This window comes from Desmodus rotundus, chromosome 3, assembly GCF_022682495.2.
Source record: "Desmodus rotundus isolate HL8 chromosome 3, HLdesRot8A.1, whole genome shotgun sequence".
Taxonomy (NCBI): Eukaryota; Metazoa; Chordata; class Mammalia; order Chiroptera; family Phyllostomidae; genus Desmodus; species Desmodus rotundus.
In genome coordinates, this window is record NC_071389.1 from 111199827 (window position 1) to 111446125 (window position 246299).

Below are 246299 nucleotides of genomic sequence, written 5' to 3' on the forward strand. Positions count from 1 at the left end.
TAAATACTCTGAAGGAGAGTTGAGAGTGTGAACTGTTTTCTAAAAAGACCTAGAATGCAAGAATTTCCAAGCACATCTCTCACTGACCTACAATGACAATCCTCTGTGAAGGGTAAGATGCCTGGTTGAAAAGCAGAGTCTATGTCAACGCACAAGACTTAGAAGTGCCAGGGCAAAATGAATGTTTAAGAAGAACTCGGCACTTTGCTTTTTCAAAAAAACTGTTCCTGGTGCCCAACACTTGCCATGACCACCTTCCACCACCACCACCCACACTGTGTATGTGGCTAATACTGGAGGGAGCAGGAAAACAAAACAAAAACTTCCTCACAGGACTAGTTTCTCTGACTGTCCTTGTTCCAAATCACTAAACTAGGTTCATCCCCTTTCTTCGTAGCTTAGCCAGATGAGAATGTTGCTCCAATTATGTTTTGCAAACTGCCTTTAAATCAGATACTCCCGCCCTGGCTGGCGTGGCTCAGTGGATTGAGTGCCGTCTGGAGAACCAAGGGGTCGCGGGTTCAATTCCCGGTCGGGGCGCATGCCTGGGTTGCAGGCCAGGTCCCCGGTGGGGGACGTGTGAGGGGCAACCACACATTGATGTTTCTCTCCCTCTCTTTCTCCCTCCCTTCTCCTCTCTGAAAATGAATGAATAAAATCTTTTAAAAAATAAATTAAAAAAAAATAAATCAGATACTCCCAGCCCTGGCCAGGTAGATAAGTTGTGGCAAGCATCGTCCTGATAAGCCAAGGTTATGGGTTTGATCCCTGGTCAGGGCACACACAAGAATCAATCAATGAATACATAAATAAGTGGAACAATAAATCTATCTCTCTTTTCCTCTGTCTCTCAAATCAATTAAAAAAAAATTAAATTAGACACTCTCACTGGGCACTTCAAGTTGACCTAGGAAGGAGATGAGAGCCTCCCCCACTGCTGAGAGTCCAGACCGTAACCCTGTCTCCATCCTGACAGTTTCAGCATTAATGAGGTTTGCTGTCTGCAGAGGGCGTTAGGAGTGGAAGAGCAATGTTGCTCTTTCATTTTCCCTCTCCAGGGCCAAGTTAAATTCCGGACAACCACATACAGTGGGGATTTTTGTTTTCTTTCTTCCATCCCCAGTCCGGGTGGCGGCAGAGCTCAAAGAGTAGTCTGTTCTGGGGAAAAGTCGGCGTCTGCCTCTCTCCCAAACCAGCCCTGATCAAATCCCAAGCAGCCGGTCCTTAGATAACAAGGCTGAGAAACCCGAAACCAACAGCTCTGACTCTCATCAGTGCCCTGCATCACCGTCTGGAAACCGAGACATGTTGCTGAGATGCCACAGTGATTGAGTGTTAAGTGGCATGGCTGGAGTTCTCTCACCGGAGTTTCTAGCCTAGACCTATGAACTTAGACAAAGAAGGTTTTCAGAAAGCCCGTCTTGGGCTCGAGCACTTGAGCTGTTTTGTGGCACTCTGCACATGTACTGGCCTTTAGAATCATTGTTCTCCCCTAGCAAAGCCATGAGGTAGGTTAATCCTGCCCTGCGTCCACTGGCCAGGTTGCCTGCAGCCATCCCAGCAGGTGAGTGCATTCGATTGTGTTTGACAAGGGAAGGAACATTTATATTCCACTTCTACTTTATTAGGGGAAGGCATCCTTAGGTGAATGGGCCTTAGAAGAGGCAGAACCTCATGTGACTAGGGAATAAGAACATTTTCCATAATTATGGATTATAGAATGTAGAACAGATCTGGACACTGACAAGCCCTGTTAGGGAGTGGAGAAGTTGTGACGTCAGAGGCCTGGAGACCTACGGCTCATTGTGAAAATGCTGGGGACACCCCCAGTGTTTTAGAAGGTGGTGCCAGAGACCTAAGGCATGCAAGAAGGCTGCCTCTGAGTCCACCCATCTGTGCAGCCTCACAAAGGGAAGTATGTATACACCTGTGTGTGTTTGTGCTTGTGAGAACCAAGCCAGTGGGATGTATCCTTGGGAAAAGAGAAGGAGGTGTCAAGGGTTCACTCAGAGGTATGGGCACTACGGACCATGGGCCTGGAGCCATGGTGAGCCACATGGTGAGCTTCTAACATCAAACACGTGCCAGGACTTGGGAATCTACTCAGAGTTGTGGGTCCCTATGCCTTAGCTTCAGCTACAATCCCTCCACCATTATTTGTAGTGGCAGACTGCGGGATGCAGACAGGAGAGTGTCTTTCTAGAGGAGGGTGAGAATGTTTTCCTAGTGGGGTTACTGGTCTGAGAAAGGTAGAGCTTCAGGGAGGCTCATTTAGCCTTTGTTTCAGCACCAACTAATGAGCAACAAAAAGTGCTGTTCACTCTTTGTCTTTGTAGGTTTCCCAGCAACAAAGCATACCTGAGTGGAGGGAAATAATTGGTATTACTCAGTGAAAAACCCACAAGTCAAAGTTAATTTTTGACTTGGATAATTGTCTGCTTACTTTCTGGGGAATCCTTTTTCCTTGGGGAGGAAGGCAGAAAGAGAGGTTGTAATAATTATGGGAAAGGACACCCTGGTAGGGTGGCTCAGTTGGTTGGTGCTTTGTCCGGTACACCAAAAGGTGGGAAATTTGATTCCTGGTCAGTGCACAAACAGAGGCTACAGATCGATGTTTCTCTTTCTCTCCCTCCCTCTCCCTTCCTCTCTCTAAAATCAATAAACATATCCTTGGGTGATGATTAAAAATAATAATAATGATAATTAGTGAAATTATATTCATCATCTTTTGAGACAGACCTGAAATGAAGAGAATACTCATTGCTGGTCACTTGATTAAAAGAAAAAGAAAGAAAAAATGATAATAATTATAGAAAAGGAAAGCAAGACCCAGCCATAGATGCCAAATTTCAGCTTCGAAGCATACAGCTCTGTCTGGGTCATCACGCTTGAGGACTGCATCAGCAACTTGTTTGCATGGAAGGAAGATGAAGCCCTAAGTTTTCAGTAGGTGAATTGCCCAGGATCATTTCTAGCTAATGTGCTTTGTTCTGACCCTTCAGCATAACGTCTCTGACCTCTCTTCAAATTTTCTTTGGCTCCCCATGATGCAGTCTTGCACATAATCTTCCATAGGGATGGTAAATAGTCATCTGCTTCCCTTTCTAGTACGAAATTTAGGACCATAGGTGGCTGTAACCATGCAGTAACTTCATTTCTTTAATATGACCTTTCTCCTTTCTTTTGTTTTGATTCAAGCTGGCTTCATCCAGCACCCTGACTCACCCACCTCTCTCTCCCTTGCACGAGCTCACCTGTTACTCTGGGTTTGGCATCATTTCCTTAGAGACAAACCTTTATTTTCTTGACTGCAAACTCCTGTTTGTGTTTGATTGGGTTTTGATGCACACAGACGAACAAACCCTTAGTTCATTAACAACAGAGCGACTAAGGCTTGGTCACAGCTCGTAAAATTCTTTCCATCATCTAGACAGAAGGTCCCAACTGTACTGGAATTAAGAAAAGCAGCCAATAAGAAGTATTCAACGAGAGTTTCCACACTTTCCTGGGATTGGCCTCCATGGCAGACACTCTACAGAAAGATTTGTAAAAGATGGAAGGAAAGGACAGGGAAAAAGATCTCTCTGGTAAAGAGCAAAGCAGGCAGCATTGATGAGGGTGGGGAAGGGGAGAATTATCATGTGGCTGGGTGAGTTATAGAGATGTGCTGAGAGTGAGCTCAGAGTTTCCAGGGTGAATATATTTCTCCAGGGGAACTTCCAGGGTAACAACATGTGCAAAGGAAAAAAAGAGGAAAAAAAGCCTGGATCTGAAGTAGGAAGCCTGAGTTTGAGTCCCATCTAAGACACAAGTCACCTACATCACTTTGAGCCCTTTATTAAAATCCCCAAGCCCTTTACCACAATAAAAATGGATGTAAAAGAAAAGAGAAAAATGATTGTTGCAAAATTGCTGTAATGGTAAAAAAAAAAACTCTAAGCCCATTTTCTTTTTTAAAAAGTTGTTTAAAAGATTTAATTTATTTATTTTTAGAGAGAGGAGAAGAGAAGGAGAAAGAGAGGGAAAGAGACATCAATTTCCGGTTGCCTACCACGTGCACCCAACTTGGGGCCTGGCCCGCAACACAGGCATGTGCCCTGACTGGGAATTGAACCGGCAACCTTTTGGTTCACAGGCCAATGCTCAATCCACTGAGCTATACTAGTCAGGGCTAAGCCTATTTTCTTATCTGTAAAATTAAATCAGTGAAACCTACAGCTTTGGGTATGAATGCTTTACATGTGTTGAAAGAGATAGATAAATGCTTGTCAAGGTGAACATGCACTTGGGGATAGCTTTAGCACTGTTCTTTCTCTCCTAGAAATTCTCTCAAAGGAACTCAGTCCTCCCACATCTCAGTCTAAAACATTGGCTTAGCAGTGGCCCAGAGATACTCATTGATTTGTCAGAATTTCTATTACCGTTATCTCCATGAGATACATTTGAATAGCAGAGAAGTTCCTGAAGTGAAAAAAAAGGAGAGGGAAGGTCTGTCTGGGCATGAGGAATTATGGAAGGTCAGGCCAGAGAAGGGGATCTCTGGGTACAATGGAAAGAAGACCAGGGACTAAAGACCTGGTCCTAGTTCTGATTATATCACTTACTGGGCACATGAACTTGGTGCAGGTTATCTTAAACTGAGGCTTATGAAGTTTGTTTGCTATCACCATCTAGTTGTACGAAATAAAACACATGTTATAGATGTAAAAATGCTCTGTAAGCTCAAAGATGCCCCATTAAAATGTAGATGTCAGGTTTTAGGAAATGGGAAGAGTGGAACTGGGGTCATGGAGTTACTTATATTCTAATATCTATATAGACCAGAATAAAAATTGCTCTGGATACAAGAGTTCTGCTACCATACCTAATATTCACTGAAATCTTTCCCTTTGAACTCTCTGCAAACCAGAAATTTTTGGTCTCTTGGCTAGACCTGGCCTATTTTAGAAAGCTTAGTTTGACATCTCTAACCAAGCCTCTGTAATCTGGGAAAAGAACATTTGTGGTTTGACCTGCCATCTTTGTGGTTTGACTTGACTCTAACATTCTTGATAAGCCAAAGCCCAGAGCCCATCCATCAGTTTTACAGATGACATGATAGAAATTATTTTTCTTATCAGGTGCAACTTCTGCAACATGATCCTGGGCCATTCTGAGTCAGGCACCAGGGCTGAAGTGGGAGAGCAAAGCGACAATGGAAATCATTAGGACAACCAGTGAGCATCCCGTTAAATTTTCATGAAAATAAACAGACATTGGTGGCAATGTTATGCCACCAAAATTTGTCACCATGAATACCTCAAGCCACATGCTTATCTCTGGACCTGAGGGAGGATGACAGCTAGCTCAATTAACTGAGAATGGAATTCAGGTCTCAAAGTCCAGATCCTTCGCTGCTATGAGTGAAATCACTAGGAGTCAAAAAGGGATTTCAAGTAAGCAGTATGAACTCAGGGTCTGGGGGTGATGGCTATCTCAGTGCTGAAGAGGCAACCACAGCAAGAAAGAAAATAGAAGAGGGAGAGAGCAGAACCACAAGGGTTTCCTGGCCTCCTTATCCCTCTCTATCCCTTCACCCTCTCACCATAAGTAGGGAAAGGAATGATCTACTCAAGTCTCCCCCTGAGTGCTAGGTCAGCTGCACTGAGCTCACTTCGAGCTCTGGACTCCTGTTAAGCCAGCGTCCACTTCTCCTTCCAGCCACCATCGTGATCATCTACCAGGACCTCATCAGCTATGATGAGATGTCCTATGACATCTACAATCCAGGAGATCGCTGACGGGCTGTGCCTGAAGATGGAGGGAAAGATGGTCAGTAGGAGAGAGGATGAAATAGATGACTCGCTCAGTGATGGAAAGGCCTCTGCTGACAGTCCCAAGGGTGAAAGTACCGAAAGCACAGTCATCATTGGTGTTAATATTGTCATGAACCATCCTTTGCAGGAAACCAGCTTCACAAAAGCCCAGCCTATAAGCAGTACATCAAAGATTACATGAAATCAATCAAAGGGAACCTGGAGAAACAGAGACCAGAAAGAGTGAAGTCTTTTATAACAGGGGCTGCAGAACAAATCAAGCACATCCATGCTAATTTCAAAAACTGCCAGTTCTTGATTGAGGGCAACATGAATCCAGATGGCATGGTTGCTCTGCTGGACTACTGTGAGAACAGTGCAACCCCATATATGGCTTTCTTTTAGGATGGTTTAGAAATGGAAAAGTATTAACAAATGTGGCAATTAGGATCTATCACCTGTCATCATATCTGGCTGCTGCTTTTCATCCACACACCAGGACTTGGATAAACAAGACTGATGTTATCTTAAGCTCTTCATTTATTTTGACCTTGATTTATTCCTAGTGGAGTCATTGTTTTTAAGAAAAAAACCCCCAAAACATGTCATGTAGGTTGTCTAAAAAGAAGATGCATTTAAACTAAAAAAAAAAAAAAAAGTATGCCCTGGCTGGGGTGGCTCGGTTGGTTGGGCATCATTCCACAAGGCAAAAAGTCCCCAGTTCCATTCCTGGTCAGGGCACTTGCCTGGGTTGCAGATTCTGTATACACCCCCGCCCCTCGTCCCGTCTGGAGGAGTAGGAGAGGCAACTGATCACTGTTTCTCTCTCACATGGATGTTTTTCTCCCTCTCTCCTTCTCTTTCTCTCTGGGGAAAAGAAAAGGTACAGCAAGTGAGAAGAGGAGGGTACAGTATTGAAGCTCTAGAGTGAACTTTTTCCTTTTCTGAATTTCTTTGAAATTCACTTTTTGGACCAAAAACTCAGCCTTTACCATGTCAGATTTGTTTTTCTGTGGGATAGCTTTTCTTCTCAAGTAACAGCATGCTCTCTGTTTTGCATCCCTTCTGGTTCCCGCATAATAGACACTTGAAGGGTCTGGTCGATTGAAGTGCTTGCCTATGTTCTGTCAGGAGGGCTGGTCTTGAGGTCTGTATCCATTACAAAGTCCTGAAAGTGACTGAGCTTTACCTCCAGTCCTCATGCCTGGTTGTCCCCAGTGAGAGAGAGACTCTATTTCAAGGACCCTGGTCACCTCCCACCTGCCTCAGCCAAGCTTGTACATACATGCTGGCTTCTCCAGTCTTGGTCTTTTGGGGAGAAAGAGATGGGAAGTGCACACAGCTGTGGTTTGGAACGTCACAGAGACATTTCCCTGGGGCCATTGATTATCAGAGAATTATCCTTCAGATTCACCTTTTGCTAAACAACTACACCGAAAGTTCTGGGGGATGTTCACTCCAGGTGCTACCTTCATCCTCAAACGTCACTGAGTGACAAATGGGCCTTGTGCTGTGAAGAGGAGCAGAGTTTGCCGATCCAGAATATACCACTTTGGGATATTGGTTGTTTCAAGCTGGTTAATTTTATGAAACAGGTGACCTGGGAGAAGTCTGAAAACCAAGTAGAAGTTACCTTTTGTAAAAGGACATTTATATGTGTAAGTAAATCTCCATTTCTAAAGGTGTTCCCTTCACTGTACCAGGCCTGCCTCCACTCCAAAGGAGAAGGCGCGGTCTTAAATCTGCATTAACAGTCCTACCCTTGCTTACTGGGCTTGTCCTGGTAAACTCCCGTAACTGACTCTTTACCCCCAACATCTTTGTCTTTAGCTGAGGGTGGTATTTATTTACTTATTTAATATTAAAAGAATTTTTTAATTATTTTTTTCATTTATTTATTTTTAGAGAGAGGGGAAGGGAAGGAGAAAGAGAGGGAGAGAAACATCAACGTGTGGTTGCCTCTCACATGCCCTGTACTGGGGACCTGGCCTGCAACCTAGGCATGTGCCCTGACTGGGAATTGAACTGGACACCCTTTGGTTCATAGGCCCGTGCTCAATCCACTGAGCTACACTAGCCAGGGCTATTTAATGCTTTTTAAAAATTAATTGTTGTTCAGTTACAGTTGTCCACATTTTTCCCCTCATTACTCTCCCCCACCCTCCCCTCCCCCATCTTCCACATTCAATCCTTTCCCCCCTCCCATTGTCTTTGTCCATGTGCCACAGGTGGGCACTGGTTACCAGGTTCTTGGTGATCTCGGACAAAGAATTGAACCGAACACACAGAGTTTATAGCAGAAAGAGGGAGAGCAGATTTATTAAGCAATAGTACACTCCACAGAACATGGGAGTGGGACAACTCCAAGCAGAAATTGACCTCAGGGGCTGGAGGGATTCTGTTCTTATAGGGTGGATCCTTCCTGGCTAGTTTTGGTGAGCTTTTATTGCACATATACAAGTAGTTGTATTACTTTAAAGCTACTATGCATGTGGTCTCCCATGATTTTCCTTGACCGGCCACCGGAGAAGGGGGTCACACAGTGTTAATTTATTATAATGCTATTATAATGAAGCAGGGATCGTGTAGCATCTTCTGCACAGGTGCATTCATGAGTCACCATGATTCAGTGTTTTTCCAGAAAGCAGGAACTACTGGTCTTAGAACAGGGTCTCTGTCGCGTATGGATGTCCTTTATCTTAGCCCTGGGGTACCTCTGGAGTTTCCTCCTTCCTGACTATCTCCTGCCTCACACGGGTCCTTTATATGTGTTCCTTGACTTTTCCCCTTCTTTCCTCCATTGTCCCCCTTCCCCCTCCCCCCTGGTCACTGTCAGTTTGTTCTTTATTTCCATGTCTCTGTTTCTATTTTGCCTGAATGCTTGTTTTGCTGATTTTAAAAGGTGGTGGCTTCCACTAGTTTGGCTACTTAGCTTTCCTGGGTCTCTCCCAAGTATACAGAAGGTGTACATATTATTAAACTTTAATTTGTTTTTCTCCTGCTAATCTGTTTTGTGTTAATTTGGTTATTAGTTCAGCAAGAAGAACTTGAAGGGTAGAGGATAATTTTTCCTCCCAGGTAATGCTACAGACTGAGGATTGGAAGTTCCCACTTTTGAAGCCTCACAGTGAAGTTGGGGTCAAAAGTGAGTCTGTCCGTATCAGTGAGTGGGGCCATTGTAAATTCTACTAAAGCTCCAAGGAAGGTGGGGTTGCTCAGGATTGAGCTGGTCCAACAGAGCTTCATAGAACCCAAAATGGACCTTGCAGAAAGGGTCAAACCTGACCAACTAGAAAAGAAAATGTGTTGAAAGGCAGTGAATAAACTCATTTTAGTTAGGTCACAAAGTTGAAAAAGGTTTTGGAAGACCTTGGATTCAGATTTACAGTTTGCATTTTAATCAGCAAGTACTGAGAAGCCATTAAATATTTCTGACCAGGTGTATAGATGTGTAAGAGAATTTTGTAAAGACTAGCTGGTAGTAGCAGAGAGAAGGGCTAGAATGGGGTGAGGAAGCCTGGAGTCCAGGGAGCTAGTTGAGGAAAATTTACAATAGTCCAGTAGAAACGACTGGACTGAGGTGGTAACAAAGAAAAGGGAAAACATAGACCTCTGTTCTATGAACTTGTCTTGGAACAGTATTTGCATGTTACTAATTTGATTTTAAAGTGTCCAGAATGCTTTTGTACTTCTACTTTCTCCATTGTCTCCTGATCATTTTTCTCAAGAGGAACAGTGGAAAATAAAACTATATTATTATCTCCTGAATGACCTGAGGAAATTCACTCTGCTCCTTTGGACCTTAATTGTCTCATTTAAATCAGATAATGTTTCACCTGCCGGAAGGCAGAGAACTAGAATATTGCAGAATGTCTTGATTATCTTTTCAACTTGAGTGAGTTATGTTTTTTGATTTTTAATTCTTTTTCAGAACCCTCCACCATTTACTCACTCCCAACAGCTATTTCATCATAGTCTGGGAACAGTTACCTGGGGTTCACCCTGGGGGCCATATAACTTCCCAATGCTTCCTGGAGATGTGTTTGAGGCTGGGAAGGAATAGTCTTCATATCCGCCCTGGAAGAGGAAACTATGGCTGAATTAAGTGGCCATTGCCTCCCAACTAATAATGTCTATTCTTGTTACCTAAAGTAGAGAGTAGGATCGGTGTAGGCCACAAAAGGCCCTGAAACCTAAATGTCAGGCGTCACCCCAACACGAGCCCCTACCTGCGCCCCGCATCTACCCAGCTTCACTTCTGCTTGCATAGCAACACGATCCAGTGCCTGAGAGGTACCTCAGTTTCCCTCAGTCATGCACAGTTCAGATCATAAGCCGCCCCCATCCGCACCCCGCCCACCCGTAGTCGGCTGGGGGCGCCAGTTACCAGTCCTGGGGCCTCACCTGGTGCTGCACCCAGTCTCATTCCCAGGTCTCCTGGGGGCGGGGCCCACCTGTGCCTTGGGGCGGGGGCGGGGCCGGGGCGGGGGCGGGACAGGTGGGTGCGCTGACGCCGCCGAAGCTGGGAGGAAGCTGGGGCGGGAGAGGGAGAGAGGAGGGGCGGGTTGGCATGCACCTCGGGAACCTCCCGGTGGGCAGTGTGTGAGAGCGAGCCGAGAGGGAGGGAGGCAGCGCGCCTGCGACTGGGAGAGGCGTGGAGAGGAGAGTCGCGCGCGGAGGACACTCGGGAAGGAGGAGCCGGGCTCCGCTCCTGTAGGGACCTGGGGCTGGCGCGCGGTGCTCGTGCAGCTGACAGACCCCTGACGCGCGGAGCATGAGCCGGAGCCCAGTTGGAGCGCGGCGGGGGGAGACGGCCTCGGCTCAGCCCTGAGACGCTGGACTGGGGTTGGGACCCCGCGCGCCCGGGACGCTGGGCCCGCCTGTGGGGCTGGGGCTGGCGGCGGCCGCTTGGGCGCAGCGCTATGGGGAGTCCCCGCGCCGCGCTGCTCCTCCTGCTCCTGCGCCCGGTCAAGCTGCTGCGGCGGCGCTTCCGGCTGCTGCTGGCTCTCGCCGTGGTGTCCGTGGGGCTCTGGACTCTTTATTTGGAACTGGTGGCGTCGGCCCAGGTCGGCGGGAATCCCCTGAACCGGAGTAAGTAGCACCGGGAGAGGGGCGGGAGAGGGCGCGGAGGTGGGAACGGGTAGTACCGCTGGCTCAAGCACTGGGGAGAGCCGACTCTCATCCTCAGACCCGATTTTGAACTCGTTTTCGTCTCCAGGTGCCCGGCGCTGCCCCATTGCCTATCGGGGGAGGAAGGGCCAAGGCCGGGCCTGGCCGCCGGGATATATGGGGTCGGGCATCCTCGGGGCTGCTTGCTTCTCTCCTCGGAGGGCGACAGGAAGAGAAGCTCCCCCTGCCCGGTGGAAATGCTGGCCCAGACTTGGGGCACTTCCAGCGGCGCCAGGCTTGCAGTCCCCCACGAGGAGACAGCGCGGTCCACGCGCGGGCTGTAGATTCGTGTGTGGGATGCCCTCGGCCGTCTCGACCGAGGCCACGCACCCTGGTCTGCGCGGCCCAAACTTTGCTCACCTCTTTCTCTAAGGCTCGCTCCATTTCCTCTCCTGGTGCGTTTTCCACGGTTCTTTATTTTTAACAATACCTCTTAGAGCCACCTCTCCTCCCCCATTCCCGTGTGCCACGCCACTCCCCTCCCAGCCCCTTCCTCTTCCTCCAAGTCTCCCACCACCTCATCGAGCCGTCCCCTCTCTTAGTCCTGGCCATTCCTACAGCTAGTTATCTGAAGCCCTCCTTGGGAAGCCTGCAGAATTCACAAAACTCCCCAAACCTCCTGAAGGAAACAATGCACAGCACATGGACCACTTAATGCTTTTTAACTTAGTCGAGGCGACTTTTTTCTGTGCCTCAGCTTCCTCCTGGGAAAATGGGGAGGGAACGGTCTCTCTCTTTTTACTTTGACAGGTATGACTCTCCGACATGATTTACAATTTACTACTGACGGAAGTTAACAAGTAAAACTCTGACAGCGTCAGGGACTGTAAAAGGTCGATGTAATAGCTGGAAGAAGTGGAGAGACTCCCAGAACTACCAGATTCCCTTCCCCAGCCCAAGGGGCAGAGTTCACAGTTCCAGTACATCTGCTGTCATGCCTGCACTTTCCCCTCCCCGGAAACTGAAGGAATAACTGATGAAATTACTGGTTAGAAGGTTCTCTGACATGTCCTTGTGCCAGCTGCTTTGCCCAGAGTTGGGTGTGGTGCTTTGTCTCCTGTAACCAAAGAGGGAATCACTAGGGTTAGTAATTGAGTTGGTTCAGGGTAGAGATAATGTTTATGGTGGAACCCCTCACTGTGTCGCAGTTGAAATAATTCTGGTTGTGAGTTGGGAGACTGAGATTCCAATCTTGGTTCTGTCTCTAAGTAGTTGGGGAATCAAGGGAGAGATGGCAGCTTCTCAGGTAGAATGGGGAGGTTGGGCCAAATGATCTCCAAGGTTTCTTTCAGAGAGCTCAGCCTATCATGAGGAAGACAGTTCTACAGCTCTAAGTAGGAGAGTTCTTCCTTCGGATGACCCAAATCTGCCTTCCCATAGCTAGTTCTTCCCTTCCCTGAGCCTTGTTTTTACCTCTGAAAGACAGAATGAAACTACTCTTCTATTCCCTTCATAGTCCCAAGTGGATGAGCCCAGTTGGAGTGTGTGCAGGTGGGAGGCCCTGGGAGGGACCTTTCTTCTTTTCTCCTTGGGACACCCCTTCTCAATATTATTAGTGTGGTAGCCAGTGAGATTCTCTGCACAAATTAAAAACAGAGGAAGGCAGTTGTTTTGTGACCCTGAAATCAGTAACCTCCCTCCTGCCCCTGCTACCCCCCAACACATTTATCTCTAGTGTGCTTTGTCGGCTGAGACCAGAAGCAGTTTGCCATAATCAAATCTCACACTCTGGCTCTGGTTGGCTGTCTCATCCTTAGCCATCAATTCTTGGGTCTGTTTGGTTTCCTTTCTAGAAGAATCTTAACTCTGACTGGGTTTCCTTATTTTTTGTTTCCTTTTCCATACTGACTCTTCTCCAGAACAATGTTCCCAGTTTCCTATTCCAGAATTGGCTTTCTGTTTCCTTAACCATCATTTTTAACGAGAGTCCAAGCTTGGACACTGATGGATCCCTTAGAATCCTGAAACCCATTGGCTGTACAGGGTGACTTTTCATGCTGGCCATCCCATTGGGTTCTACTTTTTCCCTTGATTTCCTTTTGGAATAAGATTTAGACAGTGGTTTCTGGCTCCTTGTCTCCCATCCTTCTTTGTTTATAAGAAGTGCAGACATCTTGTATCAAAGGCCCCTTGTCCTTATAGGTCTTACTCCCAGCTCAGAGCTATTCCTCTGAAGGGAGAGCAGGGAGAGGTAGGAAGGGAGTTGCTAACATTCCTTCCTCTACACCCTGGCCAATCCACAGCAAACAGGGTAGTAAAACTTCTCCTTCCAGGACTGTACCCGTGGCCTTGACCACAGCAACCAGAGTCCCATCTTGGCTCTGCTCCCCAACAAGTCACCCTGCCTCCTCCCACTAGCAGTCCCTGCCAGCTCACTTCACCACCAGCTTTCCTGTCATCTCTAAGGCTGCCCTTCATTATCAAGAACCTTTCATTTGCTTGTCCCTGTGTGACTGGGACATCAGACTGGTGCTGGAAGAAGTAGATGGAGAGATGGCAGTCACAAACTCTAGGGTGGTAAAGTAATGACAGGGGAGCAGGCTTCCTGCTTCATCTTTATGGAATAGCTCAGTAGTTTAAGATATGGATGGTGTGCAATTTGGGCTCTATATGTAAAAAAAGATGCAACCACAGTTGGAGTAACTTCAAAGAAAAGCAACCAAAATCATTAACAGATAGAAAATGGGTCCCTTGGACAAAATAATTAGAGCTGTTCACTCACTCATTTAAACAAATGCTTATTTAGCACACACCTTGAGCAAGGCATTGTGCTGTGTGACTTAGATACAATGATGACTGAGGTTATGGCTTCTGCCCTCTCAACAGCTTTCTCTCTAGGAGGGGAGTTTGGGGGCACATGTAAAAGTAATCCTAATATGAAACCGTCACTAAGTTTTACAAATGTAGAATCTAGATGCTGTTGTGGCACTTCTGGTAATGGGACACAGCTTTTTCAATTAATTTCATGGGAATGGTGACATTTCAGGAGATCTTGAGGAGTTGGTAAGATTTTAATGGATACAGAAAGAGAAGGCTACTTTAGTCAGAAAGAGCAGTGTAAGCAAAGACCAAGAGGCAGGGGGAAGTTAGGGTTTGGGGATGTTGAGCCTCTGGGTTTGGTGCAGAGGGTATGAAGGAGAATATGGAGTGGTGCTGTATTATGAAAGACTTAGAATAACAACCTTAAAGAATGGCATTTATAGATAATAGCAGTTGAAAGTTTTAGAATAGGGTAGCCACACTAAGTGGAACAGGCAAGGATAATAACAAAACAACTTAACAATACTTTGGTAGGGATGCCTGCATAGGGTACTACAGGTCCCTTGCTATGGCTGGCATTCACTCTTTAGCTGCTGGGTCATGAAGTTCTCCTGGGGACAAGGTGGTAGTGGAGCATTCAGAGGGCCTGGGGTAGTCACTGTATCCCAACTTGTTCACAAGTGTTTCAGTACTTTAATAACTGGTATAGCTGTACCAGTATGTACTGGCTGAAAAGCAGCCCTGAGAACAGACTATTATTGGAAGTTAAAGACTCTCCATTCTGGCAGGTTTTAACAGGTTATACCCATTTGTTCAGACTGAGTTAGCTAAGTCCCTCCTGAGGGCAGAGGTCTGGACTAAAATGGTTTCTAGGTTCTTTGCTCTATAATTGACCTACTGGGACCAACTTGATGCTGGAACCAAGAGATTGCATTTGGGCACAAAGCCAGGGCTGAATGACACCGTGAACCAGCTTCTTTCTAGATCTCCCAAGGCTGCGTCTTATATGTCCCCTTTTAAGTGCTAGGTTTACCTGCTGAACTCCAAGTATTCTCACACCCAGGAATTAATGAGCTTTCCCTGCCTTACATTTGTAGCACATCTCTCTGATTGGCTCTTGTGGTTTCTACCTGACTTTGAGTGGTTGAGGAGGCACACCCACAGGTGTCAGGCAGACGCTTCAGCTCCTAGGTCACCACAGCCATTCTGATTTGGAAAGGATACAAACCCTCCAGTAACAGAGGTAACTCTGGTCAGAACATGAATCTGAGATGCAGGCAGGGAGAGAGGGAGAAACAAATGAGACAGATGTGTGGGCAGAGCGAGGATGGTGTGGCTTAGAGTTGAAACTCAGCATAGGCGAGTTGGAGAAGGGAAGCACAACTGCTTCATGTACATCCTGTGGCCTGGGACTCTGTCTCTCACTGCCCTGGCTGGGCTGGTCCTCTTTCCCGTGCTACCTCTGGCTTCTGTTCCTGTGTCCTACCTACATGACTTTATGTTGCCATTCTGGTCACCCAGCTGCTCTGTGTAACTTCAAATCAGTATTCGAATCTGGTCACACACTAGGCACTCAAACAAATACCTTCTGGTTATAGATGGTAAGCTTAGAATTTCTGAGCTCTTGACAGTTTCGTTTCCACTGGCAGATGCTTTATCATTGACCAATCTAAGAACATAGGAATTGTTCCACGTACCACAATACATGTAAAAAATAGCCTTTAAACACGAATACAAAGGATAAGAATTAAGCCATCACCCTGGCTGGTGTGACTCAGTAGGTTGGAATGTCATTTTGTAAACTGGAAGGTGGAAGGTTTGATTCCTGGTCAGGGCACAAGCCTGGGTTGCAGGTTCACGTCGAGGGGCAGCCCTTCGATGTTTCTCTCTTGCATTGATGTTTCTCTCCCTTTCTCTCTCCCCCCCTTCCACTCTGTCTAAAATCAATAAGCATGTCTTCGGTGAGGATAAAAAAAGTTAAGCCATTAGTGCTTTTTTTATCATAAATGTGTTTTCTTTAGCCCTACCACTGTGTACCAGGAATGCAGTGTGTGACAACAGGAGACCCCCAGAGGTGGTGTCTCTTTTCCCTGGTCTCTTCAGTCCCTGTTCCTGCATGGCCAGCAGAATTTCAGTGACACAGCTGCTCTTCCTATCCTGTCCACCACCCAGGGCCCCTGAGTCTGAGCTGAGGCCCCATTCACCTGCTGGGTGGTGCTGGGCTGCTTACCGCTCCCTGTGCTGGGAGGCATTCAGGCACCCTGTGTGGTTATAACTGCTTTGCGGCACAAGGTCTTCTGAAGCAACCACTTCTGTGCTGGTTTTAGGAGTGGCTGGTAGTTGCACTGCAGTAATTTTCCAGGCCATGTCTTTGCCCTGGAGCCTGGTCTTGCCCTCTAGTGCTGAGCTTTATGGAGCAGAGCAGCGCAGCCGCCATAGCAGAGTTTGCTTTGGAATGGGGCCTAGAGGCTGCTCTTGGAGTTGGCCGCTTGCTGTCTAGCTCTCTACCAAGTTTCACCAGTCTCAGAATCTACCCTTTTATTTTCCATGAACACTTTTCCTTATATCCAAGAATGGTGAGGTCTAAACTAGGCCAACCATACATTTTTGTGCTTTCAGACAATCCTTCTTTGACCCTGTGATCCACAATTAATAGATTTTTATGTTGTCTGATGTAAAAAAACTACCTGAAGAGGTGAAAATAGTTTAGATAGTGTATATAGAGGGCATTGGGGAATATATAGGAGGAATATGTTATAATTCTGAGCAAAGCAAGGCAGATAGATCTTCAAATTTTAACACACTTAGATTCTAACAAGTGCTGCTCTTAGTGTTAGAAGTATCCATGAGACAAGCAAGAATATTATTTTTACCTTATGATTTTTAGTAATTGATTTTTTACGCTAAAGTTTTTGAAAATTTCTTAACTACTAGCCAACTTTTTAGAAAAGGATGCAAATTATCCTTGTAGTCCCTGGTTGAGTGTGTGTATGTGTTTAAACTCTTCATTGAAGTATCTTATGTGTACAGAAAAGTGCACATATCAGCGTATGGCTTCATGAATTTCCACAGACTGAACATGTCTGTGCAATGATCACCCTGATGAAGAAACAGAACATTAACAGTCCCCCAGTACCCCACTTTGGGCTCCCTTTCAGTCATTACCATAAGCATAGACATACTAACTTAGGAAGTGGCAAAGAAAGGCCAAGGATCTAAATGCTATGAGGTACAGCCCTGTGAAATGCTCCATTAGAGCTGCTACAAGGATGGGATAGAGAAACATGGTGTATCCTATGTATGAGAGCCCTCCCAAAATATTGGAAATAGCTGTGCTTCTCTTGAGCAATCAATTTGTTTTCATTTTTATTGGCCTGGAAGTTGTAAAACCACTCAGGCCCTGGCCAGTGTGGCTCAGTTGGTTGGAGTGTAGTTCTGTAACCGAAAGATTGCAGGTTTGACTTCTGGTCAAGGCACATACTGAGGTTGTGGGTTTGATCCCTGGTCTGGGCGCTGTACATCCCCAGTCTGGTCACGTGAGGGAGGAAACCCGTCAAAGCTTCTCTCTCGCATCACGTGGATGTTTCTCTCTCCCTTCCTCTGTCTCTCTAAAAAAAAGCAATGAAAAAAATGTCCTTAGGCGAGGATACAAAAATAAAAACAAAGAACACTCAAGTTTCTCTTTTTGTATTGGTTATTAAAAAGCGTCAGAATTCAATTTTTGATTCTGGGGAAAGTGTACAAGATTTTATGGTCTTCATTTGGGTATCATTTTATGCCTATACCTTTATTTTCCTCCCACAACTACTTCTAGTTTATGTCATTTTACATTCTACGGTCCTTGTAAGCCACTTAAATTTTTTTTTTGTACCAAATCAAGGCATAAAATAAGTCAATTAAAGTGCTATGATACATATAAAAGTGTGAAGGAGAAATTAACACTCACCTAATACCGCTATTCTGACCAGAGATTATTGGAAAAAAAGTATAATAAACAGTGATAACCAGATGATGGATTCTGAAATACCTTAAACAAGAATTCTACATTAAAAACCAAAACCAAAACCAAAAAAAGCTCAAAAATTATTTTTCGTATGCGTGTCTTTATTTAGGTATTGAAAAATTGAATGACATTCAAAAATAAATTCCCACTTATGTATGAAAAGAGTATCAAAAGCTTGGGATTTACTGATTTACTGATAGGTGTTGGGGCCTGAGCCACCTTTATTTTATTTTATTTTAATTATATATTTTAAAGATTTTATTTATTTATTTTTAGAGAGAGGGAGAGAAACATCAATGTGTGAGAGATAAGTCAATTGGTTGCCTCTCAAGTGCCCCCAACTGGGGACCTGGCCCACAACCCAGGCATGTACTCTGGGAATCGGACTAGTGACCCTTAGGTTTGTAGGCCAACACTCAGTGCACTGAGTCGCGTCAGCCAGGGCACCACGTTTATTTTAAACAATGATATGAATACAGGGAAAATTCAGTAAAGCTTGGGGTGCCCCTGACACTACTGATGAAACGACCCAGGTGACTGGCCAGGAAAGCCAGGAAGCTCGAGTTCGTCATGTGGGCTCCTACCCACCCCACAGACTCATGGGACACTGTGAGGATGATGACCTGTGGCCACTGCCCAGCCTGTGGCACACGGATGCATAAAGTCACAAACATCAGAGATCCAGTAGCTTAACAAGTAGATGAGAAAACAAGCCAAGGAAGAGATATTGCCTGCCTTCTCTACCCATTTCTTTCAAACTGTTCTGTGGTGTGGAGCAGAGGGTCTCTCCATAGCAGTTAGAATTGTGCTTTATTGGGTCAGGACCTGGGAGGAGGGCCCAAGAATGGGAGAAGGAGAAAGAAAGTTGGGGTGGGAATACAGAGATGACGTAACAGTTGGAATGATTTTATGTATTAAATGCCCAAGAAATTGAGTGATGTGTATTTTTCAGTGTTTTTTTTTTTTCTTTGCAAATCTTGAATGACTGCAGAGGTGATTCATTTTAAAACAAAGTAAAATGTTTATGGAGCAGTTAACTTTTTTATGGGGTCCAAGTGGGATAAAAAGCATTGATGGTTCCTGGAAAAAATTAAGGAATTTGAAGACAGGGCAGGATTCAAATCCAAGCTCCATTACTCACCAGTTATAAGGAATTTCCTCCTTTTCAAGCCTCAGGTGGTTTATCTGGGTAACAGGGTTATAATGCCCTCTCTATAAAGCCTTTCTTATAACTAAATGAGATTTAGTGAGCCTACCACTATTAGGTGCTTGATTAGATTTAACGTAAGAGTAGCATATATTGGGAGTTCAGTGAATGCTGGTAGGAATCGGAGAATGGCCAGACAGGCAGGAGTGGATAGACACAGTCCTCAACTAGCCCTTTTGCCGATGCTTCTTCAACTTCTCAGTCCAAGACACAGCTGTGCCCAGTTCCTCAGCAGTCTCCAGACCATCTATGCTCAGCACCTGCCACCAAATACACATTCTTTTTTTTTCTTATTTATTTATTTTTAGAGACAGGGGAAGGGAGGGAGTAAGAGGGAGAGAAACATTGATGTGAGAGAAAAAACATAGATTGGCTGCCTCTTGCAGGACCCATTTGGGGACCTGGCCTGCAACCCAGGCATGTGCCCTGACCAGGAAATGAACCAGCAGCCCTTTGGTTTGCAAGTCGAATACCAATCCACTGAGCCCCACCAGTCAGGGCAAATACACAGTCTTTAACCTCTCTTTTCTCCTCGATGTTCAGCACTGCCTCCATCCTTCCCTTCTGATCCCAGCTAAATATTTGCATTGGGGGAGAGGTGTACGTTGAGAAGGCAAGGATTTTCTGAGAATGAGAGCTGTTGGGATGGTGTTCCAGGCCACAGAAACTCAGCAGTTGGGGAAAGGTAGCCTGTCCCTCTGCTGCACGTCCCAGAGGACTTTGAGGATTCCCGGGACTGGAAGGTAGGAATGTTGAGCAACTATTTCAGCTTCAATCCTAGCTTTGTAACTGACTGATGGAGGGTCCTTGGGTAAGCACCCTTTATTTTTATTTTTATTTTTTTTTAATTTACTGTTTTGAGAGAGAGAAAGGGAGAGAGAGTTTCATTGGTTGCTTTCTGAATGTGCCCTGACTGGAGAAAGAACTTGCAACCTTGGCGCATTGGGACGATACTCCAACCAAGTGAGTTACCTACCCATTTAGGACCAAACCCCTTTTCTCCAGAGGGCTTCAGTTTCCTGGTCTTTGGAGTGGGATGCCTCTTTCAGGGGTATGCTTGGAACCTCTCTAGGGTCACTAAGGGTCAAAGGGGACAGCCAGTCTTTGACATTCTGGCCCTGGTCTTTCAAGACTCAGTTGCCTGAACTGAGAGGTGGCAGCAATCCCAGTGCTTCTGGCTACTTGGCCTCCAAGGTCATCTCTCACAACATGGTCTCCATACAAGCAGTTGCCTCAAAGATTAAAGGCCTCTCTGCTGAGATCTTCTTACAAATCCTCTGATCCACTCCTTTCCACCCTGCCTGCCAACCCAGGGTTCAAATGGATGCATGCAGGCATGAGCCCACACACACCCTCCCTCACCAACCAGCTGGTCTCCCAACCCTGCACCACCACCTCTGAGTCAAAGACTGGCAGGGGAGGGAGGGCACTGAGGATTTCCTCAGGAACCAGGGACAAAGTCTTAATATGTATTTTCAGTTTTGGGTTTTCTTTTTTCTTTTTTAAAAGGTTTTATTTATTTATTTTCTAGAGAGAGGGGAAGGGAGGGAGAAAGAAAGAGGGACAGAAACTTCCATGTGCAGGAGGAACATCAATCAGTTGCCTCTTGCATGCCCCCAACCCAGGACCTGGCTCACAACCCAGCATGTGCTATGACTGAGAATCAAACCAGCAACCCTTCAGTTCACAGGCTGGTGCTCAGTCCACTGAGCCACACCAGCTAAGGCTGGTTTCCTCCCCTCCCCTCCCCTTCCCCTTCCCCATCCCTTCCCCTTCCCCTTCCTTTCCCCTTCCCTTTTCCTTTCCTTTCCTTCCTTCTTTTTCTTTTTAATTTCAGCTGAGTTGAGGGCGAGTTGAAGGCCTGAGAAAGGGACAGGAGGATGGGGATCTCAGGTGAACTTCAGTAACAGAAGTAGGGAAACAGCCACAAATTAATTAGGGAAAGAAATTGAGGGAGACACATCTACTCCATTTTTTTCATTTGATTCAATTACTAGTTTTCAAATATAAGTTTCTTTTGGCTCTATTTCAAATTTGGTTCCTTTTAAAATATATTGTTTTTAATAATTTTTAAAAGATTTTATTTATTAATTTTTAGAGTGAGAGGAAGGGAGGGAGAAACAAGGGGAGAGAACCATTGATCAGCTGCTTCTCACACGGCCCCAGCTGGGGACCTGGCCCACAACTTCAGGCATGTGTTCTGACTGGGAATCGAACCAGCAACTTTTTGCTTAGCAGGCAGATGCTCAATCCACTGAGACATACAAGCCAGGGCTGTTTTTAATAATTTAAAACAAATTTATTTTATCTATTATCTAAAATTGTTAGTTGCCCCAAACCAAAGCTGCCAAAGTGTTAGCTTGCTGTTTCTGACATCCACTCCTTCACTTTATTGGCCCTTGAAGTTTCCCTTACATTGTGGAGAAGTTAACTATGTAAATAAAGAGAAGTTTGTCATATTGTCTCCACCATTTTTTAGTATTTTGGTGTATTTCCCAAAAGTCCTTTCGCTTGAATTTTTAAGACCTTCTCCAGCTCCAATAGTCTATGGTTATGGGGGAGGGGTGTCTAATCAAAGGTGAATATTTCCATTGGAGGAATATAGCATAAGCTAAGTAGCAGTTAAGGGGGCATGAATCCTGTAGTGCAGAGGCCCACTGGGCATGAAGGAGATGAGGTTGGAAGGGTGGTAGTGATGTGATTGCAGTGTCGAGTGCCAAACCGCTGAGTTTAGACTTGGTAGAGAGCAACTCCAACTTTTTTAAAGCAGGGTTTGCTTTGATGGAAAGCAGTGGTTTTTTTAATATTCATCCACTGATTCATATTTTAATTCTTCAGACATTTATTGAACATCTTTTGTGTCCTAGGAATTGTGGCTACAGGTGGATTAAGCTGTTGGAAGTTTGCAGGATGGTTTGGAGATAGAAAGGCCACTCAGGGGGTTATTACAGTGACCTCAAGTGTGGGTGATGAGTGCCTAGCTGAGAGCTGTCAAAGCAGAAGTGACAGAACTTGGCAGTGAAATTTATGTAGAAGGTGAAAGGATACTAGAATTCTGGGGGCACACAGGGTTCCCTGGCTACCCTCTGCCTCCATCACTTTAGTTAAGGGCTATCTTGTATACCCAGCCTCTCAAAAATGTTCTCAGGAGAAAAAAAAAAATGCTTTCATTTCTCCTGACACTTTCTCTCTGGGACTTGGATACAAAGGGTCTAGGAGACAGACATTCATTCAACACATACTTACTGAGCACTCACTCGAACGTGCCAGGCAAAGTTGTATGGATTGGGGACATAGAAGGGAACCAGAAATTTAAAGGCTTTACTTCGATGGAGCTGCATTTCATGAGGAAGAGACAGATAATAAACACACAAAAATAGATAAGAGTTCCAGATGGTGATGAGTTTCTGGAAGAAAATGAAACATGCTAATGGCACAAAGTTTCTGGGTGGAGAGTGTGGGAAATCTCTGAGCAGGGACTTTTCTAACACAGGTAATTTAGGGATAAAGGACATGATTGAGGATTAAGTGCCAAGTGTCAGGATTCAAGCACCCCAGGAATTCCAAGAATGGGAGCTGGGTAGAAGAGGAGAAAATGTGGAGCAGGGTCATTGTTCATAAGAGAATAAGCATCTCCTTCCTGCCGTCTCCCATTGTCCTGAAAGCAATGTCCTCCTTTACCTCCCTGGCCTCAACTCGGAGTACCAGAGAGAGAGGTGCTGGCCAGGGGCTCTTTCTGGATCTGGGGTTGTTTTCCTCATTACAAACCTGGATCCCAAAACCAGGATGTGGGGAGAGAGTGTCCTGTTGACAGACCAATTGGAATGAACATTGCTCCCCTTTCCCTCCCAGCATTTTTTTTTTTGTACCTTTGTTAGTTCACTTATTAAAGTCTGCCTTGCATCAGAGTTATTTATGTCTGTGTTTGTCTTCCCCTATGAGATTGTGAATTTCTAGAGTGCTAGACCTGGGCATTCTTTCTCCTTCTATCTCCCTGGTGCAGGGACTTTTTAACCTTTGTGGCATACATGCACTTACAGAATTTGATAAGGAAACTGTGGACTCTCTCCCCAGAAATTGGCCTGCCCCCTCATAGTTTGCATGCTGTTTTGGGGAGGTTCATGGGCCCCTGACACCTATCCATGAACCCCTAGTTAAGAACCCTGCCTGAGTGCTGTGCTCAATACCTGGTACATGTTAGGTCCTTAGAGTTTGATTGACTTGGGGATGTCCTTCCAATTAAGTATCTTTCCTCTAGTTGCAGGGCACACACGTTAGGTGGGAGAAAGAGAGCCAGAAAGCAGTCCCTCTGCTATGAGATGCAGATGAGTGTGTATAAACTCTGGAAGTAACCATTTAGAGAGAATAGCTTCACCCTCACTTCTTGTCCCTGGAGAACCCAGGTTTGGATCTGCTTACCTTCAGCTGGTCTTCTCTTGGATGGTTGTTTTTTTTTTATCCTTACCCAGTGATATTTTCTACTGATGAGAGGGAGAGGGAGAGAGAGGGAGAGAAACATCTATGTGAGAAAGAAACATGGAATGGTTGCCTCCTGTATGCTGGCCCACTGGGGATTGAACCTGCAACCTAGGTATGTGCCCTAACTGGGGATAGAACTCACAACCTTTTGGTGTGTGGGATGATGTGCCAATCAACAGAGCCACCTGGCCAGGGCTTCTATCAGATTCTTGAATGTTGCTCCCCAGGGTCATTATACTCCTGCTTGCCTTTCAAAACTCTGCCCATTGCCCCATCTCTTCCCTGAAGCCTTCTTCAATTATTTCAGCCCCAGCTGACCTCCCTCTTTTTTGGAAGTTTTGTTGCACTTAAGTGGTCTGAAACTCACAGTTAATTTTTTATTTTATTCCTACTTCATCTGCATTGGTCTTGTGCACTTTAGGTGTTTTAGAGAAGCCAAAGATGACTCCAAAGTATTAGTCATAGCTGTTTGCTCCCCACAAGCACTGAGGAAGTGCTTGGAAGAGGCAGATGTTTAACTGAGAATTGAGTGTGCACAGCCTTCACTGTGCCCACGTTTCTTCCTTAGGAGGAACAGCCCTCCTTTCGGCCTTAACGTCTAAGGTTGCTGTTGTGTCCTCCATTCCATCTCCTAGTGTCTTTACTCTTCCTTGTCTCCCTTCATCATGACAGGGTGGTCAAGAACAAGTCTCTGAAGTGAGACTACCTGAGTTTGCATCCCAGGTCTAATGCTGAGTCAGCTGGGTCTTCATCAGCAGATTCCAGAGCCTCAGTGTACCTCGGTTCCTTATGTGTAAAATGAGAATATTAGTGGTTCCTACCTCATTGGGTTTTTCTCATGACAGTTAAGTGAAATAATGCATATAAAGGACTTAGAACAGTTTCTGGTACATAATGTTTAATAAATATTAGATGCTATATTGTTCATCATTGAATCAGCTTTTAGAGCCCCTTTTTTCTCTTTGATTGATTTTTGGATATTGCCTTTCACAAAGAATCCTAGAACAAGAATGGATCTGAGATTTTTTTCTCATCTGAGGACATGCTTATTGATTTTAGAGAGAGGGGAAGGAAGGGAGAGAAACATCAATGTAAGAGAGAAACATCGATCGGTTGCGTCTCATGCATGCCCTGACTGGGGACCAAACCTGCAACCTAGGCCTGTGCCCTGGCCAGGAATTGAACCTGTGACCTTTCTTTCTACAGTTGATGCTCCAACCAACTGAGCCACACCGGCCAGGGCAGACCTCAGAGATTTTTAAATGCTAAGATGGAAAATACCTGCATTTCTTATTCCAGGCCAATGGCAGACATCTCCAATAAAACATGAAACTCTTTTACTGAGCCCAGATGCAATCTCAGAATCTTTCTCAAATAGCTTGCCATGTAGTCACTACAAATTGATTTACATTGCCTCTTAAAATACATTAAAATACTTCTGATTTTACCAATGCAGAAGTAAGGCCTAGAGAGTGGAGCTGGGCTCCAGCTCTCCCGATGCTTTGGCAGGGCTCTTTACAGTACACTGCACTCCTTGCCATCCTGCCGTTGCTCATTCCCTTTTTGTTGGCTGAGAATGCTCCTTTTAATGTCTGAGTTTCATGAGGCTCTTTTTTTCCTACCCATCCAAGCAATCTGACATGCATGTAACCTGTTTTCCAGTCTATTTATGTTTTCTTGCCAGTGAGCTAGTAGAAGTTATTGACCCCTAGCTGGGGGTGCATCATGTGCCCAACTCAGCTGCTGTCGGAGGTAATTTGTGGATTTTCTGAAATTTCTCCAGTGACACACTGTATTGATATTGGTAGTTGAGGGTAGCCTGCAGAGAAACTTCTTGTTGATATTAATTTCTCACATTGTAATGGGCAGGCCAAGACTAGACATTTGTCATTTAACAGGCCCCTTTGTTCCTCTCTTTCTCCTATCCTCAGAATAGAGTCCATACTACTAAAGAAGAGTAGAACTTTTTTTTTTTTTTTAATTTGGGCAGAGGGTTTGGCTTAAACAATGGAAATTTATTCTTTCACAATTCTGGAAGCTAAAGTCCAAGATCAAGGTGTTGGCAGGTTTGGCTTCTTCTGAGGCCTCTCTCCTTGATATGTAGATGACCTTTGTCTTCATATAGTTGTTCCTCTGTCTCTAAAGCTTCTTTTAGGTAACAGAATAGAAGTGGAGTTAATGATTTCCTCTTTGAGTTGAGGAGGGATGGGGAATAGGAATAAATGAAGTTGATTTTAAACCAGAAGAGTGTTGGAACACAGGAATCACCAACCCCTTTGATAGAAAAGTATTTATTTTTTAAAAAATGGTTGTCTTCTCCGTTATTTTCATCTCTGTAGAAAGATACAAGCTGTTGGGAGCCAGTGTTTTCATAATCCTAGTCCTAGTCGGCAAACGAAGTCCATTGCTGGCCATTCTCTGTGGGGTAAAAGATGAAATGGATGACAAGTCTAAGAAAAATCACAGAAGGTAACAATAAGTGGGTCAGAACATGTTTGGAAGAGTAGAGAGGAGGTGAAAAAAATAATGTTCAAGCTTGAGTTAGCATTGAAGTAAGAAATCAACTTTATTCTGATGCATAAAAACTGGAAAAATATTTGCATAAGGAGCATTGTACAATGGAGAAGTTTTAATTGTATTTCCCAGGAAATACCACCTGTCTGCTATAGAAGCAAGAGCTATTAAATTGAGAGTTGGTATTTACCACTTTGAGAAAAAAGCCTGGGCACAAACTGCCTAAAATATTTGTTGATACAAAAATTAGGGAGGTTCAACTTCTGGGAAATGGAAATATAATATTTTTAGGGAAGCAGTTATGAAATATTTTAAGCTTTCCATACAAATCCAAAGTCATTTTTTGCTAGTTTAGCAAGATAAACATATATTATACATAACTTGGTTTGCTCAAAATGATTCTACTTGATATATTTAGAAATTGGAAGGCCTGAGGGGAAGAAAAAAAAATCCAAAGTTGTTTCTTCTAAAACCAAGAAAAATAATGTCCAAGAAAGAGTTGTTTTTCTATATCTTTCTGCTCCTTTATATCTCTGAGAAGGCTGGAAAGTTCCGGGGTAGTGAACACTTTCCCTAGCTGGCAGGGTTTTCGTGAGTCAATCATGTGAGGGAAGGAGTAGAAGGCGAGGGAGAACAATAGAACCTTGTTTTCACGTGGATCCCTTCTCTTGGGAACTGGGATCAACTTAGGCTGCAGTCACATTTTAGGATCAGAGGTTGCTGCTTCTCCTTTCTACCTGTTGGGGAAGGTGTCCTCTGCCACAGCTTATGGGTGCATATGAAGCAGTGGGTTTGGAAATTGACACCCATCTGGCAGGATGACTCCTGGAGTTCACTAGGAGACAGAAGGTACAGCTTGCTACTTCCTTTAGGAAACTAAGAGGCCAGAGGAGTTTGGTACAGACATACCTGTTAGGCCTGTTGAAGGAGTTGGGAGGCTCACTCTAAAGTGTGCTGGCTCTCAGCACTAGGCGTGATGTATGGGATGGTTCAGAAGCTCAGCAGGCCATCAGCAGATGTAGCCTAGAATCTCTCTTGATAACTTAAATCTTGCTGAGGACATTTTGTTTCATGGTGTGGCTCTGATGGTGCTGCTCTCTTATCCTGTCCAGAGCCCTCCCCCAGACCAGTGAGCTGCTGTTCCTTGGACTGCTGAACTTGGAGTAAGGGGACAGGACTTGGAATCTTCAGCAGTAGAAGGGGATACACTTGGGGATACTTTTGGCTGGCTACAACTAGCCAATTAGAGAGACAAAATGAATAGTTAGAGAGATATGGAGGAGGGGATCATACTTCTAAGGAGTCTTGATAAGGAAAAAAGTGAGCAATAGGTCTAGAAAGTCTAGGAAGAAACCAACATATTTGGCCAAGGAGCAGGAAGAGCCACTGGCAAATTGTGTGACCAACTGAGGTCTGTCGTAGTAGAGGAGGAAAGTAGAAACCTATTACAGAATCATAGTGTATTTGGGCTAGAAGGGAACTTAGACATTTTTTTCTCTTAAACACATGGTCAGGGCTAAAAATCCCAGGCTGGGAGTCAGGGGACCTGGGTCCCAGACTTGGTTCCGATGTGAATTGGCTCTGTGACTTTTAGCAAGTCAGTCCTACCTTCTGGGCCTCAGTTTTCTTGTTTGTAAATGAGAAGGCTTGGTTACTGGGTTCTTGGTTCCCTCTAGCTCTGACATTATTCCTAAAGAAAGTGGTATCTGCACCAGTACTGAGGATTCCCAGCTGGAAGTGGCTATACAAAAACTAGAAAAAGGATACTCAGAGAAGATGCCTGATTTGAATCCTGGTTCCAGTCACCTAGCTGTGTGACCCTGTCTTTTCACTTAGTCAGGACTAGGAGTTGAACCCTGGGCCCAGCTCTTATCCCTGATACAGTCGCCATCTTCCACCTTCCTCCTCTCATGTTCTCTCCTCTCTTACTCGCCTGGAAATAGAAGGACAGGTTCTCTAGGTGGGGGCAATGAGGGAGGGGCCGAGGTTGGATGAGCCCTGGCTAATGGTCATTAGGGAAAGGATCTCTGGGAAGATTTTGGCTGGAGAGACCCAGTGACTGTGAGGGACATTTCCACAAGCCCTGGTGACTGACCATAGTCATCTTTCTCATAGCCCTCCTACTCCTCTTCTGCACTTCTGAGCTATGGACCATGGACCAATCCCCACTCATAGCCTCACCACCCACTCCCTGCCTCCTGGGCAGCCATTACAGAAACACCAGTGTGCTCAGCCCTAGGGTGGGAGGGATATCTGTCCAGCTGTTGGCTTTTGGGTTGGCCACTTATTTTGGCAGCTCTAGCCACAGTCTTCCCGACTAGACCATCAGAAGCTGAGGGAACTAGAGGTGGAGGTCAGTGAGTCGGGGCTCAGGCTCTGCCTCTGGGAGGGACCTTGGCCTAGAGATGGCCCTCCAGAAAGCTGACTTTCCCTCCAAAAGAAGGAAGCAGGCCCTTCTGGAGTCTTCCTCACAGGATCACCCTAGGTCAACTAATTTGATGAGTATAATGGGAATATGATCTTGACCTCACAAGGTTGTGGTGGCAAAATTGAAAACCTGGCAAATCTTAAAACTCTCAGGAAAAGCTTGCTTTCCTTTTGTGTATGTATGTGTTCCTTGAGTTAAGAATAGGATAGGGTGGCCTTGGTCGGTGTGACTCAGTAGATTGAGCACCTGCCTGCAAACCAAATGGTTGCCAGTTCAATTCCCAGTCAGGGCACATGCCTGGGTTGTGGGCCAGGTCCCCAGTAGGGGGCACTCGAGAGGCAACCACACATTAATGTTTCTCTCCCTCTCTTTCTCCCTCCCTTCCCCTCTGTCTAAAATAAATAAATAAAATCTCTAAAAAAAAAAGAATAGGACAGAATATACCTTATAGGTGCAGACACGGAGGAAAAGCAGAAGCAAAGCCAGAATCAAATTCCATACACACAAATGCTCTTGCTTTTCCTGTGTTTCCCGTTTCCAGCTGAGACTGACCATGATGGGAGAGCGGGACTTTGCTCTGTGCTGCCTTCCCCTAACCCCTTGTTGTCCTGAGACAGACGGGTTCGCAGTCATTACCTCACCGCAGGGCCCCGTCTGCCAGAGTAAGTGGTGGAACTGCCTGGGTGGAGAGCTGGAGGCTAATTTTAGACCTGGAGACTCCCTGCCAACAGTTGTGGCTGGGCAGCAGCTGGGCTGGACTGGGGCGGGGAGTTCGGAGTCTCCTTGCAGGGAGCCCTGGACACAGCCCTCCAGGTCTGCTCTAACGGGCACATTCCTGCCTCTCTGCTCCAGCTGCAGGAAAAGCCTGGGACAAGGTTCCTCCACACAGAGGGTAGGACCTTGAAGCCACCCCTTTCGTCAAGGCTTACTTCCTCCTTGGATTAAGATATTTCTATTCTGCATCTCTTCCAAGGTGGCTCTGTAGGCCAGAAATTACTGAGATGACAGCTGTAGTGGTCCAGTGGCCTCTGAAAAGGGGAAAGAGAGTATCTACCAAAGGTCCTGGATTTGTAGTCTGAATCTAACCTTTCACTCCACATAACCTAATATAGTGCTTGTCAACCTTTCCCCTAGTGGCACACATAGAAAGTGACAGGAAAAGAGAATATTTTAAAAAATCATATATGTGGGGATAAAAAGATAAAGGTATTTGTGGTTGGGTGCAGCCATTCCTAGGGTTATGCTGCCCCTGGAACTCACGGGCTGATACTTTGCACATTTTGCCCCTTTGAAGCCCACTAGTGGGCCCGACACACAAGCTGGGTTGTTCTGACATTTTCTCCAGTAGCTTGCTATAGTTTTTATGGATGCCAGGTCCCTGCCCCCAGGAACCTCTCCTGGATGAATCTTAAGCTCACGCTAAAAGGGAACCCAGCATGGAGCCTGGGATTGCCCAAGGTTAAACAGCTAAGAAGTAAAAAGCCCTGTTCTGGTTCTAGTTCTGCTAGGACAGTCGTTCATTTACCCACCATTTATTGAATGCCTATTCAATATAAGTTCAATATTCTGGGGATACAAAGGTGAAAAATAGTTGCTGGGATTCACCTACTTTTGTGTAAAACAAATTAAGGAAGCACATTCAGGAAGGTGGTTACTTTGGGGAAAACATGGGGATGTGATTGGAGAGAGGCTCAAAGGGCTTGAAGGAATTGATTCTTGTCAGTTTCTTAGGTGGCGTGATGGTGCACAGGTGTCAGTTCTTTAAGCCATTCGTGTACATTCCATTATATGTGTGATATAATTCTTTTAAGAACTAATTGAAAAATATAGGGAGTTTACACACTAGAAATAAGTGGCCTGGGGAGTTAGGTAAGGAGCACGGAGGCAAGTAAATCACTTATTACATAAGAGAGCCTTACGTGCTCTTACAGCTAGAATGATAATAGCTCAGGCATGTGCCCTGAAATGCGATCTCATTTACTCTTCTCAATGGCCCTGTGAGGGGTAGGAACCTTTATGTTGTTCCCATTTTACAGGTGAGAAAACTGAAGTTAAGAAAGGTTACTTACTTGTTCAGGGTTTTGTGGTGAATAACCTTTGCAGACAAGTTTGAGTACTCACATCTTAGCCATTGTACTCCATGGTGATGGAGCACGTGAGTTGGCTTGCACAGTGAGCTTGCCTGTGGGGTGGGGTGGGGTGGAGGGTAGAAAAGAAGGAAAGTTACTCTTGAAACTTCTATTTCCCAACTTGTAAAATGGAATTAATTTTACTTGCTGCTGCTTCTTGTATAAATAATTTGAATATAAAATGTCAGTGTAAAAGCTGTTATTTATTGAGAACTAATGCTGTGCCAGCTACTTTTGAGGTAATGCCTCCTTTCATCTTCCCTCAGCCCCATCAAGAGCACATTCTTTTTTAAAATATATTTTATTGATTATGCTATTACAGTTGTCCCATTTTCCCCCCTTCACTCCACTCCATCCTGCCCACCCTCTCCCTCCCACATTCCCCCCCTATAGTTCATGACCATGGGTCATACATAGAAGTTCTTTGGCTTCTCCATTTCCTATACTATTCTTACCCTCCCCCTGTCTATTTTCTACCTGCCATTTATGCTACTTATTCTCTATACCTTTCCCCCCTCTCTCCCCCTCCCACTCCCCTGTTGATAACCCTCCATGTGATCTCCATTTCTGTGGTTCTGTTCCTGTTCTAGTTGTTTGCTTAGTTTGCTTTTGTTTTTGTTTTAGGTGTGGTTGTTAATAACTGTGTTTGCTGTCATTTTACTGTTCATATTTTTTATCTTTTTCTTAGATAAGTCCTTTAACCTTTCATATAATAAGGGCTTGGTGATGATGAACTCCTTTAACTTGACCTTATCTGAGAAGCACTTTATCTGCCCTTCCATTCTAAATGATAGCTTTGCTGGATAGAGCAATCTTGGATATAGGTCCTTGTGTTTCATGACTTGGAATATTTCTTTTCTGCCTCTTCTTGCCTGTAAGGTCTCTTTTGAGAAATCAGCTGACAGTCTTATGGGAATTCCTTTGTAGGTAACTGTGTCCTTTTCTCTTGCTGCTTCTAAGATTCTCTCCTTCTCTTTAATCTTGGCTAATGTAATTATGATGTGCCTTGATGTGTTCCTCCTTGGATCCAGCTTCTTTGGGACTCTCTGAGCTTCCTGGACTTCCTGGAAGTCTATTTCCTTCGCCAGATTGGGGAAGTTCTCCTTGATTATTTGTTCAAATAAGTTTTCAATTTTTTGCTCTTTCTCCTCTCCTTCTGGCACCCCTATAATTCAGATGTTGGAACATTTAAAGATGTCCTGGAGGTTCCTAAGCCTCTCCTTATTTTTTTGAATTCCTGCTTCTTCATTCTGTTCCAGTTGGATGTTTCTTCCTTCTGGTCCACACCGTTGATTTGAGTCCCAGTTTCCTTCACATCACTATTGGTTCCCTGTACATTTTCCTTTGTTTCTCTTAGCATAGCCTGCATTTTTTCATCTAATTTTTGACCAAATTCAACCAATTCTGTGAGCAATCTGATTACCAGTGTTTTGAATGGTGCATCTGATAGGTTGGCTCTTTGTTGCTTATTTGTATTATTTCTGGAACTTTGATCTGTTCTTTCATTTGGGCCTTTTTTTTTTTTTTTTTTTTTTTGGTCTTGGCTCGCCTATTACATAAAGGGGCAGGGCCTTAGGTATTCCCTAGGGTGGGGTAATACTCCTTGCTGCCCTGCTCCACTCCTTGCTCCACTCTCTGCCGGTTTTCAGTCACTTCACCCGCTACCCACAAGCAAATGGCCTTTCTGGTGCTAATTCCTGGGTGGGTGGGCTTGTGTACGTTCTAGGCCGCTATGGGTCTCTCCAACAAACTCTCCTTTGAGGGCGGAAGTTTCTCCTGCTTCTGCCTCAACCCCCACAGGTGTTTTCAATCAGTGGTTTTGAGGCTTTATTTCCCCATGCTGGAGACCTGGGTTTCACAGTCTGTCGCCAGGTCTGCCAGTTGCTGCCTTGCTGGCCAGCTGCAGCCTTTCCCTGCCCTGCTCCACAATCCGCTGCCTTGCTGGGTCCACCAGCCTCGGCCTTGCCAGGAGTCCTCTCCGCCCAGCTGCCCGTCTCCGCCCCTCCTACCAGTTTGGATGAATGTTTCTTTATCACCTTGGTTGTCAGACTTTCGTACAGTTTGATTTTCTGTCAGTTCTGGTTGTTTTTTGTTTTTAAATTGTTGTTGTCCTTCTTTTGGTTGTGCGAGGAGGCACAGTGTGTCTACCTATGCCTCCATCGTGGCCAGGACTGGGAGCACATTCTTATTTAACAGGGCAGTCTATCTCCTTGCTCTCAGCATTCCTATTAACAAATCTATCTTCTCCCTGACTTTATCTGGTCAGGGAGAAGATAGGTTATCTGAAGATGCTGGCTTCAGCTTGGTGAGTGACAGTCATGCGGGAGCTCAGATGCTAGAGATATGAAGCACCTGTCCTTGCTCTGCTCCTGGTGCAAGCGATGCCATTCTCTTTGTACATGCCAGGTTTCAGGGTTATCTCTGGGGGCCATCACCCTCACCTGAGAAGGTGGTGGCTTTTTTAAATCCTAGTCTATCCTAGTGGTTCTTGGTCTGGCTGCCATTTGGATCACCTGGGGAGCTACAAGAACTATCCATATCTAAACCTCACTTCAAGTCAATAATTAGATTTGAGGGAAAGGGGAGCCAGCACCTACTTTCCAGGTGATTCTAATGGGTAGCCAAGATAGAAAACCTTAGGTCTTCACTGTTTCCTCTAGATGGGATGAGCTAAGAAATAAACAGTGATGAAGAGGTAAGGAAGTGCATAGCTAAGCATTGACCTGACCAGAATGTTTTGGGGCTCAGGCCGGTTCAGGGTTAGGCCAGTGAAGACTAGAAATGGGACAAAGAACAGAGAAGGAAGGAGACAATGAAGTAGAAAGGAAAGAGGAGAAGATAAAAAAAAAAAAGCTTGGTGTTAAATTTCCCCCTATAATGGCTCCATACCTTTCCAATGGTACCTGTTCTGTGAGTTCAGGTTCAGCCAGTAAACACTTGATCATGTGGTATATGGAGCTGCAGGGGTACAAAGAAGTGTGAACCCCAGTTGGTCTTCTGAGAGCTATGATGTTCTTGCCCGGACAGATGCACACATCAGAAATAGTACATCCCTTTGATATGTTCTCTCCAGCACTCAGGTAAGCTTTACCTCTAGGTGAAGCTTATTACACTTGTTCGGAGTATGTCATGTGAAGCAGGAACCATGTCTGTTTTGTGTCTTAGTCACCACTCTCTTGCCTGGAACGTAGCATTATGCTTGCGTCAAAGAAAGCCCTCACCTGGCCCCATGTTTGCTTAATTGAATTTGATTGTTTAAAACAACTATAGCAAGGTGAGCTCTAAGGGAATGTGGAGCATGATTATGTGCTCAAGTGCCACATACTCTAGCTGGGGAGACAGGCTTTGTGGTGAAAGTGGGATTTGAACTTGGACTTAAATGACGAAGAGAGCTTAGATAGATGGAGATTGGGAGGATGAAGACAGAAGGAATAAGCAAGGTTGTACCAAGGGCATGATGAGGAACCTGTTCTGATGGGAGAAGAGGCTACTACATTCCCTAGGGAGGGTGAGCAGGGAGAGAAAAGAGGTACTTACAGTCAAAAGGCAGCTAAAATTGAAAGGGGAGGAACCAGCTGTGGGAAATGCATACAGGCTCAATAGATAAGTGAAGGATAGATGAATTACTTGACCATTTAAATAAATTTTTGATCTGTACATTGAGCCTGCTTCTGTATCAGGAATCAGCAAATTGGGACCCTTGTGGTGGGGTGGTATTTACTGATGTTCTATTCTGGAACAAGAAATGTTAAGAAACCAAAACCAAAAAAGAAGTAAATAACCTCACAATTAATAGTTCCAAGGCTTACCTGACAACTAAGACTGATAGAGCAGTGTTTCTCAACCCGGGCTGCATACTAGATTATCTAGGGTAGGGGTGTCAAACTCATTTTCACCGGGGGCCACATCAACTTCGCAGTTGCCTTCAAAGGGCCGAATGTGATTTCAACTCCTTAGCAGTTAAGGAGTAGTTACATTTATACAGTCCTAAAATTATTTTGGCCCTTTGAAGGCAACTGCAGGCCGATGTGGCACCCAGTGAAAATGAGTTTGACACCCCTGCTCTAGAGAGCTTAAAAAATAATCAAGGCAAAGGGGTAAGGTTATTCAAGCATACACATTTGTCAATGCTCATGGAACTGTTCACTTAAAATGGGTACATTTTGTTGTATATGTTATACTTTAAAATATAATTTCTTAAAGAGATTTTATTTTCAGAGAGAGAGGAGGGGAGGGAGAAAGAGAGGGAGAGAAACATCGATGTGAGAGAGAAACATTGATCGGTTGCTTCCCGCACACCCCCAACCAGGACCTGGCCTGCAACCCAGGCATGTGCCCTGACTGGGAATCCAAATGGCAGCTTTTTGGCTTGTGGAACAACCCCCAACCCACTGAGCCACACCAGTCAGGACAAAAATATAGTTAATTTTAAAACATAGTGGAGCAGAAACCTCAATGGTAACCAGTGCCAAGGTAGGAAAACCTAAACTGCAATTGACAAATTGCTGGAGGCTCTGCATAGACAAGTCTGAGAGTTAAAAACTTCAGGGGGCAGATCTAATGCACAGCATAGTGATTATGGTCGACAATACTGTATTATGAACTTAAGAGTTGCTAAAAGGCTTGTGCTTCATTGTTCCTACTACAAAAAAGAAAGAGTAATTATGTGACGTGATAGAGGTGTTAACTGACACTTTGGTGGTAATCACATTGCAGTATATACATGTATCAAATCAACACATTGTATACTTTAAAGTTACACAGTGTTATATGTCAAGTATATCTCAATAAAACAAAACCAAACCACAGAAACTTCAAGGGAACCCAGTCATGTGGCCCTCATACTTTTGCGAGTTTTACCTCCAGGTCCTCCCAGTAAATACTGGATGAAAATCCCTCTGTGCTTCCAACAGGGGGAAGGGAAAGGAACTATCTGAAATATGCCAGAGCACTCTGTTCTTCTTCAGAAGGCCTGCCCTAAGGAGAAACTATTTGATCAGAGCCTAACCTACCTAGGGGAAGGGAGATACCCACTCCAGCCCATGCTAGCCATACTGTTACACCTAAAGTGGGTGTGGTAACTGAGAAGCACTGGTGAAGTTCAGTCCAGGGGCATAGGCTCACCCAAAGATTGAGACCTAATCATAGCCCTATAGAACACTTGCCTGTCCCCCCACAACCCTTAATGACACATCACTGAAGGCCTATTCACTGCAGTTCCTTTTACTCAGTGTATCATGTCTACAAGGCATTTAAAAGGCAAAAACAGTTTGAAGAGACTAAACAAGCAGCAGGACCAGAGTCAGATATGGTGGAAATGTTGGAATTATCAGACCAGGAATTTAAAATCTATGATTAATGTGCTAAGGGCTTTAATGGGAAAGTAGACAACATGCAAAAACAGATGGATAATGTTATCAGACAGAAGAAAATTTTAAGAAAGAATAATAAAGAAGTTATATAGCTCAAAATACCATAACAGAAATGAATTATGCCCTTAAATGGGTTCATTAGTATACTGGACATGGCCAAAGAAAGAATCTCTGAACCTGAGGATATGACAATAGACTTTCAAAATGAAAAGCAAAGGAAAAAAAGACTGAAAAAAAAATAGAACAGACTATCCAAGGGCTGTGTGACAACTACCAAGAATATAGCATATGCATAGTGGGAATACTAGAAAAGAAGAAAGAGAATGGAACAGAAGACATAGTTGAAGCAATAATGATTGAGAATTTCCCCAAATTAATGTCAGATGTCAAATTACAGATCCAAGAAGGTGAGAGAACACCAAGCAGGATAAATGTCCCCCTGAACCCCCAGCCATTCAAATTTCAGAAAGTCAAAGATTAAAAATAACCCAGAAGTAAGCCAGAGGTGGGAGGGGTGGGGCACAACTCACCTATACAGGAGCAAAGATAAGAGATACATCTGACATCTCAGAAAACATGCAAGGAAGAAGGTAGTGGAGTGAAATATTCAAAATATCAAGAAAAAAAAAAAGCCACCAACTTAATGAAATTATCTTTCGAAAGTGAAGGAGAAATACTTCCTCAGACAAACAAAAATTGAGGGAATTTATTGCCAATAGACCTGCCTTACAAGAAAAGTTAAAAGAACTTCTTCAGAGAGAAAGAAAATGATACAGGTCAGAAACTCAGATCTGTATAAAGAAAGGAAGAGCATTGGGGAATAAATACATTAAAGTAAAATAAAAACTTTTATTTTTCTTATTCTTAATCTAACAGATAACAGGTATTCAAAATAATAACTATATTCAATTATGTATGCTTATATATAAGTGTACATATGTTTAAATATCAATGATCTAAATACACCAATTAGAAGACATTGTCAGCCCTGGCTGGTGTGGCCTAGTCAGTTGGAACGTTGATCCTGTAAGCCAGAGGTCGTGGGGTTCATTTCCCAGTCAGGGCACATACCTAGGTTGCTGGATGAGTCCCGATTGGGGGCACATACAAGAGGCAACCCACTGATGTTTCTCAACCATCAATGTTTCTCTCCCTCTCTCTCCTCCATTCCACCCCACCCCTCAAAAAAAATCAATAAGCATGTCCTGGAATGAAGATAAAAATAAATAAATAAATAAATAAACAGACATTGTCACATGGACCACAACTATATGTTGTCTACAGGAAACACACACACACACACACACATATACATACATACAACACAGACATATGTATATGAATAAGAATGGAGAAAGATAAACCATGTTAACATTAACCAAAAGAAAGTGGCCCTGACTCCTGGCCAAGATGGAGGCGTAGGTAGATACGCTTTGCTTCCTCGCACAACCAAATGAAGTACAGCAACAAATTTCAAAACAAAAAACAACCAGAACTGCCAGAAAATGGAACTGTATGGAAGTCTGACGACCAAGGAGTTAAAGAAACATTCATTCAGACTGGTAGGAAGGGCAGAGATGGGCAGCCAAGGCAGATAGGATGTGTGGCAAGGCAGTGGCTGATGGGGCGGGTGGCCCCACATTTGCATGCAGATAAACCAGGAGAAACAACTGGGGAGTGAGACAGACCATGAAACCCAGGGTTCTAGCATGGAGGAATAAAGCCTCAAAACCTCTGACTGTAAAAGTCTGTGGGGGGTGCTGTGGCAGGAGAAACTGCCAGCCTCACAGGAGAGTTCATTGGAGAGACCCATGGGATCTTAGGACATACACAAGCCTACACACCCAGGAATCACCCAGAAGGGACCAATTTGCTTGTGGGTAGCATGGGAAGTGACTGAAAGCCAATAGAAAGCTGAGCAAGTGATATTGTTCCCTCTCAGACCCCTTCCCCCCATACTGTGCCACAATGCAGCCAAGTGGGTTGCACTGCCCTGGCAAATACCTAAGGTTCCACCGCTCACAACATAGTAGGTGCATGGAGACAAAAAAAAAAAATATATGGTCCAAATGAGAGAGCATATCAGAATTCCAGAAAAGGAACTAAGTGACAAGAAGATAGACAACCTATGAGATGCAGAGTTCAAAACACTGGGATCAGGATGCTCACAGAAATGACTGAGTCTGGTCACAAAATAGAGGAAGAAGTGAAGGCTATGCAAAGTGAAATAAAGGAAAATATACAGGGAACCAACAGTGAAGGGAAGGAAATCGGGACTCAAATTAATGATTTGGAATAAAAGGAAGAAACAAACATCCAACTGGAACAGAATGAAGAAGTAGGAATTCAAAAAAGTGAGGAGAGGCTTAGGAACCTCTGGGACAACCTTAAATGTTTCAACACCCAAATCATAGGGGTGCCAGAAGGAGAAGAGGAAGAGCAAGAAATTGAAAATGTATTTGAGCAAATAATAAAGGAGAACTTTCCCAATCTGGCGAAGGAAATAGACTTCCAGGAAGTCCAGGAAGCTCAGAGAGTTCCAAAGAATGGGACCCAAGGAGAAACACACCAAGGCACATCATCATTAAATTACCCAAGATTAAAAGTAAGGAGAGAATCTTAGAAGCAACAAGAGAAAAGGACACGGTTACCTACAAAGGAATTCCCATAAGACTATAAGCTGATTTCTCAAAAGAAACCTTGCAGGCAAGAAGGGGCTGGAAAGAAGTATTTGAAGTCATGAAAGGCAAGGACCCTACATCCAAGATTTCTCTATCCAGCAAAGCCATCATTTAGAATGGAAGGGCAGATCAAGTGCTTCACAGATAAGGTCAAGTTCAAGGAGTTCATTATCACCAAGCCCTTATATGAAATGTTAAAGGCCCTTGTCTAAGATAAAGAAGAAGATAAAAACTATGAACAGTAAAATGACAACAAACTCACAACTATCAACAACCAAACCTAAAAACAAACACTAAAATTAAACAAAACTAAACAAACACTAAAACTAAAACAAAACTAAAACAACTAGAAAAGGAACAGAATCACAGAAATGGAGATCACATGGAGGGTTATCAGTGAGGAGGGTGAGGGGGAAGAATGGGGTGAAAGGTACAGGGGATAAGAAACATAATTGGTAGGCATAAAATACACAGGGGGAGGTCAAGAATAGTATAAGAAATGGAGCAGCCAAAGAACTTATATATACAATCCATGGACATGATCTAAGGGGCGGAAGGTAATGCTGGCAGGAGATGGGTGCAGAGTGGAGGGGGAGAACAGGGAGAAAAAAAAGGGAGAACTGTAATATAGCATGATAAATAAAATATACTTAAAAATTAATCACACAGACCTTTGATAAAAAAGAAGATAAACTCAGCAAAGTAGGAATAGAGGTGAACTTACTGAACTTGATAAAGAACATCTAACATCAAAACACCTACAGCTCACATTGTACTTAATGGTGAGAAGCTCAAAGTTTTCTTGCCAGCTTCAGAACAAGACAAGGATGTCCCCCCTCACCATTGCTTTTCAATATTGTACCAGAAGTCCTAGTTAATGCAATAAAACAAGAAAGTAAAATAAACGATATACACATTGGGAAGGAAGAAACAAAACTGTCTTTCTTCAGAGATGACAAGATCATCTCTGTAGAAAATCTGAAAGAACAATTAAAACTGTTGGGGTGTGTATGCGTTGGGGGGGGCCTTCTTATTGGTGGTGGTGACTTTCTCCTCTCCTCCACCTTTTTCCGTTCCCTGCCAGGTGCAGTGGCTTCTTCCATGTCCGTAGGAAATGAGAGGTAGAGAGCAATGAAGAACAACTGAGGTTTCAATCTGCAGCTGAATACATTGCTCATCATAATACATTGGAACAAAAATATAGTGACCACATCTGGAAGACAGTTTTCAGTTTGAGGAATTCGGTCCCATCACTCCAAGGAGGGGAGGCATCTTGGGCTCAAGTCTCAGACAAAGCCACAAAGTATATCTAGTATATGTGAAGGAAAAACCACACACTCCAGCAAGATATTGATGGCTTCAAGTGGCAGAATGCTCTTCTGGAGCAGCAAGTCCATGCACTGGAGAAGGTGAAGTTGGAATGCCCAACTGCAGACCAAATACCCTTCCTGCAACAACAGGCTCTACACCAACACCAGGTGAAGCACCATCTCTGCCTTTGATGGGGGTTTGAACTCCAGCTTCGAGTCATGCCAGAAGAGCCCCAAAGCAGGAAGAAACAACAGATGGAGGCCAGCTAAGTCCACCAGGGCAGGCCAGCAATAAAAACTGTCTCCACCCTTGTCTCATCCTCCTTTCAGTTCATCCTTAGTTCCCCCAGAACCATTTAAGTGACTTTTTTTTAAATTTAATTTAATTTTTACATAGAAGTTCTTGGACAATAGCTCTTGTTCTTCTTCCCCATTTCTGCTATTTTTTAAAAAACATTTCCCTTCAGGAATTCCCTGTCCTCACTGGGGAATTTTTAAACCAAACACCCCAACTTGGCAACTTTTCCTGTGGAGGACACATGGCTGGCTGGACCTCTGTGCACATGATGTTCTGACCACCCACCAGCTCCTCCAGCCCTGCTGGGCACAGGCCCGGAGGATTCCTGCCCCTCCTAGACCTCTCCTCATCTCTGATAGACTTTGTGAATCTGTAGACTGCTCCACTTTAAGAAGATACCTGGTTTAAGAAGTAATCAGAATTATCCCCTCTTCTTTTTAAGGATTTTTTTTCCTAAAAAGCTATTTATTACTTCTATTGAAAAACCAGATCCTTGAAGAAGTTTGTGTTATGAAAGGAAGTGGAGACAGATTTGTAGCATGTAGTCTTTGGCCTGTTTTCAATCCTGTTTCTCTCAACCAGGCGTAGGGAGGGCCATGTGACACTCCTGTGGTACGTGTGTGGGATGTCAGCATTGAGGTGCTAGTCTCCAGACGGTGACAGGAGGAGGGACAACGTGGGAGGATTGGGTGGGGTAGAGCTTTTGTATTGAGGTCCAGTGATGATGTTTTGATATTTATTTCCTGCTACTGAAATTGGAATCTGAGTGAATTGTCCCTATTTCTGATGATGTTGGTATTGCAAAGCAGTGGGTTCATAAGTAATGATCAAGTCTTTCTTTCCATGTGTATTCCTAAGAAATACAGCAAACTGATTTTGTACATACATAGCAAAAGCAACTTACCTGGTATGAAACCCATATCCCAGTGTGGCCCCTTTCCACCTTCACCCCACTCCCTTTCCAAGTGTTCTGGAACGCATCTCCATTGTGTGATCCAACCCTGGTACTGGCTGCAGTCAGCAAATCCCAGTGAAGGGTTTTGTGTGTTAAGGCCTCATTTCTTTGTCTTTTAACTACTCTGTTCCCAGTGTTTGCTGATTTCTAGTGAATACTCTGTTATCTCAGTCTGCTTTTGATTCCATTCCGTGGAAATAAAAAGTATGTTGTACATACTACCGAAGAATTGTCTTGCAAGTTAAGGCTTCCTCCTTTACTGTAAGTCTAAAAATAAAATCTTATTTTATTCTTGAAAGAAAAAACAGCCTGTTGGGACTAATAAGCAATTACAGCAAGGTTGCAAGATACAAGATAAACATAAAAAAATCAATCTCTTTTTTATATATCAGCAATGAACAAGTGGAATTTGAAATTAAAAATATTACTATTTACATTAAAACTGTCCAAAATGAAGTAGATAGCTAACAAAACATGCACAAGGAAGACAACTACAAAACTCCAATAAACAAATTCAAAGAACTAAATAAATGGAGAGATAGTCCATGTTCATGGATAGGGAGACTCAATATTGTCAAGATGTCAGTTCTTCCCCTCTTAATCTATAGGGTCAATACAATCTGAATCAAAACCCTAGCACATTGCCCTGGCTAGTGTGGCTCGAGTTCATTGGAGTGTTGTCCTGAACACCGAGAGGTAGCAGGTTCAATCTCTGACTTGTGTGTATATGGAGGCAACCAATTCATGTTTCTCACATCAATGTTTCTCTCTCAATCTCTTTCTCTCCCTCTCTCTCTGTCAAAAAGCAATGAAAAAATGTCCTCACGTGAGGATAAAATAAATAAAAATAAAAACAAACAGATAACCAACCACCCTATAAGTTATCTTATGGATATTGGCAAACTGATTCTAAAGTTTATATGGAAAGGCAAAAGACCCATTATATCTAACTCAATATTAAAGAAGAACAAAGTCAAAGGATTGACACTACCTGACACTTCTCACTACAGTGGTGTCAAGACAATGTGGTATTGACGAAATAAACAAAAAACCTAAAACCTTAAACAAATCAGTCAATGGAACACAACAGAGAGCCCAGAAACAGGCCCACACAAATATAGTGAACTGATCTTTCACAAAGGAGCAAAGATGAGTCTTTTAAATAAATGGTGCTGGAATAACTACATGCAAAAAAAAAAAAAAAAAGTAAAGAAATGAAAAAGAAGAATCCAGACTAGACCATTCACCCTTCACAAAAAACAGTTCAAAATAGATCACAGATCCAAATGTAAGTGAAAAACTACAAAATTCCTGGAAGATAACATAGGAGAAAACCTAATTGACTTTAGGGCAATAACTTTATTTTTATTTTTTTAAGTATATTTTATTGATTATGCTATTACAGTTTTCCCAGTCCCCCCCCCCCCGCTTTATTCCCCATCCACCCTGCACTCCCTAACTCTCCAGCTCCCCTGCCTTAGTTCATGTTCATGGGTTGTACATATAAGTTCTTTGAGTTCTCTGTTTCCTATACCATTTTTGACCTTTCCCCATCTATTTAATGCCTACCAATTATGCTTCTTCTTCCCCGTACCTTTCCCCCCACAATCCTCCCTTTCCCCTCTCCACTGAAAACCATCCATGTGATGTCCATTTCTCTTGATTCTGTTCCTATTCTAGTTGTTTTCTTAGTTTTTGTTTTCGTTGTTTTTCTTTTCTTTTTTTAGGTTCATTTATTGACAGTTATGAGTTTGTTGTCATTTTACTGTTCATAGTTTTTATCTTCTTTTTCTTAGATAAGTCCCTTTAACATTTCATAAGGGCTTGGTGATGATGAACTTCTTTAACGTGACCTTATCTGGGAAGCACTTGATCTGCCCTTCCATCTAATGAAAGCTTTTCTGGATAGAGCAATCTTGGATGTAGGTCTTTGCCTTTCATGACTTTGAATACTTCTTTCCAGCCCCTTCTTGCCTGCAAGGTTTCTTTTGAGAAATCAGCTGACAGTCTTAGGGGCACTCCTTTGTAGGTAACTCTTTCCTTTCCTCTTGCTGCTTTTAAGATTCTTATCTTTAATCTTGGGTAACTTAAAGATGATGTGCCTTAGTGTGTTCCCCCTTGGGTCCAACTTCTTTGGGACTCTCTGGGCTTCCTGGACTTCCTGGAAGTCTATTTCCTTTGCCAGATTGGAGAAGTTCTCCTTAATTATTTGTTCAAATAAGTTTTCAATTTCTTGCTGTTATTCTTCTCCTCCTGGTACCCCTATAATTCAGATATTGGAACGTTTCAAGTTGTCAAAGAGGTTCAAAAGTCTCTCTTCATTTTTTTGAATTCTTGTTTCTTCATTTCTGTTCCAGTTGGATGTTTATTACTTCCTTTTGTTCCAAATCATTGATTTGAGTCCTGGTTTCCTTCCTCTCATTGTTGGTTTCCTAAATATTTTGCTTTATTTCATTTTGGGTATCTTTCATTTGTTCTTTCATTTTTTGACCAAGCTCAAACAGTTCCGTGAGCATTTTGATTACCAGAGCTTTAAATTCTCCATCAGATAGGTTGGCTATCTCATTGTTTAGCTGTCTTTCTGAAGTTTTGCACTGTTCCTTCATTTTGGCCATATTTCTTTTTGGGGGGCCCCTTAAAGTTTTAAGTTGTAAGGGGGTGGGTCCTTAAGTATTCAACCCTCCTTGTTGATCTGCGGCGCTGCCTGTGGGGGAAGGGCCAGAGAGGGAACAATGCAGCTCGCCTGCTCCACTCTAGCCCACTTTTCAACGAACTGTATGAGACTGGGAGTTTCTCCCGCCTTGGCAACTGCCATAGTCCACAGTCCATTCTGAGTCTCAGTTTACCCTTAAGTCAGCCCTGCCCACACAACCCACTGCCTCGCCACAGCCAGCCCAGCTGGCATGGTGGCTGCCTTGCCATGGTTTCTCAGCCAGCCCTGTCCACGTGGTCTGCCACCTTACTGGTCTGGTTGTTCTGTTTGACTCTTTCTTTAATTCTATGATTGTCAGGGTTCCATGCACTTTGATTTTCTGGCACTTCTGTTTGTTTATTGATTTTAGATTTGTTGTTATCTTTTTGGTTGTGCGAGGAAGTGAAGGGTTTCTACCTATGCTTCCATCTTGGCCAGAACTCTAAAAGAAGACATAATAACTTTTTAGATAGAACACCAAAGGTACAATCCATGAAAAAAAAATTGATAAGCAGGACTTCATTACAATTAAAAACTTATGCTCTGCAAAAACCAGAGTCAAGAGACTAGAAAGACAAGCCACAGTCTGGGATTAAATATTTGCAAAAGACACATATGATATTGGACTCTTATCCAGAGTGTACAACGAAATCTTAAAATCAATTCTAAGGTAAAGAACAGCCAAATTAAAAAACGGACAAAAAGACCTGGATAGCTGAGCAAAGAAGACATACAGGAGACAACTAAGCATATGAAAAAATATGTTCAGTATCATAGAATATTGGAATTATAAGTTAAAACAACAGTGAGATATCACTACACACCTGTAAGATTAACCAAAATCCGAAACATTGACAATACCAAATGCTGGTCAGAATGTGGAACGTCAGAAACTCATTCATTGCTGTTGAAAATGCAAAGTGGTACATTTACTTTGGAAGACAGTGGACATTTTCTTACAAAACTAAACCTAACTCTTACCATATGATGCAGCAATCATGCTTCATATTGCTTGGTATTCACCCAAAGGAGTTGAAAACTTATGTCCATAAAAAAACCTGCACACAGATGTTTAAAATAGCAGCTTTATTCATAATTACCAAGACTTGGAAGCCACCAAGAAAGATGTCCTTCAGCAAATGAATGGTTCAATAAACTGGTGTACCCAGACAGTGTACTAAAAAGAAATGAGCTATGGAAAGACATGGAAGAAGTTAAAGCATATTACTAAGTGGAAAGCCAATCTGAAAAGGTCACATGATGATGATTATAACTATTTTCTATCTAGAAAAGGCAAAACTATGGAGACAATAGAAAAAAAAGCCATGATTACTAGGGTGTAGAAGGAAAGGAGGCATGAATAGGTAGAGTGCAGAGAATTTTTAGAGCAGTGAAACTATTCTGTATGACACTATAGTAATGAATGCATGTCATTATACATTTGTCCAAACCCATAGTATGTGGAACACCAAGAGTGACATTAGTAACCTTGTGTAAACTATGAGTTTTGGGTGACAATGATGTGTCAGTGTAGGTGCATCAGTTGTAAAAAATGGACCATTTTGGTGAGGGGTGTTGATGAGGATGTCATGGGTATTTTGGGACTGGGGGATACAGGACCTTTGTATTTTCCACTCAATTTTGCTGGAGCCTAAAACTGCTCTTATGATAAAATTTATCAATTAAAAAAATGTGGTAAGGGTCTGTTTGGCCTGTGCCTCTGGGTCCAGAATTATAAAGAAACACAAAAAATGGATGCTCACCCCCACCCCCATACTTTGATTTAATTGGTTTTGGGCAGGACCTGGGCATTGGCATTTTCCAGAAGTTTTCTGGATCTTATCTGCAGCCAGGGTTTTAACCCACAGGCTAAAAGTTGTTTTCTTTTTCCCTTAGATCTTCATCTGAGGATACATTTATTGATTTGAGAGAGAAAGGAAAGAAGAGAGGGGAAGGGGGAGAGAGAGACATTTGTTGCCTATGTGCCCTAACCAGAAATTGAACCCGCAATATTTTGGTGTATGGGACACTGCTCCAAGCAATTGAGGCACACAGGCTAGGTCACAGGTTAAAAGTTTTGGAGCAGAAGGAATGGCAAAGATAATCTGTTTAAGCCTTCTCATTTTACAAATATGTAAACAGAACTGGAAATGGAGCCTCTTATTGGCCAGATTTCATGGGCGTTTTTCATGGTCATTATCCTCAGCCCCTTATATTCTCCTATAAGCCTGTTAGGCTGCACCATTCCCACATTTTCAGACTCTTAGACTAACCTCATCTAAATCCCATTTTCTAAATACAGAAGCTCCTCAATTTACAACGGGGTTACATCACAATAAACCCATTGTAAGTTCAAAATATTGTAAGTTGAGAATGGCTGACTGGGAGCTGCAGCTCATTGCCACTGCCCAGCATGACAGTACCCTACAACATATCACTAGCCTGGGAAAAGGTTGAATTCGAAGTACAGTTCCTACTGAACGCCTCTCATTTTCACATCATCATAAAGTTGAAAATTGAAAGTTGAACCATCGTAAGTCTGTATAGAAGCTCTTTCTGGAAAAAAACAACAGACAAGTTTAAGTGGCAGAGAATTCAGTCCCATCATGATTGCAGGATTCAGGGCACCTTTTTCTAATGTATATATATTTTACATCCTAATTGTGTCCACAGGTGTTTCACAAAGCCTGTGTATGGGTTTGTATCTTTTTTTTTCTCAATAAATTTCTACCTGTCATAATACCTGTTTGTCTCTGAGATTCCTGCATATGTTGTGGTGTTTTTTCTTAATTGAGGAATAATTTACATACAGTAACATGCATGGATCTTAATTACACACATAGTTCAGCATATACATCCATGCTACCATTACCCGAATCAACCCATAAAACGTTTCAGCCTCCCAGAGTATTCCCTAGAGCCAGTTTTCAGTCCATTCCTCCCTGGGGCAACTGCTGTTGGGGTGGGTTTCTCTAACAGATTAGCTTTGCCTGCTCTTGAACTTCATATATGAATGGAGTCTTACTGTATGTATATATTCTTTTTGTATGGTACTTTCACTAGAAATTATTTTGAGTTTGTCCATCTTGTTGCTTATGTTGGCACTTTTTTTTTTAATTGGTAAGTAGTATTCCATATTTTGGCTAAACCACTATTTATCCATTCTCTCTTCATGGAAATTTGAGTGCTTTCCGGTTTGGGCTATAATAAATAAAACCACCATAAACTTTGTTGTACAAGACTTTGTGTAGACATATGCTTTTATTTCTCTTTTGTCTTAAGAATAGAATTGCTGGGTCATAGGGTAGGTGTATGTGTAATTTCTGTAAGAAACTGCCAAACTGATTTTCATAGTATTTGTATCATTTTATACCCTCACTTGCAATATAAAACCATTACAGTTGATCCACATCCTTGGCAACATTTGGCATTATCAGCCTTTTTAATTTTAGCTATTCAAATGGGTATGAAATGGTATGTCATTATGGTTTTACTTTGCATTTCCTAGAAAACCAATGAGGTTGAAGACCTTGCCATTTGCTTGTTGACCATTATTTAAATCTTTCATGAAGTATTTAAATCTTTAGCTCATTTTTATTGGATTATCTTTTTGATTTGTAGTTTTTAAAAAATATTTTTTATTGATTATGCTATTACAGTTGTCCCATTTCCCCCCCTTCACTCCACTCCATCCTGCACCTCCCCATCCACATTCCTCCCCCTTTTAGTTCATGTCCATGGGTCGGACATGTAAGTTCTTTGGCTTCTACATTTCCTATACTATTCTTAACCTCCCCCGTCTATTTTCTACCTACCATTTATGCTACTTATTCCCTGTACCTTTTCCCCCTGTCTCCCCCTCTCACTCCCCTACTGATAACCCTCCATATGATCTCCATTTCTGTGGTTCTGTTCCTCTTCTAGTTGTTTGCTTAGTTTGCTTTTGTTTTACATTTGGTTGTTAATAACTCTGAGTTTGTTGTCATTTTACTGTTCATATTTTTGATCTTCCTTTTCTTAGATAAGTCCCTTTAACATTTCATATAATGAGCACTTGGTGATGATGAACTCCTTGAACTTGACCTTATCTGGGAGGCACTTTATCTGCCCCTCCATTCTAAATGATAGCTTTGCTAGACAGAGTAATCTTGGATGTAGGTCCTTGCCTTTCATGACTTCAAATACTTCTTTCCAGCCCCTTCTTGCCTGCAAGATTTCTTTTGAGAAATCAGCTTATAGTCTTATGGACACTCCTTTGTAGGTAACTGTCTTCTTTTCTCTTGCTGCTTTTAAGATTCTCTTCTTATCTTTAATCTTGGGTAATGTAATTAAGGTGGGTCTTGGTGTGTTTCTCCCTGGCTCCAGTTCTTTGGGACTCTCTGAGCTTCCTGGAAGTCTATTTCCTTCACCAGATTGGGGAAGTTCTCCTTCATTATTGTTTCAAATAAGTTTTCAATTTCTTGCTCTTCCTCTTCTCCTTCTGGTACCGCTATAATTCGGATGTTGGAACATTTAAAGATGTCTTGGAGGTTCCTAAGCCTCTCCCCATTTTTTTAAAATTCTTGTTTCTTCACTCTGTTCTGGTTGAATGTTTCTTTCTTCCTTCTGGTCCACCCTGTTGATTTGCAACCCAGTTTTCTTCCTGTCACTGTTGGTTCCCTGTACATTTTTCTTTATTTCTCTTAGCATAACCTTCATTTTTTCATCTAATTTGTGACCATATTCAAACAATTCTGTGAGAATCCTGATTACCAGCATTTAGAACTGTGCATCTGATAGGTTGGGTATCTCTTTGTCGCTCAGTTGTATTTTTTCTGGAGCTTTGATCTGTTCTTTCATTTGGGCCTCTCTCTCTCTCTCTCTTTTTTTTTTTTTTGGTTTCAGCACGCGTGTTATGTCACAAAGGGCAGAGCCTTAGGTGTTCACCAGGGTGGGGCAACCCATGTAGCTGCATTGTGACACTGTATGTAGGGGAGTGGTCAGAAAGGGAACAATGCCACTTGCTCCACTCTCTGCTGGTTTTCAGTCACTTCCCCTGCTACCCACAAGCAAATTGGGCCCTTCTGGTGCTGATTCCCAGGTGCGTGGGCTGGTGTACATTCTAGGACCCTGTGGGTCTCTCCAACAAACTTTCCTGTGAGGCTCCTGTGAGGCAAACTTTCCTGAGTTTCTCCCACTGCCCACCTGTGTCTTCAATCAGAGGTTTGAGGCTTTATTTCCCTGTTCTACAACTCTGGGTTGCATGGTCGGTCTCGCTCCCAACTTGTTCCTCCCGGTTTATCTGCACATGAATATGGGACCACCCAGTCTGCAATCTGCTGCCTCGCCGGGTTCTTCAGCCACCGCCTTGCTGGGAGTCCTCTCCACCTGGCTGCCCATCTCTGCCCCTCCCACCAGTCTGGATGAATGTTTCTTCTTTAACTCCTTGGTTATCAGACTTCCATGTCGTTTGATTTTCTGTCAGTTCTGGGGTTGATTTTTGTTTTTAAATTTGTCGTTGTCCTTCTTTTGGTTGTGCGAGGAGGCACAGTGTGTCTACTTACGCCTCCATCTTGCCTGGAAGTCTCTCATTTCCCATATTGCAGGAACCATTATTCTCAGGCAGAGCACTCCTCTCTTGATTTGTAGTTGTTTTTTTTTTTTTTTTTTTAAGATTTTATTTTTAGAAAGAGGAGAAGAGAGGGAGAAAGAGGAAAAGAAACATCAACGTGTGGTTGCCTCTCATGTGCTCCCCACTGGAGACCAGGGCCCAGGCATGTGCCCTGACTGGGAATCAAACTGGTGACCCTTTGGTTCACAGGCTGGCACTCAATCCACTGAGCCACTCCAGCCAGGGCTAATTTGTAGTTCTTTTTAATGTTCTGGATATTAGTTCTTTGTCAGATAAATTTTATACATTTTTCCCACTTGCAAGGCTTTTTATTTTCTTTGTTTTTTCATGAGAAGTTTATAGTTTTGATGAGGTCCAATTAATTCCTTTTGTTCTTTATCACTAATCCTTTTATATGATAATTAATTTCTTTAAAATGTTATTTATTGATTAGAGAGAGAGAGAGTGAGACAGAGATATCTCGATTTTTTTTCACTTATTTATGTGTTTCGTTGTTGATTTTTGTTTGTGTCCTGACTGGGGAGTGAGCCCTGCAACCTTGGTGTATCGTGACAATGCTCTAATCAACTGAGCTACCTGGCCAAGGTTGTCTAATTAATTTTTATATTCTAATAAATCTTTGCCTCTCCTAAGATTATAAAGATATTGTCTTATAGAAGTATTTTCTTCTAGAAAATTTATAGTTTTGTCTTTTGAGTTTAGGCCTGTGATCCACTTTGAATTAATTTTGGGGTACAGTATGAGATGTGGATTATGGTTAATTTTTTTCCATACAGGTATCTATATGTTCCAACTTTGTCAGAAAGATTTTCCTATGTTCCTTTTCCTATTGAACTTTATTGAAATCCTTAATGAAAATCAATTGTGTCCCTGACCAGCATGGCTCAGTTGGTTGGGCGTCGTCCCACAAAGCAAAAGGTTTCAGGTTCAATCCCTAGTCAGGGCACATGCCTGGTTTGTGGATTTGGTCCCTGGTGAGGGTACATATGAGAAACAACCAATCAGTCTTTCTCTCCCCCTCTTTCTCCCTCCTTCCTTTCTCTCTAAAAGTAAATACAATCTTAAAAAAGAAAAAAGAAAATGAATTGTGTGTGTATGTGTTAATTCTGGAATCTATTGGGCTATTCAAACAGTCCAAATTTGACATCAGTATAATCACACATTATTAATTGATGTTGCTTTATTGTAAGTTTCTTCCAACTTTATATTTTGTCTTTATGATTCTCGTGGCTATTTATGGTCTTTTAGCCTTCCATAAAATTTTAGAATTTGCTCATTACATTCTAGAAAAGTCTTTTGGGATTTTGAGTGGAATGAAATTGGGGGAGATGGACATCTTAGTAATATTGAATCTTCTAATACATAATGGAATACATCTTTACTTATGTTTTCTTTAATTTCACTCAGCAATGGTTTGAAATTTTCAATGTCAAGGTCTGGTACATCTCTCACAAAATTTATTCGAAAATATTTAATAATTTATACTATTGTAAAATGATACTGTATTTTAAATTTCATTTTCAATTGCTTATTGATAGTACATAGTAAATACAATTGATTTTGTATATTGATCCTGCTTCTTGCAATCCTGCTAGATAATTGATCAATTCTAATAGTTTGTCATTATCTTCGGTATTTCTAGGTACATAATCTTTTTTTAATCATTTTTTTATTTTCAATTACAGTTGACATACATTATTACATTAGTTTTAAGTGTACAAATCAGTGACTAGACATGATGTAACTTACTAAGTAATCATCCCAATAAGTAGAGTACCCATCTGACACCATACATAGTTATTAGAATATTATTGACTTTATTTTGTATGCTATCTTTACATCCCCATGACTATTCTGTAACAACCAATTTTTACTTCCTAAGCCCTTCACCCTTTTTTAACTACCCCTTCAACCTCCCTCCCATCTGGCAACTGTCAAAACAACCTCTGTATCTGTGAGTCTGTTTCTGTTCTGCTTGTTCATTTATTTTGTTTTTCTTTTAGATTCAATTGTTGATAGATATGTGTTTATTGACATTTTGTTGTTTATATTTTTATTTTTTTTCTTCTTTCTCTTCTTAAAGAGGACCCTTTAACATTTCATGTAATACTGGTTTGGTGGTGATGAACTCATTTTGCTTTTTCTTGTCTGGGAGGCTCTTTATCTGTCCTTCGATTCTAAATTATAGAATATGCTGGGTAGAGTAATCTTGATTGTAGATCCTTGCTTTTCATCACTTTGAATATATCTTGCCAAACCCTTCTGGCCTACAAAGTTTCTGCTGAGAAATCAGCTGAGAGTCTTATAGGAGATTCTTTATAGGTGACCAATGGTTTTTCTGTTGTTGCTTTTAAGATTCTTTCTGTGTCTTTAACCTTTTGCATTTTAATTATGATGTGTCTTGGTGTGGTCCTCTTTGGGTTCATCTTGTTTGGGACTCTGCACTTCCTGGGCTTGCATGTCTGTTTTCTTCTACAGGTTAGGGAACTTTTTCATCATTATTTTTTTCCGGATAGGTTTTCAATTTCTTGCTTTCTTCTGCCTCCAGCACCCCCATGGTGGGAATTTTGGTACACTTGAAGTTGTCCCAAAGGCTGCTTACAGTATCCTCATCTTTTTATTATTCTTTTTCTTTTTGCTGTTCTGATTTGGTGTTTTTTCCTTCCTTATCTCCAAATCACTGATTTTCTCAGTTTCATCTAATCTACTCTTGCTTCCCTATAAATTATTCTCCATTTCAGTTAATGTGTCCTTCATTTCTGGCTGGTCCTTTTTTATGTTGCTGAGGTTCTCATTAACTTCATTGAGCACCCTTATTACCAGGGTTTTGACTCTGCATCTAGTAGATCTAGTAGATTGCTTAGTTCTTTTTCTGGAGTTTGTTCTGTTCTTTCATTTGGGCCATGTTTCTTTGTCTCATTTTGGCAGCCTCCCTGTGTTTGTTTCTATGTATTAGGTAGAGCTGCTATGTCTCCCTATGTCTCCCAGGCTTAGTAGAGTGTCCTGTATGGTCCAGTGGCATGGCCTGCCTGATCACCCAAGCTGGACATTCCAGGTGCACCCCCCCACCCTGTGTGTGCAGTGTGCACCCTTCTGTTGTAGCTGAGCCTTGATTGCTGTTGACACATCAATGGGAGGCCCATCAGCTTTGAGGACTGGCCATGACCACTGACCACTGACCTCTGATCATGATGAAGGATCAGCTATGTAGGGGCCCGCCCCACATAGCAGGACTTACTTCAGCAGGACTCTGGTGCCAGCTGAGTCCACCCCTTGAGTGTGTCACTTGTGGAGGTGGCTGGGTGGTGGTGCTTTGACGTAGTCTGAAGTTATCCACTGGGTGTGATGGCTCTGGTGCCTCCCAGGAGGTGCAGGCCAAGCTCAGCCACAGCTTGTATTCTAGGAACCACCTGACAAGAGCTACAAAGTGACCTGGTGATAACTTCTACTTGTGCTAGGCTTAGAGGTGTCCATGTGAGGCCAAGCTGTGAATCAAGGCCAGCGGCTGGTAGTGCTGGGCCTGGGGTCACTTAGGAATAAATACAGGGCTCATTGAGGCAAGGTGCTGCTTGTTTGAGAGATTTTAGGAAATTCTGAAGCATGAGCCAAGACAAACCATTCATATGGAAAAGGCACTGGAAACAGCTTGGGTAGGCCCACAAATTGGGTGGAGCAGGGCCTCAAGGAATCACCAAGGTGGGAGCAACAGTGTGAGCCAGGTTAATGGAGTTTCAGATATGGTGACCACCTGCTGGCTCTATTGGGGGACATCTCACAAAACAAACAGTGGCCTCTGCCAACATTTCTTTCTGGGAGAAAGCTGCCTCTTCAGCTCTTTCCTTGATGTCAAACAGTTTAGTTCCTTCCCATATGCTTGTGGTGCCTTTCAAGCTGCTGTCTCTGTGTGGAAGCTCAGAGGAGTGAGTCTGATTAAGTCTGCGTGCAGGCCCTTTAAGAAGAACTGCCTGGAACTGCAGAAGCCTCCATCTTCCTCAGCCTCAATCCCTACTGGTTTTTTTAGCCAGAAGTTACAGGGACTTCTCTTCTTGGTAGTGGAACCTGGGCTGGTGGGCCTAGTGTGGGGTTGCTCCTCAGGGGGGTCCTCCAAAGCCGAGATATCCCTCCTGATTTTTCCACCATACATGAGTGTGGGACCAGCCTGTTCCGCATCTCTGCCCCTCCTACCAGTCTCGATGTGGCTTCTTTAATTCCTTAGTTGTTGGAATGCCATTCAGCTGAATTTCAGGCAGTTCTGAATGATGGTTGTGTTGTAGTTTAGTTGTAATTTTGATGCAGTTGTGGGAAGAGGCAAGTTCCGTGTTTACCTACACCACCTTGTCCTGTCTACATACATAAATTTTAAGTTAAGAATAAGTGCAGTTTTATGGCTTTCATTTCTTTTTCTTGCCTTATTGTGAAACCTACCACCTTCAGTACTATTTTGAAATACAATGTTGTTTTAATCTTAAAGGGAAAGCATTCAGTAAATCACTATTATATCTAGCAAGCTATTATATCTATCTAGGTTAGTATCTCAGCCACTTTCCTTAGCAGTCTCTCCCCTTATCCACCAGGTTTTTGCATCGTCTCAGGTAAATTTTCCATCTAATTTAACCATGAATTATTAAGATTCAGAGGTAGTTTTAAAAACAATATAAAGTAACAGTAGCCATAGAGGTGAGTGGTGGTTTTTATATGTACCCTGGCACTGATTGCTCAGCAGCCGTGGAGTCCTTGCTGGAGAGGCAGACCGTGCTTCTCTCTAGGTCACTTAGCCTGAGGTCTCCTCAGTGAAGTTCTCCTCTTCATGGGCATAGTCCATTTTAGAAAAGGGCCTTATTGTCCATTCTTTATAATGTAAAGTTCACATTGCTGACTCTGGCATTTCAAAGTCAACCCCTTACATTAAACTGAATTCTGCTTAACCAGCCCTCAGCCTGACTTTAGGAACCAAGAGTTTAGGAGTGTGAGTCCCTGGGCTCTGTAGTCTCTTTCTCCTCTTCCCCCATTTTCCACCATTCCATACAAGCCATGCAGGGTTAGGAGGGACCACAGCTTAAGGCATTTGTGCCAACACCCAGGTATAACTTCTATGGGGAGAAATTCCTGAGGGATATGGTTTTCCATGTCTCAGAGACCCATGAGTAGTATTGGAAGCTGAGGCATTAGAACAAGGATACAGGAAGACCCACAGATGGGCCCCTTGTCATCAGCCATGTTCATGACCAAGTGGCACATACACCAAAAACTGGAGTACACAGGGCTCCTGAGGGCAGAGATGGGAGAGTGAGCTGGAAAGACAGGCTGTGGCCTAATGTGGTGGTGTGGTCTTCTTTGGTAACAAAGAGTCATTATTCAGAGTTTTCAGGATTTCGACTCAGATTTCACTTGTTTTGTTGGGATTATTGTGAAAGCCCCCACCTAGCCCCTTTGGTTAGGAGTTAAGAAATCTGGGGGTGTAAAAGGAGACGTAACATTTTAGTCAGCTTCAGATTCTGCCATAAACATGGTTCCAGAATATTAATAATAACTAGTTTGGGGGGAGCAACTTCTGTGTACCAGGCACAATGTGAAACACTTTGCATGCTAAGAATTACACTAATATCAAAGTTCCTGAATGATTTATTTTACTGATAGTATATATTTTGTGTTTTTATATGTATCTATTAATGTAAAAGAAGTTTCTTACCTTCTCTCCCTCACTTGTATTCCAGTATGTTTTCCTAAAGGGCAGAGAAAAGTTGGAATTTGTTAGCATCTTGAGAGAGTTGAAGAAACCTAAATATGCCCATAGGTGTGCTGTGCCATGTCACTTGTCAAGGATCCTGGCAAAAAAAGAATGAGTGCTGTGGAACTAGGGACTCAGCTCCTTGCCCATCTCTACCCTTGCTTTTCAATTGTGGTATCTCTCAGCCTTGTTCCTTAGACTCTCTTGCTGCCCCCATTTATTCTTTATTCATTTTTAAGTTGAAGCAAAATTCATGTACATTGACCTTTAAAAGTGTACAATTCAGTGGCATTTAGTACATCCACAGTGTGATGGAGCTGTCACCTTGGTCTAGTTCCAAAACATTTTCATCACTGCCAGAGGAGACTCCAGTCATTAAGCAGTCACTTTTCATTCCTCTCACCCAGCCCCTGACAATCTCTAATCTGCTTTCTGTCTATATGGATATTTTGTATAAATGGATTCATGTATTATGTGACCTTTTATGTCTGACTTCTTTTACTTAACATGCTTTCAAGATTCTTGCATATTGATGGACATGTGGTTTGCTTCTACTTCCACTTGTGGTTGTTGTGAATAGTGTTGCTACGAACACTGGGTACAAAATCTTGCTTGAATACCTGTTTTCAGTGCTTTTCGGTGTATACCCAGGAGTTTAACTTTCTGAGAAACCGCTGTCATTGATTTGAGGGAGGGCGGGAGGGAGAGAAAGGGGGAGAGAGAGAGAGACATCAATTTGTTGTTCCACTTATTTATGCATTCACTGGTTGTTTTCTGCATGTGCCCTGACCGAGGATTGAACCGTCAACTTGGCGAATTGGGACAATGCTCTAACCAACTGAGCTACTTGGCCAGAACACCTTCACTTTATTCTTCTTGAGCACTGAACTAGGTGGTGGCTTCTTCCCTGCCATGGTTGGCCTCCCCTCCATTCTTAAACTTTTACCTCATCTCCTAAGTCAGGTTGTAGACATTTTATTTTCCTTGTTTTTGTCACCAGCATTCCCACGCCCAATGTCTTCCTGAGCTGTTCTCAGTGAGACCCACTTGCTATCTTCATTGTACCTCTTATTCAGTGCCACAGCCATCCTCTGAATGTTTTGATTTCCTACCCTAAGCATTTACTAGTTTGTTTCCAGACTTGTGATCCTTAAGTCCCCTCCTGGGTGCAATGCCCACCAGGTTTCTTAGTCTCTTCCCACTCCCACCCCTCCACTTCCACACCCACCCCAGATTTCCTGTGCAATGACTGAAAAATTGAAGACCTGCCTCAGCTCTTCTCGTTTTATTGCTTCCCCCACTGCCCACTCTGGCCACTTGCCAAGTACTCTCTGCTTTCTCCTGGGCTTATTAATATGTTAATAGTGCCCCACAGTTGACCCAAAGAAAGACTGTTTTCCTTCTTTCCATTTGATGCTGCTTTTGATTGGGTACCATGAAGCCAGCCTTATGCTTCATTTTTTCTTTAAAGATTTTATTTATATTTAGAGAGAGGGGAAAGGAGGGAGAAAGAGAGGGAGAAAAATATATATGTGCAAGAGAAACATTGATTGGTTGCCTCTTGCATGCCTCCAACCAGGGACCTGGCCTGCTACTCAGGCATGTGCCCTGACTGGTAATTGAACTGGCAACTTTTTGGTTTGCAGGACAATGCCCAACCCACTGAGCCACACCAGTCAGGGCCAGCCTTATGCTTCTTATTGCTGAATAAGATGCTTTCCTCACCAGCTTCCACACCACCCTTCTTACTCATGTCTAATTGCCCCCCAAAGACTGAATACTTCAGACTGTAGGTAAGTTACTACAAGGCCACGTGATGCTGGGTTTGGATGCTCCCAACCAATGCCCTCTCCCATGCACTAGAGTGATCCTCTCTGGCCCATGATGAATTTTAATAGCTATATCTGTGTCCCCATTTGCTGTTGACTGCCTGATTTTATTTTGTTTTTGACATATTCTTTGTATGTTTGTCCACCTGTGTTGGTTTTTGATTAGCTCTCAGGAAGCAAGGATTCCTCCATGTGGGAGATCATAGGCTCAGGGTAGGAGGGGGAGGAAAGTATGGCTGTGATGGCACCTCTGGGAAAAGAAAATTTACAGATTGGAATAACAGACTGAGGAAAGCAGATATGTAGGGCTAGGTTAGAAGACCCAAAACATCAGAGTTGAGGAATTTATAGAGATAAGGCAGAATTTGTGACTTTGTCTTCTTGAATATTCCCAAGTCCATCCTTACAAAGGGTACTTTCAGCAAGCTGGACATGCAAGGGGGCATTGCCTTGCCCTGCCCTGAAAGAGTTTTAATGGTGGTGTCACCTGGATAGTGGAATTGGGAAATCCAATTAAATGGCAAGTTGGTGAATCTAGGGACATGACAGCGGAGCTTTGATGTGATGAGAAGATACAAAATCCGGTGACCGTGTTTTCCGTCAGAACCCAGAGACCCCAACAATGTGAAATCTGAGGACAGGACTCTTTTAGGGGGTTGGGAAGGCCTCTTGAGGCTGATGTTGTTCCTTCACAGAGCTTGAGCCTACCTGACTGTGGTCACTGTGACCTTTATATGATTAGTTCAGGGTGGTCAAAAACTTAGGGTCCAATCAAGTGTCTTAAGTAGATGAAGTGTGCCATATGTAAGTGCAGACACACTGTGTGAGTTATGAGGACCTTGGGACATAGCACTGACTGAGGGCCAGTGTAAACCAATGCATGCTCCTCAGCCAGTTGGGGTGGGAGCCCTCCCTTAAGGCTGAGAGGAAAGGACAAGGGAAGAAGAAGCCTGAGCACCTTGTTGGGCTTTAGGATAAACCAGACACACAGGGTGAGGATTGAGTTTCCTTCCCAGGAGAGGAGATCTGGTCTAGGCACATTAGCTTGTTTATGAGTGTTTTCCTGATCACTTCTCCTTAGGGCATGGCCCCAGTTGGCTGACTTTGTGCAAGCCACTTGTCGATAGGGCTTCCTGTGTTCTCAGCTGGACCTCCAGTACCCTCTAGGCTCCTTGTCCTCAGATTCTCTGACTTTCAGCAGCTGCCACTATTGAGTGCCTCTTCTACTAGACACCCACACTCAGTGCCTCATATTATACCTTCAGGGGCTCCCTTGGAGGTAAAATACTATAGCATAGTCTTGGGGGTTCTGCTCCCAGTGTTGCATTAATTCTGAATGTTAAGGACAAGGAGTATGGCACAGGGATATAGGGCCCAGAGACAGATACAAAGGGATCAGAAGGAATAAGGAGAAACCAATGGGAGGAGAAAGAGGAAGTGAAAAAGACTCAGGAAGAGAGGCCAGTAAAAACCTAAGAAAAGAGAAGCTAAAACCTGGGAAGGAAATGAAGAGGTGAGGAGGAGTGATATCCATGAGCACTTATCCTTTTGTTTAAACAGATTCCTGAGTGGGAAGGAACTCATAGACAGATGCAGTGGCTCAACAGAGGCAACCGGTATGATGTTTTTGGGTTTGTAGTCACTGACTGATATTTTCCCAGCAGTGAGGTCCTGGGAGTTATAGGGTGTGTTTGCAGTGACTCACATGACCACAAGGCATCCCAAATTTATAGCTGGCCTTGCCTCACTACACACCTATCCCCCACCTACTTAGTGACCACACCCCGAAGCCTTCAATGTCATCAACTCAGCTTCCTTCATCACCAGGCAGGGCTACTGCTCACATATCCCCTTCCCTCTGACTGCCACCTCTCTCAAAGTCCAGCTTCCTGGGAGCCGTGCCTTCTCTGCTATCGATTGTCAGATCCTTTGTGAGCTCTTGCACAAAGCATTTTTTCCTGTCTGTTTGTCAGATTTCTGACCCATAAAATAAACCTCAGGTTTGCTGCTAACTCCTCCTTGCTGTGTGGAGCAGTGAATTAATGTCTTTAAGAAACTTGGAGCTTGTTCGATGAAAGATGCCAAGATCGCTTCTCTTTTCCCTCTCCCCACCCCCACCTGCACCCTGTTCTTCTCTCCTTATTGTTTACCATGCATTTAAAGCCCTTGGTTACCATAGCAAGTCACTTAAAGTCTGTGAACCTTGGTAGACCTCAATTCCACAGCCACTGACCTTTTTCACAGCCTTCATGCAGCTCACCTCTGCAGCATTTGACACTGATGATCACATATGTCCAATTCCAAAATTATCAAAGTAAATCACTAGCCCTTTCTCTCCCTTTTCCCATGTAATGATGAAATATGTCTCAGATTCAGCTCCTGTCTCCATCCTTTTCTCTAAGCATTTACTAAATTGTTGTCTGTTACCTCTTATTTGAGTTCAGGAACCGTTCCTCTGTTTGTCTTCATTGGTGGACACAATGCCTATCATATAGTAGGCATTAATTATCTATTGAAAGAAAGAACAAACAAATGAATGAATGAGGTAATAATAAAATTGGACTAGCATTCAAATCTCTGCTGCTTATTGGGTGAACCTCAGTTTCTTCACCTTAAAGTTAAGACAATGATTTATGCCCTACCAGCCATCCCATGGGGTTCCTTTGAAATTAAATATGATGTCTGGCATGGTGTGAGCCTTCAATAAACACTTGTTGAATCAGAGCCTAAAGGGACCCAGTTGCCCTTCTCTCTTCACAAACCCGAGCCTGCCCCTCGCTGATGAATGCTCCCACTGTGCAGAGCCCACACTGCCAGCTATTGAGAAAGGGATGAGAAGCTGCCAGCCTGCCCTTGGGGAGCTTAGGGTTTGACCGAGGAGACATAGCCTCACCCACCCAGTGCAGATGCTGAGCCAAAGCCCCAGTGTTTAGGGAGAGGAAAAGGAGGAAGACACCTGAAGGGAGCTTAGAGGAGTGTGTGTGGTGGTAGGAGCTGGGTAGTTAGTTTGAGGAGAATGAATGAATGAATTTTAAACCAACATTTATAGCTTCAGACAGGATATTCCATGTGGCAGACACGTGTGACCTCACTGACTACCTCTTCCTGGATCTCAGCTGATCCTTCCATGTCAAGGACTCAAACATTTTACCACCATCTACAAAAAAAGTATCCTGTACATTGGCAGTACGAACACACACAACTGGAACAAACTTTTTAACAACACAACACTATGTGGGATGACTGTGATAAGTTTCTTTCATTATTTATTTTTTTAATTTTTATTACTTTTTTTAAAGAAAAGTTTTATTTATAAGAGTTTGAGTCAAACTGACAACATATGCCAGGGGGCAAAGTCTCAGATGCTCCCCATTTCTTTCATTTAAAAAAAAATGCTGTTTATGACCCACTAAATTGATTTAGTGGATCACTGTTGGGTTGTGATCCTCAATTCAAAAAATACTGTCTGGCTCAGCCATTCTACTTGAAGTGTTCTTTCAGTTCCATTTTGCTATATCTTATTAGCTCTAATTTTCAGTTAAGCAAACCAAAGTTCAGTGAGGGTAGGAATTTGTCTAGGGATGTATATGTAGTAAGTGGCAAAGCCAAGGGTCAGACACAGGTCTGTATGACTCCAGAGCTCATTTCCCCACTCATGTCCCTTTCTCTGGCACTTTGTCTGGGGGCCTTTCTTTTTGTACCCCAGGATGTTTGGCCAAGATGACAGTTAAGCCTGCCTGGTATTATCAAGTGCTACATAACCTAAAGCTGAGTAGGCAGCCATTAGACAATGAGATTTTAATGCCCCTCACCTCAATATGCAGAGTTGGTTATAGAGGAAAGGTGCAGGAAGATTAACCTGCTGCACAACAGCCAGAGGTAAGATAAAACTGTGTCCCCACTGCCTCACCTACCCTCCCTCCTTTGGGCCCCCTTAGTCTCCTGTGCCTCCCTAGGGAAAGAAGGAAACTGTAAAAAAACAGCAACTAGAGAAGAAAGGGTGGGTTGGAAAGAAAGGAACTGAGGAAAACCAGGAGTGCAGACAGAGAGGATTTCCAAAGAAGGCTGTTCTGACTGTCATAGACCTCTAGTGTCTTTGAAATCTAAAAACTGCCAGAAGTCAGTGAGTTCTCTAGAGAGAAGGAGGCAACTAAAGGGGTTGTCCAGTCACAGTGATAAAATCATGGGCAGTGGGAGGGGAGAGAAAGGAGGGGTCTAGGTGCTCTGTTAGGATAAAAGGGAAGCAAGCCGAGACAGTGAGCAGAACTGGTGTCCTGCCAAGCTCTTCTTTTCCTCTCTGTGTGCCAAGCAGTGGGTCATCGACAGAATTATTGTACATGCTGACATCTGCACAGGCTGGAATGGAGTGTAGACTGTACAATAAAGACCACTGTTAGGTTTGTTCTCATATTGGAAACAAACAAGCAGAACTGATTTGAATTGATTTTAGCACTTTTCCCTCCATGGATGTTAGAGCACAAATTATATATATATATATAGTGTCTTTTTTTCCTTTTTTTCATTGATTCTTGCAACATTCTGAAAAGAGCAGTAGTTATTATTCTATGACATGAATCTAAAACACAAAGTGGCTCACCACTCACTGAATGTGGCAGCAGAGGCGAGTGGCAGAACAGAATGGAAATCTAAATCTGATTTCTAGATCCAAAGTTCTATGTATCAGGGTTTGCACATTCAGCTCACAGAGGGCCTAGGCTGGGTATGTATAAAGTTTACCACTCCCAAGATGCGGTACTCGCATCCTCCCACAACCACATCAAAATTATAGCTAAACTACAGAACAAGCTTTATTCAGAACCACCTGAAATCTAGCTGAATAAGAAGTCCTACAACTAAAGATATAAAGAAGCCACATTGAGATTCATAGGAGACTCAGAATGAGCTTCTTCGACACCCATATATGATGCTTAAAAAATCTAGAGGGATATCTCTGCTGCAGAGGACCCCCTGAGAAGTGAGGAGTCTTAGCCCTACACCAGGCCTCCCAACCTAGTGATGCAATATGAGGAAGAGAAGTCCCCATTATGGCTGAGTGAGACAGAGGGCTTCTGGAGTCCCAGGCATTCCTCTTAATGGACTGTGCAGAGACTTACTCATACTCACTTGCTCCGAGCTCCAGTGCTGGGGCAGTAGCTTGAAAGGTGCCAGGGACTTACAGGGAGGAACTGAATCATCTGGCATCAAGGTGAGAGCTGGAGGGGCAGCTTTCTCCCAGACAGAAGTGTTGGCAGAGGCCATTGTTCCTTTGCTGAGCCCTCCTCCAACAGAGCTGGCAGGCGGGTACCATATCTGAGTTTCTGTCAACCTGGCTCACACTGTTTGCCCTGGTGATTCCTTGAGGCCCCAGCCCACCCGACTTGTGGGCCCACCCAAGCTGTTTCCAGTGACTTTTCCATATGAATGGCCTATCTTGGTTTATGCTTCAGACTTTCCTAAAATCTCTCAAACAAGCAGCATCTGGCCTTGGCATGCCCCATACCTTTTGCCACGTGGCTCCAGGCCTGACACTAGTGGTAGCTGGCTTTGGTTTGCAGCTTTGCCTCTCCTGGGCACCTCCAAGCCCAGCACAAGTAGCAGCCATCTGCAGATCACTTTGTAGCTTATGCTGGCTGGCCCTGGGCAGAACACAGGCAGCAGCTGACCTTGGCCTGCACCATCTGGTTCACTCCAGAGCCAGAGCACTCGGTGAGCAGTTTCAGACCACATCAAAGCACCACCAACCACCTCCACAAGCAACACACTTAAGGGGTGGACTCACTAGGCACCAGAGCTCCACTGAAGTGAGTCCTGCTCTGTGGGGTGGGTCCCTGCACAGCTGATCCTCCATAGTGATTGCAGCCAGGTCTTACAGCCTAGGGGCAAATCGCTTCCATTGATGAGCCAACAGCAATCAAGGTTTAACTACAACTGGACGGTGTACCCAGTTCACATGGTTTGTGTGGGGGATGTACCTGGGGTGCCCAGCTCTGGTGAACAGGGAGGCTGTGTCACTGGACCCTATAGGACACTTACCATATTAAGCCATGCTACCAATACGGGGAGTCATAGCAGCTCTACCTAATACATAGAAACAAACACAGGGAGATTGCAAAAATGAGACAAAGAAACATGTCCCAAATGAAAGAACAGAACAAAACTCCAGAAAAAGAAGTAAACAGAAAGGAGACAAGCAATCTACTAGATGCAGAGTCAAAACACTAGTTGTAAGATTGCTCAATGAACTTAGGGGAAGAGTAGATTAATTTAGAGCGAACTTCAACAAATAGATAGGAAACATAAAAAATAAACTGGAAGACAAAAAAGAACCAGTCAGAAAGGAGGAGGGAGATGGGGAGGGCTGGGGTGTTGGGCTGGGGTAGAGGGAAAAGGCAGAAAACTGTACTTGAACAACAATAAAAAAATTTAAAAAGAGAAAGGAATACTGTAAAAAAATTTTACAGTATTTTAAAAAGAAATGAGGAATACATTAATTGAAATGAATACATTACAGAGAATCAACAGTGTAGTAGATGAGGCAGAGAATGAAATCAGCAGTTTGGAACATATGAATTCAAAATCACCAAATCAGAACAGCAAAACAAAAAAGAATCTGAAAATGAGGATAATGTAAGGAATTTCTGGGACAACTTCAAGCATACCAACATTCACATCATGGGGGTGCCAAAAGGAAAAGAGAGAGAGGAAAAAGTTAAAACCTATTTGAAAAAATAATTGTGAAAAATTTCCCTGACTTAGCGAAGGGAATAGACATAGCAGTCCAGGAAGCTCAGAGAGTCCTAAATAAGATGAAGACAAAGAGGTCCACACCAAGGCACATCATAATTAAAATGCAAGTGTTAAAGAATCTTAAAAGCAGCAGAGAAAAGCAGTAAGTTACCTACAAGGGAGCTCTAATAAGACTGTCAGTTGATTTCTCAGCAGAAACTTTGCACGCTGGAAAGGATTGGCCCAAAATATTGAAAATGATGAAAAGCAAGGCCACCTACTACCAAGATTACTTTACCCAGCAAAGCTATCTCTTAGAATCAAAGGACAGATAAGGAACTTCCCAGACAAGAAAAAGCTAAAGGAATTCATCACCACCAAACCAGTATTACATGAAATGTTAAAGGGTCTTATTTAAGAAGAAGAAGAAGGAAAAAATATATGTATATGAACAATAAAATGGCACTAAATATATATCTCAAAAGTTGAATCTAAAAAACAAAATAAATGAAGAAGCAGAACACAAAGTCATAGATACAGAGAACATTTTGACAGTTGCAAGATAGGAGGGGGTGTTGAGAGGATGGGGGAAAGGTGGAAAGATTAAGAAGTACAAATTGGTAGTTACAGAGTAGTCATGGGATGTAAAGTACAGTATAGGGAATATAGTCAATAATATACTAATAACTATGTATGCTGTCAGATAGGTACTAGATTTATTGGAACAATCACTTAGTAAGTTACATAATATCTAATGACTGGGTTGTATGCCTGAAAGTAACTAGTAAAATATTGTATGTGAAATGTAACTGAAAAATAAAAAATTGCCGCAGCTGGTGAAGCTCTGTTGGAGTGTTGTCTAGGAGGTTGCGGGTTTGAACCCCCGCCGTCAGGGCATGTACGGGAGGCAGTCAATTGATGTTTTCCTTTCTCTTTTCTTCTCTGCCTTCCTCTCTCTCTAAAAAGCAACGAAAAAATGTCCTCAGATGAAGATAAAAAATTACTTAAAAGTAAAAAAAACCCAAAACAAAATGTTTACCACTCCAAACCAGCCTCCTAAGAGTAACTCCATTCAATTCTAATCCTTCCATTATTCCATACCCACTGTTTACTTGCTAGTTTGTAGTATATTAACTTATATCTGTTAGTGCTTTTGTAAAAAAGTAATTTTTGTCTTTTGGATTAGTTTAGTATTCTCAAATTTGAGGATAAACTTCTCAAAGTTAGGATAAACTCCTGACTTTTTAAGCCTTCTGCCCTCAATCGTCACACTTCCACCCCAAAACCCATATATGTATACACATCCCACACATCTTCTGCAGGAGCCACCATAAGGATTAACAAATATTCCACACTATGTAACTAGTGACTTAGTTAGACACTTGGTAGCTTTTCCTTGAGACAACTTGGGGTTTGAATCTCTTCCTGGAATAATTAATATCAGGGGAAAGAATAAAGAGGTGGGTGGGTGAGCACCACGCTACCCTTCCCCAGAGAAATGGCAACAGCACCAGTGGCTCTCACAACATGCTCCTTTCCTCTTTGTTCCCACCGCAGCCTCCAACCTTGGGTTCCTAAGAGCCTAGCCAAGGGAAAGGAAGGCTTGTCTACACCACCCCTCCACCCCACCTCCCATTCTTCTTGGATTGGAGAATTACTTTGGATAAATTCCAAATCAAGAATTGGCTCTTGCTGAAACTTGCCTAGGGGAGAAATTTGTCTCTATCCTTGGGTTTGGCTTTTGCAATTTCTGGCCTTTCTCACGCTTCCTTGTCCCATTTTCAGAATGTTCCCACTGGATGAGATATTGTCTCTCCGACACACTTCATTGTCATGGGGGAGAGTGTCCCGAAGACCCTTGTTTCACGTTTCCAAGTCCAGGATTGCTATCTTCAGAGAGATAGGGGTCTGAATAGGTCTGCCTCTCACATTATCCTGCATCTGGAGTAGATAGGAGTTGGGGGAGATGAATGGGGAGGTAGAAACAAAGCTCTGTGGAACCTGCCAAGGATTTTCAACCCTGTCCCATGAAGAGCCCTAGATCAGTGACAAGTGGGAGTGTTGCCATTTGCAACTCCATCCATCTTTTTTGTCCTCTTTCATTTGCATAGATTTGAGCCTGTTAAGCATTAGCCAATACTTTTCTTATAAATCAGACTGTAAACCAATTTGTCTCTTGCATTTTTTTTAATCCTCTGAAACTGCATAGGTACAGTATACCCATAGATACATCCTGGAACAGTGCTACGCAGTTCAGAATTTTGTTTTTTAGGAACTGAAATATCTTAAATGCATTAGGGGCCTTTATTATTTAAAGAGCCCCGTGATGGATCTGCTAGCAATATGAAGTTTTCACTTGCATGTGTTTATCATCAGATAAGAGAAGGTAACATCTGGAACAGTCCCTAAATGTCATCATTTTATAATAATAAACCTGAGGGTGAGAGAAGGTCACTGGAATCCCAAAGCTACTGGGAGAACAGGGACCAAAACCCCAGCTTCCTGACACCTAGGGCAGTGCTTCTCTTCCTTACAGAAGCAAGGGAACGTGGAACCTCTTCCAAGTTTGACTTTCCTGTATTTTCCTTCACATCTCTTTTCTGCTACTTAAAAACATTTTTTAAAAATTTTAAAAGCATATAAAGACACCCAAAGGAAGAGCTTTAAAAAGTTTAATATGCCTCCTTCTCTTCTATATGATACTTACACATATATCAACCCCTGTATTTATAGACATGAACACATTTAAAAATAAACCTTCTATTTTAGAATAGTTTATACTTATAAAAAGTTCAAAGATGGTACAGGGAGTTGTTATTTACCTCAGACCCAGTTTCCTCTGTTAATATAAGTTTGGTACATTTGTCACAATTAATAACCAATATTGATTAACACGTTATTAACTAAAGTGCACACTTAATTCTGATTTCCTTCTGAATTCTGAAGGAAATTTAATTCTGAATTCTGTTCCAGAATCCTACCCACAGCATCATATTACATTTATTCGTCATGTCTTCTTTAGCCTCCCCTTGGCTTCGACAGTTAAAAAAAATTTTTTTTTTGATAGCTTCACATTTTAATATATATGGCAACTTTTTTCACATAACTGTATGTTTTGAATATCTTTCAGGGTGAGTGAGTGAGGAGCTTCCACACCTTCTCAGGTCTCCTCCATGCTCAGTGACTGGCTCTGCCCCCATCGTCTCCACTGCCCTTAGCAGACAGCCCCCAGTGTCACTGGGCTGGGTGCTGGCTAGCGAATTAGACACTTCCTGCTGCCTTGCTACTGGCTGTGTGTTATCGCTGGGGAGGCAAGAGAACTCAGATGTAAATGGACTGACAGAGCTCAAAGGACAGGAACCAAGTGGCCTGTGGCACTACTGGCACTGCCACCCCTCACCCTTCGGCCCTCTCCTAACACATGGCTCCATGTGTATGAGGGTCTCCATTCTAGTTGAAGTGCTCTCCCATAAGAGGGGTGGGCTTGTCCTGGCAGGCCCTGCAAAAGAAAAGAACTCAGTAACAACATGAGCCATCCAGCTGTGGGGCTGACTACTGTGGCATGCAGAAAATTCCATGTCACTTCTAGCCTGTCAGGAGTCCTTGAGTAGAGGGTTGGTGTTGGTTAACCTGTGAAAGAAATTTAATCAATTATAACTGGAAGATATGTGAAAAATGACCTACCCCAAGGTCCCATAGCCAATGGGGGCAGAATGTCTTCTATCTTCCCCTCCCAACCCAGGCTGGACCTAAGGTGGACATCCCACTAACATTAGTTGATGAGGAGAAAGCTTTTAGATCCTTCCCATTGTTTCTGTCACTTCTGGAGGGCCAATGCATATTTTGAAACAATATTTTTCTTTTTAAATTTTGCCTTTGTAACTCAGGTTTGATCCTCTACAGGTGTCCCTTGGAAAATTGACTCTGATCTGCCTAAACCCTCTCTCTTAAACCTCACCCCCCACCCTCAGTCTCAAGTTCGCCACTCAGCCCTAGTCCTTCCCTTTGCACAGGCCCCTAGAGCCAAGCTCCAGCAGCTCTTTCCCAAACGGGGATTGCAAGCACACTCCTTTCAGGACTGGAGACTTAAACCACAGTAAGGGAAGAAATAGACAACCCTCTTTGTCACATTCCTCAAAGTCCTTAGCTCCCATGCGACCTAGTGAAGCTGACAGGACAGTGTGACTAGGTAGAGGTGCCAGCCTTGTGACACCTTGCTGGGGAGCTCTGCACATGGTGAAGGCGGCAACACAACACACTCAGCTGGTTTTTCTCACTCCACGCCCCCGGAATATCTGCCAGGTCCCAGCTGGCTTTTGAGACAGACACACTCCCGCAACACTGTTGGCCAGCATTTCAAAGATGTTGGACAATTTGTCCTGAGGCTGATGGGGCTGAGGACACAGGCATCTATTGACCTTCGCTGTACTTTTGCTGCCCCACCCTTCTAGAACTCATACCCCTTTTAGGGGTGAGTAGATAGGCTTGATGAGCAAAAGGGCTGTAGCCAAGGAGCACTTTGCAAAATGCAATTGCTCAATAATGAATGAGCATCAGAAGGTGGCCGGAGGCCCCTGTGCTTTAGGAACTGACTGCACTGAGAGGGCAGCAGTGAGGGCGTTTCTAGGGCAGGAAAAACTTGGGAAGCAACACTGTGCTGGGGGAACGGAAGGCTTCCTGGGGGATTTGGATGATACCGAAACCCAGATATGGAGTAGGAGAAAAAAAATAACAACTTTGCTCTCAGGGAATCTTTATGCTCCCAATGCTGATTGCATCGACCCAAATCAGGTCTCTTCTCTTGTTTGCTAGGACCTATTTTAAGAGAGTCTTATAAATAAACAAAGGCGGAAATGCCTGGATGGGGGTGGCAAGAGGATGTGGTTCCACTCCAGGACAGGATCTGACTCACATCACACCTCCCTTCTGGATTCCACGCTGTCAGGAGGGATGCCTCTGAGGTGATGTTTGCAAGGAGGTGCTGAGAGCAGAACTGGATTGTGGCCTAGAGAAGTTCCTGCCAGCCTTGCTGTGTGTCCCCACCAGAGCCTTAGCTAGCAGGACAGAGGAGTACGCTGTGGGGTGGGTGGTGGGAGCAGGAATGAAAGACCAGGAAGCCTCTCTGCCAACCTCCAGCCTCTGTACTATCTCACCCCTTGTGCATAATATTGAAATTGTCTACTTAGGTGTCAGTCCTCCCTTCTCCTAATAGATAGACTGAGTCTTCCCTGAAGATGGAGGCCTTCTTCGACATACCTTTGTTCCCCTCCAGGACCTGGTGGATTCAGTCAGTGCTTATTGATCTGAACATTCACCATTCTTAGAGTCTAGACAAATCATCTAGGCCCTTACCCTTATTTTCCAGGTAAGATGAGTGATGGGCCCAGTTGCTTCAGATAGTTAGCTGCATGTCATCCCCAGCACATCCAACTCCAGCAAGTTTTGACAGAGTTGGTTCGCCCAAAGAAATGTCAGTGGGGAACCGGCCTTGCAGGGCTGAAATGTGGCAGCAGAGGGATGGCTTCAGATACCCTCCTGGCGATTTTGCACATGACAAGTCTTTGAAGAACTGGATGCTGAGCTGGTTACCTGCTGGCTTTGTAAGCAGTGGAAATAAATAAGCCGACTATTGTGTTAACTCTTTGAGGGGTTGGTGTGTGCTTCCTTGGGGGTGAGGAAGCACTCTGGGTAGGGGTAGCCACCTCGCCCTCATCCTCAGGTTTCTTCCCACAATCTGAGCAAGTGCTTTGTGGGGGGTGTTGGGCCGGGGAAAGAGCTGGTGCGGAGAGCTGGGGCTGAGAGGAAAGCAGGCCCTTTCAAGTGCAAGTCAGACTCCTGTGAGCTGTTTACCTCACTTCAGGCCCTAGGGTGCAACTTGAGTCATTTAATCTAATTGGTTTAATAAGTAAAGGATCTGGGTACAAAGAGGAACAGTTGGGTCTGGGAAGGGGGGGGTGTGTGCTATCTACAAACCCTACCCCTGGCAGCTTTGCAAAGAAACCTGTTGCCTGCTCTCTGGGGAACATGATAATTGATTTGGAGGTGCAGAAGCTTGGGGAAGGAGGGGGAACAGAGACCCAGATGTTGGGATAGAAAGTGAAGTAGAGGCCTTGGGGGCGTTATTTGTTCATTAAAGTGTAATTCAGTGATTTAATATAATTGGCAAAAATATATATATATAATTGACAAGGTTGTGCAACCATCAATGCTATCTAATTCCAGAACATTTTCATCATGGGGTGGGGTGGAGGGATGGGGAGAAAATGCAGACAATTGTAACTGAATAAAAAAATAATAATAAATTAAAAAAAAAAAAAAAAAGAAACCGTCACCCATTTAGCAGTCCACACCCAGCACCGGCAACCTGTAATCTACTTTCTTTCCGTATGGGTTTACGTACTCCAAACATTTCGTATTAATGCCATCATATAAAATGTGACCTTTTGTGTCTGGCTTCCTTTACTTGGCAAGTTTTCAAGGCTCATCCATGTGGTAGCGTGTATCAGTATCTCATTTCTTTTTATTGCTGGATAATAATAGTCCAGCTTGTTTATCCCATCATTATTGATGGTTTTTGGGTTATTTCAACTTATTGGCTATTATGAATATTGCTGCTATGATGCTTTCATTTCTCTTAGGTATATACAATAGGAAGGAGTAGAATTATGGTACCTGTGTTTACCTTTTTATGAGCAACTGCCAGACTCTTTTACAAAGGGGCCTCACCAATTTATGTTCTCACCAGCAGTATATGAAGGTTCCAATTTCTTTTGCCTCCTCACCAACACTTGTCATTGTCTTTTTTTTTTAATCCTTACTCAAGGATATGTCTATTAATTTTAGAGAGAGAAGGAGAGAGAGAAAAAAGAAACATCCATGTGAGAGAGAAACATTGTTCGGTTGCCTCCCGTATGTGCCCGACTGGGGATTGAACCCGCAACCTTTTAGTATATGGGACGTTGCTCCAACCAGCTGAGCCACACGGTCAGCACATTATTGTCTATCTTTTTGATGGTAGCTACCCTAGTCAGTGTGAAGTGATACTGTACTTGTTCTAATATATTTTCTACCTTCTTTTGCCAATTAAGGTGGGTCACCAATGTCATCTCCATTTCACTCGTAGATCAACTGTCCCAGTTGAATTGTTTGATGTAAACATCAAATTTTTTAAACAAATAAAAAGACATCCTTGACATTATTGTTGAGGGAATAAAGCAAATTGTACATAATAAGTATAGGACAAGCCCATCAATGTTTTAAATATATATACCCCATCAGATTGGCAAAGTTAATTATTATGCGGTGCTGATAAAACTGCCTGCAAACTGACACTTTTAAATAATGTTGGTGATAATTTGAATAGTTTTTAAATCTTCTTGGAAAGTCATGTGTTAATTACTGAAGTGTTTAAAATATGCAACACCTTGTAATCTCACTTTGGAACTTGATCTATAGAAATCATAGCACCCACACATGCTTAAAGCATTGTTTGGAAACAATCGAATGTCCGTCAATAGGAAAATCGTTTGCTAAATTGTGCAATAGCCAGACTGTGGAACATTATTGCAGTTATTTAGAAAAATAAATTATATTTTGACCTAGAGAAATGTTCATAATGTGAGTGAGAAAAACAAGTTCCAGAGTAATATATCTAATATGAACCTATCTTTTAAAACAAACAACTAATAAATTCTATTCGCATGTGAGCAAATAGAAGAGGATGGGACTCTGCCTAACTGTTAACATTAGTTGTGGTGGGAGGGATAGGAGGACAGAATATACTTTATACAGGGTGGGCCAAAGGAGGTTCACAGTTGTAAGTATGTGAAACAGAGTTTATTCTTGCTATTGTTTTTTAATTTATTGTATTATTTTCCATACCAACAACTCTAAACCTACTTTGTCCCCACCCGGTATATATATTTGTGGTTCACTTGGAATTTTTAGGAAACAAATGGAACCGTGCGTAGGAAGTTTATAATCACACCCAGGTCTGTATCCCTGGTGTGCTTTTTCCTGCAACACAACTCTGCTTCACGCATGCGGGGTGGGTTTGGTAACATGACATGGTGTACAATGAAGCACTAGATAAGACCCTGGATTCAGAGAGGAGGGTCCCAGTGGTCAGGGACGACTGCTGGTGAAGCGGGTCTGGAATGGTAGGTAGAACAGCTGCTGGAACCAGAGATCTAGAGCTCAGATCCTGGCTCAGCCACTTACAAGCTGAGTGGCTTTGGGCAAGTTACTTAATCTCTGAATTTCTATTTCCTCACCTGTAAAGAGGAGATAATAATAGGACCTACCTCAAATGGTTTTTATGAAAATTAAGTGAGTGGTATTTGTAAAATGCTTAGCACACTGCCAGGCACATAGTAAATGCTAAATGTGTTAACTATTATTACTGCTATTATTACCCTGAGCACTTACTTTTTGCCACTCTCATTCGATCCTCATCATAACCTCACAAGGTAAATCCAGCTAATGTCACTATTTTAGAGGAAGAAACCAAGGTTTAGACTTAAGATTACATAGCTAGACAGCAATGCACTGACTTTAGAGTTCTTTCTCTTAACCATTGTGAGAAACTAGGTGGATACTGTTAACAGCACATCATTCCTTCAACAGGTGCCTACTATGTGCTACGCATAATGGACAAAATGTGTGGGGAGAAGATAATTTTTATACACATGCACACATGATATGTCTAGTGGGTTCTAGTCACGGAACCAGGGCTGGTGCCTGGGTGGGGCTGAGAGCAGGCAGATGAGCAGCAGCAATCCAGGCTGCCCTCAGTCTGCATCTCCGTAGGGCAGTTACTTCCATTCCCAGACCCAGCAACTCCACCCACTTCCCAAAACACCTCCTGCAGACCTGCTTCAGCATGAGAGGGTAGGAGCTTGCTGAAGGTCACACAGACAGTGCCAGGGCTGGGACTCGATTCCATATAGTATTTTCTTCTGGAGACTGATTCGGAACACAATACTTTATCAGTCACCTGCCCAGAGCCGGGAAGGCAGCTATGTAGACATACTAGGTGCTCAATAAATGCAGCCAATTGACTACCCGTGCAGTTTCCTCTTTACTTTTTCTTTTAAAGCTTCCTTCTCACTATGAGCTATTTAGTGCTGCCCTCAGTGCTCTAATAAACTGATCCAAGAAGCCGATTCAAAATAAATAACAGACTGTGCAGTCTTTGTGAGAAACCTGTACCTGTTTTTGTGTGGTGGTGAACTCCAGGGAAACCTAGCTCCGTGCCTCAGCCTACTCCAGGGAATATTTGCTTCTTGCTACACACTGCCTACAACAGGCTCTTTGAAAGATGGAAAACATATTCCCCTAAGACCTGGGATCGCTAAACAGTTAATAGATTCCCAAGGGTTTTGTGTATTACTAGGATACCGACCGCTATCACAGGTCATTAAATATCTAAGTTTATGCTCAGGAAGCCAAAAAATAACCTAAGTTCTCTGTGCCTCACTTGTCTTCACAAATGCTCCTGGTAGGAGAAAGTTCCAGAAACCATTTAGGTATCACTCAGGTAAAATGAGAGTTGTACAGATTAGAAAGATTGAAATGTTAAACTGTTAGCAGCACGCGGCACAGTGGTAGTAAGTCTCCCTCTTGCTTTTCATCTTTGGACTTTTCTCGTACACTGGTTCCTTCTCCAAACCACTCAGTTTTTTACTTTCTCCTTTTATTTATTTTTTTTAAATCCTCACCCAAGAACAGGCTTATTGATTTTAGGGAAATGGGACAGGAGGGAGAAGTGAGGGAGAGAAGCATTGATGTGAGAGAGGAACATTGATCATTTGCTTCCTGTATGCTCCTACTGGGGACCAAACCGGCCACCTAAGCATGTGTCCTGGCCAGGAATTGAACCTATGACCTTACGGTTTATGGGATGATGCTCCAACCAACTGAGCCACACTGGGCAAAGCTCTCCTTTTTTTTTTTTTTTTTTTGTAAGGATTAGAGTAGGTTTGTCCAATTTGGGGGCCAGTTTTTATCAGGTCATGGCTAGCTATCCTTGAGTTCCTCTTTGGTTCCCACCAGATCTTGTTCATTTGTTGGTTCACTGAGGTTCTTCAAGCCAAATCAGGGACACAAATTCAGGCTGAGTGACTGTTGCTTCTTAGCTCAGCATCCTTGGCAAAAAGTGGGTAGAGTTGAGCCACTCACTCAACTTTCAGTGTGGTGCTCGTGATAATTCTAAGGAAGTTTACCTGGGAAGTTTTCTTTGCCAGGTTAGTCACTTTCATATTCTTGGCTTTCTATTTCCTCCATATGTCCTCTGGGGTGGGGGGATTTCAAACTCTATTTGACCCAGCAATGATTCTGCGTTGTCCCCACTTCTGGGCATGGTTTGGACCAACTGTCACTTCAGTCAGGCATGGTGGTAGGTGTGGATCAGCCCACTGGCTCAAGGGAAAGAGTGGTGAAAGAGATTGGGTGAGGGGGCAGCAGGTGGGGTGTGGGATAGAGGGTCTGGGGATGAACTTTAATCCTCTTGACCTACTTGTGCATCCTTAGTTCACATTCTGTTAAGCCAGCTATGAACAGGCCAGATGGAGTTGTGTCAATGAGGCCTGGCTGGTCATTTCACCAGTGACTTTAGCAAATTTGGTGAGACTAAGGACAGTAGAGATCTATGAAACTGATCATTTAGTGTCAGATAAACAATGTGGCTACTCGGCCCGGGTTTTCAGGAAGGGTGAACTGCTTCAGACATTCTGTTACCTTGGTCAGACCACATATCCTGATTTTGGGTTCAGAAACTATGGTCACTGACACATTCAGTAACTAGTTGACTTCATCACAGTTTCCCTTTTCTATCTATTGCTCTTTTCTTTGTAGACATAGAGCTGATGTTTTGACTGTGTGGGACATAAAAACCATATACTAACAAGTTTAATCAGCTATCCTAGGAGTCAGTGTTTCATTGCATTTGTGAAGGAAAGATTACCCTGTGGTATTGTGACTGATAGTAACTGAGCTAAAGTAGGTATTTTAACAGTCACAGTGCAGTCCAATGAGCAGAATCTTTTTTGTGAAGGTAGAAAACAAATAATGAGTGAGCTGACCACTGGTGCTCCTATTTAGCCTCCTTTCCATTGAGTCTAAATTTCTATTCTCAAGTATACTTATATTTGTTATTTTATTTTGTTTATTTTTTATTATTTCTTTATGCTCACCGAGGACATGCCTATTGATTTTAGAGAGAGGGGAAAAAAGGAAGAGAAAGGCAGAGAGAAACGTTGATGTGAGAGAGAAACCTCGATTCGCCGCCTCTGGCACATGCCCCTAGGCACGTGTCCTGACCCGGAGCTGAACCCTCGACATTTCTCACAGGAGGATGCTCCAACCAACTGAGCCACACCAGCCAGGGCTTGTTCATTTATTTTTAAAAAGTGGTTGCTATCTCAGAGGAAAGGGTATTTTTTTTTCCTTCCTTGTAGAATGTTAATAGATAGTACAGCAAAGGAGTGTTTAATGTGCTTGTGGATATTTCCATGTATGTTGATTGAATATTTTTTAATAAATGTGCTTAGAGTACAAAATTTAGTTTAAAAAAGGTATTTTAAACACATAGTCATTTTTTTAACATCTTCCATATTTAAAGCTGTGGCTAAAGTCGGGGTGGTGGGGCAGAGGCATGCGTGACACAACCTCTGCCTCTGCCTCTGCCTCTGAAGAGCTCAAAAGCTTTCCTCTACACAAGGACAGATTCTAGAGTTAGAACTGGTCTGGACCCAAACTGTAAGATACCCAGAGAAACTTGTTCTCTGGGCTGTCTCTTTAGACCACGACCCTGTTTCCACAAGAGGGGCCATTTTCATTTCTGAGATTCCAAACTACAGAATGCTACGTGACTGCCTCTGATACCCTGGTAACAACCTCACACATTAGCAGGTTATTTATGGGGTCTGAACTGAAGCCTGAACCAGAAGAGAAGAGACCTGGGTTCCAGTCTGGTTCTGCCTCTGACTTGCTCTGTGACCTCAGGCAGTGACCCCAATGTTTGAGCCTTCAGCTCTCCGCTGTGGGCAGTGCTGGGCTTGCTTAGGAGGGCTTCTCAGCTGCCCTAGGCTACAACAGTTCTTGCATTTTCTGTTGTTTTTTAAACCAAGGTTAAGTGAATGGATGGAGTATTACTTTCAAAGCTCTGACAGTTGATTGTTTCACCTCATCTTTCTGAGAAATGTGCTTTGAACATTGTCTGCATGGGTCTGGAACTCACTTTTCCTGAGTATACTCTAAATAATCAGCTCTCCCATCTTCCACACATTCTGTAAAGTCTCTTAAGTACTATAAAACTACCTCAGTGTGTCTGTGTCTTTTAATAATCAGCTATATCTGTATTTTATGTGATCCTGCTTTAAAAATATAATGTCTAAGTGGGTCTAAGATGGGTCCCACTTTCGTTTTAGGGATAGCAGTTATTCAGAGTTCAGCTATTGCATAGAAGCCTCAGAAAATCCCGAGTAAAACTGCCCCTTCTTCCACCTGTTCTGCTAAAGGAGTGCAGGGGTCTCACCCTGAAACAAGCCCTACCCTCTCACCACCAAAGGAACACCTGACCCAAACTGTCTTTCCTGGGAATTTGAATTCTGAGCAGAGACACATAAAGGTTAGCTGAGATTCCAATCACTGACCTAGTTCTTGGCCTTTGTGGGGCCTGGTTGTGAGGTTCTGTCTTTGATTCTGTGAGCTACTTTGTAGTCTTTCTCAAAATCACCTTTTCCCTAAGTTAGGAAAGAAGAGAGGGAGGGAGGAAGGGAAGGGAGGGAGGGAGGGCAGGAAGGAAGGAAGGAAGGAAGGAAGGAAGGAAGGAAAGAAAGCAGGCCCATGGTGCTAACTGCAACAAACTATAGAGAAGAACCTGTTTTTCTAGTCTTGGTTTTTAATTTTTTAAAAAATATTTATTTTTAGAGAGAGGGGAAGGAGGGAGAGAGAAAGAGAGCAAGAGAAACATTAATGTGTGGTTGCCTCTCATGCACCCCCCACTGGGGATCTGGCCCTCAACCCAGGCATGTGCCCTGACTGGCAATCGAACCAGCAACCCTTTGGTTCGCAGGCCGGCACTCAATCCACTGAGCCACACCAGCCAGGGCTAGTTTTGGTTTTTAGTTCCCAGTCTGTCACTGACTGACGTGGGATCATTCTACATATTACACAGCTGGTAACACATGCCACTGACCGGAAGAGTTCAAAAGTTCCAGGATGGTCTGTTGTTTGGTGAGATGACTCCACTGTCCCATCTTGATTTAGCTGCAATGTCAGATTGCACTGAAAGGTTCCAAATGCTTACTCTACGTTTCTGTACCTATCTCACTGAGGGCTATCAACCGAAAGTTCGTGGACAAGTATTGGCACCATGCTGCAGTTTCTCAGGGCCCAGGTAACTTAAACCTCTCTCTGAAGCTGGGCTATGTGGAAACTACTAATTTCCACACAGGCTAGTTGACTAGGACATCCCTGTCCCTGGGGAAAGCCCTACCCTAGGCCCACTCAGAAGTTCTGCTTTTTCTCTATACCTGTGCTTGGATTGCTCCAGTTTGATCCAACCCACCCAACACTCCTCCTCCTTCCACTCACTGCCCCCCAACTTCTTGTATTCTCAGTTAAACATGAGGTTTGCCACCATGTTTCTACTATGAGGACAGCAACCTGGGCCTGGCTGCCCTTGACCTTCAGCTCCTGCTTTTACTTCTGGAAGAATGAATAAAGTTTAGTAGTTTAAAGGAGAGTTCCCTACCAAAAGAAGAGAAAGCAGGGACACGGGCAGATACTTGTGCACACCCATGTTGATAGTAGCATTACTGACAAGAGCCAAAAGGTGGGAACAACCCAAGTGCCCACTGAGGGGTGAACGGGTCAACAAAATGTGGTATATCCCTACACTGGAATATGGTTCAGCCTTAAAAAGGAAGGAAATTCCGACACATTCTACCACATGGATAAAACTTGAGGACATTATGTTGTGAAATAAGCCAGAAGCAAAAGGCCAAATATTATATGGTTTTACTTATATGAGATATCTAGCAGAGTCCAATGCACAGAGACAATGTAGAATGGTAATTGCCAAGGCCTCGGGGAGAGAGGAAGATGGAGTCAGTATTTAATGGGTATAGAGCCTCAGTTTGTTCTGATGGGGGATGGTGGTGATGGTTGCACAACTGTGAATATACTTATGCCACTGAGTTGTTCACTTAAAAATGGTAAAGACAGCAAATTTTATGTTCAGTATATATATATTTAAAGATTTTATTTACTTATTTTTAGAGAGAGGGTAAGGAAGAGAGAAAGAGAAGGAGAGAAACATCAATGTGTGGTTGCCTGTAGCACATGCCCCACCGGGGACCTGGCCCTCAACCCAGGCATGTGTCCTGACTAGGAATCGAACCAGCGACACTTTGGTTCAGGCCTGCACTCAATCCACTGAACCACACCAGCCAGGGCATGGTCATTATATTTTAACACACACACACACACACACACACATACAAATCTCCTAAAGAAAGCACCTTAGAGGTTCTTAAAAGTTCCTTAGAGGCACCTTTGGATTGTGACTTTGACATCTGTGCCATTGTGAGTGCCCACAGGGTGCTGAAGACAGCATTAAGCTGGTTAATTTTTCAGAATATTAGTGCCAGTGTCTGTGGTTTATTCAATCTCTGGCCAGAAGACACCTAATCAGTTCTGATGATAGACATGCCAGGCCCCTCATGGAACCCTCCTTGTCATTCATTTATTTATTCGTTCACTCACTCCACATGCATCAAGCTCCTGATTTATTACCATGAGCATATAAAATCAGGCCCAGGTAATTTAACCTCTCTCTGAAGATGGGGTGTGTTGAAACTGGTCATCACAGTTGATTTATAGAGTGGGAGTATTTTAACAAACAGGATCTAGTTCCTGCCAGCACAGTGCTAATTTTCAACTTCTTCCTAATTTGGGGTCAGTTGAGCCCTCTCCAGACACCCCCACCCTGTTTTTTTTAACTCGGGTAACCACAGACGATCACTGTGCTGTGATGCACTGAACCTTGGACTGGCAATCAAAGGCCTAGGCTCTAGCCTGGCCTGAACACTGGCTTCCTTGGACATTAGACAAAGCCACTAACTTACTGTGGGTCTCTGTTCCCATCAGCAAAGTGTAAATAACTCACGGGATTGGGATAAAAATAAGAATGAGACCAAGACTATGAAAGAGCTCTGATGTAAAAACATTAGGTGGATGGATCATGGTGGGATGGTTGACTCAGGGCTGGGGGCTAGCATACACCTCAGGCTTCTACCCTTGGTGTAGTCTAACCCCTGAGATTCCAATCAAATGATATTTTGTGGGGAGGAAGAAAGCAGAGTCCCCACATTCCAGGCTTTCCTGTCCCATTCATCACCCCTCCTTCCCAAGAACAGGTTACAACAACCTCAGCGTGGCCTTGGCAAGCCACTTTTATCAGACCTCACAAATCGAGCAGCTGGCAGCCCTTCAGATCAGACAGTGGATCTTATTTGTTTTCAAGCCTGATGCAGAAAAGAAAAGGGGCTCAATAAGGCACTTAAAAGAGTGTGTTGTTCTAAGAGAGGACATCGTGGGGCGAGAGGGCTGAGAGGCTGTGGCTTCTGGTCCCTAGCCTGGCCCCGTGTTGCCCTAGAAAATGTCCTTCGCCTAGGGCCCCTCGTCCTTATTTCCATGTTGTTGTTGTTGTTCTCCTTAGTAAACAAATGGGTCTGTGTAAATTACTTGTTAAGAAATTTTTTAAAAAATGAATCAAGTGAAGTGGGTTTGAAAATTTTCGGCTCTATTATCTAGAGGTAGTGAGGTCTTGGGCAGATACGCACCCTCCTAACTGTCCAGGGCCTCAGTTTTCTCCTCTGTAAAATGGGAGTAATGTTAATAGCTACCTGAAAGGATGGCTAATGAAGATTAAATGTGATCACACATGTCAGGTGCTTAGCATGCTAACTGACCTGGGCAAATGCACATGTGTAAGTTGCTGAGGTTATTCTCTGTGACGTGCACATGGCACCCACCTGTGAGTGGGTGAAGTGGTTAATGTTGGCAGAGGGCTTTGTAAAGTGCTGTTCTCTGCCCAAGACTGTTTTGGCATTTTACTGTAGTCACCCCACAGTCTTCATAATTAACATAATTATTCTCCTGTCCTGCCTCAGTAGCTGGCTAGGTAATGCTCTCTTTTCCATTTTTTTCAAAGCCACAGGCCCCAAACCTTATTCTTTCCCTCTTCTGGACTTGTTTCTAGTCTTCATTTTTTTTTTCCCTTCTAGTTCCTATTCTTTCTATAACACCTCTGTCCCTGAATGTCCTCCAAGAAATGGAACTATGGAAATCCACCCTCTCCTCAAGTAGGGGTGGAGCCACCTCCACTAGTTGGGAAGAATTCCTGGGGTCTTGGGCCTCCATTGCTCCCTCCTCCCACCTGGAAATCAGTAGAAGAAGGCATTGTCCCACTGTGGCCCCAACCACTCTCAGAGCTTCCATGGGCAATGTCAAATTTGCAGGTGAGTCCTGGTGAAATTTCCACCAAAAATTCCATTGCCATCTTAAAGAATCAGGGATTTGCTATGTCTATTTTGCTTCTTCTGAACTCTTTGGGGCCCCGAAGACCAGTTCCCTTATCCCAGAAAATGGTTTCCAAGCGTTTTGCCTGAAGTTCCTGCAAGTCTGGAAAATCATCGAGCCACATCACATCATTAGCACCCAGGTAGCCCTGCTGTCTAATGTGCGTCCCCATTGCATAATGCAGAACTCACTTGTGTCAGCCCTGCGTGGGGCATAGGTGTGAGTGCCAGTGCACACACACGAGTCCACAGGCGTGTTGGTTCTTTCACCTGCCGTGACGTCTGCCCTAACTGCACTGAGGAATGGATGGGCTGAATATCTCTGTTTGTACCACTATCCCAGCAGTTGGCAGAGTACTATGTGTACAACAGGTACTCAATAAATGCCTGGTGGTCGCCTCACTCATTAACTCTTTCCTAACCTACTGATTGCTTACTCCTGACCACCACCAAACTCCTCTTTGAAAGACTCCTGGACAAGCAAGGATCAGCTCACATCTTTCTCCGTTCCAAAGTTTGTCTGTGTCCCAGTCTAGAAAGAAGACTGGGAATGACAAGCCTAGTGGGTTCAGAGGGACTCTGAAAGCACCTGAGTGGTCCTTGTCCAGGTCAATCGGAGGATTAAAGCACCTTTTCAGTGGCTTGGACCTGTTTTAGAAATCCTAGACCCTGTTGCCTCTAGATTTTCCTGAAACCATCCCATTTCTTCAAGGGTCTTCAGTCAAAATTGCCCTTGGCTAGAGCTGTGTTTGTGGCTGTCATCGTTCTGTCACTGACTAGTAAATGGGACCTTAAATGTTGTGTGGTTTATTTTTGTTTTATTTGTTTTTTGTAACAATGATGGTGCCCCGGGGGCCTGGCCAAACCTTCTGGGGCCTCTACTGATCAAATCCACGGCTTGGGCCATGGAAGGCTTCTGAGCCTGTGTGCAGACAGACCCTGTTTCCCAGAGCGGCTGCAGCAGGATAGAAAGGGCGTTTGCCCTCTGACTCCTCTGCTCGTCTACCCTCTTAAAGTTTCATACTTGAGTCTGGTGTTTGGGGGGGCAGGAAACTCTGCCAGCAGGGCTGAAACATGAGCAGATACCTGGCCCAGCTCAGATGCCCTCTTTTGGGCCCCCTTAAGCGGTATTCATCAGGTACAGTCCCTTGCATTTCGCTGACAAGCCTGGACCTGCCAGCAGCCACAGCCATTACAGCAGCTCAGGTGCTGGCTTGGCAGGGAGAAGGGGAGCAGCTGGCTGTTCTTCTAGTTCCTGAGCTTGGTTATCAGCGGCAGCAGCTTGGGGAAGGGGGAGGTGGTGGAGGAAGAGGCTAATCAGGTCCTACCCATCTCAAGGAGGAGTTGGGGAGACCTCAGAAGTCCACCCCTCTCCTGCTCCTCACTCCCCCTCCCCTCAGCACCTGTGCAATGAGGGAGAGTAGGATGGAGCTAACCAAACCACATACAATCCTTTGGGCCAGCCCCTGCTCACAGACACACAGCTGGGTTGTTTATCTAAGATTGGAAAGGAAGAGGCTCAGAAACCAGGAAGAGGGTAGCAGGCCTATGCTCAAATGTTTCTTGTCCAATTTTCTACCTGTTTTGGGATATTTGGGTCTCCATATTCCCTCTTGCTTTTCTTTGGCTCTTCAGAGAGTCTTAGTGGCCAAAATGGAGTAAACTGGTGTGTGCATGAAGCAGGTGTGGGTAGATTAGTGGGAGGTAATTGGGAAGGGTCAGGAAGGGGACTAAAATTAGTACCTGACACAGTAAGTAATGAGAGTGTGGTAGAGGTGGGCAAATGCTCAAGTGTATTCAGTAGAGAGTAATGGATTTAAGGTCACAGGCTTTTGCCCTGAGTTCACATACACTGGCGTGTGTCACTTAGCACCTTTGTGACTTTCAGCAAGATTTTAACTTCTAAACCTTATTTTCCTGAAGGGTTGTTGGATTAAATAATCTACATTTCATTTCATATAAATATAAGTGTCCATATGCCCGACACATAAATGTTAACTGTTAAGGTTACATTAGCAATAATTTCTCTTGCATCAAGTTCCCTGGGATGTTATGGGCTGGAAAGCAAAGGTTAAGCCACACAGCCATTGGAGCTTGGATTGCCTTAGAGACTCCCTCCCAGGTCCCTGGCGTAATCCCTGGCTGTCGGTGCCACCGTAGGTTTCTGGTGGAGTCCGGGCCCTGCTGGTTTCTAGCCATAGCAGCTTTGTTCTGCTGAGGATGTGTGACTGGCCCTCACAGTCTGCTTTTTCTGTCCTGGGACTCAGTGCTGGTTCCTGGTATGTGTGGAACTATGGCCTGAGTGTCATGACCTTCTGTTCCCAGACAACCTCCTGTTCTCTAGAGCAGTGGTGCCCAACCTTTTTGGCACCAGGGACTGGTTTTATGGAAGACAATTTTTCCACAGACTGGGGTTGGGAAGATGGTTTCAGCCTGATTCAAGCACATTACATTCAAGCTCACCTCCTGCTGAGTGGCCCAGTTCCTAATAGGCCTGGACTGGTACTGGTCAGCAACTCAGAGGTTGGGGACCCCTGCTCCAGAGGTCCAAGGGCCGGCTCAGTCTCTGTTCAGCTACTCTAGATTTCTTCATTTTCCTCTGTTCCAACACTGGGCTTCTTAGCCATTGTCTACATTCACCCTGGATCTTCGGGTCCTTTATACCTGGTAGAGCCTATGGGGCCAGCTCTACTGGGTTCCCTCCTCCTTCAACCCCATGTTCCTAAGGCCCCAGCAGGCTCAGGCCTTCCCCTCTTGCACAGTGTGTTTTGGCTCAGGAGCTCTGCCCCAAGGCTGGAGAGAGAGCTTCAGAAATACTATTCCCATTGCCTCTGCTTCCTGGATGTTACCCTCCTGCCCCATCCCTAATGCTTCTACTCCTCTTTCAGGCATTATTCTTGATGCCCCATCCTAGGTTCCCTGTCTTAGTAAATGTCAACTCCAAACTTCCAACTGCTGGGTCAGAAATCTTTGAATCATTCTTGATTCCTTTCGTATATCCAATACATCAGCCAGTCCCGTCAGCTGTACTTTCAAATCCTTCTTCCTGAGCAATGAGAGAGGCTTCCTTTCTTCTCAGTGTGAATGTCCCTGTTGACATGATACATCAACTAGAGAATCAAACCAGAGGTCAGGAGAAATGAATGCAAGTTTCAGACCTGCAACACTGTGACTAATAATAAAATGATAAATGGCAGTGTGTTAAGTGCTTTTTATGTCTGAGGCACTAAATCCTTTACATGGGTTGTCTCATTCACTCTGTGACCTTGAGCTGGTGACCTCTGTCTCTTCATCTTAAATGGAGGTGACAACAGTTCACAGGGAGGTTTTGAAGATGAAGTGAAATAATGTACATGAGAGTCTTTGAAAAAAGCACCAAGAGATATACTGTATGTCATATTTTCACCAAAGACCCAAGATGATCATCTTCAGGCCTTTAAAGAGTCCACATTACACAGAGGCGGGATGTTGGCAAAGTTCCGGCTGATGGTGAATTTGATAGCCCAGCTTTGTGAGGGCAGAATGTGAGGCCCATGGTGGTGCTTCATCTGTCACCTGAGATCGGGGTGTCTGTCTCCTGGCACAAATGTGACACCTGTTGCAGGAGAAATGGGCCCTGGCAGCTGGCATTCTGGGAAGAGAGGTCTGGCCAGGAGCAGGAGGAGTTCACTTACTAGAAGGCAAATGACAAGGTTAATAGTTAAATCAGCACATTCTTTAGCTGCATGATCCCCCAGGGGGCTCAGCAATGCCTGGGTATCTGATGGCTGGGTTGATATAGAGGAAAAGGCAGGAGAAAAGGAAATACCAAATGCCCAGCCCAGGGCTTCATGCTTAATATGTACTTGGTGAGTATTAAGTATGTGTATGTATGTGTGTGAAGTGTGTGGGGAGATGGATGTGGGACAGAGGACAGAAAGCAGAGCCCATGAAACACAGGGAGTATGATCTTACTCTACTACTGAGTCACTGCTGGGCCACAGTCCGCTTACTTCTCTGGCCAGTGAGCACAGAGAGAAGAGCGAGAGAGCTACTGGCCACTTGCAGTTCATAGAATTGTAAACAGGCTGGAACTCACAGCTTTCAACTTCCAAGTCCAACACCCCAAAGTCAAAAGTTGTTAGAGGAAGGGAATGCTTACTGAGTACTTACTGTATGTGACAGACACCACACTTGGTCTGGCACGCATAATTTAGTCATCACAGTGGTCCTACAGGCGGGTGTTTTTATCCCCACTGTCCAGATGGAGAAGCCAAGGCCTAAGTGGTGGGTGTACAATTTGACCTTTCTGACTCCAAAGCCTTGCTTGTCTTTCTACTTCTATTTCAAAGTTCTCAAATGGAATTTCCTACTCCGTTGGTTACCAAAGGCTGGGCTGTTGACTTTCCAGATATTTCAAAGCCATCCAGACTCACCTGTGACCCAGGGACAGGACATGGTCAGGTTTAACGTCACTGATCCCCATTCCCCCACAGTGGGTTTGTCCTTGTTTACCAAGAGAGCCACCTTCTACCTTCTTTTGAAGAGAAGTAGAGCTGGATAGTAATTAAAGGTAATAAAGCCATATTTTGCTTAGTACTATCACTACACAGGAGACAGACTTCAATATAGAACTGTGCTCAATTCTGAATATGGCAAAGACAACCAGGGGTTAATAGTCAAGAAGCAGAGTGAGTGGCTCAGTGCATGAAAAATTCCTAAGAGGAGACATCGAGAGTATGGGGAGTCTTGCTCACAAGATTTAATAGGATTCTTTCTAAACTCAGGGCTAGGCAGGCCAGGGACAGCACCCAAGGACGAGGCCTGGTCTACAAGAGGACTCAGAGGAGGCTGTCTAAGGTTTGGTCAGGGAGACAGTCCTTGTCAATCCCCAGCAAATGCCAGGAGAAGACATGCTGAAGGCCCACAGTGGTAGTTCACTGACCTTGGAGTAAGTTGTCTCACTTTTGGTGTGACTTTCAGAGTCAAAAGAATTTGACTGGACTTGAAAGCTAGCTATGAGAAAGAATGTGCATCTGAGATATACTGTAACTTCCATTGATAAGGCAAATAGCATTTTTATTATTATTTCCTCACAACTTTGTCTGAAGTAGATTGTTTTTACTCATAAGCACAGAGTCAAGGAAGAGATGACTTAGTCATTCAGAGGCAGAAGCAAACAGGGCCTGCCCTCCCCTTCCCACAGTGTGACTTATTTTTTCCCCAGTCACCTGAGTCCCCAAACACTAGTAAGCAGATGTTTGGGCTTTGGAAGAGATGGGGCTCTTACATTAGATGTGGCTGAGTTGGGATCAGCAGGTAAACAAACAGCTTTCCCCTGAGCTCATCCAGAAATGCAGGGCGTAAGTCTGGGAGCATTTGTCCCCTTTCTGCCTCACTCCCATATCCTCACCTCACTTCACTGGCCCCAAGTGCTGCTTCCCCAGAACGTCCCCCTACATGAACTAATCTGACTGTTGTTCCCGACTGCCAGTTGCCCAGCCATGGAAACAGGAGTGACCTTGATGGCAGAGGGATAAACCTGCGGAAGTTCCTATAAACATAACATGAGCAGAGGTTTGATGTCTGTGCAGAAACCCAAAGGCGCAGATCCACAGCTGAGGCCTCTGCCCCCAGGGCTCCTCCAAGTCTGTGCCAAAAAGTGCCCACGGGAGAAGAAGTAGGTGGAATGAGAAAACACTGGCTTGTGAGACAGAGAGGCGCTCTGTTCTGATCCTGGTTTTGAAACAACTAAAAGTCACAATTTAAACTCTGTGACCTTAAACTCTGAGCTTCTCTTTTGCCATCTGTAGAATGGAAGTAATCAGACCTGGCCTATCTTGTAGATTCTTACAAGTCTTGAGTGAGATCAGGCCTATGAGATGCTTAGTGCACACTAAAGGGCCACACAAAACTGCGTAAGAAAAGCGCCCCCATGGCCCCCAGAGTCAGTCCCCTCCTAGAGTCAGTTACATAAAATTTCACACAAAAATTTCTATCCACCTTCTGTGTGCCCATATTTGTGAGTTGTGCTCTTTCCTCTGCGTCTGGTCAGCTGTCTGTGTCTCTTCTGGCACCCGCAAAGGGGTTCCTGTGACACTTCTGCTTCCAGCCAGCTATTGGTTCCCAGGGATTGGAGATGTTAGTCTAACTCCTGTATGTGGTGCCTGCTATAGTATCATGGGAGCATCTGGAAGGAGCTGTTGGAGGCAAAGTAGCAGCTCATTGAAAATCCATCTGAACACTTAGGTTCTAGTCTTACCCTTGTCACTATTTGCTAAGTGGGCCTAGATAAGGCATCTGACCAGCCAGGGGCCCATTTCTCTCATCTGAAATGACTACATGATCTTGAAAGCCCCTTCCAGCCCTGGCTAGTGTATGGGTCTGGTCATGGCTAACAGTGGTTTGGCCCCACGTGTTCAAAGTCTAACAGCCATGCCTAAGCCATCCCCTGACACATAGTCAGTAGGCTCTGACCCCCCAGTGAATAAAGAGCGACCACTGAAATTTGATCCCCCCCACCCTCACCCTAAGCTTAGCTCCTTGCCTTTTTGCTCGGTTGTGAGTGCATGCATGCACCCCAGCAGTTCCCTGTGCCCCCTCACTTTCATCATAGTTTGGCTTTAGTCTTCCGAGATGTGTGCAAGCCAACCAATTCCAGAGCTGCCGGGGTGCAGGCATCAGTAGTCACACCCTCCAGATCAATCCAGGAATATCTAGGCCTCAAATCTTATCAATTTGTTTGGCACACACCAAGTCCCAGGCCCACCCTTTCCTGCCTCCCCCAGCTCTGGTTCCATCCAGCAACCCAGCGATTAATGTTGTGCAGTGGGAGGGGGCAGAGGGCTCCCCAACTAGACAGCGCACTGTTTCCCTGGGCTCAAAGGAGAGGGGATGAGCTGGAAAGGGAACTTGTGCAGGGGAGAACTTAGTCCCATTGTCTGTCATTTCCCACAGCAGCCTCTGAGAGAAACTGCCTCTAACGGCAACTGGGGAAGAATCAGCCCAGTGGGGAGAGTCAGTCTGGTGGGAGGACAGTGCTCTGTTTTCACCTGGCTTGGCTCCTTCTCTCATGTGTGGAAGACAACATTCTACTGGATATAAGCTCATTTCCTCTGTCTGCTCAGTAGACCTTGGCCATGTTTATAACTATCTCCTAACACCACCAGTCACTTCATGTCCACCATTTGAAGAGGGTTGTGGAGCAGGAGAAGGAAAGATGATTACTTCTATTATTCTTCCCAAATCTTAGAGATTTATGAGGTCTTCAGGTGTTGTTGACCTTGTTTCTCTCTTCTTTCCCTTCCATAGGGTATGGCAGCTGGAGAGAACTGGCCAAGGCTCTGGCCAGCAGGAACATTCCAGCTGTGGATCCACATCTCCAGTTCTACCATCCCCCGAGGCTAGGCTCCCAGGTACGCGGCAGGGCCAGCCCATTTTCCCTGCCCCTGCATTAACATGGTGCCTCAGGGCTGCTTCCGCCTTACAGCCTTGAGGGAAACCTGCTTTTCTGTGGTAAGAGAGGCAGAGGAGAAAGCGTCCCTGGGGTGGCAGCCTGGCGTTAGAGGACTTCCTAGCTGAGTGGGTAGAGATGTGCATCCTGTGCTCCTCAAAGCCTTTGTCTCACTGTGCAAGATGCCCATGTCTGACCCTCCAGGTATGTGGCCTTCACCCCCAGCATCAACTGAGGGGCTGAGGCAGGACCAGATTGTCCTGCCTCTTGCCAGCATTAACACTGGGCTGGTACTTTAGTTATGATCTCAGGTCCTTGCTTCTAAGAGTCAGAGGTGATGCAATAGACGACCCCCTCTGCACCACACCTCGCAAATAGCTGGGGGATGGATTTGTAATGGAGCATTTTTCCTAGTGTTTTTTTGACCAATGGTCTCTAGTGAGACAAGAGCAGTGGTGCAGTGAGGGGGTGGGAGGATGGAGTTTAGGGAAATTGGGATCCAGTTTAGCCTGGGACCCTGAAGTTGAGCCTAGAACAGACATGGATCCCCAAGACTGGACCGGGCCAATCTGAACCTGTGGGCTTGCACAGTAGGGAACTGTTAGGATGTCCCCAAGGGGCTCCCACTTGTTAGAACAAATGAGTGACAAATATGGGCAGAGTCCTGAGGGGATTTAGAGGAAGGGAGGGCAAGGTCCTTGCCCTCAGGAGAGCCTGCTCTAATTAGAAAACAGTTGTTTTCCATATGGGAAGACCGAAAAAACTCAGAAAGTAAAAGAACCCCAGGAGTATACATTGCTGAAACTGCAAGGAGGTGTATATTCCTGAGGGTTATAGTGTGGGTGGTAAATGGACTGTCCACTGCATGGAAAAGCTTCGTGGGCCAGAGCTATGTCTCCTGACCTCTGCTTCCCCAGAGGTACTTCCGAGGGGCCCCAAACCTTGTTCTTATCCTAATATTCCCACCAAGTTCATTCTTTACTCTTCTGCCAGGACCAGGACTTTGAGCGAGATGGGAGCAGTAACAGCAGCTATCTGAAGTGGAATAAGGCTGTCCCCTGGCTCTCAGAGGTAAGGGACTCTGCTGTCCCTGTTCTTTGAGAGGGTTAAAAAATAGCTTTTACAGATAATTCCAGAAACCACCAAAAAAAAATTTTAAGATTTTATTTATTTACTTTTAGAGAGGGGGGAAGGGAGGGAGAAAGAGAGGGAGAGAAACATTGGTGTGCAAGAGATATATCCATTGGTTGCCTCTAGCACGCCCCCAGCTGGGGACCTGGCCTATGACTCAGGCATATGCCCTGACTGAGAACTGAACCAGCGACCTTTTGGTCTGCAGGCTGGCACTCAATCCACTGAGCCACACCAGCCAGGGCCAGACCACCAAAAATTTTTTCAAGTGGTTATTGTTAAATATTTTTATCTAACTTGAAAAAGATAACAAGGGTTCCTGGCTCTTTTGATTTTCTTCCTTTAGAGAAGGAGAACTGACATTTTCTGTGGGCCTACTATGTACCTGGCTTTGTGTATCATCTCATGTCAGTTTATGACCCTGTAAAATAGTACCACTGTCCTTAATTTATAGGGGAGAAAAACAAGGCTCAGGGAAGCCATTGACTTCCATGTCCACGCCTGTCTAAGACATATGCTTTCCAAAGTGTCTTTCTTGGACCATTAAGTCCCATAAGATATTCCAGGAAGGAGTCCATTGTTAAATAAAGTTTAAAAGCTATATACTGCATCCACTTCTTGGAAATATACATTAGCACATGAAAGTTTCTGAGAAGTTCTGCCGTAATCTGTTTAATTTGGTTTAGCTCAGCATGTACCAAACTCATGTGCCTCTTGAATTGCTTTTTTCCATGAAACATCTATTAATAGTCTGTGAAACCAGTGTTTTAAGAAACATATACTAGGAAACCTTGTTTTAGAACATTTTTATAAGAAGCAGTGAAATGTATGAATAAAACTTGTCATAATCATCATGATACCCTTTATTTATGTAGGATTTGACAGATTCTTTTTTTTTTTTTTTTGGCCAAGAAACTGAAGCTCAAGGAGGTTAATAAACTTGCTCAAGATGACCTTGAGGAAATGCTTATGCTGGGACTCCAGAGTAGCACAGTGCCACAGGGCGAACATGTTAAATTTGTGTTTCATATTTTACAACTTGTCCACAACCCCAGCGTCCCTCAGTCCTGAGGCCTGTGGACATAGATTACTTTTCTGGGCTGGGTGGTCCTGGCCAGCCCCTCATCTTCATCCATACCCATCGTGAATGTATCTCTTCAACCTGGGTGATTTGATTTCCAATCTACCCATTTGCTGTGGGCCAGGAGTGAAGGAGGCAGTACCATGCTAAATGTGACATCGGAGTTAGTGTATTCTCCCCCTGAAACTGCCTCTGTTTAAAGCCCCGAGAGAGGATGGGCTACAACACTGGCGCACCTATACTAGGCGACATCATCAGGTAATTGTGCCCCAACCCACCTGGAGAGAGCATTTTGAAAAAAGGTGCCTCAAAGACCATGGGCCCAGCGATGCAGCCTTCTCTCCTTTCAGCGCAGTTTGGGTCTTTTTTTAACTCATCATTCCATGTGTTTAGTGACTGCTGTGTCTCTTCTCTTTGGGCTGCATATTTGTATCTGTTGCCCATTTTTCACTGGGTTATTTTCTGTCCATAAATTAGCAATATAAGTTCATAAATTACATAAAATGTTTATAATTTAGTTTATAAATTAGTCATATAAACTATTTGTCACATGCTATAAATATTTTTGCAGTTTGTTTACGGTGACTGGGTCATTTTCTTTTCCTTTTGGATCATTTTTCCTGATGAACCAATTATTTTGAAAGATTATTGCTACATAATATTCTGCATTTATTAATCATTAACTTTCCCCTTATTTTTTTTGGCCCATCAAGAATGGAGATATATATGAAATGACAGTAGTGTACAAATATTAAATAGTGATTAATATAGGATTAACGTGTTAAAGAAATAATTGATCTTTTAATAAGTGTGTATAGCCTTTTGGTGGTAAATGCCTGGTTTTCATTGACTTTGCAAGAATCCCCATTACCATCTCCAGGGATCTTCATGGAATCACTGATTCAATCTTATTTTACTCACAAAGGAAATAAGGTCCTAAAAGGTGAAAGAGCTAACATACGCAGTCACACGGCCGCACAGTGCTCCCACCTCCCTTACAGCCCATCAAGGGGACCTCTCTGTTCTCACCTCCTTACCTGTCTCCTGTCTTTTGACATATCACTTTGGCAGGGAGAGCTCAGGTTGATATGTCATTTATTGAACATCTGCTAGCTGTCAGGTAATGAGAGGTGTTAACTCACTCACTCGAGGTGGCATAGCCCAGCTCTATGGGTGAGCAAGGAAGAACATAAGAACGTGAAAGACAATGGTCTCTTCTTTGACTGTCTCCCTGCCCCAGGCTTTGGCTGGCTGCTCAGAGTCTCTAAGGGCAGAAGTGACCCTCAAAAGTAAAAGAGTTTTGGTGGTGTATCAGAGAGAGGCTGGTCAGAGTGGATGGCCAGGACGGTGGGGGCTGGCCTTCATGGGGTTAACTGCACTCAGAAACTTATTCATGTCAACCCATACTATAAGACACCAATTAGCAAACCCCAGTGATTAAACCTTAATGACAAATTATTCATTTACCAGTCAATATACGGGTCCTTTGACCAAAACACTGCCAGTTATTCAAGATGCTACCTCTGGCTCTGACTGGTGTGGCTCAGTAGTTTGGGCATCATTCCGAAAACCAAAAGGCGGCTGGTTTGATTTCTGGTTAGGCACATGTCTGGGTTGGGGGCCAGGTCCCCTGGTTGGGGGGTATGCGAGAGGCAACCGATTTTTGGTGAACACAAATCAGGTCAAAGCAAGTCAGAATTTTCATGGGTCATGTCATGCAGGCTTCGGTGAGACAGAGTCTCTCTCTCTCTCTTTTATCCTCACTTGAGGACATGCTCATTGATTTTAAAGAAAAGGGAAGGGAGAAAAACATTGATATGAGAGAGAAACATCAATTGGTTGCCTCTTGCACACACCCTGACTGGGACCAAACCTGCAACCCAAGCATGTGACCTGACCAGGAATCAAACCTATGACCTTTCAGTTTATGAGACAATGCTTGAACCAATTGAGCCATACTGGCCAGAGCTGAGGCAGCATCTCTAATGTAATAGATTCCTTCTCAGGCTTTCCTTTTGTTTTGGTTATAGTTTTATTGAGATGTAACTATATACCATATAATTCGCCCATTTAAAAATACTAATCTACTTTCTGTCTCTTTAGATTGGCCATTTCATATAAATGGAATCATATAATATGTGTCCATTTGCACCTGGCTTCTTTCAATGAGCATCGCGCGTGTGTGTGTGTGTGTGTGTGTGTGTTTGACTTTCATTTATTGAGTTGAGAGAGAGAGAAACATCCATTTGTTGTTCCACTTATGTATGCATTCATTGGTTGATTCCTCTATGTGTCCTGAACAGGGATCGAACCCTCAACCTTGAGGTACTGGGACAACACTCTAACCAACTGAGCTACCCCGCCAGGGCTCACTGAGCATCATGTTTTCAAGGCTCATCCATGTTGTAGCATATATCAGTACTTCCATTTCTTTTCATTGCTGAATGATATTTTATGATGTAGATGTACATTTTATTTACTCATTCCTTGATAGATGGATATTTGGGTTGTTTCTGCTTTTTGGTTACCAGGAATAACGCCGCAGTGAACGCTTGTGTGCGAGATTTTGTGTGCATCAGATGTTCCTTTTCTTAGAGCCCAGAAACACCGTCATCATACACGGTGGTTACCTTGGTGCAATAGAGTGGCATCTCCGTTCATTTACAAATCACCTATTCACATGGGGAATTTTACCCACTAGGATTTCACCAAATGGGCCTTTGGCCCATTCCTCAAAATCCAAAGCTACTGCTTATCTTCATGGAATCTGGAACTCCTGATTCCAAGGCGGAGCTCCCTCAAAGGACAGGTGTGAACAGGGAATCAAGAGTAGCTTGAATATGTAGAAACTCAGGAGTCTGGTGTATAGGAACTGGTGACTTCATTGTCCTGCTGTGTTGGGGTCATGTGGTCCAGCCTCTGTGCTTCTCCCAGGTAAGGCCTCATTGACTCATGAGCTGAATCAGCAGCCAGCTGTGCTGCCTGTGCGAGTGTGAAGCCATCCCATGATGGGCTTTCAGGCTCTCTTGGAGGTAGAGCTGACCGCCCCTGCCTTCCTGCCCCCTGCATCCCACACCTCCTCCACATCTCTTTCCTCCACATCTTTAACTAGTACAAAGCAGTCACTCACCGCTTATAGAAAAAAATGAAAGAACATAAAGTTCTGGGCTTAACTTCTCCAAGCTATTGTTCATTCAAATAATTAAGATACACAGGAACACAGAGGAGGGCAAAGGCCTCAGAGAGAAGGAGATGAGAAGGGCCTCGAAGGGTGAGCTGTAGTTTGCCAGGTGGGGAGGCAAAGGAAGGGCCTTCCAACCAGGAAATATATAGTATTTGTAAGGCACAGGAGAGGTAAAGGAGTTTGCTGTGGGTGGAGTGTGGGTGTGGGACAGGGAGTGATGTAAGGTGTGGCTGGGAAGGTAGGTCAGCCATGCCAGGGTGAGATTTTGTTCTGAAGCCTTCTGGGAACCTCTGGAGCAGCAATTCTGAAGGCAGTGTGAAGAATTAGTGGGGAAGAAGAAGCTTCGATCCAGCTGGAGGCTCTGCTGAGACCTGGCAAACCTGGTGAGGCCTGGCGAGGCAGTGTCGTGGGGGTGGAAGAAGTGGACCTTCCTCTCTAGGGACCCATCGAGGCTGGCCTCACCCACCTATACCCACACTCCAAGACACCCTCTCCACTTCTATGAGAATAATTGCTGTGTATCCTTGGGGAGTCACTTCACCTCTCTGGGCATCAATATTCTCACCTCAAAATGAGTGCATTCCAACAGATATTTTCTCCATTACTTGTAACTGGAAGTTCCAGATCCATCATTGGCCATGGACATGCTCTGGCAATGGGAGTTCCCTGGGTCTTAGTCCCTGCTGGACAATGGAAAGCGGGAAAATGGTGGCACTAATGAACTGGAGTCCCACATCCCTGCCAGATACAAAATCTCCAAAACTTGGAGGGACACAAATCCTGGTGGGGTCGCCATTCTGGGCCTGGGGAGGAAGATGGTGCCCAGTGGTCCCTGAGAGACTCCCTACCTACAGCCTGAGGGTGACTGAAGCACGGATTGAGGGCTAGCCTAATGCTGAGTGAGGGCCTAGACCTCCAAGGGGATGGAAGGTCCTCCTTCTGCACTTGTGTCTCCTGGCCTGTGGTTTCCTGCAGCATCTCAGGCGAGGCCAGGAGCCGAGGTGGGAGGTAGCCAGCCACCCTCTTTCTTCCTTCCCTCCTTTCCCTGCCCAAACCCACTGTGGCCTCCGACCTCCTGGCGGAACACAGAAGACTTTTCTGGTGGCATGCCCTCCCTCTGCAATTTGCTGTGGATCTGAGCACACTGCCCTGAAAGTCTCAGGAAAGGGCAGAGAGGCCATTGGCAGGAGACACCGAGTCTTGTAAATGGGTCTTAAGGAATTTCTCCAGAAGTAGCACAATGTACTCATTCTTTACTTTCAAGAAGGCTTACCCCTCCCCCCACCTATCCAGCCCACATTCTCTCTCCCACCCACCCCAGCCCCCCACTCATATTCCCTGGAGTGATGGCTGCTTCCCAAGATCCCACATTCCTAGCATTGATCAGGCCAGTGCACCCAGGAAGTACCAAGTTGCTGAAGGGATGGGGAATGACAGACTCTCTTGGGTCTTTCCTGGATCCAGCTGTAGCCAGTGTTTCCCCCAGCGGGGGCCTGTGCCCACCCACCAGCCACAGCTCAGAGCTTTCCTGTCCAGTTGAGGAGTTCTCCACCCACATGTTCTCTCCTCTCGCCATCCCTCCCTCCACGTCTCTTGCTGGAGACTTTATGTCACTTCCTCCCATCTGGGCCTCCAGTCTGGGGGCCCTTCCTCCTCTGTTTTCCTAAGGGCAGCTTAGATTTTGATAACGGATGGGCCACAAAGGGGAGGGAGGGCAGGATCTGTTTGCATAGAGTAATTGAGGTCCCACCTCCCACAACCTGGAGATTAAGCTCTGGGGGAGGGGAGGAGAAAAGGGCTGAGGTAGGATAATCTGTTAATTGTTGTCAGGATAAATTGGGACTGTATCCCCCTGCTTCCCCTCCCTCTCAAGCTCCAGGCCTCCACCCACTCAGAGTACTTGCTGCTGCCTTAGCCCTTTCTTCTGAAGGGGGCCCTCTGTTCCAGGCCTCCCGCCCTCTCCTGAGGAGGAGAGAGAGAATACATCCTTCGTTCCTGCCTTCCTATACTGCCCAGAAGCCCCTGGCACCTGGCTCATTATGCTAGAGAGGCCTGGGCTCAGTGGGGCTTTGAACTCTTGAAAGCAGTGGGAGGCTGGGAGGTGAGGTCTGCAGATGGGCCCCCAGAGACCTCCTGCAGCCCTTTTCCAGCTGCTTCCCCACAAGGAGAGCCCCAAGTGTGAAGACCACTGGGTAGATAAGGTTTCACCAGCAGACAGCTGTGGAGTTTTCCTCTTACTAGGCATTAGGGGAGGGGAGGGGAGGAGAGCAAGTCTTCAGCTGAAACCCCTGCTTGGCACTTCCAGTTCCCTCAGTCATCTCTGCCATTCTGTCAAGGCTGTTACTCCCCTTTGCCTGGGGAATGCAAACCAGCCCACCTCCTGCGTGGAAAGAGCCTGTGTGTGTGTGTGTGTGTGTGTGTGCATGTGTATGTATGTATGCATGCGTGGCCGGAAAAACAGACCCAGGCCTCAGGGCCAGGCCATAGGGATGAAGTTCCTGAAAGAAGCCTCGGGTGCCAAGGATGGGAAGGGGACTGAAGTGGGCCGTGACTTTCAACAGTGAGAGGAGCTCTCAAGCTGGGGCTGCGGTGGCCTGTGCCTCTGTCTCTCCACCCTGCCTCTCAAGCCACGGGGCCACAGGCTGCTTTGGGGTGCTCACTCTCACCCGTCTCTCTGCCCATACAGTTCCGGGGCCGTGCCAACCTGCATGTGTTTGAAGACTGGTGTGGCAGTTCCATCCGGCAGCTCAGGAGGAACCTCCATTTCCCACTGTACCCCCATGTGAGTGCTGTGGGCCCTTCTCCTTCTTCCTCCACACTGTCTCCTCCCTGTCTGCCCAATTCTGTCTCTTATCCACCCCTCTGCCCACCTTCTGTCTTCCTTATCTTTCCTTTTTTTCTGGTTTGCTTTCTTTCCTTTATTTTGTGGGCCCTTCTTTCCTCTCTGAGCAGTATCTGCCTTGTTCCATTTCCAGAGATTCCTTCTGCTGTCCTCACCAGCATTTCAGCTTTAGAATCTCATTGTGGCCATCACGTAGTTCACCCGGGGCCCCCACATACGCTTGTGCTGGTTGTGCACTGCACAAGGTCACCCGGACGAAGCACCCAAGTGGGAGCGGAAGCCTTGCCTATACTCCGTATCAAGCCATGCCCCAGTCCCTGCTGTCTCACTCGCTCCTGGTCTTCCCACCAGCCCTGCGTGAGGAAGTCTCTTCACTTTCCTCTTCCCTCTGCTGGGTAACAGTTTCCCTCCCCTTTCCTGGCATAGATCCGCACAACTCTGAGGAAGCTGGCGGTGTCCCCCAAATGGACCAACTATGGCCTCCGCATCTTTGGCTACCTGCACCCCTTCATCGACGGTGAGGCCAGCCCCAGTGTCCCGCCCTTCTTCTTACCTGCTCCAGAGTTCTTTAGGGTATCCAGAGAACATAAGCTTGTAGCTGCAAAATAAGTCTGCACTGGGACCCTGTTAGTATGTCATTGAGGAGAGGGGAGATTGAGTCCAGTGAGGTCTCATCTAGCCCCTATCCCCACCCCCACCCCCAGGCTGAATTTATTCCTTGACTTGCAGTCTGAAACTACCATCGCCTCTCTCTCTAGTCTTCCCTTCTTCACAGCATCTCCCCGGGTGGAGAAACCCCATTCTGCAAGAGGGAAGTCATGCACCAAGCCCCCAAGAGAATTTAATTGCTACAGCATAACACAGTATGGCCCTCAGTCTTGACTCTGATGTTCTTGCTCTTACCTGGACTCTCCCCCACTGCCCAGGGACAATCCAGTTTGCTATAGCTGCAGATGACAATGCGGAATTCTGGCTGAGCGAGGACGACCAGGTCTCAGGCCTTCAGCTGCTGGCCAGTGTGGGCAAGGTAGGGTCAGCTCAGGGGCTCTCCCCTCAGTCTCAGGTGCCAGACATTGAAGGGACCCCAGCCTCCATCGTAGACTCTCGTTACCACTAGTATCTCTGCTGTGACTGCCAGGGAAGAAGGTGGGAACAAGAAGCATCCTCCCTCTCACCCCACCCCATTTTACAATGATAAACAGAGGAGGAGGAAGGAGCCAGGCTGAGGCTGGGAAAAGACCCTGGGAACATTCATCTTTGGGCCGGGCCTGGGCACTGAGCTAAGGACTCACACTGAGGGGACAGAGTGCTAGGCCTTTTGGGAAGGGTGGAGGTGCTTCTTGCCTGGGTCACTCCCTTCGCTCCCTTTTGTCTTATGTCTCATCATCATTCATCATCTCCATTCTCTCTTCTTACTCAACTTTTCTCTTCCTCATTCCTTCCTTTTTCTTCACTCACCACCTCCCATCCTTTGTATTTTCTCTTTTCCGCCTCCCTTTGCGCTATCTCTCTCTCTCCTCACACTTCCAGACTGGAAAAGAGTGGACCGCCCCTGGAGAGTTCGGGAAATTTCGGAGTCAAATTTCCAAGCCAGTGAGGTGAGTAGGGAGCGGCATGACATTCTCAAGAGTGGTGAATAATCCCCAGCCTCCTGCAGGTGCTGAGGCCAAGTCTAAGTCATAGAGCCCAGCCTGTCCCCGCCACTCTCCAGCCGTCCTTATTCCTGAGACTCAGTCTGCTGGGCCCCTGTGCATATTAGTAAATGAAATCTTTGACTTAGAAACCATCTGGCTCATCCTTCTCATTTTGCAGAGGAAGAAACTGAGGTCCAGAGGGGGCTGGGACTTAATGAAGGTCACACAGCTATTTGGTGACACTCTGGACTGGAAAACAGAAATAGGTCTCCTTTCTCCCAGTCCTTGCCTTCCACATTCTCTCCATACCCCAAAGTGTCCACAGCTGTATAGCCTGAACACCTGCTGCCCTGCCTGTGCTGTGTAAAAGGACCTAGTCCAGGGATCCCTGGGTAGCCTGGAGGTAAACAAAGGCCTTTCCCAGCTAATAGTGGCTGGAATCACTTTAACAGCTGGCAGGTAGACTTAGCCCAACTTCAGAGCGCCACCTGGTGGCTAGCGCACACACAAGCAAGAACATGCATCGGCTTGATGGTAATAATATCTATGTGGATGATAAGAACAGTCCAGCTTGCAAAGAGCACTTGCCATGTGCCAGCCTCTGTGGTGTAATTCAGCATAACAGCCAATGCCATGGGCTCTGAAGCAAATCCAAACTCCTGGGTCCAAATCCCAACTCCACCACATATTACCTCAGTGACTTTGGACAAATGACCCCAGATTTCTGTGCCTCAGTGTTCTTACCTACAAGCAAGGATTAAGTGACTTAGTGTATGTAAAACACCTAGAACAGGGCCTAGCACAAAGTAACAACTCTCTAAGGGTTAATTACTATAGTGTATTTGTTTCTCCCCATTGTCCTGTGAATGTTAGTAAGTGGTCAAGTGGGGACTCTCGACCACAGGTTAAATGGTAGGACCCTGGGACTCTTAAGAGCAAGGAGATGAGGGTTTGGGTGATGAGGTCCTGTGGGACCAGGTGGGCACAGTGGAAGAGTGGGAGAGGGGGATGACCACAGGGGCCAGGGACAGCCTTGTTTCCCTGTTCTCTCCTCCCGGCAGCCTGTCAGCCTCCCGCAGGTACTACTTTGAGGTGCTGCACAAACAGAATGACGAGGGCACCGATCATGTGGAAGTTGCGGTGAGTTCTGTGGTCAGCTCTTAGCCACTCCTCCTCCCTTGTCTCTTGGACGCTTTTCAAAATCTACCTACCTCCAACCTTCCACGTCCACCTTCTTGCCTCTTCCAGTGGCGACGGAATGAGCCTGGAGCCAAGTTCACCATCATTAACTCCCCCTCCTTGTCCCTCTTCACAAGTGAGTACAGGCTCTGACATGGAGGCAGGGTGGTGCCCACACGGGAGGCTCAGCCCACCTCAGGAATTGGGTGAGGGGAAAGGTAAGGGGTGGAGGTTAAAGTTCAAGGTGCTTGGAACATGGGTGTGAAGGGACCCTAAGGTCAGAGGTCTTTAACTCTTGGGGGTCAGAGACCCCTTTGAGAACCTGAGGGAAGCTCTATAAATCCTCCACTCCAAAAATTCCCTTGTGCACCCCCACACAATATTTTGTGTGTGATTCCAAGGACATCCAGGGACCGCGAAGCTTACTCCACATGAAAGACCTGAATGAGGCCGGTCGCCTGTTTCACAGATGAGGCAGCCCTGGTTCTCTCTAAGCCACGGCAGAGGAGAGGCAACTTTCCCAACCACTTTAACTTTGCAGTAAATGAGCTCTTTCATTGTACTGTTCATTGCTCATGATTTTCTTAGCAAGACTCTTATCTGGAGGTCCCACTGAGAAGTTGCCACCTGGCAGGCAGGTGGGGCCATGAGGAAGAGCAGACAGGGCTAGAACCTTTAGGGGAGAAGGGAAAGGCAGGTGCTAGGAGGGGACCGGGAAGGCCAGGGAAGAGCATGTGTGAGAAGGGCAGGATGGAGAGAGAAGGGAAGGCTGGGTTCACAGGAGAGGGTGGATGTGTGGAACGGGCAAGGCGATGGGAGGAGGTTGCCGGTGACCAAAGCAAGAGGCCTCAAAGTCAAAGCAGAAGGGGCAGGTTGGAAGTTGCTGAGTTGCTGCAAGAGAAAGAGGGGAGAATTGGAATCCACAGATTCAGTGTGAACTGAGAAGAGAGACCCACAGCAAAGCTCAGGTAAGAAACTAGTAAAATGGATCAGAGGTGACTAGCCTTGGGTGTACCAGGAGAGCTCTCTGGGGCTGAAGACAAATGAACTCGTGAGGCAGAGAGCAGAGAGGCAGGCAGCCCTCAAGTGAGGAGCAGGGTTTTGGGGGCCACCAGGGGGCGCCCTGCTCATGGTAGGTAACCTGTCTGTCCAAGAGGCAGCATAGCCTGTGGGCTGAGACTGTGCCTAGGTTCAGACTTTGCCACTTGTCAGTTGTGTGATCTTAGGCAAATGACTTAAGAGTCTCTTTGCCACAGTTCCTTATCTGTAAAATGGGAATAATAAAAATAATAGGGTATAAGTCATGTGGTGTTATGAAGATTAAATGAGTTATTTGTAAGATGCTTAGAACATGCCAGGTTTATTCCTTGGTAAGTGCTATATATGTGTGTTTTTTAAAAGATTTTATTTATTTATTTATTTTTAGAGATGGGGGGGTGGAGAGGGAGGGAGAGAAACATCAATGTGTGGTTGCCTCTTGCACGCCCCCTACTCGGGACCTGGCCTGCAACCCAGGCATGTGCCCTGACTGGGAATTGAACTGGTGACCCTTTGGTTTGCAGGTCTGCACTCAATCCACTGAGCTACACCAGCCAGTGCTATATGTATTTGTTCAATAAATTAAAAATACTTATAATGACAAATTTCCAGCAGATCACAGTAAAACATCTTGAGGAAGCTGTGTCTTTTTACAAGTCACACAAAAATTGTGGTGTGTACTAGTCATGGGGCCAGTGGAGGGTCAAAGGGAGATTATGAGCTGAAACCGCAAGTTCTGGGGGGTTAGGGCTACAGGGAGGAGGGTCAAGCACATCCTGTACTGTCCCTGGGGTACACAGGAGCCTCACCGAGCCTCTTCCCAGCCCCTCAAAGAGGCAGGGCCCGGGCTCTGGGCTGGGGCTGCTCTGGAGCTCACAGAGGCCCTCTGTTCTTTCCTCCCTGGCCCAGATGAGACGTTCCTAAGCATGGACGAGGTGGGCCACATACCACAGACTGCAGCCAGCCACACAAGCTCCCCAGACTCTCTTCTCACAGAGGAGCAGCCCCTCGCCGACATGCTTCGGCCTGACCCTCGGGACACCCTCTATCGAGGTGAGGCCTTGGCTGCAAACTTGTCACCCAGTCTGGGAACAATACACTGCCAGGGCCATGGTTTGGGTGGAGGAGACACAGGAGACCTGCAGTGCCACCACAGTGCCCCCAAACCCAGAAGATTGTGGTGTAAAGTATAGCGTGCATAATGAGAAGTACACAAATACACATGTACAGTTTTACGTTATACAGATCATGACAGAACACACATCTGTGTAACTACCACCCAGGACTAGAGGGCACGAGAGCACAGAGTTCCTTGGACGGCCCTTGCAACCACAACTACCATAGCTTCTTGTCACTCAGGGAGAGAAATATGTTCCCACTGAGGTGTTAGTCGTTTGACAAAGTCATGTCCTGCATCTACCTGTGCCCCCCTTCTAGAAGGAAATTCAGTTATTGCACTGCTCTAGGATGAGGCGTAGCGGCCTCTTGGAAGTCGCTGACCTGCATTGAGGCTAGCCCGGTACAGCGATCCCAACACTATATTGTGCCTTGAACTAGAGAGACTGTGTGAGTCCTCTGTTACCGAGGTGCTGCATGAATGCCCCGGCCCCAGATGAGTGGTGCCAGCCTTGGTCTGGCAGCCTCAGCCAATGGCCAGGGACTCTGACCACAGCCGCCTTGAGTGGATACAAAAAGGAGCCTGCTAAGGGCAGAGGGCTTCAGCCTCACCTCTCGGCCAGGAGCCTGGGTGGCTCGAAGCCAGACCCAGTTTCAGGCTCCCATCCCCACCCTCATCCCTCTTCCCTTACCGTCCTCAGTGCCTCTGATCCCCAAGTCTCATCTCCGCCATGTCCTGCCTGATTGTCCCTACAAACCCAGCTACCTGGTGGATGGGCTCCCCCTGCAGCGCTACCAGGGCCTCCGGTTTGTAAGTCTGGGGCCTGGACAGTGGGGGGCAGGAGAGAAGCCTTGCTGCATATGGCTGATGTGGGGGGTTGCTGAAGCTGACTGCCCCCTCCTCACCACGTCGCATACCACCAGATAGGATGGCCTCACAGGTCCCTGGTCTGGGAGAACTAGCATTCCAAGTTGCTTCTGGCCCAGATGGACTGCCCTACAAAGCCTGAGAATGGAGTTCTGCCTTAGGAAGCCCCCATACACCAGTTGTGCCACAGCGATGATGTGAGCTGGGCTGGCGTGAGGCCTGTTACACTCCCTGCTCTATGGGCCACACAACCATGACCTTCCTGGGTCAGTCCCTACCAGCCAGTCAGCCAGCAGTATTCATTACACTCATAGACAAGGCACTGGGGACATGAACTGTGGAGGGGAATGAAAGAGAATCTCCAGCCCATGTGGAAACTGGAGAGACAGAATGAACACTGTACCCAGATCAAGAGATGATTACAAGAGAATGCCGGAGGCAGGAGGAGAATAGCCAGGACTCAGAGGATGGCTGGGGTGTCACTGAGAAGGTTTTGGGTGGAGATCGCCTTGAGCTATAGTTAAGGAAGGCAAAAAGGAGTGTAGTAAATAATACAAGGGGTTGTTCCAGGGTGGTGGGAGGTTGCAGGTAAGGGTGCAGAGGTTGCGGGAGAGGATAAGATGGCTGGGGGAGGAGGGAAGGGTCTCAGCTGCCACTGGGGGGAACGAGCTGGGTAGGGAGAAGAGGGACACTTGCATTGCGGAGCGAGCTAGATCAGGGTTCCGATAGGTCCAGAGAGGCCAGCGAGGAGGCAAAAAGAGTGGGGCGGAATCCTGGTCGGAGTAAGCAGATGTCTCATTCAGAGTGCAGAGCAGCCCTTCTCTCCCCACTAGGGCAGGTCCCGAGGAGCTGGAGGTAGGCTCAACTCTGGTGGTGGACTTCTTACCAGGATCCCACCCTCTTCCTCCTGCTACTTCTTTCTCTGCCTCCAGGTTCATCTGTCCTTCGTTTACCCCAACGACTACACCCGCCTGAGCCACATGGAAACCCATAACAAATGCTTCTACCAGGAAAGCACGTTCTACCAGGACAGGTGAGCAACACTGAATGAGGCAAGAAGACAGTACTCTGCCGGAGCCCAGGTTGCTGCCTGGACTAGAGGGGCTGCAGGTGTCCTTCCAGCCCAAGGAGCCTTGGCTCTTCCTGGGCACTCCCAGGCTCACAGGCCCGCACACTCTCACCCAGCCTCCATCCTCCGCTGTGGGCTGGGGCATGACTTCCGACTGCTATTGGGACTTCCCCCAGAGCTTCCTGCTTTGCCTGCAGGGCACTGGTGCCATTGTGCCTGTCCCTTCCTCCTGCAGGTTCAGCTTTCAGGAATACATCAAGATTGACCAACCTGAGGAACGGGGGCTGGAGCAGCCAGGTACAGAGTGAGAGCTGAGGCTTCCAGGCCAGGCTGGGAGGGGTCACCATGGTCCATTTCTAGGAGAAGTGCAGACCATGCCAGCCCTCCCCGTGAGGAGCTTAAAATCCAAACCACATGGCCCTTCCTCCCTCACCCAAGGGTGCCGAGCGGTGCCCCTGGCTTTTCCATACCAAGGCCCATATAGAATATGACTGTTGGTGACAGCATGCGGGGTCAGCTGGGGGAGATTCCAGGCCCTGGAAGAGATTACTTGGGCTGCTCGGTTGAGGGTGTGCTGTCCCTGGCATGTCATTTGAGAAGTTCTGCTTCTGCTGCAGAGAAACTCTGTCTTCCTGTGGCCTTTCTTCTTGAGGCCTTAGGGCCTGGCTGGGCCCATTTGTTGGGATCCTACATGTGCCAGGCACCTGCTAGGCTTAATATCATGCCACCTCCACAAAACCCTGTGGAAGATGGATTATTAGTCCCTTTATGCAAGTGAAGAAACTGGGGTTACTGAGGTTGAGTCACTTGCCCCAGGTCACGCAGTGAGTGGCAGAGCCCAGATGCCACCCCATCAGAAACCCCTAGAGTGTCAGGCATAATCATCAGCTGTCTTGTGTATCTCCTTGGGGAAAGGCTGAAAACTCTGAATGGCTGTTATTAACAGGTTTTGAGGAAGGCCTTCTAGAAGAGTCCCAGTATGGAGAGGCAGCAGAGGAGACTCCTGCCTCCAATGACCAGAATGCCAGGAGGCCACAGGGAAACCAAGTGCCTACCTCTACCCCGGGGCAGGATGTCACTGACTACCGCCTCCGAAGCCTGCGGAAACTGCTGGCGCGGCCCCAGGAGGGGCTGCCGGCCCCCTTTACCAAACAGAACTCTACAGCTCCCCTCCCATTGAGGACCAGCAATGTCCCAGGGCAGCAACCAGAGAAGAGGGAGAGAAAACCCAGCCCTAAGCCCAGCCAGGATCCACCTCCCTCTGCCAAGTGGCCCCCTGGGCACCTGGTGGGGAACTGGCCTCAAGTCAAAAGGCCCGGGCCCACAGGTGACAGCCCCAGGAAGACTCTAGGGCAGTCCCAGTGGCTTAATCAAGTCGAATCCTACATTGCAAAGCAGAGGAGGGGTGACAGGATGGAGCCTCTGGCCCCGAGGAGGGGCTGGCCTGGAGAGGAGGAGGTGGTGGCAGCTGCAGGCCAGGAAGGACAAGTGGGGGGAGAGGAAGAGGGTGAGGAAGAGGAAGAGGAAGAGGACGTGAGTGAGGTGTTTGAATACGTGCCCATGTTTGACCCAGTGGTGAACTGGGACCAGACCTTCAGTGCACGGAACCTTGACTTCCAAGCCCTGCGGAGCGACTGGATTGATCTGAACTGTAACACGTCTGGCAACCTGCTGCTGCCAGAGCAGGAGGCTCTCGAGATCGCACGGGTCTTCTTAAAGAAGCTCAACCAGAGGAGCCGGGGGTAAGGTAAAGGGCTCTGCTGGGGCCAGGGCTGATGCATGTGGCAGCCTGCTGGCCCGGGGAGCAGGGGCCGGGGGCCTGCTATAGGTGCCCCTACTGTAGACTCACGAGAAGGACAAGTGCCTGGAGCCCCTGCCCCTGGAGGTGACCTGGACCAGTCAAGCATTTGTCCCACCGTCAGGCAAGGCTCTGAAATGCCTGCGCTCCCACCCTAGAGCCCTGGGGAGGCCAACAAAGGCGGTCCCCTCTCTCAGGGAGGGAGCTAGTATAAAAAACGGATCAGGCAAAGCTGCAGGCTAAGAGAAACTAGTACGCCCAGATGTGAGCTAAAAGGATGAGGGCAGGAGAAGTGGCTGAGTTCTTTATCCTTCCATTCATTTAACCAATCAGCATTTTTTTTCAATTGAGCCAAAATTCACATACCCTTTAATTTAACATTTTAGAGTATACAATTCAGTGGTTTTTAAGGATATTCACAATATTGTGTAACTATCACCACTATCTGATTTCAGGACATTTTTTTAATCACTTTTAAAAGGCTCCCTGTAGCTAATAGTGGTTAGTTCCCATTCTTCCTTTCTCCCAGTCCCTGGCAACGACGCCTCTACTTTCTATCACTATAGATTTACCTGTTGTAGACATTTCATATAAATGGAATTATATAATATGTGGCCCTTTGTGTCCGTCTCCTTACACTTAGCAAAACATTTATAAGGCTCATCTGCGTTGTAGAATGTATTGCATATTTCAGTCCTTCATATTGCTGTATAATGTCCCGTTGTGTGGATATTGTGTATCCATTCATCAGTTAATTGATGCTTGGGTTATTTCCCCTTTTTGGCTGTTATGAATACAATGCTATTACGAACATTCAAGTACTAAGGTTTTGTGTGAGCATGTTTTCAGTTCTCTAGGGTATGCGCCTAGGAGCAGAATTCCTGGGTCATAGGGTAACTCTATGTTTGACATTTTGGGGACCTGCCAATCTCTTTTCCAAATCAGCTGCACCATTTTCCTATCAGCAGTGTACGAAGGTTCCAATTTTGCTATATCCTTGCTAACATTTGGTATTCTCCCTTTTTAAAAAAATAACCGTCCTAATGGATGTGAAATGGTATCACATTGTGGTTTTGATTTGCATTTCCCCAGTGATTAGTGAGGCTGAGCCAACCAATCAACATTTATCTAATTGTGTATTATGCACTGTTGATTGAACAGACCACTTTATTAATGAGGGTCAACTCCTGAAGGAAACTCACCTTACATATGATCTTAGCTATAAAAGACTAGAGATCATCCCAGCTCAGTAGGTGCATTTTTAAAGATGGAGGCAGGGAACACTAGAGATGGTAAGCATCTTAGCCAATGGCAAAGCTAGAACAGAAACCAGGGTCTCTTTTTTTTTTAAATATATTTATTGATTATGCTATTATAGTTGTTCCATTTTCCCCCCTTCACTCCACTTCATCCTGCCCACCCCCTCCCTCCCACATTCCCCCCCTGTAGTTCATGTCCATGGGTCATACTTATAAGTTCTTTGGCTTCTACATTTCCTACACTATTCTTACCCTCCCCCTGTCTATTTTCCACCTACCATTTATGCTATTTATTCTCTGTACCTTCCCCCCCTCTCTCCCCCTCCCACTACCCTGTTGATAACCCTCCATGTGATCTCCATTTCTGTGGTTCTGTTCCTGTTCTAGTTGTTTGCTTAGTTTGTTTTTGTTTTTGTTTTAGGTATGGTTGTTAATAACTGTGAGTTTGCTGTCATTTTTACTGTTCCTATTTTTTATCTTCTTTTTCTTAGATAGATCCCTTTAACATTTCATAGAATAAGGGCTTGGTGATGATAAACTCCTTTAACTTGACCTTATCTGAGAAGCACTTTATCTGCCCTTCCATTCTAAACTATAGCTTTGCTGGATAGAGCAATCTTGGATGTAGGTCCTTGCCTTTCATGATTTTGAATACTTCTTTCCAGCCCCTTCTTGCCTGTAAGGTCTCTTTTGAGAAATCAGCTGACAGACTTATGGGAACTCCTTTGTAGGTAACTGTGTCCTTTTCTTTTGCTGCTTCTAAGATTCTCTCCTTCTCTTTAATCTTGGCTAATGTAATGATGATGTGCCTTGGTGTGTTCCTACTTAAGTCCAGCTTCTTTGGGACTCTGAACTTCCTGGACTTCCTGGAAGTCTATTTCCTTTGCCAGATTAGGGAAGTTCTCCTTCATTATTTGTTCAAATAAGTTTTCCATTTCTTGCTCTTCCTCTTCTCCTTCTGGCACCCCTATAATTTCGATGTTGGAACATTTCAAGATGTCCTGCAGGTTCCTAAGCCTCTCCTCATTTTTTTGAATTCTTATTTCTTCATTCTTTTCTGGTTGGATGTTTCCTTCTTCCTTTTGTTCCACACCGTTGATTTGAGTCCCAGTTTCCTTCCCATCACTGTTGGTCCCCTGTACATTTTCCCTTATTTCACTTAGCATAGCCTTCATTTTTTCATCTAATTTGCGCCCATATTCAACCAATTCTGGAAGCATCGTGATTACCAGTGTTTTGAACTTTGCATCTGATAGGTTCGCTATCTTTGTTGCTTAGTTGTATTTTTTCTGGAACTTTGATCTGTTCTTTCATTTGGGCCATTTTTTTTTTGTCTTGTTGCGCCTGTTACATAAAGGGGCAGAGCCTTAGGTGTCCACCGGGGCGGGGTAACATTGGTTGCTGCTCTGTGACACTGTTCATGGGAGAGGGGTCTGATAGGGAGCAATGCCACTTGCTCCACTCTCTGCTGGATTTCAGTCACTCCACTACCCACAATCAAACTGGGCCCCTCTGGTGCTGATTCCCGAGTGGGTGGGCTTATGCACACTCTAGGCCCCTGTGGGTCTCTCCAACAAACTCTCCTGTAAGGCTGGGAGTTTCTCCTGCTGCTGCCTCAACCCCCATGGGTGTTTTCAATCACAGATTTGAGGCTTTATTTCCCCACACTGGAGCTCTGGGTTGCGCAGTCTGCTTTGCTCCCCTGCCATTCCTCCCAGTTTATCTATGCGTGAATGTGGGGCCTCAGAGTCTGCTAGCTGCAGCCTGGCCTGTCCCATTCCACAATCTGCCACCAAGCTGGGTCCACCAGCCGCCACCTTGCCGCGAGTCCTCTCTGCCCCGGCTGCCCATCTCTGCCCCTCCAACTGGTCTGGATGAATGTTTCTTCTTTATCTTCTTGGTTGTCAGACTTCCATACAGTTCGATTTTCTGTCAGTTCTGGTTGTTTTTTGTTTTTAAATTGTTGTTGTCCTTCTTTTGGTTGTGTGAGGAGGTGCAGTGTGTCTACCTACGCCTCCATCTTGGCCGGAAGCCAAACCAGGGTGTCTTGACAATTGGCCTTGCAGCCTTCTACCACACTGTGCCACCCACATTGGGGGAAGGAATTACTTAAGCCCCCCACCCTTTTTGCCATAGGAGATACCAGCTACGGCGCATTGTGAACGTGGAGAAGCGTCAGGACCAGCTACGTGGGGGTCGCTACCTCCTGGAGCTTGAGCTGCTGGAGCAAGGCCAGCGCCTGGTGCGGCTCTCTGAGTATGTGTCTGCGCGAGGCTGGCAGGGCATCGATCCGGCCGGCGGGGAAGAGGCCGAGGCCCGGAACCTGCAGGGCCTGGTTTGGGGCCCACACAACCGCCGGAGACGTGTCTTGAGTGTCCAGGCCCCAGAGCCCAAGCTGTGCTGGCCCCAGGGCTTCTCCTGGAATCACCAAGCCATGGTCCACTTCATCGTGCCTGGTGAGCCTCCAGCCAAGCAGGGATCCTATGAATAATCGTGGGCACCCAGGTCTCTGCTCATTGACTCAGATCTCACAGGAACTTGTGAAAATAGCCACTTTACAGTTGAGGAATAGAGGCTCACGAGAGAAAAGTCACTAGTCTAAGTTTACATGGTTAGTTACATGGAGCTGGGAACACACTGACCTGAGGCCATGACTCTTGCTGTGGTGCCAAATTTCAGGGTTGGGTGACAAGCTGCTGGGGTTGTGCTGGGTTTCCAACCAGTCTGGGGAAATATGGCAGAGGGATCTGAATAGAACGGGGTAGCTGCTTTTTATAATGAGAGATGGGACCATGTACCAGACAGGAGTGTGACAGTGGGTAGGACAGGAAATAAAGGGTGATGGTAAGATGGATGGATTACAGGGCTTCTGTGTTAGAGCATGGGGGTCACTACGAGAGAACCGATGGCTGGTCCCAGTCGAAGGCCTTCTCGGGGCGTAGAGGCCCCGTCAGGGGCGAGCTCACCTGTGCCTTCTGTCTTTGTGCTGCATCGTCACCCATTTCCCACAACTGCACTGCCCCTGAGCAGAGGTCTGGTGGGGCTCCAACTTGTGCAGGACCTGGGAGTGAACATGCCCTTCTTTGTGTTACCTCTGCTCCTTTCTCTCTGCTTGCCCTACTTGGGCAGTGAAGAACCAGGCACGCTGGGTGCAGCAGTTCATCAGAGACATGGAAAAGCTGTTCCAAGTCACCGGTGACCCACACTTCAACATCATCATCACTGACTATAGCAGTGAGGACATGGATGTCGAGATGGCTCTGAAAAGGTCCAAGCTGCGGAGGTGAGGAATTTTCCTGACTGGAGCGCAACCTGACCCTGTCCTTCCTGAAGTCTCAGGACTGCTGGGTCTGGAGCAGAGCCAGGAGTCTCGTCCTGCTTTGCTGACTCCCAGTCTCTGCCCACAATCCCAGGCCAGGAACACATCATCACCACTCCGTGCCTACTAACTTCCTTCAGGGGGCACGGCAGCCTGGTCCTAATGCCCAGCCCTTCTCTCCTCCCCTGTAGCTACCAGTACATGAAGCTAAGTGGAAACTTCGAGCGCTCGGCTGGACTTCAGGCTGGCATAGACCTAGTGAAGGTAAATGGACTGGGGGCGCTTGGATGTGACCAAGGATTGGGTAAGAGGTAGAGAGACATTTGGTGTGTGGGGGGTGGCCAGCTCCTCGGGGAGGAAGGAATGAGGAGACGGGGGTCCTCTCTGTTGTGCTGCCAGGGCGGGACGAAACAAAGGACAGGGGAACATTTGTCCCAGTCCTTGGAGTCCACACAGAGTGGGGGAGGGGTCAGGCTCACCTTCTCATTGCAAGAACTGTGCTCTGATGCCCCGTGCCACGGACATCTGCCCAGTAGTTTGGTGGACGTTTGTCAGTCCTGCAAATGGAAAGAGCCAGGGAGAGTGGCTTGGCCTCGTAGCCCCGATCAGAGGGTTGCTGACCCTCCCTCGTGTGTCCCCAGGACCCGCACAGCATCGTCTTCCTCTGTGACCTCCACATTCACTTCCCAGCTGGAGTCGTCGATACCATTCGGAAGCACTGTGTGGAGGGCAAGATGGCCTTCGCCCCCATGGTTATGCGGCTGCATTGCGGGGCCACCCCCCAGTGGCCTGAGGGTGAGCCACGCCCTGAGCTGGGGAGGGAAGGAAAGCCCTCTCCGGCCTTGGTTCTTATCCCCGGAGCTGGAAGTAGTTCTGCCACAGCAGGGTCACCCTCTGCTCCTCTGCTCACCTGGATAGTCCAGAGAAGCGGCGCAGGGGCGGTGCCCACAGCGCAGCCGCAGCCGCAGCCGCGGCAGTGAACGTTGTCCGCCCCATCTCCCCCTTCATTCTTTCATCGCACAATTATTACGCATTTACTGTGTGCCAGACTCTGCCCTGTGAGCATACAAAGATGGAAAGGCGGGCCCCCTGTCCCTGAGAGGGGAATGGCCAAGGGGCGTGGCACTCGGCCGTGCTCTAGTAGCTACTCATGAAATCCTACTGCAGGGCTATCTGTAGCCCTTGGTCACAGCTTGGTAAGACTACTGCTTTCACTGGACCCTGGACCATAGCTCAAGGGGCTACCCCCAAAACAGCAAGGGACTTGCCCATATGAGACAGTTTTCAGCTATAGGCGCCCCATCATCCGTCTTTCAGGAAAGGCTCTAGGGTTGCCACCTGGAGGACGTCTTTATTCCTTTCTCCTGGCCCGGCTCACCTCACCTGGAGCATCTTGTCCACAGGCTACTGGGAGGTGAATGGATTTGGGCTGCTTGGCATCTACAAGTCAGATCTGGCCAGGATCGGGGGCATGAACACCAAGGAGTTTCGAGACCGCTGGGGTGGGGAAGACTGGGAGCTGCTGGACAGGTGACTGGGAAAGGGAGGCGTCTGAGGGGTGTGCTGGAATTCTGTCCATCGGGCAGTCCAGGGGAGGGGGCACAGGGTGAGAGCATCCCAGACCCAGGCTGCAGATTCCCCTAAAGCAGGTGAAGGCACTGGACTCAGAAGAAGCTCTGCCACTTACTGGGCTCCAATTACTTCCCTCACTGAGACTCAGTTTCTCTCCTTGTTAGAAGGAGAGGATACTGCCTCTGTCTCTGTCACCGGGCCAGTGTGGGAAGTGCTTGGTAAACTGTCGGGGGAAAGTAAAATGGATCTGTACAGATGTAAGTGATACTGTTCTGAGCAGCAAGCAAGTTGCAGTGGGAGCCCATGGCTTCACCCTGCAGGTCGGCGCTCTCCTGCCCTCCACAGCTGCCTGGGGGAGGGGGCTGAAGTTGTGGCATGAGTAAGAGAGACAGGCCAAGGGGTCAGGAAAGACTTTGGAGCCAGCAAAAGAGGTTGTGTGGACCATTAAAGAGCAAGAAGCTACCCAGAGGTTCTGGGTCCCTGGCAGCCTGGGGAGAAGGGAGTTTCAGGGAAGAGGAGCAGGATAGGGCAGGGAGCTGGCTGGGCCGGGACCCCAGGTTGTAGGGGGTGTGGAACTCGTGGGTGGTGAGGATGTGGAGGCTATATTAGTATGAGATTCTGCTTTCAAGAAATTCGCTGCCAAGAGGAAGGAAGGGAAAGAGGATGGTACTTTGAGAGGTGAGCCTGAGGGATGGGAGCAAAGGAGAGAGGGCTGGGGGGAATCCAAGAAAGAAAGGATAGAATTTCTGGAACTGTGTCCAGGGGAGGTGGATAGGGCAAGGTCAGGAGCAGCAGGGCAGTGGGGACCTTGACAAGGGAGAGGGACACTTCTTCCTGAGAGACGGGACAAACACAGCCGCCTGTCACTGGACCTCTGTGCCGGTGGGTGGTTCACACCCACTCCCTCATTTGTTCCTCCCCAAACCTCCAGATGAGAAAAGTGAGTCTTGAGAAGTTAATAACTTGCCCCAAATCTCACAGCTAGTGTCAGAGGCTTAAAAACTGAATGTGTTCATGTTTTCTCCCTAGAGGGAAGAAAGGAAAGGAAAATGACGATACTAAGAGAATTTAAGGTGCAAAGGAGGGAGGTCGAGGGAGCTTTTATGAGATTAGCCAGATCCAAGTAGATTCCCAAAGTGGACAGAAGCAGGGCCCAGTGTCACCTCCACCCGTGGTCTTCCTGCCAGGCTGGGAAGCTGCAGCCTCTGGTTCAGCTCTCAACCTTCCTGCCTCTACTGAGGCCCAGGGAAAAGGAAACTGCTGCAAATTCCAGTAACTTCCACCCTACCCAAAGTACAGGCCTCTCTCGTATTTTATTTTGTTAATCTAAGTGGGCTATGCATGTGGAAAGGGACAGGGAAGGGCTAGGGACAAGGTCTGCTTCAGCCCTCTGCCTCCATCACACACTATAACGTGCCCCTGCTGGCTGAGTGCCAGGAACTGTGCTGAGCGCCTACGACCACAGTCGTTACCCCACCCCCAGTGTGTGTGTACCATTATTGTCCTCTTTCTAGAGATTAGCAGACTGAGGCTCTGAGCAGTGACATCCATAACTTACACAGTATGGAGCTGGGGTTTGGGCCCAGGCTGTCTGGCTCCGAAGCCCACACTCTGCACTGCACCTTGCTCCCCTGCCCTGTGGGGGGCAAACAGACAGACAGGGACAGGCTGCTAGAGATGTAGAGCCCAGTTGCCTCCTGTGCTTCTGCCGCTCATCCTGCCCCTCCCCCACTCAGGATCCTCCAAGCAGGCCTGGAAGTGGAACGTCTCTCCCTCAGGCATTTCTTCCATCACTTCCATTCCAAGCGAGGCATGTGGAACCGCCGCCAGATGAAGATGCTGTAATCTTGAGGGGTGGCCCGCTGGACCAACAACTTCCTGCCCCTTGACTTGCAGCTGCTCCCCCAGCAGCCTGCTTACTGCTGGGGGGAGCAAGGAGGGAGCAGAAGCCACGGCTGGGCCCAGAGAGGCCTCAGTACTAACACCCCCACTCCACAGGAGCTGTCGCCTCATACGGAACAGCTGCTAAGGCCCCCCCTCCATCCTCTGGGCCTCCAGAGGAAGGACTTGGAGAAGCGGGGCCAGGAGGAAGCTTGCTCAGTCACAGGTGGAACAGCTCTTGGGCAGGCTGTGCGGTTCGGTCCAGGAGGGGCCTGCCTGAGTGACACTGGCCTGGATCCTCGAGGTGTGTGCCAGCCTCTCCCTGGTGCTCCTCACCGGAGCAGTGACCAGGAATAGGAAGCTCTTCAGTTGGACATATTTTATTGGTTTTTATTTTTAAATCAGAAAAGAAAAACTGTAACTGTCCAGGCCCAGCATGCACTGCGAGAGGCGGGTAGAGTGGTGCCTTTCTGGAGCGTCCCCACTTGCATACCTCAGACGCACTCCTGTGCAGAGCTGTGTCCTCAGTCCTAGACCCGGCAGCTGATTTATAGCCAGAGGAGCTGGCCCCACGAAGAGCACTTCTCCACTCCACCCCAGGCTCATGCCTTGCAGAGACACACGCATCTCTACCGGGTAGCCGCCAAACAGCTGGCCCCCTACCAGGGCATTAACCTTACCGTCTCTGCAGCACTGACTTCAGACCCATCAGAAGCACAGAACTGGCATCATCTTCCTGGTGCCACAGGGGGTTGGGAGATGAGGAAGTGGTGAGCAGTGGGCTCATCCTGGTGTTTGGCCTATAGGCCAAGCGGGACAGGCAAGGTAGAGGGGCCAAGAGGAAGAGGATGTGGGTGTAAGAAAGTAAACCATGGTTAGACGAGAGGAGGGGCCAGGGTCCAGCAGGAAGGGATGAAAAGGGAAGTGGAAGTCTTGAGTCTACTGAGCACAGCTCCCCTGGACTTGCCCTCCTGCAGGGAGCACCCCAGCTATGGCCTTGAGTGGAAGAAGAGGAAGGGGTAGGTAAAACCGAACCATAAAACAGGGACCAGGGTAGGAAGCGGCAGGGTGACAGGTCTGGGGAGGTGAAGACATCATTCTGAGATCTCTTCCCCAAGTGGAAGGGAGCAAGGGCCAGGAGGAACTGAAAAGTGAAGCTAGTTCAGGGAAAATAGCCCTTGGCCTTTGTAGTCTAGGCCACCCTTTCTGTCACCTGATGATCACGCACTTATTTTGCACTAATGATCCCCAGGTGCCTTTGCACCTGGCGATTTTTCTACTGCTGCTGCTGCCTCTGCCGCTGCTGCTGAATTCACCAATGGTGCATTGGACACTGGATCCTGGACTCCAGTGGCTGTTTAGGAAGGAGAACACAGGGCTCCCTGCTGTGAGGAAGGCAGGCCAGTCAGCAGGCCCAAGCTCCATGCTGTGACAGTCTGAGGCACAGCATTTGGAGGGCCCACCTGACGGGCTCTGTAGTCACCCAGAGCATGAACTTGGCATGGGGGAGAATGAGCCTGCTGAGAATCCTCAAGCTCGAAGAGAATCCTTGCCTCTGTTATAAGAAATCAGGAAGAACAAGGACTTTTCAGTGACTCAGTGGCTTATGGATGGCCATACCTGCCCCCGGGGCTGTGGCTCTTTAGGGTCCCTTCTCCAGCTTACTTACTGCCTTTGGGAAAGTTCTGTGGGAAGTAGGCTAGAGCTGCAGTTGGCCAGCTGGGGTGCTAGGTTTCTTTCTGGGGCCACTCTTCATCATTGAGTATTCATAGGGAGGCCTGAGCCTGCCCAAACAGCCCTCCTGCTTCACTTCTCCAGACAAGAGGAGCCAGACCAGCCTCCCCTGCCCTGCCCACCAGCACCCTGCCCCTGACCAGTGCCTTGTGTTTGATGTTCGTTACCTCCACACCATCTGCCTTAAGGGGGAGGACCTGGCAAGGGCTCCTACCCTGTAGGGAAATGTCTAGGGTGGGGGAGGGACTGGGACGCTGGGAGGGAAAGCATTAAATACAGCATCTTCATAGGAAACAGAATGGCTCTTGTTGTTTTCCTATCGCCAGTCCTGGTGGGAGAGGGTTGGGCTTGGGTCCCCAGTCAGTATTCACATCTCTGTCCTTTGGCCAACAGGCCTCTCTCCGAAGGACGTGCTGAGGACCCTTCCACACCACCCTCCACCCTTTCCCATTAGTTGGTGCCAGCTGTGTGGCGGACAGCCCCCTCCGTGCTGTTCCTGCATGAGGATCTCACAGTCTGAGACTTAGACCGGGCATTTTCTGTTCAGCAGATCAGTGGAGACTGGTGGTTTCAGCGGAGCAAGGCTGGTGGACACCCTGGGTGAGCATGGCTAGCAATGGGGCCAAAATGGTTTTGGTGAACAGTGGAGAGGAGCTGAGGTGTGGCTTATTCTAAAAAAGCAGACAACCTAAAACTCCTTTCTGCTTGAGCCAAGGATGTCCTGTTGATGCTTTGCAGTGAGTCTCGAAAAGGAGCGTGCAGTGGGCATCATTCTAGAATTGACTCATCTGCCATTGACGTAGCAGACAGTAATTAGCCTGAGGCATGCAGCGCATGGAAAACTGACTTGGAGTGCAACTCAGAGGAGAGCGGTGCTTAAAAGCTTCCTCTCCATCTAGGTTTGGAGTTTCCTCCTTCAAACCCTTTCCAGGACACAGATGGAGACAGCAGCTCAGATGCAACTAAAGACATAAAAATTGACTTCAGGGATTTGCAGAAACTTTTATAGATAGAAATCATCCCATCTTACCTGGGAAAATAGGCCTGGGAATGGATGGGGCAAAGGGAAGGAATGGAGTAGTCAGAACCAGAACCGGAGTCCTGAAGCTAGGGGCGCTGGGCCTTAGGCAGACTGCCTGAGGGGCAGGCACTACGGGAGGGAGGGTTGGCACTGCCCAAGTCTGAGCTCAAGGCTCTAGACCGAGATGCAATTCACTTAGACTAGTATAATAGCCCCTCTTCATTCAGGTGCTGTGGGTAGGAAGCAGGCATCTACACTGCCTTTTCAGGCACTCCTGGGAGCTGTGGAAAGTGCCCATCAGCCTGGCAGATCAGGGAGGAAGTGACAGAAGCGGCTCCAGGCCCAGTACCTGTGGGGGACGCAGAGAAGAGGAAGTGAGGGCAGTGTTCTCAGACTCTATCGAGCCCTTGATTATTCCCCTGGCAGACTTCAGGGTGCACATGCTGACTCAGTAGATCTGGAGTGGGCCTGTGAGTCTGCATTTCCAGCAAGCTCCCAGGTGTTTTTGCTGCTGTTGGTTCATGGGCCACAAGAAATCCCAACTCTCCATCTTGCCTCTTGCTGGAGGGGCAGAGCCAACCACTAACTGCGCTGCTTCCCACCCCTCTCAGGCTATGGAAATACCGTAGGCTAACATGAAGGAGAAGCTAGCGCGGAGGGCCTTTCCGAGTCCCCATCCAGCTCTTCTCCAAGACTCCCTCCCTGCCTTATCCTTTTGCTTGGCAAGGATTTCTCTCTTACCCCAAGCCCTCAGAGGCGAGAAAAAGAGCCTTTGGGCCCGAGGGCCTCCCATTATCCCTGACCTGGGTCCCAGCTGAGTTCAGAGACGATCCCTTGAAGTCCTGGCAGCCAGGAACCCTGTCTTCTGTGCCCCAAAGGCTGTAATGAAGATGTTGAGGACAACAGTGATGAAGACCAAGGTGGTGGCAGCATTGTTGAGCTGGTTTAGTCGCCACTGCTTTTCTAGCTCATTGAGATTCAGCCGAGCTATGGAGAAGTGAGAGTGAGAGATAAAAGTCAGGGTGGGGGCCACAGCCCGGAGCTTCCCTTACAACACCCACTAGAGTTCAGAAAAAGTCCAGCAACTCAAAGATCCATGTGACAGAAGTCTAGGGAGGTGGTGTCACTGCACTCGGTGGCTCTTTCCTCACTGACCAATGCAAGGGCGTCCATGTGGTGCTTCATAGAGTCAGGGTTTGGGAACTTACAGTGGGTCTTCTAAGAGTGGGGATGGAACTCACACAGAGGGCAATGTGGAACTCAGCTACAAGTTAGTGGGGACTCCACATTGTGGAGTGGCGACCATAGGGACCACCAAGAGGCAGAGCAGGGTGCTTGTCATCTCTGTGTAGGTGGTACTTGGGCATTTGTAGGTGCAGAGGGCTAACACCAGGTGAGTGCATGACTGAGTAGATGGCATGTGCAGAATGTGGTACAGGTAGACACCAGGGGCTCATCTTCCCACTAGGGGGCACTGAGGCCAACTCCAGGCCTGGACTCACCGATGACCACCAGGAGGATTCCAACGACGACCTGCAGGACCAGAGAGATGCTAATGAGAGTGATGAGGGTAACATAGTATTGAGAGGGCGGCCCCTGCTCCAGCACCGTCTTCAGCCGCATGGCATTGGACATGAAGAGAGCCACATCCAGCATGCTCTCTGCCATGCTCTTCTTGGTGGCATAATGGTTCAGGTTGATGGGCTGGCTCCTGTTGGGGTTGGGGTTCCCAGGCTGTTAGGGAGAAAGCACAGGCTTACCTGGGAAGCTCAAGAGGGAAGCAGTTGAGGGACTGGAAAGAAAAGTGATGTTTTAAAGCTCTCCTCCAACGGGCTGAGGGCAGGTAACACCACCCGCAGTTTTATGGCCTGAAAGAACTGTGGAATAATGTCATGTAGTATTTCACAGTGGGTAGGGTCCCCCTTCCCTCGCACCTTCAGACATCCAGCTGAAGAAAGCTGGGAGGAGTCTCAGCCACTTGCAAAATTTACGTTACTCATTTTCTGCTGTTTCGCAGGGGCCAGGCCTGGCCTATGGCCATTCTTTTCTTCTGAGAGGAAAGCCTGTCAGAAGACAACAGCAGGAGGCTTGAGTGGAATAGGAAAGGCACCCCTCTCCCAGAACGATGCACAGCTTAGTGAATGGGAACAGATCACCAGCTGAGGAAGCAGCCCCTCCTCAGCCTCTCAGCCCTGGGCTGCAGCCAGGCTCACACTCACCAGCCATCAAACACAGGCCCAGGTGCGAACGCGCGTCTGGATGCATGTGTGTGTATGTTAAAAGCTCTTAATTTGTTTTTATTTTCTGGCTAGGATTTATCAGCATAATTTACATTTGCTTTGCTTTGATTTTGAAATATAAAACAGAGCTCTTATTCTCAAGGAGTCACTAACTCCAGAGGAGGGAGTCACAATGCAGGGCATGTGGGTTGGACCTTGGGGTGAGCCAAGTCCAGACTGGGTGCTGCAGGCAATGTGCAGCCACTCGAGAGAATTTGGGTATGTTTTCAGAGATTAATGCAGAAGCGGTGCTTGGGATGATTGGCTGGGGAGGCCCAGAGGCAGAGACCTGTTGAAAGGTATGGCATCGATTCAGGGTCAGGGTGACAAGGAACTGAACCAGAGTGCTGGAAGAGAGAGGGAGGGAGGACCTTGGGAGATGTGACAGCCTGTGGTAAGGATGCTCCCTGAGCAGATGCCCACAACAGGTTATCAGTTGGGTGGGTGGATGGGTGGGTCTCAGAGGGTTCTAGATGCTCCTCGATGCTGGGCTTGTTCCGGGCCAGCTGGCCTGGGTGCCAAGGCCAATAGTTCACAAAGACCCCAAGGCTACAGCATGTGCCCCTTGCCCATTTGGCAATGGTTTATCCTGGGTTCCAAGGACATACTAAGTGACAGTTCATGGAGGGGCCCTGGAACTCACCACAATTCAAAGTGCTTCTGCCTAGGACCTGGGCTTCCCCAGCTGGCTGTGCCCACTCCTCTCCCTATTCCACCCTCCAGTTTGTCCTACAAGATTGGCACTTTTTCTGCCAAACCCAGCTGTCAGTTCAAAATCAGATAAATTGTGAAATTACTATGAAAACTTCAAGGAACAAAATCCCTTTTCTGAAAATTTGTATGTTAACAGTGGACATAACCTTAAACCCAAATACTGTGTGAGGTGGTAGGTACTTGGGGGACTCAGAGATGTCCCCAAGCCTCAACAAAAAAATACTGCTATTTTTAAGTTTTATTAGAACATTTAGGATTCTGTTGTTAAATTGATCTTAGAGCCTCATCCTTTCCTCTCTAATTTAGGGCCTGCTTTCATTTTAATTTGTACCAGCTCAGGATTGCTTCACAACTGAGGATGCTTTTTCAGGGTCCATAACTTGTTGGTGGGAGACTCTGCAGGGCCCCCCCCCACTTCCCACTCCCCTGCCCCCCACCACCGCCCAGTCTCCTGAAGGCAACAATTCTCCAGAGTGTCCACATGGTGGCGCAGGGCATCCAAAGAAGTGACAGGCACAGGGCTGCCCTGAGTGGCAGGATGTTTCTACCCTGAAGAATTCACGGACTGGCCAGGCTTGGTGTGAAACCTGGACCCCTTGGAGGCTGAGGACAGGGAGCCTGGTTCACAAGTCTGGAAAGGCCAACCTAAATGGAAGGTCAAGGATAAACCACTGCTGAGATTGGGCCAGGACCGCTTGGGGAACCAGCACAGCAAGTGGGTTTGTGGTTAGAAGGGACCTGATTGTGAGACCCTGGAAGAAGTTGCTTTGAAAGGGAGGGAAACAGTTTTCTTAATCCTTCTAGGCCAGTTTAGGTGCAGCCCTGCCCTGAGGCAGAGGGCTTGCTGAAATGACCTGAGGGTCCTCCCTTATAGCCTGAGGACTCGATGGGATGAACCCCCAAATCCTATAGCGTGCCACCCTTCTTACCCAACTACCCAGAGACTAGGAGCAACCCAACAAGGAGTCTGGAGAGGACATGGAGGTGGCAGGTCAGGTGATGGGCTGGGCAGCCTTCTCTGCTGCCTTTAGGAGCTGGCCCTTTAAGGCTGGGCCCAGATGGCTGGGAACAAAGGCCCGGGAATGTGGGCTGGGCTGGCCTGCTGAGCCACCCAGTGTGAGTCATTTGTATTTCACCGGACTTGGAATCTCTGCTTCGCCTGCTCCCTCCCACGACCCCAGCTCCCTCCCGGGGCTGAGGGGCAGCTCTGGAGGTTCCTGGAGGCCCGCCTGAAGCAGCCTGCAGGGCCACTCTGCCAGACCTTGTGGGGCCTCCCCTCCCCTCAAACCTACCTGCCCTGGCCCGGGTTCCTGGCCCTTTTCCTCTGATTCTTAGAGTAGGGGCTGGAGGGAGGAGGACTCCCAGCTTCTGGGCCCAGTTCTGCCTCTGGGCTTTGCACTTTGGGCCTCAGTTTCCACATCTACAAAATAGGAGAATCTCATCTCCGGATGGTCGGAGGCTATAGAGAGACTGAATGAGACTTTGTTCCTCCCCAGAAGAGAAGACAGCTCTTCTCCTGTCTTTCCCAGTCTGAGGTCTGTCAATGACCCTCTGTCTCTCAGGCATTCCTCTGGCCCTTCCCTCCTCCCTCCCCTTTTACTGCAGGACAGCAGGAGGCAGCGCCAAAGACTCCACGGTCCCAATTGCAGACACCCCTGAGAAAGCCAGCCTCTTCATACCCTGCCAATCAATGAATCCCACCTGAACAACGGGGAATTTTGGTTGATATGAGGTTGGAGCAGGGGCTGGTGTCAGGGAGATGGGAGAAGATCCAGAGTTCCCTCCTGGAGCATACGGAGGTTCTGGGCAACACGAGGACTTGGGTCTTGTGATTGGGGTGCGGTGATGCCAGGTTAGGGAAATGACCAACACCTTGCAGCGGTTTCCCAGTTTGACTCCCAGGCACTTGCTAGCTAGCATCGCCATTTCCCTCCTTCTTCCTTACCCTTCCCTCGGGTTCCAGCTCAGACTTCCCTGGGGAAGGCACTCCCACCAAGTCCCAGCTCCCCAGGCTGGTGTATATTCCAGCTCTTGAAGTCAAGGAGTGCTCCATTGTTCTGCCAGACAGTTCTTTATCCCTTAATCCTTGTTGGCCTATACTATCTTTGTTTCTTTACAAAACTTGTTGGATAGGAAAGGAATGCCTCTTTTGACAAAGTAAACACATTTTTACATTGTTTATTGACATTATGGTCAATGGGGACCACAAGTTCCAAGATACCATTCTGTGTTTCTTGGAAACAAGATTTCAAAGGGCCCTGGAAACCACTGCTTGGAGTGTTTAGACCCTGGAGCTGTGGCCACAGTGAGTGCGTGCCCTGTGGGGAGGAGCCACAGGGAGGCAGGGATCTGTGGCAGCACTGAAGGCACCCCAGACCCTGTTTGAATCCTGGTTCTGCTACAGGTGAGATGCAGGAGCAAGCCTGGTCCTGTCCTGCACTCCTTTTCTTATCTGTGAGTCAGCTGGGGTTGAACAAGTGATTCCTTGGGTCTCTTCTAACAAAGAGTGATGTAGGGGGGGGAAGCTACCTGCTCTGAGTGGAGAATCATCAGGGGCCAAGAATATTTCCCTGAGAGAGGCAAAGGTCAGACAGCTGTAGAGCCAGGCCCAGGGGCAGGTCTATTGAGTCACTTTGTCCCAGGGCATTGGTAACCCTCTGATGAGTCATTCTTGTCAGCCCTGAGAAAAGCCACATGGCAGTTGCCTATTGTATCACTTCAAACTCAGGGCTACAGACACAACAAGCTCAGAGGGGCAGTGGCCTGTGGCCCCTTTTGTTGGTCTCGACATGACTGACCACCCAGAAAAGCCAGGTCTCACCTGAAAAGGAGAGATGGCAATGAGCCAGGCCTTTGGGAGGCTGGTTTCCCATAAAAAGGAAGGACAGATCCCTGCCCAGGAAGAGTACGATGCCAAGTTGCTTTTAATTAGGTGCCTGAGATCCCCAAACCTGTCAGAATGAATTTTGAGAGGGTACCTGGGTCTGTCGTGCTGTGTACACAGACAGAAAGTTCTTAGTACACTGGGAATGAAAGTAGTTCCCTCTTACAGAGTGTGTACCATGTGCCTGGCACGGGGTCAAACCCGGGACACACGCCACCTTATCCAGCCCTCAACGGCCCTGTGAAGTTGGTGAGGATGCAGCAATCTAGTTGCAAAAGCAGAGGCTCAGAGAGCCTAAATAACTGGCCCAAGTCCACACAGCACAGTTCTTATCCCCGTGTTCTATGTGCCAGAGCCTGTAATTTTAACCCCTACTCTGCTACCGCCCAGAAATTGAAGACATACTCCCTGGCTCCAAGGAGTTTAGGATCTAAAGATGAAAGAAGACAGTTAAATAGTCCCATACAGGTACACATGTACACTTGTTAAGAGGAGGTTTACCTGAGTGGCACTTGCATTATTAGGCTTTCCTGAATTTACAGGGGGTGGGGGTGGGGGGTGGGAAGGGCTGTGTCCTTGAGCCCCTGCACTGTTACCCAGTCAGAGGGCTTGGGTTCAAACTGCTGGGAGGTAACTTGGGAGAACAGAGTTGAGACAAGAGAGACTTTTATCTGTATCTTTTGAACTTTGAACCATGTGAATATTTGAACTATGAAAAAAGAATATAAATTTAAAACAAAAACAAATATGCAAGCCCAAAATGCCAATGGTCAAAATAAAAAGGTTAAAATAAAGCAGAAGTTATAACTTCATCATACCCAGGCCTTGGCTTTTCTCTCTGTGAAAGGGAAACCATGCCTGCCTTGTTTAGTTAAAGAGATAAATGAGATAATGTGGGTGAATGTGCTTTGAAAATTGAAGTATTAAAACAAATATGAGCTGAGAGAAAAATCTCCCCACTTGGGGTCATACTCCCACCTGTGGGCCTAGGGGCATTTTAAACACTATGTTCTGATTTGGGGCCTGTCCCAGCCCAGATTTTGAAGGCGCCTTTTGTCTTCTCAGCAGCCCGGTAGGTTTTGAAATGCCTCTTCTCTACCCATCAGGCACCCTCTCTTCTCACCCTGATGAATCTCGCCTTCAAACTGCACCAGCCCTACGTCTCAGAGGAAATCCTCAGACAAGCCCACTGACCCTGGGTCTCCACGCTCCCTGCTCTGACTGGGCAGTGCGCATGCTCCCAAGTGGCCTCCGCCCACCTCTCTGGCCTGGGACCTGCTCCTCCTCCCGTGGGGGATGGGGTAGAGAGCCAACCCTCCTCCGGGCTTTGCCTCTGCCAGGCTCCGTGATGCTCAGTAGTGCTGGGCCACACCAGATTACTCACTGTTCCCTGCACACACCCCACTCTTTGCTCCAGGACTTAAGGCCTCTCTTCCCATGTTACCCTGCTTCCAAAGAAGCCTCCGCTCTTTTCTAGACCCTGTTCACCATTACACTCCACACAGGCCCTGTACAAAGGCTTTCCTGCTTGATGCTGGCCTGGGCTTTGCTGAGACCCCTCTAGATGGCCCATCATTATCTGCTTTACTGCGGGGACTCTATCTTCCATATTCCCAGGTCCCCACGGTGCCTAGCTCAGTGACTTGCCACATTAAATATATGATAAATGATTGACTTCTTTATTTATTTGAAAAATTTACTTCAAAGAGATTTTTCAAAAAGGGCAAAAGAAAGGGTCTTTAAAGGCCCTGGCCAGGTCACTTAGGCAGTTTGAGCATCGTCCATCCCCAGTCCCGGCACGCGTGAAAACCAACCAGTGAGTGCATAAATAAGTGGAACAACAAACTGATGTTTCTCTCTCTCCCCCTCCCTTTCTAAAATCAGTTTTTTAAAAAGGGTCTGCAAGGGTGGGATTTCAGCACAAGGGCTTCAGGGTGAGGGGAGTTGTATTTGATAAGTGAATCTTTGCCTCAAGGCCCCTGGCCCTGGGACAGCCTTTTCTCCCCTAGCATCCTGCCTCAGGGAATGAATGACTCAGGATGGAAGCTGCTGCTGGTCTTCAGGCCAAACCCTGCAAAGGCCTAGACCCTGGAGGCCTCTGTCTGGAGCAAGTGCTCTGACTGTAGCCTCCCAGTGCCAAGAGCAGTGGATCTTGCCCTTAAAAATCAACAGTCTCTAATCCACCTAGGGTGGGGTGTCTTTTGCATGCTATTCCAGTAATAACACCCAACCGTCCAGAAGTCTCCTCGGAGCCTTGGGCAATCTTGCTACAAGGCTCCAGCCCTTACCCCAGGCTGCAAACCCAGGCTTCACGGCCGGCAGCACTCACAGGGCACGTGGGCGCAGGCTGCCCCTAGGAAAGTCTGCAGTGCCTCTGTAGTCCACCAGGGGGACCCTGGAAACAGCTCCATGGGCCTTGTGAGCTCAACCTGCCCCGAGCCAGGAACCCAAGTGCTTGCATCCCTTTATGAATCCAAGAGCTCGTCAGGGTTTCTCTCTTAACAAAAGGGGACTATATAAAAGGAGACACCGTGTGCAGGAGGGACAGGATAGCGTAGGGGTTGGGACAGGAACCCCATGGGGCCTGCTTGCTCTTCCTGAGCAAGCATTTTCCACCTCCCCTGGATGAGGTCACCATGTCAGTGCTTTTCAGGAAACACTGATTTGTTAGGGTCCAAAGTTAATTATGGATTTGTTTCATAGAAATTTCCAAAGAATATTTCTGCTCTCTCCCAATACACACCTTAAACAAGGGTACTTTCTGAATTAGCCCTTTGCTCTTGGGTGCTTTTGCCCCAGGCCCCATTCTGGGGCTCTCAGCAGCATCCCCAAGCCTACCCGGTCCATCTCTGCACATTGTAATCTGACTCATCTTTCAAGGGCCAACAAACTGAGCTAAAATTTAAACAACAGTACCTAAGTAATGCTAATGCTGTATGCCAGGCACGCCCCCTGAAGTGGGTATAAATAGTCCCATTTTACAGGTGAAGACACTGAGCTTCAAGGAAATTAACTTCCCAAAGTCACCAGATACTAAGGAATGGTCTCAGTGTCAAAATCCTGAACTATATTCTTTCTTTTGTATACCAATACTTCTTAAATTATGGCGCTGACACCGCAGCAGCTGGCTCCAAGGAATTTATCACCTGGGAATTTATTAGAAATGCAAATTCTCAGGTTCCATCGCAGACCTACAGTCAGAAACTGGGGCAGAACCCAGCCATCCGTGTTTTAACAAGCCCTCCAGGTGGTTCTGATGCAAACACGTTTGAGGGCCTTTGGTCTGCACCACTCTGCCAAACTGCAGTGGTTGGCAGTGCTTTCTCTCGTATAAGCTCAGGGCTAGCCATGTTCATATGGATTTTGTCACTGAATTCTTTTAACGACACCTATTTTCCAGATGAGAAAATGGAGGCTCGGAACAATTCAGGAATTTTGTTCGGGACCACCCAGCTGTTAAGTATTAGAGCTGGGACTGGAACCCAGGCTGGCTCGGAGCCTGCATCCATCACCATTCCACCACCCAGTCCCTGGAAGCACAGGCCGTGTAAACTCAAAAGGAGACACCAGTCTAAAGTGTGTCTAGATAATCTCTCTAGAACTTTCCACTGCACAGTGTTCAGGTACTGTGTGCCAGCAGCCAGCCTGCTCCGGGCAGCTCATCTCCTCATCGCCTGGTGCTGCCCAGCGGCGGACCACGGGCCAGTCTGACACGTTTATCCTAGATCTTCCCATGTCTCCTCTACTCAGAAGTTTTTACTGAGTCTTTCTTGGTTTTGTAGAACCTTAGATTTTGTGGTGGAACCTAAATCCGGATAGGAGGCCTAAACGCAGGTAAGTAAAAATGACTTTCAGAACAATTAATTATAAAGCAAAATATCAGGTTCTCTTTCTCTCTTTCCCTTCCCCTCTCTCTAAAAGCAATGAAAAAATGTCCTTGAGTGAGGATTAAAAATAATTTTTTTTAAAAGAAAGCAAAATATCAACACTCTACATGACGGTGGGTGTGAGTTTCATATGTTCCCGCTGATTATGTTTCCACAAGGCAACAACTTTTTCCTCGGAATTTCATACAGTTAGAATAAGAAGCAATAAGAACTCTGCCTACAATCTCTGGCTACAGTCTAGGTGAGGAGACCTGACGAAATGGGTCCTATCTGACACCGAGATGGGAAAACGGGAAAGTGGTGGTGAATTTCCCACTCCACCCAGCCCTGCTGAGAGCCTGCCAAGATTCCTCCTCAGTTCAGTTCAACAAACATGTTTTCAGTTCCTATCGTGTGCTAGGCAGTAGAATACAACAAAGATCCCTGCCTTCCCTATATCCCTGTTTTCCTCATCCCCTAAAAATGATAAGGCTTAGCAGAGAACCAAGTGTATAATGGGGGAAGCCAGGAGACAACAAAGCCTTTCCAATCCTAACCCAGTAGATAAACTTCATAGGAACAAGGGCTTTATCTGTCCTGCTCACTGCTATATCCCAGAGCTGGCACCTAGCCTGGCAAGCTGAATGAATGAATGAATGATGCATTTGTCACCCCCTGTATTTATTCAGAAGGGGCTTAAGAGGCAGGACCATGATGACCTGTGAGCCGTGGCCCTCTTATATGGATCCCACTGGGCAATCCAGAAAATGGCTATCTTATATGGGCACGCGGACTCCCAACGGCCCTCAGCACTTCAACACAGCGTTAGTGTGTGTGTGTCCACTGTCCCTGTGGTTGGCAGTTTCTGGGTCCTGGCATAGATGAGACAGGCTACAGATGGGGAAGAGAAGCTGCTGCACTCATTGGAAGAAGCCCAGCTCTAGCTCCCAGGGCCATGAAATCAAGATAGAGTCCCTGTATCCAAGCCAGGGGTTGGCCAGCTCTGTGGCAGATGTCCCCAGCTGGCTTTAGCCAATCCAAAGAGGCCTGTACTTGGAAGCAGTTTGCCCGGACTGCCCAGCAGGCCAGCCCCAGGAGTCCCCTGCTCTCCCTGTCCTGGCCCAGCAGATCCTGCCTGGGTTCTCACACCTCTCCTTCCATTCCTCAGAACTTGAAAGCAGCGGTAAAGTGCAAAATCCCACATTCTCCCAGCCCCAACTCCAGCACTCTGAGCAGCAGCTCTGAGGTCATGGGCCAGGGTCTGGGGAAAATGAAGACTGAGTGAATGCTTGGAGCCAAGTGGTCTGAACCAAGTCTGGCTGCCACTTCTTCTCTCAGTGCCTCTGGCAGGTCAGGCAGCCTTGGTGCTTCTCAGCCTCCTGTTTTGTAAAATGAGAGGACATCACCCCTCCCCACTCACTGTGAGAGGCCTGTGTATGGTCTAGTCTACACACGAAGGAATGCCAAACTCTCCAAAGCTAGACCCACAGAAAGTGGTGAACATGTCAGACAACCCACACCCCAAATTCTTCCAAATTTGCAGCCTCTCTTTTAATACCTGCAAATATTCAGGATTTACCATGTGCTGGCACAAGGGAAACCATAGATTCAGAGAGATTAACTTGCCTGAGGTCACACAGCTACAGATAGGAGACTCAAGGTGAGCCCAGATCTGTCTGAGGCCAGAGTACAAACTCTTTATTTTTATTTTTATAGGGGGGAAGGGAGGGAGAAAGAGAGGGAGAGAAACGTCAATATGTGGTTGCCTATCAGAGGCCCCCCCACTGGGGACCCAGCACACAACCCAGGCATGTGCCCTGATTGGGAATGGAACCGGCGCCGTTTTGGTTCACAGGCAGGCACTCAATCGACTGAGCCACACCAGACAGGGCCAGAGTACAAACTCTTAAATTAACCATGGTGCTATTTTACAAGCCCCAGTTTCACTCTTGCTCTTTACCATCTTCCTGGAAGGCCAGAGCCCTGAGGAAATCTTTCCTCTCGCCCAACACAATATCTGACTGGTACTGTGTGCTCAGGAAGGAGGGGAGGAGGAAAGAAAGGTAGGCAGGCTAGTCCTCCCCTCAGCTACTGGCTCCAAAACCACACGGATGCACCTTTCCTACAGCCCAGGGTAATGCCCCAGGGCAACAAAGCACTTGTTGGTCACTGCTGTGTCCTTACTCCCTTTCTAAAAATACCAAGAGCATGAGCCCTCCGAGGCCACCAAGCAGATATCCAGTTGCTCTCTGGGGTCAGTCCTGTACAGCCTGATCCTGCCACTTGGCACCTGCTCCTCTGGGCCCCCTGCCTGACAGCTGACCCCTGTTGTCCCTATGACGCAAAGTCCAGTTCTGCAGAGGTGGGAACTCTGCTCTCCACCCCACTTTGGAGTCTGGGCAGCAGCCCAGGTCAGGGGTGTAACACTCAGTTCCCCTGCCACCAATAGCCGTGTGACCTGGGACCTCTGTTAGCCACCTAGTCAAATGGGAATAATAAAATTACAAAAACAACAATTTATCCTACTTTTAAAGATAGATATTTAGCCCTGACTGGTGTGGCTCAGTGGATTTAATGCCAGCCTATGAACCAAGGGGTTGCCGGTTCGATCCCCAGTCAGGGTACATGCCTGGGTTGCAGGCCAGGTCCCCAGGGGGGAGCATGTGAGAGGCAACCACACACAGATGTTTCTTTCCTTCTCTTTCTCCCTCCCATTCTCTCTCTAAATAAAATCTTTAAAAAAAGATATATTTATATACATAGATAAATCTGATATGATATGGACTAAAGTTACTAGGATCTGAAATATTCTTTTCCTTTTTGCTTTACCTGTGTTTTAAAATTTTTCCTCAATGATCATGAGCAGTGAAAGAAGAAATGTTTAAACAACCACATTATTGGTATTTAAGAGTTTGTCTTGACATACAGGACAGCTTGAGGATCATGTTTATGAAAGTGGCTTGCAAGCTTTAAAGTTCTGTGCAAATATCAGGGATTCTTAACAATTCCTCCGCCCCAGGGCATTTTGGAACCACAGGAATGGGCAGCAACAGTCTCCTTCTAGCTCCACAGCAGGGAACCCTGTAGGTCAGAAGCACCAGTCTGGACCTCAGTGGTTCTGTCCTCACTGTGTAGGAAGCGGAGAGCATGAGCGTTTGTGTGACGCCTTGGCTGAGGAAAGGGCACGGCCACGTGGTGTGACAACCTGGCCTGCTCTGTGAGTTGGCAGTGGTGACTGAATACCCACTGTGTGCTGGGCCCAGTACCCTGTACTGAGAAGATAGCTCTGTTTGCTTTCCAGTCAGTCAACAAATGTTGAATGACTGCCTATCCATTTCAGGCAAGTCAGAACACAGAGGGCGTGGCAGAGAGGTGATAATTTAGATGGGGAGGTTGTGATGAACTGCAGGAAGGGACAGGTGTCATGTGAGATATACAAATGAAGTGGGAAAGCAGGACATCCATCTGGGAAGCTCAGTGGAGACCTCGGGGGTGTCAATGCCATATCAGCTTGAACTTGAAGGACAAGAAGCCTTCTTCAGAATATTCTTCCTCTGGTAATCACAGAGTCCCTGCCTTAGGAACCAATTCCCTAATGGTATAGGCTGGGAAACACACTAGTAAAAGGTTGCCAAATGACCCTGGCTGGTGTGGCTCAGTGGATTGAGCACAGGCCTGTGAAACAAAGGGTCGCCGGTTTGATTCCCAGTCAGGGCACATGCCTGGGTTGTGGGCCAGGTCCCCAGTGGGGGGTGTGTGTGAGAGGCAACCACACACTGATGTTTCTTTCCCTCTCTGTCTTCCTCCCTTCTCCTCTCTCTAAAAATAAGCAAAACCTTAAAAAAAAATGTTTCCAAGTTGGTATTAATGTAACCCACAGTAATTTTCAGTGGCCAGGAACATGTGGGCTCCCAAGTTCAAAGTTAATGAGAATTTCAAAATGGCCACATCAGAGCATTAAACTAAGTAGGGACCCTTCTCAGTGCTAGACCCTTCTGAACAGGTCCCGTGAAGCCAGCCCAGGCTACCAGCAAGTGCAGGAGAAAACTATTACGACTTCTTGTTCCCAAGAGGACCACAGGCCTTGGGAAATCCAGTGACTGCTTCACTGTTTGCTTCTTGGGTCAAGGTTGGCCTCCAGAAGGTGGCTAAACTAGCCAGATTCTGTACTTCACTATTCTCTTTGGTGGATAGTGGAGTGAGCCTCTTAAATAAAGGTGCCAAAACACCATAGAGTTTCCCAAGGGCCAGGATAGGGTACCAGCAAAGCACTCAAGCTCAGGCCCCTTCAGTGGTGGGAACGGAGGGAAACGCTTCTCACTGGAAGTGCCGGCTCTGCTTAAAGACCTTCAACTTCAAACTGTGCATACTTCTGTCTGCCAGCAGGGCATCCGTTTCTGTCCTGCGGCCAACCCTCTCATTTTACAAATGGGAAACTGAGAACCAGAGAGGGCAAAGACCTGCCTGAGGTCACACAACTAGACTGTGCTGAAACCAGAACACAAGTTTCCGTGACTTCTGTCACGTGCCTTTCCCTAAGAACCAGGTGCCTTTTCAGCGCCCCTTGCACTGGCCCAGGATGTCCAGGGTGTGGGACTGTCCTTTACAGTGATCTTCAGACCTCCAGGACCCTGCTTGCTTGAGAACCACCACTGCCCACTGGAGGACACCGATCCAGGGGCCCTAGTGGTATGCAGAGGAGTGGAGTATCCTGTCTACCTCTAAACTTTTAACTCTTACTAGTGAGCAGACTGTAGAATTGCCAGGGACAGAGAGGAGCCCGTGCCAGTGTCTGAGAGAAACAAGGCCAAAGGGACACAGTAGGTGCCAGGGAGCAATTTCTAATCCTGCTACTAAAAACCTGTCAGGGTAGGAGGCTCAGCCCTTCCTATGGAGGCGTATCTTTGTCAAGGTTAAATAGCATTGAAGTAGAGTCCTGACCTGAGTCAACAAAAAGACAAGGGAGAATCAAGACCCAAGACAGAGGATGCAGGAAAGGACTTCGAACCCGGAGGTTGGGCTCCAACAGGAAGCTGTAAGCTCCGCAGGAAGCAGACTCAGGATGAGCCGGGAATGAGTTCAGGCTGAACCCACAGGGAAGCCCCTAGGCAGGAACCACTTCAGTTATCAGTTAGCCCAGAAAAGTGCCCTGAGGGTGTTAGATCTTTCAGTTGTACAAGACAGAATGTTTGCATGTGTGTGATCTTGTAGAATTTGCACAGCAGCCTAAGGACATCAGCTGAGGCTGCATACTCATACGTAAGAATGAGCAAAGTGAGCGCCAGGAGTGAAGTCACTTTCTTCAAGCGATCTGACTCGTTAAGTTCTAGAGCTGAGAAGAGAAGTCTTAGTCTCATGCTGTCATCTGGCTTCTGACTACTCTTCATCTCCCCACCTCTTCCCAGCAATTCAGCCGTCCTCTCTGCCCCTGTGCCTTTCTGCAGGAGTAGGGAGAGGCCTGATGCATTGTAGGGAGGCACATATTTGTGGAGCAGGGACTGAACACCCTGTCCCCACTGTTTGGAATGTCCTCTGTGTCCCTCCTTGCCCTTCGCTCTTCCTCCCATCAAGGATGTTATTTTCACCGTGAGGTCTTTGGTAACACCTTCCATCGGAAGGCCCGTCTGTTGTCTCACTGGACTGTGAACTCCTTCAGTGTAGGAAACTCAGCACGAGGTTAACAGTAGAAGTTGTTCAGTGTATGAAGGGAGGGGATGACCTGCCCAGGCCCACTCTTTAGACACGAATCTACAGCCAGTACAGTCTATTTTCCAAACCAGTGCGCCACAAAGGCAACCTTACCTCGTCCTCGGACATGATGTAAACACATAGGCCCCTCCTTTAAAAAAAAGTCCTGGTGTGTGAACAGACAGATTCATTTACAGGACAGCAAAACAGGAGCTGGAGGGAGATCCATATTGCAAGTGGATTCCCCACAGACTCCTTTAAACCGCGCCCGTGGTATTTTCCTAATTTTAGAAGGAGGAAAGCCTTTATAAGCATGACCTGAAATCCAGAAGCCATAAAGGACCAATAAATTTGACTGCATGAAAATTGAAACTGTTTAAAAGCATAATAATAATAATAATAATAGCTATGATGAACACTTTATATACATTAACTCATTTCATTCTCATAATAGTCCATCAGTGAAGTGCTATTCATATTCCTCTGTTTATAGGTGGGGAACCAGAGGTTAAGTGACTAAACCAGGGGTGTCAAACTCATTTTCACCAGGGACCACATCAGCCTCACGGTTGCCTTCAAAGGGCCAAATGTAATTTTAGGACCGTATAAATGTAACTACTCCTTAACTAGGGGCAAGGAGCTCTGCATTCGGCCCTTTGAAGGCAACAGCGAGGCTGATGCGGCCCCCAGTGAAAATAAAGTTTTACACCCCTGGACTAAACCATGGTCATTCAGCTAGTGATTTAGAGACAGAACCAAGATTATCAATTAGTTTGCCTGCAGACTCTGTGCTCCAGCCACTCCCTGCACTGCTACACACTGCGCAACGGCAGAAGACAAAAATGAATGAGGAAAAAACTGCAACACGTGGGACAAAGGGCTGGTTTCCCTGATACTCACTGAGGTCTTTAAAGTGCACCTAACAGAAAACTAGAGCATATGAATAAACAAGCCACTGAAGAGGCATCACAAATGGCTATAGTGCGTATGTTTCCTATTAGATTGGCAGGGGTTTGATTGACTGACCATACTCAATGTTAGTGAAGATGTAGATAAGCGAGCATTTTCCCACCCTTGGTGGGAATGTAAGTGTAAATTACTGCCAAATGTATCCAAATTACTGTGCTAGTTTTTGAAGGATAATATGGCAATTATCTAGTAAAATTTAAAATTTTCTTAATAATTTATCTAATAGGTCCACTTCTGGGAGTTTTCCTCACTGAAAATGCTCATCAAAGTACATTTTCTCCACACAATGAAATACTACATATGTCTTGTATTTAGTGGGGAAAAGTCTTTATGAATATAATATGATCTTATATTGGTAAAAACTAAACAAAATATTAAGCATATCTATTTTATATTACTATGCATTAATATAAGCATAGGAAAAATATGGAAGGAATTTATACCACAATAAGGAATTTTTCTAAGTTATATATTTTCCCATTTTGAATTTTTGACAACTCATCATCCTTTCATAATACAGAAAAACATAATAAAGTTAAACATATGGTAAATAACAAATATCTCCCCTGTTAATTCATTCTGCAAGCATGTACTGGGTGTCCCTACTGAGCCCCAGGCATTGACGCTAGATATTGGGGGTAGGAAGACTGATAAACGCAGCTCCTGCCCTCACAGAGCTTCTCTAATGGGGGAAACAGATGGGAAAGCTAGCAGGAGCCATCAGCCTTGAAAGATGAGCAGCCCTGGCTGGTGTAGCTCAGTGGATTGAACTCGGGCTGTGAACCAAAGGGTCGCTAGTTTGATTCCCAGTCAGGGCACATGCCTGGGTTCCCGGTCAGGTTCCCAGTGGGGGCTATGTGAGGGGCAACTGCAAATTGATGTTTCTCTCCCTCTCTCTCTCCCTCCCCCTCTGTATAAAAATAAATAAATAAAATCTTAAAAAAAAAAAAGAAAGTGGAGCAGACGAGGTGTCAGCAGTCTCAGAGATGCAGTGGTTTCCAAGCTCGGGACTGAAGCAGTCCCTGCATGGGGACGGAAGGCAGAAGGCTGATAAGGTGTGGGGGGTGGGACAGACTAGTCGGCCTGATAATGTACCTAGACTTTATCATGAGAGCAGTGGGGAGCAGTAAAGAGGTTTTCCTCAATGACCGGCACCCTTTCCGCATTTTAGAAGGATGACTACTGAAGCAGCACAAAAGATTGGTTGGAGAGTCAGGAGTCCCAGGGTGACCCAATGGGTCTGACGCACAGCAGGGATGGTGGGTATGGCAGCGGGACTGCCCAAAGACAGGTTAAGGAAGTAGAACCATCAGGATTTGTTGAATGGTTAGAGGTTGAGGGTGTGGGAAAGGGAGGGGTAAAGGATGACACCCTGTGTTTGGGGTTGGGTGGCAACCCCTATGCACTCATAGCCTGGAATCTTGCCCTCAGAGTTGCAGCCCCTGAAGGATTTAGTGAATGAAACACTTTCCAGGAACGCGCCTCTTGTGCAAAGAGAGGGGTACCTTTGGCAATCTGCTCACGCACCTGTTTGCCTGGTGCCAGTTACAGCAGTCTTCTGGGGCCATTGCACCAGGGCTTTTGGAAAGCATGTCAGGGGCAAAAGTAGTCCTCTCTGACAGATGCTCACTTCTGAGCATAACCTGAGACAGTATCACTTCCAAGCAGGTGGCAAGCAATGCATTATGATCAAGATTACAGGAAGATGGGAGAGGAAAAAAGTTTATAACGGATGATGCCTCTTTTCAAAACGGTGTGGTGATCTCCATGTTCTCTGACTCCTGCCTCTGGATGTCAGAGTCATTAGGGCCCCTCACCTTCCCACGGTTTTTGTGAAGCTACAGTGAAGACAGTTTTAGGTCCTTAGGCTATTGGAGCCCAGTCCTTGGCAAGGTTCAAGTGGCACTGCCTGCAGCATCGCTCCTCACCTCCTGCTTGCTGACAGCACTCTGCTGGGCAAAAATAGCCCTGTCCCTCTCACAGTGCCCAGCCCCGCACACATCAACAACCTGGGCTTGCCAGGTCTCTTGACACAAGGTCCTTCCTTTCTCTCAGTCATCACAGCTGGGACTCCCCGGCTCAAGACTGAATGTCTGCTCCCTTGGTCAGAGTGCTGGGGGCGACTCTGATCGCAGAAGCCTCAGAAGGGCAGTGCTGTCAGAACTCCAGAGAGCTGGTCTTGAAACCAGATACCTCTTGACTGAGCCTTGAGTCTGCTGCAGGGATGGTGGCTGCTGTGGACTGATGTCACCGAGAGCAGTGGGGGGTCACCAGGCTAGCTTCTTTCCCCAGGTCCCTTGGCGAGGCTTATCTCATCTTGTAGCTGGGCTGGGGGTGCTACCAAGCTTTGTGGGAGCTGCCTCTGCAGGTTTTGTGCTGAAGTATTTTTCAGGGATGGAGGGCAGAGTCTAGGCCTCCTTTCCACAGGAATGCCTTCTGAGTGAATTGCTTAGTGGACAGGTGTAGCATGTGAAATAACTTGTCGTCGTTTTGAGAAAAAAGATCCCCTATTTTTACCTCGTACCCTTGCCCCTCCTGTTCTGCTCATCCCTCCAACTGTTCCTGAAACCTAAAGGCCAGGCTGTAGCCAAACACATATCTTGTCTGCATTCCTGGTGAACTTTCCATTAATCGATAATCTATAAAAAATGTGGACCAAAGTCAAAGTGGGATCAAATCTGACTTTTCTACTTGCTAGCTGGGGACCTTGGACAAGCTGAGTTCTCTGAGCCTTAGTGTCTTCAAGCTCCAGGTGGCAACACATGATAGTCCCTACCTCACCGGCTGCTGTGAGGCTGAAAAGCGACAGTACCTGCAAAACAGCACAGTGCCTACTAAAAATACAGGGGGGATACTACCATTGCTGCAGGTATTCAGAACTGAATTTTTTTTTTTTTAGATTTTATTTATTTATTTTTAGGGAGAGGGAAAGAGAGAGAGAAACACCGATGAGTTGCCTCTTGCATGCGCCTGAATGTGACTGCACCGACAACCCAGGCATGTGCCCTGACTGGTAATTGAACCGGCTACCTTTAGCTTTGTGGGACAGTGCCTGACCCACTGAGCCACACTGGTCAGGGCTCAGACCTGAATATTTAATTCCTTTTCTTTAATTTAAAAAAACTTAATGCCTTTCCCTCTGTTTTGTTAATCTTTTAAAAAAGATTTTAATTTATTTTTAGAGAGCAGGGAAGGGAGGGAGAAAGAGAGGGAGAGAAACATCGATGTGTCCTGACCAGAAATCGAAGTGGTGAGCTTTTGATTTGCCAACACCAAACCGAGTCCCACTTGTCAGGGCATATTTTGTTAACCTTTCAAGTTTATTCTGACAGTTTCTGTTCTTTCTTCATCCTCTCAATCATCTACTTTATTTCTTTAAGCATATTCATAGTTCTAAGTTTTTAAAATTTAGTGTGTATTTCATACTACAGCGTATCTCAATTCATATACTAATATATAATCTTTTCAAAGGTTAAAGAGAAATTTAGTTCTGCCTATACAATAAAGTTGTACTTAAAGAAAAAATACTTTACTTGCTTCCATATTTAAATTTAAATTAATTAAAATTAAATCCATCTGGGAGGTGACTTGGGAGGTGAACACACAATACAATATACATGTGATGCATTATAGAATTTTGTACCTGAAACCTATATCATTTTATTAACCAATGTCACCCCAATAAATTCAATAAAAAAGACTACTGACATAGGATAGACATATAAATCAAAGGAAAAGAATTGAAAGCTCAGAAACAAATGCTCATATTTATGTTCAATCGACTTTTAACAAGGGTTTCAAGACAATGCAATAAGGAAAGGATAATCTCTTCAGCAAGTGACCCAGAGACAACTAGATATTTATATGCAAAGGATGGAGTTTGATCCTGATCTCACACTATATCCAAATATTAACTCAGAATGGGGCATAGACTTAAATTAAAGAACTACACGTATAAAACACTTAGAAGAAAATATAAAAGTAAATCTTTGTGACCTTGGATTATGCCATGATTTTTTTAGTTATGACACCAAAAACCATGAGCTTAAAAAAAAAAGCCCTGGCTGGTGTGGCTCAGTGGATTGAGTACTGGCCTGCGAATCGAAGGGTTGCCAGTTCGATTCCCAGTCAGGGCACATGCCTGGGTTGAGGGCCAGGTCTCCAGTAGAGGGCATGTAAGAGGCAACTGCACATTGATGTTTCTTTCCCTCTCTTTCTCCTTCCTCCAAAAAATAAAATAAATAATATCTTAAAAAAAAAAAAGAAATTGAATTTCCAGCCAAGACGGAAGCGTGGGTAGAAACACTTTGCTTCCTCACACAACGAAAAGAAGGATAACAACCAATTTAAAAACAACAACCAGAAGTGCCAATAACTGCATGGAACTCCAACAACCAGCAGTTAAAGAAGAAACATTTATCCAGAGTGGTAGAAGGGGCAGAGACGGGAAGCCTGGGCAGAAAGGAAGGATGTGGGGCAAGGTGGCAACTGGTCCTCAGCTGGAGGGCCAATCAGCAAGGCAGTGGCTGGTGAAGTGGGAGGTCCCAAATTTGACTGCAGATAAGCCAGGAGGAACAACTAGGGAGTGAGACAAACCTTGCAACCCAGGGTTCCAGTGCAGGGAAATAAAGCTTCAAAATCTCTGTCTGTAAGCACCTGTGGGGGTTGTGGCAGCAGGATAAACTCCTAGTCTCACAGGAGAGTCTGTTGGAGAGAGACTCACGGGGTCCTAGAACATACACAAGACCACCCACCCGGGAATCAGAACCTGAAAGGGTACAATTCACTTTAGGGAAGCAAGGGAAGTGCTGGAAAATGGGGGAAGAGCCAAGCAAGCTAGCAAGTAGCATAGTTCCCTCTGACCCCTCCCCCACATACTGTGCCACAACACAGCTAGGTGGGTTGCCCTGCCCTGAGGAATATCTAAGGCTCCACCTTTTACAACAAAACAGGTGCACAGAGAAAAAGACATATGGCCCAAATGAAAGAACAGATCAAAACTCCAGAAAAAGAACTAAGTGACGAGGAGATAGTCAACCTATCTGGTGCAGTCCTGATTGTGTAATCAGGTTGCTCACAGAAATGATTGAGTACAAATGTAAAACGAAAGAAGAAATTAAGGCTATACAAAGTGAAATAAAGAAAAATATACAGGAAACCAACAGTGACAGGAAGGAAACCAGTACTCAGATCAATTACTTGGGACAAAAGGAAGAAATAAACATCCAACTAGAACAGGATGAAGAACCAAGAAATCAAAAAAAATGAAGAGAGGCTGAAGAACCTTTGAGACAACTTTAAACATTCCAACATCCGAATGATAGGGGTGCCAGAAGGAGAAGAGTAAGAGCAAAAAATCAAAACTTATTTGATCTGGCAAAGAAACTAGACATGCAAGTCCAGGACTCTCAGAGAGTCTCAAAGAAGTTGGATCCAAGGAGGAACAAAAGACACATCATAATTAAATTACCCTAGATTAAAGATTAAGGAGAGAATCTTAAAAGCAGCAAGAGAAAAGGAGAGAGTTACCTACAAAGGAGTTCCTATAAGACTGTCAGCTGATTTCTCAAAAGAAACCTTACACAGGCAAGAAGGGGTGGGAAAGAAGTATTTGAAGTCATGAAAGGCAAGGACCTATATCCAAGATTACTCTATCCAGCAAAGCTATTGTTTAGAATGGAAGGGCAGATACAGTGCTTACCAGATAAAGTCAAGTTAAAGGAGTTCATCATCACCAAGTGCTCATTATATGAAATGTTAAAGGGACTTCTCTAAGAAAAATAAGATCAAAAACTATGAACAATAAAATGAGAACAAACTCACAACTATCAACAACTGAACCTAAAAAACAAAAACAAAGCAAACAACTAGAACAGGAACAGAATCACAGGAATGAAGATCACATGGAGGATTATCAGTGGAGAGGGGGAGAGGAGAATGAGGGGAAAAGGTACAGGGAATAAGAAACATAATTGGTAGGCACAAAATAAACAAGGGGAGGTTAAGAATAGTATGGGAAATGGAAAAGCCAAAGAACTTATATATACAATCCATGGACATGAACTAAGGGGGTGTGGAATGCTGGAGGGTTGCGGGTGTGCATGGTGGAAGAGCATAAAGGGGAGAAAAGATTGAGACAACTATAATAGCACAGTCAATAGAATATACTTTAAAAAAAATTTTGAAAACAAACTGAACTTCATTACAAACATTTGTGTTTCAAATGATACCATCAAGAAAGTGAAAAGAAAACTTAGAGAATAGGAGAAAATATTTTCAAATCATGTATCTGATAAGGGGTTAATGTCCAGGATATATAAAGAAATCTCACAGATCAATAAATAAAAAGACAAGCAACTCAATTAAAATGGCCATTGTCTATAAAAGCTCCATGAACATCCAATAAGCACATAAGAAAATAGTCAACATAATTAGTCATAAGTTGTCATTGCAAATTATGAGATACCACTTCACATATACTAGAATGACTACAATAAAAATGACTGAAACACCAAATGTTGATGGGGATGTGAAGAATGTGAAATTGTCTCTGCTGATGGCAAAGCAAACTGGGGCAGCTGCTTTGGAAGACAGGTTGGCAATACTTCAAAAGGTTAAAAAAAGGTTAACTTTTTAAAAAGTAGTTACCAATGACCCGCTATTCTACTCCTAGTTATTTACCCAAGAGAAATGAAAATATATGTCTGCATGAAAACTTGTGCATCAACATGTATAGCAGTCTTTTATTCATAGTAGCCACAGTAAAATAAACCCAAATGCCCACCAGCTAAAGAATCGATAAATCAAATGTGTTATATCCATACAGTGGAATGTTATTCTGCTAAAAGGGAACAGAGTACTAATACATGCTCTAACGTGATGACCCTGGAGAACATCATGCTAAGTGAAAGAAGCCAGGTGTAAGAGTCCATGTACTATATAATTCCATTTACATGAAATGTCTAGAATTGGTAAACTGATAAGAGATAGAAAGTAGAGGAGTGATTGACAGGGATTAGGAGAAGGGAAGAATGGGAAGTAACTGATAACAAGAGTAATAAAAATGTTCTAAAATTAGAATATAGTAGTGGTTGCACAATTCTCTAAACATACTAAAGTCCACTGAACTTAAACATGTAAACTTGATGGTATATAAATTTTATTCCCCGTAAAAGCTGTTTTTAGAAAGTTAATTATTTAGTTAATTATGAGGATCAGAGCATATAATAGGATGTGGTCAAAGACGTTAAAAGTAAATGCTGCCAGTATAAAAAATAATGAAAATAACAAATGAAATTCATCTCAGAAAAGTTATGTAAAAACAACAAAACACACCTGAAGAATAAAATTAAGATGATTCTTAAAAATTAGTGAGTTACAAAGCAGACTAAATGGAGACAACTGTATATGCACAACAATAAAAGATAAATAAAAACAAAACAAAGGAAAATATCAATAAATTTAGTAAATAAACCTCTGGGATTGACTTTTTCCCTAAAAGAAAGTACAATAAACTATTCCCTGTAAATGTAATCAAGAAAAAACAAAAAGAAAATATGAATAAACAAAAATAAAACTGGTAAATATAATTGTAGTAAAAGTTTTTTTAATGGAAAAATATTAGAAATCTGAATATTTTAAATATATTAACTCTTCTCAAATTAATTCATTAGGTTTAATGAACATAATGAACAAACTTGATGCAAAAATTTAATGCTTTTCAAAAGAATATTTTATTTATTTATTTTTAGAGAAGGGGAGGGAGAGAGAAGGGAGGGAGAGAAACATCAATGTGTGGTTGCCTCTCATGTGCCCCCTGCTGGCCCACAACCCTGGCATGTGCCCCAGACTGGGAATTGAACCAGTGACCCTTTGATTCACAGGCCAGCACTCAATCCACTGAGCCACACCAGGATGGGCCAAATATTTTGTTTATTTGGCAAAAATGTTAAAGTAAAATTGCTAAGACTCGACTCAGAAAAAACAAAGAAGAAAGGTTTGACCTACAAAAAATAACATCTATTAAATAAATAGGTCAGCCCAGGCCAGTGTGGTTCAGATGGAGTGTCATCCTGTACCCAAAAGGTTGTGGGTTCAGTTCACATACCTGAGCACATACCAAGGTTGTGTGTTCAATCCCAAGTCCAGGTGCATACAGGAGGCAGCCAATCAATGCTTCTCTCTTGCATCGATGTTTCTCTCCCTCCCTCTCTCTCTAAAATCAAGGAAATGTCCTTGGGTGAGGATACGAAACAAACAAACAAAACAAAACAAATAAATGAACAGATCAGTTAACTGTGAAACAAATCTTAGTATAAATAAGAATCTAGTGAATGTTAAGTAAGTATCACAAACTTTTCAGGCAAAGGGATCCATTATTCATCAAATAAATTTCAAGTAGTTTAAACAGTTAAAGGCAAAAGGAAACAATGAAACTAGAGGACAAGGTAGTGACCTTGTAATGGGGAAAGATTTTCCAAACATTAAAAAGTGGCAAGAGAGGATGCTGAGCTCATCCCCTCCCCAAAAGATCAAATGTACACCTATATTTTGGGCAATTTCTCCTGAGAGATAACCAAGAGCCAATTGAATAGCTTCTGCACAACAAACAAGAGAAAGAGACTGAACAGAGGAGTTTGGGGAACTGTGAGAACTCTCTGGGAGCTGAGGAAGCTATCCAGAACTGCAGGAACCAGTGAGCACCATTGTTCACATTTTCCCTGGACTTGCTTGGATAGCAGGTGGGCACTGTAAGTGGGTTCTCTGACCTGCAGGGATGCTGTAATGCATTCCCAGCTACCGCTATGAAGGCTAGATCCAGCAGAAATAGGAATGCACCATACCAGGTATAAATGGGGCCCCTCCGCCTAGAAACTGATTCAATGGGTGCAGCAGGACTCAGCTAAGTGCATTCACTTGGCTACATGTGCACCCAGGGCTTCCCCCCAGAAAGAGTGCAGAGCCAGCAAAATGCTGTGGTACCTGCATGCAGGGCTGCCACTCCAGAGGAATTGTGGAGAGAGTTGGGCGCTCCTGCACACACGTGTGCCTGCATGCAAGGCTGTGCTGCCTGGATAGGGAGCACAACTAGCAAGCTCCGGCAGTGCATGCATGCAGGGCAGCCTGCTGAAAAAAGACCAAGATAGTGGGGCACTGCAATGCTTGAACTCAGAGCAGCCCCTCCCAAGTCTGGTTTGGGTAACAGACGATTAAAGCAAGAGAAGCTGCATGCACAGTGGGCAGCCCAGCCCACACCAGGCAGCCTTGGTTGGAGTAGAAGGGCAAGGAAGCACCCACACACCAGACTGCCTCACTCAGAACCCACTCATAGCCAGGCAGCACAACAGGAACCCCATGTGGCCTCTCTGACTACAAATGGCCTGCAAAACCATCCAGCACACAGTCTACACTGAGGCCACATTTTCAAGATTGGGATAGACAGCTATCTCATATAAGTTATAGGAACAAACACAGAAAGTCAAACAAAATGGGGAAACAGAAGAATACACCCCAAATGATGGAACAAGAGAAAACCCCAGGGAAAAACCCTAATAAAATGGAGATAAGTAATTTGACTGATAAAGAATTCAAACAAAGGGTCATAAGTATGCTAAATACACTTGACAGAAGAATAGAGGAACTCAGAGAGCACTTCAACAAAGAGTTAGAATACAGTAATTGAAACAAAGAATACATTAGAAAACAATCAAACAGCAGATAAGTTAATACAAGAGAACAAATTAGCAATCTGGAAAACAGAATAGTGAAAATTACCCAATCAGAACAACAAAATGAAAAAAAAAATTGTAAATGAGGATAGTAGAACAGACCTCTGGAAAAACATTAAGTGCTCTCTCTAACATCTGCATTCTAGGGATTCCAAAGGGAGAAGAAAGAGGAATGAGCAGAAAGTGTATATGAAGAAATGATGGCTGAAAACTGGAGAAGGAAACAGACATTCACCTCCAGTAAGAACAGAGTTCCAAACAAGATAAGCCCAAGAGGTCTACATTAAGAGATACTTCAATTAAAATGGCAAAAGTTAAGGATAAAGAAACAAGCTTGAAGGCAGCAAGAAGGAAACAACAGGTCACATACAAGGGGAAACTCACAAGGCTATCAGCTAATTTTTCAGCAGCAACTTTACAGGCCAGAAGGGAGTGGCAGGAAAATTTCAAGTGCTGAGAGAAAGAAATCTAAAACTTAAAATACTGTAGCTGGCAAGGTTATCATTCAGAATGGAAGAAGAGATAAAGAGTTTCCCAGACAAGCAAAAACTAAAGGAATTCACCACTACTAAGCCAGCTTTACAGAGAATGTTCAAGAGTCTTCTTTATGCAGAAAAGGCGTAACCAGGAATAATAAATACAAGAAAAAAATCTCAGTGGTAAAGGCAAGTATATAATAAATACATTGAATCGACCTCTTAAAAAGCTAGTAAGAAAGTTAAAGGACAAAAATAGCAAAATTGGCTACAACTACCATAGATAGTCAGGGGATACACATTACAAAACAATATAAAACATGACATTAAAGACATAAAGCATGGAAGGGGGAGCAGAAATGTAGTGCTTTTAGGATGCCTTTGAGCATACTGAATTTTGTGGTGTATAATGCACACTTTTTTTGCCCAAATTTTTGAAGAAAAAATAAAGATGTGCATTATACATGGTATAATGCTTACATATCATGGGTATGATAATGGCTATAATAATACCAAGTATAATGTGCACAAAACCTTGTGAGTGCATTATACATGGCAAAATACAGTAAATGCCAGGTTAAAAGAGATTGCTATAGATATACATGAATATATACATGGAACCCCTGATACCACCAACCAAAAACCTACCAATCAAAACACTAAAGAAAACCAGCAAATCAAAAGGAAAGAGTTCAAGAAAAGATGAAAGAAAATTTAAAAAATCAATTAACAAAATGGCAATAAGAACATCTGTCAATAATCCCCTATATGTAAATGGACTAAATGCTTCCCTTGAAAAGCATAATATGGCTAAATGGATAGAAGTGAAAGACCAATATATATGCTGCCTACAAGAGATTCACTTTAGCTCAAAAGACACACACAGACTGAAAGTGAAGCAATGGAAAAAAATAAATAGAAACAAAAAGAAAGCTGGGATAAAAATCTTATATCAGACAAAATAGATTTTAAAACAAAGAATGTAAAAAAAGACAAAGATACATAACAATAAAAAAATAATAATAAAAAATAATAATAATAATAAAAAAAAGACAAAGATGGCTACTATATAATGATGAAGGGGTCAATCCAAGAAAAGGATCCAACAATTGTAAATATCTACATGGCCAGCATAGGAGCGCCCAAGTATATAAGGTAAATATTAATGAACATAAAGGCAGTAGTTAAGGGTAATACAGAAATAGTGGGGACTTAAATAACCCACTTACTTAATGAATAAATCATCCAGGTGCCTTAAATGCCACATTAGACCAAAATGAATAGACATTTATAGAACTTTTCATCCCCAAATTGCAGATTACACATTTTTCTCAAGTGCACATGGAACAGTTTACTGGTTAGACTACATATTAGGAGACAAAACAAGCCCCAATAAATTCAAGAGGATTCAAATCATACCAAGCATATTTTCTGAGCACAAAGTCATGAAACTAGAAATCAACTATAGGAAGAAAAGTAGAAAACACAGAAATATGCTTGCACATGCCTGGGTTATGGGCCAGGTGCCCAGTAGGGAGCACGCGAGAGGCAACCACACATTTATGTTTCTCTCCCTCTTTCTCCTTACCTTCCCCTCTCTCTAAAAATAAATAAAATCTTTTTAAAATTTATTTTAAAAAGAGGGTGAGTTTACCCAGAACCTAAGTTTACCAGATGAATGCCTCCACAACTCCACCTGGTGCCCCTCCTGCTGTTTACCTGCTCAGAGTGAGGAGACTGGCAGTACATTCCAGAGAGGACAGGAGCATGCCTGCGTTTCAAGACTGGGCTGTGCGCAGGGGAGGGTATGAATGGTATGAACCCAGCCTCAGGCCACCTTCAAAGAAGGAGTTCACTCATGACTCTGTTATGGAAACAAATCCCTCCTTCCCCAGGGTCTTTTTTACTATGGTTCGTCTTTGCCCACCACTGGTAAGAATTGTGGCTCTCAATGCCAGAGTTTGGTAAAAAGGAAAGGAACTATTTATTCAAAGTTATACAAGTTTAGATAGAGTAATGGTGAATGTCACCATTAAATCCCAAAGCCCCTTTAAAACACCCATAAACACACGGTCTTGCCTCCCCTTGCCATACCAGGCCAGTCAGGGGTACCGTACTTCAGGAAAAGAAATAGAAATCCCTAGTTTGGCCAGACTCTCGTTCTTAATCCAAAACCTCATCCTCCTGGCGGGCTGGTGGGAATCTTTCTGCATTCTTTCAAACTGCTGAGAGTGAGAGCTCCACACTGCTGCTACATCTTCCTTTCCTGTTTCCTAAGCCACGTGGTCAAGGGAAGCCCACTTACTCCTCCCAAAACGCGTGATTAAGTCTCAGCACGGCTGCCACACGTGGGGTTAAATCCCCCTAAGGATCTTCCTCTGAAACCCCATTTCCGGCTCCTCCCACAATCTGCGACACTGTAGCGTTCCCATATTCTCTGCCTTTACTGGCTGCCATAGTTAGTCCCGGCAGGTGTGGAGTGAACCATCTCCAAGCTCTTGTGCAGGCGCTGTAACCAGGGAGCTGCCTCCCAGCTACTTCACCGGTGGAAGTCATGCATACCTTCCTGGCTCCAAGCAGGCTAGGAGGCTAGTCTGCTGTTACTGATATGAAAATTAACTCTCAATCCCTGTGTTGCTGCTTTTCCCAGCCCCCAAGCTAGGCTTGGGTGAGGGCCCTGGGGTGTGTCAGCCTACACCCCATTACAACTCAGCCTAGGTTTGTGAGAAATAGGGAAAAAGAAGGAAGAAATTTAAAACATGGTCATCGATTTAATCAGTATCTAATTAGAGTCATTCAAGAAACTCCTAATGTATACCAAACTGTTAATAGCACATTATCTCTGGACAATAGAATTAAGGGAAACTTAGAATATTTTTTGATATGTATTTCTACAGTACTTGAGTTTTTGACAAAAATGTATTACTTTTATGAGCAGAAAAAGAGAAAAATATTATAATAAATAGATGAAACAAAATTTAAAAAGTATTTCCTTCCCAGTTAATTTACCAAAAGCCTTAAAAATATACTTACTGTTAGAGATAGTAGTTCCATTTTAGAAATTTATCCGTGGAAAATAATCACAAATGTGTGCAGAGATTTAGGTTTAAGAATGTTCACAATGGGCCCTGGCTGGTGTAGCTCAGTGAATTGAACGCAGGCTGCGGACTAAAGGGTCGCCAGTTCAATTCCCAGTCAGGGTGCATGTCTGGGTTTGGGCCAGGTCCCAAAGTAGTGAGCGCATGAGAGGCAACCACACATTGATGTTTCTCTCCCTTTCTTTCTCCCTCCCTTCCCCTGTCTCTAAAAATAAATAAAATCTTTAAAAAAAGAATGTTCAGGATGGTACTATTTATAACAGTGCAAATGGGACACAACTAACAATAGGGAACTGGTTAAATAATTGTGGTACAATCATGCTATAGGATATTGGTATTTAAATGCTAATTATTTTAAATTATTGTGATAGAAGATTTATATCATAAGTAATGTTCAAATAATTTCATTAGGATAAGAAGTAGGACACTAAATGTGTGTACTTTATGATAATATGTACATAGAACAAAAGACTGGGATACATACATACATAAAAATGTTAACTGTCATTTGAGTGGTCACATTATAGATTATTTTCATCTTGTGTTGTTTTTCTGAAATTTTTGAAGATTCTATAATAAACATGTATAACTTTGTAGTCGTATCATAAAAGAAGCCTTGTAAGAGTGAAAAAAATACTCTACTCACTAAGAGATGAGAACAAAGCTAAATCGTAGAAATTTTAGGGGCCAGGAATCATAGCCCCAAAGAATAGGGGAGCCCTAGACCCACTGCAAGACCCCAGTCACTGAGAACCAAGGGGTGTGCTAGACTATTAGGTGATCTCTGACCCTCACAGTACCCTGCAAGGTGGGTATCAAGATCTCCATTTACAGATGAATGGAGGCTTGTTGAAGACAAAGAGACTCCTTGATTTCACAGCATTTGTTCAGGATTTTGCTGGCGTTTAGATCCCATTTGCCTCAGTTGCCTCAGCAGAGTCAGTCCCACCTGAGAGTGGAAACAGGGAGGCTCTCACCTCTGCCACTGGGGCTTGGTCTGCTCCCTGTCCTCATTGCCTAGGTCAGACCTGCATCCCAGTACACCTCTGTGGGGACTCACATTCCTTCCCAAGATGTTCCCCACTGACTTGCTGGTGCCATATTGTGTTCACATTGTTGGTCTCTGAGGGCAGGATACCTCCAGTGCCAAGGTTAGACATCTGAGGCATCAGCCCCAGCTCCTGGTGTTTCTGACTCCTGGAGAATAATGCCCGGAAGCAAATTGGCACTGGCATTTGCATTTGCTTCTTTACTCCCCCAACCTTCTGAACAAATGGGAGGATCTTGGCTGACACCAAGCTTCACTGCCTCAGGTCTGCATTTCTTAAAGAGAGTCCTGTGTCCTCTGAGAGACATGCAATGAGGGTGGTCAAAGCTGGGGCGGGGTGTGGGGGGAGGAGCTAGAAGCTTTAAAAAATATGTAAGTGGAGAAACAGTTTGAAATTAGATTGATGGCGGTGAGGGAGGGGCAGATGGCAGAATTGTTAAACTCCTTTTTCATTTGTTACTGTTACTCTAATATTTATGTAACTTAAAAAAAACTCACCTTTGAGTTCTCAAAGGAAAAAACAAGTGTGTAGACGTTTCTCTTAATCCCTCCATAGTTCAAACATCACTGATTCCTCTGGTAGAGAAATTTTTGTCCTTTGAAAGAAGATGTGTCTACATTGACCAAAGGACTTATTTATTGTAGTTAGCTCTCACCTCTCTGAAGTTTTCGCCATTGCATTTCCAGAATCATTTCCAAAGTGGCCAGCATATAGTGAGTGCTTGATAAATATTTGTTGAATAAATGAATGAACCGGATTTGCATCCTCATTTAGAATGCATTCCTAGGCTTGCAAGTAAGGAGGTAGTTTTTGTATTATTTGTTATTAATAAAAGGAGATATCTTTTTAAAAATAAAAGGAACCATTTTTGATTGAATAAGAGAGTAAAATGAGTCACGGTTTATTAATTTGTCTGACTCAATAAATGCCATTTTCAGGTATATCCCCTAGTAAAGCCAGTAGTGATCCCTTAAATAACCACTAGATTTAGAACAAACATGTCACCTCAGATTTGGTCTCCTAGTGTGGCTATAACTGAGGGGCACTGTGCATAAAATACACTGGAGACTTCCACATTCCAGGGTGATGACCCCAGAGATCTGCAGGTAGACATGGTGGACTGTAACAGGATGCAACCAGGAACCCCTCCCCCCAGAAGGATTTGCAACAGACTCCAGACTTGGGGTGTCCAGGAATTATAAAATATAGGATATCCTCACCCCTACAAGTCTGAACTGAGGAATGGGGGGGATAGGACACAGGGAGCAGGGACATTGAGTGTTATTTCATATGCAAAACAGTTATTTAACATATCTATAACTTTCGGCTGTCTTCTTAGATATGTTAAACAGCTGTGGCCTTTCTTTGAGCCAGGGAGATGGGAGTGACTTCCACTCATGACTTAACTGGGAGGCAGATACCCCTGGTTACAGAGCCTGCAGGAGAGCTTGGAGAAGATTCGTTCCACAGGGCCACGCCTGCCCAGACTTACTATGGCAGCCAAGAAAAGCTGGAAAAATACGGGAATGCTGGCAGGTGTAGCGGATTGTGGGAGGAGTTGGAAATGGGGCTGCAGGGGAAGACTGGCCTTGGGAATTAAACCCAGGTGTGGCAGCCATGCTGGCTTGGGACCGTGCGGCTTTGGGGTCCTCCCTTTTGCCACAAGGCTTAGGAAGCAGGAGACACCTTTCTGGGAAGAAAAGGGGATGAAAGGACTCTTGCTGGTGGGCCATGAGAAGGTGCCACGTGGGTTCTGATTAAGAACTAGAGATCCCAGCAGCACAGCTGATGGTGCTGGGAACCGCGGGAGGCCTGTCCGAAGAGCACGGATTACTGGGAAGAACTGGGGGCTACCTGAGCCACGGACTTCTATTTTTTTTTCCTGAGATATGGTAGCCCAGTCTCGGCAAAGGGGGAAAGGAAGTGTCAGGATGGGCGGGGTAGGACAAAATGGCAGCCAAACTACAACCCAGAAAAGACGGCTGACGTCAAACCAGGAAACCGAAATTACAGGCTTTGCCAAGACGGATATCCGCATGGCAACCTAAGCCCGAAGAGAACCACCAACGATAGATTGCCGCCTGGTTCAAAGAGACCAATCCGTAGCCCCCACAAAGAGAGCCAACCAGAATTTGGTGCATAAAACCCCACCATATTCCCTGCTTGGGTGCAACTTCCTCAGGCCCACTCTGCGGACCAGAGAACCTCGCCCGGGTGTGCAAACCCCAATAAAGGTCTGTACTGCCTAATTTTGCGGCTGATTGGCATTTCTTCCTCGGCGGAGCCTAAGAAAACCTTTCAGGAAGGACTGTGTGTGTTTGTGGGTGTTTTAAGGGACTTTGGGATTTTAACGAAGACATTAAGACATTACTCTAAGTCTGTATAACTTTTGAATAAATAGTTCCTTTCCTTTTCACCAATCCCTGACATTGAGAGCTATCGTTCCTAAAGGTGGCAGGCAAATCGAACCCAGTACAGGGGGACCCCAGGAGAAGGGGGGTCCATTCAGTAACAGTATCTTGTCTCCCTGCCCCCGCATGGGTCTGTTCTGTAAGAGGACTACTCCAGAAACTCCATCCTAGGATCTTTATTGAGATGTAATTCACACACCATACATCACCTATTTAAAGTGTACAACTCAGTGGCTTTTAGTATATTAGAGTGGTGCAATCATCACCACAATTTTGCATTTTCATCACCCCCAAAATAAACCCTATACCCATTTCCCTCCCTCGCTACCCCCACCCCATCCTAAGCAACCATTTGTCTACCTTCTTTCTATATAGATTTCACTATTCTGGACATTTTAGATAAATGTAATCATATAAAAGTGGTCTTTTGTGGCCTTTGTCTAGAATAATGTTTTTAAAATTCATTTACGTGGTAGCATATTTCAATCTCTGCATCCTTGGTTAATATTCCATTGCATGGATATGCCACCTTTTATTTATCCATTCTTCAGTTGATAAATGTGTGTTGTTTCCTCCTTTTGGCTATTATGAATAATGTTGCTTTGAACAGTCATTCATGGTGTGAATGTATATACCTAGGAGTGAAATTGCTAGCTCATATGGTATATATTGAACTTTTTGAGGAACTGCCAAACTGTTTTCCAAAGTGGCTGCATCATCTTACGTTCCTACCAGTACTGTGTGAGTTTCCAATCTCTCCACATTCTTAACAACATTTGTCTTCTGTCATTTAGATAATAGCCTCCCAGTGAGTAGGGCATGGTATCTTATCATGGTTTTGAATTTGTATTTCCCTGATGGCTAATGGTGTTGAACATCTTCTTATGTGCTTATTAGCCATATGTATATCTTCTTTGGAAAAATGCCTGTTTAATAAATCCTTTGACAATTTGAAAATTGGGTTATCTTTTTACTATAGATTGTGAAATTTCTCTAAATATTCTGGATACAAGCTCCTTATCAGATACATGATTTGCAAATATTTTCTCCCATTGTGCAGGTTCTTTTTCCACTTTTTGGATGGTGTCATTACAAACAAAAGTTTCTTTTCTTTTTAAAAAAATATTTTTTTTTAAAGATTGAATTTATTTATTTTTAGAGAGGGGAATGGAGAGAGAAAAATTGGGAGAGAAACATTGATGTGTGAGAGAAACAATGGATTGCCTCTGGCACAGCCCCAATTAGGGACCTTGCCCACAACCAAGGCATGTGCCCTGACTGGGAATCGAACTGTCAACCTTCTGGTTTGGAGGCCAGTGCTCAATCCACTGAACCGTATCAGCTAGGGAAAAATTTTATTTTTATTTTTAAATTACAGTTTCAGGTGTATAACCCCATGATTAGACATTTATATAACTTACAGAGGGATGACCCCAGTAAATCTAGTGCCCATCTGACACCACATATAGTTATAATATTATTGACTGTATTTTCCATGCTGTACTTTACATCCCCATGACTATTCTGCAACTACCAATTTGTACTTCTAAATCCCTTCACCTTTTTCACCCAGCCTCCTGTGACTGGAGATGGAGGTCAGAGGTTTGAGTACTGAATGCATGAAGCCAAGTAAGGGATGTCTTTGCAAACTGCAAGGCATGGCAAGGACGCTGAGTGTTACAGTGCAGCACCAGGCTGCACAACCGCAAGGCTTCAAGGTGCATCGCCCAGGTAACTGAGCCAGGCCTTGTGGACTTTCAGCGCCCCCTCCCAAAGTTGACAGAATGTCAGGGGAATCCCACCCTCACCCCGACCTTAGCCTAGGTGGTGGCAGGGGGAGGTTCTTACACTGAACACACGCAAAGCTAACAAGATAATTGAATAGAGGAAAAGCCCTCATACCTCCTTCTGGTACCAGATTGGGGATGGGACCAGGGGAAGACAGGCACATGCACCATAGAAATCAAAATGGTGCAGGAAGAGGTGCTTAACCAAAGAGGCATATCTGTCTAGCCTGGGGAAAACAGGGATTGGTTGGAAAGTGGACCCACTTGAAGCACACAGAAGTTTGGGAAGTTAATTGGTCATTTTGAGAAAGCACCTCGTCTGTACCACATCCAAACTAACATAAACCAAGGGGGAACAAAGAAACTCTCTTGCTTGTAGTTCACAGCTCGGGACTTGCACTCTGACAGTGTGCTGGCCTATCCTCTTCATGAGCCATGTGGCCTTAGCAATCAGGTGGCCGTAGAAGTCATGTGGCCCATGACCTCCAGGAGAGAGTCTCTCTCATTCTCTTGCCAACCTGGTGAGCGCACTGGCTGGTGCCTCTGCAAAACTTTGTGACCCCAGCCACCTTGTGGGCTATGGCCTTCAGGAGGGAGCCTGAAATGGGCAGAAGCCAGGAACAAGCTAAGCTTCCTGGATGATTGCTTAGCAGCCACCTGCAGGCACCAAAAGACGGTATTTTAAAATGGAGCAGGAACTCTCGGCGCTGGCTTTTGTTTCCGTCTTGCTGAGGATGATTGGACTCTGTCTTGGTTTTATTAAGGAGATGAGCTATGAGATGGGGAATGTCATTCTCCCAAATTGCACAGAATCTGAATAAAACCTCTTGCCTTTCTCACCAGCCTGTGCCTCCCAAATTTGGCTTTTGTGGCAGCAGGCAGATGAAACTCGTTTTTATCCCCCTCCCATCTGGAAACCATCAAAATGTTCCCTGGATCTATGAGTCTATTTCTGTTCTGCTTATTTGTTTATTTTGTTTTTAGATTCTACATGTAAGAAAAATCATCTGGCATTTGTCTTTCTCTGTCTGACTTAATTCACTCAGCACAATACCCTCTACTTCTACCTATGTTGTTGCAGGTGGCAAGATTTTATTCTTTTTTATGTCTGAATAATATTCCATTGTATATATGCACCATTTCTTTATCCATTCACCTAATGATGGACCCTTATATTGCTTCCATATCTTGGCCGTTATAAATAATGCTATAATAAACGTGTGTATATATATGGCTTTTCAATTTAGTGTTTGGGTTTCTTCAAATAAATACCCAGAAGTGGAATTGCTGGGTCCGTCTTTGTTTCTTTCTATAGCCTTTGTTTTACAGTCTATTTTGTCTAGTACAAGTATTGCTACCCCCGATTTTTTATTTTGTTTTCACTTTCATGACATTTCTTTCTCCATCCTTTCACTTTTAGTCTATGTGTGTCTTTTAATCTAAAGTGAGTCTCTTATAGACAGCGTATCTACGGGTCAGTAGCCATATGTCTTTTGATTGAGCAATTGCATTTAAAGTAATTGTTGATAGATATGTATTTTTTTAATCCTTACCTGAGGATATGCTTATTGATTTTAGAGAGAGAGGAAGGAGGAGGGAGGCAGAAGGAGAGAAAGACATTGTTGTAAGAGAGAAACATCATCAGTTGTCTCCTGCATACACCCTGACCAGAGATCAAACCAGCAACCTAGGCATGTTACTGACTGGGGATAGAACTGGCAACCTTTTGGTGTATGGGAAAATATTCCAACCAACTTATTCACCCAACAAGTGCTATAGATATGTATTTATTATTCATATTTTTATCTTTATTTTTCTTCTTCTTAAAGAAAACTTTTTACCATTTCATGTAATAATTATTTGGTGATGATGAACTCTTTTAGCTTTTTCTTATGTGGAAAACTCTTTATATGTCCTTTAATTCTAAATAATAGTTGTTCTGGGTAGCATAATCTTGGTTGTAGGTCTTTGCTATTCATTTCTTTGAATATTTTGGGCCAATCCCTTCTGGTGTGCAAAGTTTCTACTGAGTAATCACCTGACAGTCTTATGGGAGCTCCCATAAGAGTGTTGGTGTGGGTCTCTTGAAGCTTATCTTGTTTGGGACTCTGTACTTCTTGGACTTGTATGTCTATTTCCTTCATCAGGTTAGGGAATTTTTCTTCATTATTTCTTCAAATAGGTTTTCAATTTCTTGCTCTCTCTGTTCTCCTTCTCATACCCTCAGGATATGAATATTGGTATACTTGATGTCCCAGAGGCTCCTTACACTATCCTCATTTTTTTGGATTCTTTTTTATTTTTACTGTAATGTATTTTTCATTTCGGTTGGTATTTCTTCATGTCTGACTGTTTCTTTTTTATGTTTGCTATCTCTTTGTTGAAGTTTTAAGTTCATCTACTCTTCCCTTAAATTCATCGAGCATCCTTATAATCAGTGTTTGAAGCTCTGCACCTCATAGACTGCTTGTCTCCATTTTGCTTAGCGTGTTTTCCTGGGGTTTTGTTCTGTTCTTTTATGGGGACGTGTTTCTTTGTCTCCTCATTTTGGCTGCTGCTTTGTGTTTATTTCTATGTATTAGGTAGGGGTGTTACATCTCCCAGTAATGGTAGAGCGACCCTATGCAGTAGGTGTCCTGTAGGGTCCAGTAGCTCAACCTCCCCAGTTGTCTGACCTGGGCACTCCAGGTGTGCCCCTATGTGGGCTGTGTGCACCTTCCTATTATAGTTGAGCCTTGATTGCTGTTGGCATTTCAATAGGAGACACTGACCCTAAGGTCAATTGGCTGTGAGGACTGAGGGTGACCACTGTGGAAGATCTGCTCCGCAGGAGCCCACCCCATGGAGCAGGACCCACTTCAGCAGGGGTCACATATGAGCTGAGTCCATCCCTTGAGATGTCACTTGTGGAAGTGTTTGGTTGGCACGTGTCCATGGTCTGAAGCTATCTATTGGGTGTGCTGACTCTAGGGCCTGTCAGGAGATGCAGGCCAAGATGAACTACCACCAAGATGAGCCCTGACCAGGACCACCCTGCATGAGCTACAAAGTGATTTGCAGATGGCTGCTACTTTTGCTAAGCTTGGAGGTGCCCAAGAGAGGCCACATTACAAACCAAGACTGTGGCTGCTAGTGGTGGATCTGGGGCCACTTAGCAAAAGGCACAGGGTACTCAGAGGCCAGATGATGCTTATCTGAGAGATTTTAGGAAAGTCAACAGCATGAGCCAAGATAGGCTGTTTGTATGGAAAAGCCACTGAAAATGGCTTGTGTGGGTGCACAAGTTGGATTGGGGCAGGGTCTCAGGGAATCTCCAGGGTAGGGCGAACAGTGTGAGCCAGGCTGATGGAGACTCAGATGTGGCACCCACCTGCCAGCTCTGCGGTGGGGATGTCTCAAAAAAGGAACAGTGGCTTCTGTCAGCACTTCTGTCTGAGAGAAAGCTACCCCTGCAGCCTTCATCCTGAAGCTAGACAATTCAGTTTCTTCCCTTTTGTCCCTAGAGCCTTTCAAGCTGCTGCTCTAGTGCTGGAGCTCAGAGGGAGTGAGTCTGAGGAAGTCCTTGCAAAGGTGCTTTAAGAGGACTGCCTATGACTCCAGGAGCCTTTCTCTCACTCAGCCACTATCACTGCTGGTTTTCCCAGCAAGAAGTTATAGGGACTTCTCTTCCTGGCACTGGAACACTGGGCTGGGGGGCCTGATGTGGGGCTGCTCCTTGCTGGGGGAAGTCCTTCAAAGCCAAGATATCCCTCCCAATTTTTTAACCACCACACATTGGTGTTAAGCCAGTTTTTTCTGCATCTCTGCCCTTTCTATCAGTCTCAACATGGCTTCTTTACATCCTCAGTTACAGGAGCTCTGTTCAACCATTTATCAGGAGGTTTTGAATAATGGCTGTTTTTGTAGTTTAGTTGCAATGCTGATGTGGTTGCAGGAGGTTCTGTGTATCTTGTTTACCCATACCACCATCTTGACTGGAAGCCCCAAACAAATGTTTTTAGTTTTCACGAGTTCAGTTTATTTTTTTCCTTTGTTAATTGTGCTTTGGGTATTATATCTAACAGGACTTTGCTTAATAAAGATTTACTCTTACATCTTTTTATAAGAGTTTTATATTTTACCTCTTAACTGAGGTCTATGATCAATTTTGAGTGGATTTTGTGTGTGGTATGACGTTCAACTTTATTCTTTTGTGGATATTCAGTTGTCCCAGTGCCACTTGCTGAAAAGACTATTCTTTCTCCCATTGAATTGTTCCAGTACTCTTATTGAAGATCAACTAATCATATATATGAGGGTTTATTTCTGGACTCTCAATTCTATTTCATTGAACTCTATATCAATCCTTGTGCCAGTATTATACTTGATTACATGCTTACTGTAGCTTTATAGGAAGTTTGAAAATTGAGAGATTTGTTCTAAAATTGTTCTTTCTGAAGATCATCCTGGCTATTCTGGGACCCATGAAATTCTGTCTAAATTTTAGGATCAACTCGGCAAAGAAGTCAGCTGGGATTTTAATAGGGATTGCATTAAATTTGTAGACCAAATGGGGAGTATAGCCATCTTAACAACAGTGAAGGGATATTTAAAAGTATAAACTGCAAAGACAAAGAGAATGGAAGAAGACACCAGTAGAACAAAGAAGGACAGATAACTTGGTCGAGCAGTAGAGGCTGTGGCCTGATGCCTGCAGCAAAGAACTAATGGGACATGAGCAGTTCAGGTAGGCACTGGATTTAGAAGCACAGGGTACCAAGGAATGTGGGAGTGAGGTGCAGAGCTGAGATGGGGGTGGGCCTAAAGTATATTTACAGAGCAATTAATTTAACCTTCTAGATTTCCTCCACCACCCCCTCAAAGGTGACAGCTCCTCCTCAAGGCAAGAGACTAGAGATTTGTTCTTTTCTAGAACACTTCTCTTGCAACATTGTTCATGAACTGGTTTAGGTCCACAAACTTTGATATTAGTCCCAATAAGATAAATAGAGAGAGTAAGAATAAGCAAGTTCTCTTCCAGACCACCTCAATAAAGCAAATACTGCAATAAAATAAGTAACACAATTTTTTTGGTTTCTTAGTACATTTAAAAGTTATGTTTACACTATATTGTAGTCTGTTAAATGTGTAATATAATTATATCTAAAAATGTACATACTTAAACCTAAAAAATCTTTATTGCTAAAAAATACTAACCACTATCTGAACCTTTAGCATATTGTAATCTTTTTGCTGGTGGAAGATTTTGCTTTGATGTTGATGTCTGCCCCATGCACGTCTCTGGGTGATCAGGGTGGTGGTTGTTGAAAATTGTGGTAGCTGTGGCAGTTTCTTAAAACAAGACAATAGTCCTCCAGTCAAGATGTCAGCATAGGTAAACACAATCTGCCTCCTCACACAACCACATCAAAATTACAACTAAACTATAGAACAACTATCACTCAGAACTCTCAGATCAAGTTAAATGGAAGTCTGACAATTACAGAATTAAAGAAACCACATCCATCCAGATTGGTGGGAGGGTCAGAGACGTGCATGGGACTGGTCCCAAGTCCATGTGTGGTAGATAAAAATTCAGGAGGGATATCTTGGGAGCAAAGAGTCCCAGCCACACACCAGGCTCCCCCAGACCAGGGTTCCAGTGCCAGAAAGATAAGTACCCATAACTTCTGGTTGCAAACACCAATGGGGATTGACTCAGTGGAAGAAACTTCTGGACTCCCAAGCAATGCCTCTTAAAGAACCCATACATGAGCTTACTCAGATTCACTCCCTCTGAGCTCAAGCACTGGGGAGCAGCTTGAAAAGCACAAGTGGCATACATGGAGGAAGTGAAGCATCTGGCATCAAGGTGAGAGCTGAGGGACAACTTTCTCCCAGACAGAAAGGTAGGCAGGGGCCATTGTTCCTTTTCTGAACCCTCTCCCACAGAGCCACAGAGCCAGTGGGCAGGTGTCATATCTGAGAGTCCATCAACCTAACACTGTTTGCCCTGACCTGGAGATCCCCTGAGATTCTGTCCCATCCAACATACCAGCCCACCCAAGCTGTTAACTGCGGTTTTTCTATATAAATGGCTTGTCTTGGCTCATGCTTCACAACTTCCTAAATCCTCTCAAACAAGCAACAGCTGGCCTATGAAAGCCCCCAGCCCCCAAACTTCTTGCTAAGTGGGCCTAGGCCCAGCACTAGCAGCAGCCATCCTAGATTCACAGCTTGGCTACACCTGAGAATCTCCAAACCCAGAAAAAGTAGCAGCTATCTCAGATTGCCTTGTAGCTCATTCAGAGTGGTTGGTCCTGGGCAGAACACAGGTGGGGGCTAATCTTGGCCTGTACCAGCTGGGAAACCCCAGACCCTGTGTACCAAGTAGACAACTACAAACCATGTCAGAGTACCACCACCTTGTCCCTGCACAGCTGATCCTCCAAGGAGGGTGGAGGTTGGTCAGTGGTCACAGCCAGTCCTTGCAGCTGACTGACCTGGGTAAATCCCTCCCAACGATCTGTCAACAGCAATCGAGGCTCAACTACAAGAGGAGGGTGTACTCAGCCCACACAAAGGGCACGCCTTGAGTACCCAGCTTGAGTGACAGGGGAGGCTGTGCCACTGGAACCTACAGGACACCTAATACATTAGGCCACACTATCAAGACAGGGAGTCATAGCAGTTCTACCTAATACATAGAAACAGACACAGTGAGGCTGCCAAATGACCAGACAAATAAACATGGTCCAAATGAAAGAACAGTTCAAAACTCCATAAAAAGAACTAAACAAAAGGGAGATAATCAATCTATCAGATGCAGAGTTCAAAACACTGGTTATAAGGATGCTCAAGGAACTTAGTAAGAACTTCAACAACACAAAAAAGATGCAGTCAAAAACAAAGGATACACTAATTGAAATAAAGAACAATTAACAAGCAAACAGCAGTAGAGTGGATGAAGCTGGGAATCAAATCAATAATTTGGAACATAAGAAGCAAAAAACAACCAATCAGAACAACAGGAAGAAAAAAGAATTAAAAAAACCCTGAGGATAGTGTAAGTAGCCTCTGGGACAACTTCAGGCATTCCAACATGCACATCATAAGGATGAAAGAAGGTGAAGAGAAAGAGTAAGAAATTGGAAATCTATTTGAAAAAATAATGAAAGAAAACTTCCCTAATTTGGTGAAGGAAATAGACATGCAAGTCCAGGAAGCACAGAGAGTCCCAAACAAGATGGATGCAAAGAGGCCCACTCCGAGACACAACATAATTAAAATGCCAAAGGTGGATGATAAAGAGAGATTCTTAAAAACAGCAAGAAAAAAGAAGTTAGCTACTATGACTTTGGCCAAGATGGAGGCATAGGTAGATACACTGTGCCTCCTCACACAACAAAAAGAAGGACAACAACAAATTAAAAAACAAAAAAACAACCAGAACTGACAGAAAATTGAACTGTATGGAAGTCTGACAACCAAGGAGTTAAGAAGAAACATTCATCCAGACTGGTAGGAGGGGCAGAGACGGGCAGCTGGGTGGAGAGGACTCCCAGCAAGGCAGTGACTGTAGGAGCCAGTGATCCCACATTTGCATGTGGATAAACTGGGAGGAACAACTGGGGAGTGAAACAGACCCCACAACCCAGGGTTCCAGCACAGGGAAATAAAGCCATAAAACCTCTGACTTAGAAAACCTGTGGAGGTTGCAGGGCGTGAGGAACTCCCAGCCTCACAGGAGAGTTTGTTGGAGAGACCCACAGGGTCCTAGAATGTACACAAACCCACCCACCCAGGAATCAGCACCAGAAGGGCCCAATTTGTTTGTGTATAGCAGCGGAAGTGACTGAAAGCTGACACAGCTGAACAAGTGGCACTGTTCCCTCTCTGACCCCTTCCCTATATACAGTGCCACAACACAGTGATGTGAGTTGCCCCACCCTGCTGAATAGCTAAGGCTCCACCCTTTATTACATAACTGGCATGCCGAGACAAAAAAAAAAAAAAAAGGCCCACATGAAAGAACAAATCAAAGCTCCAGAAACAATACAACTAAGCAATGAAGAGATAGATAGCCAACCTATCAGATGCACAGTTCGTTCAAAACACTGGAAATCAGGATTTTCACAGAATTGGTTGAGTGTGGTCGCAAAAATAGAGGAAAAAATGAAGGCTATGAAAACTGAAGTAAAGGAAAATGTACAGGGAACCAACAGTGATGGGAAGGAAACCAGGACTCAAATCAATGGTTTGGAACAAAAGGAAAAAATAAATATTCAACAGAACAGAATGAAAAAACAAGAATTAAAAAAAATGAGGAGAGGCTTAGGAACTTCTGGGACAACCTTAAATATTCCAACACCCAAATCATAGGGGTGCCAGGAGAAGAGGAAGAGCAAGAAATTGAAAACTTATTTGAAGAAATAATGAAGGAGAACTTCCCCAATCTGGCAAAGGAAATAGACTTCCAGGAAGTCCAGGAAGTTCAGAGATCCCCAAGGAAGCACACACCAAGGCACATCATCATTACATTACCCAAGATGAAAGAGAAGGAGAGAATCTTAGAAGCATCAAGAGAAAAGGAGACAGTTACCTACAAAGGGGTTCCCATAAGACTGTCAGCTGATTTCTCCAAAGAGAACTTACAGGCAAGAAGGGGCTGGCAAGAAGTATTCCAAGTCATGAAAGGCAAGGACCTACATCCAAGATTACTGTATCCAGCAAAGCTATCATTTAGAATGGAAGGGCAGATAAAGTGCTTCTCAGATAAGGTCAAGTTAAAGGAGTTCATCATCACCAAGCCCTTATTGTATGAAATGTTAAAGGGAGTTATCTAAGAAATTGAAGAAGATCAACAACTATGAACAGATTGAGAATAAACTCACAACTACCAACAACTGAACCTAAAAAACAAAACCAAAAACAAACTAAGCAAACAACTAGAACAGGAACAGAATCACAGAAATGGAGATCACATGGAGGGTTATCAATGGGGTGTTAGGAGGGGGAGAATGGGGGGGAATTACAGGGAATAAGCATAGGTGGTAGGCATAAAATAGACAGGGGGAGGTTACGAACAATATAGGCAATAGAGAAGCTGAAAGAACTTATATGTAGGACCCAATGGACATGAACTAAGGGAGGGAATGCTGGAGGGTGGGGGTGTGCAGGGTGGAGGGGGGATAAAGGGGAGAATGAAATTGGAACAACTGTGATAGTATAATCGATAAAATATACTTTTAAAAAAGCAACTCTTCATCCATTCAAGTTTTATTATGAGATTTCAGCAATTCAGTCACATTTTCAGGTTTCATTTCTAATTCTAGATCTCTTGATATTTCTACCACATCTGCAGTTACTTCCTTAACTGAAGTCTTGAACCCCTCAAAGTCATCCATGAGGGTTGAAATTAACATCTTCCAAAGTTCTCTTAATGTTGCTATTTTGATCTCTCCCCAAGCATCACAGATGTTCTTAATGGCATCCAGAGGGTTGGATGCTTTCCAGAAGCTTTTCAATTTACTTTGCCCAGCTCCATCAGAAGAATCACTATCTATGGCAGCTATCGTTTTATGAAATATATTTCTAATAATAATATATGAAAGTCAAAATTACTCCTTGATCCATGGACTGCAGAATAGATGTTGCAATAGCTAGCATGAAAACAACACTAATACGGTTGTATACCTCCATCCGAGCACTTGGGTGACCAGGTGCATTGTCAATGAGTGGTAATAGTTTGAAAAGGTTTTTTTTTCCTTTTTGAGCAGTAGATCTCAACAGTGGACTTAAAATATTTAGTACACCATGTGTAAATAGATGTGTTGTCATCTGGGTTTTATTTATAGGGTGTAAACAGAGTAGATTTACCATAATTCTTAAGGGTCCTAGGATTTTCAGAATGGTAAATAAGCATTGGCTTCAACTTAAAGTCACCAGCTGCATTAGCCGCTCATAAGAGAGGCAGCCTGTCATTTGAAGCTTTGAAACCAGGCACTGACATCTCTTCTTTAGCCATGAAAGTCCTATATGGCACCTTCTTCCAATATAAGGTTGTTTCATCTACATTGAAAATCCGGTGTTATGGGTAGGTAGCCACCTTCATTAATTATCTTAGCTAGAACTTCTGGGTAACTTGCTGCATCTTCTACATCAGCACTTGCTGTTTCACCTTGCAGTTTTATGTTATGGAGAATGCTTCTTTACTTAAAACTTATGAGCCAACCTCTGCTGGCTTCAAACTTTTCTTCTGTAGCTTCCTTACATTTCTCACCCTTCCTATAATTGAAGAGAGTTAGGGCCTTTTTCTGCATTAGGCTTTGGCTTAAGGAAATGTGGTTTTTAAAAATTTTCTCTCTAAACCACTAAAACTTTCTCCATATCAGCAATTTTATTTGTGAGTTCACTGAAGTAGCACTTTTAATTTCCTTTAAGAACTTTCTCTTTGCATTCACTACTTGGCTGTTTGGTGCAAGAAGCCTAGATTTTGGCCTATCTTGGCTTTTGACATGCCTTCCTCACTAAAAGCTTAATCATTACTAGCTTTTGAGTTAAAGTGAGAGACATGTCTCTTCCTTTCACCTGAACATTTAGAGCAGGGGTGTCAAACTCATTTTCACCTGGGGCCACATCAGCCTTGTGGTTGCCTTCAAAGGGCCGAATGTAATTTTAGGACTGTATAAATGTAACTACTCCTTAACTAGGGGCAAGGAGCTGCTGCTGGGTAGAAACAAGGTGCCAGCTGGATAAAACAAGGCGAAGGGCAAGATTCAGCCCACAGGCCTTGTGTTTGCCACCTGTTATTTAGAGGCCATTGTAGGGTATTGATTGGCCTAATTTCAATATTGTGTGTCTCAGGGAGGAGGGCAGGCTGAGGGGAGGGAGACAGAGAGAGACAGGGGATGGCAAATCAGTGGAGCAGTCAGAACACACATGTTCACCATCTTCTATGGGTATGGTTTGTGGTGCCCTAAAACAACTCCAGTACTAACATCAAAGATCACTTATTGCACTTCATCACAACAAATATAATAATTAAAAAGTTTGAAATATTGAGTGAATTATTAAAGTGTGATACAGCGAGCTCTGGCCAGGTGGCTCAGTTAGTTGGAGCATCCTCCTGTGCACCGAAAGGTTGGGGGTTCTATTCCCAATCTGGGAATGTACCTAGGTGGGGGGCGTGTGTGGGAGGCAACCGATCTATGTTTCTCTCTCTCCCTTCTTCTTTCTCTAAAAATCAATAAATCCTCAGGTGAGGATTTAAGGAAAAAAATATGACAAAGACAAAGTGATTGAATGCTGGAAAAACAGCATCAATAGACTTGCTCTATGCGGGGCTGCCACGCACCTTCAATCTGTTTTTTTAAAAAGCACAGTATTTACAAAGTGCAATAAAGTAAGATGAAATAAAACGAGGTATGCCTGATAATTGGGAGGGGGTTGAAGCACCAGGCTGGAAATCTGGACTCTGAGCAGTGCGATATCCAGCCTTCCTCCTGCTCTCATTCAGAAAAAGTGTTAGTTAGGCTTATGGCCTCCGCCAACACCTATCCCTTCAAAGGAGTCTAGAAGATTCTTATCAGAAAATACTTAATGGCCCAGAGAGAAACTTTTAAACATTGACATTTGGAAGTCCTAAACTTTTAAACACTGACATTTGGAAGTCCCCTCGACATCCCATTTTAAAATCTCTGCAATGAAGTTCTGCAATGGACAAGCTATACTCATGCACATAAAGCTTAAAACAAACTTTAAAGAGTTCCGTTTTGTTCTTTGAATAGACTTTTTACTAAAATGGCTCAGAATTCAAAAGATTTAAAAGGCTACAATGAAGAGGTCTTCGATCTGTCACTACCTAGTTCCCTCTCCATTCTACTGTTTAGTGCCTCACTAATATAAATAAAAAGCATGCATGGAAGACAGAAATCAAAATAAAGAAATAAGAAACACAGAGGAAAAAATGTTGAGAGAATAAAAATTCCAAAAGGAAAAGAATAATAATATCCTGGAGACAGAAAAGAAGTTATTACATAAATGAAATAAGAATAGTATCCTATTAAAAAGAGAAATATTCAGAGAACAAAAAGAGAGAATTTTTGGAAATTAAAAATATGAAATATTTACAAATATTTAAAATTCAAATATTTAAAATTCAACTTGAAAAGTTAGAAATTTGTAAAATCTCACAAAAAGTAAAACAAAGAGATAAAGAGATGGAAAATCAGGTACAGAAGATAAGAAGATTAAAGGGACAGATAAGGAGATCCAACATGTTAATAACAGGAGATAGATTGAACAAAAAAAAAGAGGGGAAGAAATAATTAAATAAATAAGAAAATTTTTTATATAGCAGGACATAATTTTTTCGAGTCAAAAGTATTCATCAAGTGTCCATTCAGTAGAATGAATGAGAAAAGACCCATACCAAAGTACATCCTTGTGAACTTCCACAACACTGGAAGGCAGGGAGGAGAATCTAAAAGCTTCTAGACTTAAGATACAAAGGATAGAGAACTGAAATGGCATCAATATCACAACAGCCACTCTGAAAGCTAGAACTCTATGCTTGGGCAAACTATCAATCAAGTGTAAAGACACTTTCAGTTACTTAAGCAAAAATTTTACCGTATTTTTCAGACTATAACACGCACTCCACCCCCCCCACCCAAATTTGGGAGTAAAATGAGGGTGCTTCTTATAGTCTGAATGAATGTAGATTACTCAGCTTGCTGGGAGATGGGGGGTAGCGGTGGAGCAGGGTCACAGGAGACAGGCACAGGACCACATTTTTTGCTTCAAAATTTTTTTTCCTGTTTTCCTCCTATAAAACCTAGGTGCGTCTATGGTCAGTTCGTCATATAGTCCAAAAAATATGGAACTCCCTTTGTTCACTTTCTTAGGAAGTTACTGGAAGACATGCAGCACTAAAACAAGAAAGTAAATGAAGGAAGAAGACATGGAATCCACAGGACTGTGGGTAGAATTGCTGTGGCAGAGAGGGGAAAGAAAGAAAGGAAGGGACAGGAAGAATGAAGCAATAAGGTAAGGGCAAGAAGAAAATCAGAGTCACAAGACCAAGAGAGTCCATTCTGAGGCCCTGTCCTTGCTTTCTGAGACTCCTTCCGATATCCTTGTAATAAATTCCTCTTTTTACTCAACTAGTTTACATTGGGTTTCAATCACCTGTAACCAAAAGTTTCCTCCCGATACTATTGCTGCACCTGGGAGCTTGTAGAAATGCAGAATCTCAGGCATCCCCCAGGCCTACTCAACAGAAGCTTTATTTTAACAAGATTCCCAGGTGATTTACCATATTTTTCTGTGTATTATGCATACCCACATTTTTGGCCCAAACTTTCAGGAAAAAAAATCCTTAGTTTTAATTTTTCATTCAATTATTTATTTATTTATATATAGATACTTGTTTGTATTATAAAGGAATTTTAGCATTTATTTTTTAACATATTATGGTACAAGAAATTTTATGTAACAAATAATTACAAAACACAAGAACAGATACAAGGTATTTCAGGCACTACCCACATATAATGTACATCCTTATTTTTCCCTCAAAATTTTGGGCAAAAAAAGTGCGCGTTATACCCAACAAAATATGGTATATGCATGTTAAAGTCTGAAAAACACTGTCCTAATATATCTATCTGCCTTGCAAGGTTGGGTAGCAGGCATATTAAAGGTAGTATTAATATGTAAAATACCCGGCCACGTAGTAGGTACTCTGTAAGGTATTCTGCAGATGATGATGATGAAACTAGGAAAACTTTGGAATGACAATCTCAGGACAGGTTCCTGGGACCATCGTAAATGGTAGCTCTGAACCAAATTACAAAAACAGGCAGACAAGAGAAAAGGCGGAAAGCACATTTATACCAGGAAACAGGTTTCAGCTCTGCTCCAGGAACCTGTCAGGTTAGTCAGTCCATATGTTGACATGGGAAACCATTAAGAAAAACCACCTCCCAGGTGTGGCAATTGGCTGTGAATGAGTGACAGACACTCAGCATCCGGGATGACACAGGCTGGGGGAATGCTGAGCTAATGCTACCTTTCTCACCAGAGCAAGCATTCTGCCTCAGTACTTAGGAAGTAGGTCAGGAGGAAATATCCTGAGTGAGCAGTTCCTAATAGCTTTTTCAGGCAGAAACCTGTGGCCCATAGGACTGGGGTTGAAGGGGGATGGGAATGAGAGGAGGTTGCGGGGCCCACGCGGGGCAGGGAGAGGAAATAGGATCCCATTCTTGGCAGGAGCAACGTTGCCTCTCACATAGTTTTCCTGGCTCTAGTCCTTTGGCATTCAGCCTTTTCTTTGTGCTTGGGAGTTCTGTTGACTGTACAATGCTAAGGATATTAAAGATTTCAAAAGATAAAGACATGCTTGCAGAAAGCCAGTGTCCTGCCTCAGCCCTTGGTGTGCTGTGGATACGAGATGGTTATCCCAGGCCTGCATCCCCCAGGAGTTATTGGTCATTGCTTTCTAGTTGTCCCCCAACCACATGGCACTGTACTATACAGTACAGTGAGAGTCTTTACTGGAGAAGCCCCCCAGCTCCCAAGAATTTATACAATAGAGTCCTCGGCCCTTTAAAACACCTCTAGGAATCTTATTCTCTTCAGTAAACAAACTCCTAGATTATCAAATGGCTGTTCTTGTGAAGGTCGATGGCAGTCACCAACTCTGTTGCCAACACTACAGCAGTAAAAGCTTAACATTAACTTGAATAGCAGCGAATACTTAATAATATGCTCACTATGTACTAGGCACGTTCCTGAGCACTTAATTCATTTTAACTCACTTAATCATCACAACCTTGTGAAGTTCAGTACAATTTCAGTCCCATTTTACAATGAGAAAGCTGAGGCATACGGAGATTAAATGAGGTCACATAGCTAGTAAGTGGCAGTCCGTCTCCACAGCCCCTGTTCTTTAGCCACAATACTTAAATCTGATGCCCTCAGTAGACAAGGTGTCAGCAGCAGCTCTCCTGCCAACAAACCCCATTTTCACCTTAACGAGCTGTCTGATTTTAGACAAATAACTCAGAGGCAACCTGGTGAGGGGCAAGAAGAGCAGAGGTGTCGGAGTTAAAAGTTCTGAATTCTGCAGGCACTGCCATTTAGAAAGAAAGGATACTGATGCTGATTGAATGCAGAGCAGTGCCAGGTGCTGGATGCTTCCTGTGCTTAATCTTCCCAGCTAGCCTGTGTGACCTTACACAAGTCACTGTCCCTCACTGGGTTTTGTTTTCTTTACATGTAAATGGGACCATGTGGTTTCAGTGATTCGACCTGGACAATACCCACTGAAGAGTTACTGTGTGTTCAAGTGCCATGCCAGGTGCTACAGAGACACAGACAATAAAATGCAGACCCTGCCTTTGGGAGGCTCAGAGTCCAGTTCTTTCATTTTGTAAATTCTTTGGAGCTGCGCAAGTCAATTATTATCTCCGTTTTCTAAAATAGGGGAAATGATGTTTGAACATGGAGGGTCACTCAATTCAGATGTAGCCAAACACCAGGTTCCTAGCTCGGGGATCTTTCTGCTCCCAGCTGTCCTACCTCAGCTTGACATCACTGTGACTAAAAGCTACAGCATCTACTTTGAGTTATTAACTTCCTACAGTCATTTTTATACCATCCTGCCTTCTGCATCCCAACAAGCTCAAACACACACACACACACACACACACACACACTCACAATGCTGTTGAGTGACAGGAAATCAGCCCCCTCTGGCAACCTTCCTTTTTTGCCCAAAGCCCAGAGCGCAGCACTGGGATGGCGAGTGCACTGTCAGCGAAGCCACAGTTACCGTACGCATCGTGACTCATTACCGTATCCGCTGAGTGGGAACTGAAGCCTCTTGCCCCATCAAGTAATTACTGGTGAGCAGGAAGACCTCAGCTAAAGATAAGGTTACTCTGGTGGCTGAGAGGAAGGGGTCAGGGCAACATGGGCTCCTCTATGGCAGTCAGCACAGTGCCCTGCATACAGTAGGTGCTCGACAAAGATTTACTGGTAGATTAGCTGCTCTGAACTACTCTGCCCTGCACAACTGCAGGATGGGGTTGCTAGGCAGGAACATAATATGTGTGTCTGTCTAGCACCTGAAGGAAATGACTTCAACTCCCTCTTGTTGAGCAGAGCTGAGCTAGGCCTACAAGAACTGCAGCACTGAAAATCTATTCCTTAAAGAACTCTTGTTACAGTCTCACTTCTGCAATCTATCCTAAGAACTTCCCTTTCTGTACTCTAGGGTAGGGGAAGAGGCACATCTACCGCATGCCTTTCTTGAAGTGATGCAAGAGTGCAGAAGGATTTTAGAAATTATTTGTTCTGAACTCCTCCTGGTCACATCTTCCTAAGCTTCTCCATGTTGACATTTTCCCAGGATTTTGCCACATCTCTCCTTGGCAATAACCTCCTCCCACAGCTAGACTCAGGAGACACAAAAACTTTGGTGCATTTTTAGGAACCAAGGCCACATTGCTCTTTGTAGGAGGTCATCCCCCAATATGTATTTGACCTTGCAGGGTGGTAGGATTTTTGACTGGGTTCATAGCCACCTAGCTAAAGTCAGCCTTTCCCAATCTCTTTTGCAGAATGTCCACATGACCAAGTTCTGGTTAATAAGAAGTTAGCAGGAACAATGGCTCCCTTAAAAGGAAGGCCCATGACCTCTCTATTCCCTCTTGCCTTGATTGGAATGTGGACGTTGTGGTGAGCCTTCCTCACCATGTGAATAAGTCAAATATCCTAAAAGCAGAGCAATAAGCTGGATGGAGCCTGGGCCCCTAGCACTGTGGAGACACCATATTATCCCTGAACTGTTGGCACTCGCTGTTACACACAGGAGAGAAAGAAACTTCCATCTTGTCTAAACCTTTATTACTTGGGGTTTTGCTACAGCAGGCAGACCTGTATCCTAACTAACACAACCCCGTTTGGGGTGTCAGGGCAGTCACAACCTCCCCTTCTCTGAGATTCCCCCACTCTACTCACCCAGGAAGTAGCCTAGAGCGATCATATTTAAGAGATTGTTATGGTGGTCTATGACTACCTGGCTGATCCGGCTATGGCAGAGTGGACTGGGGGGTGGATATTCCATCCAATCAGGGCCAGCTACTGAGATTATTTCTTTCATGAATTTGCAGATGAGATTCACTGTTGCTATCAAACTGATTATATAAACCAGGATGCACAAGAAGAAGCAAAAGGGAGAGGCCAGGCATCCCCAGGAAAGCAGAATGAAAGAAGCTGCCTGGGTTGATATGCTCTCCCTACTTTCTGGTTCCAGGCCTTTCAATGGCCTCCACAATCACTCTGCACATGGCTCCTGGAGGAGACCCTGACACCTTATAATAAACTTCCCCTTTTGGTATTAGGTGCTTTAGGTTCATTTCCTTCACCTGCAATCAAGAGTGCGTAACTCTCTTCTGATCCTGGTAAAGATCTGGCTATCCTCTGCAGCCCAGGCCCTAGCACACTAGATCCTTTCCTCATTGCAACAACAGAAGATTCCGCGGGAACTAAATGGACAGATAGATTGATTGCCTGACTGACTGGCTAGTGGAATTTCCAAGGGAAGTTAAGGTGGTCTCATAGACTCACAGAATCAGGAGTTACAGGGACAAAAGGCATCAGGCAAAGTGAGGCCATGGAAGTTTAGTGATGTGCCCAAAGCACACAGTTCAGTGGCAAAGCCTGGACTGGAACCCTAGCCTTGGACCCCAGGCTCACTCTTCTTCCCCTGCCTTCCCCGGCTGGCCTGATTTTCGGGGGTGCTCTGACACACCACCAATAGCTCCCACATGCTGATGAGCGAATTCCCTATGACAGCTAGGGAATTTCTGAGGCTCCTAGGAAAAATGCAAAAGGAACCTTTCCTCTTTTTTCTGTGTCATTCTCTCTAATTCTAAATCTCACCGCGTATTTTAAAGAATCAATGGCGCTTCTCCTACGGAAGGAGAAACAAGTGTGCACCTCCGCTGTGTGCCAGAAACTCTGCATCGCACCATCCAGCTACTGTTTCATTTAAACCCTCCAAGAACCCATTTTCCAGAAGAGGAAGGTGAGGTTGAGAAAGAATCATCACACAACACAGGTGGCACAACCTGCCCAGGAATACAGGTGGCACAACTTGCCCAAGACCCACAGCTGGTAGGAAAGGAATCCGGCTGGTCTGGCTTGACCCCATTCATGTCTTTTACACAATGTCACACTGCCTCCCGAAGATCGGGCTCTTTGATCCTTTTTGCCTTTACTCTCCAGACTTCTCCATGGGCACCTGCTCAGCAGGGCCCGATTTGGGTCAGTCAGTGCTGGGTTGGTGGGGGAGGGGTGGTGTGCCCAGGGGTGCCCGTGGGAAGCTCAGCAGATGGCACTCTTCTCCCAGCCTTGCCCTATCATTTCCTGCTCTAGTGGCCTGTCCTCCCTCCCTCTCTTACCTCCATTGTGTTTCCCACTTGCCTCAGGCCATGCTTCCCTCCTCCACCCCTAAGCATTCTTGAGTGCTGGGGCCCTATCTTGATTCCTGCCTCTCCCTTATGCTCACCAAAGAACATCTTGGTTACTCCTCCTGAGTGCTACCTTCTTCAGAGAAGTCATCTAGTTAGCTCAGTTTTTCCTCAGAGAAGGAAACAAAGGCCTTACATCTCAACTCAGCCTGCCTGCTTTTGGAGTTTGTCTGCATCCAGAGCTGAGTATCTCTCTTGCTCAGGTTCCCAGAGGCCTGAGGGCAGGACTGTGTCTTCACATGCCGGGTGGGGGTAGTAGTCAGTGCCCTATGAAAAACAGCTGTCATGCAAAGACCAGCAAAGACCAGGAAGCTGCCTGCCTTGGGGAGGCTGTGGTCCTAAGCTTGAAAAACTAAGCCTGAGGCCTTTTTTTTTTTTTTTTTGTAATTCAAGTATATATTCACATTTATTATACGTCAATACTGCAAATTCTTATTTATTTATTTATTTATTTATTTATTTATTTTTACTCAGTTACAATTGTCTGTATTTTCTCCCCTTCCCTCCACCCCACCCCAGCCAGTCCCACTTCCATCCCCCACCTCTATCCTCCCCCTTGATTTTGTCCTTGTGTCCTTTATAGTAGCTCCTATAGACCCCTCTCCCCACTATCCCCTCCCCACTCCCCTGTGGCTATTGTTACAATGTTCTTAATTTCAATGGATGGAACTGGAGAGCATTATGCTAAGTGAAATAAGCCAGGCAGTGAGGGACAAATACCATATGATCTCACCTTTAACTGGAACATAATCAACAAAAGAAAAAAGCAAACAAAATATAACCAGAGACATTAAAATTAAGCCTGAGGTCTTGATCTCTTCACCATTTAATTCACCAGCTCACATCCCTGACACTACCCACAGAGGTCCTGCAGGGATTCCAGGAAACTTTTGCACTTCCATGGTCTCTCTGAAGAATCTGGGGTGAGCAGTTACGTGAATGGCATGTGATGGGGGGAGGCAACCCCCCTGACTTCATTGTGGAGTAGAAATAAGGTATAGAAGTATAGAGGTATAATCTCTAAAACAGAGATTATTATGAGAGAGAGAGGGCTTGACCTTAGGAGGACACACGTCTAGATCTTTGGGTGGTGGCAGCACAGAGTTTTCAGGAATGGATTGCCAGGAAATCATCTGTGTGGGCGCTCTCTACATTACAGTGAAAAATGGGACTGCTCTGGTCCCAGGGCCGACAATGACAGAGTCCCAGGATTCACCATGAAACTCACCCTGGACCCCCTCCAAATAGGAGGGAGGCCAAGATGCCAACAACAGGGACTTCTTGACTAGGAAATGGGTCTATCTACCAATTTATAAATTAGAAGCTAGACTTCCAAATGGTGAAAGGAAATGGCATAGTGCTCTCCTTTCTCGGGCCTTTAAGATTTGTCCAAAAGGGAACGCCCTTCCATAGAGCAGCCTCTCATGTGACCTCATTCTGGAGACGAGAATCCCTAGCTATGCCAATAAAGGATTAAAATCCCTGAGCGCTCATCTTCTAAAATAAACACTACAAGTTTCTGGCATTGGCAATGCTAAAGTTGCCTGAGTCTCAGGAAAAGAGTGTGTTGTTACCCGCTGCTGTTGTCCTGGTCCCCTAACCTAAGTAAGGTTGTGGTGAAGCCTGCCTGGAACACGCTAAGAGGATGTCAGAAGAAAGACAATGGGCAGGCACATGCGGTAGTCAAGGAATAGTGTCCCTGCAAAGGCTTCCCAGGCTTCTCCCTCACAGTTAAAGCCCTGGCCCCTTGCTGAGAAGCCCCCTAACCCTTGCCTCTCTACATCCATCCCCTTTTCCCCCCTCTCCTTCCCCACTTTCCTTCTGCCTCCCAGGCCTGTCTTCACAACAGCTGATAAGGTAAGTGTCCTGGTCAGTACACCATTCACCTCCCCTTTCCCCTGGGCTTGTAATTTAGGGGTGTCTGTGAAGCTCCTTGGGGTAAAAGGACAAGTCCAACCTCTGTGCTTTCTCTCAGGGTTCCCTGAGCTCCCAAGGAGGTGTTTGCAGGCAGAGGCTCACACAGCCAAGTGCGGTGGCTCTGGCCACAGCCTGCAGCCAGGTTCGCAGGGCGCCCTTGCCCCTCGGCCTCTAGGTCCCATGATGTTGGTGTGTTTTCTGTTCTTTGCTCTTTCCCCAGGATGTTCTGATTTCCTCACCTCTGCTTTCTTTGTTTAGCCACAGAGGTTGGGCAACTGCCGTGGGGCAGCGGGGCCACATCCCTTGTCCTAGTAAAGGGCTATCCTTTACAAGTGATCTGAAGCCACCCTGAAGCCTGGGCCTTCACCTGGCTGGTCACTCTGGGCATTGCTGTTCAAAGGTCTCATGCCCAGAGACCTCTGTCCACACCCAGCTCCCACATGGAGGCAGTGCTCTGCTCTGGCCGTGAGTGAAGCTCTGGGGTCACCCACCCTGAGCACGAATCCTGAATCTTCCACCTGCTAGCTGTGTGACCTTGACCTTCACTCCCCCCACCCCCCTGTAAATTAGATTTAGAATAGTTCCTCTGTTACCTAGATGTTGTGAGAATTAAACAAGATAATTTGTTTGAAGTTCCTGGCCTTTGGTAAGGGCAATCAAAGAGGTTTTCTTTTCTAAGAAATGTTGACGATAACCCTGTAGTTACTCCATGGATTCAGATCAGCAAGTCTTCCTTGGAGAGCCAAAACAAACAGCTCTTCCTGCCTCACCCAGTGCCTTTCCTGCCTCTGAGTAGTTGTACTTTCTGACTGGGCCCAGAACGCAGGGTATCAAGTTACAGAAGAGGTACCTAGAGTTCAAAGGATTTACCTCTCCAGACAGGAACATGAGTATGAAGTTCTTGCTTCACCTTATTAAGGATCACCTGATTTTCCTTTGGCCATTAAAAAAAAATTATTAATTTTTACTTTTTCATCCTCACCTGAGGAAATTCTTTCATTGCTCTTAGAGAGAGGAAGGGGGAGAAAGGGAGAGAGAGAGAGATAGATTGCCTCCAGAATGTGTCCCCACCAGGGATTGAACCCCCAACCCTGGTATGTGTCCTGACTGGGGATCAAACTCACAACATTTTGGTGTACAGGACAAGGCTCCAACCAACTGAGCCTCAAGGGCCAGGGCTTGTGTGACCAATTTAAGGGTGTTGATATAGTGTAACTTGGTCACCATTTCAGTCTTCCTTTCTAAATACAATTACACTCCACCACTTTCTAGAAGGAAGCCTGAGTCAATGGCAGAACTTGACCTTTTTTTATCACACCTGGGGTGTGTGGGAGAGATTGCAGCCTGAGCCACCTCCTCCCACTGCAGACGTTCATCACTGCTATTGCATTGAAGGAGACCCCCGGCTTCATGAAGGAAACTCAGATCTCAAGACAGCTCCCTTATCCTGACTATCTCCAGGAAGGGCTGTGGGGTGAGAAAAGGAAGGAGAAGGGGCCATACATAGGGAGCCTTTTCCTCTTTTCCAAGTCCTTCACTGGCCAAAGATCCCTACCTCCCTTTCCACTCTCTCCCCGACAAAAATGATGCAAAGAAAGAACAAAGCAGGCTGGTAATGGCCCAGTATTCTCTTTCTGCCCACTCTCTGCTTTCTCAGGCTCTTTCTTGTAGGAAGGAACAGAATAAGCCCTACAGCGCCCCTTTGCAAGACACCCACAATCTCTTGGTTCAAAAACTCCAAAACGAAGTCTACATATCTTTTGTATATAGTGTATATATCACTGAGATGTTCCTTCAGATACAATGAGGATTCGCATGGTAAATTAAGCATCCTTAAAAGGGTATGCATTTCTTCCTGGATTCTAGGTCCCTTTGGTTTCTATTTAAGACATAGTACATTCATTCTCAGTTTATCATTCTGGTTGGGTTACCAGGTAAACCCATTTATCTGGTCAGCAAAATGGGAATAATTATCACTGTCTTCTACATGGGGTTGTCATGAGGATTTAAAAATGAGATAGTAGATGTAAAACCATTTTATAACCTGTAAAGAACAGGTAACACTTTCAGACATTATTATTGTTATTAAAATTGTTCAGTGAATAACAGTACTCTGGTAGTCAGAAAGGGATGAAGCATTTTCCAAAGGTATCTGACTTATTAATTTAATGTCCAATGTCTGATTTATTAATTTAATGTCAAATGTCTTGAAAGGCCCCTCTGTCCACTTCTGCAGTTTTCTAGGTGCTGATGGTGGCAACCCTGTTCTGTCCCAACCTGTAGGAAAAACTATCCCAAACTGTAGGACTCCTGGCCAGACGATGCCAAGGTTCAGCCCCGACTGCAGTGTGGTTAAAAATCTTGTGGCACTCAGTGGCGGGTGGGGGTGGAGATGGGGGAAGGGCTGGGAAGGCAGTGCTATTTTAGGGCTCTAGAACATCAGTGCAAGATGCCCACCCCTCCATTTTACAGATGAAGAAACTGAGGTTCAGAGAGTTGCATGTCCTGCTCAAGACTCTCAGCCGGCTTCAGTTAGCAGTCTCGGTTGACCTTGTGAAGGCTGGTCTTCCAGCACTGTGGCCGGAGGGCTTACTCAGTCACAATACCAGAGCCCTGGGCCCTGGGGAGACAGCCTTGTGGATCAGGATCTGAACTGCCTGTTACCCCAGACGTTCTGTCTCAGTCTGAAGAGATAAAGAGTTTCTTGGCCTCCCAGGGTAGCAAAAGGCAAACACACTTGGTTAACAAGCGCCCTTGAGAAAGTGACAAGAGTGTTGAAGAACACTGCTCACACCTTTCTCTGTGTCTTGCCTTTAACTCACTGCCTGGACTCTGGTGGTTTCGAATAGCTGAGCTGCCAAAGCCTTGAATGGTCTCTTAGGGCCTTACAGAGCCAGCTCAGGTACACAAAAGCTGGACTCATGTCTTCCAGGCAGAGCCACGTGGGCCCCACAGACAAAAGCTTCCCAGAAAGGTCAGGCTTGCTTTTGACAAGGTAGCAAAAACAAATCCCAGTACTTTCAAAACTCATGAGCCCCATGGGGAATTGGGTGGGGAGTGGGGGAGGGGGAAGAGCAATTTCTTTGGAGGGAAGCTGTGGCCAGAATAAATGGTCCAGGAGGGGAGAAATTTGTTTTAAGAACCATCAGATTTAATTCAGCAAGTATGTATTGGCAGTGTATGGTATGTCCAGCCCCAAGCTGGGCACTTGTGGAAGGGGCCACAGAATATATTTGGCCCTTGCTTTCAGTGAGCCAAAAAAATCAAAAGGCCAAAGCTGTGTTTAGTGTCAAAGAGAAAATGCTCCAGAAGGAACAAGGAAAATCAGTGTGGATTCAAAGGGTCCTGAAGGGCTTGTGAAGAAGGGGAACCTTTGCATTAGCCTATATTCTTTAGTTAGTGAGTGAACTAGGGAGGGAGCATGTTAGGATGAAGAACAGTCTGGGTAGAGGTAGAAATGAGCATAGGAACTCACCTTTTCCAACCTCCTTTGCACACCAGCTATGAGCTAGAATCAGAATTTAAAGAATAAGTGCTTCTGCCCTCAGGGATTGAGTATTGTCCATAAAGTCCACCTGGGTCCCTGGAAGATGTGGCAAAGCTGTTTGCAGTGTCCTGGAAGACAGAGGCTTACACATTACTGGTAAGCTGTGGCTAGGTTCAGGATGATTCCTTGAGTAAAGGGGTAGCAAAACCATTTAGTCGTAAAGAGGATTCGAGAATCCTGAGCCTAGCCTTACATAATATAGTATAGCATCGTGGTTACCATCACATGGTCTGAATTTAGACTTGGTTTGAATCCTATCTCTGAGGCCGTTAATAACACTTCTTTAAGCTTCAGTCTCCTCATCTGTAAACTGATGATGATGATAATAATAATTAGCCCTGGCTGGTGTGGCCCAGTGGACTGAGTGCTGCCCTGAAAACCAATGGGTTGCTGGTTCGATTCCCAGTCAGTTTGGGTTGCGGGCCAGGTCCCTGGTGGGGAGCATGCAAGAGGCAACCACACATTGATGTTTCTCTCTCCCTTCCCCTCTCTAAAAATAAGTAAATAAAATAATAATAATAATAATACTTATCTTACAGGGTTGTTGTAAGGACTAAGTGAGGTTGGGCTGAACACATGGCTGGCACCCGCAGCCCCTGGCAGCCATTGTTATAGTTCTGTGTTCCACTTTGTTGCCAAGATCTGGTGTCACAGTTCACTCTCTTGTTCCCAAATCTGGAAAGCCCTAAACAATCATTTCTTCCCTCACGTGCCCTTTAGAGACCTCCCAGTGAGGGAAGAGTGTGGGAAGTGTGGCTGCAGGTGTGGGAGAGGAGGCCGTTTCAGAGCCAATGGGAGAGTAGAAGCCCTAAGAGCATTCTACAGCCACCTGGGCATCCTGCAGAAAGCTCAGGAGATGGTTAGGAGACTTGGGTTCTGGAATGGGCTCCACCCTACCTCAGTAGGCGCTTCATTTTCCTGGACCACAGCTTCCTCATCTGTGAAGTGAAGAGCTTAAATTAGACTAGTGATTCCCACTTTATGTGAGGGGGAGAGGGTCCTCAGTTAGAGTATGGGGTCCTTGGATCCAGATACACAAGGCCTACAACCAAATAAATAATTCATCTCACATCTGGTGCTGAGCTGGTTTTCAAACACACACAGGTGCTGCTGTAATTTTTAAAATACATATTGAAGGATTATTTAATGCACAGTGGCTTTTTATCAGCATGAAATTTTTCATGCATGGTTACTAAAAGTATAACTACAATTCCTTGGAGGACTCCAAAGGTGTTTTTGTTTTGTTTGTTTGTTTTTTAAATCTGAGAGAGAGAGAGAGAAAGAGAGAGAGAGAGACTGAGAGAAGAAGAAACATCGATGTGAGAAACATCAACCCATACATACATGCCCTGATCGGGGATTGAACCTGCAACCTAGGTATGTGTCCTGACCAGGAACTTTTTGGTGTATGGGACAACATTCCAACTGAGCCATTCAGGCAGGGCCAAAGATGTTTTTGAACCTTTAAGTTTGATAAGCTTGAAAAGTTTGGCAGTTACTGAATCAGATAAAGGATATACTCAACCTTTCCTGGACCATGGCTCCTCATTCCAGACTGACCAACAAGCCTCCCTCCCCTTCTGACCTCAATCCCTTTGGACAAATATCAGCGACTAGAATAGGTTCCCCAGTGGCAGTGAAGACAACACGGAAGGGAGAGGGACAGGTAAGAAAGAACAGTGTTACTTAAGGTGAGGAAGACAACTTTTATAAGAAAATCTGGGAAATTCTCAGGATTCTATCAGTTTTGAGGTCTTTTTTTAAAAAGTGACCTGTCACTTCCCTGTATTTGTCATTGTTTCCCACTGCACATATATTTGTGACATGGGAAGTGGGAGGAGCTGGAACGTCCTCCAAATTCCCCCTCACACCCTGTTCCCACCTTTATCCTCTAGGAAAATTTGTTGTTTTGTTTAACTTTGCAGGTCTGATAGAATCTGATAAAGAATCTGATAAAGGTTCTGGACCCTTGTTCCAGAAAAAAATGCAGCCACACCTACACATACATGTATAATTTCACACACAATTTCAATGGATTTACCACCCCTGAATTCACAGACCTCCTTGGGGATTTATGGGCCCCAGGTTAAGAAATCCTGCCCTTGTGTGAGCTGCTTTCAGTAAGTTTAAATTTACCTTCTCTTGATTTTTCATAGATATAAGCTCTAAAATTCCCATAGGACTTTTAATGGGACCTCTGTGTCCCCTTATCCAAGGGGGTTCCTATTATAGGTTCTTAGCTTTTGGAAGACTGGATCAGAAAAAGGTGCACGCTGTAAGAGGGAGCATGATACAGGTCAACAGGGTCGACAGCCTCAAGGCGAGGTTCTTTGGGTAGCTGGTGTGAGGTAAATGGAACCAAGAAAGGGGCTTAGGAACACAGTCCCTGGAGGGTGAAGCGTCCCTCCTGACAGTGCTATTTTTATAAGTTTCCACCCCAACAACTGTGGGCCTGCAGGCCTGTAGTCCTTAAAATGGAATGCTGCTCTCATTTCTGGGAGGGATCTCCCAGCTCCACCCATCCTCCCACCTACCCATTGGGGCAGCTCTCCTTTTACCTTCAGATCCTATGTGCAGACACCTTTTCCAAGGGCTCATCTTCCTGCTGAGGCAGCCCACCCAGCCTGCACAGTGCTGTGAGTCCCTAAATGAATGAGCCCAAATCAGGGGAGGTTTTTCCCATGCACACAAAGCATAGCTCTGAATTTAAAAGCCCAGCGGTTATTTACCAACTTGAGCCCAAGCTCAGTTGGCTCAAGAGCATCCATCCTTACGCTTAGTTTGCATCCAACATGTGCCCTGGGATGGGTGAGAGGGTAGCAGGTCTGGAGGGGCTCAGGGGAAAACCAACAGGTCCACCAGTGACCTGGCTTGGCTAGGGAGACCACAGTTTGTACCAGGCAAGGGAGGTAAATTCCCCAGATACCAGAATGTTGGGCAATATTTCAAAGAATGAAATTCATTGCTATTACAGTCCTTCCTCTACCCCCATCCTGAACTCTATGTTCCATCCTTTTCCTCTACAATGTACTATGCAAATGATCCATTGTTCTCTATAATCTTACCCTGCTGGGTTTAATTCTAGCTTGGCTTTCTAGGACCCTAAACATATAGTTGTCTAGATATGTTTATTGGTTGTGTACGGGTGTGAGTGGTTTGAAGGAAGGCTGGCAGGGGAGAACCCTAGATACTCAAATTCTTCCACCTAATTATTTTATTTTTTGGTTGTATTTAATTTTTCTCGTGATTTTAAAGCCATTCTTTTTCTTTTCTTTTTATTTATTTACTTAAATTTATAGGAGTAGCATTGTTTATTAACATTACTGCTTGACTTAACAAATTACTTTACCCAGTAAATATTTATGGAGCTCTAATTAGGTGAGGATGCTAGAATATAAGGGATGTGGGGGAACGTAAAGATATACTAGGATATGGGCAAATATAAGAATGAGTACAATTTGGATTCTGCTCTCAAGAACTTTCTGTCTAGTGGAGGAGATAAGATGCATGATAATATACCATATGATTTCACTTTATATGTGGAATCTAAAGAACAAAATAAATGAACAAACAGAATTGAAACAGGCTCATAGACACAGAGAACAAACTGATGGTTGCCAGAGGGGAAGGGGGTTAGGGGGACGGAGTGGAAAATCTGAAGGGGTTAAGAAGTACAAACTGGTAGTTACAAAATAGTCACGGGGACGTAAAATACAGCATGGGGGATATAGTCACTAATATTGTAATAACCATGTATGGCGCCAGCTGGGTACTGGAAATATTGGGGGACCATTCTGTAAAGTACATGATTGTCTAACCACTATGCTGTACACTTGGAACTAATACAAAAAAATATTGAATGCAAACTCTAACTGAAAAATAAAATTTTAAAAAAGTAAAAAAAAACCCCAAAAAACAAAAAAAACCCAGTCACTAAGGAACAGGGAGCTGTAGTCCAAAGACCAAGGCCAGGAATGTCAGAAGCCTGCATGATCCCTCCACAGCTTTCTTTGATCCTCTGGCTGAGCTGATAATGCAGCTCTGGGTGGAGAAATGACCACAGGTCTTCAAGCCTCTGACAGATTCTATGTCATGACACTTTCCATAAGAGAGGCAGCATGTGGAATTTTTTTCCCTTCTGCATGTTCTCTGAGAATCTCTCTGAGGAGTCTCCCTTCCTTTCACAGAAGGTAAGAGCCAGGTCTTTCCTTTCCTCTGCATCTCCTCATAACATCACGTACAGTGAGTGTTCAGCACACAAGGGGTGCTCTTCCTGTCCATAGTGCAGAATGACCAACATAACAGTTAATAGCATATCCTCATTTTACAGACAAGAAAAAAAAAAAACAATCACAGTAGTACTTTTATAATATATGCCACACACACTTTGCATGTATTAACTCATTTAATCCTCACAATAATCGTATAAAGCAGGCACCATTATTCAGGAATTTGCCCAAGTTCACACAAAGAGCAAGCAGGTCACACAACTAATAACATGGGATTCAAAGCTAGGCAGTCTGGCTCCCTTCGCCACTGTGTGATGCTACCTGGATGGAAGTAGCATAGGTCTGATAAGAGGGAAAGTGGGAACACAACCCAGGAATCCTGTCTTCCAGGTCTGTCTATGCAATGAACCTACTTGAGACTTCGTTGGCTGTCTAATGATGAAAACAAGAATCTTCAGTCCCTGCAGTCCCTAAGGCCCTACCTCAGTTCCTGTCTTCATGTAACCCCAAAATAGTAGAGTAAAATTTTTACCAAACAACACTGCCCCTCTTCCTCAGGAGACAGAATGCACTGGGGACCACCTGCCTGCAAGGCCACTTTTTTCCCCTCTCATTTCAAAGAAAAGAGTAGCCCTGACCAGCATGGCTCAGTTGGTTGAGCCTTCTCCTACAAAGCAAAAGTTCACTGGTTCGATTCCCAGTCAGGGCATGTGCCTGCGTTGTGGGCTGGTCACAATTGGGATGTGTGCAATAGGCAACCAATGGATGTTTCTCTTCCTCTCTTTCTCCCTCCCTCCCCTCCTCTCTAAAAATAAATAAATAACATTGTTTGTTTTTTTTTAAAGAGTTAACATCTGAAAATAGAGTCTTTGGGAGAAAATGACTATTTGGTCATAATTGTAGCCAGAGTGGGCCACTGTTTTCTAGAGGCAGGAAAGCAGCTTCTAAATACAGCCTGCAAAAATGCAAATCCCCACAAACACGACCTCCCACTCCATTCTGGTCCCTCACTCAAAGGCTGGGTGTGTGCAGCTCACTACAAGTTCCCTTCTGAGAGGCCCCAGCTCCGCAGCACCCAGCTGCCCAGACCCAAGTGAGTGAGGGAGAAGGAAGACGGTAAGGCTTGTCTAACATTCTGAAAGGGAAAGAGCTGCTTAAGTACGTGCAAGAATCAAGGGCACATTTGAAAACATTGAAAGCTACCTTCAACTGTTGTGTGAGGTCGGGGTTAAGCTCTGGGGGTCTGAGCAGGGGAAGAGGGAAAGGCAAAACGCAGGAGGGCTTGTGGGGGAGGACTCAGCCACCGTCCCTGTCATAGCTTTGAGACCAGGCCCATTTCTATTTCTAACCCAATGCCAGGAGCTTGAGTATTTGTTGTTCTCCACCTAGCAATTTGGAGACTGCAGTGGGTATGCGTATAACAGAACAGGATGCTCCCTGGACAAAAGTTCTGAAAGAAAACCAAAACGGAAGACTGGCCCCCACGCCCCCGCTGGACTGTCTCTAATGACCCTTGGGGGAATGTTCCGGACATGCATGGGCATCTGCAAATTTACTCACCTGGAGTTGCTTCTACCTCCTGAGCCCTGGATCAGAAATGGGAAATGCAAAGCCTCTCTTTGTGTTTGTATGTGGGTGTTGTTTTAAATCATTGTGATTTACAATCCCTTTTCTTGCTCCTAACCAATTTTCAAGAAAGTGAAAAGAAAAACACCAAAACATAAAGGTTTCTTATAAATTTTACCTGAAACTCCCAGAATTAAGTATACAGATTTCTGCAACACCTCTTTGGTGGCTGAGGTTTCTGTACACCCTTTAAATAAGAGGAGAATTTTCACCACTTCAAAATTATACCAGAAAGGCATGCAGATGAGAGAAGATAACTAGATTGTGAGGAAGCCGAAAATATTTGGTAAGGATGTTCAAGTTTGGGAACGTTCAGCTGAAATAATAATTTGTGGGTAGAATAGTAGCTGGGAATTGGCTGCAGAATTACCCAAGGATTAAAAGGACTTTCGTGAGGAGTAGGGGGCAGAGGATGAAGTGTGTACTCAGACTCAGGATATGGAAAAGGATTCAGGAAAGCAAGGAGTCCTGTGTGCTCAGAGTTTAACGTCCTAAGTCCTAACCAGCCCCACCGTGTCTAAGGCATGACCAGAAAGTAGAATCAGAGATTCCATTCAGCAAAAGCAGACAGGAAAACAAATCTCTTTTCTTTGTTTGTCCTGGTTGAAAACCAAACACGGTAGCCATCTGAAGAGATTCCAATGTTGGGAGTGTTCAGGCTGGGAAGGGAGTTTAAAAATGCAGTCAGCCTCTGACCACAGGGGAAATCAACCTAATGGCTCCTCACATGCCATTGTCAAAACTGTGCTCTGGAATGTTCATGGGGTCTTTGCATCTCCCCTGAGTCTAGCCCACGGGCCACTGCTTACCCTCTGTTTTCCAGTGACCCTCCCAAATATCAAGACTTAACATACTTGTCTAGGACTGAGCACCCTGGACTACTTGTGTGCATCACAGGTAATTTCCAACTGTTGTGGAAAGCATTGAATGAAGAGAAAGTACTAGGCCCTGATAAGGCTTAGCCTCAAGGGCACAGGTGGCAAACACAAGGCCCGTGGGCATAATCCAGCCCTCCACCTTGTTTTATCTGGCCAGCACCTTGTTTCCACCCGGCAGCAGTGCCGAGCTCCTTGTCCCTAGTTAAGGAGTAGTTACATTTACACAGTCCTAAAATTACATTCGGCCCTTTGAAGGCAACCGAGAGGCTGATGTGGCCCCCAGTGAAAATGAGTTTGACACCCCTGCTCTAGGGGGAGAGGGAGAGATATGGGGAGAAGGTTCTAAAGGTCAACTGCAATGTCTCCCAGTTTTCATGTACCTTTTCAACAAAGATAAATTCCATTTGACCCACTAACAGTTTTAAAAAACTTGACCTTTTGCAAAAATAGAGAAACTAAAATTATAGCTTTGCCTGTATCTTGGATGCTTTGGAAACACGGCACCACAGTGAGGCAATCTAGATAGAGTGCCAAACCTAAGCAGAGCCAAGAGTGGGAATTTTATGCCATTAACACAAAAGGTTGGGAGGCGGGTTGAACTTGACCAAAATTTCTTGGGATCTTAGATCCAGCGCATTTTCTAACCATGGATATCAATAAGAAGTTTTGGAAAATACCTTAGTCTGTTATTGGACTTGGGGCAAAAATCTACTGCTTCTCTTTGCAAGGAAGTCCTATGAGAATTCAATCAATTTCTCTTCTCTAATAATCTTTCTCATGTCCCCTCCCAGACCAGCCTACCTGCAACAGTGTTCCACTCCTCTGTTAGAACAAATTAATCATGTTATTTAAGAACGTTAAGGCTGTCCTAGTTATTTTAAAAGCCTAGTTATTTTTAAAGCCTACATAATTTAGCCCTGCCCCACATGTCCACCAGCGCTTGCCCGCACACCTCTCTGACCTAGTCGGGCTGGCCTGCGCACTGTCACCAGATAGTTTACTCATTCTTGCCTTTGCATTTAAATACCAGTATTCTTCATCCCGAACCCTGAATCTGAATTTTCTCTTTCTCTTTAACAATCCCCAAAAGGCCCTACTTTGGGAATTCTTTTTTTAACTAACTATTTCAATTTTCATCTCTCCCATCTCCAAGTAATTATCAAGTCATAGATAGATAGACATATATAGATACTGTAGATAGATAGAGCCCCCCAACTATACTATAAGCCACCCTGACTATAAATTTTATGTTACAATACATCATATAAATTGTGCTCAATAAACAACTATTGATTAATTGCAGTCCCTCTTCTTCTATGAGTTAAAGGTTAAACACACACAAAATCAATCTCATTTGCATCATGTGGAATTTTGAAACAATGTGACTTGCAAGCATATTTGGTTCCTTTAAGTTTGGTAACACAGGGAAAAAATGTAGAATGGTTGTGCCAAGGATATCAAGGGAATGGGTTCAAGATAGAATAAAATGCTTGCTCATCACTGACAATTTGAATGCTTATCTGAAAATAGGGTACCTCCAGCCTGTTGCACTCTTCCTGGCATTCCAATCCAGGGCACCATAATATTAAATTCCTTTGCCTTTAAGACTTTTCCCTTCATTCTCTTTTCTTTGAGGGGGTGGGTATAAATTTGAGAAAGAGGTTGAAAAAAACCCATATACTTCTTAAAATGGAATATAGCAGACATATAGATCAAAAAAAGAGAGAACAGAAATAATAAACCAATGGGAAAAGGGTAATCTTTTCAACAAATGGTGTTGGAAAAACTAGATATTCCCACACAAAAAACAATGAAAATGGGCCTTTATCTTACACCATATACAAAAGTTAACTCAGAATGTTTCAAAGGCCTAAACTGAAGAGCTAAAAGTAAGAAACTCTTAGAAGAAAACAAAGAAAACTTTTCATGACTTCCAGCCAAGATGGAGGCATAGGCAGATACACTTTGCCTCCTCACACAACCAAAAGAAGGACAACAACAAATTTAAAAAGAAAAAACAACCAAAACTGACAGAAAATCGAACTGTATAGAAGGCCGACACACAAGGAGTTAAAGAAGAAACACTCATAAAGACCAGTAGAAGGGGCCGAGCTGGGCAGAGAGGACTTGCAGCAAGGTGGCGGCTGGCAGACAGGGAGGTCCCACATCCATGTGTGGATAAACCGGGTGGAACAACTGGGGAGACGGAGAAACTCAGGGTTACAGTGAGGGTGTAATAGGGTGCAGCCAAGAGGGGGACCCCAAACAGGGATTTGTAATGGGGTCCAGAAGAGCTTGGAGATAATTGGCTCCACACCAGGGGGCCACACCCGCCCAGAATGCTGGCAGCTGTGGTCAATTGTGGGAGGAGCCGGAAATGGGGCTGTAGAGGAAGATTGGGGCTGGGCTTTAAACCCAGGTGCCACAGCCATTTGGCATCTCTTTTGGGGACCATATGTCTTTTCGGGTGCTCCCTTCTCCCCCTTCTCCCACGTGGCTTAGGAAGCAGGAGAGACTTTGCTGGAGGAAAAGGGGTAAAAGGACTCTTGCTGATGGGCCATGAGAAGGTGCCACATGGCTTTGGATTAAATGGAGATCGTGGCGGCGACACAGCTGATGGTGCCGGGAGTCTGTACCACAGACTTCTACTTCTTTCCTGAGATACACAGTACCCCAGACTGGGCAGAGGGGAGAAGGAAGGACTGTGTGCATTTGTGGGTATTCTAAAGAACTTTAGTCTGTATTATTTCAAATAAATAGTAATTCCTTTCCTTTTCACCAATCTCTGGCATTGAGAGACGTCTTTCCTCTGGCGGCGGGCAAAGTGAACCTACTACGGGGGAGGAACCCCCAGAGAAAATAGGGGGGTCCTTGTATATTGTTCACCGCCCCCCATCTGTTCTGTAACGGGGGGAAATAAAGCCTCAAAACCTCTGACTGAAAAAACCTGTGGGGGTTAAGGTGGCAGGAAAAACTCCCAGCCTCATAGGAGAGTTCGTTGGAGAGACCCACAGGGTCCTAGAATGTACCCAAACCCACCCACCTGGGAATCAGCACCAGAAGGGCACAATTTGCTTTTGGATAGCAGGGGTAGTGACTGAAAGAGGGCAGAGAGTTGAACAAGTGGCACTGTTCCCTCTCTGACCCCTCCGTCCATACAGTGCCACAACGCAGCCACCTGGGTTGCCTGGCCCTGGTGAATACCTAAGGCTCTGCCCCTTATACATAACAGGTAAGCCAAGACCAAAAAAAAAAAAAAATGGCCCAAGTGAAGAACAGATCAAAGCTCCAGAAACAATACAACTAAGCAATGAAGAGATAGATAGCTGACCTATCAGATGCAGAGTTCAAAACACTGGTAATCAGGATGCTCACACAATTGGTTGAGTATGGTCACAAAATAGAGGAAAAAGTGAAGGCTATGAAAACTGAAATAAAGGAAAATGTACAGGGAACCAGCAGTGAAGGGAAGGAAACTGGACTCAAATCAACAGTTTGGAACAAAAGGAAGACATAAATATTCAACCAGAACAGAGTGAAAAAAACAAGAGTTCAAAAAAATGAGGAGAGGCTTAGGAACCTCCAGAAAAACTTTAAATGTTCCAACATCCGAACCATAGGGGTGCCAGAAGGAAAAGAGGAAGAGCAAGAACTTGAAAACTTATTTGAAAAAAGAATAAAGGAGAACTTCCCTAATCTGCCAAAGGAAATAGACTTCCAGGAAGTCCAGGAAGCTCAGAGAGTCCCAAAGAAGTTGAACCCAATGAAGTACACACCAAAGCACATCACAATTACATTACCCAATATTAAAGGTAAGGAAAGAATCTTAAAAGCAGCAAGAGGAAAGGCAGAGAGTTAACCTACAGAAGAGTTCCCATAAGACTGTCAGCTGATTTCTCAAAAGAAACTTTACAGGCAAGGAGGTGCTGGAAAGAAGTATTCCAAGTCATGAAAGGTAAGCACCTACATCCAAGATTATTCTATCCAGCAAAGCTCTCATTTAGAATGGAAGGGCAGATCAAGTGCTTCCCAGTCATGGTAAAACTAAAGGAGTTCATCATCACCAAGCTCTTATTATATGAAACGGTAAAGGGACTACTCTAAGAAAAAGAAGATCAAAACTATGAACAGTAAAATGACAACAAACACATAACTATCAACAACTGAACCTAAAAAAACAAAAACAAAAACAAACTAAGCAAACAACTAGAACAGGAACAGAATCACAGAAATGGAGATCACATGGAGGGTTATCAGTGGGGAGGAAAAGGGGTAGAATGGGGCAAAAGGTACAGGGAATAAGAGGCATAAATGGTAGGTACAAAATAAACAGGGAGAGGTTAAGAATAGTATAGAAAATGTAGAAGCCAAAGCACTTATATGTACAACCCATGGACCTGAACTAAGGGGGCGGAGGGGGGAATGTGGATGGGAGGGGGTGTGCAGGGCAGAGTGGAATAAAAGTGGGGGGAGAATGGGACAACCATAATAGTATAATCTATAAAATATGTTTAAAAAAAAACTTTTCATGACATTGGATTCAGCAATGATTTCTAGGATATGGCAACAAAAGCACAGAAAACAAAAGGAAAAAAATAAGTAATTTTGACTTCATCAAAACTAGAAACTTTTCTGCACCAAAGGAAACTATACAAGAGTAAAAAGACAATCCACAGAATGGAAGAAAATATATGCCAATCATATATATTTGATAAGGGATTAATATTCAAAGCATAAAAAACTCCTATAACTTAAAAACAGACAAAAAACCCCAACAACAACAAAGAATCCAATTCAAAAATGAACAAACAACTTAAATACACATTTCTCCAAAAGAGATATACAAATCATTAATAAGCACATAAAAAGATACTCAATATTATTACTCATTAAGGAAATGCAAATGAAAACCACAATGACATACCACTTCTTGCTCATTAGGATGACTACTGTAAAAAACAAAAAAGAAAGAAAGAAAATAGAAAAGTGTTGTGAGGATGTAGAGAAATTGGAAGCCTCATGAAAATTGAAAGCTGGTGAGAATATAAAATGATACAGCTGCTGTAGAAAACAGTATGGCGGTTCCTCAAAAAGTTAAACATAGAGGGACTTCCAGCCAAGATGGAGGCATATATTGATATGCTTTGCTTCCTCACACAACCAAAAGAAGGACAACAACAAATTTAAAAACAAAAAACAACCAGAACTGCCAGAAAATCGAACTGTACGGAAGTCCAACAACCAAGGAGTTAAAGAAGAAACATTCATCCAGACTGGTAGGAGGGGCAGAGAAGACCCGAAACATGGTGGCAGACCAGGAGGGTGAGGTGGTGACTGGTGGACCAGGTAGTCCCACAGTCACACGTGGATTAGCCCGGAGGAACAACTAGGGAGAGAGACAGACCATGCAACTCAGTGTTCCAGTGAGGGGAAATAAAGGCTCAACCCCTCTGGTGATAAAAACCTATGGGGGTAGCGGTGGCAGGAGAAACTCCCAGCTGCACAGGAGAGTTCACTGGAGAGACCATAGGGTACTAGAACATACACAAACCCACCCATCCGGGAATCAGCACCAGAAGGGCCCAATTTGCTTGTGGGTAGCAGGGGAAGTGACTGAAAGCTGGCCCAGAGCCAAGCAAGCAGCATTTTTCTCTCTCGGACCCCTCCCCCACATAGAGCACCACACGCAGCAACGTGGGTTTCCCTGCCCTGGTGAATACCTAAGGCTCTGCCCCTTACAACATAACAGGTGCACTGAGAAAAATAAATATGGTGCATATGAAAGAACAGATTAAAACTCCAGAAAAAGAACTAAGCAATGAGGAGATAGCCAACCTATCAGATGCAGAGTTCAAAACACTGGTAATCAGGATTCTAACAGAAATGATTGAGTACAAACAAAAAAATAGAAGAAGTGAAGACTATGCAAAGTGAAATATACAGGGAACTAACAGTGAAGGGAAGGAAACCAGATTCAAATCAAAGATTTGGAACAGAAGGAAGAAATAAATATTCAACAGAATGAAGAAACAAGAATTCAAAAAAAATGAGGAGAGGCTTAAGAACATCTGGGACAACTTTAAATGTTCCAACATCCGAACCATAGGGGTGCCAGAAGGAAAAGAGGAAGAGCAAGAACTTGAAAACTTATTTGAAAAAATAATAAAGGAGAACTTTTCCAATCTGGCAAAGGAAATAGACCTCCAGGAAGTCCAGGAAGCTCAGAGAGTCTCAAAGAAATTGGACCCAAGGAAGCACACATCAAGGCACATCATAATTAAATTACCCAATATTAAAGATAAGGAAAGAATCTTAAAAGCAGCAAGAGGAAAGGCAGAGAGTTAACCTACAGAAGAGTTCCCATAAGACTGTCAGCTGATTTCTCAAAAGAAACCTTGCAGGCAAGAAGGGACTGGAAAGATGTATTTGAAGTCATGAAAGGCATACATCCAAGATTATTCTATCCAGCAAAGCTCTCATTTAGAATGGAAGGGCAGATCAAGTGCTTCCCAGACAAGGTCAACTTAAAGGAGTTCATCATCACCAAGCTCTTATTGTATGAAATGTTAAAGGGACTTATCTAAGAAAAAGAAGAAGATCAAAACTATGAACAGTAAAATGAGAACAAACTCACAACTACCAACAACTGAACCTAAAAACCAAAACCAAAAACAAACTAAGCAAACAACTAGAACAGGAACAGAATCACAGAAATGGAGATCACATGGAGGGTTATCAGTGGAAAGGGACAGGAGGAGAATGGGGGAAAAGTTACAGGGAATAAGAAGCACAACTGGTAGGTAGAAAATAGACAAAGGGAGGTTAAGAATAATATAGGAATGGAGAAGTCAAAGAATTTATATGTATGACCCATGGACGTGAACAAAGAGGGAGAGGATACTGGTGGGAGGAGGGTGCAGGATGGAGTGGGATAAAGGGGAGGAAAAAAATGGGACAACTGTAATAGCATAATCAATAAAATGTACTAAAAAAAGTTAAACATAGAGTCATCATGTGATGCAGCATTTGTACTCCTAGGTATTGTACATATATACCTAAAAGAACTGAAAGTAGGAACTTAAACAGATACTTGTACACCAATGTTCATAGAAACAGTATTCACAATAGCCAGAAGTTAGGTACCTTAAGTGCCCATCAGCAGATGAATGGATAAGCAAAATGTGGTATATACATACAAGGAAATATTATGAAGCCATAAAAAGGAGGAAAATTCTGATACATGCTGCAACATGGATGAGACTTGAAAACATTATACTACTAATAAGACAGATACAAAACAACAAATTTTATACATATGAGGTGTCTACATAGGCAAATTCATAAACAGAAAGTAAAATAATGGTTACTAGGAGCTGGGAGGAGGTTGAAATAAGGAGTTATTGTTTAATGAGAATGAAATATCTGTTGGGATGATGAAAATTTCTGGAAATAGATAGTGGTAGTGGTAATAATTGCACAGTATTATTAATGTACCTAGTGCCACTGAGTTATATACTTAAATATGGTTAAAATGGTAAATTTTATGGTAAAGATATTTTACCACAAAAAGATAGAATCTGAATCCGATCATGAGGAAATAATCATACAAATCCAAATAGTGTGGTCATTCTCCAATATGACTGATCTACAGTCTTCAAAAATGTCGAGATGATGGGGGGACAGAACGGGGGATTAGAGTGCTATTGCAGATCAAAAGAGACTTAAGAGATGGGACAGCCATTACAGTGACTAATCCTTGATTATATTTTAATTATAAAAAAGGAAAAGAGCCTGGAAAACAAAAAGAAAGGAAAAGAGCTACAGAGAGCATTGTTTGGGGAATAATTGGGCAAAGGGAAAATGAACAGCATATCAAAGTCAATTTTCTTCCGAGTGATACCGATGTAGGTGTTATGTAGGAAACCTTTTTTGAGAAGATATATGTTGAAGTATTTAGGGATGATGTCTACAACTTACTTTCAAATGGGGGGTGTGGGTGAGGTGGGATTGTGTACTGTAGAAAGAGATACAATAAGTATGACAATATTGATGAATATAGATGAAGAGTTTAAAGACATTCTTTGTACTGGTCTTTCTGCTTTTCTGTATCAGAAGATAAAGTTAGAGGAAAAATTGGAACAGTCATTTTGGTTCCCAAGTGACAAGGGAAACACTGACTTTTTGTGATGCTGTGAGCAAAATGTTGATCTGTTTGCCACCTTGGGTCATCCTGTTTCACTGAACTCGGGCTCCAGGGGTGCCAGAAGAAACTGAGAGGTGATTATTTGGGAAGTGATGTGGGTGAGGCGATTGTCTATGCCTCCTACCTTGACTACTTCAGCATCTATGGTGTTGTGTTTTTGTGTATATTAAGGTTTCAAGCCCCCAAGAGCAGAGCCATGTCTCATTTTTCTTATAAACCTCCCTCCCCCAATATCCCTAATCCCATGCTTTACACAGAGCTAAATATATAGTAAGTGCCCTGTAAATAGTGTTCTATTATTGACTATCCCATCAGTATAGAGGGAAAGGCATGTGTAGAAGTATAAATGGTCAAGGATGGGGTCAAAAGGTTTACTCCAACTAAGGTATTAAAAATGCTGCTGAGTAGGGCCTTGCAAAAGGAATGTCAAGTGTGGGCTTTGACACAATCTAATTCTCTTTAGCAACCAGGTGTTACTGACTTAGGTGGTGATTAGTTCGTAGGGTGGAGTAAAAGAAATACAGCCTTGGCAAAAGCTTATGAATACCTAAGCACAGAATGTCCCCAGCTGGGCCCTATGGTACAACAGCTTTCACAACCCTGCGAATTCTTCCCAAGAAGCAGAGCCAAACAGTGTTCTCAGGACATCAAAAGAGGGAGTACCCATTCCAGTTCCTTGAGCAGAGTTGCAGTGCCTTGAGGTATCTGCACCACTTGGGATTCAAGGATCTGCACCACTTGGGATTCAAGGAGAACAACATGAGCCTTTATCAGAAGACAGAGGTGAGAACAATCTCCTGCACAGCTTTAGAAGGAAGGTGCTGCCCACATGCCGAGCAAGTTGCAGGAGATCATCTAGGCCTGCTGCATTCCTCCTCCAGACAAGACACTAGCATGCTGCTGTGTTGCAGCTTGTTAAGGGAGTGGAGACTTGTCCTTCTTGTCTTGAGTAATTTTTCAACAGGCTGGAAGAACTAATGGGTAGATTTGATCTCTGTCAAATCTCCTGACAGCCAGGACTTCCACAAGGCAGGTCCTCAGCTCCATGTTCATATACAATGTATTGTTTCCTCTTAAATCACTAGATTGACACTTAGTTTTAAATTCAATTTAATATTTTATTACATATCTCCTTGTACTGGTCTCTGACTATTTCATCTAAGTCCCTCATTTCCCCCAAAAGTTACAAGCTTCTTAGGGAACCATGCTCTATGTTGCTTTGTTACCTCTGTCTGTTTCCTCCCACATCCTGTACTATGTACAGTAAACAGATACACCGTAACTACATGGGAATGTGTAAACAATCTACCGTATATCCATGTTGTGTAACGCTATGTGGCAGTTAAAAGAATGAGGAAGAGCTACATATTCTGACATGGAGAGATTTCCAATTCATATTATTGTGTCCAAAAAAAAGCAATCGGGTATAGTATGAAACCCTTTATGTAGAAGGAACTGGTAAAAGAAACAAGGGCTTGGTCTATATATCTGTATATTTCCTTCTGCATATACACCCCTAGTCACAGACATTGTTATAACTAGTATACTAGAACTTGGTAACTTCCTGTATTTTCCTTTTCAAAAGGAATTGTTACTATTAAACAAATAATACATGTAAGGCAGTTAGCATAGGACTTGCCGCACTAAGTCACACTTATATAGCACCTATATGGGTCAGGCATGGTTCTTAGTGTTTTACGTAACTTAATTTGTTTCACCCTCATAATAGTCCTGTAAGAAACAGGCACAGAGAGGTTAAGTAATTTGCCTTAGGTTAGGCAGTACAGCTAGAAGTGGAAGACCCAGGATTTAAGTCCAAGCAGTCTAGCTCCATTGCCTGTATTCTTTACCACTATGCTGATAGTGTTCAATAAATGTGTCCCTTTCCCTACCGCTTTCCTCCCTTCTCTGTGCTTCTACATCTTTCATATACCTCAGTGATGGCACTCAGAACGTGGTGTGAGAATTTGCTGAAAAGGAAAAAAATCCTTTTTCCCACACTAACCTATTGCTTCATCTATGGACTTGAAGGTTTGTGGTATTTATAAGGGGCCACTGATGCCTCCTGGAAACTATGTGTGGGTTGTCACTTTGAGATCATGACCATTTGCCATGGCTGTATGTAGTCATGTGATGTACATAGATTTCCCCAAGTGCCTCCTGCAGATGGTTTTAGCTCCAACTGTGGATCACATCAAGTAGAGCCTCAGTTTAATGGACTAGGCTGATGATGGTGCCAATGTAATGAATTGTAAGAGGGCTGGGGGGTAGACTTGGTAACTTTCTGAGGATCCTCCATCTGTGTAAGGTTTCCAGGACTGTGATTCTTGACTCCCCAAAGCCCCGAGGCCTTAAGATTGTTGCTGACTGAAAGCAAATTCAGAGTCTTTGCCCCAGGCCCTGTTGTCCAATGGTGTGTTGGAGACTTCGCCGCATTTAGTGTTATTCCAGATTAAATCAACATGCCTCAGATTTGCCAGACCTATTGTCACAGCAATATGCATCCCCAGTTCACCCGTGGGTTGTTTGCCCTCTGGCAGCCAAATGCACTTGGAACTGGCAGTGATGATCTCATACAGCAGGAAAGCTGAGCACTTGGTCAGATGATTAACACATTATTGAGATGGAGGCGCTGCGCATCACTTAATGAAAATATCTGGGCATTGCAGAATCAAGAGTTTCCAAACTTGAGGGCAGCCTAGGAGCCATCAAGTCCAATTTCCTTATCTTACAAATGTGGAAACTGAAGCTTTAAAACAGGGTAGATATTTTTGGCTTGAAAAAAGTTAAAGTGTAGTTCTAATACGACACACCCTGGAGGAACAGCACTCTGACAGCCGAGGCGTTCCTTCCAAAGACTTCAGGACCTTCAGTGCTCGACTAAGCATTAACTCATCCCAAGAGCTTGGTAACTTCTGTTCCTCTTCCCCCTTTAACAGCCTTTTTATTTTTAAATGTCCAGTTTGTATTGTGCTTACTCATAAGTGAATGGAGAGTCCTCCCCATCCCAGCCTGCTGTGGCTCCAATGCCACAGAAATCTCCTCCCCACTTCACTACCAGATGGACAGAGAGGGCTTTAGGTTGGAGATGGGGACAAGAACTGATCTTCCCAAACTGTTGCATACTCTATGTCTAGGGATCTTAAGGTATGGGTCCTCTAGGTGGTTTTCAGGCTTTTCTCTTATGTAATTCTGTTCACTAGATGTAATTATTTGACAAATTGCTTGTACTATTTTTAAATAATAAAAACCAGATATTGCCTTCCAGATATTTCATCACAATAAAAGCCATGCCTTCCATGTGTATAATGCTCCCTGATTTTCAAAGCTACCACTTATGATTTCTTAAGCAGTCCTACCCACTCACCAAGAAGAGGGTTGTTCGGGGGACATGGGCTGTGTCTATTCTGTGGGGGCAGGTAGGTAGGATCTGGGAGATTATTGTACTTCTCAAGCACTCTGAGCTGAAAGTGACTACACTGAGTTGCTCCTTATGTCTCACTCTCTATTTCTCTAGATCAATGATATTTATGACTGGTTTGCAGGTGAGTGCCACCTGGTGAGGCTTTGGACAAATAGAATGCCTTGTTCTTTCTCTGCAGGATTCACCACTTGAACCATTTGAAATCTTTTTTTTCAATATGTTTTTAAAAATTTATTGATTTCAGAAAAGAGAGAACGGGGGAAGAGAGAGAGACATTGATTTATTATTCCACTTATTTATGATTCATTGGTTGATTCTTTTGTGCCCTGACCAGGGATTGAACCCATAGCCTTGGCATATCAGGATGATGCTCTAACCCACTGAGCTACCCAATGCATTTCAAAGCAAACCATTTCAAATCGTACCATTTGTGACAGCATGGATGGACCTAGAGGTTGGCAAAGGGTTAGGAGGATGGAAGGAGGAATGTGCCCCAAGCTAGGATGCTTCTTACAGAAGTCAGAAAAGAATTCCAGATCACTAGCTTTGTTTAGATCCCTATACTACAGAAACAGGCTCTAGGGGAAATCTCTTCTAGTACTGCTCTAGTGTTAGGTTTTTTCCTAGTCTAGCCCCCCAAAATGTCTTTGATGTATTCAAAGAGAAAACCACAGGCTCAAAATGAAGTCACTTATGCTAAAGCCCATGACACTGAACCTAGATTTAGTACCTGACTTCATGGCAGTTTTAACCTTCTCCAGGAATGTAATCTTAATCTATCGATCTGGAATTTTCTGGTTAGTAACACAGAGGTAATTGTCAGGGTGGGCGGGGATATCCCCCTGGCAACGTAAGCTCGCCCCTATCCTATCAAAGATGTCAGAATATCAGGATGGGTAGGGATATCCCACTGACAGCTGGAGCTCGAGGGGAACCACCAATGATGGATCGCGGCTTTGTTCCAGGAGACCAATCCCTAGCCCTCGAGGGGAGCCAATCAGAATTTTGATGTATAAAACCCCGCCATATTCCCTGCTGGGCGCGACTTCTCCAGCCCCCACTCTGCACATGGTAGAATTTCACCTGAGAGCATAAACCCCAAATAAAGCTCTGTACTGCCTAATTTTGTGGCTGATTGGCATTTATCCTCCGCGGAGCCTAAGAAAACCTTTCAGTAATCTGTTTTATGAACGCTTTACAACCCACCCCCTCAAGGAAACTGAGGCAATCTGTCTGATGAGATACGCCCCCTTCCCATAAGGGAAAATAATGAAACAATCCTTTCTTTTCTTTTGCTAATGACTTTCTTTTTTAAAATTTATTTTTCAATTACAGTTTACATTCAATATTATTTTGTATTAGTTTCAGATGTACAGCATAGTGATTAGACACATGCTTTATAAAGTGTAACTCCTACCCCCACAAATTTCCACTACCCACCTGGCACCATACATAGTTATTACAATATTGTTGACTATATTCACTGTGCTATACTTTATATCCCCATGACTATTCTGTAACTACCAATTTGTTTCTTAGTCCCTTCATCTTTTTCACCCAGTCTCCCAAAACCCTTCCCCTCTGGCAACCATCAGTCTGCTCTCTTTGAGTCTGTTTCAGTTTTGTTTGTTTGTTTATTTCATTCTTTAGATTCCACTTACAGGTGAAGTCATACAGCGTTTGTCTTTCTCTGTCTGACTTATTTCAGTTAGCACAATACTCTCCAGGTCCATCCATGCTGTTGCAAATGGTAAGATTTCATTCTTTTTTTATGGCCAATTAATATTCCATTGTATATATGTACCACAACTTTTTTTTGCACAAGCCTAGGGACTTGGGTGGCTTTCATACCTTGGGTATTTTAAATTACACTGCAATGAACATAGGTCTGCAGACATTCTTTTAAATTAGTATTTTGGCTTTTTTGGAATCTATACTCAGAAGTAGAATCACTGGGTCACCAGGCAGTTCCATCTGTAATTTTTTGAGGATCCTCCACACAGCTCTCCATAGTGGCTTTGTTAGGATAGATAGCAAACCAAGGCAAGGAGGAGGAGGGGGACATGTCTTACCCACTAATTCAGCAGTTCTGAGCTTGGTCCAATAATATTTATTGCCAGGTATTCCAACATCATAAGAAACACCATGCTAGCAATGGAGGAGGGGAGCCCTTGAAATTCTGTGTGTATTGTTTCCACTATCTGGGAAAGAAAGCCTTTGAAACTCTGTATTCATCCCAAGGTCTGGAAGGGGGAAGAAGAGGGGGTCAACAGTGCCCAAAGAAGCCCATAAAACAACTTTGGTTAATTGTCTGCCTCTGGTCACTGTCTATTTTATGAGGGGGTCCCTAGTGCCTACAGAAAGAGCCCACAAACAACTTTAGGTAACTGCCTCAATTTTAATTAACTGCTTCCTATCACGTGTCTGTTTTATGACAAGAGGAACAAGGGTAGTTTGGAGCAAGATAAGGATTCAAGCTAACAGACCCCCACACATACCTACTGTTTAGGTAGTACTCCACCCCCACTCCAAGCTGGCACCACCTTTACCCATCAATCAATATGTAACTCCACCTCCATCCCACCAACTATGCAAATCCTGGGAACAAAGGACCTTATGCTCTTGCCGCCCTTGCTTTTTGCCACCCAAGCTTTTGCCTTTCTCCCCTACCTTGGCAAGCCTCCTTCTCTTCCACTAGAACGTGTCACTAATAAACCCTGCTTGCATACTACGAGACTTGCTGATCTGCAATTCTTTACCATGTTTACAAGAAGAACGAGTTTGAGTTTCTCTGGTAACAGCTTCACCAATCCTCATCCCCACCAATAGTGCACCAGGGCTCCCCCTTCTCCACATCCTCACCATCACTTGCTGTTTGTGTATTTATTGATGATAGCCATTCTGACTGGTGTAAGATAATATCTAACTGGCCTTATCTGCACTCCCCTGACCATAATAGCTTTCTTGTCCCCATCAGCTCCTGCCTATAAAAACCTTCCACATTGTATGCTCAGCTCTGCTTGCTGGATGGCATGCTGCTCCACTCATGAATCTTTCAATTAAGCCAATTAGATCTTCAAATTCACTCAACTGAATTTTTATTCTTTAAAAAAAATCAAGGTGACTTTAGGGTAGACTTTAGCTGAACACCACGTTCTACAACATAGTCCTGGCATAAGCCTCATCCAGAGTATAGTAGGCAGGGTACAAGTGCTCGGCTAGAGTCAGCCAGCCTAGGACGCGAATCCCAGCTGAACCACTTACTGTAGCTGTGACATTCAGCAAGCTGGCTTTTCTGAACTTCAAGTTTTTCATCTGTAAAATGGGATTAATGATACACAGTTGTCCAGAAATACCAGGAAAAAATATATGTAAAGTGCCTGCTTGATATAGGGAAAGTGCTCCAAAAGTGGTAGCTATTATTATTAACAGCATAAGGAAAGCTTATGGGGACCTAAGCAGGAAATCAAAGGCTCCTCTGCAAATAAGGAACCGAAATAGCCCCGAGTGGGCTCCACCCACCTGGTCTGCAAGTCAGCTCCCCGGGGGCGGGGGGAGAAGGGGAAAAGGTCTCTCTGCCCTCCCCCAACCCGAAGCCAGCTTGACTGCCCCATAGACAGAGCCAAAGGCTGAGCTGAGTTGAGCTGGGGGTGGGAGGGGGGTATTTTGCTTTCAAAAAGGTTTAAGACTGCTCTCAATCTCCTTGGCGGGGAAGAAAGAGATAATCCAGGAAACATAAACTGAAGGCCAAATGCGAGAAATGCCCCAGGGCCGGAGGGGGAAAGGTTATCCTTAGGCTAGCTTCTACCTTCCCTGTGCTGAGCCAGAGTCAGCTGATTCTGTGCTGGTCCTCTCGCAAGGCAAGGCGCGCCCCTGAGCCCCGCCTGCCCCACCCTTGGGTCCCTCGTTGCCCCGCCCCTTCCCCCCCCCCTAGCCCCGCGGCCTAGTGGCGGCCTCCTCCCAGCCAATCAGGGGCTGCCCGGCAGCTCGGCCTTTTCCGTTCAGAGCTCGTCTGCCTTTCCGGGGCCAGTTTGGGCGGGAGAAGGCCCGCTCTCTGCAGAGGACCTAGTGCTCCACTTATGAAAATAATATTCATATTTCCACGAAGGTCTCTACCAGGGAATGCACCACTTAAGGACAGGAAGGCAGCCGGACTTTCGCCGTGGCAGCACTGTGCCGGGTCTGTTCAGGAGCTCTCAGAGCCTCCATCCATCAAGGGTTGTTTAGGGCTCGGGGAAAACAGTGCGCCCTTTCTTCCCTCCAAAATGATTCCATCTGATCCCCTCCCTTCCAACTTGTACACGACACAATTGCAGCATATCTCAGCCTCCCAGACCAGGTTGGGGGAGTGGAAAAGAGGGTGGTACTTGTAAGAAGAGATATTTTGCAGTGTAGAAACTCCAGCCCTCAGGCCTAAATCCATCCAGCTGCTACACCGTATTAGAACTGGGGAGAAGAGAAGGAACAAGTCCTTCAGCCCCTTCTCTGTGTCCGGAACTTTACTTTTGTCCTATCACTTAATCCTCTCACAAGACCCCTGGAGGGAGGTGAATGGTTATTCTAGTTCTGGAAATGAGGAAACTTAAGTCTTGAGGGACTAAGAATTTTACAGCTCCTGAGGGTCTGGTTTGCAATAAAGCTGAAGTTTTCTCTAAGTGAGGGGTCTTGTGCCTGGGCACCAAGTACTGCCTAGACTCAAATTCCCATGGGTCCCTTGTTTGCTTTGGGAACACACAGCAAGGGTAGTCGGTATTCTACTTCCTAGAGCAAAGCTAAAGGTCTTTCCATGCCCTCTCACACCTGAGTGCAGTCAGTCCATTGTTTAGGCAGAGACCACTTTGTCATTTTGCAGGGGAATCTTGAGTTACTGAAACATCTTTCAGGCAGTAGAATACATAGCACTTTCCTTGACCCCACAAGCCTGGTTCAGCTTCCTCCTGCAGGACTCGTGAATCCTCTTTTGGTAACCCTTATTACACCACATGTTGCATTTGCCTATTTCTTTATCTGTCTCCTGGAGGGAAGGTGGGTGCGGCAACCCCCGCTTGACTATAACCTTAGCATTTGGTTGAAATGCCAGGTCCAGGTCCCAGGTATGCCAGTGTTCCCCAGGAGCTCCCTTTGCAAACCACTGACCAGAGTTTTGAGTTAAAAGTAAGGTGTGAGAGAAAACTGCAAACCTGGCCTCTGACGATCATGACAATAATAACAATGGTTGTCATTTATCTAGTGTTTATTATGTAACAGGCATTGTTCTAATTCAGCAATTTTCACTAAATTAGATTCAGCTAGCAGGCATTGGTATGCCACAAGAATTTTTAAAACATACAATACCTGACTATTTAGTCAGGGACACTGACCTTTTTTCCCTTGGATTTTCAAATTAAGAAACTACAACAGCCAACACAACAATAGCCGTCCAGTGTGAATGCCGTGTCTTGAACCATAAATACATAGGTCATATAATAGAGTTCCATCTTATTGGTCATGTGGCATAATTAGGTTGCATCTGACTGATTAATTCTTGGTACCTGCAATCTGTATATACAAATATAGGCACCTGAATTTTTTAACAGTCACATTGGAGCAAAAAGGGTAGGTATTTATCTTTTTTTGTAAATCAATCAAAATTACACCTTTTTTGTCAGATTGGCAAAAAATACATATTTTTTGGTGTGCTACAGAATTACACTAAGTTTATGTGTGCCATGAGATGAAAAAGGTTGAAAGTCATTGTTCTGCCCTTATTGATGGCTCAGTACAGGTGGGTCAGTGGGTTGGGCATTGTCCCACAAAGCAAAAGGTCACTGGTTCAATTCCTGGTCAGGGAACATGCCTAGGTTGTGGGTTCTGTCCTTGGTCAGGGTGTGTACAAGAGGCAATCAAGTGATGTTTCTCACATCAATATTCCTCTCCCTCTCTTTCTCCCTCCCTCTCTCTCTAAAAAATAAAAATTTTTAAAAATAGAAAAGAAAATTGTTGTTCTAAGAGCTTTAGCTCAATGTTCCTCAAACTTCAATATGCATTCGAATCATCTATGGATCTTGTTAACCTACAGATTCTGATTCAATGTGTCTAGGGTGGTGTCTGAGATTCTGCATTTCTAACAAGTTCCCAGGTGAAGGTCCATGAATCATACTTTGTGTAGCAAGTCTTTGGTGTACTAAAACTTATTTTATCTTCTTAATAGCCATATGAAGTAGGTAACACTATTACTCCTATTTTACACACAAAGAAACAGGTTAGGCATCTATGAACTTAGATCAAAATAAACTAATTTATGTGCAGTGAGGGAGGGGAGAATGGTATAATCAGGGTACAGCTGAAAAAGGAAGAACAAAATTCTTGGCAGAGGAAACAGTATTTACAAAAGCCTGGTATGCAGCGGAAGTGGGCGGGGCCACATAGAGGGCTGTTCCACCCACTAGGCACCACATGCACAGCTCTTAAGACCGAGAGCTTCCTAAAGGCCCCAAATATTTGAGACCTGAAAAAAATTATTGGCACCTGCATATGAAAACTAAACATTTAAATTAATTATTCCAAAATGCAAATAATGAAAAACCCTTTCAAAATTTTTACATAAAAAATTCACACTTGGTAAGTGATCTAGATATATTTTAATACCTTTGACAAAAAATAGGATTGGGCTTTTCAACCCTAGGGCCTACAAAGGACAGGATAGGCCTTGGCCACACTGGGTTTGGATGTAATTCTGAGGGCAGCTGGGAACAGCGACAGAAGCAGGAAAATGTTCTCTGTGGCTACAATGAGGAGAATGGATTGGAGGGAAGCCAGACTGAAGGCCCAGAGGCTAGAACCAGATAGGTGTTTATAGTCTCCAGACTGCAAGACAATCTCTCCTCTTTGCCAAGATTGACATAAAATGATAGCATTATACAACTCAATTATCCTTTGATTTCTCAGGGGCCCAATGTGACTCAGCATTCTAAATTTACTTAATATTTGGGAAGAAGGGTTTTGCCGAATCCTTTGTCATTAAGGCCAGTGATGGGACAGTCTAGGGGAGATATTTAAGAGGACATGCCTTGAGTCAGACAGCCAGGAGTGCCAACCTCAGCTCTGTTACTTGCGAGGTGTGTGACTTTGCCTGTGATTTAACTTCTCTCTGAGCCTCAGATTCCTTATTGGTAAAATAGTCATAATACGTTCCTCACAGAATTGAGGTAAGCTGTACATACAGTGCCTCCTACAAAATAGATATATGTAAATGATAGTTCTTATGATTTATGTGCCATTGTTCTGGGGCATAGTTGACTTTTCTTTAGGAGTGAACAGAGGGTGGAGTAAATCATTTAATCTTTTCATTAGTCTTCTGAGATAGGAATTATCGTCTCCACTTTGCAGATAAGAAAACTGGGACTCAGAGATGAGATAAATCAGCTCAGTAGGAGCAGAAAGCAGGAAACTTGCAAGAACTGGGATTTTATTTTTATTCGGTTTTGACACCCTCCCCAGGAGTCAACGACGGCTGCTTCCACTATTCTGTGCTGGGTCCAAAACCTGCTCCCTGTAGTCCCGGCGCAAATAGTCCCGATGTCCCAGAGCACACACCACTGAACACTCTCCTCAGGGCTCCCACCTCTATTTCCCTTCTTTCCCCAGCCTTGCTTAACCTCCCTACCATTTGCTCCACAATTTTAGTTTCTGGATTTCACTTACTACAGAGCTTGTCTCTTTGAGACTCAGACAGAACTGCCCTGGACTGAGATGCCTTCCAAGGTACCTCCCTTTAAGGGAGTAGATAAGTAGGTCACATTAGGATGGTAGGGGAGGAGGCTGACTTCTTAAGGGAGGAGGAAAAACACTGCCAATCACATGGAGAATGGAAAAACAAAACAAGGCTCTTTTTTGTCTCTCAGTCTTTTTCCCATATACATATCCTCACTCTTCCCTTCTCTCTCTCTTTCCTCTATCTCTCTACCTCACACTGAAAGCAGCCCCCCGACCCCCACTGCTGTAGCTGGCTGCTATTACTGTGAAAAGCATGCACAGGCAACACTGAACTCTTGGGGTTTGGGAACACCAGTGGAAATTGTATTGAGCAGAAAGTTTGCCTACCACTCCCCCCTCCCCCGCCCCCTCCTCTTCAAGCCACTCCTACAACTGCGAGGGGAGGGGAGATCTCAGCAAAGGATTTGGAGCTTCTGTCCTGTTGCCTGCTCCTCAAGGCCTGAAAGCCCAGAGCTCTTGGGTTTGGAGGCTGTGGGGTAAGTAAGGCACTGGCTTCCGGTGGTTGCCTGGAGTAGCCTAGGGTCTGGCTAACAGAGATTCTGTTGTGGCAACCGGGACAAGTCACGAGCTTTGCAAGATTTCTGTTCCTCACCCTCACCCCTAACCCCCTTGAAGGCAGTTCACGGGAGAGGTGTGGATGGGCATTAAATTACGTAGATTAGTGTGAAAACCAGAGAGACAGACAGGGCAGGCATTAAAGGTCCAATACTGCCAACCCCGCCCTGCCCTGCTATCCCTAGGGACTAAGCCCTATTTGAATCACAACACTGGGCGGTCACACTTCTAGGAAACTGCAGCTGAAGGGGAAAGGTCCTGGCTGCTTGAATGAGACCCAGTCTGGCTGTGTACAGATGAGGAATAAAAATGTGTATCCGGCCAGACACCAGTCCCTGAACTCTGTGCCCAGGGTGCAAGGCAAGCACACAAAAACAAAGACCATAGCCTGACCCTCACACCTGGGGGTCAATAACCCGGGTTCCCTGGAGGGGGGTGGTGGAAATAGGGAGTTCACTTCTGGAGAGGCCCAGGGATTTTCCGTTCTCTTGGCATAGAGCCTGGTGACCTTGCAGCTCTGAGGCTCACTGTTTCAGGACACTGTTAGCCCTTTTGCAGAGATCTCCAGACTGCAGATGTAACTCTCTCTGGCTGGCTGATGTTTCAGCACTGTCCCCTGCCCTCCTCACTCCCACCCCCAAGGCTCTGGGCAGACTCTTTGGAAATAATACCTGCCTCTGCTCTTTCTCTTCTACCCCTGCAGAAAGGGGGTGTTTCCCATCCCAGGAGTCTGTGCCCCAGTGCACTGTGGGAAAGTCTCACTGTTGCCTACAGTTGCTCCTCTTCTTCCCATGAAAAGCATGGCTGGGTAATGGGAGAGAGACATCTTCACCTGTGTTCTTCATTATGCTTAATGTCCCCAGTGGGGTAGGCCTGTCTAACACACCTCTTCCCCAGGCTGAAGTAATCCCAACCATCTCTCATCTGAGTGGGTGTAAATCCCAACACTCTTGTAGTAGCAGTGATTATGGTGGTGATTCCCCTTGAAACAAGAAGTTTGAATTTGTGAGTTTATATCCTTTGTGCTTTCAAAACGTGCCTGTCAGCTTGTCTCTGGATGAGGACCATGCTAGGACTACACTGTAGAATGTGGGGTCAGCTAAATTCTACCCTAAAGCCAACATCCTTGTGGGGAAGGGGATGGGAGTTTCTGCATTACTTAAGGTCTTGTGCAAATGCTACTTCTTGGCTTATCTAGGATTAACTAGGGGAAAGAAGGCAGTCTTGGAGACTCCAAATCCCTCCTGCATCAATTAGCCATGATGTATCTAAACTGTAGTTCTGAATCCTGGTGCATGAGAATCACCAGGGGGGTTGTTAACATACAGATTGCTGGGCCTTGTCCCCAGGGTTTGCGATTCAGTAGGTCTGATGCAGGGCCTGAGAATTTGCATTTATAATAAGTTCCCATGTGCTGGACTACTCCTGCTCCAGGGACCACATTTGGAAACCACTGAGCTAGAGTATATAGCAAAAAGAAAATCTAGGTTTGAGTCCTAGACCTGCCACTTTTCTGCTCTGTGATCTTGTACTTAAGCTCTCAGAGCTTCAGTGTCTCATCCATTAAAGGTGGAATAATGACCACTAGGTAGTTGGGAAGTTTGGTTACATCTTGTATTTGAAAGACACTTTCACTGTGCCCGGTAAATTGAATATATAAATTTGTCAACAAATACAGTGGTTATTGAATAGTTTGTCTGCTGTCCACTGGATACTCTGCTCAATGTCATGGCTGACTCTGGGCAGATCATATGGGATTCTAAGGCCCAATTCATCATCACACGTCTCTGGACCTCATTTTTTCCTCTATCAAACAAGGCCTGTGGTCTACGAGACTAATGGCTCCTCCAGGTCCCATTTAGAAGTCTAGATCTGGGAAGGGCATTAGTTCTTGAGAGGCACAACCAGATTTTTTTAATACTCTTCCACCTCCTTCCAGGACCTCCACCTGAGAGCCCAGGTGCTGCTGCAGAGCAAAGAGCTATTGGTCAGTTCATCCATGAGAAGAGTTACTTGCCCCTCAAGGACCATCACGGTCTGGTTCCCACCTACCTTAGTAATCATATCCTCCATTCACCTAGTAGTCTAGACAAATTGGACTATTTATCCTTTTCCAAATATGCCCTGTGTTTTCCTACTTCTAGCCTTTGTTCACACTGTTCTCACAAATTTCAACAAAGTCTTATCTCCTCCAAGAAGTCATCCCACATCCTCTGTCATCTGTCTGTGTATCTATCAATATATCACCTACAACACGTCATTCCAACTAAGTGGAGATGACCTAAACAGAGGCTGCATAAAGCTCATTCTGTAGGAATCTGCACGTGTGATTTCACAGAGTAACCCACACGTCAGCAGGTGCCGTTCATTCTCCTATAAACTTCTCATCTTAACTTAGAGAACACTTATTTCTAACATCTCCTTTACATTTCTGTTTCTAAGAATTTTTTAAATAGTCTTTTATTCTAAATGTAGCTATCTATTTAATGCAGGTGTTTTTTGTATTTTTCTTTAGGTGGTAGTAAGACATGTTACTTAAGTCATCAGGTATAAGAGATCAAACTAAATCAGGTATGCAACCATCTCACCCTCTTCTACTTGTGTCTGATGCTGTCCCTCTGAAGCGCCTACATAGAAGCTCAGTGGTTTGCAGTTTTGTCCCAGGGTATCACATTTCTAAAGTCTGTTCTTGGAGCATACACAGATACAAAAAACAAGAATTGAGATACTGTGTTAAACTTTTAAAAGTGAAACAACCACTTAAAAGATGCCCACTTAAAAAAAAGATTCATCAGCCATTTATTTTCTATGGTAATCAGAGACAGGGAATATATATGTGTGTGTGTATGTATATGCCTCTAGGGTCCATGTTCAGACATATATTCATTTGCATATAGGCACATCTGCTTCTCTAATTTCCTTTTTTAAACCACAGGGTTTTTTCTTTGCTAAATATAATATATGGGTTAGTAGAAAATATGTAGAGGAAACAAAAAGTAAAAGACGAGAAAAAGTCATTCATAATCTAGAAATAACCGTATTAACATTTCTTTCCTGCTGTACTTAACCCTTCCTACGCTGAATTTGCATTCAGTGTGCACAAGTCTTAGTTCCTCCACTAGGAGACCATCTCTGACCATCTCTGACCATCTTCACATCTCCATCAACACTCAGCACAGGTAGAAAAAAGGAGGCAGAGGGCTGGATCTATTTAGGCAAATAGTAAACAGAAGAGGAACTCCCTTTTGGGAGGGAGCAGGGCAAGTGGCTTGATCTCCACACTTAGGGGTGGGGTTGCAACCCTTGTTGAAGGGGAAGCAAGGGATTTTCTTCCATCCTTCATATGTTCAGATTCTGGGAGTTGGGGAAAGATGGAAAACTAGTCAAGTCTAGAGCCAGGGAGAGAAGCCTTAGCTCGCTGGCAGGGCCAGAGAAGGGCAGAAGCTTGAAGGTCACGGCTATAGGAGAGGGGTGCTTTCAGGCATTCACCTGCGAGAGGAGACGCCTTGAGCACTGTGTGTACATCTTCTTCACACCCAGCTGTACCACCGCTAAGCATCCCAGTCTCACAGGTTTTGACCTAGGGAAACACGGCAACACTAACTATAGAGGCTTAAATTAATGTTTTTAGATGGGAGTTTCCCAAAATGCAGTTGTACTGTCTGTGATTTCAATGTTTTAGTGAGAACAACGCAGCAATAAGCAAGACACACGCACCTGTGATTCATGTAGTCCAAACGAGCCACAGTTCTGAACAGTGAAGACAGATACAATTATTAAACCATTCAGGGTGTGTCCGCATCATTCACAAATCTGCAAGTGTTAAAGCAGACCATGCCACTTCCTTTACTCTCATTCTAAGCAATAAAATTTTTGAAATCACTGTTTTGATGGATTAGCTATGTTTTTGTAATACAAATGAAAACTATAAAGATTAGCATTACAATGAAAAATTGTCAGCCATTGGTAATGGTTTTATTGCCCATTGGTAATAACTGAATCATGTTTTTGGAAAACAGTATTTTTAAGTTTCTTTATATAATTGTGTATATTTCTTCCACTGAATTATGAACTTTCTTAAGGTCAGGTATCATGGTTTATTTGTTACTTAGTACAGTTTTGAAGCTCAGTAAATATTTGTTCTTTTTTTTGACTTGTTTTGTTTTGTTGATGGAATAGTAATCAATAGGAGTTAATCATTGTGCTTAACATAAATGAAGTCTCCAAGATCAAGATTATAAAGAAGAGAACAATAATTATATGGTAAAGAAAGTTGCCCTGGTTTAAATACTGTGCCATTATTGTTTGGATTTGGCTCTAAGGTGTTCCGGATGGGAAACAGTGAATCATTAACATGTTTCTACCTGTTCTCCTTGGAGCAGATGACACATTTACAAGTTTAAGAATTTGTCTTGGGCCCTGGCTGGGTGGCTCAGTTGGTTGGAGCATCCCTGTATACCAAAAGGTTGTGGGTTTGATCCCCAGTCAGGGCACATACCTAGGTTGTGGGATTGATCCCTGGTCGAGGCACATGTGGGAGGCAGCCAATCACTGTTTCTCTCTCTCTGCCTCTCTCCCTTCCTCTCTCTCTTAAAAAAAAAATCAATAAACCTATACTTGGGTGAGGATTAAAAAATCTTTCTTTAAATTAAAAAAAGAATCTGTCTTGGGGCTATAAAACAGAGCAGCATTATTTGGCTCATGCAAAAATTCAACCCATTATAACAACCTCATGAACTAAGATAATTTTTCCATACCTAGCAAGCATAGAGTGGAATAGTCATTAATCAGTAACTATTAGTTGAATAAATGGATGAAATGACTTAGCTACAGTCAACAGATTTCTTACCACCCCTGGGAAACAATTAAAAAGAAAAAACCAGAGGAGAAACTAACATTTATTTAGTACATAATGTTCTAGGGCCTTTATCTATGTCTTTCCTCTGGGTTTCATGCAGCGGTGGCTGTGCAAGGAGAAGGTAAAATGACGCTCCTAGGGGGCAGACACTCCACCTGTCCATGACCAACGACACTCGCCTTCTGCTCAGATCACAGTGACTCAGTTTGCAAAGAGGATTCAAGACCTAATTTGATCCAGAGCTGGAGGGGAAGTTGTAGAAACTAATGGATGATAACCTTCTGACCAACCAAATACATAAATGATCAAAGGAAAGCATGAATATGAAACCAGAATAAAGGAGTATATTAGGAGAGAGAAAATAGTTCTAATGAAGAAAAAGGTACTCTAACACTTTAGTTACCTACCATAGATGGAGACATTTATCAAGGCCTGGCCAGTAATTTTCTTGTCCTTAGCCCTATCTTCCCCTTCCTTTCTGAACCTTTAAAATTCAGAGCCCTTACCCTGTAATTCAGGATTGTTTAGTTCATCAGTACATAAGAAACTTGTTCTTCGGAGTCTGAAAATGAGCAATACTGTTTCCTTAGCTACTATGGATCCAATGGAAGCAAGAATTAAATGAGCTCTGGTTAGAGAGTCGTTCCATTATGCCAAGGTTGCAGTTTTGGTCTCTGGTCAGGGCACATACAAGACTCAATCAATGAATGCAAAAATAAGTGGAACAACAAATCAACACCTGTCTCTCCCCCCTCCTCTCCTTCCTCTCTCTCTTTAAAATCAATTAAAAAAAAAAAAAAAAAAGAACCAGATGAAGCATCAAAGTCCTGGGTTGGAGTCCTGACTCTGTCGTGTTCTGGTTGAGTGACCTTATGCCTGTCAGTGATCCATTTAACTCATGGCCCCTTAACTTGTTCATTTAACAAATGTTTTCTGAGCGGAACAAGACTGTGCACCCAGCACTAGCCTTGGGCACTAGAGGTATAGCAATGAATAAAATAGAGGAGATCCTGCTCCAGTGGAGTTTATGTCCTAGTGACATTAAAGTAATCAATAATAAACAATGTAACTTCAAAAAGTTTGCAGGGCTGTGGGAGAAATAAAACAGATGATAAAGTTAAATCGGGAGGAGGGTTCCTATAGAGAGGGTGGGGGGAGGGTCACCTTGAGGCAGTAACATGAGAGCCAAGACCTGAACGTACTAGGAGCCAGCCAAGGAAAAGGATTCCAGGCAGAGGGACCAGCAAGCCCTGATGTGGGTCCACGTTTGGAGCTGAACGACAGTCAAGGAAAATGACACTGGTATGTGGTTGTACTAGGTTGATGGTTTTGACATAGCACTCCAACTAATGCTAGAACTTCCCTGATTGTGTCTCGGGGTGGGGATGGGGGAGTCAGGGGTGGAGGCCAGGCTCCCACGCTCTGCCCAATACACAGCAGCTCCTCCTGAATCTGAAGCATATGCTGGGGTACTACTTAAGATTTTGCTTGAAGAACATATTCGGTGACCAAAAATTCTTGATCTCAGTAGTCCTTCCCCACTCTAACTCAGACACTATGAGAATTTATCATACCACTGTGATCTGCTATAGAAGGGTTAACTCAACTCTATTCAATAAAAAGAGTTGGGGAATGCTGACCCCACCCCCGAAAACCGACTCTTCTCTTTCTAGAGCACCTCTTTCCCAGCGGGGGACTGAAACCTCTGATACCCTGCAAGCCTATCCCAGGTAGGGAGGGACATGTGTCTGTTTCCTCCCTGTAGGCTATACCGATTTTCTTTTCTTGCACTGTCCGAATGAGACACTGTCCTACACAGCAAGAGTTTTGTGGAGAGAGCCCAGGAATGGGTTGTTTTTTCCAACCTGTAAAATGCAAAGTTGGCCAACTGTCTTTCTTCCCAACCCCAAAACTCTTATCTTTCCTTGTCTCCAGACAACTGCCCAGCAGCCCTCAAATAACTCTCTGCTGTCCAGGGGTTTTGAGAAAAGCACTGTGCAGAATGTGAAATCATTTTCTGGTAACATGAATCTAATTAGCTCTTTGACAAAAGGAAGCAGACATGGAGAGGGATTTAAATAATCCGTTTCTCACATATTTAAAAACAAGTGAAGAACCAGGCAGGGAAACAGGGGAGAAAGAGAAAATAAGGAGATAAACCCTAGGGAGCATTTGGACAAGGGAGGTAGGAAAGAGAATCGAGGTGGGGAGGGAGGGCAGAATATCAAGTGACCAAAATATTAATCCTTTCTTCCCCCAACTTCCCCCAGGCTCCCCATCTCCACTCTCCTCTCTCCCAGAGAGAACTTACTTGAAGGTCGATGATTTCTCTTTCTGATTCCATCTTGCTTCCCTCAGGTGCCTTCCCACTTACTGAATGCTAACAAGTGCCCTAGCAGACTGCGTGGGCTACGCCTGGCTTTACTGTCTGAGTCTCTACCGCTTTCTTTGGGTGGGAGAGAGCACACAGCTGGCAGGACAGACCTGCTATTCATCCATCTGATGTGGGATGCCTGTGTTGGCCTCAGCCGGTGGGGGAAGTGTACACAAGCGTACACATGAGAGAGAGAGAGAGAGAGAGAGCATGTATACTCCAGTGGTGACATGTGGCACCTTAGTAGGTGACCTTTTGAGCTGGAGTGACAGCATCATTTTCTCCAGTGGCTCCAAATGCCCCTCCAGTCCCAGAGGACCCATCTGAGGTCACCCAGCCTGCTCTGAGCTAGTAGGTTTACTACTGGCACAGAAACCCTGTGGATTTATCAAGGACCTTGAAAAACAGCCTGAGAGTACTGTCTGACTGCACACCGGTGGAGCTGAGGAGGGTTCCTGGTCACCGCGGGTGGGGTGGTCTCCAGCATATTCCCAAGACTGAGGCTTAGGGACTTCTGTTGTTGTTTCTTACATCCCCCTTATCTTAAAAAAAATTCTTTAATTATAGTTTACCTAATAGGCCCCAAAGCATAAGCCTTATTCTACGAAGGAAGTAAACAATACATTATTATTGACAGGTTGTATGATGCCCTCTTTTTCTCCCTTGATTAGCCAGAAAGAGAGCAGGAAAAAGTTATTCCTTCAAATTCAGTTCATGCAAGCAGTTGCATTTTCCCTGCTACCAGGAGTGTGTATTGTTTTGGAAATGTTTTCTTCCTGTTGTTTACCTTAGAGCCTCAAACTCTTCTGGCTTGTTCCTGCAGCTGGTTTTAGACCGCAGTTTGTGTCTCTCTGGGTGTGGGTATGTCCCTGAGTGCATGGGGGGCAGGGGTTGGTGTTAAAGGGGAGTAATCCAATTCAGAGTTTAAAAGGGGGATGAGGAACAAAGTCATAAACTACTCTCACCACATCCAAATGTGATAAAAAAAAGGTGGGGGGCAAGTTCTTGGTATCTATTAAATGATGTAATGTATTTATAAGTCCCCACCCTGCTGGACAAGTGGTGAGAGGAGGGATGGACCATACTTCAGTCTGATCTAATTTAAATGGTAGACAGTTCAGCTTCGATAGAATGGTTAGACTTTCAGATTTCCACTCATCTCCCCCAAACACGGCATCTAGGTGCACGGGAGGATGGGTGTGGTTTATGTGTGCTTGGTGGTGCAGGGGTGGTGGCTCTCGGGTGTGTCCTGTGGCTTGTCATCTTTGTGAGTTTCTGCTATGGAGCTGCTGGGCAGGGCTGGGTTGCCCCCTTAATTGATGAGTGCTGAGGAGAGATTTGGCCTGCTCCAGGGCCTCCTGCTGGCCTTGGTGGCTGATGTCTGTGGCCAGGGTGACTCACAGTATATTCTCTGCCTGCTCTTAAGGACTCAGGGGGCTCTGTTGTAGACCCTGTCCTATCTTGGCTCTTATGGTGATTTGTCCCGTTCTGGGATCTGCTATGACTTGTATGTGCTCCCATCTCAGCGGTACCAGCCCAGTGGTCCACCCTCTAAGATAATCCCCTCTGGCCCTGGCCAGGTGGCTCAGTTGGTTGGATCGTCATCCTGAACACCAAAAGGTTTGAGTCCAATTCCCAGTGGGGTGTGTACAGGAGGCAACTGATGGGTATTTCTCACATCGATGTTTCTCTCTCTCCTTCCCTCCCTCCTTTCCTTTCTCTCTGGAAAATCAATAAAAACGTATTCTCAGGTGAGGATTAAAAAAAAAGAAAAAGATAATCCCCCTCTGAAAACTTTCCTACCAGACCCTTGGCTCCTGTTCCCCTTTAGGTACCTGGGAACTGAGAGCTGCTGACAGTCCTGGAGAAAGGCAAGCTCCACCTCACTTGTGGTAAAGAGTTTGCTTTCATGTAGCTATTCCAGGTTGGTGCAGGGGCAGCCTTTGAGGTGATCTTCCAGACTCCAAAGTGGGAGAGAGATGTTGAGCCCACTCTCTGCATTCCTTCAAAATCCACCAGTAATCCCCACCACTCCCATCCCCCACAACAATGCCACGTATGAAATAAGTACTATTCTAAGCACTTTAGTACACTATTCTAAGCTGTTGCTTACTTCTCATAACAGTTCTGCAAGGTAGCTAACACTATTACCCCTGATTTGCAGAGCTGGAAACAGAAATGCAATTTAACGTTGCCCAGGCATTCCGAGACAAAGTCCGTGCTCTTATCCACCATTTTCGCTCAGAGAGGAGAGACTGGGACATATTTAAATCCCTGCTTTCTCTTCTTTTGCTTTTCTTCTTCCCATAACCCCCACAATCTATGATCAGAAAAGGTGGACTTTGTCCTCTTTCTCTTCCTGTTTGATTAGGATGTGCCTTGTAAGGAACTCTATGATAATAATTCAAAGAACAAATAAGAAACTTAGAAAATCCTCATTCTCAACAAAACCTGACTATCAAAAATAATGTCTTGCTGGAAAAAAAGATGTCAGAATCAAATATCAACTATTTCTTTCTCTTTGCATTCCTGTTGTGAAAATTCTGATCATCCTTTAAATAATGATGTATATAATTATATATAATTTAAATAATTATATATATATTCCCTATTAATAAGCACATTGGTTTTAAAAGGAAAAAGCTATAATTGGCTATAATAATGGTTTTGGTTTGGCAAGATTTTTCTGAATTTGAATCTTTCCCACCTCACAGCATCATTTGGAAGTAAATAGCAAGCAGGATTTGGAAAGTGGTTTATCTACTGTGACTCTGGACCAAGCATCAGCAAATTTTTTCTGTAAAGGACCAGAAAGTAAATATTTTTCACCTTTGAGGGCCATATGGTTTCTGCCACAACTACTGTATCCAACTCTACTATTGCAGTGTGAAAGCAGCTGTAGATAATATGTAAACAAGTAAGTGTGGCTGAGTTCAATACAACTTGATTTACAAAAAAGACAAAACAGTGGACCAGATTTGTCCCCACAGGTCACATTCTGCTGACTTTAATTCTAGAATATAAGCAGAAAGAGAATCTGGAATTCTAATTATCACAACCACGTCCAATCTTCTAGATCTTGTCTTTCAAATCTAATTTCCTCGACTGCAAGGATAATGTGTTAAACACTATGGGGATATAAAATCACAAAATGCATAGCTTCATGAGACACAAAGCTGGCACGTCAAGTTCTAGTGAAGAGTGCTTCTGACATTTGGCTGTAATACCGAAACTGTACCTACATGGAGGCTAGTCATGTAGCCGGGAAAGGTTTCTCTTTGCTGCTAGGGTGACTTTTACAGTGTGAAGCTCAGCGGACAGTTTTAGAATTTTTTTAGACCATGCTTGAACTAAATACTCAGAGCCATTCAGAAAGTGGTCATGGAGTTGGGGGGGGGGGAGCCCTACAATGAGACCCTAGGGGTGTCTCATGATGTAGGAGGTGCAAAGAGCTGAAGGGCACTGAAGAGGCAGTAATGAGAAGATCTCTTCATGCTGAACAGTGAGGAAAGGCCTGCAGTGGGAACCAGATGACCTGAGTGCCTGTGTGTGCTGAATTGCTGTGTGTTCTGAGGCAAGTCACTGACCTTCTCTGGATCTCATTCTTCTTTGTGAAGAGTGAAGCTGTCAAACAGATGGTTTCTAAGATCTCTTCAGATCTTAAATTCTGTTTCTTATGTGTGTTTATAGTAAACACTTACTGTATAACAGTATAAGATCTCAGATCCAGGTCTGAATTTTAGTATTAAAGATACCTTAACTTTAGTAAAAGGTAAGGTTCCCTATTGGAATATTGATGTAATTAGAAAAATTTTAAGAAAAATTACCCCATCTGTTACCTCTGCTAGTGAAGACTGGGCAGGCCAGACACACGACAAACAAGACGCCAAAGGGAGAGTAAAGGCATATCCAGAACACACTTACAAACTCATGCGTGCTCTTTTATACATTCATTCGGCCCCTTGCAAACTCACTGCTCCAGGAATCCTAGGGCCAGGAGGAACGGGAGAGGGAAACTTTGGGTAGGATTGGGAGAGGGGGCTGGTGCCTGGAGGGAGCTACCAGTGCAGGGCTTGATGAGAGGCCCAGGTTGGCCAGATAGATAATTAAGAATTAGATTGTGTGACTCTAGTACTGTTCAATAGAACTTTCTGTAAGAATGGAAATGTTAGAGAACAAATGTTCATGGTTCAGTATAACGGCCATTAGCCACATGTAGAGACTGAGTGCTTGAAACATGGCTAGTATAACTGAGGATTTGAATTTTAAATTTCATTTAATTTAAATATATTTACATTTCATTAGCTACTAGCTACCATATTGGACAGTGGAGCTGTAGACCAAAATTCAGTACATTCAAAGTATTGCTGAGCTGTGGCTGTCACTCATATAACACTCCCATCTGGACTGCTCATCTCTTGATAGATGTTCTTTAGGCAAAAGCCCTATTGACATATACAGGGACTCAGGTCACACAGCACTCATGGGAATGTCCCCTGTGGCCTGGGGATGCTCTTGGTTGTGGTAAGTAAAATTTCCCTTCGGTCTTTCACATTCAGGTTACGGGGATTTTAACTGTGACTCACTGCTCAACAAATGATTAGTATCAGAGCTTTGTCATCTTGATACAGAGCCCTTCTCACCTCTCACCTCTGTGATGAAGTTGAAAGGTGCCTGGCACTCTTCTATTGGCTTAACAGGGTGGAGGTGTAATAGCTGATTCTTCTTAGTAATAGGGGAGAGATATCAGAGGCTTTCAAACTTTTTAAAGCAAGAGAAACCTTTTCTTAAATGAGATCTTATGCAGAGGTTAGTATAAAGCAGATTAAAGTGAAGCTGCTGGGACCCTGGAGTCACACACACTCTTCCCTGCCAGTCCCACCATCTATTTCTCAAGCTACCCCTTAAAGTACCTCTTGGGAACCCCTCAAATTTTGAGCAGGTGACATGGTTTAAAAGCCTCTAAGGGCGTTGGGTGTGTTGGGGCTGGACAATCACAAGTCACACGAAATTGTGTGACATTTTTCAAGTTTTGAAATGACATATTGAAAAAAAAAAAGGAATAGGAAAAAGAAGATATAAAAAGCACAGTCAAAACTTATCCACTTATCCCAGCAGCAGATGGGATGCTGGCCCACAGGGCCTTTTTTATTGACAGTGCTCCTCAGACAGGGAAGGCTGAGTGTCACTGTTGCACCTTTTCCCAAATTGCACAAAGGACTCAGGGTTGGAATCTGGGGAAGATAAAGGCCAGAAGGTGCCATGAGAAACGGGTGCAGGGCCCGAAGCCTGGTGGGAAGGGGCAGGGCGGGAGGATCGGACAGCACAGTAGTGGAATTTTTAGTAGAGTGTGGAAATTAGAGCTCTGAGACTGAAAAAAAAACAAACCCTCAGAGATGGGGTGCTAGTCCAACCACTCCATCTTACAGACGATGGAGGCAGCTTAGTGGTGAAGGTGGCTTAGAGAATTAGAAGCTAAGTTTCCCGATTACCCTTGTAATTACATGGATATGTACATGTGAGTGTGTGTGCCTGTGTATGTGTGCAAGACAACTAATATGGGAATAGTTGCTTATGATTTCAAACTACTTTTTACATATTTTATTTTACTTGACCATCACAATCACCCAGTTGCAATGTACAGATAAGGAAACTAAAACAAAAATGACATGTCCAAGATCATGTGGCTACCAGGTGATAGAGCCAAGAGCAAATTCAAGATTTCTTCTTTCCAATTCTTTCTCTTGTCCCCACATGCTACTGCTTACCATACACTCCCTACCCCTGCCACACACTCAGACACAACAGTGTGATCTGCAATAGGATGACATCCCCCCACATCATTATTGCTACCCGCACAGTGGAGCTAAACAGGTTGTTGATGACAGTAACTCACTGTCAACCAAGGAGAAAGATCTAGTTTTGACTTCTGGTCCTGCTATTTGCTAGTTGTGTGTGTGTGTGTTTTAAAATAGACTTTATCTTATAGCACTGTTTTAGGCAAAACTGAGCACACAGTACTGAGTTTTCCCACATATCCCTTCCCCTACACAGGTGCAGCCTCCCCCTCTATCAACACTGGGCACCAGCACATCTACACTGAGATATCATTATCAGTCAAAGTCCATGGTGTACATTAGTGTTTGCTCCTGGTGTTGTACATTCTATGGGTTTTGACTAGCTGTGTTTCTGAGAAGTTGCTTTGCCTCTTTTCCCCCTGTAAAAATGGGGATCATAGTATCTAACTGATAAAGATTGTTGTGAGGATTAAACTAAATCAGATGACGAATGTAAAGCAAATTGCCTGCCTTGTGTAGAATAAGAAGAACACATTAAGGGCAGCTAATAAGAATTTTCACGTAAATGTCATCATTATAAACCTGGCTGCCAAACCCTTCTAAGTCTGTATCTTGTTCTCCTTTATCTCAGCCCAGAGCCCCTAGTCTGGGCCAAGATAATTGTGCCAGAGGTCAGTTCTAGAGGTTCTGTAAGTATATCAGTCCACGAAGATTCACTGTGCTGCTGAGAGAAACTTAAGTTGTAAGTTTGGTTCTTGGAGGAGGAGGGGTTAGGTAAAGCAGGGATAAAATGCAAGGATGTTTACAAAACCCTCCAGGTGGGCCACGGGGCAAGAAGGTTCCCATTGGGATGACTTGCCAAGAGGAACAGAAGAGGAGGAGAAAGTGCAGAAGGGAAAATCAGAATATGGGGGTGAGCTGCTGCTTGAGCTACTGTGAATATGAAATAAAGAAACCTTCTCAATGAAAGTTTACCAAAGGATAACTTTAATGCTGCAACTATAAAATATGCAAACCAAATGAGCCTGCACACTTATACTCCCTTCTCTTCACACTGCCTACCTTCAAATACCTTCACAGAGGGTAGTTGGGGGGAAATTGAAAGGAATAAAACTCCAGCACCCCTCGTTTTTAATTTGTGAACAGCCCTGCTTAAAAGGTTTTGTGCCAATTGCTCTCAGTTGCTCCTTGACAACGAATTCCTCCTTGTGCTGTTCTTAACAACATTTAGAGTCTGAACAATAGTATTTACATCACCATTTCATATACAATCAGTCAGTAACCTTTTTGAAAACAAGAATTATGGCTTCTACCTTCTGGACCTCCTGTAGCAGTTGGCCCGGCAGACAAGCACAGAGTGGGTGATCCTGGGCTTCTGCACAGGGTAGTGCTGAGTTCCCCAACCCAGTCAGATGCCCAAAGAGACTCTCAGTAGAAAAACTGTGGGTAACGCAGGCCCAGGGGAGTGAGTACCGAACTGGAAGTGCAGTTTCCTGAGCACGTGTCATAATGTGACACTGATTGCTTAAGCAACCTCAGGTGAGTCATTTCCTATCTGTTACCTTGGTTTCACTCATCTGCAAAACGGACAGCACAGTTTTGTTTGTAAAGAACATGTACTCACATTTTTTTCCTGATTAAAGAGTAATATACATTCATCATGGAAAATGTAGAACACACAGAAGAATAAGGGATAAGATAAAACTCACCCGTAAAACCACCCAAAGACAAAGACTATTAACATTTTGGTTTATTGCTTTTCAATCTTTTCCCGCTGTGTGTGTATGTGTGTGTTCACAGAACCAGCTCCATGGTTTGCAGTGCACAGCGCAAAATGAAAATGAGCCCCTACTCCAAAAAGTATTGCAAATTCTAAGATGACAACAGCACAGCATTAAACCAAGGACAGACCCTTCTCAAGCATGGGGCTCTGTGTGACTACACAGTCACATGCCCATGAAACTGGCTTTTTATATTCCCTGCTTAAAATAATAAAGAAATCATGCATTAACTTCTTTCTATGTGACAAGTGTTTTACCTAAATCAGTTCTAATTTCATTCAACTTCCCCAGAATAAATGTAATAATTTTCCCACCCCCTCCATTTTTCAGATAAAACAACTGAGATCAGAGAGTTTAAGTAACTTGCCCCAGTTTATATAGCTAGTGAGTAGCAGAGACCATATTCACACCTTCATCTTTCTGATTTCAAGTCAATGCTTTCTTCAACTACAGCACACTGCCTTTCATACTAACTTATAAAGTAGTAAAAAATTTAATGAAATCGAGATTATACTATATATGTAATACTACACTGCAATCTTTTCCATTTTATGTAATGGGTGTTACTTTCCCCTATGTGTCTTAGTCCATTCAGGCTAATAACACAGAGTAGGTACCTTATAAATAACAGAAATTTGTTGCTCACAGGTCTGGAGGCTGGAAGTCCAAGATCAAAGTGCCAGCATGGTCAGGAGCGAGCCCTCTTCCAGATCATAGGCTTTTGGTGTGTCCTCGCATAGCAGAAGTCGCTAGAGAGGTCTGGGGAATCTCTTTTATAAGGCCACTGATCACATTCGCCAGGGCTCCACCCTCATGACCTAGTTACCCCCCCTAAGGCCACACCTACTAATACCATGACCTTTGGGGTTAGAATTTTAACATACGTATTTGGGGACGGGGAACACAAATATGTAGACCATAGCCTATGTAATTAAATACAGGAGAAAAATAGTGGCTATTTGTGAGAGATATTGAAGTTCCAGATGACAATGTATTGAAAATAATTTCATTGCAAGATTATATTAAATAGAAAGCACCAATGAGGCAAAGCAGGAGCATGTGACCAGTGGAAACTTAGCCCATATCCCCCATCTGATAAATAGAACATAAGCATCCCATTCGCACTGGTCTGAATGTCCTTCACATGAAAGAAGATATGTTTGCATATTCCCAGCAGCCAAGAAGATTTTTGTCAATTTCACTTTCTATTGTTTGCCAAATGAAAACAATAAGGTTTATTTTCCAAGTGTGAATAATATTATTACATGGAATATAAGACATACACACACACACGCACTCAAATATCCCAATAGGGGGAGCGCATCCCCTTCTACCCCTTGACAATTACTGAACTACATGTAAAAAGAGCCAGTTCTGAAGCCAGTAATAGAAACCTTACAATATACCACTTGGGCTTTGGAAAGCATATTGAATCACTCTAAGTTTCAAAGGCCATATCTGTTATATGGAGCTCATAAGAACTACTTCAATAGTGTAATGAGGAAAGGACCTAATAGGTAGGCCTTTTCCATAGCCAGGCATCCTTAAGCCAAGAGCCAAGTTTAGGTCACTGCAAACTAGAATTTCTTTGGAGGCCTTGATTCCTCGATGAAAGCGGCAGCCATGATGGTGGTGCCTGGGATCAGGAACTGGCAGAGGAGTGAGGTCCATCACTGTAACTCTCTCTCCCACAGGTCACTTATTTAGTTTTTATTTTTGGCTGATTAACTGTGGTTAAAAGAAAGACAGTGTACAGGTATCTTTTAGGGGAAAGAAAAATCACAAATGCAACCCCCAGCCATAGGGTATAAGAGGGAAAGAATAGTCAGCTAGTTATTTGTCCCTAAAGTCAACTGAAGCCTGGGGAGCTGAGGTAGGGACACCAGCCTGAGTGCAGTTTCTTCTTTAACAAGAGCTTGTGATGTCACTCCCCTCACAGAAGGTGAAGGGCATTGGGGTAGGGAAAATTCTTCCTCTCTTGCCATTGGTTCCACCTATCAAAATGTATCTTTCTAGATGTCGTGGTGACCTTTACTGGCAAGCACTCTTACCCCAATGTTGTATGAAGAGATTTCATAAGAAATAACATTATTAGACTTTAAATATAAACAGTGCATGTGCAAGGTGTTTTTCCTCCAAATCCCTGTGTCCCAAGGGTCTGTAACCCCAAGCCCACCCCAATGAATCAGAAAGGGCCAGGGATGTTTGGCTCCTGTATTGTGGGTACTGGCCTTGCTTTCTCTGTTGTGGGCACCCTTCCTGCCCTGCCCCTGACTAGGAGCTTTTTCTCTCTCTCTGCTCTTCAGTAGCATTCCTTTAGTGACCTTTTCTCATTACTAATAATTAACCTAAGTTTGGAACTTCAGCATTTTACCACGTGCTTTCACAGACATTATTACATTCGGGTCTCACGTCAATCCTGGGCGTCACCTTCATTTCTCAGATGAGGTTGAGTGACTTGCTTGTGGTCAAACACTAGTTAACAGCAGAGCCAAGGAGTACATGTGAGGGTTTTAAAAAACAACAACAACTTTTTTTTTTTTTTGGCCCTGGCTGGTGTGGCTCAGTTGGTTGGAGCATTGTCCCATAGCCAAAGGGTTGTGGGTCTGATTTCTGGTCAGGGTACTGCCTAGGTTGTGGTTTTGTATTCCAGTCTGGATGCCTAGGATCCCAGCCCAGGCACATCCAGGAAGCAACCGATCAATAGTTCTCTCTCACATGATGTTTTTCTCTCTCCCTTTCTCTCTGTAAAGGCAATGAAAAAAATGTCCTCATTTAAGGATAAAAAAAAAATTTTAAACTGTTTTTTAAAATCTTAGCCCAATGTTTATTGATCTGAGAAAGAGAGAAAACAAACATCAATTGGTTGCCTCCCATATGTGCCCTGGCCAGGAAATCGAACCTGCAATCTAGGTATGTGCTCTGACCTGGAATCAAACCGTCAGCCTTTTGGTGTACAGGATAACACTGCGACCAACTGAGCCACCCGGCCAGGGCCCACATAAGGCTTTTTACATCAAACCTTCTCGAATTCTCTTCTCTGTGTCTTCTTGCCTTGTTAAGTCAGGCATAAAAATCTATTCTGAACCCCCTTAAACTTGGCAGAGCCAACATTTTCCTCCCTTGCTTCATTCTGTTCTTCTCCATCTTGAATACTTTTTCTCTGCACTTCTCAGTCACAGCATTTGGCCACTTCCTCCCCATCCTAGGTAAGCTGCAGTTTTCTAGCACTTTCAAATTTACTTTGAAAAACTTACCAATGGGAAAGGCCCTTACACTTTTCTGTCTTTGATTTCTCCCCCAACTTGAAGTGAACGCCCACTTGAGAAACTGAGAATCCTTGTAATTACTGCGGGTTACATTTTGGTTTTGCTTCTTATTCTGATTTTTGAATTAAAAATATAGTGTGAGTCTATCATAGAATATTTGAAGACTAGAGAAAAGGGGGAAAATACCATAAATAACATCATGATCTTAACACACTCCTGCATGTCGTTTATTTTGATAATGATAATATTTTTTGAAAAATTGGACTCTCCACTTATTTCTATAATTACCACAGTATTTTTGCACTCAGAATGTTTTTTAAGCTCATGTTCCCTTTTCAAGACACGACTGCCAGTTCACGAGCACAGGGCACCACGGACTGCTCTGCCCAGGTCTGTTAGAGAGTATCACAAATCCTGTTTCATTTAAAGGGCGGGTCAGCGTATTTTAAATGGTTCTGCTGCCCACAAGGTCAAAGAAGGCCTCTATGAGGAAAACATTTGGACTTGCTGGTCTTTGGGTAACAATAACAGTGCTTAACAAAACATAGCCTTGTCCAGGTCTGGCCATTCAAAAGTTCTTTGTAATTTAGGGAAATTCACAATTAGTCTTCTTTTCAGGGAAGATGCTCTTTAGGGATATAAAGAGTATATAAAATGCATCTATACATTTAGAAGAACCCTTCACAGCTTGGTTTAAAATATCCTAGGTTTGGGTGTATATGTATGCAAGTATGTGTGTTAAGTCATGACACAGATACATAAAATGTTAGAGACAGCCCTGGCTAGTGTGGCTCAGTGGGTTGAGTGTGGGCCTGAGAACCAAAAGGTCATCAGTTTGATTCTCAGTCAGGGCACATGCCTGGGTTGCGGGCCAGGTGGCAACCAACCTATGTATCTCTCACACATTGATGTTTCTCTCCCTGTCTTTCTCCCTTCCCTTCTCTCTAAAAATAAATAAATAAATAAATTTTTAAATGTTAGAGATAGAGTGACTTTAGTAGTTGTGGTGGGTGATGTGTAGGTGAAAAATATTCCAGAATTACTGAGAGATGGCCACGTATGTAACAGAGGAAGCATTAGATCCACAAGGTATAAAGAACCACCATAAATCAACAGGAAACACATAAACAATGCCATCAGCAGAGAATTTGAATAGGTGATGCACAGATAAATTCAAGTCCTAAATGTGAAAACATGCTCCATTTCACTGGTAATCAGAGACATGCAGCTTAAAATGACAATGAGATACTGTTTCGTACCCATGGGATTGGCCAAAAGTAAAACGTTTGAAAATAGCGGTGTTGGAAAAGGATAGTTGTCATATGCAACTGATAGAAAAGGAGTATTTTGGAAAATAATTTGGCAATATCTAGAAAAGTTGAAAATGTCCACATTTAAAGACCTTGCAATCTACTTCTAGATTACACTCCAAGCAGCCTTTCTCAAATAGGATTCTTCATCTGAACCAGAGAACAAAAACAATTATTTGAGTGACTATTTTCTCAACTCTCCCAAGAATGGGACAAAACTACTATCACGCCATATACATCAGAGAGAAGTTAATTCATTACATACGGTGATTGCATTATGATATTAGTATTTGTCTTATCAAATCCAATGAGAAAGACTTCTAAGGCCTCTCTCAAATGTATTTATAATCCCATACTACCAGGAATAATAAAAAATAGAAAATATTTTGTTTGTATGTCAGAGAATAGATAAATAAATCACAGTATATTTATAGTATGGAATTATAAGCAGCAGTTTAAATAAATGAGCTAGATCTATATGATTCAGTATAAATAAATCCAGGAGGCAAAATATATTTTTAAAAATTTAAGACATTTTCAAAGTATAATATCATTAACACATATTTTATTAATGAAATGCACAAACTAACACTGTATATTATTTGTAAATGCTTATTTTACAGTAAAAATATAAAAGAGGGTCTAGATAGGCACCAAATTCATGGTAGTGGCTGCCTCTGGGTGGAGAGGAAGACAGAGCCGGGAGGAAAGCAAAGGGGACTGACAGTCAGTCATCAGTCCTGTTTACGAATATTCCTGCTTTTCTTCTAGGCACATTCTTCAAAGTTAGGCATGACCATATGACTTACCTTTGCCAATAAAATGAGAGTGGAAGTGTTACTTCTGAATAGAAGATTTAAGAACCATATGCACAATTTACTATGTTTTTTTCCTTTTACTGTACTGACTAGCAGTGTTTTAGATTTTATTGTCCCAGGCTACTTCATCAGCTTGAGTCCTGGAATGAGGACAAAGCACAAGAGAGTTTCCAAGTGACCACAGTAAACATGTGTCATAGTTGAGAAACAGTTCTCTGTTGTTTCCAGGCACTAACATGGCGGGGTTGTGTGTTTCCTAGTGCAGTATAGCCTAGCCCTTTGTAACTAATCTAGGGCCTTTATCCTCATCCATAATGTTTTATTCTTTCTTTTTATTTTTAAGGTCTAAAGGATATATGACTACATGTTAACATTAGTTCATTTTGAGTGCCAAGTCCATGAGTGCTGTATTACTCCTGTTATTTTTTTGGTATTAAAAAAGTAATCTAGAATAATTTTTCACAAGACATTTGATATGCGAGGGGTTAGGATAATGCACAAAGCATGTGCATTTTGAATAAACTGTCCAGATGAAATTGAAAGCTTCCCTACCCCTTCTCTGATCTAAAAAGCAACCCCTTCATTTTACAGGAGATAAAACAATGGCCCAGAAATAATAAATACCTTGCTGTTTATCAAAGGCCAATCTAAGGTTGTAGCCAATAGGCCTTGTTGTAATAATCTTGACTCCAATCCAAACTTGTTACAGGAAACAGTCCTATGAAAGTTTTCTGCATTTATTGTAAAGCCACTGTCCAGTACATTGCCTATTACATTGCACAATAGCCGCTAAAATAAGACCTTATGTGTGAAAAATTATTTTAAGAATTTAGTTCCAGGAAAATCTTTTTCTATTGTGGATAATTGGTAGGCATCCACCTTTCTTTACAACTTGTTTCCCTTTTTGTTATGGTTGTCAGGAGGCTTACAGACAAAAGTATATGTGGCCTTTTTGGTTTGCTTCTTCTTCTTTTAACAATCCTGATACTAACTTTATTGTATGCATGTCCTTTGTTTAAGCTATCTCAAAACTCTCCAGAACAAAAGTGAATAAACTGTGAAGGCTGTGTCATACCACCTCCTTTTCAGGCTCCCTGTTGACTATGCTTCATTTCTCCTACAGAAATGGAACCCTGGCTGCAGGAGATGCCTGCTCATCGGCCCTTAGCATGGCCTCAGTGTTAAGTAAAAGCCGGACAACCCAGGTCAGTCTATAACCTGGGGTCAATTTTGATCATGCACATCACTATAATTGGGGGTTCTCTCTGTGGATGTTTATTTTTGGATCTACTTCAGATTCTAAAACAGGTGTTTCCATGGCTATCCCTTCCTTTCCACCCCATACAGTATTTCATATTAAACATCCAAATGAAAGACAGAGTTAAGATCATTCAAAGGGCTCAGTAATCCACCCAAACCTGTAAATGTAAGCAAAGGAATCACCTCAGTAGTGAAAACCAGCTTGTACCAGGGGACAGGGTAGGTCAGTGCAGTTCTGGGAGTGCTGTTGTCTTGCTGAATGACTTGGCCTCATTAGGATTTGGTTTAATTTCTGTGTAATGTGACATGTCATCTAACTCTAACCTTAATCATCATAGAAATAATTACTTTCTTCTATTTTTAAAGTTCTCAAAATTAAAAAAGAAGAAAACACACTTTGACTTGGGGTGGTAAACACACAATACAATATACAGAAGATGTATTATATTATAGACTTGTAGACCTAAAACCTACATAATTTTATTAATCAATGTCACCCCAATAAATTCAATAAAAAATTAATACAAAACCACATTTTAAAAAGAACCAGATAAAGAATTGAAATATTACACAGTAGCAGGCATGTAATTAAAGACAGGCTGTGGAGGAAATCAGTTCCCCATACAGGTACTGGCTTGTGACATAGGAATGGAATCCTCATCTCCAGGGTGGGACTGGGGTGATGTGGGGGTAGAAAAATTTCAGACATAGTCATTTTTCAGCATTCCAAGACCAGCTGGAGTTTAAATAGCTAAAAAAATTTTAATTGATTTTAGAGAGAGTGGGGAAAGGAGAGAGACATTGATTTATTGTTCCACTTATTTATGCATTCATTAGTTGCTTCTTGTGTGTGCCCTGACTAGAGATTGAGCCTGCAACCTTGACATATTGGGACCACATTCTAACCAACTGAGCCATCTAGCCCGGGCCGATCCTACAGGTATTCAGTGGCAGAGCTAAGACCTGTCTGATTCCAACACCCACACTACACCAACGTTTCCTAAGGTGGTGTACATGAGATGACCTTAGATGGTAACAATGTATTTTTATTGTAATAGTTTTACATTTTAATGTATATTAGAAAAATACAATATGCATAGCAAACCTCTGATTTCATTAATGAACATTACAGATGAGGGTAAGCAAAAATAGTTTAAGTATATTTCTAAAAATATTAAGAAAACTATAATACAAGTGGTATGTAGAAATGTCAAAATTCATAAAGGTAGTCTGCTAGTGACTGAAATTGGAGAATCTCTGCAATATACCCTACCACCTCCCAACAGAGACAGTGGATGTGAAATGCCAAAGACCAGTTCAATTCACTTTAACAAATTTTTAAGCTTATCTCTGTCCCTAAATAAACAAAAATGTCCTCTAGGTTCTTCAGAAGGAGTGCATGAGAGCACATGAAGTTTTGTGAAGGTTGAAGGCTGGCCACAGTTGCTGTGTCTACCTGGAAGGGGTGGGAGGGTGATTGTGAGATCTGATTTATAGAGAAGCACAGATAGAAAAGCACTACCCCCTAGAGAGAAGGAAGCAATGTCTTCAACTCCTTGCAACTCTCTCCTTGACGTCCCAACCATGTGCAATTGCCTGGTTCATCTTTCAGTTCTATGAAGAAGGGGAGACTCTTAGTTAATACTACTTGGTTGCAAAAGAAACCTGTTCAACTGGTTCAAGCCAAGGGGAAAGAAAAGAAGAAGCAGAAGTAGAAGAATTTTGGTGGGCTTACTGGGTTTCTCACAGGCCACTGAGAGGTGGAACCAGGAGTGGGAATCATGACCCAAGATTGCTGCCCATTTCGAATCATCTTTGCTTCTCTGAAGTTCTACTTCATTCTCTCTCTTTTCCAGCTTCATCAGGCATGACCATCTGGGCCCTAGTTTTACATCATTTTGTAATTCTAGCCTCTAAAGGACAGGTTCTATTGTTTCTAGGCCTCAATTATAAATTGCCTTAAGAGAGATTGGCCCAGCTTGAGTCAGGAGTTCATTGCTGTCCAGTGCATTTCAACCCCGGAATAGCAGGCTCTTCGAAATCCAGCATCTTTACACTATTTGGTATTGGGTCCTGTGAATTTTAATAGACAAAAGTTAAGTCAACATTCATGAAACTATGTTCCTTGTGGTCATCATCTTTCCTCCTCTTTCAGTTTAGCAAGTTGCATTTTGATATTTCATATTTCGGATAAAAGAGCAGATTTCCTACATCAGTAGCAATGTTTCTTTCATTGTACCAACTCTAGTTTCCTTGAGGCTCGATAGTGATGGACACAGGGTGAGAAAGGTGGAATCATTTGGGATATAAGGAAAAAGAGTTAAGGAGCTGGGCAATCAGTAATGGTTATAGACTACCCACTGGTGCTGTGCGAAGTGCTCTGGGGAATGGCTGAGTGATGACATTGACTATGATTACGATGATGGTAATGGTGACAAAGAAATTAGAAGGATGGACCTCATGAGAAGACATAAGAATATGGATAGAGAAAAGAAGCACAGATGTACATTTCTGTGTATTAAAAAGGAATCTTGAACTAAGGCCTCAAAGACTTGTGTTCTAGACTTGGCTTTGTGATCTCAGACTAATAACTTAGCTAGTTGGGGTCTTTTACTACAAAAATTGGGGTGATCTTCTAAGCTAGAAATTTCTATGACCCTACAGCATATGATTCTATACCTAAAAGAGAAATAGGATCTTAGAGTAAAGGGGGTGATTAGAGCCAGATGAGAATCAGAAAGGTCCGGTTTCTAAGAGGAGAAAAATTTTCAAGAAAGATTTGAAAGGTTTGAGGACAGGCTTTGGTAGAAAGGAGAAAGCAAAGTTGGGATAAGAGGGAAAGCCTAAGATAATGGCTTGAGAGTAGAAATGAGAAGTATGATGCTGGAGAAAGAGCCCTAACCAAAATGTAATCTGGATAAATCATTTCTCTTTTCTGGGTCTTGGCTTTTCCAGCTTTGTTGTTCAGAGAAGAAAATTACATAGGGAAAGAAATGGCAATCAGGTTTGTCTAGCTGAACCAGGGTCTGAGTTGAAGTATTAAAAAAATTAAGGTGGGTTAGTGAGGAAGGGTAGTGAGGTATCTTGAAACTTGTATTAAGGAATTTCCCTAGCTTAGAACAGGGCATATGGTTCTTACCATTAAATTCCCTTTGGTTTTTACCATTAAAATTCCAAGATTGCTACCCGCTCTTTCCTGTTGTAAATGTTGGTTAACCTACTGAACATTACCAACGATCAGGGAAAGAAATCAAGATGGGGGCAAACCATTTTACACATCGGCAGCAATAGCAGTTCTACAAGAGGACTCCAGCAGAGTTTAAGTACAGGAAGACAGTGTCGTTGCAGGCAGCCAAAGAACATGAACTACAACCCTACAAAGAAATCAAAAAAGGCGATTTCAAAGACAATGACCCTTCCAGTATGCAGAATTACAGTCTCTGAACATAACAACTTGCTGGGCTCTATTTTGATTTTAGTGACTGCGTGACTCAAGATGAAGGGCTGCCAAGTTGATACCTAAAATCCCCTTCCATCTATATCTGGAGGGAAGTTGGAGGGGTGGCTGACAGTAGCTTGTATTCACCTATTTCTCAAAGTAAAGTCTTTAAAGATCCTAGCAAGGCAACTGAAAGGAATTCTTGGTTCCTTAGGCTGAAAAAGAGTAGAATGAGAAGTTTCCGGGTGGAAATAGAAGATAGAAGAGAAATAGGAAAAATGTAATGAGCCCAAAGGATTACTTTTCAATTGTATATAAGGTAAAAAATTGAGTGAAACAGTCTGAGTTCTCTTTGAAGAACTTTGGTGTGTTTTCCCTCTATAGCCACACTGAGACCAGAGTACTAGCTTACTAGTTTTCCTGGGGGAGAGAAGGAGAGAGAGAAATGAATGATGAAAACAATAATTGTTTTCTCTGAGCTAAAATCCCCAAGCTCTATTCTATTCTAAAGAAAGAAAACTGTCTCCCTGGGATTTTTTTTTCTTCTTTATCCCTCATGTTTTATTCAGGATTGAATAATGAGAGGGAGAGAAGTAAAAGAACGCTAAAGTTTATTGAGGGCCTTTTTATGCTAAGCACTTTCTTATCTACTATTTCTTATTAACATCTTTATAGATGAGGCAACTGAAGGGTCAGAGTATTTAAGTAACTTAAAGTCTTCCCATTATAAAAGGGAGAAGTGGGTCCTGGCTGGTGTGGGTCAATGTATTGAGTGCCAGCCTATGAACCCAAAGGTCACAGGTTTGATTCCCAGTCAGGGCAGGCAGGGTTGCAGGCCAGGTTCCCAGGCAACCAACTGATGTAACCAACTCTCACACATTGATCTTCCCTCCCTCTCTTCCTCTTTCTTTCCTCTCTCTCTAAGAAGTAAATAAATAAAATCTAAAAAATAAAAATAAAAGGGAGAAGTAACATTTGATCCCAGTTCAGCCAAGCTCTGGGTCCACACCAAATGGCAATGAATCAGGTCTACTCTAGATCATTAGGCACCAGGGGGATCAGATGAGTTTCGTGGCTTAGAGCAGAGTTCTCAAACTTGAGGAGGGTTCAGTATAGCAGAATCTCTTGCAGAGCTTTTAAAATCCAGATTGCTGGAGTTCACCTCCAGAGATTCTGAGCCTATAGATCTTGATTGGGGTCTGAGAATTTATATTTCTACCAAGTTCCCAGGTGATGCAGATGCTACCATTCCATCCAGCTCCATTTTTGAGAATCACTGGCTTAGAGCTAATATATGTCAAATAACAGAAAAGCACCTTCAAGCACATGTTCTAAAGAAAGTGGAGTTAAGGAACGTGGCAGTGCCACATTTGTATAGGAAGCTAGCACATCCCCACGTGTCCTTATTCTGAATTCTCCTTATTCTGAAAGCTGATAGAACCACATTTTCTTGATTTCTGGTTTCATGGCAAGATTTCACCAACAAAACATTCTGATTTGTAAATGTGTACAGTTATAGGATGCTGTATTTGTGGATTTTTCTACTTGCTAAAATTTATTTCTAAGCCCAAAATTAACCCTAGCAGTGCTTTTGAAGTCATACATAGCCATGTTCAGAACTGTGAAAAATTTGAGTTGCTCAAAGCACATGCATGTTCTCAGCTGAGGTCAACCAAGGGGACACTCCACATTCTTGTTTCAGATCTCTTTCTGAAACATCCTGTTTGAGGTCCATTTAGTGCCATGTTTTTCACAGTTTTGTGCTTTTTCTTGGAAATTTTGCTGTTTCTAAAGGTCTTCAAGCATAGTGCTGAATGAAGTGCTATCTAGGGTCCTAAGTTCGAGAAGGTTGTGTTGTGCCTCGCAGAGAAGATATGTGTGTTGGACAAGCTTTGTCCAGGCCTGATTCACAGGGCTATTGGCTATAAATTCAATGTTAGCAATTCAACAATATGTATTAAAAACGATGTCTTCAAAAAAAACATGATCAGTTGATGAAAATGTTGTGACTGGATTTGTAGGAACCTAACCCCATATTTCCCTTAGGAGCAATGGTTCAGTGTTCACTAATTCAGTGTGTGCAGCAACACTGCAGAATGTAACTACTGTGAACAATGAGAACTGAATATACACTCTAAGGAATCTGATGGGGTACGGTGCAGGAAAGTACCATAAAAATCAAGATAAGAATGAAAGCAGAAAAACTTGAAAATTGACTCAAAGACTACATAAGGCTTGACAAATGCAAATATATATTTATATAAATGTTATGCAAACTATATTGTTTCTCTAGTTATTTCATATGCAGAATATAGGGAACTATTAGTGATAATAGTTATTGTAACACTTCTGGCCAAGATTGAGGCATAAGTAGACACACTGTGCCTCCTCGCACAACCAAAAGAAGGACAACAACAATTTAAAAACAAAAAACAACCAGAACTGACAGAAAATCGAACTGTATGGAAGTCTGACAACCAAGGAGATAAAGAAGAAACATTCATCCAGACCAGTAGGAGGGGCGGAAATGGGCAACCGGGTGGAGAGGACTTACAGCAAGGTGGTGGCTGGTGGACCCAGCGAGGTGGTGGATTGTGGAACTGGGCAGGCCAGGCTGCAGCTGGCAGACCCCGAGGCCCCACATTCGTGCATAGATAAACTGGGAGGATTGGTGGTGCAGCGAAACAAACCACACAACCCAGGGCTCCAGAGTGGGGAAATAAAGCCTCAAACCTCTGATTGAAAACACCTGTGGGGGTTGAGGCAGCAGGAGAAACTCCCAGCCTCACAGGAGAGGTCATTGGAGAGACCCACAGGGGCCTAAAGTGTGCACAAGCCCACCCAGTCAGGAATCAGCACTAGAGGGGCCCAATTTGATTGTGGGTAGCAGAGGGAGTGACTGAAATCCAGCAGAGAGTGGAGCAAGCACCATTGATCCCTATCAGACCCCTCCCCCACATACAGCATCAGAGCGCAGCTAGGAGCGCTACCCCGCCCTGTGGACACCCAAGACTCTGCCCCTTTATGTAACAGGTGCGCCAAGACAAAAAAAAATGGCCCAAATGAAAGAACAGATCAAAGCTCCAGAAAAAATACAACTAAGCAACAAAGAGATAGCCAACCTATCAGATGCACAGTTCAAAACACTGATATCAGGAAGCTCACAGAATTGGTTGAATTTGGTCACAAATTAGATGAAAAAATGCAGGCTATGCTAAGAGAAACAAAGGAAAATGTATAGGGAGCCAATAGTGATGCGAAGGAAACTGGGACTCAAATCAAATCAATGGTGTGGACCAGAAGGAAGAAAGAAACATCCAACCAGAAAAGAATGAAGAAACAAGAATTCAAAAAAATGAGGAGAGGCTTAGGAACCTCCAGGTCACCTTTAAATGTTCCAACATCCGAATTATAGGCGTGCCAGAAGGAGAAGAGGAAGAACAAAAAATTGAAAACTTATTTGAACAAATAATGAAGGAGAACTTCCCTCATCTGGCAAAGGAAATAGACTTCCAGGAAGTCCAGGAAGCTCAGCAAGTCCCAAAGAAACTGGATCCAAGGAGGAACACACCAAGGCACATCATAATTATATTACCCAAGATTAAAGAGGAGAGAATCTTAGAAGCAGCAAGAGAAAAGGACACAGTTACCTACAAAGGAGTTCCCATAAGACTGTCAGCTGATTTCTCCAAAGAGACCTTACAGGCAAGAAGGGGCTGGAAAGAAGTATTCAAAGTCATGAAAGGCAAGGACCTACATCCAAGATTGCTCTATCCAGCAAAGCTATCGTTTAGAATGGAAGGGCAGATAAAGTGCTTCTCAGATAAGGTCAAGTTCAAGGAGTTCATCATCACCAAGCACTTATTCTATGAAATGTTAAAGGGATTTATCTAAGAAAAAGAAGATCAAAAATATAAACAATAAAAATGACAGCAAACTCACAGTTATTAACAACCACACCTAAAACAAAAACAAAAACAAACTAAGCAAACAACTAGAACAGGAACAGAACCACAGAAATGGAGATCGCATGGAGGGTTATCAACAGGGGATTGGGAGAGGGAGAGAGGGGGGAAAGGTACAGAGAATAAATAGCATAAATGGTAGGTAGAAAATAGACAGGAAGAGGGTAAGAACAGTATAGGAAATGTAGAAGCCAAAGAACTTGTAAGTATGACCCATGGACATGAACTACAGGGGGGGAATGTGGGAGGGAGGGGGTGTGCAGGATGGAGTGGAGCGAGGGGGGGAAATGAGACAACTATAATAGCATAATAAATAAATATATTTTTAAAAATAGTTATTGTAACATCTCAATCTTCTCCTACTATTTCCTTGCAGATATTTCATGTTTAAAGAATGACTTCTGTGCCCCTATCTCCATCAATTCTGTCTTTCTAGAACTGTCAGAACCTCTGTACTAATGCCAGGCTTCTCATGGTCAGTACTCAGGCTTCTGAGGAAGAAGGACAGGGGCCTCACAGTTGCTGTTTATCTCACTCCTGTTGTAACTAGAGAACAATGGGTCCTGCTGATGAGCATAATACTTCCATTGTTGGCATGGTGACTTAAGATGGGACTCTGACTCAGGGCTCAGTTCCTGCTCCTCTCCCTTGGTTCTGAGTTTCTCAGATTAGCCACTTTCAAAGATGTGCTGTCATGCTCCGAAGCCAGAAGAGGAATGCAGTACCCAATACAATGCAGAACCATACACACACAAATGCTGCAAAAGTGGCATGGAACTCAGACCAAACTGGACAGAGAGAAAGAGAACTTCCTTCTCACAGGTTTGGGTGGGGTTTTCTCTATAGAATGCTACAGTCCTCAGCATAAGCATAGCAGAAATGAAAGGTCTGAGGAGGAGGGGCCCCATTCACATGGATGGGACCGTGGCAGGACTCACATTGTGTCAGAGAAATTCAAGATCATTGCCAGTTAAGCATATGAAGGTACTCTCATTTTGTTTGTTGTTTATTTTTAAGTTTTAACTGGAAAAGTCTGTGGTTTTTATGCACATTGTTACAGTCTTCAAGCTGTCACAGAATCAAGGCGAATTTTGTGTGCTATTGACAGTTCATTCCACTCCTACCAGTTACAGTTATTTCCTCTGTGACATTTAATGGCCAGTATGAAAGGGGCTGGGAGTTCCTGTTTTCTCAGCTTATGCTCCTGAGTTTAAACTCTGATGTTTCCTCTTATGTCGCATTGGTTTTGTCTTTGTCTTTAGCCATGACTGATGGCGAACAGAATGATGTGTCTGGGGGCTAAAAAATATCATCACTTTTCCTCCTACTTTCTGAGTTCTTCTGTCTAGGCTAATAATCAGATTAATGGAAACAAAAGAAAAAGAGAAAATCAAAGTTTTAATACATGCATGTGGGGAATTCACATAGGCATAAAAATTTCAAAGACACTGGGCAACATTGGGTATATAAGATATTTTTAGACAAAGGAGAAAAGGGGGGGACAATGGGGCATTATATTTCAGAAGTGAAAATTGGCGATTTATAGCTATTTGAAAAAGAGGGAAAATTCTTGCCAAATGACTCAGAAACAATAGGACACAGCGGGTATGGAACTAACACGCCGCTGCCTGAAGTCCTCTTCTTTACTACACTTAATGAAAACTAGACTGAGGCGAACATCCTAAGATCTCCTTCCTGAAGCAGCTTTCTCTGTCTGAATCTCTTGGGCAGAAAATGAGGGAGGGTCAAAGGTTTTTTTTCTGAGTCTTGTTCCTTAATAAACAGCTTAAAATCAATATCCCATAAGGGCGGCTTCAGGCTGTCAAAACTCTGGTTCCCTTCATGTGCTTGTCCTCATCTTTTGTGTATTGTCTCAGCTGTGATGAAGCCCTAAGCTCAAGGTCATGTTTTTTCTAATGCAGCCCATATCCAATGTCCAAGGAGGGCATAGAGACATGAAATGACTGGATGACCAATTTTAGTTCCAGAGCTAAAATTGGGGTTGGATGAGGCCTGAATGGCATCTCAACCTCTCCTTCTACTCAGTTCTGCTTTCCCTCCCTTTCTTCCTCAGCTGGTGATCCCAAAGGCACTCTCTGATAAACCGAGACCATGACCAGAAGACTTGAGCACCCAAAAATAAATGAATAAACAAACAAATAAAATCTTCACTTTGTAGCTAAAATGAAAGGAAAGAAATAGGTGTATGGAAAAGCCAAGAACAAAGAAAATATTGATGATAAAGTTTAAAGATGCTAGACTTATCATCTTGCATTACTTTAATTTAGTTCTTCTATTGATCGTTTCTGGATGATTCTGTTATCCTCTAAAACTTATGGAACATTATGGCAATTCCTCAAAAAATTATAAGTAGAATTACCATGTGATCCAACAATCTCACTTCTGGGTATATATCTAAAGGAAGGGAAAACAAGGTCTCGAAGAGATATTTATATACCCATGTTCATAGCATCATTATTTGCAATAACCAAGAGGTGGAAGCAACCTGAATGTCCATGGAAGGATGAATGGATAAGCAAAATATAGTATAGACATACAATGGAATATGGAATATTTCCAAAGGAAGGAAATTCCTTTTTTTAAAGATTTTATTTATTTCTTTTTAAAGAGAGGGAAAGGGAGGGAGAAAGAGAGGGAGAGAAAAATCAATGTGAGAGAGGAGCATTGATTGGTTCCGTTTGTATGAGCCCCAACAAGGGAACCAGACCCGAAACCTGGTTCTGAAACCTGGGCATGTGCCCCGACCAGGAATTGAACTGGCAAACTTTTGCTTTGTGGGATGACGCCCAACCACCTGAGCCACACTGACCAGGGTGGGGAGGAAATTCTTGCACATGCTACAACATGGATGAACCTTGGAAGTATTATGGTGGGTGAAATAAGCCAGTCACAAAAAGACAAATATGAGGTACCGAGCGTAGTCAAATTCATAGAGACTCAAGATAGAATGGTGCTTGACAAGGGCTTGAGGGAGGAGGCAAGGCAAGTTGGTGTTTAGTGGGTATAGAGTTTCAGTTTTATGAGATAAAAAGTTCTAAAGGTTGATTGCACAACAATGAATGTACTCAACATTATTGAACTATACACTTAAAAATGGTAAATATGGCAAATTTTATGTTTAGTGTAGTTTAGAGCAATTAAAAAAAACTTTTATGTGCCAAGGGAGCAGCATTTAAGAGAACATTTCTCAAACTTTTTCCTGTGTACACAATTCTCTGAAAATCATTGTAGATCTGAGGTCCTGCCCAGTATAAGCCTGTAAAGGAGAGAAGTAAATTCTTCCCTGCAAGATATAACCAGAGAAAGACATAGCCTTGAAGAACCATGGAAAAGTACAAAGTGGAAATTCTCAGGGAAATAGTGCCAAATGCAGGAGTGCTCACCACAAGCCTTTCCATGTGATGGCTGCCGCCGGGATAGGCACTTCTTGTGTCCTGCAAAGATAATCTGAAGGCAGAATGCGGAAGAGCGGAAAGAGTGTGTGGGTTCATAGTTGCAAACTAGCTGGAGCTGGTTGTGTGCCACAGACAAAGGAAACTGGAAGGAAAAACTATTTGTTGTGAATCTCAGAGGGCAATCACAATAGTAGGTGCTAAACAGGAAGAACCAGAAAAACAGTTCTTGAAACCCTGCCTGAAAGGGTTCACAGACTGATATTTTTTTAAAAAGATGACACAACAGTACTATTAGTAAGGTATCAGACTGAAGATTTCAGCAGAAGCTGAAGGGACACTGTGATAGTGCATCAAAGTCTCTCTCGAGCCCTGGCCAGGTTGCTCAGTTGGTTGGAGCATCGTCCCCTGCACCAAAAGGTTGCGTGTTTAATTCCCAGTCACAGTACATACCTAGGTTGCAGGTTTGATCCCTGGTTCAGGAGCATGCAGGAGGCAGCCAAACCATGTTTCTCTCTGCCTCCCTCCCTCCCTTCCTCTCTCTTTAAAATCAAAGAGATATTATTATTATATCCTCAGGTGAGGATTTTAAAAAAGCCTCTCTTGAATTCTTGGGTGCCAGGTGGTGGTCTAGCCTTGGCCTTGGCTCATGACAATGAAAGAGTAGCCAAATAAATAAGTCAGAGGAAAGCTAAACCTTGTAGGGATTCAATTGCCAAGTAACCCTAGCCAACTGCCCAACTTGAAATTATTTTTCTGAAAGCATTATCAGTCACTACCATTTGACACACAGGTGCAAATTACCTGTCCTGTTCCTAAATTCACTTAATTACCTTTTCCATAGGCTCCTAAAAATTGCTTTATTAATTTAAGACGGTACAGGTTTGTCCTGGATATTGCTGAAGGAGTCTCTTTGAAGAACATTTGCCTTTTTCTTCCTTCCTTCCTATTGGTACTTTTTTCAAAAAAGATTTTTATTTATTTTATTTTTTTAGACACAGGGGAAGGCAGGGAGAAAGAGAAGGAAAGAAACATTGATCGGTTGTCTCTTGCATGGCCCCAACTGGGGACCCTGCCCACAGCCCAGGCATGTGTCCTGACCAGGATCTGAACTGGGCCACACCAGTCAGGACTTGGTACTTTTTCTATTATGGTAAAACACACATTAACATAAAATTTACCACTTTAACTATTTTAAAAATATGTTTACTGATTTTAGAGAGAAAGAGGCAAAGGGGGAGAGAGAGAGAGAGAGAAACATCAGTGTGAAAGAGAAACATTGATTGGTTGCCTGCCACACACACCATCAGGAATCAAACCTGCAACCTAGGCCTGTGCCTTGACCAGGAATCAACCCCCCAACCTTTTGGTGTATGGAACGACACTCCAACCAACTGAGCCACACTGTCCAGGGCTCTTTTAAACATTTATTGATTTAGAGGGAGAGAGAGGGAAATGTTGATTTGCTGTTGCACTTATTTTATGCATTCAGTGGTTGATTCTCATTGGTATCTCCCCTCATCAGGGATTGAACCCACAAGGTTGGTGTATCAGGACAAGGCTCCAACCAACTGAACTACCCAGCTGGGTAATTACATACTTAACCATTTTTTAGTATGTAATTTAGTGACATTACTTACATTCACAATGTTGTGCAGCCATCACCAGTATCTATTTCCAAAGCTTTTTTGTGACCCCAAACAGACACTCTGTGCTCATTAAACAAAAACTCCACATTCCTCCCTCCCCAGACCATGGTAACCTCTTGATCTACTTCCTGTCTCTATGAATTTGCTTATTCTTGGTACCTCATGTAAGTGGTATCTTATATTTGTCCTTTTGTGTCTGGTTTAGTTCAAATAGTACAATGTCTTCAAGTTTCATTCTTACAGCATGTGTCACAACTTCCTTCCTTTTTAAAGCCAAATAATACTTCATTGTATGTATATAACAATTTTGTTTTTCAATTCATCTGTCAAACATGTGGTTGTTCCTACCTTTTGACTATTGTAAATAATTCTGTTATGAAAAGGGGTGTATAATATCTGTTTGAGTTTCCGCTTTCAATTCCTTTTGGTGTTATAACCAGAAGTGGAATTGCTGGATCATATGGTAATTCTAGCTTTAGCTTTTGAGAAACCCCCAAGCTCTTTTCCATAGTGGCTACACTATTTTACCTTCCTATCAATCATGTACAAGGATTATAGTTTGTCCATATTCTTACCAACATTTGTTACATTTAGTTTTTTTTTAATTTATTGATTTTTAGGCATAAAGAGAAATAGAGCAACATCAATTTTTTGTTCCACTAATTTATGCATCATTGGTTGCTTCTTGTATGTTCCCTGACTGGAGATGAAACTTGCAACCTTGGTGTATCAGTACAATGCTCCAACCAACTGAGTACTGGGCCAGGGCTAGTTTTTTCCTTTTTTCTTTTCTTTTTTAATATAATAAACATTCTAATGTGTGTGAAGTATCATGTAGTTTTGATTTGTATTTCTTTAATGACTAGTGATATTAATTATCATTTGATATGTTTACTGGCCGTCTGTATATCTGCTTTATCTGTATGTCTGCTTTGGAGAAATACCTATTCAAGCCTTTTGCCCTTTTGTGTTGGGTACTGTGTTTTTTTGTTGTTGAGCTGTAGGAATTCTTTATATATTCTGGATACAAACCCCTTGTAAGATATATGATTTGCAAATATTTCCTCCCATTCTTTGGGCTGTCTTTTCACTCTTGGTAGTGTTCTTTGATGTACAAATTTTGACATTTTGATGAAGTCCAATTTATTTATTTTTCTTTTGTTACCTGTGTTTTTGCAAAGTCTCAGATGTAAGAAATCATTGCCAAATCCAATGTCATGAAAATGTCCCCTATGTTTTCTCTAAGAGCTTTATAGTTTTAGCACTTAGGCTTAGGTCTTTCATCCATTTTGAGTTAGTTTTTATATATGGTGTAAGGCAAGGGTCCAACTTTGTTCTTCTGTATGTGTATACCTAATTTTCCTAGCACCATTTGTTGAAAAGACTGTCCTTTCCCAGTCTCAGTTTCTTTTATGTTTACACGTTTTTAGGTTCTCTGCTATGGTAAGAAAAGTGGGAAATTACTTAAAATAGTAAGCAATATTAAAGTAAAATATATTATATTAAGTAAATATAGTAACAGAATTAGGTTACTAATAGTAGAGCTATGTTTATATTATGAATATAAATTTCTCCCCTTTTATGATGCTCTACTTTTTCTCAGCCTGAAATGATTTCATCTTGTATTGATCTCTTAGCACTTATTGTCTATACTTTTTTTATTTTGCATGAATTATTTTTATTTTTTATTTTTTAATATATTTATTGATTATGCTATTAGATTTGTCCCATTTCCCACCCCTTCACTCCACTCCATCCAGCCCATCCCTTCCCTCCCACATTCCCCCCCTATAGTTCATGTCCATGGGTCGTACTTACAAGTTCTTTGGCTTTTACATTTCCTATACTATTCTTACCCTCCCCCTATCTACTTTCTACCTACCATTTATGCTACTTATTCTCTGTACCTTTCCCCCCTCTCTCCCCCTCCCAATCCCCTATTGATAACCCTTCATGTGATCTCCATTTCTGTGATTTTGTTCCTGTTCTAGTTGTTTGCTTAGTTTGTTTTTGTTTTTGTTTTAGGTGTGGTTAACAACTGTGAGTTTGCTGTCATTTTTTTTGTTTATATTTTTGATCTACTTTTTCTTAGATAAATCCTTTTAACATTTCATAGAATAAGCGCTTGGTGATGATGAACTCCTTGAACTTGACCTTATCTGAGAAGCACTTGATCTGCCCTTCCATTCTAAATGAGAGCTTTGCTGGATAGAGCAATCTTGGATGTAGGTCCTTGCCTTTCACGACTTGGAATACTTCTTTCCAGCCCCGTCTTGCCTATAAGGTCTCTTTGGAGAAATCAGCTGACAGTCTTATGGGAAGACCTTTGTAGGTAACTGTGTCCTTTTCTCTTGCTGCTTCTAAGATTCTCTCCTTCTGTTTCATCTTGGCTAATCTAATGATGATGTGCCTTGGTGTGTTCCTCCTTGGGTCCAGCTTCTTTGGGACTCGCTGAGCTTCCTGGACTTCCTGGAAGTCTATTTCCTTTGCCAGACTGGGGAAGTTCTCCTTCATTATTTGTTCAAATAAGTTTTCAATTTTTTGTTCTTCCTCTTCTCCTTCTGGCACCCCTATAGTTTGGATGTTGGAACGTTTCAAGATGTCCTGGAGGTTCCTCATTTTTTTGAATTCTTGTTTTTTCATTCTTTTCTGGTTGGATGTTTCTTTCTTCCTTCTGGTCCACACCATTGTTTTGAGTCCCAGTTTCCTTCGCATCACTATTGGTTCCCTGTACATTTTCCTTTGTTTCTCTTAGCATAGGCTTCATTTTTTCATCTAGTTTTCGATGAAATTCAACCAATTCTGTGAGCGTCTTAATAACCAGTGTTTTGAACTGTGCATCCAATAGGTTGGCTATCTGTTCCTCGCTTAGTTGTATTTTTTCTGGAGCTCTGAAGTGTTCTGTCATTTGGGCCATTTTTTTTTTTTTTTGTCTTGGCGCGTCTGTTACTTTAAGGGGCGGAGCCTTAGGTGTTCACCGGGTCTGTGTAATGCTGGTCGCTGGGCTGTGATGCTGTAGGTGGGGGAGGGGCAGAGAGGGAGCAATGGCGCCCGCTCTACTCTCCACCCGACTCCAATCTTTCACTCCGCTACCCACAATCAAACTGGGCCCCTCTGGTACTGGTTCCCGAGTGGGTGGGCTTGTGCACACCCAAAGCCCCTGTAGGTCTCTCCAACGACCTCTCCTGTGAGGCTGGGAGTCTCTCCTGCTGCTGCCCCAACCCCCACGGGCATTTTCAATCAGAGGTTTGAGGCTGTATTTCCCCGCACTGGAGCCCTGGGTTGCGCAGTCTGCTTCATTCCCCTGCCGTTCCTCCTGGTTTATCTATGCGTGAATGTGGGGCCGCAGGGTCTGCTAGCGGTCACACTGCCTGCCCCGTTTGTACCACAATCCGCCACGTCTCTGGGTATGGCCACGTTGCTGCGAGTTCTGTCTGCCCTGGCTGCCCATCTCCACCCCTCCTACTGGTCTGGACGAATGTTTCCTCTTTATCTCCTTGGTTGTCGGACTTCCATGCGGCTCGATTTTCTGTCAGTTCTGGTTGTTTTTTGTTTTTAAATTGTTGTTGTCCTTTTGGTTGTGCAAGGAGGCACAGTGTGTCTACCTATGCCTCCATCTTGGCCTGAAGTCCCCTATTTTGCATGAATTTTTAAAATTAAAATATATTTTACATTAACATTATATAAATTTAAGATGTTATAGTATTTTTTAAATTATTAATTGGCCCACCTTTTACTCTGGCCAAAAAATCCCCTTTTTTTGCTTGTAAACAGAAGTGTATTTTTCACGGTTCTGGAGGCTGGGAAGTCCACTATCAAGGTGCTGGTATAGTTAGTGTTTGGTGGAAGCCCACTTCCTAGACCCTACCTTCTCCACAGCTGGCAAATTGGTGCTGGCTGTTGGCAGGAGGCCTTAAATCTTCTCCACAGGTTCTTCTTTACAGGGCTGCTTGAGTGTCCTCATAACATGACAGCTGGCTGTCCCCAGAAGGAGTGATCTAAGAAACCAAGGAAGAGGATCCTATGATCTCTCTGTTGCTGGACAGCTCATTATTACCCTCATAACTCCATGGTAACGATTCATGTTAGGCACGATTTTATATGCATTCAGTGTCCTCTAGTAAGTGTCATCAAAAAGGGCATATGATTAAGGGAGCTGGGATGCCTCACAATCTGCCATCTGCAAAATGGAGGCCCAAAGAAGCTGGTGGCATAGTTCCAGTCCAAATCCAAAGATCTGAGAACCAGGGGAGTCAACAGTGGAGCAACAAAATTTGGGGGATCATAATTTTTGTATTCTGTTGCAGAACTCAGAGTCTGAGATGAGGAATATCGGCAAAATCCACACAACCTAGATGTGCAAGGGAGTCGATGCCCCATGGGGTAAACCTTGACCAGTGGGATCAGGAACCAATTCTTCCTCATCCAAGGTAGGTAATTGTGAGACTATTCAACATAGCTCCTCAAAAAGTCTTATTTTGAGAGACAGAGACTCAGTATCCTACAATAACCATTATGAGAATACACTTTTGTATTGGCTGTCCTTCTTTTCCAGTTTTACTCTCCCTAGTTCCATGAGATTACTGATTCCCACTCCATTACTTTTATGAAAGCCTTGGTCTCAATCCTTGCTTTCCAGGAAAAATACCAGCTAATACAACAACCTTAGTCTTTTGATATTTCTTGTACTTTTTAAGTCAAAAATAACAAAGGATTTCCTGCCCTGGCCAATGTGGCTAAGTTTGTTGGAGAGTCATCCTGTAACCGAAGGGTTGTGGGTTCAATTCCTGGTCAGGACACACACTTAGGTTGTGGGTTTGATCCCCAGTCGGGGCGCGTATAGGAGGCAACCAGTCAATGGTTCTCTCTCACATCAATGTATCTCTCCTTTCCTTTCTCTCTTAAAAGCAGTGAAAAAAATGTCCTCAGGTGAGAATAAAAATTTTAAAAATTAGAAAATAATAACAACTGATTTCTTAATGTAAAGCTGAGAAGAAAGTAAATGCTGGGAATTAGCAAGGATTTGGCTATGTGATTAAGATAGAAATATTTGGATCCTGGCCAGGTGGCTCAGTTGGCTGAAACATCATGCCATACACCAAAAGTTTGTGGGTTTGATCCCTGGGGGCAAGGCATGTATGGGAGGCAACTGATCAATGCTTCTCTCTCACATTGATGTCTCTCTCTCTCTCTCTCTCTCTCCCCCCCCTCTCCTCCCCCTCCTTTCCACTCTCTCTAAACTCAGTAAACATATGCTTGGGTGAGGACTTTTTTTAAAAGCAATATTTGGTTTCTATATTAAGCTAAGCAAGGCAATAGGCTGAAAATAACCACTGTTATGGAATTAACTATTTTGAAGTCACCATCAGTTGACTAGAAGCTAAAATTGCTCCTATTTGTCATTATATTGCCTCCTTCACAATGCATTGCTCTATGCAAGCAGAGCTCATGTGACAACTTCTCATATATAACTGTGCCACACTCCTTTCCTTTGCTTCTAAAATAAAGTTTATTTGCTTTTAAAGTGTACAATTCAGTGGTTTTCAGTATACTTACAAAGTTGTGCAATCATCCCCATATCAAATTTCCAAACATTTTCATCATTCCAAACAAAAACCCACATTCATTAACAGTCATTCCCAACTCTCCCCTCCTTCAAGTCCCTGGCAACTACTAATCTACTTTTTGTCTCTGTAAAGTCTGGTCTATTCTGGACATTTAATATTAAAGGAATAATCCAATATGTGGACTTTTGTGTCTGGATTCTTTCACTTAGAATGTTTGCAAAGTTCATCCATGCTGTAGCAGGTATCAATACTTCTGAGGTTCTTTCTTACTGACATCGACTGATTCTTTGCCACCAGCTGGATGTCCTACAATTCAATTCTGCCAATAACTCTTGGAGTTGGGATCAGATTCCACAGGTTTAGGGCTCAGTCCCACAAGACTGTTCCTATTTCAGACACTAGCTACAGCTAGAGAGCCCATGATACCCACATTTCTGCCCAATGAACTACAGATTCAGAGGTTCCCATGACTCCCCTCTTAGGTTTGATAATTCACTAGAAAGACTCTGACTCACAGAACTCAGGAAAGCACTTCAGTTACTGTTACCTGTTTGTTATAAAGGACACAACTAAGGAACAGCCAAATGGAAGAGAAGCAAGGGGCAAAATATGAGAAGAAGCACACAACCTTCTCAGCACTTTCATGTGTTTACTAACTCAGAAGCTCTCCGAACCTCATTGTTTAATTGGTTTTATGGGGGTTTCATTACCTGGGCATAACTGCTTAAATCATTAGCCATTGGTGATTGGATCAAATCTCTTATTCTCTTCCCTCCCTGTAAATGGGACTAATAGCTCCAATTCTCTAATCATGGTTTGCTCTTCCTTGCAAATGGCTCCCAAACTGAAGCTATCTAGGGGCCCACCAAGAGTCAACTCATTAGCATAAACCTAGGTATGGTTGAAAAGGGCTTGTTATGAATAATAGAAGTGTCTCTTATCACCACTATCACTTAGGAAATTCTAAGGGTTTTAGATAAAGCTCTTTGCCAGAAACCAGAGACAAAGACCAAATTTATATTTCTGATTGTATTATAATACTTAATTTTTTAAATGGCTGAATAATATTCCATTGTATGAATATAGTATACCACTTTTTTTTTAATCTATTCCACAGCTGATGGACATTTGGGCTGTTTCCCTTTTTTAAAAAAAAATTATTTATTTATTTTTAGAGAGAGGGAAAGGAAGGGAGAAAGAGAAAGAGAGAAACATCAACGTGTGGTTGCCTCTCACACACCTCCTACTGGAGACCTGGCCCGCAACCCAGGCATGTGCCCTGACTGGGAATTGAACTGGCGACCCTTTGGTTTGCAGGCCAGCACTCAATCCACTGAGCCACACCAACCAGGGCTATTTCCACCTTTTGACTATTGTGAATAGTACTGCTGTTTACATTCACGTACAATTTCTGTGTGGACATTTGTTTTCTTTTACCTTAGGTATTTATCTACCTAAGATAAATAAATACCAAAGAATGGAATTGCTGAATTAAATGGTAACCCCATGTTTAACTTTTTTAGCGCCAAACTACCAAACTGTTCTCCAAACACTTGTATTTTTTAAAAACTTTCTATATACATTATGTAGGTTTTATCTCCCAATTAACTTTATAATCTTCTTGAAGGAAGGAGCAATGTTTTCTATTTTCTTGCATCTGCCACAGTGTTTATCCTAATGCCTTACACATAGTAGGAATTCGCTAAGTATCTGTGTGTGATCATGTAATTAAGACAATATGCTCTTTATCCTGGGAGTCAGTTACAAAAACAGTCTTACTGTCAGCTGGTTAGTGGGCCTATTTATGGCTTTTTTTGCTTTCCTTACTTTCCACACTGGAGAAATTCAGGCAACTGTTGGTTTGTATATGCTGTGGGGAATGGACAGAGTGTAAGATGGAATGGAATTAGAAGGAATGGTTTACCTAATCCTTCTGGTCAAGAGCTTATACAGATTCTCAGAGAATGCTTATCAGTTCCTATTCAAAGCGTGGTATCCAATCTATACCACACTCACAGACTGGCAATGATTTGAAGGATTTTCCCTGTACTATTCAATTCAGCTCAGCTCTCCAATCATGTATATGGAGACTTACTCCAGGGGTTAATGGGCACTCTTTCATTTGCAAGTGACAGAAAACCAACTTAAACTAACTAATGAAAAAAAAAGAGTAAAGAAGGAATTTATTCTAAAAGTGTTAAGAGTTACTAAGCTTTAGCAAGGCTAGGTCCATGGTCATCAGATTATTTGTTCACACTTGCTATCTCCCTGAGTCTCTTGGCTTCATTTTATTCTGTCTTGACTTTATTCTCAGAAAGATTCTTACCACCTGGCAGTATGATGTTGCCTGGCAGCTCTCTTTGCTTCTCATGACCTCTTCAACACCAATACTAGAAAGCAAGGCAGCTCTCAGGAGCTTGGCTAAATTGTTTACCATCCTGCTGGTGGTAGCCTAACATCAGGCTAAAGTTTATTCTTGTTAGGGTGGGAGCTCTGGAGATGCCCTCAGAGTCTAGACATCCCTCCATCACAGTGGTGTCCACTACTTCTCTCCTCACTGCAACTTCTTTTGGAAATTCTGGGCTTGCCAGCCTATACCTCATGTTCAGATTGGAAGCACCTAATCCTGTTGTTATAAAGGAACATAGAACATATAGAATGATTGGAAAATTTCGTGTCTCGGGACCCATTATTCAAAACTTTCTGCCATCCCTTTCCTTCTCCGCTTGCACCTTTGCATTGGTCTTGTCAGGCCCACTGGAAGAGGCCCAGTCCTGAGAGAGGACCTCAACAAGCATGTGAGGCTGAACCCAACGAGGTGCAAAACAGAAGTTAGGGCATGCAACCTGAGCTTTTTCTTCATTTGATCCCAGCATTTCTGCATCTTTTCCAATACTGAGAAATGAACCCCTATAATAATAAAAGCTAGGATGTTCTCACAAGCCCAACTCAGCTCAAGGGGGAGATCTCTGCCTATAGTCCCTCAGTGGCTACTGCTATAGCATCCCCCCAAAGCTTTGTGAGTCAGAAATGGGAAGAAACATGGAGAAGACTGGAGGCTGGCTCACCTCACACTGTTAGGTTCCAGCAAGAACTCCAAAGAGTCCAAACATGCTGAATTTAAATCTATCCAAATATATTATGAAAATATATTTACTAAGGTAGAAGGATATGAGACTTTAACAGTTTCTTGGCATAAATTATCAATTGTTTCTTTGTATGTATTTGAGTGTTGGGCCCTGAAAATGTTAGAAACAGACCTGCCTCTCTTTTTTCCTTTTCTTACTGACTCTGCTGAGCTGTTGTCTTAGGCACCATCATAAGAAGTAGGGGACCAAAAGCACTAACTTTGCCCAATTGAGTCTTGGATTTGCATCTGCTATATCTTCCACACAGGTCAGTCACTGACGGACCCAAACCCTACCAAGCAAAGATAGCTATGGAAAAGAGGGTGATGCAATCAGTGTATTTAAGGCTCATTGGGATAAGGTTGTTGGTATGAAAAGGAAAAAAGTCATAGTGGTGTGGCTTATGAATAGAAAGCCTCAGCAGCAGCTGCAAGAAATGTAAGCATGCTAAGCAGTGGTCTGCAAAATAAGTATGAGAGCTCTCCTAACGAGAAGAATCACCTCTTTGGAGGAGCTCGCAGAACTTTGTATTCATTGTCTACCTAAGAGGTGAGATTTATAATTATGGTTATGTGAAGATGAGGAAACTGAGGCTCTGATTAGTAACTCTTAACCCTTAATTACAAGTCAGTCCTTCCGTGACAGAGCAAAACTGGGGTTTGCAGGTGCCTGAAGTATGTATGGTATGTAAATTATATCTGAATTTTAAAAAAATCAAGCATAACACTTGAGCAGGACCAGGTATGTAATTTACGGAGCCCAGGACAAAATGGAAATGTGGGACCCTTGTTCAAACAGTAGGAGGAATTTCAAGGCAGTGACAGCGGAGTTTTAACCAAGCATGGGTCTTTTTAAGGATGGAGACTTATGCAACTACACAGGTCACATAGCCACGAGGCCAGCCCTGTTCATGGAGCAGGTGAAGTAGACATAGCTCTCAGGCCTGGTTCCCAATCAGGTATGTGTCCCAAGAATAACAGTGATCCTCAAACTGGGTGACACAGATTCCAGGGGACCCTCTGATAAATTCTGGAGGGTCTTGAGACTTTTTTCATTGTTTTATTTTACTGTCATCACTGAAGTTTGATAAACACCGGGCCACAAGGCCAACTTGTCTCCTATCAAACGTAAGTCCCTTCATGCCAGCGCAAAACTGAGAGTGGCAGGTGCCTGGAGCCTATATAATTTGAGGGTCCTCTGTAGGAAAAAGAATGCAAAATTACAAATGAAAAGTAGATCTTGAAGGGGCCCATGCCAGTGAGGAGCCCTGGGGCTTCAGCTTCATGAGCTTCGGAAGAAAGCCTTCTCTTGCTGCACCAGTGTCCCAGATCACACCACCTCTTGAACTAAAGGACTTGGCTCCTCTGGTTGTCCCTTCCCTGTCCTGTGTCATTAATCTCACTCCATCTGTTGTCATTCCTCCACTCCCGCCTCCTGTTTGACTCCGAGTCTCTCTCTAGGTGCCTTCCTTGTCTTTGCTTTTTTCAGAGCCAAACTTCTGCAAGAGTTAAGTGGTCACAGGCTACTACCGCACCTCCCACCTACTACCTTGTTTCATTCCTACCTCTCCACTGAAAATGGCTTCATAATGCTTTTAGTAAAGGACTCCTTGTTGCTTGAACCTGTGAACACTCTTCTGTGCTTACCTGTTTGATCTCTCAGTAGCATTTGTTACAGGTGAGATCCCTCTCTTTCTTCATGCTCCTCTCAATGATACCACAATCTCTGTGTTCTCCTCTTAAGCCTCTGTTTCTTTTGCTCTCCTTCACAGGCCCTTGTCTTCCACTCACACTCGAACAGTCTTTCTAGCATATGAATTGGTCAATCCACCCAGGCTCAGTCCCCAGGCTGTCTTCTCTTCTCTATCTAGACCACCTTCCTAACCCCATGTACCTTTATGGGCTGAGAACTCAGAACTTTCTCTCTAGTCTAGTCCAAACCTCTCCTCTGAGCACCAGTCTCAGATCACTATCTGCCAGCTTGGCACCTCCACTGGGATGTCTCACAGGAATCTCAAACTTAATATGCCCAAATTAGGGCTTGGGGTTCTCTTACCACCCCAAAGCCTACTCTTCCTAGTTTTACTCCTCTTAGTACACAGCATTATCACACAACCAGTTGGTCAGGTCAGAAATGGGGGAATCATCCTTGATTCACCAGGAAGTTCTATAGCCCCCCAACCAAAAACCATGTCTCAAAGGTATTTTCCTCTCTCCATTCCCCATGATCACACTGTGTTCCAATTAGCCCATCATTTCTAAATTCCAGCCATAGCTGCATCACTGCCTCCGCTGCCCCCTGTTTTCATAACAGCCAGAACAGTACTGTCCCATAGAAATGCAATGTGACCACATATGCAATCTTAAGTTTTCTAGTGGCTACATTAAACTAAAAGAAATGGTAAAATTAATTTTAATAATATGTGTTATTAGTGTATATATTCAAAATATTATTTCAACATATAATCAATATAAAATTAATGAGATATTTTACATTGTAATGTAATTTTAAATGTACAGTTTTACATATACCAATTCATGTGTATTTTACAGTTAGAGTGTACTACAATTATTTTTTGTCAGTTTTATAACTTTATTCAACAATCAGCAGTTAATTCTCATCCATATTAACTGTTT

General features: G+C 44.2%; 3 protein-coding genes, 1 non-coding gene and 2 pseudogenes across 4 annotated transcripts in view; 4 read left to right on the forward strand and 2 right to left on the reverse strand.

Annotated features, from left to right (window-relative positions):
- The first annotated feature begins 2704 nt into the window (after nt 1-2704).
- On the forward strand, nt 2705-2773 carry LOC112317179 (small nucleolar RNA SNORD2). The gene has a single exon (XR_002976087.2). It is a non-coding gene; the product is annotated as a small nucleolar RNA SNORD2 (small nucleolar RNA).
- Nucleotides 2774-5714: 2941 nt separating this feature from the next.
- On the forward strand, nt 5715-6227 carry LOC112306302 (translationally-controlled tumor protein-like; annotated as a pseudogene).
- Nucleotides 6228-10333: 4106 nt separating this feature from the next.
- On the forward strand, nt 10334-114708 carry B4GALNT3 (beta-1,4-N-acetyl-galactosaminyltransferase 3). The gene is made up of 20 exons (XM_024567410.4): nt 10334-10886; nt 87563-87666; nt 88698-88775; nt 95787-95882; nt 96369-96459; nt 96869-96969; nt 97473-97540; nt 98638-98716; nt 98825-98891; nt 100703-100846; nt 101611-101720; nt 102710-102810; nt 103082-103143; nt 103793-104588; nt 108040-108359; nt 109033-109186; nt 109414-109486; nt 109864-110017; nt 110626-110752; nt 112531-114708. The coding sequence occupies exons 1-20, from the start codon at nt 10718-10720 to the stop codon at nt 112637-112639; spliced, it is 3003 nt and encodes a 1000-aa protein (XP_024423178.2). The 5' UTR covers nt 10334-10717; the 3' UTR covers nt 112640-114708.
- Nucleotides 36209-46887, forward strand: LOC112316207 (protein max pseudogene; annotated as a pseudogene).
- A 559-nt stretch (nt 114709-115267) lies between the features above and the next one.
- NINJ2 (ninjurin 2) lies at nt 115268-208387 on the reverse strand. Its single transcript, XM_024556056.3, is given in 5 exon segments — nt 115268-115779; nt 116234-116417; nt 116933-117164; nt 208204-208272; nt 208274-208387. Coding segments are annotated over 4 exon segments (582 nt in total). The 3' UTR covers nt 115268-115779; nt 116234-116250.
- A 37886-nt stretch (nt 208388-246273) lies between these two features.
- LOC112306237 (large ribosomal subunit protein eL31-like) overlaps nt 246274-246299 on the reverse strand; it is a 459-nt gene continuing 433 nt past the window's right edge. Inside the window, exon 1 of the mRNA XM_045192954.2 lies at nt 246274-246299. This exon is cut by the window's right edge and continues 433 nt beyond it. Coding sequence (XP_045048889.2) covers nt 246274-246299 — 26 coding nt within the window.

Coding starts and splice junctions, on each gene's coding strand:
- B4GALNT3 (XM_024567410.4), top strand. CDS start 10,718: ATGGGGAGTCCCCGCGCCGCGCTGCTCCTCCTGCTCCTGCGCCCGGTC. Junction 98,717..98,824: donor CCGATCATGTGGAAGTTGCG/GTGAGTTCTGTG, acceptor TGCCTCTTCCAG/TGGCGACGGAATGAGCCTGG. Junction 108,360..109,032: donor GGTCCACTTCATCGTGCCTG/GTGAGCCTCCAG, acceptor CTACTTGGGCAG/TGAAGAACCAGGCACGCTGG.